Here is a 288,358-nt window from a genome sequence, read left to right on the forward strand (position 1 = left end):
ACTCAATAAGAACTACATGAAGTAGACCCAGTAAAACCATATTTTTTATCATTTTTATATTAAAATTTTTTTAGTCTTAATCAGAACTCGGGTCAGGCCTGGGCCTGGGTCTGGTATAAAATTTTACAAACTATACCTGAGTCCATGTATTAATCCGACCTTGGGTTCCGAATCTGAGTCTAAATCGAGTCTTCTATATTGGGACCCTATAAGGTTTGGTTCGGGTCCGTTGCCATCCTTAGTTTTACCTAGCGAAGGCCAACGGGTGATGGAGGAGGGGAAGGGGATTCCCTTGGACTATCCCCCAGAAAAAAAGTCTCAACCATCGTAACCAAACACCCGAGCCACGCCATTCCGGGCCAAGCCGAGCCGAGTGAATGGCGTGTGTTAGGCGGAGAGAGAGAGAGAGAGAGAGAGAGAGAGAGAGAGAGAGAGACGCACAGTTCTACCTAAGGAACGCGTGCGAACCGACCCCTCGCATTCATCACCCAACTCTCTCCCCCATCGCTCAGAAAACCCTAGTTTTTGCCCTTTCGGGGACCCTGATTTGGGTCCCCCTTTTCTTCTCATCCCTCCTCTTTTTCTCGATAAAATTTCTGTATTGGTTTGTTAGAATCAATTGCCATCGTACCGTTCATGGTTTCTTGGCTCCCGACATAGTTGGTTGGTTCTAATTTCCTCCTGAATTCCAAATTTCGGGTTTACCTATTTTCTTGTTTGCTATAGTTCGATTGGGTCTCCAGATACCGAATTAAGCATTCTTTTATTGAAATTCTGTGTCTTTTGGTTGTTTTTGATGGATTTTTTGCTGAGTTCTTATTGAGGACGTCTGGTTTCACGTGGAATTGAGTATGGGTTTCATTGGTTTTTAGGGTTTTATTGATTTTGTTTAATTCTTTGTGATATTTTATCAAGAACTTCTTTTATGTGTTGTTCGGTTTGTTGATTATGTGAATTTCTTGGACTCTTTTGGTCTTGAATACTTGTTATATTCACGGGAAAGAGAAAAAATTCTTCCTTATTTCATTAAATTAGATTGGTTGTTTTTCATTTGCGCTTTCTAATTGTAGATGAGACGTATTCCTTGTTTTTCTATGCATGATGGGGTTTCAGTTAGATTCAAATAGTTTAGAAAGAGAGTAGAAGTAGAGGTTGGTGATTGATGGGGGAGTATGGTAGCTTGTGGAGAACTGGTGTATTTGTGTCCCGTATAGAAAAGGTTAGGGTTCAATGCTTTTAGGGGGAGTAACTATGGTTGAACTGCAATAATTCTCTGATATTGCATTTGGTTTTTACCGAGTCTGTGTCATGATGGTAGAAGCAGGAGTTGAGATGGCAGGCTAGAAGGTTTTAACTCACGGACCAACTAAACAAATGTATGATTTGGTATCACAGCTTTGAGGTAGCACTCAAGCGCTGTTGCCAAAGATGGTAATTCATAGTGGGTGCTGCTGCAATCAACTGTTAGGTCATTTACTTTCCTAGATTGATGTACTGAGAAATCTACAAAATGTATTGGGGTTCAGTGGGAGATGCATAAGCATAACTGATATTGTTACATTGAATGAACTTAGTGTGCAAGAATCTTTTGGTGAATGAACTTAGTGTGGAAGAACTAGGTACACTGGCAGCATTAATAAACAATAATGTGGAAACAACTCTTTGCCAAATCCTAAGCTATCTAATTCCTATGCATGTTAGCCACCAAATAGTTGATGAATGTTTATATGATTTTGTGGAATGATGGAGATCTATCTCAACATGGTTCAACCCTCTAGCAGGGACAGCAAGTGCTGGTATAAATTTGATCTCTTGATGTGATTCCATTTTCTACTTTATATTCTGAAAGGATCATTCATTGTGAGAAAATCCTTTAGAGCGTTGTGGTCATTGTTATATAGAACGAATTCAAGCCCCTAGCAGGTCATCACCAATGTACACATGCATGCACACACACAAGTTGTATATATTCATATATGCATGTGTCTTGTGCGTGTTCACATGCATATATAAATATATACATTCTATAAAAGAATGTAATGTAAATATAGCATGTTACCCTATTTCTTTAATGAAAATATAGCTTTTATTTCATATACACATGCGCAACATATTTATGTATATGTATGTATGCATGCACCTATGTATGTATGGATACATATGTATATGTGTATGTATGTATTATAGAATTTAACACTTTTAGTTTCACAATTTTGAAAATGTGTCTCCAACTCTTTAGACTTTGATGATATGATAGTTAATCCTTGAAATTTAGCTATTTCTTTGTTCAATAATTAAAGTCTAAAACCTCTTAACTATCTGACTTTTACGAATCATAGATTCTTCATGAAATTGTTTCTAAGTTGGATCTGTTGCTTGTGGTTTTCATCGGATTGTTACCCTTATGCAGATAATTGTTTTGTGCATAAAAAATGTCTAACAGTTTTTCTTTAGCATATTTCATGAGTTTCTTGTATTTAATCTTCAGTTGATACATGAAGTGCATTTGAAATCTTTAGCTTGGCATTAATGATATGAGCTATTAATTTATCTTATATTCATATAATTTCTTTGTAATACAATACAGGCACATGTTCTCTTGGTACAAGAGGGAAAAGCCATTCTTATTAGGTGGCACATACTTGTGATCCATTATTTTTCTCTGATGTTAGCATTGAAGTCTCTGAATAAGAGGTCGTGGTGTAGCTTAAGCTTATCACGAGCATTTAATTCACTTATAGTTTTGTCTTTTGGCCCAACTATGTCGAGCTTAGAGGAACCTCTTGGTCTTGAGGAGTTGCCCAACTTGAGGATTGTTGGTAGGCTGCATTCCTTTGTTTCTAGTTCTCGCAGGCCGAGGGTTGACGAAGGAGATTTAGGAAATTTCTTGGCTGAAGGGAGGAGTTGCAGTTCTTCTAACAGTTGCAAGTAAATACATTCTGAAAGTACTCTTCCTTTTTCTGAAGCTGTCTTGTGTTCATTCTCAGGATATATTTGCAGTTTGTTGCATTTTTTTATTGCATCATGGTTTGTTGATGTTCATCTTCAAATCCTCTGGATTAACTAGCTTTCTATTTCTTGATATCTTTTTTCTATAATTCTGGATTGTTTAAGCAAATTGTACAGTGAATGATGAAAGATTCATATTTGGCAAACGGATATCAAATATATTTTTTCTTTTATATTAAAATTTTATTTTTTGATGTCATGAAATCTTGCATATGCTGACTGTTTGTTTTTGTTATAGTTCACTTTGCTCTTGTATTCATAAAAAAACATAGAAGACAAATGCAATTTGTGTATATTGGGTGGCAATCCGGTAGCCTCCTGAATTTTTCTTCTCTTGTATTTGCATTGTTTTGCACAATACACTTGTGTAACTTGTCAATGCAGTCCTTCGTCATCCTGAAAGCCTGACACATTCTACCCATAGTCACTGATATCAGCGATATTATTTTTTATATATTTTTTAATTTTTAAAACTCCTGCGATTTTTCCAAGAAAAACCAGTTTTTGAAAATCTCTCTGAGAAAAATCCTCCTCGAGATATTACCTTGAACAATATAGGTGACTATGATTCTAACTAAATGTTCGAATGGCCTACTGCATGCGCATGGCAAAACAGCTTACCATTATGCTACCTTTGACATTGATTTACACACACACACACAAATAAGTTGTCTAATTAAGGAGGAGCTTATGCATTTAGCAACTATTGCGCATATTAGTTAAACTACAATAAATTTTTGCAATGATTTGGTGAACATAACCAATTTTGAAAGTTGAGCAAAGACTGGTGTACTGCCATGTTGACAATGTCAGGGGTATTCCATGAAAAAAGATGAAGAGAACTTTTGGAAAGGCTCTACACTTTACATGTAGCAGTAGAAATCATGGGACCTTTTTCTCTTACATGCCTGTGCAACCATATAATTATTATATAAGCAAATAATGCTCATCACTGTAGGTTTTCTTGTTATTCCTTATATTCTTATCATATACTTATCCCTCAAGTTTTTTTGGAGCTTTTGAGGAAAAGTATGTGCAATAATATTTGCTCTTGTAAACATGGTACTAAATACTTATGTGTAGTCATGCATTTGTAGTTTAATATTAACTAATGAAGTTGTTCACCTTTTAAATGTTTTTGACACAGAAAAAATACTTTTTCCTTTCAATACTTTTGCCTATATTTCAATTGATATTAGCTTGCATCTATGCTGCATTCCTCTCTACATTTCATGCCACTTTGTTTATGGACTAATGATGCATGTTGGTTTGGTTGACCATTTACATGGTTATGTATGATGTGTGCCAACATGATAAAGTTGTTTCAATATCTGTCAATGCACTCACACGGTCATGTAGCTATTGGTGCAATCGTCACTGATCCTTCTAGGGCCGAAAATAGGTTACATATAAGCCAGATTCAAGTCAAGTCAGAATAAATTCTATATCTCAACTAATTATTAGATACAAGTACAGATTTATAGTTTAGAATTTGGAGGCCATTCAAAGCATGTGTTGTATTGTGGAGGGAGGATAAACTCTTCAAAGTTAATTAGTATTTTAGCTAATATAAAAACTTTGTCACTAATAAAAAATTGTTCTGTAATGATATTGTAAGGTATTATTTTTGCATCTGGTGCAATTCTGTTTTTTAACCCCTTGTCTCTATTGGGTGTTGGAGCTGCTGTTTGAAAACTTCAGTTCACTTATTTTTTTCTCTACAGTGAACAATATGTCAGAGGGACATTGCCATCGAGGAAACAAACAAGGGGCATGTTCAGAGGAGACCCTTTGGATATTCGTACCTCAGGTCTTTGTAGGAGAAACCGGATGACCTTTGATGGTGGCTGTGGCTCATTGTTTCTTGACAACCATTGCTACAGTTCCCAAGGCAGTGACGGTGGTGTAAGATGTCTAGCAAATAAGGTGCTTTCAGATTCTATCATTTTTCTTCCTTTTGCCATGAAGCTTATTTTCTGTTAGTCAAAGACGATACACTGATTGAAGCATATCATAGTCCGAGAGTGATCTTGGAACTTATATTTTAACTTTCTGTAGCTAACCATCAGCACAAATAAGTTTCAAAAGATAAGATTGGGAAGTGAGAATGCATGAGGGAACTTGTATCTAATCCTTTTCATCATTGTCTCATTTCAGTCTTCCATCTATGGCTATTAATGTACAGCGTCTGAGACAAAAAAATGATGCAGGCTATATCTAAGTTTTTCCAGAAAAAAACTACCTTTTCAAGTCCTCTTCTTTTCTAAATTATTGAAAACGACAGTAAAGTTTTCATTAATTAGTGATAGCAAGGCATTCAGTGATTTTCGTTCTCTCAATATAAGTATGTGGCTAGGGCCATTTCGTCATCGTAATGTCACCAACAACTAATGGAACAACAGGGTTTGATCCATGTCTCTTTGTTTCAATCCATGCTTGTTCCGTCTAAAAGATTCTTGACCATGCTACCTTTTGTTTTTCTTTTGTCTTTTCTTTATTGCTGCTTAAATCTGTAGTCGAGTGCTTTCTTTCTATGATGGTTACATCTAATCTGTAGTTTCAACCTGGATTTTATACGAAAAAATGTCCAATACACAATGTGATAATGCGTATCTCCAATATTTTGAATTTCTGTAGATTTTGTCACTGAGAAAGTTCAAAATAATATTTCTTTGGGATTTCCCCAGATTTTGATCACACTGGGAGATCTGAAAATCTCATATTAATATCTTGTCATTTTCACTACAATCTTTACGATATATGTTGATTATCTTTAATTTTTTGTTGAGTTTGTGCAATAAAAGCCAAACAATTTAATATCTTATAAGAAAACCCCTAGAGAATATTCTGTAGCAAGATTTGTATGCACATACTTAAAAACTTCATATTTGTGCATTAATTGCTGCATCGTTTTCATATAATGCTGCTAAGGAAAACCTTGGCATTTAACAAATAAAAATTATAGAAATTAAAAAAATAATAAACAATAAGAAAATATTAGGTTTTAGTATTTTTTTTGCAAAAAATGTAAAGCTATAGCAGAACAATTTTTAAAAATATAAAAATAATGAATAAGAAAAATCGTATTGAAAATATGAAAAACTAAGTTTTGAAGATACAGTGATAATATTGCAATATTTATTCAATTATTGACTTGCTGAACATATTACAATTTTCTGCTTTCAATCTTTCCTTATATTGTGGTGCGGATATCTATGACAATACTGAAAACTTATTGGGTTAGTCTGTTATAATTATTATAATTTACTCTTAGATATTATGTTTAACTTCTAATAGATTATGTTGGGAAATCCACCAGGTTTTCGGAGGTTCTTGTGATGATCATGCACATATCTACTTATATTATATATTTGAATATTACCTCTAAATAAACAACCTTTCAGGTTTCTTTGTGTGAAATGCTTTGTCAGAAGCTCCTTGCATTTAAGGTTAAGCTTATGCACCTCTTGCATTTGCTTTGTGCATGAGATGTACTCATAAAAAATGCTGCTTGATCTTTCTCTTGTATGTTTTGGCCATAAAGCATATCAGGGCCCGTGGATTCGTTGAATGGGCTAATCATGTGACTGCATATTCTTTTCTCTAACATATTTGAGGGATTGGGTATTTGTATTATTTTGATGTGGTAAGTTTTATTTCATTTTTTTTAATATTATCTTACAGTGGTCAATTTTATCTGGCACACAGTTTCTCAGGGATATACCTAATTTTGTAAAGATTGTGGAGGTTGGGCCAAGAGATGGTCTGCAAAACGAGAAGAATATTGTCCCTACAGATGTAAAGATTGAACTAATTCAGAGACTCGTTTCATCTGGTCTGCCAGTTGTTGAAGCTACAAGCTTTGTCTCACCAAAATGGGTACCACAGGTACATCATCTTGACACCTGTCTTGCTTGTGGCCTTCTATTATATCGTTGAATCTCTCCATGCCTTCTGTTACTAACAAATTTCTAGCAATTGATGATCAAATAGCAGAAAAAATGGTATTTTAAGAATAATGAACAAATATCAGAAATGATGGTTATCTTTCACAAAGATTAAATTTAATAATGAGTATGGTATGTTTGATTCTTATGGTGTCCATGTTTAGTAAATACATGAAATAGCTAGTTGAAAATAGTGGGAACAATTGCAACTTTTTGAGCTATTTCTTTGTTCTTGGCACAGAAGATGCTAGCATGATAATGTTTGCTGAGTCACCATGTGTTTGGTTTGACTCATGAAACATAGCTTCTTGGATATGAATCGTACTTTTACTATGACAGCATGATTTGATGTTAGAGCTCTTTGGAAATCAAGAATCAGACTTCAGCTTGGCCTTGGAGCCAATTATCTTTAGTTTCTTCTGCCTCAGCTTCTATATGTAGCTATTCGCAGAAAGCATCTTGTCTTAGATCATCACATAGATTTAGGCCCCTGAAAAGCCTTTTCTTTGTTAATCGTCTATATGTTTAATTCAATGTCATTGATGATGCTGATATCTTGAAAAAAGCATGATATAATGTAAAAAATATTAAAAAAAGAAAGTATCATGATATTTCAAAATATTGGTAATTTAAAAATGATTATCATTCAGAATGTTTTGCTTTCATTTCTTTACATTTTAAACATGTTTTTCTTATTTTTTCTATATTAAAAACACTACTCTTCTTTACGTTTTTGGAAAATAACTAAAATTAATTCTTTTCTTATTTTTGTTCACTTTTGTATTTTTGCATTTTTAAACACCAATAATTCCATAATTTAGAGCACATTTAGATAAGAGGTTGTGTTAGGTGCCTAACCAATACACAACAAGGCCTTAGGGGTGATTAAGGTGCATAAAGTCAAGCCCTTAAACTACTAGAATCCTAACAAATCCACCACACTCCGCAGACAACATCCTCGACATCCCGCCCTAGTGTGCTTCTCACTTTGACCTAAACTCCAGGTTGCCCTTTCCATCTTTGGCAATTCTCACTTTGGTCCAGGTAGCCCTTTTCCCAGTGCCTCATCTCGGAATCAAACTCGAGACGTGATGGCTGCTTTAATATCAAATGTTAGGTGCCTAACTAATACACTAAAAGGCCCTTGGGTGATTAAGGTGCATAAAGTCAAGCCCTTAAACCACCAGGATCCTAACAGGTTTATTGGGAAATTGGGTGTAAATAGGAACCTCCATTAATGAGGATTCCTAGAAAATGGAAAACATGGGAACAGGTGCTTGTGGGTCCCTGCTTTCTTATTTTTGCAATTCTATTACCTGTGACCAACAACAACAGCTACGCCTTTATCCCAAAACAATTGGGGTCGACGATATGAACCAAAAAAAAAATTTATTCTGGGTCTTCCACATGAATCCTTCTCCTCCAATCATTTCTATCCAATGCCATGTCCTTGGTGAGGTTCAAAGCATTCATATCCTTTCCTATCATCTCCATCCATGTCTTCCTAGGCCTACCCCGACCTCTTTTAACTAATATATTTTCCCATTTCTCCATCCTTCTAACTGGAGCATCATTAGGCCTTCGCCGAATATGTCCAAACCACCGTAAACGTTTCTCTCTCATCTTATTTTCAATGGGTGCAACTCCTAGCTTCTTACATATCTCCTCGTTCCGAATCTTATCTTTTATTGTATTTCCACACATCCATCTAAGCATACACATCTCAGCTACACTCATTTTTTGAATATGATGTCTCTTGGCAGCCCAACATTCCGTACCATATAGTAAAACAGGCCTAATAGTCGTCCTACAAAACTTTTCCTTCAACCGCAATGGCATTCTACGATCGCACAACACTCCAGTTGCACTTTTCCATTTCATCCACCCAACCTTTATCCTATGATTTACATCTCCATCAATTTCTCCATACTTTTGAATGATAGATCCCAAATATTTGAAACAATCATCCACCGGTATTTCTTGCTCACCAAGCTTCACTACACTCCCATCACTACTTCGTTGCTTACTAAACCGACATTCCATATATTTTGTCTTACTCTTATTCAACTTAAAACCTCTTGCTTCTAATGTCTGTCTCCATAATTCTAGCTTAGCATTAACCTCAGCTCTAGACTCATCAATCAAAACAATATCATCAGCAAACAATATAAACCGCAACACATTTTCTTGAATTTATCTCGTAAGCTCATCCATCACTATAGCAAATAGGAAAGGGCTTCCTTGATGTAACCCAACCGTTATAGGAAAATTGGTTGTCACCCCTCCATAAGTACAACCTTTTGGTTACTACTCCTTCATACATATCTTTAATTATACTAATGTACTTGAGAGAACCACCTTTCTTCATCTATTACCTATGACCAATCTCCAAAAAAAGGTTGTCTGTCCTTTTTCTTGGATTTGACTTTTATACATTTTCTAATTCCCACTTCACTTCCAAACAAGGAAATTGTGAGAATTCTCAGCTGCAGTATCCATGCACGCTTATAGAGAATCCTATGATAACCCTAGAAATTGCGCTGCTGAGATAATGTGGAGACCAATGTTTTTTGCTATTTTTTGATTATTCTGTTAGACGTATTGGAATCTAGTTTAACTTCATTTGTGGACAATTGAAATCTATTGATGGTGCCTTTGGAGAACCTGTAGCCACTGGAAAAATCTAGCAAATATAAATGGAAAGAAATCACCTGATATTGCTGTAGGTAGGGGTGGCAATTGTGTCGGGTCGGCGGGTCAGAACACCATTACACGAACCCGACTCGTTTATTAAACGGGTCCGTTGTGGCGAACATGAACACGACCCATTTATTAAACGGGTAACCCGACCCGACACGATTAACCCGTTTAATAGACGGGTCGGGTCGACCCAACACGATTACACGACACGACGACCCGTTTATTAAACGGGTCAACCCGATAACACGATAACATGGGTTGTGGGTTGCAGGTTGACGGGTTCGGGTTCTCGGCCCCTCTTTCTCAAAACCGATGAACAAAAACCCTAATCACTGACCCTGTCGCCCCCTCTCTCTTCTCTTTGATCGGTCTCCCCTCCCCACTCTGGCATCTGAGCTTCATTGCCGGTGATCCCGGCCAGTGATTCTGTTGGAGGTGGCATTCACCTGCGCTTTGAGGAGGATGATGTCCCCTCTATTAGGCATTGACGGGCATGGCGCGTCTGCTGGCTGTTCCTCCTCTCTTTCGGTTATCCTTCCTCTGACAAACCCTCTTTTTCCAGCTCTCTCTTTCGCTGACGAGTTACAAGTCGGAGCACCAAGTCTGGTGATGCTCAACCTCCGGTGGTAGGGATGATGCTCTCCCGCAACTGATAGGGAGCGATCGAGCCTCCTACACCGTGTTAGGGTTAAGGTAAACCAAAAAAAGTTTTTTTTTTCTCGCGTGAGTAGGAACTCTGGCAGATTCAGCCAAACAATGATTTCTGTCGAGGGATTTAACCACCCTTGACACGCCAGACCCCGACACTGCGCCTATCCCTGTTTTCTGATTTTCTCCCTCTCTTAGAGGGTTTTCCATCTTTCTCTTTTGGGGCAATCGAAGACCTCACCTTAACAGCAGTAAACGGGTTGCGGGTTCGTGTAAACGGGTTGACCCGCCCGCCTAACCCGTTTATTAAACGGGTCAAACGGGTTGGCAGGTTGGCATACCCCTAACATGAATCCGACCCGTTTAATAAACGGGTTAGGCGGGTCGACCCGTTTACGACACGAACCCGTTTAAGCCAAACCCGAACCCAGCTAAGAAGCGGGTTGGCGGGTCGTGTCAGATTTTGCCACCCCTAGCTGTAGGATCAACAAAATTTCAATGGCTATAATGATATGCCTGAACAGATACGGTGTTTGATTCTCAAAACTGATAGTCCCAGGGAGTTTATGTTTTTGGAGAAGTGGTAGGTCCAAATCTGCTCTTTAGTGCAAATATAAAGGGGCGAAGTCTCACTTCCTCTCCCAAATGCATAAACTTCCATCCCAGCTACCAGTTTCCAAGCACCTACTACCAAGGTAGTTTGACCATCTATCTACCAAATGCATAAACTCCCATCCCAGCTGCCACTTTCTAAACAGAGCCTAAAACTAGTTTGTTAGTGGAATTAAAATGATCTTGAGTATTTTAGTTGCTTGCTTATGATTTTTTTGTGGTATGTGCTTAACCTTCGGCTAAGATATAAGCAAAGACTAGGCAAAACATGATATAAAAGTGAGAGTTTTCGGTGGTATTTCTAAACAGCTTTGCTTCCAATATTTTGTATTTACATTACAGCTGGCAGATGCCAAGGATGTAATGAATGCTGTGAAGGACATCAAGGGGGTGGAATTGCCCGTTCTTACACCAAATCTCAAAGTAAGCTAGCATGTATTCTTTTCTTTCATTTTTCTTCTTGTGGGGTTTCCAAAATCAAGGATGAATCATGTGGAAATAATTATGGATATTACATGTTCCAGGGGTTCGAAGCTGCTATTGCAGCTGGTGCAAAGGAAGTTGCCATTTTTGCAGCAGCATCTGAATCATTTTCAAAATCAAATATCAATTGCAGTGTTGAGGAGAGTCTAGCCCGGTATCGTGAGGTTGTTGCTGCTGCTAGAAAGATCTCAATTCCTGTTCGTGGGTATGCTTCAATGACTTTAGATATTTAAACTCATTATTCTGGATTTTGCCAAGAGATCCTTTTCTTATCATAACTAGAAGCAAATTCACTTGATGTAGAAAGCATCTTATCAGTGATTGCTTCCATTCTCTGTTACTGAATTTGCGTCAGATTGTTCAAATAAACTTTCTTGCTTCTAGTATATTTCTAGCAACATGATGTAGCGGATGCATTGTGTGCATTTTGGAGAAGTTTCAGTCTTTTTCTCTTAATATTGGACATGCTGACTGAATGACAACCTTCATGAATTACAAGTACCTGTGGCTGGTAAATGATACACGGCTTGTCTATTCCTACCTGAATTACAAGTAACTCTCTCTGGTAAATGATACACAGTTTTTCTGTCCTAGGAAACTATTTGAAGATATTAGGTCACACACATGTTGAAAGTTTCTGCATGTTTTCTTAATCAGTTCCATTCAATCATGTTTTTCTGGGATAATCAAAATCTTTTTTGTTTCATCCTAAAGATGAATATTTTCAATTGGTTTGTGACCTCATTCAACACTTCCAGCATAAGTCAAATAAATATTTCAGCTAATTTGAAGACTTGTACGGTATCTGTTATTTTCAGATTTGCACGTGGCTTTTGCAAACTGCATGGATGTCTTGTCTGTCTCGTTCCACAAAATGCTGATATGCACGTGTACTTATCTTTATGTTAAATTTTCATCTTTTTAACCCTCCTGTTTGAAGTTGGACTCTCACTGTGGGCTTTATTGTTTTCTTTAATTAGTCCTTATGAATTGCTGATATTTCACTGTTGCAGCTATGTGTCATGTGTGGTTGGGTGCCCTGTTGAAGGATATGTCCCTCCATCTAAAGTGGCATATGTGGCGAAGGAACTTTATGATATGGGTTGCTTTGAGATCTCTCTTGGTGATACCATTGGTGTTGGTACTCCTGGTATGCTCTCATAACGATTGTTTTTAAACTGCTTCATGTGCTTTATGCATGCAGACATGTATGTGCACGAGCACCCATGAACATGGGTCAGGGCTTTTTACTTCCCTTTTTCTAGTTATGTGCATACATGCAAATGTAATGAGGAGAATCAACTTTTGGTATGGCTATAGGTTTTTGTTTGTATTAGTTTTTACTTTTAGCATTGAAACCTATCCATTTTTAGTCTTGAGTCACTATGATCGTACTTGTTTTTCCATGTATTCAACTCCTTGCATGAGCCTGTGTGGACACATACACGTTTTCACGTGTCTTCATCTGCATGCTTGGTTGGTTTCTAGCAGTGTTGAGATATTATTTGTTGGCAGCACTAGTAACCATTTGTGATCTTGAGTTTCCTTGGGTCTGATGTAGTCTTGAGCAATGGCAAACCCATGTTGATAGTTGTATTATGGATGTTAGAAGATCCTTTGGGTTAACAGTTTGTTTGAGGACAAGAAACCATGTTATTCACATTCCATGCGTGTTGTCAGTATTTTAGCTATTGGATGAAACTAATTTGTTAGCTAAAAGCAAAGGACATAGTGGTCCAGCGCACGTTTTTGCATGCACATGATGTAAAAACTGATTATCATGTTCTATTATTTAAGCTTGTTTTTTTTCCCTAATTGCATATTTAGCTTCTTTGGACAATCAAACTTTTTGTTCATCTATTATGAACTATACCTCTCCATCCTACGATGATAAAAACCATGGACAAGTTGAAAGACTTGGACAGGATCCATGCTCTGTGTGCTTGTGTCCGAAACCATCAACCCAGTTGAGCGCTATACGCTTAGATGCAATACATGCCTCTTGTCTCCATAAGAAGTTTAAGTCATCGATGTGCATCTTGTCACTTTAGTCCTTGGACTGCTGAATTTGATTAAGCTTGAGCCATGCTGAGTCTATTGGAGATTTATATCAGCTTATTGGGTAATCACATAACGTTTTTTTCTGTGGCTTCAGGTACAGTCGTTCCAATGTTGGAAGCTGTGATGGCTGTTGTCCCTGCAGACAAGCTTGCCGTCCATTTCCATGACACTTATGGGCAATCACTCTCTAATATCCTGGTATCCCTCCAGGTAGTACAAGACTTCCCTTGCTATTAAGATCTTATTAATGCTTTTTGCTATTTCATCTTTTCCCACCTCATTCTTCCCTCGAACAGATGGGGATCAGCACTGTGGACGCATCTGTTGCTGGGCTTGGAGGTTGCCCGTATGCTAAGGGAGCCTCTGGTAATGTGGCTACTGAAGATGTTGTATACCTACTGCATGGGCTTGGGGTAAGGACTAACGTGGACTTAGGTAAGCTGATCTCTGCCGGAGAATTCATCTGCAAACAGTTGGACCGCCAATCGGGTTCAAAGACTGCCATTGCTTTGAGCAGACTCACATGTGATGCCTCTAAGATTTGATGTAACAATATTCTTATATGTACCGGGATTCATATAAGGCCGCTTAAGCCAAACTGCACATTAAGCAGTAATACATATATTTTCCATCCCCATGTAAATGGGATTAAGATTACAATTGGATGCCGGCAATATCATGCAAGCATTTATCATCAGTTGAACTTTTTGTTCATATTATGTATAGCAGGGAAATAAAATTGAACAATGAAAAAAAGGCTTTGAGAACATTATTGGTTGTAATCAAAGTTTTGAGGATATAAAATCCCAAAGAGAATAAGGTGCTTTCCTTGTTGGATACTGCCCACTTTTTACCTTTTATTCCTTAAAATCTCAAGTCAGAGCTTTAATGTGATTCTCAGGCAGTGTCTATTGAAAATTTGATTTTGATAATTAGTCCCTGCTGCGAGTTAAATGGTTCTTTTATAGGTCAGTTTAGCTCGGTCAGGTTTGGCTTGGATGGGCTTGCCTGATGTTCTTAGTTGGGCCACTAGGTCCATGCTAGGTTGGCTGAGTAGAAGTCAGCCCTAAGATTATGAAAGGATGCCAGTTTTTTGGAATGTTTCAGATCTGGACCAAGCTTGGTTCGGACCAGGCTGACTTATCGTAATTGGGTGCATCATGCATATAATATAGGGTTGATACCTGTCTGTTGACATTCACAAGTTGGGCTTTCCCTGTCCAATTTCTATTTTTAGTGCTAAACACGGTCCAAAAGTACTGTGCATCCGGACCAGGTCCAACTGGATCCAGGCACTGATTGATCTGTTTCCATTAGCCGCGGTTGGTTCAGTTCTATTTGGACCCTGTATACTGTGTGGACACCAAACTGGGTCGGATCCAGGACCCATTTGCATCCCTAATCGATCACCTCAATTGTGTAGTTGCAAACTTTATGTACATTTGTCATATGGGTGCAAACTGATTGGATTCTGTTGGATCTCCTATCCAGATCCATGTTTTTCTTGGACAAATATTTTAAATAAGATATAAATGTGTAAATGAGTCAGTTTGGAAATATCTACAGGACTTGCTGGACTTGAATTCAGATCCTGATATGTGGGATCCAATCCGTTTATAATTTTGACTAAAATTCTTGCTTCCAGCCAATTTTACCGCATTCAATATCACCATTGAAAATTCGGATTTGTGTTAAAACTCGGAGTCATCTTATCACACCCACATGGAGATTTTGGTTCAGACTTACTGTTTACAGTTCAGGTTAGGGTTTGGGTAGAGGGTGAGGGAGGAGCATCAACTGAAGTTACTGAACCCACATGGCCGTGAATCGACGGTTGTTAACAGTTTCACGTGTGTTTGATGGCAACCTCAATACCGTTGATTTAACCTGAACCCAGACTATCGTATGATTGGCTATTCCCTCACTGGCAATGACGGGAGTTAGGATCTCATGCATCCCTACTCAACTTAGGATTGTGCCACCTGTCCTAGTGTACCTTTTGACATTAAAAAGCAAACAAAGGGTTAACGGAGCCCCTCCATTAATCCTAATCTTAAACAAAAACGGAAAAATAATCATTTTTTTTTATAATTTGCCAAAATCCGTCCGATGATGAAAACTGCAAATGTTGAACATTAAAATGATAATTTTAACCATTGCATTTCCTCTCAGATTTTCACTCGAAAAATTGAAAGATTTTATTGGGACCCTGACCCTACTCGCAGTCCGCTCATCAACCATGAATGGCCATGTCATGATGTCCATCCATCTCATCATGTCAATATGCTTTTTACCAGACACCGAAACAAGATGATGGTACGTACGTACATGATCATTCATTGGGCTGGTAACTCATGTACCTTCATGATTGAAGATCTGACGGTCCTTGTTGCTCTGACGGTGTATATCTACGTCAGATAATTAAGCCCCTGATAATGATATGACACGGACAGGTATCATGCCCATCTTGCTCATATATCTCGGATGCTGTACTCGGGAATCAGTATCGACTCCTAAGTTTGATTTTTTTTTTTAAATGGGATACGAGGACACGGAATTCTTTAATTTTTTAATCAATAAAAACTACTTTTTGAATATGTTATAATTAAAAATAGTTTTTGTGGAGATAAAATTAATTCAGTGTTAGAATCTACGTGTCCGCGCGTGTCACCAGGGACATCCATCCAGCCAAATTATCATGTCCATGTAACATAGCTTGGATAAGAGCACCATCTTTTTAACACCAATAGCAGTGGTAGCACTTGGGGTTATACTTTCATGAGGTTCATTAATCATTATTATCCAAGTTGGGTGACCCGAAGATCTGGACCTTAGATCTCAACTAGACCCACTAGTTTTCTGGCTGGGGCTGGCAAGCGAGCCGAGCTAACTGATGAGAGGCTGTTCAAGCTCAACTCAATCTTGTGGTGAGCAGAGCTGAACTGGACCTCATGGCGAGCCTGAGTTAAATGAGATGAGCTCAAGCTGGCTTGCTAGCAAACATACAATTTCTGAAATTAAAAATAATAGAAATTAAGCTCTGAACTTATTGAGCTAAGCTCCTACTAGCTCATTTACAAAATAAATACATTATTTGTCGAGGCGATTTATGAGATCCCCACCTCGTCTTCGCTGCTTGTTTTGGTGTAGTTGGGAGGGAAGAGGAGTTTGGAGCGGAGTTGAGACGCTCCGACCGTTGTTTTTGCCGGAGTTCAACATCTTTCCGATAATGTTGTGAACTCCACTCCCATCTTCCTCTCAACTCCAGCTCCCAAACAGAGCCTAAATGAAGTTCTGACTCTATAGTGTCATGTTTTGCTTGTTCTTAGAAGCAAACATTTCATAAACTAGTTAACTTGGCCCTCGGATGGTTATACATATGGGTGTCAACGGGTCGGGTTTAGTTCAGATCCGGTAAAACTAGGCCCATACCTGATTTAAGAAAGCTGGGTGGCAGGTTCGACTACAAGGGTTTTACCTACCAAAGATAGGGTGTGGTAGATGATGGGGTTTCCCTTGGCATAGCAAAAAAAAAAAAATGTATAACTAGGGGGTGTCAATGGGTCGGGTTTGATCAATGGGTCGGGTTTGACACGGACCTTGATCCGTACCAAACCCTATAGGGTCAGGCTTTGGTGATAAATAAGGTCCTATTAGAATCCGGGTTGAACGCAAAGTGTCCTATTAATATACGAAGCCGGATATGATTTGTGAAATTCCATACCAGACCAGGGCCTGACGAGTTCTGATTAAGATCTGCAAATTTTCAATGTAAAAAAGAAAAGATTATTATTTTACCGGGTATGGTCCAGTCTGATTCATGTAATATTTGTAAGATTCAGGTATCTCTTATGGTGAGTCAGGACCCGTAACCATGACACTCATCTTTAGGTTTGAACTCGAGGCGTCAACATTCACAGGTAGGGGTGGGCAACGGGTCGGGTGGTCTGATGGGCCAAGCCAACCAGGCCCGCCATGGGCCAGATTTGGGCCAAGGTTTTAGGCATGAACCCGTTAGGTACCGGGCCGAAACCCGGCTCATTATATATGTGGGCTGGGCCTGGGTGCGGGCTACCGGGCTAGCTTGGTAGGCTGAGTTATTTATTAATTTTTTAATAATATATAAATTTTTTAAAAACTTAACTATTGCATAGTAACTATTACTATTTACCTAATTAGTTACATTAATCCTATGAAAACTAGATAGATAATTAATTGGGTGCATGAAAAGTTGAGAACTTAATTATTACTATCTACAAATAGATTTGGACCGGGCCGGGCTGGACTCGGCGAGCTTCACATTAGCCCATTGGGCCAATGGGCTGGGCCATGGACTGCTCTTCAAATCCGAGTCCGTTAAGAACCGGGCCAAAACCCAACCCGTTAGTAAATGAAACGAGCCATCTCCAGGTCGGGCCACACTTAAAGCCCGACGATGGGCTGAGCTCTAAACGGGCCCAGGTCGGGCTGGGCTGGGCCAGCCCGATGCCCATTCCTATTAACAGGTCCTCCCTACCAGATGAGCTAAACTCTTTGGGCTGGTTATACATGTTCGGAATCTTTAATATATTCTCTCTTCCTTGGCTTAAAAAAAAAAGAAATATAGATCACAAATACCATTCCAGATAGCGTATTGAAAATACTGGTGAGATATTGAAATTATTGCAAAAAATGGCGATATTTTTGAAACCATGTTAAACATTTAATACATTGTGATATATTGAAATTTTATCATGAAAAATAATATATTTCATAAAAAAGCCATTTACATTTTTGCATCAATTTTTCAGGAAAAAAACTTTGGTTTTTTTGTTAATTAACTCTTAAATATTTAAAAATGATTTGCTATATTTATTTCATCTGAGGTTGTTTTTCTTGATAAAACATGCACGAGGAACTTAAAATCTTCAAAAACTCCAAGTAGATACTGAATTGTTGTTTTTATTTTTGCCACTATAAGTTGAGAACATGTTACATTCAAAATAACCCTTTCATAAATATATCGTAATCTTGATTAGCTCATAATAGGTATATGAGTAGGGCTGCAAACAGATCAGATACGTCTGGGATCCTGAAAGATTCAAGTATGAATCTAAATTTCGTGCAGTGGACCCAAATCCGAATCTTAATCCAAATAAGATCTGACGATGTAAGATTCAATCAGGATCCCAAAATATCTATGGTGATACTAGATCTGTTAAAAAAAGACACAAATCAAGGTTTTTACATGTAAAATGTGCAAAATGGATCGGATTAGATCCATATTCAAACATGAATCCGAAATAAAACACTATTCTGAAGCCCATCTGAATCTGAAAATGATTCCGAAGTATAAATCTGAATCCGATCCAAGTACCATTTCTAATCTTACTTTAATGAATCAGATCCGGAAATAAAATGCGGGATTTGAATCAGAGGTCCGTACCAAACCCGATCTGCTACAGATGTTGGAGTCAATGTTGTCAGAACCGGTTTGGGCTCTGAATGGATTTTGAAAATCAATTCAGGGAATCAGCTGATTCCGATTCTGGACTGAATCGAACTGAATCTGCCAGTTTTTAACCAACAGATGACAAGTCATGAAAATATTAAAAAATATTTATAACCATTTTTTTTTAAATAAGCGAATCGGCCCTATTCCGTATCGATTTCTGGCTGATACAAATCATCCGATTCAGGCTGATTTGCTGGGTGATGATAACATTGGTTGGCACCCCTGCACATGAGTGAGTGAGTGAGTGACTGACTGACTTAAGAATTGGAAGATCATAGACATGGCAATTGGGTCTGGAGTTCCCCATATTTTCTAGATAATAGATACGGGTGGGAAATTCTTTGTTCTTCTCAAGTCGTATAGGTTTTCACATTCCCCCCTAAAGTCTTAAAGCAAAGGTCAAATTCACCCAAAAGATGCGGGGAATCTTTGAAATTTAATTGCAAAACAAACTTTGACATTCTTGCAATTTTTGTAAAGATTTGAAGTTCCATCACATAAAATGAAACAATGCAAGACTTTCATCACTTACCGTGTCTGCTGCTACATGGGCTTCTAATTCAAACTTCAAAGGCTTTTATATACTCGGAAATACATGGTGACTCTTTACCATGATACAATATGTTTCTCTCTCTCTCATCAACAGAGTCAGAGGATCAAGTTCAAGCTTGGGCACAATATTCAGCAAAGCTGCCCTTTTTCCTCTTTGTTATTTAACGCCTTTGCCGAGGGCCTCGTGGTTTTGTTTAAGAGGACTGCGAATTTGGCTTTATTGATTCCCTCAGAATCCAGGAATTCCTCAATCATATTCTCACCTACGCTGACGATATGATCCTTTTTGGTCGCGCCTTCGTGCAACAAATGTTAAGATTCAAGCTCATCCTTCAGTTTTTCCTCTTTCTGTCAGGTTTATCTCTGAACGACAGTAAATGCTGTTTGTCCATATTCAATACCCCCCCCCCCTTCCTTGCTGGCCATTGGGCAACCGATTTTTAACTGCGCTACTTCGGATCCTTCAATTTCCTATCTGGGTCTCCCTTTGCAACTAACGTGGATTCCCTCAGTCGCTTGGAATGCCACTCTTCAAAAAGTCAAGACCAAAATTTCCTCTCGCAAGACTTTCTACCTTTCTATCGCAAGTAGGCTTACCCTCATCGAGCACGTCTTATCCTCTATCCTGGTATTTTTTATGTCTATGTTCTTGATGCCCTTAGGCGTGAAAAAGAAATTCTCTCGTTTGATGACGAATTTTCTTTGGTCTGGCTGCCATCCTCAGACTAAGCGTCATCTAGTGGGTTGAAATTCTTTGTTGCTCCCTAGGTGTATGGCGGGTCTGGAGATTCTTGCTCCGAGACTTAGAAGTATTGCTCTCATCGTGAAGCAATGCTAGATGGCGCACTGTCCTGGTAATCTGTGCACTCTTACTGCATGCTAAATATGGCTCCCTTGAGTCATTCTTTTTTTATCGTCGTCATCACAGACTTCTTACTTCGCACATGCATCGCATATGGCTTAAAGCCATGTCTTTCATCCTCATGAATGAGGGTGATCCCGACCCTGCCACCCAGCTTTTGCATCGAGCAATTGCGCCTAGCGACGCTTTCTGCAGCAAATCTCTTTATCAGTCTCTTTTTCTTCCTGGAGCTGACTGGCTACCTGAGCATTTGTTATGAGCTAAATGCCCAACTTCGCATTCTCGGTTCTTAGCTTGGTTGATTCTGCATGATCGGGTCTAGACGAACAACTTCCTCAAAAGAGTGGGTTTTCAGCTTTCGAGTCGGTGCGTCTGGTGCAATGCGGCAGAAGAATCCACCTATCATCTATTTGGGCCTGCCCCATCTTTGTGGATCTCTTCAAGAGTATGTGAAACAATCCTGATGTCAATGTGTGACAAGACTCCTTTGCGCTCGATCTTCTGTGGGGCCCACCACAGGTGCACAGTTGCAAGAGATGACGATTGATATGGAGAACTTAGCTCCTCACTACCTAGTGGGTTGTTTGGATGACCCTCAACAATGCGATATTCCATCAAACTCTGGTTGATGTGTACGCAATTTTGCACCTCTGCTGCCCTGGTCTCCACCGCCTTCAGTCACGCTCTCTTCCTTCTGACCCTGGCTGAATTTGTCAGATTTTTGTTCTTTTTTGGACTTCTGTCCTTATGTTTTTTCTGTTTGCTTTCATGTTTTCGGCCCTTGGTTTGGGTCTGCTATTTGTTTGCTCGCGGGCTCAACGTTTGTTGACCTTTTGTCTTAGTAATGTTGATGTTTCGTTCGGCTCTCTCTCTCTCTCTCGATATATATATATATATATATATATATATATATATATATATATATATATATATATATATATATATATATACACACACACTAGAATATGAGAACCAAAATATGAGAACTGAAAATATGAGCATTTTCAACAATTTTTTTGCAAATCCAACCATGTGAATGTGCATGTCATGATGATTTTTTTTAGGAATCAACCATTGAATCTTGTATTTTCGATGAAAAAGGATGATTTTTGAATACTTGAATATTTATGAAGAATATGAGTCATTGATTTTAAAACTTAAAAAAAATCTCATTTACGCATCACAATCGAATGATTCAAGAGCGTGTTCTTATGAAACCAAAGCATGTAGATCACATCTCTATGGTTAGATTCAAGAGAAAAGAATAAAATTTTTATAAAAATTGCTGTTCACGCATTGGTTCTTATATTTTCAGTTCTAATATTCTTGATACTATATATATAGATGGTAGCTGCCAACCACTTTTCTAGCTCACAACTGGTCTATTGGGCTTTGGATGGGTTTTTTCTATTTTTTCTAAATTCTAACCACACATATGTGATCTACATGCTTTATTTTATAGGAATAGACTCTTGGATCATCTGATTTTGACACTCAAATAAGTTTTTATAATATTTAAAAATTGATGGTCTATAATTTTAAAAAATATTCAATGCTAAAAAATTATATTTTTTTATTCAAAAAACATGATCCAAGTGTCATTTCCTAACAAATCGATACCGAAGATCAGATTTGCGAAAAACCCGAAAACACTTATTAACTGGTGGTAGGTTGGTGGAAGGCTCATAAAGTGGCAGGCAGCTACTACTTTATATATATATATATATATATATATATATATATATATATATATATATATATATATATATATATATATATATATATATATATATATATATATATATATATATATATATATATATACATGAGAATGAAAACCTCTCCAACTAAAAACCCTTCCAAACCTTCTTAATGGATAAATTTTTGATGTTTTTTTCAAAAATTTGACTATACAAATGTGATCTACATGCTTGTTTTTATTGGAATAAGTTCTTGGAGCATTTGATTCCGAATAGTTTTTATAAGTTTTCAAAATCAATGGCATACAATTTTCATAAATATTTGAAGCTTACCAATTCCGAATAGTTAATGCATTGTCAATACTCACATATGAATATATGATATATGGTATAGCACGGGGGATGATGACAATGAGGTTGATAGTCAAATGCATTTCTTGACCAACAACACTATTTCATTTCGATGCCAGCTCAAATTGCGCTTTTTTCAATATAGCACTAATTAATGATCATAATGATGATGATGGTGCTGAAGAAGAGGACCTAAAGACGAGGGAGGGAAAGCTGGACTCCCTCATGTCCCTCACCTTTGACTTGTAGTTATGAAAACAAAAGCAATTCCCAACTACCATGTTTGCTTGGTTGGTTAGACAACCGTGTATTTTTTAGCCTTGTTAGGCATGTAGAGAGCCCGTGTGTGCATGTGTATGGCTCATAGCCTGTTTGCATGAATGGTTAACACATGAGCAAAGTTAGTCAGCTACCACAAGGAAGCCCAAGTTAACGAACTTGGTCATACTTCACATGATGCCCAAACATGCACCTAGCGAAAATGGGGGGTGAGTAAATCTTGGAAATGGAGATTTAGGGGCGTTTGCATGTCACGGCAGAAGGTGCCACGAACTGCACCTGGCACGGAACATTCTTCTGCATAATACAAATCGACCCCCCCTCCCCCCGAACTGAATCCGTGGAAGGGAAGGTCCAGAGTGTAAAATGAGAGCTGCTTTCCATAAGGAATGGCATGGGCCTGTATGCATTTCTGCGAAACCCCCCTCTTTCTAGTGACTGATAGATGAATGATTGTTCTTATATATATATATATATAAATTTCCTTCAATATCCAACCGGGGGCTTCGCTTGTTTGGTAAGAGCAGTTAGTGCACATCACCTTGTGTTGGGATGTTGATGTTTCAAATCCCAATGGTTATAGTTGTATAACTGGTAGGGTCTGCCTAACCCCAGCTTGCCTGTAAAAAAAAAAGATCCTTCAATAAACTAGTAGAGGTCCGCCAAACCCCAGCTTGTCTATCAAAAAGAAAAAAACATGCACCTGGTGCAAATATTCCAACTGTCCAAGCCTTTTTTTTTCTTTTGGATACACACCCCCCACCCCATTACAGTATGATACCACTCGTGGATTTCGAGCTTGTGAAGTGCCATCAACTTGGTGACATTCATAAGTCGTCTCTATCAGATGAGCAGAGGTTCTTCATTAGCATGAAAAACACTGAATTTTGGTGTTTGGTTGCTTCCAAACTAACCCTAAAACAAATATAGACCAGCATATCAACATCTTCTCTCCTTTCTTATGGCATAGACCCCATTTCTGCCCAATACTACTTTTGGCTTTAGATCAATTATTTATTTCTTGACTCAACTACGTGAACTTGACTTTCCAAGTATTCTTATTTATGTTTGATTGTTCCACTTATGGTGTAACACTAATTATCACCTAGGAAGCTGATGACTGCAAAAAAAGGACACCATGTAATAGTCCTCCCCATTAAATCTTCCTCTAATGTTTGCACAAATTTTCACGGAAAAGAGAAACTCTGTGTGTGTCATGATTGAGTAAATGAGGGCTCAGAGTCAGGGGTTCTTGGATTTCTCCATTGGCTTCACTCACTTCATAATAAGTTGAATGGCCATTGAATGCACTGAGCCTAAAAAACTGCGTGACACATTTTTGTGTGTGGTAGGATCAGCTTAATTGCCCTGACATTGGTGTCTCAAACTTGTGCCCCCAGCACATGCCCTTTTTGTATTATTTGTGGTTTGGCCGGGTTTCTAGGACTCTAGGGTCTCCCATTTAAGGTTTTCTTAGGGTTTCTGCATCTGCTAGGGCTTAGGGTTGGTGGAAAGGGTTTTGAGTCATGATGAACCGTTGGAGGTGCTCGTTCTTGTAACACTGTTTCACAAATTTTTTTTGTTCAGTTAGATTTGTCTATGCAAGAGGGGGTTGATAAATAATAAAATATTATAAGGGTTTCTGCTAGGTATCCATCTAGGTAACAAGTGCCTTTTTTTTTACAGTTTGAAAAGTAGAATCTAGGGTATACCGGATGCTCAATTGGATCTAGTTCCACATGTTTCTGGTAGGTATCAAACTAGGTACCAAAGTACCTAATATTTTTTTCCCGAAAAGTAGAATCTAAGGTATACCTGATGCCTGACCAATTGGATCTAGATCCATATCTAAGTCTTTTTTTTTGAAAGACAAGCTGGGGTTAGTCAGACCCCTACCAGATATCTCTTAAACCCCATGTGGCAGAGTGCCTTCAGCTTGGCACAAAACCCCGTTTACCACATGGGATACCACCTCGGTATCCATATCTAAGTCTATTAGCAAAGAACTTGATCATATCCTTGAAAGTTAGACCGGACCACCGTCCAGCCTGATTCAACCAATGGACAACACTAGAATCAACCATAGATGACATTCTCTTGATAATTAACCTCATGAAAGCCAACCTAAAAACTTATTTATTATTCCATATAGGATAAGGATTATCAATGTACTTAAATATGCCTTCAATTTTAAAGTGCCTATTCATGTGGACGTCTGGTGAATGAGCCGAATGAGCCAAGGAGAGATTGAGCTCATGATGGGTTCAAGCTAAACGAGCCGATCTGCTGCTGGCTTGTCTTTTTTTTTTTTGTAACCTGAAGAAACCACACTTGGCACGAAGACCTGGTCGCATTGGCTCAACCTGAAATATGTTTGTCATGCCTGCAGCATAAAACTCCAAGGCTATAACCAAAAGGGGCTCCGCTTGTTTGATAGGAGCTGTTAAGGCACATCACCATGTGTTGGGACATTGCAAGTTCAAAACCCAATGATGTGTAACTGGTGGGGGTCTGCCTAACCCAGCTTGCCTTAAAAAAAAAGGTCCAAGGCTATAACCTCCACTCATAGGGCCTATGCTGGGCGTCTGCTTGCACAGAGGGGAAACACCCATGAGAATCGAACCTTGACTGCCCATCTAGTGGCTAAGACCCCATTCCATTACGCCAACACCCTTGGATAAAAAAAAAAAATCATTGTTTCAAAGCTGAAAGTAATAGGATTTGAACTCTAGGACTATTGAGCTGGATTTCTTATGAAAAAAAACATTGTTTTAAAGCTAAAAAAAAGAAAAAGAACTCCTAATCTATTGTTTGCACATAAAATATCAACCGTTTGTTCTAAGCTTTAAAGTTATTAACTAACAAGCCTATATGAGCTGAGCCAAGCCAAGCCAAGCACCTATTGTTAATTGTGTTCAGCTTGCCGAGCCTAGTTTAGAAAATTGAATGAGCTCTTTGCCAGCTGAACCATGAGCAGCTTGTCTCATTTCCCAGTCCTGAATGGTGTGGCATGCCTTACTCATAAACTTCATGCAACTTCTACGGTGGCGCTTTTTTTGTTCCCTGCAGGCTTTGTTCCAGTCAAATATGGGTTAAGATTGTGGTTTGAACTTTGATGGGCTAAACCCATCTCCACTTTGCATGACAATTGCCAAACACTGACCCCACTTAGGGCAGATACCCCAAAGTTATGAGACATAAATCCTTGGTGCAGGAAAAAAAACATACCGTGTCAGAAATGGCAACACTCAGATGTGGCTAACATTTATTCCTTGCAGACAATGTACCAATTTACCAATCAGAGAAATAAATGCAAATGGGGCCTATTTTTTTTATCCAAGCATGGTGCATTCCTGTCATTGAACGCCTATGAACACGTTCCATGTTCAACTATTTATGGTATCTCTGTCCTCACGGGATTCGTGATCAAATTCCTGATATACAATACTCCGGAAACACAAGAAATCATGAACTTGGTTGCGTTTCAGTCATAATGCATGTTGAGTTTGTGAACTTGGTCATGCTTTGTCAACACTTTAACATGACAAAATAGTGTTCTTCCATTCAAAACATGACTTGCACTATCAGAAGGAGCTTAGCTTTGGAGGGTTCTTGAGGTAGGTCCATTTTAACTTGTGGACCAACTTGGAACATTGAGGGTCTGGATTTACTTGGAAAACGTTGATTGTTTGTGCGTAAAGGCTTAATCTATTGTTAACTTTGAAGTTTTGAGCTAAATGCAGCCATAATAAAGCTAATGTTCCCCTCATAATAAAGCTCTGCACATTTGGCTAGGTGGGTCATTTTATGCCGTTCAAGCTGCAGGACATCGAGAGTTCGATAACCAAGGTGCATGTCCATTGCCAGGATAGCAACCGTAAGTACGGCAGGCAGAACCAGCATGGCTAGGTCTCTGATCCTGGGGACAGTTTCTTTATGTAAACATAAAAAAAAGTTCCTTGTTACAAGGCCAAAGCAGCAGGCTTCTTGGTGAGCAATAGGCAGAGCATCATTATCTCCAAAGTCTCATTACTTTAACCAGGATTACCGCTTGTTAAATGTAAAAATAATCTTTAGAAGTCTTGGTATCCATAATAACAGTTGTCTATAAGTTCTTGAAAAATCTTATTCACTTAAATTGTAAAAATACCATATGTATGAACCGCTTGAGATCTGATTCTATATGATCTCACCATCTATATCATTAGATATTGAAAATCAACGGTTGAGATCCATTGAGGCGCCCACACTTCCTATAAAACGTAGCCACATGCATGTCATTCTATAACATAGGGGTTGACAAATGGGATTAAACCTATGGTTACAAAAGAGAAAAACAGAGTCAAATGTGATATTTTTTTATTAGGAAAAATAGTTGTCTAGTTACTCTAGTATATCTTAATCCTGTTTAGCTTTCACTCTAGGGTCCATTTTTTAATATAGTTCAATGCTACCAGCATGACTTTTAGGGGTAAAGCTTGAACCCCACAAAGATTAAGAACTTTGTGGATTTTGAAATTTCTGAATATGAAAAGAAAAAAATTCATGATTTAGACTTTGTAATGTTAGTGACTGGAGTTGTATAAGACACATTTTGCAGACCTGGTTCTTTTTTCAATGTGAATGATGCCCTTGGCATTTTGGAAAGGGTTAACTTTCAAAGGAAGAAAAGGAAGCAAATTATCATTGTCTAGCTTAGACTTCAAGTTATCTCTTAAAGGTTGCTCAACTCAATCTGATTTGTCGATACCCAGCTTTCTTATGTCATGGTTTTCATCTTTTCCCACTATTTTCCAAAAAGAACTTTCAGATTATGATGCAATCCGAATCTTCTCACTCTACTTCAGTACAGGTTTATCATCAACACGAGATACGTGACCCAGTTCATGAACTCCAGCGCAAAACACAATTAAAATCACGAACGTGAAAGTTTTACTATTGCAATCACATCATACGTGACAGTTCATGAACTCAGCCATGTTTTAACTTCACATGCCTTTATTGCACACTGAATAATGATGATCAAGAGTCTGGTATCTTAACCACGAAAACTTTGTATATGGTCATAAATTCAGGTGTTTACCAAAATCGAAATGTACCCTGACTGCATTGACTCGTACTGATGATCAAATGAAACCGTCTAAAACCCCAACTAGGGCCACCACACACAAATATATATATATATATATAAAAAATCCAGCACGAAGACCTGCTCGCACTGGCTTTCCTTGCCATACCTACGATCGTCATGCCAGCATAAAACTCTGAGGCTAGGACCCCGCCACCGGGGGCCTATGATGAGAGTCGACTTGTGCAGAGGGGTGACGCCCATGAGAACAGAACTTGAATGTCTGTCTAGAAGCCAAGGCCTCACCTCCCTAGGCCAACCCCCCTCGGGGCACACAACATAATTTGAATCATATTTCTACAATAGTTAAGACATGCAAATGCTGGACCATGGATTTCTCTCTAGCAGAGAATTAAGTGGTAAACTTCCTTGTGATGATAGTATCATAATCATTTTTTTTTGACAGATAAAGCTGGGGTTAGACAAACCCCTACCCGTTATACAACAATACCATTGGGATTCGAACTTACAACGTCCCAACACAAGGTGACGTGCACTAACTGCTCCTGCCAGACAAGTGGAGCTCCCGTAGGTATAGTATCATAATCATTTGTGATAGAAATAACTGAACAAAAATAATACCTAAACATATAAGAGTTCGATGCATGGGATATGTGTCCTTTGTCGCAAGGTTAAAGCCAATGGAAAACTATTCTTAGCGAACAAGGGGAAGAACTTGTGGAGTTTTACACTACGAACACCAACCAGGTCCACAATCAACGTGATAACTCTCGATCAGAAACAATATGCCTGAATTACAGCGGTAGTTTCTCTATGATAAAATGAAGAAAGAACAAAAAAAACATATGATATAAGCAAGCAGCCGAACAAGGCACCATTGCCAGGCCCTATCTATTGAGTGGCAACCAAGCTATGTAACTTTTTATGAAAAACCAATTTGATGCCCTTGAGCCACTTAAATATGTTTTTGTTGACAAGGAACCCTGGCCGAAAACCGAGTCACTTAATGGGCCCACCCTTCTGCAAGGTAAACCCTTGGTGGGGTAACCGACATACAAGCCTTCACGGAACAAGGTGTCTTAATGACCCACCAAAGACTGACCTTGGCTGAGTCCTTCCTGTCTAAGCCAAGTCTCAATGGAGTTGGTAGTATGGGACTTGTTTGATTCACTAATCTTCTCATAGTAGGGGTCATGTTTCAAACTTTTGTTTGAATTGAACTTTGAACTTGGTGCATGAAAATGATGCCAAAAGAGACGCGATGGATCGAGAGCAGAAATGAAGAAGAAACTGTGTCATGATCCCTTGTTTTAGGGGAAAGGGACCCTTCCTAGATACACCATGTGTCCCATCATTTGGAAGAGAGAAAAGAGCTTTGTCCTCTTGCCAACACTGTTTTGCATTCTGCTTGTTAACTCACATCTATTGTTGGCATCTTTCACTCAATTATTGAATTCTGAATATGAAAAGGAAAATATTTTCCTAACCACATTTTGGTTTTGTATTCCCCATAAAACTAGACCAGAGAGAGAGAGAGAGAGTCCTCAAAATTGTATTTTTGATTGAAAAATTTACAGGTTTTTCTCCTCCTAATCTTGAATCCATCTAAATGTGGAGAGTATTGGTATGAGAGCTGACAGTGCCCATAGGATCAAATGAAACTAGTTTTCATAAAGAGTGAAAAAAACAGTAACAAAAAATTTAGTGGTATCATAAACATGAAAATTCTTGTGTATGTGGCACACAAACTCGAAACTGCTCAACTATCAAAATTTACATTTTTGTGAAAAAGAAATGCCAATCTCTAAAGCAGTACATCATCCTTGAATAAAATAAAAAGTGAGGAGAAAAGATTGATGGAAAAGAGAAAGAAACAAGACTGCAGATATAACTTTTAATAGCTATCTACCTATTGTGCAAAGGATTAGAACCACTGGGTATCCTCCTCTTCTCATCACCAATAACTCCATCTCCATCATTCCCTGTACCTGAGTCATCACCACTTACAGCTGAAGCTGGACCAAAGTATGAATGAAGCCCAACTTTGTATCTTGTGAAGCCAGAAACAGGAGGCATGGAATTGGAAGCTAGTGCAGGAAATGGACACCCCAACAAAGATAGAACCATCAAGACAAAGCAGCAAGCAAGTGGATACCTCAGGCCCATACTTTCCTCTCTATGGTGAAAACTGAAATCATGAAAGGGATCTTTTTCTGCTCACAACCCCAAAAGAAAAGAAAAACAAGGACCAAGCAAGCTTTTCAGCATCAAGAAAAATCCTCTTTTGCTGATCTTGGAACCCCTAATAAAAGCAGAGAAATGCCTGCAATTTTGAGCTCAAATCCCCATAACAAGTGGGGTTGTCTTTCAATTCAATGGTTTTTTAAATCTGTAGGAAACAAGTCTACCTGGGAATCTGGAACAAGTTCAGTCAATGGCTCCAAGTCACATGCAATGGTAGTCTGGAGGGTGAAATTCAATTTGCTGCAGCAACTCTTGGAACCTTCTGAACCAGCGCCCATTTGACTTTTAAGCTATCCACACCTATATGGTGTGTCATAAGAAAGGAGGGGGTGTGAGGAAGAGAAAGCTCTCTCTTTCTCTCTCTCTCCAGGTTTGGGGTTTAATGGGTAGACAGATGGATCCAAGGAGGATAGTGGTCAGCTTCATTACTATCAAAGTTGTCTAAGGGGCTATGCTTTTATTGGTCAAGACGTGCCTTGTTAATATCATTAATAATGACAATTTTAATAATAATAATTAATTTCGAATAGCCTTGTTAACGCATACACACGTGGGCCATACATGAGAGAGTACCTATAAATGGTGATATGGATTATTACCGCAGTAAATGAAATAAAAAAGAATGGATATGATTTCCGAGTTTTACATGAACTGGTGAGACCTATTAGCAGATCCAATCATCCAACTTAGTAGTATGAACATGAGCTACCCGTGGGTGCTATCATTAAGGAGGATATTGACATCTTCAAACTCAAAACTGTTAGGCTTTATGCTTGTAGAAATGGCCAGTCATACTGCTTATATATGAACAGCATAGACTTTTTTTTTTATTCGTCCAAGACAAATGCAAATAGGGACAACCCTTCCACACTCAAACTAAAGCCAGGTAAACAAAGAGTTGTTTTTAAGGTAACAACTAACATCCTACCAACGGGGGCTCGGCTTGTCTGGTAGGAGCAGCTAGTGCACGTCACCTTGTGTTGGGACGTTGCCAGTTCAAATCCCAATGGTATAGTTGTATAACTGGTAGTGGTAGGGGTCTGCCTAACCCCAGCTTGAAAACAACTGACATCCAATTCCCAATGGCAAACAGGCAAGAAAACCGGCTTCGAGTATAATAAATTGGCCTATTTAGCAAAAGGGTGCCCATAGATACATGAGACTCAGTGCAATTAATAATAATAACATTATTATTACCACCGCTGCTGCTCTGTTTTTCTTCTTCTACTATTACTATTACTACTGCTGCTGTAATAATAATAACTACAATAGCAACAACAATAACAACATTATTATTATTATTGATACTGTAATTGTTAGTAACAGTTTTTTTTTTACAATGAATTATTGTTAGTAACAGCTGAAGTAGCGGTGGAAAAGAGCTAGGTATATGAGTTGGCCAGTGCTCACAGGCACTAGGTTGGTAGCTTTGGTGGTGGCCCTCCAAAGTGTGTTTATGGATCTACTCGTGCCAAATTTTGCCATGAAATGATTGTTTTTTCCGTTTTTTATTGTATACCTCAAAGTAACAGGAAAGTGCTATGAAGGAGCCTGGCTAGAAGCTATGTCCGGATCCCTACATGCTAGCCAAGTGCCCTATAATCTTAGTTCTTTTGCCATCCTTTTTTATTTGCATTTTGACTTCACCATAAAGGACATAAATGCACAAGCATGCTTCTTCCTTTTCCAGTTCTTTTTTGGAGCAAAACTAAAGGGGGTAGTAATGGGCCAAGCCATCTAGATGTTGTACTCTGACACCTTGAATTTATTGAAAGTTTTACATGCATCCTTTCATTTTTGGGGAGGGTATTCTCTCTTCCAGCTCTTCCCTATGGGTAGTGTTTACATTTTGATGTAATAAAACCTAAGCACCCATTTATGAGTGTATTCCAGCCAATTCTAAGGAAACCTACTGATTGTTTGATTTTGACCATTCCATTTAAACTTTCCAATCAAATTTCAGGTATGGATTAGTCTCTGCAATGGGCCAGACCCTACCACTTTAAAGTATTTTCTTTTTCTTTTTTAGCAAAAAGTTAACAATGTAAGGTGTGGAACCTTAAGTTCAGTATCTATAAAGCTCTTGGATATAGGTTCCCACAATATTGTCCTACCTTGAGAGAGTCATATATATATATATATATATATATATATATATATATATATATATATATATATATATATATATATATATATATATATATATATATAGAGATAGAGAGAGAGAGAGAGAGAGAGAGAGAGAGAGAGAGAAGCAACACTGTCCTCTATTAGTATGCTTTATCCAATAAGTTACTCAAATTAGATGGCAGTTGGTAGCTTTATCTTATTGATATAAGCAATATGGTGGCTATAGTGGATAGGAACTGAAGGCTGCATCATATCAGATTGATGGTGGGTGAATGTTAGGTCTATTTCACATTCAAAAATGCATTGTGGTGATTTTTATTGTCTCAAACAAACATGTTAGGTTGCTTAATTTAGAGATCATGCAAGTACTGCATCAGACTTTAAAAACAAGTTACCCTCTTCCACAGCAGGTGTTACAATGTCTGAAGAAGGATAAATGATGCCAAGAATTCTCAAAACACCAAGGCAGAGAGTTTGGATTCACAGGAAACAAATCTTGTGGGCCTTGAAAACGAGTGCTGCCGAACTTTTAATTTGGGTGATACGTTGGAAATGCAAGGCTCATCTGAGTAGATGATTAGTATATTTCCACTGTGTTTGGCATAATCCTCCTTCAGAAGCAGACCAGGCAATTGTGACGTTGCATGGAGAGTAAAGACCAATCTGCCTAATGACAGTTCCATACACTGCCAAAATGTCACTTCTCTCTCTAGGTGGGGATCGACTCTTTGTGCGCATGGTCAGCGGGGAGTGGGGATGGTTTAAATCGAAAGGGAGGGAAAAACAAATGGAAGAAAATTTTTGAACGGAGGGAGAGAAAATTTCGCGTCTCAGGTGGGACGAAAATTAGCGACGGAATTAGCGAGAGAATTTTTCCTTCCCTAATCCGTCGCTAAGTAGCGACGAATTAGGGACGAAAAAATTCTCTCGCTAATTCCGTCGCTAATTAGCTTTTTTTTTTGTAGTGTTTTTTGCGACGAAAAAATGTTGTCGCTAATCCCTCGCTAATTAGCGACGAAGATATTTCCGTCGCTAATTTTGCAAATATTTCAAACGTTAGCAACAAATAGTTTTCGCTCGCTAATCCGTCACAAATTGGCGACGGAAAAAATCCGTCGCAAATTTCCGTCGCTAAGTAGCATTTTTCTTGGAGAGAGAGAGAGAGAGAGAGAGAGAGTGTGGCTAGTGGCCGGGTGCAGGTTCATATATAAAGTTTGATGCAAAAGCGAATGCCTCTCTACTTGGGCACCCTTCTCTTTTTCTGCTAATGGGTGGGGGGTGGAGGGCATGCATTTGACATATGATGCATTGAGAGCAATTTGAAAGATACCAATCTCTTTCCATGAAGACTTCTTTGACCAAGTGATCTCTCCACTTTACTACTGCTGAAGTGGATGGACATCATACCCTTTTCCCATGGTTTTACTTTTTCCCGAATGACAACAAAAGCTTCTTCTTCTTATCTTCTTTAAAAAAAAAAAAAAAGAAGCTTCTCACCTATCAGTCGCTTATCACAATATTCCACGATAGAGAAACACACTACATGACAGCAAAAGGATTAAGGTTTGGAATTTGAATTACCTATGCATAAAGCCATTTTCTAGAAATTGTGACAAATTTTCAGTGTGAGGAAATCTCCTTTTTCAACTTTTTAGTCACAATTTTTTTTTTGTGTGTGAGGAAATTGAATGACTTGTACAGCTATTTCTCCTTTTTCTTGTCACAACCCAATTTCTTTTGTTTGGTGAGCAGAATATTCTTGACATTTGAGTCTCTCTCTCTCTCTCTCATTGTTGACTGAATCGAGTTGAATTGGCTTGAATCGGCTGATTCAAATAGAATCTGTTTTTTTGCCTGAGGCTTTTCTTTTATTTTTTGGGTTTTATAATAATTTTAATATTTATTGGTTGTTCAATTGTTTAGGAATTCAATGCATATTTTAGAATTTGATTGGATTTTATAAGTCATCGTTTACTTTTTTTTATGTCTTTTCATATTTTTTAAAAAAACTTTTAGAATTTTTTATGATTTGTTGAAATTAAATTTTTTTTTTTAAAAAGACGCTTCTGAATGTTCCAATTCAATTTTAAATCGGCGGATTTATTCTTTTGAAAAAAATGACTCGGTTCAAAAACTTATTGTGACAATACTGCTCTTAAAAGAGCATACACCACCAGATCACACGACAAGCACGCACAATCAACTCAAGCTTTACGTGGTTCGTGTGTTAAGACCTACGTCCGCGAGAATATCTCACTCAGTCAATGACGTCAGGAGATGTGAGCTTCATTGTTTATAACTTGGTTACATCTTTAGCAAGGATTTCATCTAGCTTGGGACTCTACAATAACATGATTTGAGTAATTAGCAATATCAAGTTTCCTTAATTGATCTGAATTTTCTTTCAGACATGTCTCCAAATCACTTTAGTGGAATGTCCACAGAGCCGTACCTGTGTTTTATGGGGCCTGAGGCAGAGGAAAAAAATGAGCCCCCTATTAATAGTAGGAGTTCGGGGGCAGCGCCAATTTTTTTTAAAGAATCAAAATAACAATAAAATTTGCATTTACATTAAACAAATATAATATTCCAAATATTTATATTATATTAAATAAAAATATATAAAATATTTATATAAACTACCTAAACAATACTCGTCAGATTGTTTTAGATGCAAAAATAGTTATCAAATCAGTTTAATCAAGTTGTTCAACATTATTTAACATAGATTAACTAATACAAATATTTATATTATTTTTAGATTTAACTAGCAATAACATCAATTAACAAAAATTAACTAATAATAATTAATAGTAATTAACTAACAAAAATTAACTGCTAACAAAAATTAGAAATAAGAAATTACAGTGAAACAAGAAAGTCAAGAGAATAAGACACAACCCGATAGTATCATCATTCAAATAACGATAAGATTTATATTTTTACTAAACAAATATGATATTCTAAATATTTATATTATATCAAATAACAATGTCTAAAATATTTATATAAACTACTTAAACACTAATTGTCTAGCTATTTTAGATGCAAAAATATTTATCAAATCAGTATAATCAAGTTGTTCAACCATTTCTTTCTCAATTGACAACATAGTCAATCCATTCAATCTGTCATGAGACATAGTTGATCTAAGATTAACAGACAAAGAACATTCTCCCCATTTCCTAAAGAAGTTGTGCCAAAAAGCTTTCAGATTTGGTAGGACAGGTTAACCATTTAAAATAGTCTTGATGACAAACTTTGTTTATAAGATTTAAGAATCAAAACAGTGTTTGTCACAAACTTGAATATCCAAAGAACAACATTACTATGTGCACATGACAAGTATTATGACCTTTGACAAAAAAAAAATCACTTTCAAAAAGAAAAAGGCACACCAAGCTAATATTAAAGGAATATTTTTCATATACAATAACAATTTTCTAAACTTTTCTTCAAAAAAATCCTAAAAAAAGAAGAAGTTACAATTAGTGCCTATTTATCAGTGAAAATCCAATGTACTCACTCTTTGTCTCCAGCAAAGGATGGTGGAAAACAAACATTCTTTTGGGTCCAGATGCAATTCGTGAAGATGAAAATGGCCTCAACACCTCTTACCGCAGCAGATTTTTGAACATCATCTATCTCACATCGAAAACAATAGTTTTTGGATAAGCTTGTATCTGCCTCTCAGAAAACTTTTAGGTGACTGCAATGAAGATTGAAAACCATGATTTAAGGACACAAAAATTGAAAACCTGAAGGAACTGACACGCTCATTCAACAAGAAGTTTTTTTTTTTTTTGCTTTTGCCTATTGGGCATGATAATGACAGCCACAGTTAGATGCACAAACCTCAGCAACCCAATTAAGATAGACCTTATTAGACCTCCTGCAGATGACACCACAAAAACAAAATATTCACCTCCCTCTACTTATCTGCTTCAATCAAATGTGCCAACATTTCTTTTGGAGCTTTCTGAATTAGATTGAAGAAGAAGAGAGGCTAGCGCAGGAGAATTAGATTGAAGAAGAAGAGAGGCCAGCGCAGAGGTTTTAGATTGAAGAAGATGAGAGAGTGCAGGGTTTTAGATTGAAGAAGATGAGGGGACGCATGGGTTTTTAATGTTTAATCGGATCCGGGTCGGGTAAAGGATTCATGTCTGATCCTTTACCCGAACCTTTTCTAAACAAATGGGGAGCTCAGAACTTAAAAATGAGCCCCTAAAATTTTTTTGGGCCCAGGGGCCCAAGCCTCATTGGTTTTTTTATAGGTCCGACTCTGAGTGTTCAGTAAAAGTGCATTTTCACCAGTGCTATTTTATGTAACCAGTGAAAAAGTGTATTATACTAGCGGCAATTGTACTGTCAGTATAATATTTTTTTTTGGTGCACATAAAAAGTGCATAATAAATTATTTTTTCTGGTGCAACAAATATATGCACCAATAAAAAGACTTTTTCTGGTGCACAAAAATAATATGCTAGTAAAAAGACATGGGATTTAAAAAAAATCAAGTTGGTCTCGCTCTCCCTCTCTCGTTATGTCTGTGTTCACCAAACAATACCGCCGACCACCATTGTCGGTCACCACCGCACCCTCTCTCTCTCTCTGTGTTATCTTTCTCTCCCTTGTCCGACCGCATGTCCTCTACCACCGCCAGTGTTGTCTTTGTGTTTACTGGCCACCAACACCACTTCTAGCGCCTTATCTATCTGCTTTCCACCACCGCCTCACCCAAGGTATATTTCTCTTTTTTTTTGTAATTTATAATTTTAAGAGTTTTGTATTTTAATTGTTAATTTTATAATTTATTTAGTCAAATCATGATAAATATAATTTTTTTTACTCATGTATGATTTAAATTCAAGAGGTTTTGTATTTTAATTGCTAATTTTGTAATTTATTTAATGAATGCATCCCAAATTTGTTTTTTTCTTATTTATTATTTAGATTTTAGGAGTTTGTATTTTAAGTCATAATTTTATTATTTATTGAGTGAATTCATGCTAAATTTAATTTTTTTCTCATATATGATTTAGATTTTATGAGTTTTGTATTTTAATTTTTAATTATGTAATTTATTTAGTGAAGACATGCTAAATTTATGAGTTTTTTCTTATATATGATTTAGATTTTAGGAGTTTTGTATTTTAATTGCTAACTTTTATTATTTATTAAGAGAATGCATGTCAAATCTATGATTTTTTTCTTATATATGATTTAGATTTTAAGGGTTTTGAATTTTAATTCTTAAGTTTGTTATTTATTGAGTGAATGCATGTTAAATCTGATTTTTTTCTCATGTATGATTTAGATTTTAGAGATTTTATATTTTAATTTCTAATTTTATTATTTATTGAGTGAATGCATACTAAATCTTATTTTATTTCTTATATATGATTTAGACTTTAGGGGTTTTGTATTTTAATTCTTAATTGTGTAATTTATTCAATGAATGCATGCTAAATCTGTGTTATTTTTCTTATTTATGATTTAAATTTTGGAGGTTTTGCATTTAAATTTTTAATTTTATTATTTATTGAGTGAATACATGCTAAATCAATAATTTTTTTCTTATATATGATTTAGATTTTAGAGTTTTATATTTTAATTCATAAATTTGTTATTTATTGAGTGAATGCATGCTAAATCTATTATATATATATGATTTAAATGTTAAGGATTTTGTATTTTAATTCTTAATTATGTAATTTATTTTGTTAATACATGCTAAATATGTGATTTTTTTATTATATATGATTTATGTTTTAGGGGTCTTGCATTTTAATTCATAATTTTGTAATTTATTTAGTAAATGCATGCTAAATTTTTTTGTATATATAATTTATAATTTAGGGGTTTTATATTTTAATTCTTAATTTTGTTATTTATTGAGTGGATGCATGCTAAATCTTATTTTTTCTCATATATGATTTAGATTTCAAGGGTTTTGTATTTTAATTCTTAATTATATAATTTGAATGCATGATAATTCTGTGATATTTTTTCTTATATATGATTTAGATTTAAATAGTTCTATATTTTAATTCTTAATTTTATTATTTATTGAGTGAATGCATGCTATATTTATATTTTTTTCTTATATATAATTTAAATTTTAAAGGTTTTGTATTTTAATTCATAATTTTGTTATTTATTGAGTGAATGCATGGTAAATCTATTTTAGGTTTTAAGAGTTTTGTATTTTAATTCTTAATTATGTAATTTATTCAATAAATGCATGTTAAATCTATGGTTTTTTTATATATGATTTAAATTTTAAAGGTTCTATATTTCAATTCTTAATTCTGTTATAAATTGAATGAATACATGTTAAATATGTGGGTTTGTAACTATTATTCAAAGACAAGGCCAAACCAAGAGCCATGGGTGTAGACACCAACTTGCTCATTATAATGTATTTTCATTGACACAACATGAGACCTTGATTAGATTTGACAACTTCAATGCTTAAAAAATAATGCAAATCACCAAGATCTTTAAGAGCAAATTTTGAGCCAATTTTAAAAATAAAGGATTTTGTCTTATTTTTAAAATTTTTAGTAACAATAATGTCATCAATATATCAAAACATTAAAATCCACACCTTGGTTTTTATAAACAAACAAAAATGTATCAGTCTTGGCTCCTATAACCCGATTTTCACAAAAAAATTTACTCAAACTAGCAAAATCACACTCGGAGGGATTGCTTAAAACCATATAAGGCCTTTTTCAATTTATACACATGATTAAGGAATTGAGGATTCACAAACCCTCTAGGATGCTCCATATGAACTTCTTCTAACAAAAATTCATAAGAAAGCATTATGCACATCCAACGGCCACATGCACCAACTGTTGCCCACAAAAAGTAGGGGTCGACAACAACTATCTCAGTCCGCTAATGGATTGGGCCATTGACTGGGTGAGCCTTTTAATTGGCTGAGCCAAAATCCTGGTTTGGGCTGATTCATTGGGAAACCCTGAGCACACGACCTACTATCGAGTCAGGTCGAGCTGAATATATATATATATATATATATATATATATATATATATATATATATATATATATATATATATATATATATATATATATATATATATATATATATATATGAGATCTACATGGTTTGTTTTAGTAGGAAACTTATTTTGAATCATGTGTTTATGACAAGTAATTAGGTTTTTAAAGGGGTCCAAAAATCAACGGGACATAATGTGTCAAAATTTCATAACTCAAAAGATCATATTTTTACATAGAAAAACACGATCCAAGGCTTGATCCTCAGCAAACAAACTATGCCGAGTCAATACGACTTGCACATGTGATTTCTATCTCATTAGTTCCTTACCTTTATTAGTAGCAAATATTTTTCTTGTATTTGGGCTTGATTGGGCCAGCCCATGTTGGTCTACGGCCCAGCCTATGTCGGACCGCTTTGGGCCATGCCGAGCCAAAAGCCCGATTGAGACCGAGCTTGAGTGTAATTTATAGGCTGAAGCCCTCCGCATGGCAGAGTGGGCGTGGCTGACTCATTGCCCACGTCTAAATGCAGAAGATAAGATTATTCGGATAGTGGTTGGTTTCACCATTGGACTAAAGGTTTTAAAATAATCTAAGTTATTTTTTATTGTATCTCTTCGCAACCAATTGTACCTTGTACCTTTCTAGTGTGTCATTTGCATGCCTTTTGGTTTTAAAAATCTGTTTGCACCCAACAATATGAGCTGCATGATATTCATGCACTGATTCTCAAGTTGTGTTCCTCTTAAGAGCATCCAATTTAACTTTCATAGCTTCATGCCACTTGAGATGACCATAGGCTTCTTCAAAAGTCACATTTTCATCGTCTTGTGCCAAAATTGTATTAAGAGCTATCGGAATAAGGTACTTGGTTGCTTGAAAGAATTTTGATTTTAGGGTTCCATCTTGAAAATGGTGATCATATATATATTGATGTGTTATACGTACCTGGATGGACAACAATAAGTATGGACTCGGGTTCAGGTTCCATATGATTATGAGACTCTGGTTGGTGAGGCTAGTTCAATTGCAAAGGAGGTACTTTCGGAGGGTATGTCACTATGCACAACGGTTTGGAGAGGAATGATTTAAATGTGACCAGTTTCATGAGGAACAAGAATACGGGTGGTGAGAGGACAATGGTCACTTGTGAAGACTTTGAAGGAAACATACTTTCATTGAATACAACATGATGTGACACATAATCTCTTAAATTTTAAATTCAAACAATAATAACCATGATGCCAAGTACGTTGTCCATGCTTCATGGTTATTATTGTTATTTTTCAGGTATCATCTTTTCAGAAAGCTATAATCAGTTTCAACACAAAACAACACTTTCATAGAAATTTTCTGTGGAATACAAAATATTTTTTTCGTTCCCTGAGTTTTACTCGGATATTTGATGCACTGTTTGCACGAACGTTTTTAATGAAAATATATTTTTATTAAAAAAGTTGCATATTTTGAGTTTTATGTGAGACTTAATTTGATAAACCTTGATATTCCTGCTGTAATTTTAATACGCATCCTTGTGTGACATTCACAGAACTTTCTTCATACGCTATGGATATGGCACATAGGTTATTGTTTTCATGTGGTATACAACGTTGGATGCTGTGATGAGCCGCTGCCCTATGACGATTTGAGCCATTGATAATGTTTATTTTGGTATTTTTCAGGTATCATCTTTTCAGGGATGAAGACATCTTGGGGACTCTGCATGATTAACACCCTAGGGATCATCAGTCCGATCTTCAAGTTAATAAGCCTTTTCACGCTGTCAAAGGGCTTTTGGTCATTTGCTTTTAATGTGCCAAACGGTTGATTGCACACTGTTTACAGAGGAACAATTTTGTACTCTGTTCTTTTCCAGCTTTTCTATAAAGTATACTAGAAACTGTACTCATTATTTCCTTGAACAATTTGCAGCAGCTGGTAGAATTTCATGAATCATGTTTTTTTTAACAATGAAGCTTACAGCAGCTAGTAGAATTTCATGAATCATGTTGCTTTTTTTATGTCATCGAGAATCGGGTCGCTTAATCGGCTCACCCCCTGCGAGGTAAACCTTGGGTAGGGTCACCGACACCAAGTCCTATGGAGCCTACCGGTTAAAGGCACCTGCACACCTGCTGAGAGTCGTACCTGGAACGAAGGGATGGACACCTTTTCCCCAGGCCCGCTGCCACTCATGTTGCTGTTGCATGCACTCAGTTCTCTTGAAGCTACAATGTTTCTCACACGTTAGTTTCAGCTTAGTGCATCTTCACAAATAGAGCTAGCTACTATGCCTGGCGCACTTGTCACAGATCAATTATGTACGTGGATAGATAAGGCCTTTCCATTCCATGTGGATCATGAAGTTCACAATCCTGATCTCTAGTACCTCCGCCTACGGAAGATGTGGGCAAAAAAATGCCCTTTTGTAGCCCTTTCTGTGTTGGGACATGAAACAGTCCTTTATGACGTGTGGGAAAGAGGCCCATTTTCATACAGAATTGGGTCTCTTTCCCATGTTTTGAGGATTGAAACAAACACCCCTTTCATAGCTGGAAGGTTGTTACGAATGCACTGCGAGTATTCCCCGCACGCTTATTGTTTTAGCATGGAAACCACAAGTCAAGTGGGCCATCATTTGTGTGTTTGGCATTTGGGAGTGACGATTGCTAGAAAGTTGAACAATTGGTTGCTTGTGATCGTCCATAATACCCCTAGTGAACATCAGGTAGTTCGAGGCCTCCACCTTGATTAAGGGGCCCTTGGTGAGAAAAAGCTAAAAAAAGAGAGGAAAAGATGGTGGTTAAAAGAACATGTAAATTATTAATGTTACTAAAGGAGTCCAACAGCGTGGCATATAAAATGAGGTTTTGCGTTGAATTGTAGATTTAAGTTTATGGATTAGCAGGTCTTGTTGTTAGTTCCAAGCAAACAAATGGGACTATGGAAACTACACATACATACACACAGAGAGAGAGGCTGTCCCAAACTGTCCAAACCTCTCTTAAAACGTTCTTACAAAAGTTAATACTAGCAGTTCAGATGGCACCAAAAGAAATATAGCATAAAGACGCAATAGAGTGACCAAAATTAAAGCTCAACAAAAGTTCACATAGCATAAAGACCCAATCGAGTGCAGTCACTGCAAAAGGGGTGTAGAAAACATGGTGTTCCAGGCTGATCTAAACATGGAGTTGCCTACCCAGATGACTCGAGGATCCTTTTAACAGCATCTGAACTCAATGTTTCATATATCTGGAGCAAAATGCAATTTAAACTTTGATTTAAAAGAAACCTCAAATCAAGGAATAGTAAACAATCTCAAGGCAATGCTTACAAGTTTCTTATGAACCTTCTGAAAGGACTTGCAAAACCTTTCTGCCTCTGTTGGGCTTACCTGTAACACTCCAAAAATAGTGTATCATGATAAGCATTGAAAAATAACGTACTGTACATTGATATTAACGAATTAACATCACAATGACAACCTCAATAACAACAGCAGGAGCAATGATGGCAACAATGGTAACATCGACGACTATGAGACTTCAACATGCAAACAAGTAGATTTACAGCTTAACTTCTGTAAGTTACAGAAAATTAACAGAGAAAGATGATGGAAAGAATTAAGGACAATAGTCGATTTTCAGAAATCGGTCTAAAAATCCCATTTCTAGCATAGTTCCTTGTATCAGATCTCCTTGAACCAATAGAAAGAACTCTTCAGATCTGAAGGAAATGCAAAAGAAAAGCTCAAAATTCTGTAAAGGGGAGCCATCTTCGGGAATTTTAGAGCTTGGATTCCAAAAAGTTACAAGAACTCCAAACTTGAAAATTTGGAATGTGTAAATCACTGTTGAGTAAATCAAAGGAACGGCAAAAGTTCTCAAGGAGACCAGTAAATCAATGTTGGTCTGAATTTGAAAGTCCTAGGTGCGGACAATATTACTGATTTTCAACCCATCTCTTTGTTAAGCAACCAATAAAAGATCCTAAGCTAGATGGTGTTGTCAGACCTAATCCCACCAAATCAACATGTTTTCTTAACAGGCTGTAGAATTCAAGAGTGCAATTCTTAACAATGAAAACGTGCATCTGATTAACATGTGGAAGATGCAAGCCTTTGTGCTGAGGGTTAATTTGGAAAAGGCTTTTGACTCTGTACGTTGGACTTTCTAGTATGATGTTTTGAAGGTTCACCAAAAATGGACTAAATGAGTTAGAAACCCTACTATCTTGGGCGTTTGTTCCAATTAGTATTAATAGCAGGCAGTGCTGACATTTGATCTCAAGAGGGCTACAGGATCCCTCATCCTCTCTCTTTCTCTCTCTCTTTAATATTATCTTGTCTTTGAGGGAAAGGAGGCAATCTTCGTCGAAGATTCAGATTTGCTTGGTGTCTCACCTTTGATACATCTACAGTTTGCTAATGAGGTTTTGATCTTTGGGAAGGCTTTCATTCAGCAAATGTGTTCCAAAGAAGTGCATCGGTTTAGGATCGACATTAGAAGCAAGCTGCATCCTTGGAAAGCTAATATCTTTCAATTGTGGGTCGGGCAGATCTGGTCAGACACATGTTGGGTATCCTAGCATACCTGTATCTTATGTTGAAGAGATATCCAAAAGACTTGAGAAGGTTCTGGCAAGGTTTCTGTAGAGAAATAAGGAGTGTCTGAAGGCGTACATTGGGTTTCTCAAAAAGAAGTCACTCATCCTATCACTCTTGGTGGGCTTGGGATCAGATGGTTCAAGCAATTAATAAAGGATAAGCATGGAATGCATGGCTTGCCAATACATAGGCATGCATTTAGTAGGTGGAAGTCAGCAACGAGTTTGTGTAATGGATGATTGCATGTTCTTGAAACTTTTAGTGATGGCATTTATATTAGATTGGGTAATAGGAAATTTGTAAGGTACTAGAAGGACTCTTGGCTTAAGAATGGACTCCCTAAATGGTCTTTTATGAGGCTTTTCCCTTCTTGCTTTGTCTCCATTGTGCACTATGATAATTTGCTGCACAACTGAGGGAGACTCCCACTTGAACCTGAGGTGTGGACTACTGGAGGAAGAGCTTGTAGAATGCCTCAAGCCCATGCATATGTTAGAGAGAGAGAGAGAGAGATGAGACAGCAATATATGGTCTTACTCTCATTTGGTGTGTGTGGTGGTTGGGGGGTTGGGGGGGGGGGGGGGGGGGAGTGGCTTGTTCCTTCAGCAGCATATCAACTGCATAATTTCTTATAAAGCAAAGCTTCTACCTACCTAGTCATTATGTGATGTATAGCCAGGTGAAAGAAACATCATCACATCTCCTTTGACTTCACACTTTTTTAAGAAGCTCACTAGTTAGTTTGGGCTGACTGTATGTTACAAGTATTGGATGTAAAAGGTTTGAAGACATTATTTGGCCTTACGGGTTTGGAGGAGGGGTAAGAGATGGATGGTGATTTGATAGTGGTGGATACTGGCAGCTTGGTGGATTTCTTGGAAGGAAGCATGTTATAAATAGCTCCATCAAAAGATTGATCTTCTTGAATACAACCACCAAGTGGCCAGGTACAGATTTGGCTTAGAATGGGATGACCAGGTTCAGACCCATTCATTTGGTCTCATTGCATCTTTGGAGGGATGATACCTTGTCATCCTAAAGGCATACTAAAATGAAGACGATTGGAACATCACAACATGGACGCAAAATTATATTATTTCAAGATTATTTACTGGAAAAGAAGTTAGACTACCTTCCTCTCTGCTGACAACCTTAATTTCTCCCAAAATGGATCTGTCAAAACAAAAATCATGATTATGAGAAGTAGTTCACCAACAGCACATATGGTAATGAAGATATTGCAGCACAACATCAGGGTATCAAAACCATCTATGTTAATTTGATGGGCAGAACAATTACAGTGATAAACAATTGAAAATATGCAACTTCAAACCTGCTCAAAGGTGTCATTAAAACTAAACATTTTATGTGATTAAGCATATCTTAGTGTCAGATTTGACACTAACTTTTAGAGGCCAACAATAAATTAATACCTCAAAAATTATCCCATGCATTATGATAGTTGTATTTGCTTATTTTCCACAAACAGGGAGAACTACCTTACACATATATTGTGTTTTTTGCCAATTGTGCACAAAAAATGTCACTTAGACATTCAACTGTAGTACGAGAACTGTGTTTTCATGGTCAAGGACATGCTTTGTATTCAGAGGTTACCACTAGAAAAACCCATATTCTATGTAAAGGCAATAATGCTAATGATGGCAACCAAATTGGTTTGGTCAAGCACACCACCCCAAAGCATTCTATGTGGGAAAGAACGCTCTTTCTGTCTTTCATGGGGAGGTGGCTTGACCTGTAAGCTAGAAGAAGCTGTAAAGCTAAGGTTGTTTGCTATTGGCAATCAATTCAAACAAACCCTACTGAGGCCTGTTCACGATTGGTGCGTGCAGGTGTTGAGAACCATAGCGAATTATGGGACCTTGCATCAAACAGCATCGCTGAGCTTAGTGAAAGGGATTAAGAGCTTTCACTTTCCTCAAGTCAGCGCTGTTATAAGCATAAGCTCATTTCCGGCAATGGTGCTGGAGACCGTATATGCCGTTCAGGCCTTTGTTCTCTGCTACGTGGGTAAGCTTTGGATTGGCTTTGAAGCAGTTCTTTTCTCCTACTTGGCATAAAAAAGGGTAGAAGCGAACCTGTCTGCCAATCGGCCAAATGGCCTTGTCCATGAACCCCACAAATGAGCAATTGATCTAATATCACATTCTTAGATTCATAATCTCATCACTCTCTCCATGTTTTAAACATTTGTCCACCTACAGACATCACGCATGCGTTCCATGAACTCAACTTGAATGCCCAAGTTGGCTAGAGAAAAAATACAGATTATGACACGCTAGATATCAAACAATACCGTCAATATCGATCACTTGATCTTCCTTCTTATCCGATTCACTCCATGCATCTTGCCATTGCCTTAACTAAAAAAAGAAAAGAAAAACGCATAAGGGTTGAACAAATTACTCTTAAGAATTCCCAAGTAACATCGATACCAAAACCCCAATAAAGGAGCCATACGCATAAATCACAGTTTCCGTTTCTTTTACCTCATCGCCTTCTGTTCTCGAAGTCATCGCTCTCGATGCCTCATCATCTGCCTGAAACTCAACACGAAGTGTTCAAATGAATGGGCAGAACCCTCAAATGCAATGAGAATGAGACTAAATCGAGACTTTGAACCCTTTTGGCCTCAATTCGAAGACAGATAACCGAAATTGCGGACACCAACAAGCCAAAACGATGAAATAATGCAGAAAACCAGCTATAGGCATCATCACATTGAGCAAAGAAACATGCCACTGTATCAAAAGGGGAAGAATCTCAACATAATCAAAACAATGGTTGGTGTCTTTGTTTCATTACACCAAGAAGATCATGAAAATAAAATAATGAAAAAAGAAAAAAGCATGATACCAAGTTAGAGGAATCGAAAGAAAACATGGGTATCGAAAATTACACAGTAAGATCGCGATCGAACGACGGGGAAGAGGTTGAGCACACGTTGGAACTGGAATTCGTCCATTGCTTTCTCGGGGCTAAAGTTGGTCCTAGCGCTTGCGTTTTATAACCTCTGCGGTAGGGTGTGAATGGATCGGGTTTGGTTGAACTTTCGATCCGAATAAACATTATTTTCTGATACGGATCCTTAAAATAAGATTCAGTTGTGCATTTGGATAGAATATGGATTTATTGAATTAGATTATTTTTTGGCTTTGGATCAGAATCCAGTCAGTATTTTGTATTGAACCTTTGTCTGCGTTCTGATAAAAATTGGACCTTTTACATTTTTCTTTACATGTGAAAAGCTTTGTTTGCATCCTTTTTCTTACCAAATCCAGCATCACCATATATCTTTTCCTGATCCAAATGAGACCCTATCTTATTAAATATCATTTGGATCTGTATTGCATGCATTTCAAGTTTGGATTTGGATCTGTCATGATTTGACAGTATCCAACCCTTTTGCACTGTGCTGTTGTCTATGTTGGAGGCGTTGAACAAGCTTGGTTGCTGCATGGTGAGCAGGGTTATGAAGCAAAATGAGGAGAGGAGATCCAACGATGGGACCAAGTACCTTGCAAGATACTTGATTCAATCACTGGATGACACATCCATCCATCCGGGGAGGAAGGGAGAAGGGGGATTAGTGGCATTCATGATGAGGCTTGAAGAGAAGGCCCTGACTCCTCCGTCCCAGGTTTGACTCTCACCAGATGGGTGGGTGTCTTTAGCTGGTAGGCTCTGTAAGGGCTTGGGTGTCGGTGACCCCACCTAGGCCCGGTTCTTGGCAAGGGTTCTACGTCATCAAAGAAAAAAAAAGATAGTCCAAATGAAAATGGGTCGCAGGATCAAGCCCAACCCGATATTGTATCTGACTTGTGAAGCGTTGTTCTAGTTTTGATTCTCGACCTCAATCGGGTACTACGTTTAGGGCTATTTATTGATCAGGTGACTGACTCATCAAAGTACATCTAAAGCCGCTCAAACAGTAGTTAGGTTCAGGTTATATTGTGTTAAAAATTGGAAGCCCAAATCCGGTCCATATAATTTAAAGAGCATTTGAAAAAATTGCTTGAGCTGGCTCAGGTCGAAAACCCAACAAAAATTATGGCTCAAGCACAAATCACTTATTGCTAGTGTCAGGTTCGATTGAAATCCAAATAGTATTTGGGTCAACATTTTGAAGCGCATATCCATATATTCTAGAGAGATCTCAACTAATTTATACAAACCCGACCTAGTGACAGTCCCAGTCACAGTGTAGCCTCATATCCAGTTATGATCCAAGTCTTTACGATACTGGATCCGCTGAAAGTGGACTAAATCTCATCTTTATGTTGAAAAGGCAAACAGGACAGTGTTTGAACTTTGAACTCAGACCTAATCCTTTACCCCCATTCTGACATGAATGAGTGTTATTTGTTTTGTGTCAGATCTAGATACCCAAGTCCAACAAAATGGGTCAGATACGGTTAAAATTCAGATCCTAACTCCAATAGTTTTGCATCCTTAGCCGCATATAGGTTGATAATTGGTTCACTTCTCCTTTGTCTCTTGAATACTAGACCCTAATCCTTTAAACGGTCCCTACTAGCTTGATCCAATCAACACGCTGTCACGATTGGATCTACAAAGGCCCCTAGACTGAAATTTATTGAGCAAAGCTAAACCTTGGCTATATGAGCTCAAACCAAATTTGATACTTAAACATGGCTTAAAGAACCCCAACTGCAGTGAAGCCAAGCTCAAACTTAAGGAACCGAACTTGAGCTAACAAGAGCTCGCTTGAGCTAAGCTCGTGTGCAGTAAACAAACTAGTTGAAGTAAACAAACTATATATGAAAACCACAACCAGTCCAGCCGCGCCACCCAATTTGCAACTAGTTGCAGTAAAAACAGTAAACAAACATAATGACCAAAAGAAAATTGCAAAAGGAAATGCATAGGAGACCAACCAAAGAGCACTAATTTTTCCTAAATCATGTTTATGATGAAGCTAGAAGTTCAAACCTGAGATCTATATCACAAGGACACGTTTAGGCTCCTGTGACTAGGTCACACGACACAACAAGAGGACACACCACACGGCATATCATAAAATATGCAAATATTAAAATATGAAAATACACACTTATCAATTAAAAAATAAACATCGGTGCCGTGTCCTGGTTTTCAAAAAAAATGTGTATTTATGTCACGTATCCATAACAAATCTACAGAGTGTCTGTGTCCTTGGCTAAATGGAGCAACTTCAGAATTCAACAATTGACAATGACAACCCACAGGCATCAGAACCATGATGCTTAATGAACGTGTTCTCGTGTTCATGCTTCCTTAAGGATTGCACATTTGCTTCGAGTTACCTTTGAAAAGGTCTAAACTGCTCAAAAGTCGGAAATGACATCAATGCGTTAAGAACAGCTGACTGCATCCTAATTAATGGGATCATATTCTTCAATGTCAAGTACAGGAATATAGGCTTGAGTCGCTTCCGGCGATAATGGGATCATATTCTTCAATGTCAAGTACAGGAATATAGGCTTGAGTCTCTTCCTGCATCAATTGAGTTGCTCTGCAGGGAAAACATGCAACAGATCGTTGGGCATTGATGGATGGCGGTAAGGGTGCACAACCCATTTCCTCCAACAGGGTGCTATTTAATATCTTTTTGAGTGGATGGTGTAAAGCATTTTGCCGGGATGTTGTGCTAAAACAGATGAATGGATACGACTGTCATCGGAAGCTTGATAGAGTTGAATGCAAACGCTTCTGCAAGAAGAGACCTGGTTGGTATTTGAGCAAATCAAGCAGCACGGTTTTGAAGGCCCTCCAAACTGTTGCCACCAAGATTCTCTATACATTTCTTCAGCAATGATTTTGCAAGCTCATTCTTCTCAATGTCAAACAGATGTAAAAGCTCATCTTTGAAGTTCACCTCCACCTCCTGCTTAGAGGTCGTGGCTTGATAAACTCCAATCATCTCCAAAAGGCACTCCGAAGCAGCAACATGAACCTGCAGTTTTAACCAAAATATGGAACGAGGGAAAATAATACAATAAGAAACATGTATCATCAATGTGCTAAAACATTAAAACAAGTATAGCAATACATGGACAACAAAGGATCGAAGTTTAAACAACAAAATCTAACCTTCAAAGCAAGTGGGTTATTTAAAGGAATTAAAGAAACGATCAATCTAGCCAAATGAGACTTCAACATGCACTACCTTAAAGTGCTAAAAATTATTTCCATTGGGATGTGATCTGATCATCCACATCCAGAGTGAGATTTTCTGGATATTGGCCATTGAAGCAGTTGGTAAGACTCGAAAGTCAGATGATTACATATAAATCTCACAATGAAGCCCTGTTTCACGGGAAAAATCTGAGTCTTAGAAACCAGGTTTCTAACATGTTTGGATGACAAAACCATGAAAAACAAGTTTTTGGCGGACAAAAACTTGACAATTTTAAAAAAAAAATGCAAAATAAAGAATGATCATTTTCTGGCCTCCCCCAGCTGGAAAATAACAGGGGCAGTATCGTGCATGCAGGTGGGTGCTGTCCCAAGCATTTGCCTACTGGAAAATGGCCGACAACAGTCAGAAAAGCAGGTTTTTCAAAGAAAAAAGGGAAAAAAAACTTACCCACCATTTTCCGGCCACCTACCACAGCCAGAAATGGCCGGGCTGTAGCCATTTCCAGCCAGAAGGTGGCAGAAAATGGCCAGACAAGCTACGACTGAAAAAAGGGAGAAACAGTTTAGCCATTTCTGGCCACCCACTAGTCGAAAACTGGCCAGAATAGCTACATATTAAAAAAAGAAAATACTTCCCCCATTTTCTGGCCACCTGCTGGCTGGAAAACAGCCAGGACAGTATACTCGGACTAATTTTTTACCACCACCTAGACTTAAAGTGGCCAGACGGTGGTCTGCCAGTTTTCGTATCGTTGAGGGTGGTTGTGGGTGACGGTGGTGAGAAGGCAGCCACCACCCTGCCCCTGATAAACCTGTAAAATACAGGTAAGGTGGTTTTTCCATAAACTGGGTTTTAAATTTTAATAAAAACCCAGTTTATGAAAATCAATTTTGTGGCATCAAAAACATGTTTTTTGTTGGAAAACCTAGTTAATGTGCAAAACCAGGTTGAAAACCTGGTTTTGGGCGTCATAAAAAGGGGCCTGAATTTTTCACCTCAATTGAGAAATAAATCAAGCAAAGGCTCATCCTATTCGCCATCTAGAGCTACACTTCGATGACAGAAGTCACAGAACACATACTCAAACACATGCACACACACAAACAAGCACCCACACACAAAAAATACAAAGACAAGCGTGCACACACACACACACACACACACACACACACACACACACACACACAAACACACTAGGTTAGCAAGGTTCCCGTCAGTTTGGGAAAAAGGAAAGTGGTCCATGGGTCAATGGTCGAAAATCAAAATCGCTTCGTCAAGCCAAAGCGATACAATAGGCGAAGGAAGCACCTCCCCATTTCATAGTGCCTCACCCCCTTCCCTTCGGGGAAGGCTACACAAAAAGAATGTCATTTATTCAATTTATGAGAAGATCTGATTTTCAAGCTGATAGGGTTCTACAATCTACATGGGTGACTTACAACAACAACAACAACAACAACTACGCCTTCATCCCAAAACAATTGGGGTCGGCGATATGAACCAACAAAGAAAATCATTCTGGGTCTTCCACATGAATCCTTCTCCTCCATTCATTTCTATCCAATGCCATGTCCTCGGTGAGGTTCAAAGCATTCATATCCTTTCCTATCACCTCCATCCATGTCTTCCAAGGCCTACCCCGACCTCTTTTAACTAATATATTTTCCCATTTCTCCATCCTTCTAACTGGAGCATCATTAGGCCTTCGCCGAATATGTCCAAACCACCGTAAACGATTCTCTCTCATCTTATTTTCAATGGGTGCAACGCCTACCTTCTTACGTATCTCCTCGTTCCGAATCTTATCTTTTATTGTATATCCACACATCCATCTCAGCATACGCATCTCAGCTACACTCATTTTTTGAATATGATGTCTCTTAGAAGCCCAACATTCCGTACCATATAATAAAGCGGGCCTAATAGTCGTCCTATAAAACTTTCCCTTCAACCGCAATGGCATTCTACGATCGCACAACACTCCAGTTGCACTCTTCCATTTCATCCACCCAACCTTTATCCTATGATTTACATCTCCATCAATTTTTCCATACTTTTGAATGATAGATCCCAAATATTTGAAAGAATCATCCACCGGTATTTCTTGCTCACCAAGCTTCACTACACTCCCTTACTAAATCGCCATTCCATGTATTCTGTCTTACTCTTACTCAACCTAAAACCTCTTGCTTCCAATGTCTGTCTCCATAATTCTAACTTAGCATTAACCCCAGCTCTAGACTCATCAATCAAAACAATATCATCAGCAAACAACATACACCACTGCACATTTTCTTGAATTGATCTCGTAAGCTCATCCATCACTATAGCAAATAGGAAAGGGCTTAAAGCAGATCCTTGATGTAACCCAACCGTTATAGGAAAATTGGTTGTCACCCCTCCACAAGTGCGGACATTGGTTACTACTCCTTCATACATATCTTTAATTATACTAATGTACTTGAGAGAAACACCTTTCTTCATCATTGTCCACCAGAGAACGTCCCTAGGTACTCTATCGTAAGCCTTCTCCAAATCAATAAAAACCATATGCAAATCTTTGTTCCTCTCTCTATTTCTCTCAATAAGTTGTCTAAGAAGATGTATAGCTTCCATAGTAGATCTTCCAGGCATAAAACCAAATTGATTCTCCGATATCATGACAACCTTCCTCAACCTAGACTCAATCACCCTCTCCCAAAGTTTCATAGTATGACTCATGAGTTTTATACCACGATAGTTTGTGCAATCTTGTATATCACCCTTATTCTTATATAGAGGCACCAAAGTACTCTTCCTCCACTCATTAGGCATCTTATTTGTCCGCCAAATCTTGTTAAAAAGATTTGTCAACCATTCTAAACCTTTCTCTCCCAAGCATTTCCAAGCCTCGATAGGTATACCATCTGGGCCAACTGCCCTTCTTGATTTCATTTTCTTCAAAGCCTCTGCAATTTCTTTCTTTTGAATCTTGCGCATGAAGTCACGATTCATCTCATGAAAAGGAATGGAAAAGTCTCCAACTATGTCACAGGGATTCGGCTAGGAGGGTACCGCACCCGCATCGACGCGACTCGACGCGGGTGCCGCACCGGGTGCGGTCAACCCGATCCTGGGTGCGTTGACCGCACCCAGGATCATTAAGGTCCATTTTAAAAAAAAAATTTTGCCCAAATAGGCTTACGAATTTTTTTTAAAAAAAAATTATGCAGTTGACAGGATCATTAAGGTCCATTAATGCTGTCAGCTGCTGACAGTTGAAAAAAAAAAAAACCCCGCCTATTCCCCTGACCCCCTTTATATATATATATATATTACATTTTTGCCCCTGCCGCACCCCCGCACCCAGGTTTTTTGAAAGTGCCGAATCCCCGCACCCGCGCCCGCACCCGCACCCGCACCCGCACCCGCACCCATGTGACATAGGTCTCCAAGATCCTGAGCATGACTTTCATTAAATAGCTTATCAAAATAATCTTTCCATCTCTCCTTAATCTCCTAATCTTTCACTAAAACCCTTTGCGTTTCATCTTTGATACATCTAACCATACCCAGATCCCTCGATTTCCTATCTCTCATTTTTGCAATCCTATAAATATCCTTCTCACCCTCTTTGGTATCCAACTTGTCATAAACCTCCTTATATACCTTATCCCTCGCGTTCCGAACTACTTTTTTAGCTTCCTTCTTTGCTATCATACACTTCTCCAAATTCTCATTATCACGACTCTTAAATTTCTATAACACTCTCTTTTAACCTTAATAGCTAATTTGACATCCTCGTTCCACCACGATGTATCCTTACCTAGCGGTGCACCGCCTTTAGACTCACCCAATACCTCCTTAGCCACCTTTCTCATGTCACCCGCTATCTTATTCCACATAGATTATGAATCCTCCTCGAGACACCAATCAACTTCCTTAACTACCCGCTCTACAAACATTCCTTGTTTAGCTCCTTTCAGTGCCCACCACTTAATTCTAGGATCTATCCTATGTCTATCCCTTTTGCGGCATTGTCTAATTCTAAGATCTAAAATTAAGACTCTATGTTGTGTAGCTACACTTTCTCCCAATATAACCTTACAATCGATGCAACAACCCCTATCTCTCTTTCTAAGTAGGAAAAAATCTATCTGACTCGTATTAACCCCACTTTTAAATGTTACTAGGTGAGACTCACTCTTCCTAAACCAAGTGTTTGCTAAGATGATATCATAGGACAAACCAAAATCTAAAATCCTTTCTCCACTATCGTTTCTTTCTCCTATACCATAGCCTCCATGGATACTCTCAAATCCATCCCTACTAATGCCTACATGCCCATTAAGGTCACCGCCGATGAAAAGCCTTTCTCCATAAGATATCCCTTGTACTACTCCATCTAAATCTTCCCAAAATTGACGCTTAGTGGAATCATCTAAGCCTACTTGAGGTGCATAAACACTAATAATATTAATAATATCCGTACCTAATACTAATTTAATAAGTAAAATCCTATCACCCTTCCTACGGACCTCAACTACATTATCTATAAACTCACGACACATAACAATCCCTACTCCATTCCTATTCCTATTTATTCCTGTATACCAAATCTTATATCCCCAAGGTTCTATCACTTTTGCTTTCTCACCTACCCATTTGGTCTCTTGTAGACATAAAATATCAATCTTTCTCCTACACATAACATCTACTAACTCTACCAACTTACCAGTTAAAGACCCTATGTTCCAAGTGGCTAACCATAATTTTATGGTCTTGGACTAACTTCTTTACCCCCACCCGTCCAACAAAGTGAGGGAACCCTTGCCTATTTGACACCACACCCAGGCGCCGGTGTGACGCGTCGCTTCCGGGCGACGACCTAGCAACCCTTGCCCATTTATCACTGCCTCCGGGCCTATAGAGTACAGCGCGTCGCTCAGTAGGGAACGCCCCAACGAAATTCTCATATTGGTTCATATTCATAGGGTATGACTAAGTTTTTTATGCTGGCTGTCACAGGCCTACCGCAACCCTCCTCCTTTATCCGGGCTTGGGACCGGCAGTGTATAACTAAACAGTTATACACAGGCGGACTTAAATATTGCAAAATGCAACTATCATGACATTTTCTAAGAAAATAAGAAACAAAAAAGAGAATCACTTATTCACTTTATGGGCATTGTTTAATTGATAGTGAATTCAATCACATTTTTATATGTTTTATCTTTCATAAATTTTCCATTGACTTTTAACTCCATTCCAAAAGAAATGAAAACTGCCAAACATCCCTTGCCAAGAATGTTGGAGAAACATTCCTTTCATCAAATTTCTTGCTAGAAAATGTTATATGAACTTCTTTTGGGTAACTATAAGACTCTGTTTGGTAGAAGGGTATCAAAGGGTGTCCGAGACGGCTACATGATGTGGCAGGGTCCAAACAGATTTGGACTGTGTTTGGGAGAAGAAAGTGGAGGGAAGCGTGAACGTCGGTTGAGAATCAACCAACTCCAAATACTAAAAATTTCAAATTTCAACTCCTTGAATCACAAGGATTCCGGTGGGTTCTTGAATTTTCGATGGTTTAAATTTTTTACTCCATTTACCTCAGTAAATCTTATATTCACCTATTTTACCCCATTATAGACTGCATAATGGTACAGTCAAGAGGCTTACAACTACACTCACCTACAGCCAAGCATGGTGAGGAAGCAGGAAAAGCTGCAGCCTTAATCCTTGAAAGAGTTAATTATGCTTCCAAACAATAGAGGGAATCCATAATTCCTTTGAAATCTATTTTCCTTGGAGTCCAGTTTTTGTATTTCCCCGAACTCCTTGTAAATCCGTTCAACATTGGTTCCCAAACATAGCCTAAGCTTCAGCAATTAGTCAGATTCCGGAGTCCAATTACTCCAGTGCTGAATATGTTATACAGAGGCAACCTTCCATTTGGCATTCTAGCCCGTTTATAACTGCAATCCAGGTTTTGATCTCTCTCTCTCTCTCTCTCTCTCTCTCTCTCTCTCTCTCTCTCTCTCTCTGCTATAGAAAAAGCTGCAGGAATTTCAAGGTAAAATGGGGGAAAAACACCAAAAGAGAGCATGGAAAGCAACCACACAAGGCAAAAAGAACCAGGACATACCTGCGCAATCTTTACTATCTTGATGCATTCGGTTACTTTAACAGCCAGGGAGTGAAATGACTGCACATGAAAGTAAACCAAGAAAACCATTCATCAAAAGGGAAGTGGTCCACAGGTTGAACCCATGCATTTCAATGTTTTACCTCCATAAAGGCAGCAAAGTCCACCTCAGGAGATTCACAAGTAGATCTGGCAAAGTAATTGAACTTCCGATAAAGTTCTCTAATTGAAGAAAGAACCGAGAGTTTGACTGCCATAAAATTTCAGTAGGAAAGTAAGTATGAGATAATAATGGATATTGGAATACAAATGCCAGGGAAATTCAACAATCAGAAGTGAAAAAACAAATGTGCAAACTACGACACCTGTCCAAGGGAAGCCAGGAGAGAAGGCATACAGAAACACATTTACTAAGCCCTTTCTATGTTCCATGATATCCTTAATACGTGCAACATTGATGCAGGCAGCAACACACTCTAATACCTTGTCTACTGGCAAAGAAAATTTGTCTTCTTTGTTTTCTCCTGTTTATAAGAAAAACTACTTTGAAAATCTGGGATATATAATAGGATTACCATTAGCAGACAATAAAATTGAAGAAGCTAAAGAAACAGTAAAAAAAACAAAAAAGAGCCCACGTCTCGCAGAAATAAAAACCAAAAACAAAATATTCAGCATTGTTGTACATACTCTGTGTAACAAAACAAGTCAAGCAGTAAACAATAACTACAAAGACAAACCTAGTCTAGGAGTTGTAATGAGATGCCTTTAAGAATACAAGAGTGCCAAGCCACTAATACACAAAAATACAAAAGCCACCGAGGGCAACCACAAAGGCATCAAGAGTTCACAAACACAACCCACAAAGGGCAAGAGAGCCAAAAAGTAAAAAATAGTAGTTTTATTAAAAATGCTCGAGACAAGCGTAGCATAATAGAGGGGGGCATCCCCATACATATACAAGAAGAGGAGAGCATGAGGGAGCTCTGTTAAAATATGTAATCTCATATAATATCTCATATGTAATCTCATAGACATGTAATGTTTTATCTCCTTTCTAGTTAGGATTTTTGGTTTAATTAATTCTAGTTAAAATACAACTAGAATTAGCCAAACCAGTCCATCATTGGACTGATTTGGCCTTTACCTTTTTGACCAAGTCAAAAAGGTAAATCCAAAAAGAGCTGTTGGACTCCCCAACAGCTCTATTAGAGCCGTTGAAGAGTCCAACAGCTCTCTTAAGGCTTCTCTCTATCTCTCTATAAATATGGGGCTATTCCCCTTGTAAATACTTACTCTTGTTTTGGGTTTTTATCTCAAATCAATAAAATTGTTTATTTTTCATTTTTATACCCGTTTCGGGTTGTGTGTATTCTTAAGTTCTCTTTGTGAACCTTTGTGGTTCTTATGATGTATTTGTGAGAACTTGTGGAGAGACATTTGTTGTAGCGTATTTTTCACTTTCTTACATGGTATCAGAGCAAGGTCGGTGGACATGTATTGGGAAGCGTGCCATGCAACTACTCTTCAAGAAAGTGAAGTCTCTTTGAAGGAGTGCTCGTGTGTAGCCTTGAAGGGCGTGGAAGACTACTTATTTTCGATCTTTGTGGTTAAAATATTCCTCTTCCCACTTGCTTTTCTTCTTCCCCTCTCATTCCCAAGCTTGTAAAATGGATGACAATGATAATGTCATCATTAAGTCCATAAAACTCAACGATTCAAACTATGTAACATGGGCTTCAATCATGAAGCATCTTATTTGGGGAAAGGGTCTATGGGGCTTAGTTGATGGAACCGATAAGGAACCTAAACTAACGCTCACTAAAGAAGAAGGTGGAAGAGAAGTACCTCTTTCGGAGGTGGAAAAAACTAAGGCCATCTCCACATATGAAAAGGAATGGAAAGAATGGAGAATGGGTCACACCAAGATCATGTCTTGGCTAATTTCTAGTGTAGACATAAAGAAGTGTTCAAGTCTCGCAAAATTTGAACATGCTAATGATTCGTGGGAATATCTTAAGAGAATGTATTCTCTTAAAGATATTGCTCATATATGTAACTTACAAGAAAATGTTCGGAATATGGTTCAAGGAGAGAGAAGTATTAGAGAATACTACAATAGCTTATCCGAACTATGGGAAGAGTTGGCTCTTCTTGAACCAAAGTGGCATTGTCCACAAGACATTGAGCTTCGCCAAAATCAAGTAAATGCGGAGCATTTTTTTCAATTTATAAATGGGTTGAGACCCGAATTTGAATCAACCAAGTCCGCTCTTCTACATCGGGGAAATGTTCCCTCTATTGAAGATACCATTGAAGAGCTAAGTATGGAAGAAAATAGACTCAAGAAACGAGTCGACAAAAGCGATGATGATACAGTTTTAGCTGTATCTAGACCAGGTAATCAGATTCGCACATACAAACCTCCACATATTGGGAGAATAAACAATGAAAGGCAAGGAGGCGATTTTGAAAGGAGAAAAGTTATTTGTTATTACTGTCATGAACCCGGACATGTTAAAACTTATTGTCCAAAGTTGAAAAAATCTCATGAGAAGAAGGTAGCTGTTGTTGAATCAAAAGAATCGAATGAGACATCCATTGGAAACATGTCCCTGTCTCAGCTGGTGGAGGCTCTACAACCTCTTCTTAAAGGAACTTCTCCCTCAGCTGGAGTTGCAATCTCTTCTGTTGGCACCTCCGATCCAGGTAAACCCCTATGGCTTCTTGACTCTGGTGCTTCTTTTCACATGACACCAAATTTAAAATTACTGTTGCATTGTTATGACTCAAGTGGATCGAGTGTTTTTACTGCGGATGGAACATCCCTTGAGATAAAAGGAATAGGAAATTTCGAAAATAACTCTCAAAACTCAAAAGGATTTTGTGTTCCAAAGATTAGATATATCCCCAAACTTAATCTAAATCTCTTATCTGTTTCTCAATTAACTGATCATGGGTGTAATGTTTCCTTCTCTTCTCATGATTGTCAAGTATAGGATCACCAGTTAGGGAAGCTGATTGGGGAAGGCCATAGAGAAGGAGGCTTATATTACATGGATTTTTTGGAATTACCCAAGAAAACATTATACTGCAATGTTCAAAAAGTAGGCTTGGATCTTTTACACCAAAGATTTGGTCACCCTTGTATATCCAAGCTTCAGTACTTTCCAAACATGGAAAAAATTTGTAATTTTGAAACTTTCACTTGTGAAAAATGTATTCTTGGAAAAATGAAACGACTAGCATTTCAAGAAAGAACTTTTGTGTCCACTCGACCACTTGAATTAATTCACTCTGATGTTTGGGGTCCTGCACCAGTTACGTCAAAAGGTGGGTTTTTATACTATGTAATTTTCGTGGATGACTTTACACGATATACCTGGATTTACTTTCTCAAACACAAATTTGAAGTGTTCTCTTTTTTCAAATATTTCATAATATGGTCAAAAATCAATTTAAGAATGATATTTCAATATTTCGCACTGATTCAGCGGGAGAATTTTTATCAACTGAATTTAAAGAATATTTGAACTCACATGGAATTTCACACCAAAAATCTTGTCCTTATACCCCTCAACAAAATGGGTTACCTGAGAGAAAACACACACATTATAGAAACAACTAGAACACTACTTATCACACATCAAGTTCCTAAAGTTTTTTGAGCCGAAGCTATTTTAACTGTTGTGTATCTTATTAATAGGATGCCCTCATCCTCAATAAAGAATATTTCTCCTACTGAAAAGCTTTATAAACAAAAACCTGATTATTCTAGATTGAGGGTGTTTGGGTGCAAGTGCTTTGTTTTTACAGATAAGAATGATAAATTCTCTCCCCGTGCTATACCCTGTACTTTTTTAAGATATGCAAATAATAAAAAAGGATACAAATGTTTTGACCCTAAAAACAACAAGTTATACATTTCAAGGAATGTATCCTTTCTAGAAAATGAAAGTTTTTTTGAAAACAAAAATTCTACTGAAATAGATGAGTATTCCTTCTTGTTGGATCTAGTTCCAAAGGATAGTGAAAGAGAAATTGATCTAGATGATCAGATGGATGTGATTGATTCTGATCCTCATAGAAATAGTCAAGATTGTATTCAATACTCTAGACGAGAAAATTTAGAAAGACAGTGTGCCCTGGATAAATACACAAGGGAACATGAATCTGCCTCTTCATCTAGAAAATCCACTAGGATCTCGAGGGTTCCTGCAAAGTTTGTGTCATATCAGTCTTTTTCACCAAAACATCAAGCCTTTATTGCTCTAATTCATTCCTATGAAGAACCTCCCAGTTATGATATAGCCAAGGATCAACCAGAATGGGTCAAGGCTATGAAAGTCGAATTAGAAGCCTTAGAAAAAGCAAATACTTGGACCATTCAAGACCATCCTCCAAACAACAAGAAACCTATTGGTTGTCGCTGGGTGTACAAGGTGAAAACCAAGAGTGATGGCACTCTTGAAAGATTCAAGGCCCGGTTGGTGGCAAAAGGCTACTCTCAAGAATATGGAATAGACTATGAAGAGACCTTTGCCCCAGTAGCTAGAATGACCACTGTTAGAATCCTAAAGGGATGACATATCTTTCAAATGGATGTTAAAAATGCTTTTTTAAATGGAACTTTAGTTGAAGAAGTATACATGGACCCACCACCAGGAATGAATATACCTAAAGGGAAAACACTTCGCCTAAACAAGGCTTTATATGGTCTCAAGCAAGCTCCAAAAGCTTGGTATGATAAGTTTAGTAAGGTTATGCTTGATTTTGGTTTTCGATTTTGTCTTACTGACACAACTTTGTTTGTTAAGAATTCTGATGCAGGTATTATCATCCTTCTACTCTATGTTGACGACATGATCATCACTGAAAGTGATAAACAGGGAGTTTATGATATTAAAAAATTTCTCAAAACACATTTTGAAATGAGTGATTTGGGTTTTTTGAAATATTTTCTTGGTATAGAAGTTGCCTACTCACCTAGAGGTTACTTGCTAACTCAATCTAAGTTTGCATTAGATATTGTTGCCAGGTCAGGTATTTCAGATGAAAGATATGTTGATACTCCTAAGATTATGAATGTCAAAATGAAGATTGATGATGGAGAGTCACTCGAGAATCCGACTCCGTATAGGCAACTTGTTGGGGCTCTATCATATCTATCTATCACAAGACCTGACATTACACATGCGGTCCATACAGCCAGTCAATTTCAACATGCTCCAACTTCTGTTCATATGGGAGCAGTTTTGCGTATTATTAGATATATCAAAAATTCTATTTCTCGAGGATTATTTTTATCCGCTTCCTCTAACTTAGAATTGCTTGCTTATACTGATGCAGATTGGGGTGGTGATCCAAATGACCGCCACTCAACTACAGGTTTTTGTGTCTTTTTAGGAGAATCCTTGGTGTCTTGGCGATGTAAGAAGCAACAAAAGGTCTCTCTCTCATCAACTGAAGCTGAATATAGGGCAATGGCTACAACTACTATGGAATTAGTCTTCGACGTCTATTTTCCGATATGGGAGTTGAAAGTCCAAAAGCATCAAATCTGTGTTGTGACAACAAGAGCTCTATCTATATTGCAAGCAATCGGACATTTCATGAATGCACCAAGCATATAGAAATGGATTGCCATTATGTTTGAGAGGAATTTTTGCGTGGCACCATCAATCTTCCCTATGTTGCTTCAGAATATCAGTTGGCCGATTTCTTCACCAAGCCTCTCGCTGCTCCTAGGTTTCACTTTCTCTTAGGCAAACTTTCGGTTATCCAACCGTAAGTTTGAGGGGGAGTGTTAAAATATGTAATCTCATATAATATCTCATATGTAATCTCATAGACATGTAATGTTTTATCTCCTTTCTAGTTAGGATTTTTGGTTTAATTAATTCTAGTTAAAATACAACTAGAATTAGCCAAACCAGATGGACTGATTTGGCCTTAAACTTTTTGACTAGTCAAAAAGGTACCTTTTTGACCAAGTCAAAAAGATAAATCCAAAAAGAGCTGTTGGACTCCCCAACAGCTCTATTAGAGCCGTTGGAGAGTCCAACAACTCTCTTAAGACTTCTCATTACCTCTCTATAAATATGGGGTTATTCCCCTTGTAAATACTTACTCTTGTTTTGGGTTTTTTATCTCAAATCAATAAAATTGTCTATTTTTCATTTTTATACCCGTTTCAGGTTGTGTGTATTCTTAAGTTCTCTTTGTGAACCTTTGTGGTTCTTATGATGTATTTGTGAGAACTTGTTGAGAGACATTTGTTGTAGCGTATTTTTCACTTTCTTATAAGCTCAAATAGCCCAACGGCTATAATGGAAAGAACAATAATTCCCCTAAGGGCATTACCAAAATAAAATAAATACATTTGCCTAAAATACATTCTAATATATATATATATATATATATATATATATATATATATATATATACCTCCCCTCAAACTAATGGTGTAATCATCGACATTTTGTTGATGGAAAAAATAAACCGAGGTGAAGGCAATGCCTTGGTGAAGAAATCTGCTAGTTTATATTTTGATGTCACATAAGCTAGTTCAATCGTTCCTTTAAGAAACTCTTCACGAACATAGTGACAATCCATTTCCATGCACTTGGTATGCTCATGAAAGACGTGATTACTTTCAATATAGATTGTCTTTATTGTCACAACACATCTTCGATGGAGTTAAGATGACGATGTTAAAATACATGTAATTCATATATATATATATATATATATATATATATATATATATATATATTGTCTAAAATACCCAATAGGGGTATTTTAGTCATTTCAACAGTACCCGATAGGGGTACTTGCTTCTTTTCATTTATTTTTTGTAAATTCTTTTTTCATTTTTATGTTTTTATTTTTTTTATTTTTTGTATTTTTTGCTCACTTAAAAGGGGCTCCACCATGGAGTCGATGGGGCCCCCAACGGTCACATTTGTGACCGTTGGGGGCTCCCAACGACTCCATGGGGAGCCCCTAGGTGGCTCTTCTTTTAAGGCCATAAGGCCACCCCTCCTCTCCTTCTTTTGTGTATAAATAGGGGTGAACCCCTCTTGTATTTTTCACTCTTGAGAGCTCTCGCTCTTTTCAATAAGAGACATTTATATTTTTATGTTGTGTTGTCTCTTGTGGGTTTGGGTGTTAGCCCTTTTGTTTGTTCATTAGTGGTTATTGTAAGTGCTTAACGCACTCTTTGTTTTTCCGCATATTTCATTACGTGGTATCAGAGCCTTGTGTATGCTCTTCTTCTTAATATAGCTAGTTGTGTAGCTATATTTTTTTCTTGTTGTATCTCTCTTCGTTTGTCCTCTTGTGAGTGGTTAAAATGGAAGGAGAACAAAAGATTGATCTCTCCTTCAAGCTCAATGGCTCCAACTACATGATGTGGGCCGCCGCCATGGAGAACAACCTCAAAGGTAAAAAACTTTGGGGATACGTTATGGGCACCATTCCGGAACCACAATTCCAACTAAGATGGATGGTGATCAAGAAAAAAGTCTTGAAGGAAATGCCCGCATGAAGGTCATTGAAGATCACCAATCTAAAGTGGAAGATTGGGAAAGTAAGCATGTCAAGATTCTTGCTTGGTTCATGAACAATGTGGAGCTCAAGATTTGTGCCAACATTGCTAAGTTTCGGATGGCTAATGAAGCATGGTTCTTTATGAAAGGTATGTTTACTCAAAAATACATTGCTCGTCAATTCTTTTTTCAAGAAAAAATCCGGACTATCAAGCAAGGGGAAATGAGTGTAAGGGATTACTTTAGCACTCTTGGACCCTTATGGGATGAACTATCTTTACTAGAACCAAAATGGGTTTCTAGTGTGGATGTGGAATTAAGGAGAGAACAAATGGAAAAAGAGCACTTTTTCCAATTTTTACATGGGTTTAGGCCCGAATATGAACAAGTTAGATCTTCCCTTCTTCATATATCTAAGTCTCTTCCCTTGGAAGATGCCATAGCCGAAATATGCCAAGAAGAAACTCGTCTTGGCATGATTAAAGGAGGAGATGATGTTTTGGCCGTATCAAAACCCGGCAATCATATGAAAGCTTACAAACCTCCACATTTTGGAAGGCAAAATAATTATAATGGCAACTATAGAAAAGCCATTTGCCATCATTGCCAAGAACCGGGTCATATAAGACCTAATTGCCCTAAGTTGAATGAAGGGCCTAAAAATAAGGTTGCTTCCGTTGAAGAAGCTACTCAAAAGAAAGTGGAAACCATCAAAGGGAAGGAATCTTTTTCTCTTGCTCAACTATCGGAAGCACTACAAACTCTACTCAAGATACCATCAACCTCAGGTGCCGCCATAGCTTCTTCCTCTTCTCCAGGTATGTCTTCTTGGATCCTTGACTCTGGAGCTTCCTTTCATATGACCCCGCTTGAAAATGAGCTTTCCGATTTGTGTAATAACTATAAAAACTCCTATGTTTCAACTATCGATGGTACATCGTTACAAGTAAAAAGTTTTGGAACCTTAAACTTTTCCAAAGATTTCTTTGTGCCAAACGTAAGAGTTGTACCTCAACTTAATTTAAATCTCCTCTATGTTGCTCAAATATGTGATCATGGATGTGAAATCTCCTTCTCAACTAAGGATTGCTCTATACAGGATCTTCGGTCCGGGAAGCAGATTGGGCAAGGCCATAGGAGGGGAGATCTCTATTATATGAGCAGCTTGAAACTCCCCACTAACTCTTTTTGTAACCATGTCCAAGATAAAAATATTGGAATTTGGCATCAAAGACTTGGACATCCAAGTTTCTAAAAAATGTACTCCTTTCCATTTGGAAAGAAATTTTGTAATGAGAAACATTTTGTTTGCAAGAGTTGTATTTTTGGCAAAATGAAATCCACTCCTTTTTCAAACCGAACTTTTGTGTCCAAAAGACCTTTTGAGTTGGTCCATTCGGACGTTTGGGGTCCTTCCTCGGTCATGTCTAAAGGAGGGTACTCCTATTACGTTACTTTCATTGATGACTACACTAGGTATGTGTGGATCTACTTTCTCAATTTAAAATCTGAAGTCTTTGACTTCTTCAAAAAATTTCATATGATAGTTAAAAATCAATTTTCAAGTAATATCTCTACTCTTAGATCCGATTCGGGTGGAGAAAATTTATCAAATGAATTTCAAAATTATTTAGAAGTGAATGGAATTTGTCATCAAAGATCGTGTCCTAGGACTCCCCAACAAAACTGATTGGCCGAAAGAAAGCATAGACACATCATGGAAACCACTAGGACACTCCTTATTTCCAAAGAAATTCCGAAGAGTTTTTTGGCCGAAGCGGCCTTAACCTCAACTTACTTAATAAATAGAATGATATCTTCATCCTTACAAAATACATTTCCATATGAAAAACTGTTTGAAAGAACACCCGATTTCAATAGATTAAAAAATTTTGGGTGTAAATGTTTTGTCCTTACACATAAAAGGGACAAATTATCTCCTAAAGCTATTGAATGTGTTTTCTTGGGATATGGAGAAAATCAAAAGGGTTTTAGATGTTTTGACTTGAAAAATAACAAACTCTATGTATCCAAAGATGTAACCCTTTTGGAAAATGAAAATGGTTTTGTGAAAACTAAAGATATTGACGAAAGTGAATATGCTTTTTTATTTGATCTTCTATCTCAAGAAGATAAGACTCCTCAAGAAGAAGAAATCTCTAATGAGTCTTTGAATGACCTAGAGGATATTCCTCTTGACAATGTTGTAGATGAAAGTGATAGACCAATCCAAACCAATGTTAGGCGTGGTCAACAAGCTCAAATGAGCGCCTTAGAAAAATACTCTCAAGGATCCAACATAGAAGAAACCTCTTTAAGGAGATTCGGTCGAATCTCCAATCCTCCTAATAGGTTTGTTTCCTATGAGTCCCTAACTCAAAGGTATAGAGCATGTCTAATTGTGTTGCACTCATTTCATTAACCTTCACACTATAATGAGGCCAAAAACATTCCCCAATGGGTTGAAGCCATGAACTTAGAGCTTAGTGCCCTTGAAAAGGGAAAAACTTGGGAAATAACTTTGTTACCCACTGGAAAGAAATCAATTGGATGTAGATGGGTCTTCAAAATTAAAACTAAAAGTGATGATTCATTAGAACGTTATAAAGCCCGGTTAGTAGCTAAAGGATATGCTCAAGAATATGGTATAGATTATGAAGAAACCTTCGCACATGTTGCTAGGATGACTAGTGTTAGGACTCTTATCGCCATTGCGTCAGTCAAAAAATGGCCTATCTATCAACTAGATGTTAAGAATGCATTCCTAAATGGCGAATTAAATGAAGAAGTTTACATGGATCCCCCACCAGGAGTATGTATTGGTAAAAATAAAATTTTCAAACTTAAAAAGGCATTGTATGGTTTAAAACAAGCCCCAAAGGCTTGGCATGATAGATTTAGTAATGTAATGACAAGTTTGAATTTTCGTTCATGTTATACTGACACTGTTTTGTTTATGAAAAGTGCAGGGTCTTCGGTAGTTATTTTACTACTTTATGTTGATGATATGATCATCACTGGAAGTGATGAGCAAGGATATTATGATATTAAGAAAGTTTTAAAAGAATATTTTGACATGTCTGACCTTGGTTTCTTAAGATATTTTTTAGGGATTGAAGTGACGTACTCTCCTTGAGAGTACATTCTCTCTCAGATGAAACTGGCTGCTGACATTTGTTCCAAATCTGGTATTTCCGATGCTAAGAAAACAGAAACCCCTGAAGTCATCAATGCAAAATTAAGGTTGGAAGATGAAACACCTCTCGAGGATCCTACTCCCTACCGGCAACTTGTTGGGTCTCTAACCTACTTATCCATCACTCGGCCAGACATAGCTCATGTCGTCCACTCTGTCAGTCAGTTTCAACATGCACCTACAACCTTGCACATGAGTACTTTATAGTTCATGCATTTTCATACTCTTGTCATTTTATTTCTTGTATGTCACTTTCCATTTTCAAGAGTTATTCGTCATCTACTGCATTTACATGACTATGATAATCATTTTTTAATTCAATAACCCCGAAATCTGCTATATACCTGAAATAAACATCTGATTAATCATGGATCAGATTCAAGATCGGTCTCACGATGGGGCATTGATTCACTAAGGAACCCTTCATACCACCCATCTCCTCTGATATTTCATTTCTTTTTCTTTTTCTTTTTTTTGTGTTTTATCGATTTGTGCCAACCATTACAGCCTGTAAGCAATGCATTATATTCATTTAACGTCATGTTCCACTACTGTAAGATCTATATTTGTCATATGGTTCTTCCATTTTTGTTCTTTTTGTCTGGGTCTCATATCTCTTCATTAATTTTCTTTCACCATCAATTTGCATTTGTATCTTATTATTATTTATGCATTGATCATAAATATCATCAACGATGTTAATGAGATATTGCATTGAGACTGCGATCCTGTATTGTAACCATCGTCTGCTGTATGTTTTGCTCATTATATAACATCACCTGAGAATCTCCTCTTTGCATTATGTAACTTTTTTTTTAGCCATTTTGGTTCACTCTATATCCTCTTGGAAAATTATGATCATCCAGTTACCAAATAACTCCGCCTGTGTAGTTATACACTGCCGGTCCCAAGCTCGGATAAAGGAGGAGGGTTGCGGTAGGCCTGTGACAGCCAGCATAAAAACTTTGTCATATCCTATGAAAATGAACCAATATGAGAATTTCGTTGGGGCGTTCCCTACTGAGCGACGCGCTGTACTCTCTAGGCCCGGAGGCAGTGATAAATGTGCAAGGGTTGCTAGGTCGTCGCCCAGAAGCGACGCGTCACACCGGCGCCCGGGTGTGGTGTCAAATAGGCAAGGGTTCCCTCACTTTGTTGGACGGGTGGGGGTAAAGAAGTTAGTCCAAGACCATAAAATTAGGTTAGCCACTTGGAACATAGGGTCTTTAACTGGTAAGTTGGTAGAGTTAGTAGATGTTATGTGTAGGAGAAAGATTGATATTTTATGTCTTCAAGAGACCAAATGGGTAGGTGAGAAAGCTAAAGTGATAGAACCTTGGGGATATAAGATTTGGTATACAGGAATAAATAGGAATAGGAATGGAGTAGGGATTGTTATGAGTCGTCAGTTTATAGATAATGTAGTTGAGGTCCGTAGGAAGGGTGATAGAATTTTACTTATTAAATTAATATTAGGTACGGATATTATTAATATTATTAGTGTTTATGCACCTCAAGTAGGTTTAGATGATTCCATTAAGCATCAATTTTGGGAAGATTTAGATGGAGTAGTACAAGAGACATCCTATGGAGAAAAGCTTTTCATCGGCGGTGACCTTAATGGACATGTAGGCATTAGTAGGGATGGATTTGAGAATATCCATGGAGGCTATGGTATAGGAGAAAGAAATGAAAGTGGAGAAAGGATTTTAGATTTTTGTTTGTCCTATGATATGATCTTAGCAAACACTTGGTTTAGGAAGAGGGAGTCTCACCTAGTAACATTTAAAAGTGGGGTTAATACGAGTCAGATAGATTTTTTCCTACTTAGAAAGAGAGATAGGGGTTGTTGCATCGATTGTAAGGTTATACCAGGAGAAAGTGTAGCTACACAACATAGAGTCTTAATTTTAGATCTTAGAATTAGACAATGCCGCAAAAGGGATAGACATAGGATAGATCCTAGAATTAAGTGGTGGGCACTGAAAGGAGCTAAACAAGGAATGTTTGTAGAGCAGGTAGTTAAGGAAGTTGATTGGTGTCTCGAGGAGGATTCAGAATCAATGTGGAATAAGATAGCGGGTGGTATGAGAAAAGTAGCTAAGGAGGTATTGGGTGAGTCTAAAGGCGGTGCACCACTAGGTAAGGATACATCATGGTGGAACGAGGATGTCAAATTAGCTATTAAGGTTAAAAGAGAGTGTTATAGAAATCTAAGTAAGAGTCGTGATAATGAGAATTTGGAGAAGTATATGATAGCAAAGAAGGAAGCTAAAAAAGTTGTTCGAAACGCGAGGGCTAAGGTATATAAGGAGGTTTATGACAAGTTGGATACCAAAGAAGGCGAGAAGGATATTTATAGGCTTGCAAAGATGAGAGATAGGAAATCGAAGGATTTGGGTATGGTTATATGTATCAAAGATGAAACGCAAAGGGTTTTAGTCAAAGATGAGGAGATTAAGGAGAGATGGAAAGATTATTTTGATAAGCTATTTAATGATAGTCATGCTCAAGATCTTGGAGACTTCTCCATTCCTTTTCATGAGATAAATCGTGACTTCATGCGCAAGATTCAAAAGAAAGAAATTGCAGAGGCTTTGAAGAAAATGAAATCAAGAAGGGCAGTTGGCCCAGATGGTATACCTATCGAGGCTTGGAAATGCTTGGGAGAGAAAGGTTTAGAATGGTTGACAAATCTTTTTAACTTGATTTGGCGAACAAATAAGATGCCTAATGAGTGGAGGAAGAGTACTTTGGTGCCTTTATATAAGAATAAGGGTGATATACAAGATTGCACAAACTATCGTGGTATAAAACTCATGAGTCATACTATGAAACTTTGGGAGAGGGTGATTGAGTCTAGGTTGAGGAAGGTTGTCATGATATCGGAGAATCAATTTGGTTTTATGCCTGGAAGATCAACTATGGAAGCTATACATCTTCTTAGACAACTTATTGAAAGATATAAAGAGAGGAACAAAGATTTGCATATGGTTTTTATTGATTTAGAGAAGGCATACGATAGAATACCTAGGGACGTTCTCTGGTGGACAATGATGAAGAAAGGTGTTTCTCTCAAGTACATTAGTATAATTAAAGATATGTATGAAGGAGTAGTAACCAATGTCCGCACTTGTGGAGGGGTGACAACCAATTTTCCGATAACGGTTGGGTTACATCAAGGATCTGCTTTAAGCCCTTTCCTATTTGCGATAGTGATGGATGAGCTTACGAGATCAATTCAAGAAAATGTACCGTGGTGTATGTTGTTTGCTGATGATATTGTTTTGATTGATGAGTCTAGAGCTGGGGTTAATGCTAAGTTAGAATTATGGAGACAGACATTGGAAGCTAGAGGTTTTAAGTTGAGTAAGAGTAAGACTGAATATATGGAATGTCGGTTTAGTAAGCAACGAAGTAGGGATGGGAGTGTAGTGAAGCTTGGTGAGCAAGATATACCAGTGAATGATTATTTCAAATATTTGGGATCCATCATTCAAAAGTATGGAGAAATTGATGGAGATGTAAATCATAGGATAAAGGTTGGGTGGATGAAATGGAAAAGTGCTACTGGAGTGCTGTGCGATCGTAGAATGCCATTACGGATGCTTAGATGGATGTGTGGAAATACAATAAAAGATAAGATTCGGAACGAAGAGATACGTAAGAAGGTAGGTGTTGCACCCATTGAAAATAAGATGCGAGAGAATCGTTTACGGTGGTTTGGACATATTCGGCGAAGGCCTAATGATGCTCCAGTTAGAAGGTTGGAGAAATGGGAAAATATATTAGTTAAAAGAGGTCGGGGTAGGCCTAGGAAGACTTGGATGGAGATGATAGGAAAGGATATGAATGCTTTGAACCTCACCGAGGACATGGCGTTGGATAGAAATGATTGGAGGAAAAGGATTCATGTGGAAGACCCAAAATGAATTTCTTTTTTGGTTCATATCGCTGACCCCAATTGTTTTGGGATGAAGGCGTAGTTGTTGTTGTTGTTGTTGTTGGTTCACTCTATATCCTCTCCATCTGATATTCAATATCCACCTGAACCAATAGTTCTCCATAGGTATCACCTATGTTTTAAGAATCATCTATGCATCTCCATCAAATTCTCGTTGTAATATAGGGACCATATAGATCATCTGTGATCTGTCGATTCCACCTGTTCTGCAACCTAAATAGGAAACCATTACCCCGTGCGTTATATATCCTCAGTTCCTAATAACCATTCTTAGCACCTAACAACAAATTCTGACGATATCGATTCAGTGCTATGGTAAGTAGAGATGGACCCCCCACCACGATCTCTTCAAATACTACAGTTTACAGAAAGGGATTAAGGAACTCTTACAGGGGTCTAGATGCCACTTTAGCATAATAGCTGCTTCCTTTATAGTACAAAGTGGTTTTCTTGTCATTTCTTTTGTTGATTAATGCTCAAGTTATCAGTTAACAAAAACTGATTTAATATCCACAGCTATCACAAGTCTACCATATCAACTTGAGCTAAGCCTTAGCTCTTCTTCAATCATTCTCAAGGAGTGGTGTACTCGGTCTTTCAGATCTGTTTCTCGCCTTTTCCTTCTTTTTTTTTTGTTGGTTTTAGTAGTTGTTGCAAAGACTCATCAAGGATCGTGTTTTATCCATCTGAAGAAGGGTAGTTTTAGTTCACCCTGGAACCGATTGAGTCCCATTCTCTCGCTACCCTGTCAAACACTACTTACTCATTCATTTCTTCTGCAACCAGCTAATGGTTCATCTACTGGTTTTTTTGGAGTGCATTGATGAATTCTTTGGGGTTTCCAATTTGCAAGCAAGGTAAGCTCAAACGGTGGGAGGTCTACTGTGACATTCAAAGTAAGTACTACAGATGAAGATTTTGTTGAAGATAATTTCAGTAGGCATTTTCTTCTGGAATGACGACTCAATTAAATCAAACTACTGTTGTAGTAGCTGTTGTGCTGATTAGCCCGTCCCTTCGGGCAAAACTCTACAGAATCATGCTAGTCTTGAGGCTGAAAATATATGATAATGCTTGGTGGTTATCATCAATACATTAGATAATGTGAATATTAGGTTTTACCTTGATGTTAGGTGCTTACATCATCATAAATCACTCTTGGAATTCGGAATTCTGGGAGATGAATGTAATATTCAGATGGCAATCCGGAAGATTATGGGATTCCTAAGGAGTCCCTGAGAAATAAATATCTATATGCATACTGTACTGTTGTTCATCATCCAGTTGCCTGCCACAGCATAACTACACTCTCTGTATCTTCACAACACTTGAATTTCACAGAATTTTCTGTTAGTAGGGTTGGTCTTGTTAGATCCCGTTCCAGCATTCCATGATACCCTGTTACATTCCTGAACATTGATGTCTTCTGGAGCTGACAGTTTATAATACATACTTCAAATGAATCCTTGAGGCAGTAGATGGGTGGAATAGATATCAACGAGAAGACTGAAATGGAGAAATTTATTCACAACATGATCAACTTTCTATCAGCTGTCCTGAAATGATATATGGTTGACATTGGAAAGGCATGGCCTGTATTGATCGTCGGTGGAGGGATGTTATTATTTTTTTTTGTTACTAATGATTCATCATTTTGTTGTTGTTGTGCCATGTGTGATTAGGATACTATCTAACATTTTCACAACATCTGTCATAATGTTCTTATACCTAAAAGTTGTGTTTCGGCTGTGATAGGTGAATCTGGAAAATGTATCAGTATTAGCAAAAGAAAAAAAAATCCTCCCTAAGCCGTTGCTATGACAGCCACGGTGGACATTGCAACTCTCCCAATAATAGCCACTGTCCAGCCACAGTGACTTGCATCACTTGCATCCACATCTCCTATCTTACAAGCTATTGTATATGCCCTATATAGATATATATACATATATACATATATGTATATGCCTATATATGCGTAGATATACATATATATGCATGTATATATGTATGTATATAGGTGTATATATCATTTTTTTACCTTTTTCATCATATATATCTTGACATAGGAGCATTTTACCATTGACCTCCATGTGATATGTACAATCTTTCCTTTATTTTCATATTAACCCAGTTATTTTGCAGGAGGTATGTGGAAAAGGTCATTATGTGGAGTTGTAAATTTGATTTCATGTATTGTAATAGATTAGACCTTAATGAGAATTTACATTTCCTGTTCTAGATTAGAATGAATGAGCATATAAATATCATTTGTTGCATCATTTTTCTTCATTTCAAAGTTTCACAAATGGGAACACGAATGGCACGTGCACCATTTCGTAAGAGGTAACTAATCCTAAGTTGATGATTTACATCAATGGTCATAGTCAGGATGTAAACAAAACTTAGGATTTTTATCTTTTATAAAATAACACCGGATCCACACTGGATCCTTTTTCATCATATTTTCTTTAAATATTTTCCTCTTTTATCAGAGTTTAGTTTAAAATTGATTCTACTTTGGATCTCAGACTTCAGATCCAAATCCATTTTAGAATTCAGAACCCAATTCTACTTTGGATCTCAGACTTCATATCCGAATCCATTTTAGGATCCAGAATCCAATTCTACTTTGGATCTCAAACTTCAGATCCAATTCAATTTAGGATTCAGAATCCAATTTCATCTTGGATCCTAGATTTCAGATCTAATTCCCCTTTCGGATTCTAAATCCAGAATTCAATTTTAAATCTCAACTCTATTTAGAATCCAGACTTTGGATTCAAATTTCATTTTGAATCTCAGATCTCAAATCAACTTCTATTCTCAATTCCAATTTTTTAATCCAATTCCATTTCATCCCAAATTTCAAATCTAATTCCCATTTTCGGATTCTAATTTTGATCTCAATTTAAAATCCAGACTTTGGATTCAAAGTTCCATCTTGAATTCCAATTTTCAAATCAATCTCATTTCTCAATTCTATTTAGATTTCCCACATTTCATTTTGATTTCAAACTTCAAAGTTAGAATTCAATTCCATTTTCTGATTCAAAGTCCATTTATGACTTTGAAATTTCCTTTCTCCTTTTATCTCAAACTTCAAAATCATCTCTTTCAAAATCAAGATTTATTCTTTCCAAACTCTGATTATTCCAAAAACTTAGAACTTTAAATCTTAAGTTCTAAGTCAGAAACCATTTCTTCACTCCCTTATCAGATTCATCTCAGAAACACTTGGGAAATTTTTAAATCATTTTCAAAAAGAGCATACATCCCTGCATTGCACAAGCATGATTCTTTTTGCATTTAGACTTAGAATAAATTCTTAGATAATTTATTAGCAAAGCAAAAGGCATGAATTCGACCCTTGGTTCGATTACCCCTAGTAAAGGCGCCAGGAACGATCGAACCTCGTACCGACGAGTGAATCCCGTCTCCCAGTTTTCCCGCAAATATTTCAAAACGGAGGCGAGTTATTTTCTTAAATACTTTCAAAATTAAGGTCAAGTGAGACCCCGCGAAAGAGTTCCTCTTTTCTTTTCTTTTCTTTTCTTTTCTTTTCTCTTCTCTCTTTCTTTTCGTCTTTTATTTTCTCCCTTCAAAAAGGAGGAAATAAAGGTTGGAAAGGAAAAGAGAAGGAAGAGAGAGAATATTACGAGAGGAAAATTTTTTCGATGATCACAGTGCCTAACCAACAAGTTAAGAGCAAAACAATAAGGTATACTCAATCGCAGAGTCGATCGTAGAGGTACTCCCGGTGCTACTGCAACGTGAGCTTCCGGTCGCTGGCAAGCCTTAAATCGAGGTCGAACCCTCTCAAATCTCAATTGGAAGGAGTTGAAGAAGAGGGAGTGGGAGGACTGCATCGTAAGGTGATCGACCAGGATGAGTAGCATGTGATTGATGGGGCTCTCCAACGAGGAGCTCCCTCACTATTCCTTTTTCTTGAGTAAACAGCCCTACCCTAAGCCGGTTGCCCGATGTTAGAGACTTAGAGAGGTACTGAGGTACATGGGGCATCTTTTTTGTTTTTCCCTTTGAGTGAAAAAGGAAAATAACCTTTATAAAATGAAGTGCATCCTTTGCCTTCAAAGCACAAGGCGTATGCTTTTGTAGAAAAAGTGCATGCTTCATTAGCATGCAGTTTTTTATTGCGGTTTGGGGTTAGTTTTTGGAGCGAAGCCTACAAAGCCTACAAACCACTTTGTACTATAAAGGAAGCAGCTATTATGCTAAAGTGGCATCTAGACCCCTGTAAGAGTTCCTTAATCCCTTTCTGTAAACTGTAGTATTTGAAGAGATCGTGGTGGGGGGTCCATCTCTACTTACCATAACACTGAATCGATATTGTCAAAATTTGCTGTCAGATGCTAAGAATGGTTATTAGGAACTGAGGATATATAACGCACGGGGTAATGGTTTCCTATTTAGGTTGCAGAACAGGTGGAATCGACAGATCACAGATGATCTATATGGTCCCTATATTACAACGAGAATTTGATGGAGATGCATAGATGATTCTTAAAACATAGGTGATGCCTATGGAGAACTATTGGTTCAGGTGGATATTGAATATCAGATGGAGAGGATATAGAGCGAACCGAAATGGCTAAAAAAAAAGTTACATAATGCAAAGAGGAGATTCTCAGGTGATGTTATATAATGAGCAAAACATACAGCAGACGATGGTTACAATACAGGATCGCAGTCTCAATGCAATATCTCATTAACATCGTTGATGATATTTATGATCAATGCATAAATAATAATAAGATACAAATGCAAATTGATGGTGAAAGAAAATTAATGAAGAGATATCAGACCCAGACAAAAAGAACAAAAATGGAAGAACCATATGACAAATATAGATCTTACAGTAGTGGAACATGACGTTAAATGAATATAATGCATTGCTTACAGGCTGTAATGGTAAAAAGAGTTGCCATATACGAATCGTTGATGGCACAAATCGATAAAACACAAAAAAAAGAAAAAGAAAAAGAAATGAAATATCAGAGGAGATGGGTGGTATGAAGGGTTCCTCAGTGAATCAATGCCCCATCGTGAGACCGATCTTGAATCTGATCCATGATGAATCAGATGTTTATTTCAGGTATATAGCAGATTTCGGGGTTATTGAATTCAAAAATAATTATCATAGTCATGTAAATGCAGTAGATGACGAATAGCTCTTGAAAATGGAAAGTGACATACAGGAAATAAAATGACAACAGAGTATGAAAATGCATGAACTATAAACTGCTCATGTGAATATTTAAGATGGTCATTAGAATATTTTAACCACTTGATAGTTATATACATGTATGGGGTGTAATGTGACATAGACCTTAAAATACCAAAAGAATTCCCACCCTTAACACTTTATTGCACAGTATACAAATAGCACAACATACTTCCGTCATTGTTTAGAAAGAAATGCAATATAATGCCACACATTATTACCTGGTGGAGTTGTATCACTTAATGTGGAAGGGATGGTATGCTTCAAAACATTTGTCTCACTGCACACATCAAGCAACAAGGGAAGTACCAAATTGAAGAATTCAGGATCACCAAAAGCCTTGATAACCTGGAAAAAATATTGAAATAAAAAAACTGCATGAGATAATAGATAGAAGATGATGCTATTTGTTCAAAACAGCATAACATTAGAAGTTAATGAGACACATTTTACACAAAAATACTATCCAGTTGTGAGATCAAAAAGAGAAAAGACCAACACAAACAAGTTTCCAAGAGATCATAGTCCCAAAGTTAGTGAAACCACTCATCTAGTTAGAATCTGCATAAAGACAAGTAATTTTTGAAAGCAATAAAAGCAATCAAGGGGAAAAGGGCAAATCCCACAACACAAAAAACACTAACAACTTTGCAGATTGAATATTTTCTACTAAAGGGCATGGTGCCAATAAACATAGCCAATATTTTCCATATATGCTCACATTTGCTAGTATAGTTAGTACCGAACTATCTAGTAGAAAACAAAAGTTGCATCATTATTTTACTTGGACATGTGAATGTATTTATCATGGTTTGTTTACTAAGAAACATAATTTTCAATCTATTGATATGATGTGAAAATTGATTCATTTTATTATGCATTTGGTGCACTATTGAGATAATATTTATACAGTCAAATCCACAAACATACAATGCAAAATATTGAAAGATTAATGGGGCTACTAGGTACTATGGTACTACAGATAGTAGCAAAGATAAAAAAACACATGCATATTGTATGTGTGGTGATGGTGTGTATGTGGGTGGGTGGGTGGGTGGGTGCAAAAATAAAAGCGATCCAGGGAAACAAGGCAGGTTCCCCACAAGGCAGAACATGCTAGGAACAGGGCAACTGAGATTCTCTCATCTTCATAGAGAAGTATGGTTAGCTGGAACACCTTCAGCAATTTAGCTGTGAACCTTCTTGTTTGAAGAGATGTTCAAGTCTGTCTCAATTTCCTAAGTGGATAAGCCTTATCACATACCATCAAGACAAAAATACTAGATCATAGCACATAAATACTCTACAAGAGATATTTCAACTCATCCATTTTTGGCATAGACAAATAAAGCAACATCTTGCTCAAACCTGCTCTAAAGAAGAGAAAGCAGCATCACGATATGACCTCAATTTCTTCATACAAGCAGAAGATATGGCTTTCACAACTATATTGGGAGTTGAGGGATCCTCCACACACATTGCTTTATGGCACGACGTGCATAGAGCAGCAACTGCATATAAAATTGACTCTTTCCCCTGTCAAGAAATTTAGCTATTAAAAATAGGACCAACAATACATGCAACATCATAATCTGCATAAGTGAGATAACTTGTCTCAGCTTTCCAAATAGAATATACACAAGCTGTGTTATTTGTAGGTGTAACTTTAAACATGCAAATACCTCCCATAACCGCCCAGGCATTTCTTGTAAAAGGCATTTGAGCAGATTCTGATGAAAAGCAGATAGAGATTCACCGAGAACATCACTCAGTCTCCTAATCGCTTTTGCAGACTGCAGGGAACATTCATTATTAACAAAACAAATAGTGGAAACGCAAAAACCTAAAGCATGCAAGGAAGATTTGAGAAAGGCAACCCTCCACATGACAAGTGCATGAACACCATGAATTACCAGATCAGTATGAAAATAAACAAGAAGCAACTAAATCCAAGTCGAACCTTCTTTTTGTTTGCCCATGATGACGACACCATGCAATCACAGAGAAGAGAAACAATCTCAGACAAGTACAATTGAAGCGTAACACTTTCACTACTTGAGATTTCTTCCCATAACTCCTCAAACAGGCTGCAAACATCTTTATCATCATCAAATCTGCAGAACAGAATTTTTTTTCAGATATAAGTCATAAACATAGAGGTGTGATTCTCTTATCATTTTTGTCTAATCTAAGATGAATAGAATAACCCAAAGCAGACATCAAACTTAAAGGACAAAAAATGACGTGAACAGTTAAAAAGGTGAGTGCCATCTTTCCCCAATTGGCTAGAGATGGCCAAAATGGTATCCATTGAATCTTTAGGCTCCACCATAGTTTTGAGGTTAGTCACCTGTTAAGTTGTATTGTTATATACTTATGTATATACATACATATATACATATATTATATACACATATATACATGTGTATATATAAAATATTTTTTTTACTGTTTTTTGTTTTTTTATTATTTATGTTATAGCCGTTGGGACTAGCCCAACTAGATGCTGGGCTAATCCAATGGCTGTTAGCTAGTTGGCTAGCCCTCTAAACATGTTGTATGGTCTATTTAAAGGGAAGCTCTCCCTTGTACTTTCTATGCTTCTCTATCATAGTTAGTGAATAAAATATTATTTTTTATAAGTGTTGTGATCTCTTATGCTTGTCCATTAGTGACTATTGTGTGTATTTTGTGCTTTTGTATTTGTCATTAAGTGGCTTGTGTATTGTCTCTTAGTGCACTAGTGCTTGTGCACATTGTTTTGACTCTTGTATGCTCTTAGTGTTGTATTCATTCTTGTTTCATTCCAAATATGGCTGAAAAGGAACCCAAGATGGTGATCACATTTGCAGTGCACACATATACAATCTCTAAACGCTACGCTCTCGTGCAAACCAAACACTAGAACACCCTCGTGTGAACCAAACAGTACACGTGGGATTATCTTATCCAGAGTTGAGTTGAGAGGTACTCCATCCAATCTTCAAAGGCATCTTCCAGTCCACTGGCCCAACACAATACAAAACAACACACCACATCTATGTTGCTACACACCGTGGCACCAACGCCTATACCATTGTCCATCGCATGTCATGCTACCATTGCACGTCATCAATAGCCCAACGCATACCATAGTTGGCAAATCCGGCGAATTGACGAGAAAATCGCCTGAGTCAACCCAAATTAGACCATAACTGGGTCACCAATTCAGGACCACCGATCCACATGCTTCTTATGTGTTTTTTGTCATACATTTTGTGTTTTTAATGTGTAATGTTCATAAAAGAATATTTGTTATAAAGAATCATATGTTTTTAAATCATAAATATTAACAATTATGTATAGTTGAATACTTATATAACTCAGCCATTGATATCATGTGCTAAATTTAGTGATTATACAATATGCATTTTGATTTTTTTCATATCTTAACACTAGAAAATGTATAGTCCTAACTCGTCTGAGTTACTGAGTTGGTCGGACGATTCGAATCCGAGTCACGAGTTTGCCAACTATGACGCATACCACCCGCTACTACGCCCGATGCATTTTCCACTCAATGGTGTTTCACACTACCCTTGTCACATTCTGACCCTCGCAACATCGTATTTTTCAATCTTGGATAGAAAGACCTGAAAATCCATTGAAAAACTATCATAACTCACCCACTTTTCAATGAGATGTCTTATCCTGCCCGATCTTCTTGGTGTCGCTCTGTTATTTGACAATGTCACGCGTTCTCCAACAGGCACATCTATTCGCTCTTTGAGTCTCCTGGTATAGACATTTCCTTTGTATCTCAAACATTCTGTTTTTGATGCCTCTTCTGAAACCGTCACGTCATTTGTGCTTTCAGGAACCAAAGTAGTGTAATCTCCAGCCTGTGAAATGAGTTCAGCACTGAGCCATGGATCATACCAATTATCGTTGGTGTCAGTATGGTCACGATTGTGATCTGCTTTATTCCCAAAAAAACTATTTTCATCAAAAACATTTCTAGAAATTTTGATCCTTCTATTTACAGGATCATAGCACCTGTAACTCTTGTGTTCATCTGCATAACCTACAAACTGGCGTATAGAGACTTTGTCCTGAAATTTAGTTCTCATGGACCTATCAATATGCACATAACATGTGCATCAAAAAACTCGTAACTCATCATAATCAGGATGTACACCAAATAGAACATAATAGGGAGACTGATTTTCAAGAATAGGCATAGGAAGACGGTTTATCACATGAGTGGCAGTATGAAAGACATATGTCCAAAGACTAATAGGCACATTAGAACCATGCATCATGCTCATTGCACTTTCCACAATATGTTTGTGCTTGCGTTCGGCAATACTATTTTGTTGTGGAGTGTACGGGCAAGATATTTTACGATGAATCCCATTATCTTGGAGAAAATCTAACAATTCTTTGGAGAAATACTCACCACCTCCATCACATTGAAGAATTTGAATGTTTTGAGAGAATTGGGTTTTGACGTAGACATGAAAACGACAAAAAATGAGAAAAACCTCTGATTTGTGTTTCATAAAGAATATCCAGGTAAAGCGAGAAAAATTGTCAATAAAGGATACATAATATTTGCTTCTAGAAGAGGAAGGATTAGGAGTTGGGCCCCACACATCAATAAAGGATACATAATATTTGCTTCTAGAAGAGGAAGGATTAGGAGTTGGGCCCCACACATCAGAACATATTATCTCAAAAGGCATAGAGGCTCTTTTATTTATTTGATGAAAAGGAAGTACATGACTTTTGCAAACCTGACAACTGGAACACATTTTATTCTTCAATGAAGGAGAAACAGACTCTGGAAGAAATCCATTGGACACTAGTTTTTCAATAAAGACTTGAATACAATGACCAAGACGGAAATGTCAAAGTTCTGGCTTATTACATTGGGATATACTTAAAATACATTGAGGTATGATCGGACTTGGGAGGCTTCAAAACACTGGAGGTTGGATCTTCATTGAAGATATACATGTTTTCACGTTGTTCTCCTTTAGCGAACATCTTCTTCGTTTGAAGGTCCTTGACAAAGACAGAAGTAGGAGTGAATTCAACAGAAGAATTGATAGAATCAACAAACTTAAAAACAGAGACAATATTTTTCTTTATATTTGGTGCATGGACAACATTAGATAACGGAATGGATGAAGATTCAGACAAAGGCATGAGAACATTGCCTACATTTGAAATAGGGTGGTGAGTCTCATCTCCAGTTACAATATAAGATTTACCAAAATAGGGGATCAAAGTAGAGAACTTACCTGCATTGCCAGTGACATGAGTTGTTGCTCCAGAGTCTACATATCATATTTCATCATTATTCTGTTTCAGGTTCAAGTTAGCCATAGCGGACAAGAGAAGATCCTTAGCGTCATCACTGACCCGAAAGCTACCCGCAGATCCTGATGTGGCAACGTTTCTATTGTTTTGCATTCTGTTGCGGTTTTGAGGATTTTGAGGATTGAACCAACAATTGGATTTGATATGGTCACGTTTGTTGCACTGGTAACATGTGGGAACATGCCTCGACGGGCTGGGTGTAGGCAGCAAACCACGTCCACCCTGGATTTGTGCTCCCCTGCCTCTACCACACCCTCCTCGTGCACGATCAGCAGTCATCTCTGTGGCGAGAACATCATGCATAGATGATTGCCCTGCTGGGGCATCAGAAAAGCTTTTCAAGGACATCTCGTACTGGAACAGTTTGGCACGTAAATTTTCAAAACTAGGTAACGTCGGCAAACACAATAAAGAGGTCACAAGAACATGATACTCTGATCCCAGGGCACTGAGTGTCTACTGCACCTTTTCTTTATCTGACACTGGATATCCAACTATGGCTAATTGGTCTGTGATGCTTTTGACTTGATTTAAAAATTCAATGATGGTCATTGTTCCTTTTCTTAAAAACTGAAATTCACACTTAAGAAACAACACTTTAGCCTCTGATATCTGAGAGTAGATCTGGGCTAGAGTCTCCCACAAGACTTTAGCTATGCAATCATCAGGAATAGAGACTAATACTTCTTGTGATAATGTAGAAGTGATGTACGCAACTAGAGCCTGATCGTGCTTCATCCAAGTAACAAAAGTAGAGCTACGAATAATGTTTGGTCCATCTCCATCTTCTTTTGCTTCTTGTGTGATAAATTCTGGAGGCATTGGAATGGAGCCATCCAGGTGACCCGAAAGATCTTGACTTCGGATGAAGGGAATAATCTGTTGTTTCCGGGTCAAATAATTGTTTGTACTCAGTTTTTCAGAGACCAGTTGCCCAAGGAAGTTGCAGGAAAGGCCCGAGTTGACTGAATTATCCATTTGCAGATTTATGACAGAAAACAGCCTTACGACAGAAATTGGATTAATATCCTAAAACTGCAGTTGTATGACAGAACTCGGCAAGAAGAAGTATGTCACGACAGGACTTTAAACTCAGTAGGAATTTGAATAGATGAAATGAAAAATGAATGGACAGACTGTAATAGGTCTGTTTGGGACTGATTCAACGCCTGTTTGGGACAGAATGAGGATCACGTGACCAGACATGATTTTGGTGTAAGCAGCCAAGATGCATGAAATGAAAAATGAATGGACAGACTGTAATAGGTCTGTTTGGGACAGATTCAACGCTTGTTTGGGACAGAATGAGGATCACGTGACCAGACGTGATTTTGGTGTAGGCAGCCAAGATGCATGAAATGAAAAATGAATGGACAGACTGTAATAGGTCTATTCGGGATTGATTCAACGCCTGTTTGGGACAGAATGAGGATCACGTGACCAGACGTGATTTTGGTATAGGAGCCAAGATGCAAGGGGGTCACGTGAAATGAAAAGAAGCACAGAGGCTTTCTCGTGCGACAAAAAGGAAGAAAAGAAACTCAGGATTTTTAAAGCCTCTTTTAAAGGAAGGAGAGAAAAGAAAAACTCGTTGCATCAAAATATCGTGTTTGCTTTCTCTTACTCTCTCTTTCTCTTTCTTTATTTCTTTTTTTCTCCTTGTTTTATCACCTTTGTAAAAGATGGATGATCAAAATAAAATCACCATCATACCCATGAAGCTAAACGACACAAATTATGTAATGTGGGATTCAATAATGAACATATGGGGAAAAGGGTTGTGGGGCATAGTAGATGGTATTCGGAACCTAAACTTGTTCTCACCAAAATAGAAGGTGATAAAGAAGTTCCTTTGACCGAAGGAGAAAAAAGCAAAGCCTTAGCCAACTATGAAAAGAGTTGGAAAGAATGGAGAATAGGGCATGCTAAAATTATGTCATGGCTAATCAATAGCGTTGACATAAAGAAATGTTCTAGTCTTGCCAAGTTTGAGCATGCCGATAAGGCGTGGGAATATCTCAAAAATATGTATTCCCTAAAAGATATTGCACATGTGTGCAATCTTCAAGAAAGGGTTAGATCTATGACCCAAAGTGAAAAAACTATACGAGAATACTATAATGAATTATCCGAACTTTGGGGTGAATTGGCTATTCTAGAGCCAAAATGGCATTGTCCATAAGATATTGTGATCCGACAAAAACAACTTGATATGGAGCATTTTTATCAATTTGTAAATGGTTTAAGACCAAAATTCGAGTCAACGAAATCGGCTCTTCTTCATCGAGGAAAAGTTCCCTCTACTATCGACACTATAGAGGAATTAACTATGGAGGAAAATAGAATCAAGAAATATACTCTAAAGGCTGAAGATGATTCTGTCCTTGCTGTATCCGGACCAGGAAATCATGTACGATCATATAGACCACCCCATTTTAACCGCCACGGAGTTGATTACGACAAGAAAAAGGTTATCTGCCATCATTGTCGTGAACCGGGACACTACAGGCCTCAGTGTCTTAAGCTTAAGGAGCTCAGAGAAAAGAGAGTTGTGATTGCTGGATCGGAGCCCAAAGATCAAGATGCACCAGTCTCTATGGCCCAGCTAATAGAGATTCTCCAACCTCTCATCAAAGGAGCTTCCTCCTCATCAGAAGCTTCGACTGGGGCAGCTGCTTCATCTTTTTCCGATCCAGGTAACTTCCCTTGGCTTCTTGACTCTGGTGATTCATTCCATATGACCCCAAATGATAAAAGTTTATCTGAATGTGTTAAAAATAAAACAAGTGTTAAAAGTTTTTACAGTTGATGGAACTTCTCTTGAAATAGAATGAATAGAAAATTTTGAAAAAATCTATAAAACTGAGAAATTTTTTGTTTCAGAAGTAAGATTTATTCCCAAACTAAATGTAAATCTATTATTCCCATAAAACTGAGAAATTTTTTATTCAAGAAGTAAGATTTATTCCCAAACTAAATTTATTCCTCCTCATCAGAAGCTTCGACTGGGGCAGTTGCTTCATCTTTTTCCGATCCAGGTAACTTCCCTTGGCTTCTTGACTCTGGTGCTTCATTCCATATGACCCCAAATGATAAAAGTTTATCCGAATGTGTTAAAAATAAAACAAGTGTTAAAAGTTTTTACAGTTGATGAAACTTCTCTTGAAATAGAAGGAATAGAAAATTTTGAAAAAATCTACAAAACTGAGAATTTTTTTGTTCCATATGTAAGATTTATTTCTTAACTAAATTTAAATCTATTATTCGTTTCTCAAATATCTGACCATGGTTGTAATGTTTTTTTCTCTTCTCATGGTTGTTGGGTACAGGATCGTCAGTCAAGAAAGCTGATTGGAGAAGGCCATAGAGAAGGACTATATTACATGGATTTTTTGAAAATGCCAAAGAAAGCTTTTTGTTATAACATTCAGAAAAATGAGTTGGAGTTGTGGCACAAAAGACTCGATCATCCTTAACAACAACAACTACGCCTTCATCCCAAAACAATTGGGGTCGGCGATATGAACCAACAAAGAAAATCATTCTAGGTCTTCCAGATGAATCCTTCTCCTCCAATCATTTCTATCTAATGCCATGTCCTCGGTGAGGTTCAAAGCATTCATATCCTTTCCTATCATCTCCATCCAAGTCTTCCTAGGCCTACCCCGACCTCTTTTAACTAATATATTTTCCCATTTCTCCATCCTTCTAACTAGAGCACCATTAGGCCTTCACCGAATATGTCCAAACCACCGTAAACGATTCTCTCTCATCTTATTTTCAATAGGTGCAACGCCTACCTTCTTACGTATCTCCTCATTCTGAATCTTATCTTTTATTGTATTTCCACACATCCATCTAAGCATACGCATCTCAGCTACACTCATTTTTTGAATATGATGTCTCTTGGCAGCCCAACATTTCGTACCATACAGTAAAGTAGGCCTAATAATCGTCCTATAAAACTTTCCCTTCAACCGCAATGGCATTCTACGATCGCACAACACTCCAGTTGCACTTTTCCATTTCATCCACCCAACCTTTATCCTATGATTTACATCTCCATCAATTTCTCCATACTTTTGAATGATAGATCCCAAATATTTGAAACAATCATCCACCGGTATTTCTTGCTCACCAAGCTTCACTACACTCCCATCACTACTTCGTTGCTTATTAAACCGACATTCCATATATTTTGTCTTACTCTTACTCAACCTAAAACTTCTTGCTTCCAATGTCTGTCTCTATAATTTTAACTTAGCATTAACCCCAGCTCTAGACTCATCAATCAAAACAATATCATCAGCAAACAACATACACCACTGCACATTTTCTTGAATTGATCTCGTAAGCTCATCCATCACTATAGCAAATAGGAAAGGGCTTAAAGCAGATCCTTGATGTAACCCAACCGTTATAGGAAAATTGGTTGTCACCCCTCCACAAGTGCGGACATTGGTTACTACTCCTTCATACATATCCTTAATTATACTAATGTACTTGAGAGAAACACTTTTCTTCATCATTGTCCACCAGAGAACGTCCCTAGGTATTCTATCGTATGCCTTCTCCAAATCAATAAAAACCATATGCAAATCTTTGTTCCTCTCTCTATTTCTCTCAATAAGTTGTCTAAGAAGATGAGACTCAGTCATCCTCGTATAACCAAAATCCAACATTTTTCAAATCTAGAAAAATTTTGTAATTCTGAAGCGTTTACTTGTAAAGATTGTATTCTTGGCAAAATAAAAAGATTACCATTTCAGAATAGAACTTTTGTCTCTTCAAGACCACTTGAATTAGTTTACTCGGATGTTTGGGGTCCTACACCAATAATTTCTAAAGGAGGATTTGCTTATTATGTTATCTTTGTCGATGATTATTCCAGACATACATGGATTTACTTTCTAAAATATAAGTCTGAAGTATTTTCATACTTTCAAACATTTAATAATATGGTTAAAAAAAAGTTTCAAAATGAAATTTTCATCTTTCACACAGATTCAGGGGGAGAATTCTTGTCCACAGATTTTAAAAATTACCTTAACTTGCTTGGCATCACACATCAAAGGTCTTGTTCATATACACCCCAACAAAATGGGCTGGCAGAACGAAAACATCGCCATATTATGGAAACCACTAGGACTCTATTAATAGCAAATCAAGTCCCAAAAGATTTCTAGGCAAAAGCTTTCTTTACTGCCACCTATCTTATTAATCAAATGCCTTCTTCTTTACAAAATATAACACCAATCGAAAAACTTGTGAACCTTTCTCCAGATTATTGTAGACTGAGAGTATTTGGATGCAAATGTTTCATATTTACGGACAAAAATGATAAACTTTTTCCCCGTGTGATTCCTTGTGCCTTTTTAGGATATGCTGAAAATAAAAAAGGATATAGGTGTTTTGACTTCAAAAATAATAAGCTATATGTATCAATATTTCTTTTCTAGAAAAAGAGAGCTTTTTTTATTTTGAAAAACCAAAGGAAGTCACAGAGTACTCCTTTTTGTTAGATCTAACATCAAAATCTGATGAATATGATCATGACTATAACTTTGATGATGATCAAGGTATTATTGACCTGGATTACAATGTCGACAATGAAAAAGTTCATAGAGATACTAGTATACAATATTCAAGACGACGAGAGCCTAATCTTCCATGTGCACTTGAAAGATATTCTGAAATTCCAACCAGAAGGTCATCCCGAGTCTCAAGGCCTCCGGGAAAATTTGTGTCATACGAATCTTTCTCTCCCACATATAGGGCAGTTATTGCATTAATTCACTCATATGAAGAACCATCTTCATACTATCAAGCCAAGAATGATGTCAAATGGGTAGAAGCCATGAAAATTGAGTTAGATGCACTTGAAAAGGCTTCTACATGGTCTATTCAAGACCTTCCACTTGGGAAGAAACCTATAGGGTGTTGATGGGTTTACAAGGTTAAAACTAGGAGTGATGGTACTCTTGGAAGATATAAAGCCCGTCTTGTGGCCAAAGGTTATGCCCAAGAATATGACATTGACTACGAAGAAACCTTTGCCACTGTTGCTCGTATGACAACAGTCAGAACCTTAATTGCCTTAGCTTCCATCAAGAAATGATCTATATTTCAGATGGACGTCAAAAATGCATTTCTAAATAGAAACCTAGTTGAATAAGTATACATGGAAGCCCCTCCCGGTCTCAATATTCCTAAGGGTAAAGTCCTTCGCTTGAAAAAAGCTCTTTATGACCTTAAGCAAGCACCCAAAGCGTGTTATGATTGATATTGGTTTTCACTTCTGCTTGAATGACACTGATTTGTTTATTAAGAGTTCTGATGCAAAGATCATTGTGCTTCTTCTATATGTGGATGATATGATCATCACTGAAAGCGATAAACAGGGAGTTGAAAACATCAAAAACTTTCTTAAATCTCATTTTGAAATGACTGATTTAGGTTTATTAAGATATTTCTTAGGTATTGAAGTTACTTACTCTCCTAGGGGTTACCTACTATCTCAAACTAAATTTGTTTCTGATATTTTTTCTAGGTCTGGCATTACCGATGATAAGAAAGTAGATACCCCAGAAGTTGTCAATGTAAAAATGAAGATTGATGATGGAGAACTACCTGAAGATCATACTCCTTACAGACAGCTAGTTGAAGCTCTTTCTTATCTATTCATTACCAGACCAGACATAGCATATGTTGTGCACACAGGAAGCCAGTTTCAGCATGCTCCCACATCTGTTCATATGGGAGCAGTTTTGCGTATCATCAGATACCTCAAGACCTCTCTTTCGAGAGGGTTCTTTTTGCCTTCTACTTCCTCACTTGATTTAATTGCATACACTAATACTGATTGAGGAGATGATCCTAACAACCGGACACTCAACCACTGGTTTTTGCTTCTTTTTAGGTGAATCTTTGATATTGTGGAGATGCAAAAAGCAACAGAAGGTCTCTCTCTCATCCACGGAAGCTGAATATCGTGCCATGACAACTACGACCATGGAAGTAGTTTGGCTCAGGCGCTGCTTGTTGATATGGGAGCAGAAGCAACACAAGCTTCACGTATGTGCTGCGACAACAAAAGTGCGATCTACATTGCAAGCAACAGAACATTTCATGAACGCACCAAGCACATTGAAATGAATTGTCACTACGTCAGAGAGGAATCTCTACATGGGACAATTGATCTGCCATATGTTACCTCAGAATATCAGTTAGCAGACTTCTTTACAAAGCCTCTCGCTGCTCTCAAATTTTACTTCCTCTTAGACAAACTTTCGCTCATTGTACCGTAAGTTTGAGAGGGAGTGTTAAAATGTAAAAAATATACATAATAATAATATTTATATTATTATTATATATATTAATATAATTTAATTTTATTTTATTTTTATTTTTCTGTATTTTTTGCTATTTTCTTTTTAATTTTTGAAAGTCTAGTTCTAATAGAACTAGACTTACATTATTAGTTAAGTTCCACTTGGAACTTAACTAATAATGTAACTGTTGGACTAGTCCAACGATTACATTTATAACCGTTGGACTAGTTGGACTAGTCCAACGGCTGCAAAGGAGAGCTCCTTAAGAGCTCTCCTCTCCCACTTGTATATAAAGGGGTGCATCCCCTCTTGTATTTTCAATTCTAATGCTTCTTAAGCATTTGGTGTTTTCATATCAATAAAGAATATTTTATTTCTTCTTTTGTTTCCCTTTTTAAGGGTTATGCTTTAGTGTCTTTTTAGACACCTCGTGCAGATCTAAGTTCGTGTTTGGAAGATCCTCATTTCATTTCAGCGATAGCCCACATCAAGTAATCGCTTTCATTGAGCTTGTAGGAGATGACGGATACGGATTCTCTTTCACCCATGATGAAGAAGGCTTGAGATTGAAGAACAAAGCTTGAAGTCCACCACTACAAAGAGAGCACGCCCAAAATGATTTTCAACAACACAAGAACTCGAGGCTCTGATACCATGAAATGAAACAAGATGTGTACAATCACAATGCCAACGACGGGCTACACAACTACACGAATACAATATGGTCTCTAATGGACCGATAACAATCTCATAAAAGAGATATACAAAAGCACAAACTTCACAATAGCACAATATAAAATAAATTATTTTATTATCATAGAAAAATATGCTTGGAAAAGCATATCATACATGGAGTGGTGAGACTCTATTTATAGAGCCTCACATACAAGAAGGGGAGGTAGTCCAACCGTTATATTGACTTTGCATTAAAAAAACAGAAAATAAAAACCTAAATAAAAAAGACACTACAATCCCTATTGGACTGTATTTTATTACACGCCATGAAATGACCAAATACCCTTAATATACGTATATTGTATAAATATACGTATATCAACTAAATATATACACTATATTTTAACAAGTGGCAAGCACGTAAAAGGAGATGGCTTGAGGATGACTTGGAATGCTTGAAGATGTCCAATACCACAAAGAGAGCACACTTGAGATGACTTTCAAATTTCAATACATATCACGAAATGAAACAAGATGTGCAGAATCACAATGCCAACAAAGGGCTATACAAGTGTACAAATACAAAGTCTCTAATGGACCGATTACAATCTCATAAAAGAGATATACAAGATCACAATCTTCACCAGAACACAATGTAAAAGTAAATATTTTTATAACTTCACAAATATGATTCTAAGAGCATACTTTCACATACAAAAGGGGCTCTATTTATAGAGCCCTACATAGAGGAAAGGGGAGGCAGTCCAACGACTAGTTGGACTGCTTCCCAATAGTCATATTTTGAATATGACATAAAAAACATAAAAATAAAATTAATTTAAAAGACTATATGTTGGATTGTATTTATTACATAAATTAAAAAGACCAAAATACCCCTGATATACATATATTTAAATATATATATATATATATATATGATATATATATATATGATATTGATACATTGTAATTTAACAATATATATATCATAGTCATTTGTATCGTTAAAGGTAAATTTTGTGAGGGTATTTCTCAGATAGATTTTCAAAAGTTAATAAATCTCGGGAATATCTCGAGAGTTTAAAAAATAGAAAAAAAATATAAATAACAAAAAATAAGAAAATAATAAGTTTTGCATTATTTTTCTTTCAAAAATATAAAGAAACAAGTTTTAAAGGTTTTAAAATATAAAAGAAACAAAAAAATAGAAAATACAAACTTTAAAAAAACAGACATTTTCTCAAAAAATATCTCGATATTTTGTTTCTGGTGATATTTTGAAAATATAGCGATATATTCTTTATATTATCGGCTACCTTGAAATAGCCGATAAAATCGAGATATTTTCAAAATATCGATGACAGTGATATATATGTGTGTGTGCGCGATCAACGGCAACGTTGCATCATTTTTTTTTTGTGCGCACTCAGCACTTTTAGCAGTGGTCTTGACCGCCGCTAAATCTCTGAGCGGAAAACCAGAAATTTAGTAGAGGTTCAAAACCACCCCTAAATCTGTTTTTTTAGAGAAAAAATATGTGTGGTATTCCACCGCACATCCGAACGGTTCGAAGGAAAACCCGTTCAAAGATTCTGGTTTTCCCATATATATATTTCCTTTGTAAATATATTTTTTGTATAATTTATTTTTTGTTATTTTTCTTTCTGTTTTGACCAGCCAACACACTGTCGAAAACGGGATGATTCTCCTCATTTTTATGTATGCTTCTTAGCATTATTTTATCAATAATACATTATTATTTTTTATGTTCTTGTGTGCCCTTGTGTGGGCTTTGTGAGAATACCCCTTTGTGGGTTTTGTGAGTGAACTCCATGGTGAGTTGCTTCTTGGTGATTGTTCACTTTTTGTATCTATTTGGTGGACATTGCTACTGATATTTCAACACCATTTCATTACAGCCCTTTATTTTACATAATTTGTGTTTCAAGCTTTCATGTTATTAAGAACATTCATTATGTATCTTCTTTACTTTTTCTAATTTTTTTGGAGTGCCAAAATTATTCCAATAAAATATCTCTCACGTTCTCTTTAGTCATTGCCAGTAGTAATAACAGTGATTGTGGTGGTGTGTGAGTAGGCATGTGTGTGCACACGTCTAAAGCTTATGTACGCAAGCAAATAAAAGCCTACACATAAATGTGACGGAAAAATAGCAGGCTCGTAGTTGTTAGTATAAAATCATATAGTAGAGCATTTTCTGACCTTGCAACAAAAACCACTGGAAGAATTACACTGTGATATCCACTTGCAACATCTAGAGCCAGATGAATGTAGTTTTTTAACAGGATAGCACAAGAAAGCTGAGCATTCTTGTCGCCAATATGCAATGCAACGGTGTCCTCAATCAGCTTTTGGGCCTGAGGGGAAACAGCATACTTCAATAAATTTGCACAAGCAGCTGCAAAGGCACGCTTTGCAATGCCACTCTTTTCTTCATGAGTCACTGGAAACAAAATCTTCAACAGCATGTTTGTAAAAGGTTTAATGTCACCACCAACTCTTTGAACTAACAAACTGGTGAAGCTTGCAACACCCACCCTGCAATCACAATAGAAGGAACTCACAGGATCAGAAAGAAACCAAGAAACAAGAAACATTCATGAAAAGGATAGGATAAGTCGCCAACAGTTGATGCCATTATTTATCTGTTGACTGATGAAGCGCTGGCAATGCCATTCTAGAACCACGAGTACAGATTATGAGGCTGTCTAACATAAACAAATATTTTTAATGTATTAAGGCCAAAAAACGGGAATTTAGAACCCCAAAAAAAAGAGGCGTCCAAGATTTTCTTGCATTTCTTTTTTTAGTTGCCTAATTCAGTCATAGTCTTCAATGCCCAACCGTCCAAGACAGCCAAAAAGTTCCATCAGATTCTGGCTTACTTGAACCCTTACGAGTGTTCTCACATCTATCAAATGATTGGGGTTTAAACATTTTAAGAGTCATTTTCTAGCTTAAATTTGATAACTGACAACGTGTTTGAAAAAATGGAATCCACAAGAATGATTGACGTGAAATGTAGATGAAAAGTAATTCCGAGACAAGTGTAATCTGTTAAATTGTAATTCATAAGACAATGTATTTTCTATATATATTTTATATATATAAAAGAAGATACATATACATATATATGTACATGTATCCATCTACTTATATATATATATATATATAAATATATAAAATATATATATTTCTTTAGTTGTAAGGGTATTTTAGTCATTTCTACATTTTACGCATATTCATGTTTTTTAATATGATTGTAATTCTTCCTTTTTTATTTTTTCTTATTTTTGTAATTTTTTTTCATTTCTTATTTTTGTTCTTTTATGTAATATTTCTGTCATTGGCTGACTGTGTACAGTGTACAACAGTCAGTGGCTGGCTGACTGTGGTACACAGTTTAAAAGGTAGACATTGGGCTGATTCCCAATGTCTCTAATAAGAGCTGTTGGGAATAGCTCAACGTCTCTTTAAGTGCTTATAAATAAGGGCTATGTGAGCACATTGAAGGTATGTATTACAGTAAGGAGTTGTTTCCTTTAGCTTATAAACACTGTGCATTTATTGCACTTTTTTTGTGGTGTAAAGCTTATAAACAATGTGCATTTATTGCACTTCTTTTGTTGTGTAAAGCTTATAAACACTTGCATTTATTTTGTGTCTTGAGTATTTGAAGTATCAAGTATTTGAAAACTTGATTGCTTACAAGGATTATTCACATGGTATCAGAGCAAGGTTGGAATAAGAAAGATCGTGTGGATTCTCACTTTTTCGGGTGCCTCAAAAAGCATGCCTTCGATTTTTTGGTGATTAGAGTGGATCCTCTTGTTCATCCAATATTTTATAAGACTCTTCTATCAAGAAATGTCTAAAAATCCTTTGTGGTATGTATTCTTTTTCATCAACTCTCATCTCTAATGGGTGAAAAAGACTCATTTTTTCTCTAGACTTCAAACTCAATGGGACCAACTATCACGTTTGGGCCGGAAACATGGAGGCTCATATTAAAGGGAAAGGGCTTTGGGGCTATGTCCAAGGCTCGATTCTTGAACCAGAGCCAAAGATAACCTTGATGGAGAAAGGAGAAATAAAAATCCTTGAAGGCGAAGAAAGAGTCAAGGCTCTTGAAGGCTACACCAAAAAACATGAAGAATGGGAGATGAAAAATTTTAAAAACCTCTCGTGGATTTTCTCATCCGTAGAAACAAGAATTAATGCCAATATTATCAAGTTTAAGAAGGTTTCTCAAGCGTGGGAGTACCTTGAGAAGATGTACAGTTCTAGGGACTTATCCTATAAATATTACCTCCAAAAGAGAGCGCTCACTCTTCATCAAGGAGAGATGACTATAAAGAAGTATTTTGCCGAACTCTCTTCTATTTCGGATGAGTTTGCTATGCTCGAACCCAAGTGGAGTGGAGAAGCCATAGATCTTCGTCATAAACAATTAAAAGAAGATAGATTTTTTAATTTTTTGAATGGGCTTAGTCCTGAATTCGAATAAATCCGATCTTCTCTTTTATCCGCCTTCACTTCCCCCTCTCTTGAAGATGTAATTACTAAACTAAGTAGGGAAGAGACTCGTATGGGTATAAGCAAGAACAACCCAAGTGTTCTAGCTACACCTTCCAATAATGAAGAAAATGAAGGAGTTAATGTCATCTCAAGACCGAGAAGTACCTTAAGGACCTACAAGCCTCCTCACTTCAAGAATCAAAACTCAAGTGGTCAAGGAGAAAAGAAGGATTATAGCAAGCTTTTATGTCATTTTTATAAGGAACCGAGGCATATCAAGCCTATTTGCCTAAAGTGAAAAAAGTTACTTGCCATGGCTACTACATCCCAACCTCAAAAGGAAGAGTGCTCGTCATCTTCAAATGGAGCTCTTTCATTGCAACAAATCGTGGATGCACTTCAACCTCTTCTAAAAGGGGATATTTTCGGAGCCGCCATGTCAACCTCTTCTCCTCCCGGTAAGACATTCTGGCTTTTAGATTTGGGTGCTTCTTTTCACATGAACTCATGTTTTAGTTCTTTTTCCGAATACTCAAAAAATCTCTCTCCATCTTTTGTTTCAACCGCGGATGGAACATCTTTTGAAGTAAAAGGAATAGGAAATTTTGAAAAAACAAGAGTTATTTATTCCAAAAATTAGATTTATACCCAAATTAAACTTAAATTTGTTTTTCGTTTCTCAACTCTCGGATCATGGGTGTGATATAAAGTTTTCATCTAACAAATGTTGGATACAGGATCGTCGGTCTGAAAGATTGATTGAGGAAGGCTCTAGGAAGGGCAATCTATACTATGTAGATTCCCTTCAAATTCCAAAGAACTCGTTTTGTAATGTTGTCCAACAAAAGGATATTAATGTGTGACACAAGAGACTTGGACATCCAAATATTGCAAAAAATTCTCATTTACCTTTTGTTAAAAGTCTACGTAAAAGTGATTTCACTTGTAACGACCGTATTCTTGAGAAAATGAAAAAATTGCCTTTTTGTCAAAGATCTATGTTTACAACAAGACCTTTTGAAATTATCAATTCGGATGTATGGGGACCGGCACCAATCCTATAAAAATTAGGCTTTGCATATTATGTCATTTTTGTTGACGACTACACGAGATATTGTTGGATTTATTTTCTTAAACACAAATATGAAGTTTTCTTGATTTTTAAAACCTATCATATGATGATTAAAAAACAATTTAATAGGAATCTAAAAATTTTTAGAACTGACTCTGGTGGAGAATACCTTTTAAGTGAATTCAAAAATTATCTTGAAAGTCATGGTATTCTTTACCAAAGATCTTGTATGAAAACCCCTCAACAAAATGGATTAACCGAAAGGAAGCATAGACATATAATAGAGACAACTCGAACATTACTTGTTTCTCAAAACATCTCAAAAGGTTTTGGGGCTGAAGCGGCTTTAGCATCTGTCTATCTAATAAATTGGCTACCTTCTAAAAACTTTAACAATATCTCGCCTTTTGAAAAATTGTATACCAAAGAACCCGACTATAGTCGATTAAGAATTTTCGATTGTAAATGCTTTGTTCTTACTGACAAGAACGACAAGCTTTCACCAAAAGCCATTACCTGCACTTTTCTTGGATATTCCGAAACCCAAAAAAGGTTTTGTTGTTATGATATTAAGAATGACAAGCTATATGTTTCCAGAAATGTGAGTTTTCTGGAAAATGTTAATGGTTTTGAAAGGAGTGAACCCTTTGAAGAAAACATGGATTACTCTTTTTTATTTGAAATGTTAGCACATGATGATGATAGTGATGACGATTTCATTCATAATGACGTCAATGATAAAGAAGATAGCTCTTCCCATCCACCTATCTCCCAACATAGAAATGAAGAAGCATTGAGAGATCCTATAACATATACCCATAGAGATAGAAACAGTTTTAGGAGTGCAATTGAAAAATTCAATTAATCTAGTGGGTCTAATTCAACAAATGATGGAAACCTACGAAGAACTAAGAGAAGTAGAAAGATGCTTTCTAGGTTTATTTCATATGATTCGTTTACTCCTAAACATAGAGTCTGCCTTAGCGTCATTCATTCATATATAGAACCCAGAAACTTCGAAGAAGCCAAAAAGAATGATGAATGGCTTAAAGCAATGGAATGTGAGCTTTTATCTCTCAACAGGGCAAAGACTTGAGAGTTCCAAGATCTTCCTAAGGGTAAGAAAGCACTAGGATGTAGATGGGTATTTAAAGTAAAAACTAAGAATGATAGATCTCATAAGAGATATAAGGCTCGATTAGTTGCAAAAGGATATAGTCAAGAATACAGGATTGACTATGAAGAAACTTTTGCCCCTGTGGCCCGAATGGTCATTGTCCGATGTCTCATTAACGTTGCCTCAATCAACAAATGGAACATCTATCAAATGGATGTTAAAAACGCATTCCTAAATGGTGATCTGAATGAAGAGGTATATATGGATGCTCCACCAGGAATGGAGACTCCGAAAGGGAAAGTGTTTCGCCTTCGAAAGGCACTTTATGGTTTAAAACAAGCCCCCAGGCTTGGTATGATACATTTAACTCTATAATGTTAGAAAATGGTTTTTCTTCCTGTTTCACTGACACTACTGCCTTATTTGTTAGAAAAAACAATGCAGGGATTGTCATTCTGCTGCTCTTATATGTGGATGATATGCTTATAACCGGAAGTGATTTTAAAGGGGTTAAAAGCGTAAAATCAATTTTGAAGGATAGGTTTGAAATGTCTGATTTGGGATTTCTAACTTATTTTTTGGGTATTGAAGTAGCATACTCTCATAGAGGGTATTTTTAATCTCAAATTAAGCTTGCCTTTGAGATTATTGACAGGTCAGGTATTACGGATGATATGGTTTGTAAAACTCCTGCTATAGTAGGAGCCAAAATGAAGATTGATGATAGTAATCCTCTCTCTGGTCTCACCCCCTACATATAGCTTGTGGGATCTTTGATGTATCTGAGTATTACTAGACCAGATATCTTTTATGCAGTTCATAGTGCAAGTCAGTTCCAACAAGCACCAACATCAGTTCACATGAGTGTCATCTTGCGGATTGTGAGATGCATGAAGGGCACACTAAACAAGGGAGTATTCTTATCATTTTCTTCTGAATTAAAATTAATTGCTTATACTGACTCTAACTGGGGAGGCGACCCAAATAACCGTCACTCCACCACTGGTTTTTGTGTATTTTTAGGAGACTCGCTGATTTCATGGAGATGTAAGAAGCAACAAAAAGTGACTCTATCCTCAACAGAAGCTGAATATCGTGTCATGGCGACTACTACTATGGAAATTGTATGAATTCATCAGCTATTAGAAGACATGGGGATCTCAATAGAAGGGCCCACCAAGCTATGCTGTGATAACAAGAGTGTAATATACATTGCAAAAAATCGTACTTTTCATGAGCGGACTAAACACATTGAGATAGACTGTCACTATGTTCGAAAAGCGTATCTGAAAGGAGTTATAGATCTTCCATATGTAACTTCAGAATATCATTTGGCAGATTTCTTCACCAAAGCTTTGTGTGCTCCGCGGTTCAATTTCCTCCTTGGCAAACTTTCGGTCATCTTGCCCTAAGTTTGAGGGGGGGTGTTAAATTGTAATTCATAAGACAATGTATTTTCTATATATATTTTATATATATAAAAGAAGATACATATACACATATATATGTACATGTATCCATCTACTTATATATATATATAATATATATTTCTTTAGTTGTAGGGGTATTTTAGTCATTTCTACATTTTACGCATATTCATGTTTTTGAATATGATTGTAATTCCTCTTTTTTTATTTTTTCTTATTTTTGTAATTTTTTCATTTCTTATTTTTGTTCTTTTATGTAATATTTCTGTACACGTCAGTGATTGACTGTGTACAGTTGTCAGCCACTGACTGTTGTACACAGTTTAAAAGGTAGACGTTGGGATTCCCAACGTCTCTAATAAGAGCGGTTGGGAATAGCCCAACGTCTCTTAAAGTGCTTATAAATAAGGGCTATGTGAGCCCATTGAAGGTATGTATTGCAGTAAGGAGTTGTCTCCTTAAGCTTATAAACACTGCATTTATTGCACTTCTTTTGTGGTGTAAAGCTTATAAACATTGTGCATTTATTTTGTGTCTTGAGTATTTGAAGTATCAAGTTATTTGAAAACTTGATTGTTTGCAAGGATTATTCACATAATCAACCAGCTGGTGTTTTTCAAAAATTGGTCACATCAATAAATACATAGATTCCAAAAAATAAAGAATGCCCGCCACTATAGCATGATAGAGACATTATTCACTCCCTGCACATATCCAAGTACTTGGGGTCAGGCAAAAGGGTAACTAAGGCAACGTGCAGTCTATCATCATAATCCAGAATTTCTAAAGAACATGGCAATGGGAAGAGCAAGTCCTGGGAATACTGTTCTCTCAAAAAGAGGGAAAAAAAAGGTCCAAGTGATACTTCCTGTGAATTATAAAGTACATAAACAATAGACATAATAAACTTTGTCCATTTCAATTTTCAACGTCAATGTAGCATTACAATGTGCAAGATCCCAAGCTGAATAAAAAATGAATAATTCATTTAGCTGCTTCACAATTTCATCCAAGTACATGTAAAAGCAGCAGCTTCCCTCGGTATGTGTTCCCTGTTTCACAAAGGAAAAGAGACAAAAGAAAAGATAGGAGAGGAAAATAGAGGTTGTACCCAGGCTGGGGCATCCCTCTTTGTAAATAAACATATTAAGATTACATGAGAAAATACAAAAATACCCTTTGAGGATATGAGCATATTACAACAATATGTAAAAGACGAGGCCTTTCTTAAGTGAAGAACCATGGTTTTGGGATCGGCCTCAGGGTATCCAGGAGGGTGCTCTATGTACACTTCATGCAATTTGTCATCAAGAAATTCATTATTCAAATCCATCTAACAGTCCAGCCATACGTACTGGCAAGAGACAACACCACACGAGTAGTGCACATTCGAATGACAGGATTAAATGTCTTGTTAAGAGTAGTCGGTTACTTTAGAATTATTTTATTCTTAAGACTGCATATGGTATTTAATTAATAGTGAAGGACCCAGCTGTAATTTTTATTTCTGACTAATCTCTATTCAAACTAAAGAGAGATTAGACCTAAGAGAATAAGACGTCCTTCTATCCCTCTAGTTTTTCTTTGTCCTCTATTTGTTTTTTTCTTTGTTCTCTTTCTATCACATGGTATCAGAGCCACGTACGGCCTTGGGTGCCTGAGTTAGTGTGCCGCAGCTGAGATAGCGTGAAGAACATCAGATCTCCAGTTCGTCTGAAGGTTTTTTTTTTGGAACAGCGTGGGACAGATCTGATAACAGATCTGCAATCTGACCTCGGTCATGATTCAAATATGAAATCAGATCTACGTCGTAATGAAGATCTGCAGTGGTCGTGGACCAGATCTGATGGTTACAGTTCTGGATGTTGTGATGAGGTCTGAAGTGGGTGTTGACCAGATCTGAGAATCATTGATCTGCAAATCGTGGTGAAGACCCAATCTGATCGTATTCAGCTTGAAGTACCAGAGATGTTGTGGTTGCTAAGTGTAATGAGATATTGCGGAAATATAAAGAGTGCTTATAAGCACTTACAACAATGAATAAAAGAGACAATATCACAAGTCCACTATGGGACAATACAAGCACAAGCCTTTAAGAAGGCAACAATATAAAAAGCCTCTTATTGAAAAGAGAGAGAGCTCTCAAGAATGAAAATATACAAGGGGTTCACCCCTATTTATACAAGAGGGAGTGGAAAGAAAAAAAGAGCCAAGGGCCTCAAAAGGAGAGCCCAAAAAGGGGCTCCCATGGAGTCGTTGGGAGCCCCCAACGGTCACATTTGTGACCGTTGGGGGCTCCAACGACTCTATGGTTGGAGCCCCTTTTGGTTCCTAAAAAATACAAAAAAGAAAATTAAAAATTAAAAAAAGAAATTACATTTTAACAAAAAATAAAAATAGTTGTTTTCTAAAACAACTATGTGAAATTACAAAAATACCCCTATCGGGTATTGATGTAATGTATATATATATATATGAAGTACATTTTAACACTGAGATCTGGGTGTCGTTTGTGGTTGTTGAGATCTGATCAAGAAAGAGAATCAGAGCTGTATCTTGGTTGAGTTCAGATCTGATTATTTTGTGGATCGTAGGAGATTGCAGTTGCTAGTAGTGGACCTGATTTGCAGTGGACTGTGTGTGGGTTTGTATCGCTTCAAGGCTGAGACTGGTGTGCATGAATGCCTGATTTGACAGGTATTGTTGCAGTGATCTTGGTTGTGGATATTTAATTAGTTTTTATTAGATATGGGTGACGCTCCAAAGTCTGATCACAAGGCTGAAACTATTGGGGAATATAAAGCATTTGCCAATCCCTTCTCATATGGGTCGTCTGTGAAATTAAATGAAACAAACCATGCAAGGTGGTACCGAACCTTTATGATGTCGGTGTTTGGTCATCGTAGAAAGCACATTATGTTGGAATCTGAACCAAAAGAGAAAACAGGAAAATATATCACCTGGGAAGAAGATAACAATATTGTTATGTCATAGATCATGAATAGTGTGGAACCTCATATTGCAGATGGACTGGTTTATTATACAACTGCCAAACAAATGTGGGACAACCTTCGAGATACGTACTCTCAAGAGACTAATGTGAGTCGTATGCTCCAAGTTGAGCAGGAGATATATAATCTGCAACAAAGAGATCAGACATTGGCCCAGTATTATGCCTCAATCAAGGTTGCCTTTGAGAGACTTAATGTTCATAGGCCGCTATGTTGCTCCAAACAAAAGGATGATCAAGAACAGACTATGGTTGCTAGGCTCCTCACAAGCCTATCGTCTGAATATTCAGTTGCTAAAGTTCAAATGTTCCCACCCATGCTGATGCGTACAATAAGTAGACTTGACAATTCTCTTCTACAACCTCAACTTGAGACTCAGACATATGCATTAGCTGTCTCATCTGGCTATGGACGATGTACTATGATGAATACTAGAGGAAGAGGTCATGGAAGAGGGATGGGAGGTAGAAGTAAACTCCAGTGTAATTTTTGTGGAAAATCTGGACATCTTGAAGATCGATGCGGGGATAAACATGGACGGCCTGCTATTCCTCCATTTAAGTCAAATGTTCCCAAAGCACATGTTACAAAATCAGAGGTAGAGAAGATGATTGATCTCCCTTGTGACTCTATCACTCTAAGTCGTGTCGAATATGATGAGTTGGTTGCATATCGTCCTCCAAGTTCTTCCTCGCCAGGGGCTGGTGTGGCTTACTCAGCAGGTGATAACCTGTCTCATCAAAGTAGTGAGTGGATTATTGATTCTGGCACATCTAGACATCTATGTGGAAATTTTCATAATTTTTTAAAGTTAAAGGCTACTAATGCACGTCAGAGTGTCTCATTAGCTGGGAGTTCATCCCCTGTTGTTGGTCAGGGAAATGTCTCTATATCTTCTATATTGCAGTTAAACAATGTCCTTCATGCTCCCTCTTTTCCTCATAATCTACTATCAGTTAGTTGTATTACTAAGGAGTTAAATTGTAGGGTGATATTTGATCATATGTGTTGTTACTTTCAGGACTTGCTGACGGGGAAGAAGATTGTTGGAGGCTATGAAGAAAGTAGTCTACTACCTACATCAGCCAGTGGGAACTATTCATTTTGCAGTTGAGTCCTCCTTTAGTCCAGTACAGTGGCATCGTCGTCTCGGACATCCTTCATTGTCGAAGCTTCGTAGAGTCATTCCTCAAATTCCTTCTACTGCATCATTTCAGTGTGAAGCATGTCAGTTGGGCAAGGATCACAGGAGTTCATTTCCTTCCAGTCAGAGTCAGTGAGTCATAAAATCTTTGAGCTTCTTCATGCTGATGTATGGGGTCCCAGTAAGATTCCTACCAGGACCTAGTGTTGTTATTACCATATATGTTTTAATGGTCTTAATCTGTTGAGACTTGAGAGTTGAGAATCTGAAATGCATATTTATGTCTCAGATTACATTTACCTCACCCAATTCCCATTCAGTGTCAATCTGAATTTTGTCTTTCTTCATTGTGATGTTGTCTTTGTTTAACAATTTTTCATAAATGCAATCTTTTGAAAGAACTTCCTTTCTTTTTCTCTTTTTCTCTTTTTCCTTTTTTAATTTTGTTTGCTTCATCATAGTATATTATAGATAGATCTTTCATCTCTATGAATGATGCTTATTTAAAATTTTAAAGTGTTTTACGTTGATTCCTATACTTTTATGATGCAGGTATATTTGCATGTTCTTTGCTGCGTTAATGACCATCAGAAGCTATGATCACAACAATTATGATGACAATGATGATTCTTTGTACAATTTAGACTTGGAGCATGAATCGTCTAGTGGTGTTGGAAACGACAATGCAAGAAAGGGCAAGGGGTCTTCTGATTGTCCACAGTTTGAGGACAGAAAAGAAAATTTTTTTGACGAGGAAGATGAAGAAGAATATCACTTAGATGACTATTATTATGAAGATGACCAAAATGATGAATCACCTAGCATGCATAAAACAATTGTGCTATGGCATCATGTATTGAAACAAAAGAAGTGTGGGCAAGGAAAGCAAGGTGAAACCCAGGTTTTTATGTGCAGGCACTGCAAAAATATTTATCATAGGTCATAAACTCGAGTTTTTGCACATCTCATTGGATCTTCAAAGGGATAAAGTGTTGGGATTGCCTTTTGTCCTGTAGTTGCAAAAAATGCAGAATTGACAAGAAAAAATAAGAGGCAAGTTCAACGAATGGAGGTTTCATCAAGTACATTTGAGTTGAGGAGATCAAGAATTGATAAACCGAAGAAGCCTATTAGTATGCATACATCATCTAGTGGAAGCCGAAACACAGTTGATATTCGTGATACCTTTAAAAAGGTAGAAAGAGATGATGTAGATCATAAAATTATCAGATTTTTTTGTGCAAATGGCATACCTTTCAATGTGCTTCAATCACCATACTGGGAAGAGATGATATTTGTAGTTAGTAAAGTGACTGGATATAAACCTCCATCATATGAAAAAGCGCGAACAATGTTGCTTGACAATGAGAAAGAGTGTGTTCACATAGAGTTAAATGAATTTCAAGAAAAGTTTGAGAAGTTTGGAGTTTTCATTGTCTCAGACGGTTAGACAAATATCAAGAACAAACACTTGATAAATATACTTGCATCAAACTATTTTGGGTCGATGTTCTTATATGCAAGCGATTTTTCTAATGTGCAACAATCAGCTGCAAACATTGCCGAGTTTTTGAAGACGGGATTTAAACTTGTGAGGCCTTCTAATGTAGTGCAAGTGATTACAGACAATACAGCAAATTGCAAGTTAGCAGGTGAAGAATTAAAACAAACGTATAAGTATATTTTTTGGTCACCTTGTGTTGGGCACATACTCAATTTGATCTCTAAGGATTTGGCATATGTGTTTCATTGGTTAGGAGAAACATATTTGCAGAGTAAAGAAACTGTGAAGTATATCACAAATCATTCAAAAGCAATAGCAATCTTTAGAAGCAATGAAAAATTAGAGCTAATAAAGATTGCAAAAACAAGGTTCGCTTCACATTATACTACTTTGAAGCGCTTGCTTGATGTGAGGGAGAGCTTGAGGCTCACAGTAATTTCAGATAGATGGAGCGAGTGGAAGCAATCATGCACGAATGAAACTATGAAAAAAAGAGTTGTTACAATAGAAATAACTGTTTTTGATGAAGAATATTGGGATTCTGTACGTTTAGCATTATTGATTACAAAACCCATATATAAGATGATTAAATTTTGTGATCAGAAAGGCCCTATAATTGGTGAAGTGTATGAAGGTATGGACCAGTGTTGTGAAAATCGTTGAGGCGTAGCGAGGTGCTCTACAAAACTAAGGCAAGGCGTAAGCCTCAAGGCGTAATGTGTAAGCCTCAAATTTTTTTTTTGAAAACTTTAAAAAAATTATAAAAAAATATCTAAAAATACAAATAAATAAAAAAATGCCAATAAGAAATAGAAAATCTCAAATAAGTACTAAAAAATATGAGATTAACATATAAAAGTAACTAAAAACTGATTATATAACTCGAAAATATATGAGATTAACCAAAAAAAGTTAAAATATATAAAGAAACCGATTACATAACTGAAATAACTGGAAAATATATGAGATTAACCTACAAAAGTTAAAATATATGATATTAACATATAAAAGTAACTAAAACAATGATTACATAACTGGAAAATATATGAGATTAACCAACAAAAGATAAAATATACTAAGAAACCGATTACATAACTGAAAAATATATGCGATTAACCAACAAAAGTAAAAATATATGAGATTATTCTAAAAAATATGAGATTACATAACTGGAAAATATATGAGAATAACCAAAAAAGTTAAAATATACTAAGAAACTAATTACATAACTGAAATAACTGGAAAATATATAAGATTAACCTACAAAAGTTAAAATATATGAGATTATTCTAAAAAATGTGAGATTAACATATAAAAGTAACTAAAAACTGATTACATAACTAGAAAATATATGAGATTAACCAACAAAAGTTAAAATATACTAAGAAACTGATTACATAACTGAAATAACTGAAAAATATATGAGATTAACCTACAAAAGTTAAAATATATGAGATTATTCTAAAAAATATGAGATTAACATATAAAAGTAACTAAAAAACTGATTACATAACTGAAAAATATATAAAAGTAACCAACAAAAGTTAAAATATATTAAGAAACTAATTACATGACTGAAATAACTAAAAAATATATGAGATTAACTAACAAAAGTTAAAATATAGTAATATACTAAGAAACTTATTATATAACTGAAATAACTGAAAAATATATGAGATTAACCTACAAAAACTTTGTTGATTATGTCTCAGAAATCTTGTAAAAAAAAATAAATTTTTTGCGCCTTGAGGCGCAGAGGGTCGTGCCTCAAGGAGAGGCGCGCCTCAAGGCGTGTTTTTTATAACACTGGCATGGACAACATGTTGGGGGAAATCAAAGACAATCTAAAAGGACAATTAGATTTGTATGAAAAGATTCATAAGATTGTCTCAAATAGATGGGATAGAATGAATCTACCTCTCCATAGTCTAGCCCACATGCTTACTCTAAAATATTATGAATCAGAGTATCTCAAGATCCCAGCAGCAGTAAGGGTCAAACGAGTTTCTCATGATAAAAAATTTATTCTATCTATTTAATAAAGTTTAAAGTTTAATGATTTAATTATTTTATTATTTCATTTGTATTTTCTTGTTATAGTTATTAAACATTTTTTTTGCAGAAAAGGATAATGATATCTTAGACGGTGCAATGCTCACGCTTGAAGTCATATATGCTGGAAATAAAGAGTTATCTACACTTTATAGGTTGCAACTTGTGGCTTTTACATCAAGAAGTGAAAGATTTAGCCGAAATGCAACAAGAATAGACGCATTGAATCCTACAATGTTGGTGCTTAATTGGTGGCATTTTTATGGTGGTGATACACCTGAGTTGAAAGCATTAGCCATTAAGATTTTATCTCAACCTATTAGCACATCTTCTGCATAAAGAGTGTGGAGCACCTATAGTTATATTCACAATGTTAAAAGAAATAGGCTCAATAAAGATCGTGTTGATACCTTTGTGTATATTCATTCCAATCTTCGATTGATTGACAGGTATAATTAAAATGTGTTGTACTTTTGTTTTGGTATTTTTTTTCCTTTTTCTATCATTGATTGTTTATTAGCATTCATATTTTATATTCTTGTTATAAAAAGGTGCAACAATCGCTACAAAGAAGAACCTAGTCGAAAATGAGATATCAATCAAGAACTTCCTATTGTAGAAGAAAATACGTTGAGATTAGGACATGCGTTGAAGAAATTAAGATGATAGTACACAACAATCAAACACTATTTTCAAATCCAAACTCAAAGATGCACAACCAAGAGCACCATTACCTCCAATAATCATACGTACAAATGAAGTTGAAGAGGATACAAATCAATCTAACAGAGCTAGTAGAACTGCAGATATATAAAACCAACCATCAGTTCCTCAAGGTCAGATTGAACGTTTCTTTAGCAGGAGACCTAGACAAGGTATGTTGATCTTATGTTTTTTATTTTTACTTTTTCTATATATGTATTTTTAATATTTTAAATTAAGGTTTTTTATAACTCCACCTGTGTATAACTGTTTAGTTATACACTGCCGGTCCCAAGCCCGGATAAAGGAGGAGGGTTGTGGTAGGCCTGTGACAGCCAGCACAAAAACTTAGTCACACCCTATGAATATGAACCAATATAGGAATTTCGTTGGGGCGTTCCCTACTGAGCGACGCGTTGTACTCTATAGGCGCGAAGGCAGTGATAAATGGGCAAGGGTTGCTAGGTCGTCGCCCGGAAGAGACGCGTCACACCGGCGCCCGGGTGTGGTGTCAAATAGGCAAGGGTTCCCTCACTTTGTTGGACAGGTGGGGGTAAAGAAGTTAGTCCAAGACCATAAAATTAGGTTAGCCACTTGGAACATAGGGTCTTTAACTGGTAAGTTGGTAGAGTTAGTAGATGTTATGTGTAGGAGAAAGATTGATATTTTATGTCTACAAGAGACCAAATGGGTAGGTGAGAAAGCAAAACTGATAGAACCTTGGGGATATAAGATTTGGTATACATGAATAAATAGGAATAGGAATAGAGTAGGGATTGTTATGAGTCGTGAGTTTATAGATAATGTAGTTGAGGTCCGTAGGAAGGGTGATAGAATTTTACTTATTAAATTAGTATTAGGTACGGATATTATTAATATTATTAGTGTTTATGCACCTCAAGTAGGTTTAGATGATTCCATTAAGCATCAATTTTGGGAAGATTTAGATGGAGTAGTACAAGAGACATCCTATGGAGAAAAGCTTTTCATCGGCGGTGACCTTAATGGACATGTAGGCATTAGTAGGGATGGATTTGAGAATATCCATGGAGGCTATGGTATAGGAGAAAGAAATGAAAGTGGAGAAAGGATTTTAGATTTTTGTTTGTCCTATGATATGATCTTAGCAAACACTTGGTTTAGGAAGAGGGAGTCTCACCTAGTAACATTTAAAAGTGGGGTTAATACGAGTCAGATAGATTTTTTCCTACTTAGAAAGAGAGATAGGGGTTGTTGCATCGATTGTAAGGTTATACTAAGAGAAAGTGTAGCTACACAACATAGAGTCTTAATTTTAGATCTTAGAATTAGACAATGCCGCAAAAGAGATAGACATAGGATAGATCCTAGATATAAGTGGTGGGCACGGAAAGGAGCTAAACAAGAAATGTTTGTAGAGCGGGTAGTTAAGGAAGTTGATTGGTGTCTCGAAGAGGATTCAAAATCTATGTGGAATAAGATAGCGGGTGGCATGAGAAAGGTGGCTAAGGAGGTATTGGGTGAGTCTAAAGGCGGTGCACCGCTAGGTAAGGATACATCGTGGTGGAACGAGGATGTCAAATTAGTTATTAAGGTTAAAAGAGAGTGTTATAGAAATCTAAGTAAAAGTCGTGATAATAAGAATTTGGAGAAGTATATGATAGCAAAGAAGAAAGCTAAAAAAGTAGTTCGGAACGCGAGGGATAAGGTATATAAGGAGGTTTATGACAAGTTGGATACCAAAGATGGTGAGAAGGATATTTATAGGATTGTAAAAATGAGAGATAAGAAATCGTGGGATCTGGGTATGGTTAGATGTATCAAAGATGAAACGCAAAGGGTTTTAGTCAAAGATGAGGAGATTAAGGAGAGATGGAAAGATTATTTTGATAAACTATTTAATGAAAGTCATGCTCAGGATCTTGGAGACTTTTCCATTCCTTTTCATGAGATGAATCGTGACTTCATGCGCAAGATTCAAAAGAAAGAAATTGCAGAGGCTTTGAAGAAAATGAAATCAAGAAGGGCAGTTGGCCCAGATGGTATACCTATCGAGGCTTGGAAATGCTTGGGAGAGAAAGGTTTAGAATGGTTGACAAATCTTTTTAACAAGATTTGGCGGACAAATAAGATGCCTAATGAGTGGAGGAAGAGTACTTTGGTGCCTCTATATAAGAATAAGGGTGATATACAAGATTGCACAAACTATCGTGGTATAAAACTCATGAGTCATACTATGAAACTTTGGGAGAGGGTGATTGAGTCTAGGTTGAGGAAGGTTGTCATGATATCGGAGAATCAATTTGGTTTTATGCATGGAAGATCTACTATGGAAGCTATACATCTTCTTAGACAACTTATTGAGAGAAATAGAGAGAGGAACAAAGATTTGCATATGGTTTTTATTGATTTGGAGAAGGCTTACGATAGAGTACCTAGGGACGTTCTCTGGTGGACAATGATGAAGAAAGGTGTTTCTCTCAAGTACATTAGTATAATTAAAGATATGTATGAAGGAGTAGTAACCAATGTCCGCATTTGTGGAGGGGTGACAACCAATTTTCCTATAACGGTTGGGTTACATCAAGGATCTGCTTTAAGCCCTTTCCTATTTGCAATAGTGATGGATGAGCTTACGAGATCAATTCAAGAAAATGTACCGTGGTGTATGTTGTTTGCTGATGATATTGTTTTGATTGATGAGTCTAGAGCTGGGGTTAATGCTAAGTTAGAATTATGGAGACAGACATTGGAAGCAAGAGGTTTTAAGTTGAGTAAGAGTAAGACAGAATACATGGAATGTCGATTTAGTAAGCAACGAAATAGAGATGGAGTGTAGTGAAGCTTGGTGAGCAAGAAATACCGGTGGATGATTCTTTCAAATATTTGGGATCTATCATTCAAAAGTATGGAGAAATTGATGGAGATGTAAATCATAGGATAAAGGTTGGGTGGATGAAATGGAAGAGTGCAACTGGAGTGTTGTGTGATCGTAGAATGCCATTGCGGTTGAAGGGAAAGTTTTATAGGACGACTATTAGGCCTGCTTTACTATATGGTACGGAATGTTGGGCTGCCAAGAGACATCATATTCAAAAAATGAGTGTAGCTGAGATGCGTATGCTGAGATGGATGTGTGGAAATACAAAAAAAGATAAGATTCGGAACGAGGAGATACGTAAGAAGGTAGGCGTTGCACCCATTGAAAATAAGATGAGAGAGAATCGTTTACGGTGGTTTGGACATATTCGACGAAGGCCTAATGATGCTCCAGTTAGAAGGATGGAGAAATGGGAAAATATATTAGTTAAAAGAGGTCGGGGTAGGCCTAGGAAGACATGGATGGAGGTGATAAGAAAGGATATGAATGCTTTGAACCTCACCGAGGACATGGCATTGGATAGAAATGAATGGAGGAGAAGGATTCATGTGGAAGACCCAGAATGATTTTCTTTGTTGGTTCATATCGCCGACCCCAATTGTTTTGGGATGAAGGCGTAGTTGTTGTTGTTGTTGTTTGTAAATTAAGGTTTTTGATCATTTTCATTTTTTAACATATTGATTATAGGAAATGAAGGAAGAAGCAGAAGGCATGGTCTGTTAAAATGTATCTCATATATATATATATATATATATATATATATATATATATATATATATATATATATATATATATATTCTGTATATTACAAAATACCCGATAGGGGTAGTTTTGTAATTTCACAATAGTTGTTTTAGAAAACAACTATTCTTTTAAATGTATTTTTTCTTTTTATTTTTTTCCCTTTTATTTTGTGTATTTTTTAAATAACAAAAAGGGGCTCCAACATAGAGTCGTTGGAGCCCCCAACGGTCACAAATGTGACCGTTGGGGGCTCCCAACGACTCCATGGGAGCCCCCTTTTTGGCTCCCCTTTTGAGGCATTTTGCATCCTCCTCTCTCCTCTTCCTTTTGTATAAATAGGGGTGATCCCCTTGTATATTTTTTCATTCTAGAGAGCTTCTCTCTTTTCAATAAGAGGCTTTGTATATTGTTGCCTTCTTAAAGGCTTGTGCTTGTGTAGTCCCTTCGTGGACTTGTGATATTGTCTCTTTTTCATTGTTGTATGTGCTTGTATGCACTCTTTATATTTCCGCAATATCTCATTACATGGTCGTGGAGGACAAGAAGCACGTGATGATGCAGAAAGTTCTAGATCTATTGCTGACTTGAAGGGAAAGAAAAAGATGACAGATTAATGAACTATTGAATTCTTAATTATTCTTTTGATGATGTAGTTGGAGTAATCCAACTTAAAAACTTTTATGTTGTTTTTTTTTGTCATGGTCTTGTAATAATTTGTTGATTTGATATGTATTTTTGTTTTGAACCTTGCATGATGAAGTGAAATAGTGGATTATGTTAATTTTAAGTTTATAGTTTAGAACTTTATATCTTAAAATTTACAGTTTAGAACTTTATAGCTTAAAATTTTAACCATATCTTTATGTAATCTTTGAGTTTATTGATTTCTCATTTTCTATGGTGCAGAGATCACAAGATTTACAACAATCAAGTCATTTTATTCTTTCATTGAAAAATGTACGTTTTTTAATCAAATTTATTAGTTTTCTTAATGCATTATTTAGTGCTTGCATGCATTTGTTAAATGGTCGCAACAAGAACGTGAATTATGATCTTCTCTTGATGTATTTTTTTTAAATACTTGAAAGTTGTAAATGATGCAGTTATTAGATAATTGCAACTTATATTATTTATTGTCTTAGATACATGTTTTAATTTGTCAAAGATGGCATAAATCTTATTTTTTGATAAAATAAAATTATATAATTACATTTTCGCTTCCCTTTCGATTTTTATTCGTTTCCCTTTCGCTTCTCATTCAAATCCTATGTCGCTTCCTTCTTCGTTTCTTAGGTCGCTTCTGAGACGCTTCCTAGGTCACTTCCGAGATGCTTCCCGGTTCGCTCCTAAGTCGTCCCGTGCTTCCCGCTTCCTAAAATTTTAGAAGTGCCTCGCTTCCCGCTTTCGCTTTCCGTATCGTTTCCCGCTCCCGCTTCCTTGACTGGCAACTCTGGCTTTGACCCTACAACAAAGCAAAATGACAATTAGAGTATTTCGCGGAATTGTCATCTATTTAGGATGAGCTTGCTATGCTTGAGCCCAAGTGGAGTAGAGAAGCCATTGAGCTTAGACATAAACAACTAGAGGAGGATCGCTTTTTTAATTTTCTAAATGGGCTTAGACCCAAATTCGATCATCTCTTCTATTCACTTTTACTTCCCCATCTCTTGAAGATGTAATTACAAAACTAAGTGGGGAAAAGACACGTATGGGTATGAGTAAAAGCCATCCAAATGTTCTTCCAACACCTTCCAACCAAGAAGAAAGTGAAAGTGTTAATGTTGTTTCAAGACCGAGGAACAATTTGAGAACCTACAAACCTTCCCACTTCAAAAATCAAAATCAAGGAGCAAGTGAACAAGGCGAAAAAAAGAGACTATAGCAAAATTGTGTGTCACTTTTGTAAGGAACCGGGACACATCAAACCGATTTGCCCAAAATGGAAGAAGTTGCTAGTTATGGCCACATCTTAACCTCAAAAGGAAGAATGTTCATCTGCTTCAAATGGAGCTCTCTCCTTACATCAAATTGTGGAAGCACTTCAACCACTTCTCAAAGGGGCAATTTCCGGAGCCGCAATGTCAACTTCTCCTCCCGGTAAGACTTCTTGGCTCTTAGATTTCGGTGCATCTTTTCATATGTCCCCAAGTATTTGTTCTCTTTCCGAATATTCAAAAAACTTTTCTTCATCCTTTGTTTCAACCGCGGATGGAACTTCTCTTAAAATTAAAGGAATTCAAAATTTTGAAAAACATGATTTTTTTATTCCAAAAATTAGATTTATACTAAAACTAAACTTAAACTTGCTTTTTGTCTTTCAACTCTCGGACCATGGATGTGATATAAAATTCTCATCTAATAAATGTTGGACACAGGATCGCCGATCCGGGAGGTTGATTGAGAAAGGCTCTAGGAAGGGAGATCTATACTATGTTGACTCCCTTTAAATTTCAAAGAACCTTTTTTGTAATGTTATCCAACATAAAGATATTAATATATGGCACAAAAGGCTCGGACATCACAACATTGTAAAGATTTCTTATTTACCTTTTGTTAAAGGTCTATGTAAAAGTGATTTCAGTTGTAACGATTGTACTCTTAGAAAAATGAAAAGGTTATCTTTTTATCAAAGATCTGAGACCATTTAAAATTGTTCATTCGGATGTATGGGGACCAGCACCTGTTTTATCAAAAGGGGGATTTGCGTATTATGTGATTTTTGTTTACGATTACACTAGATATTGTTGGATATTTTTCCTAAAACACAAACATGAGGTTTTTACGACATTCAAAACCTAGCATATGATGATAAAAAACCAATTTAATGGAGGCTTGAAAAATTTTAGAACTGACTCTGGAGGAGAATACATTTCAAATGAATTCAAAAATTATCTTGAAAGTTATTGCATTCTCCATCAAAAATCTTGTCCAAAAACTCCTCAACAAAATGGATTGGTGGAAAAAAACATAGACATATTGTTGAGACCACTCGAACTCTTCTCATCTCACAAAACATCCCAAAAAGATTTTGGGCCGAAGCGACTCTAACATCGGTCTATCTCATAAATCGGCTTCCATCCAAAAATTTGAACAAAATTCACCTTTTGAAATATTGTATACGAAAGAACCTTACTATAGTAGTTTAAGAATTTTTGAATGCAAATGTTTTGTTTTTACCGACAAAAATGACAAGCTTTCACAAATGCTTTTCTTGGATACTCCAAAACTCAAAAGGGGTTTCGATGTTATGATATTAAAAACGACAAATTATATGTATCCAGAAATGTGAGTTTTCTGAAAAATGTTAATGGTTTTGAAAGATGCGAACCTCATGAAGAAAATATGGATTATTCTTTTTTATTTGAGCTATTAGCTCAAAATGATGATAGTGATGATGAATTCACTCATAATGACTCTAGTGATAATGAAGATGAGGACAACAACTCCTCTCATCCATCTACCTACCCACACAATAATGAAAGAACATCTAAAGATCCTATCACGTATGCTCGTAGAGACAAAAACAGTTTTAGGAGTGCAATGAAAAAATATAATGAATCTAGTAGAACTATCTCAACAAATGAGGAAACCCCACGAAGAATCGAGAGAAATAGGAAGGTTCCTTCTAGGTTCATCTTTTATGATTCATTTACACCTAAACATAGAGCTTGTCTTAGTGCCATTCACTCATATGCAGAACCCAAAAACTTCGAAGAAGCCAAAAAGAATATTGAATGGTTAAAAGCTATGAATGATGAACTTAGAACACTCAAAAAAGCTAAAACTTGGGAATTTCAAGATCTCCCTAAGGGTAAGAAAATCATAGGATGTAGATGGGTGTTTAAGGTCAAAACTAAGAGCAATGGATCTCTTGAGAGATATAAAGCTCGTCTAGTAGCCATAGGATATAGTCAGGAATACGGGATTGACTATGAAGAAACATTTGCCCCTGTTGCCCGAATGGTTACTGTCATATGTCTCGTTACCATTGCCTCAATTAGCAAATGAAACATCTATCAAATGGATGTCAAAAACGTCTTTTTAAATGGTGATCTAAATGAAGAAGTATATATGGATGCTCATCCAGGAATGGAGACCCCTAAAGAAAAAGTTTTTCGTCTCCAAAAAGCACTTTATGGATTAAAACAAGCCCCCAAGGCTTGGTATGACAAATTTAACTCCGTAATGTTAGAAAATGGTTTTTTGTCATGTTTCACTAACACTGCTTTGCTTGTCAGAAAATCCAACGCAGGGATAGTAATATTACTTTTATATGTTGATGATATGCTAATAACTGGAAGTGATACTAAAGGAGTTAAAAGAATAATTCATTCTAAAAGATAAATTTGAAATGTCTGACTTAGGCTTTCTGACCTATTTTTTGGGAATTGAAGTTGCACATTCTCATAGAGGTTATTTTTTATCTCAAACTAAACTTGCTTCTGAGATTATTGGCAGGTCAAGTATTACAGATGATAAAGTTTGTGAAACTCCTGCTATAGTAGGAGCTAAAATGAAAATTGATGATGGCATTGCTCTTCGTGATCCCACTCCCTACAAACAGCTTGTAGGGCCCTTGATATATCTAAGCATTACTCGATCGGATATTTTACATGCAGTTCATACTGCAAGCCAATTTCAACATGCACCATCTGTTCATACGAGTGCAATTATGAGGATCATCAGATACATTAAGGGATCATTAAATAAGGGAGTGTTCTTAAAATCATCTTCTAAATTAAAATTAATAGCTTATACTGACTCCGATTGGGGAGGTGACCCAAATAACCGTCACTCCACCACTGGCTTTTATGTGTTTTTAAGAGACTCGTTGATCTCATGGAGATGTAAAAAACAACAAAAAGTGTCGTTATCCTCTACCGAAGCTGAATACCGAGCCATGGCAACTACTACCATGGAAATTGTATGGATTCATCCACTATTAGAAGATATAGGGATTAATGTAGAAGGGCCCACAAAGCTATGCTGTGATAACAAGAGTGCGATTTATATTGCCAAAAAACACACATTTCATGAACGGACCAAACACATCGAGATGAACTGCCACTATTTTCGAGAAGCATATCTGAAAGGAGTCATAGATCTTCCGTATGTAACTTCAGAATATCAGTTGGCAGATTTCTTCACAAAAGCGTTGTGCTCTCCTCGATTCAACTTCCTTCTTGGCAAATTTTTTGTCATTATGCCCTAAGTTTGAGGGGGGTATTAAATTGTAATTCATAACAATGTATTCTCTATATATATTTTTTATATATATAAAGGAAGATACATATACAAATATATTTCATATACATGTACATTTTTTATTTGGAAGATGCATTAATATTACTTTTACATGTTAATCTCATATTTTTTCAGTATTTATTTGACATTTTTTATTTCTTGTTGGCTATTGCTTCATCAATAAAGCATTTTTTTATTTATTTGTAATTTTAGATATTTTTTATAGTTTCTTTTAAGTTTTCAAAAAAAAATTGAAACTTACGCTTTACGCCTCGAAGCTTATGCCTCGCCTCAGTTTTTGGTGGAGCGCCTCGCTACGCCTCAACGCTTTTCACAACATTGATTGACGGTAACTTCATCCGACATGAGAATTTGAGGACAACCAATTGGAGCTTCATCAAGGACGAACAACCCTCTGCATCTTTTCCCTTCAATGAGGTTGTGCTTCGTATGAAGGTTCTTCACGGAGATGAAAGAAGAAGAGAAAGAAATGCAGAAGTTAGATTTATTAGAAAGTTGAGAGACAGAAACAAGGTTCCGTTTAATATTAAGAACAAGAAAAGTATGTGGAAGATAAAAGGGACTATGAGGAGTATTAATGGTAGTGGTTCCAATGTGAGTGACAGAATATGCTCTTCCATCGCCAGTGATTATTCTCCCATTATTGTGATAAGGAATAAGATGTGTAAGTTTACTTGCATCACCTGTGACATGATGGAAAGCACCTGAATCTAAACCAAGCACCCAGCTGTGGAGTCTGAGAAGTGGAAGAGGTTGTCCAAGTAAAGCTGATTTAGAGGGACAGGCCATGGTGATCTCAAAGGTATTGTGGGTTGTTGATAAGCTCTTGCTGACCCAGGAGAAACGTGAGGATTTCCAGTGCCATGCATGCCAAGCTGAGAAAACGTGGCACTTAAGGAATCCATATTCTGATTATGTCCTGAAATAAAAGAGGATGCAGCCCCAGAGGGAGCATTGAAGGATGTTGGTGACCTCGTACCCTTATCATACCGCTGGCTTGTGGTGCAAACTGACAAAAGCGGGTTGGATAAGTAATTGTGGGAGGATGATACATTAGGACATATCTCCAATAGCAGTTTGTACACTAATGTCCCTGCTTACCACACATTTGACATATTATGTTTTGTCAATTGTCATTCGTGTTGGAAGTATGGGGAGTAGAAAGTCTCCCTGAATTTCGGCTATCATATTGATTTCGGCCTCTTCCTCGCCCACGATTTGAGGTGGCAGCAATCATTACCTCATGATTAGAATGAGAGTCCTTTGTTGAGATACCAAAATTTGATTCAAACTAAAGTAACATGGACCTAAAATTGTCAAAATTACCTCTTTTCTCGAGACCCATGTACATCGCTTTAAACATGTTATATTCATCACCCAATTCAAGAAGTGTTTGGTTGCATACATCTTCATCTGTCACAGGACTCCCTATAGCAGCCAACTGATCCGTGATATATTTCACTCAATCTAGAAAATCTGCTACACTATCATTTCCTCTCTTCAACAATCCAAATTCAGACATGAGATGATACACCTTGGGAGTGGAAATTTGCTCATACCATCTATGAAGAACTTCCCAAAGTTCCCTCGTTGTAACACCTGTTGGGGTATGTAAAAGAACCTGTCTGAAAAGAGTTGTCATGATAAAAGCTACAACCATCTGATCATTTTTTAACTAGACAATATAATCCGGATTCTTGATATTGATAACATGTTCAGAATCATATTCTTTTGCTATCTCCTTCTCTTTTTCCTTTGATTTTTCCTTGGTAATGGGCACGAATTCCAAGGGTGCGGCTGTAGATCAATCAAGGTGTCCCATCATATCATGACTGTGTATGAATGGAATAATCTGCTTTTTTCAGGTTATGAAATTGGATTCATCCAACTTTTCGGAAACAAGTTGGTTTAGGAAAGAAGAAGTGAGAGAATGAGATGAAGACATTGAAGACGGATAATGACCAAAATTCAGAATACGTGTAATAAAATGGTGGTCTTCAACAAATGCACAAATTGTGAGAAATCAGATGTGGGAGTCACCTTACTATCGTAGCAAGAGATAGAGAGAGAGGTAAGAGGGAAGAGAAAAAAAATGTTGGGCGGCAATAATATCTTCTCCCCTTTCCATTGATATTTATATGTTGTACGAGTGGTACAATACAGTACAATACAGTACAGTATGTTGTACAATACAGTACAATACAGTACAATAGTACAATACGGTACAGTATGTTGTACAATACAGTACAATACAGTACAGTAGTACAATACAGTACAGTATGTTGTACAAGTGGTACAATACAGTACAGAAATATATTCATTTACATATACATATTTAACAGCCTCCCTCAAGTTGAGGATGATCTTCAATCATGCTCAACTTGCCCTTAAGTAACCAAAATTGATGACTAACCAATCCTTTGGTGAAGATGTCTGCTACTTGGTCTTCTGATCTGACATACGAAGCCTCAATTTCTTCTGTTTCAATCTTTTGTCTAACAAAATGCTGATCAATCTCAATGTGCTTCGTGCGACAATGATGAATAGGGTTAAAAGAAATATTAATGGCACTTTGATTATCACATAAAAGCAGAGAGGAAGAGATAGGTTCATTCAACTCTTGAAGAAGATGTCGTACCCAAGTGACATCAGCTGTCCCTGCTGCCATTGCCCTGTACTCTGCCTCAGTGCTGGATTTAGCAATGGCCTTTTGTTTCTTACTACAAGTGACAATATTTGGGCCAATAAAAACACAATATCCTGAAACCGACCTACGCTCATCAGGGTCCCCACCCCAATCTGCATCACAATATGTAAGTAAACGGTGTCCTGTAGTGAAGCTTTCATCTTTGTGATAGAGCAATCCATCTCCAATAGTCCCTTTCAGATATCTGAGAATACGCTTAATACATTCCATATGACAATCAGTGGGAGCATGCATAAACTGAGATGCTTGATTTACAGCATAAGCAATGTCAGGTCTTGTAAATGTAAGATATTGCAACATACCAACAATGCGGCGATATAAAGTGGAATCATGATATAATTGGCCTTCTTTTAAACTAAACTTATGATTTAAGACAGATGGGGTGCTGAGAGGTTTACAATTAATCATACCAGTGGTGTGAAGAATGTCAAGAGTATACTTGTGTTGACTTAGAGTGAGTCGATCATCTTGTCTATCGACTTCAACTCCCAAGAAGTATCGCAATGGGCCTAAGTCCTTCATCTTGAATTTGGCCATGAGTAAAGACTTGACCAAGGCAATATGTGCATCATCACTCCCAGTGATAATGATGTCATCAACATATATAAGAACCCAAGTAGTAACATGATCATTCTTATACATAAATAAAGAATGATCAAGTATACTCTTAGAAAAGCCATGCTGCTGAATTTCCATGGAGAAACTCTCAAACCAAGACCGAGATGCCTGTTTTAAACCATAAAGAGACCTTCTCAATTTACAAACCCATGTAGCCGCATCATGTTCACTATATCCAGGAGGTTGCTCCATATACACCTCTTCCTTCAAGTCCCCATGTAGGAACGCATTCTTGACATCCAACTGGCTAAGAGACCAACCATGCTGAAGTGCCAAAGTGAGGATCACACGAATGGTGCCAATTTTGACAACAGGGCTAAAAGTTTCCTCATAATCTTGCCCATATTATTGTGTGAATCCGCGTGCAACAAGGCGAGCTTTATATCTTTCAATGCTACCATCTGGTTTACGCTTGATCTTGTAAACCCATTTGGAACCAACAACATTTCTATCAACAGGTCGAGGAACAATATCCCATGTATGACATTCATGAAGTGCTGCCATTTCTTCGTTCATAGCTTCAACCCAAGCTCGAGAATGGGCTGCCTGATGGAAAGTAGACGGCTCTTTCTCTTTGGCCACATTGGTTAGAAACAACTGAAAGTCAAGAGAAAAATTGTTGTAACTAACCCAACGATGGATAGGATGCCTTTCACGTGTGGATCGTCGAAGAGGGGGAGCCTCGTGAGATGGAGTTGAAGGGGCTCCTCGACGGGCATAAACCAAACCTGAAAACCGTGAAGGTGCATCCTGTATGATGGAGTTGTCTGCTTCAAACTGAATTGGTTCATCAACAACAGGATCTCTGATAGAGTCATATAGCAAAGTATCACAAAGCCATGGATCATAAGTAGTTTGCTCATATACCTGAGAAGTATCACAAGTGCTGAAATGGTCATCATCAAAAACAACATTTCTAGACACCTTAATCTTACCCAAAATAGGATCATAACATCTATATCCTTTATACCCATCGGCATATCCCAGAAATCTGCACTGAACTGCTCTGTCCTGAAACTTGTTACGTAAAGAATGATCCACATGGACATAACAAATGCATCCGAAAGCATGCAAATCATCATAAGAAGGGTGAGAACCGTGAAGCAAATAATAAGGAGACTGATCTCCTAATAATTCCATAGGCAACCTGTTAATGATATGCACTGCAGTGTGAAAGGGCTCAGTCCAAAGAGAGAAAGAAATATCAATATTGTGCATCATACTTAACGCGGTTTCAACAATATGCCGATGCTTACGTTCTGCTACTCCATTCTGTTGTGGAGTGTAAGGACAAGAGGAGTTACGTGTGATGCCATGGTCCTTTAAATATTCACTAAAATCATGAGATATGTATTCTCCACCACCATCACACTGGAAATAAGTGATATTTGAATTGAAAAGGTTCTGAACAAGAGCATGGAATTGTTTGAAAAGTTTGAACACTTCAGATTTAGATTTCATAAAGTAAATCCAAGTGTAACGAGTGAAAGAGTCAAGAAATAACACATAATAACGAGAGCCAGATAGAGATGAAACAGGAGCTGGGCCCCAAACATCAGAGTGAATAATTTCAAATGGCTTGGAAGCTCTTTTATTGATACTTTGAAAGGGAAGTACATGACTCTTGCAGACATTACAACTAGGACACTTATGATCTAATTTGACTTTGGGAATAAAACCCTGAGAAGACAATTTGTCAAGGAACCCTTGACTACAATGACCTAACCGACGATGCCAAGAAACTGGCTTATTACATTGCATAACAGAAGAAGATTGACTCAAATAAGCAGGAAAAGATGGAGACACGGTAGATGACGTCTTCAAAGTCCCGGGGGCTGCTTCGAAGACGTACATGTTTCCGCGTCGTTCACCCTTAGCGAGCATCTTCTTGGTTCGAAGGTCCTTAAGACAAACAGAAGACGGAGTAAATTCCATGGATGAATTTGTTTCATCAACCAATTTAGAAACAGATAAAATGTTTTTCTCAATGGCAGGAGTGAGTAAGACATTTTTCAATGGTAGTGTAGATTGTGACAAAGAGAGAGATGCATTTCCAGTATGAGAAATAGGGTGGTGGGAACCATCTCCCGTGACAATAGTGCCAGTGCCAATATAAGGAACCATGTTGGAAAGTTTACCTGCATCAGAAGTAACATGTACGGCTGCTCCAGAATCAATATACCAAACTCCATCATCATTCTGACGCAAATTCATGTTGTTAAATGCAGTCATCAGAATTTGTTGCACATCATGTGGCAACCCTGCACTCTGTCCCTGATCAGTACCCTGATGTGCTCGAAAATTTCCCTGCGGCTGCCCCTGAAACTGTCTAACATTCATCTGTCCAGCTCTTGGTCCTGTCCTCCCTGCCTTGCGATTCTGTGGGTTGTGCCAACAATCTGCTTTCACATGGCCACGCTTGTTGCAATGGAAGCAAGTAGGGACACGGGTACCTCTAGTGGCAGGTGGAGCAGTAGGAGTAGGAAGGAGTCCTCCATGGCCCATATGAGCAGCAGGTGGACGAAATGAGGTAGACCCAGATGTAAACATGACAGGATGAGGATCATCAATAAGATGATCTTGAGTCAAACTAACTTCATACTGTAGGAGTTTGGCCTGTAAATCCTCAAAGCATGGAAGTGTAGAGGCAACCTGTAATGCAGTGCAAAACATACGATATTGGGGCCCAAGGCTTCCCAATACCTGCTGAACAACATCTCTGTCAGAAACAGGATATCCAATAGCGGCCAACTGATCAATGATAATTTTGATATCTCCTAGAAATTCAGTAATGGTCTTAGTTCCCTTTCGCATAGATTGGAACTGCCATTTCAGTTGAAGTGCACGTGATTGTGAAACCTGTGAATAAGAGTGAGCAAGATGTCTCCATAGTTCTGCAGCAGTAAAATGGTCAGAGATAGTTTGTAATATACGATCAGATAACGTGGCAGTCAAATAGGCAACCACAGATTGGTCCTTCTGAAACCAAAAATCATACGCAGGATTTGGAATAGCAATGCAACTCACATTCCCATCATTACCAGTTACCTCTTGCGTAATAGTCATAGGTGGGGCGGGTGATCCCCCATCCAGATGCCCGGAAAGACCATGACTTCGGATAAACGACAGAATTTGGTGTTTCCAAAGTAAGTAGTTATCATGAGTTAATTTGTGAGAAACAAGTTGAGAAAGAAATCCGGGGCTGATTTTAGAATCCATAAGGAAGAAGATCAAAGATGAATCAAACAACACGACAGAAATTCGTAGGTTGTACGGACAGAACCGTACGGACAGAAATTTTTGAGTTTTGGAAATCACGATTTTTTTTTAATTAATCGTGCAGAATGTACGATTTATCAACTATATTGCAAGAAATAGATAAGAAATCACAAGAAGTTTGAGAAAAGAGGCACTTTTGAGAAATGAGGGTTCCCAAATTTGGGGAAAACAGAAATTAGGGTTGATAAAATTGGGGATAACAGAATATGTAAGAAGGAAAAGATGCACGATATGAGGAAATGAAGAAACGACGTCGAAATAAAAAAAAAAAAACACTTTCCTTGAGAACGCCCAAAAACGCACGTCAAGGTCCTTAGGGGCCTTCCAGATGATCGTGATTACCACGCCCTTTGCTCTGATACCATGTGAGAAATCAGATGTGGGAGTCACCTTACTATCGTAGCAAGAGATAGAGAGAGAGGTAAGAGGGAAGAGAGAAAAAAAATGTTGGGCGGCAATAATATCTTCTCCCCTTTCCATTGATATTTATATGTTGTACGAGTGGTACAATACAGTACAATAGTACAATACAGTACAGTATGTTGTACAATACAGTACAATACAGTACAATAGTACAATACAGTACAGTATGTTGTACAATACAGTACAATACAGTACAGTAGTACAATACAGTACAGTATGCTGTACAAGTGGTACAATACAGTACAGAAATATATTCATTTACATATACATATTTAACACAAATAACTCACAAACAAGTGTCTATTGGAGACACTACAAGCATGACCCTTGAAAGGGTATAAAGGGAAGAACACTTGAAAAAAAGAAATAATACTTTATTCATGAACAAAATGCTTAAGAAGCATGGTTATTTACATTGAAGGGGTTGACCCCTATATATACAAAAAAATGGGAGAGAGAGGAGAGCTCATTTTGAGCTCTCCAAAAAGAGACGTTGGAATCCAACGTCTCTTAATATAGCTGTTGGACTACAGTCCAACAGCATTTATTATTATAGCTGTTGGACTATAGTCCAACAACATTTATTATAGCTGTTGGACTACAGTCCAACAGCTACTTGCACAGTCAAGTTCCAACAGGAACTTGACTGGATCAAAATATCTAGTTTTTATTGAACTAGATGCTAAAAAAGAAAATAAAAAAATAGAAAAATAAAATAATAAAAGAAAATATAATAATATTAAATAATATATATATATATTGCAGTTTACATTTTAACACTCCCCTTCAAACTTACGGTACAATGAGCGAAAGTTTGTCTAAGAGGAAGTGAAATCTGGGAGCAGCGAGAGGCTTGGTGAAGAAGTCTGCTAATTGATATTCTGATGTAACATATGGCAGATCAATGGTTCCATGTAAGTATTCCTTTCTGACATAGTGACAGTCCATCTCAATGTGTTTAGTGCGCTCATGGAATGTCCGGTTGCTTGCAATGTAGATCGCACTTTTGTTGTCACAGCACATCTTTGAAGCTTGCGTTGCTTTAGCTCCCATATCCGCTAGCAATCGTCCGAGCCAAACAACCTCCATAGTGTTGGTTGCCATGGCTCTGTATTCAGCTTCGGTGGAGGAAAGAGAGACTTTCTGCTGCTTCTTGCACCTCCACAAAATTAAGGTTTCACCTAGGAACACACAAAAACCAGTAGTTGAGTGTCTATTATTGGGATCACCTCCCCAGTCAGCATCAGTATATGCAATTAAATTTAATGAAGATGAAGCAGACAAGAAGAGTCCTCGTGAAAAAGAGGATTTTAAGTATCTAATAATACGCAAAATCGCTCCCATGTGCACGGAGGTGTAAGCATGCTGAAACTGACTAACTGTATGAACCGCATGAGTTATATCTGGCCTAGTAATGGAAAGATAAGAAAGAGCTCCAACAAGTTGTCTATAAGGAGTAGGATCATCAAGAAGTTCTCCATCATCAATTTTCATTTTAACATTGACAACTTCTGGAGTGTCTACTTTCTTATCATCTGTAATTCCAGACCTGGAAACGATATCAAGAGCAAATTTAGATTGAGATATCAAATACCCCCGAGGGGAATAAGCAACTTCAATGCCTAAAAAATATCTTAATAAACCTAGGTCAGTCATTTCAAAGTGAGTTTTAAGAAGAGATTTGATATTTGCAACTCCCTGTTTGTCGCCTCCGGTGATGATCATATCGTCCACATACAGAAGAAGAATAATGATGCCTGCATCAGATTTCTTAACAAACAAAGCAGTGTCAGTTAAACAAGGTTGAAAACCAATATCAAGCATAACATGACTAAATCGGTCATACCAGGCTTTTGGAGCCTGTTTAAGACCATAAAGAGTTTTTTCTAGACGAAGAGCTTTACCCTTAAGGATATTAATACCAGGTGGGGCTTCCATGTATACTTCTTCAACGAGATTCCCATTCAGGAAAGCATTTTTGACATCTAATTGAAAGATAGGCCATGTTCTAATGGAGGCCAAGGCTATTAAAGTTCTAACAGTGGTCATACGGGCCACAGGAGCAAATGTTTCTTCATAATCGATGCCATACTCTTGGGCATATCCTTTTGCTACTAAACGGGCCTTATATCTTTCCAGGGTCCCATCACTTTTGGTTTTGACTTTGTATACCCACCTACAACCTATAGGTTTCTTACCCGGAGGAATATCTTGTATCTTCCAAGTATTGGCCTTTTCTAGTGCATCCAATTCTATTTTCATGGCTTCTATCCATTCTATATGATTTTTTGCTTGAGAATAGGATGATGGTTCAACATATGATTGTATTAATGTAATGGCGGCCCTATACGTGAGTGAAAAAGATTCATAAGACACAAATTTTTCTGGAGGTTTAGAGATTCTAGACGTTCTTCTAGGTGAGACTTCAGAGTATTTTTGTAATGCACATGGAAGATTTTGCTCTCTACGTCTTGAATATTGTAGACTAACATCCCTATGGATTTGCTCTTCATTATCATTATTTTCAACAACAATAGGACTTTGATCATTGTCAAGGTCACATCCAACATCACATTCATTGGATTTTGAAGTTGGATCAATTAAAAACGAGTATTCAGTGACATCCTTGGATTTTTCAAATTCAAAGAAGCTTTCTTTTTCTAAAAAAGATACATTTCTTGGCACATATAATTTGTCATTTTGAAAATCGAAACACCTGTAGCCTTTTTTGATTATCAGCATATCCTAAAAAGGCACATGGGATTGCACGAGGAGAGAGTTTATCATTTCTGTTGGTGAAAACAAAACATTTGCATCCAAAGACTCTTAATCTAGAATAATCTGGAGTTAAATTAACAAGCTTTTCTATTGGAGTTGTATTCTTTAATGAGGAAGATGGCATCCTATTAATGAGGTAGGTGGCAGTTAGGACCGCTTCAGCCCAAAACTTTTTAGAACTTGATTTGCAATTAGCAATGTCCTAGTAGTTTCCATAATGTGCCGATGTTTGCGTTCGGCTAGGTCATTCTGTTGTGGAGTGTGTGGACATGATCTTTGATGTGTAATACCATGTAAATTGAGATAGTCTTTGAATTCGTTGGACATAAATTCTCCCCCTGAATCAGTGCGAAAAACAGAAATATCATTTTGAAACTTATTTTTAACCATTTTATGAAATATTTGGAAGTTAGCAAAGACATCAGATTTATGTTTAAGAAAATAAATCCAAGTATGTCTAGAAAAGTCATCAACAAAAATGACATAATATGTATAACCACCTTTGGAAATAACTGGTGCGGGGCCCCAAACATCCGAATGTATTAACTCAAGTGGTCGTGAGGAAACAAAAGTTCTACTAAGAAATGGTAACCTTTTCATTTTGCCAAGAATGCAGTCTTTACAAGAAAAATTTTCAGAATTACAAAATTTTTCCAAACTTGGAAAATATTGAATTTTAGACATATGAGGATGGCCAAGCCTTTTGTGCCATAAATCCAATTCTAATTTCTGAATATTATAACAAAATGTATTCTTGGGTAATTCCAAAAAGTCCATGTAATAAAGTCCTCCTTCTCCATGGCCTTCCCCAATCAGCTTCCCTGACTGGCGATCTTGTACCCAACAACCATGAGAAGAGAAGGAGATATTACATCCATAATCAGATATTTGCGAGACAGATAAGAGATTCAAATTAAGTTTAGGGATATATCTAACTTCTGGGATAAAAAATCTTTTGGATTTTTGAAGATTTTCAAAACATCTTATTCCTTTTACTTCGAGAGATGTGCCATCGGCTGTAAAAACCTTTGACACACTTGAGTTATTTTTAAGACATTCGGATAGACTATTAACATTTGGGGTCATATGAAAAGAAGCACCAGAATCTAAAAGCCAAGGAAAGTTACCTGGACCGGAAAAAGATGCAACTGCCGCTCCAGTTGAGGCTTCGGTTGAGGAGGATACCCCTTTGAGAAGAGGTTGAAGGATTTCCATCAGTTGAGCCATAGACACAGGTGCATCTTGATCTTTTGACTCAGATTCAACAGATGCAACTCTTTTTTCTTCTCTTCTTTTTAACTTTGGACATTGAGGCCTATAGTGCCCCGGTTCATGACAATGATGACAAATAACTTTTCTGTTATCAAAGTCGTCGTTTTGCCTTCCAAAATGAGGCGGCTTGTAAGTACGAGTATGATTTCCCGGTCTAGATACAGCTAAAACGGAGTCATCATCAACTTTTGGAGTACTTTTTCTAAGTCTATTTTCCTCCATAGTGAGCTCTTCTATAGTATCAACAATAGAAGGAATTTTTCCACGATGTAAAAGGGCCGATTTGGTGGATTCAAACTCCGGCCTTAGACCATTCACAAATTGATAAAAATGTTTCATATCGAGTTGCTTTTGGCGAAACTCGATGTCTTCGGCACAATGCCATTTGGGCTCAAGAAGAGCCAACTCTTCCCAAAGTTCGGACAACTCATTATAATATTCTCGAATAGTTTTATCTTTTTGAGTCATTGTCCGAACTTTATCTTCTAAATTGCATACATGTGCAATATCTTTAAGGGAATACATGTTTTTGAGGTATTCCCAAGCCTTATCAGCATGCTCAAACTTAGCTAGACTAGAGCATTTTTTAATGTCTATGCTATTGATGAGCCATGACATAATTTTTGCATGCCCTATCCTCCATTCTTTCCATTTCTTTTCATAAGTGGCTAACGCCTTACTCTTCTCTTCTTCCGTTAGAGGAACCTCTTTATCACCCTCTTTCTTGGTAAGAGATAGTTTAGGTTCCAAATCGGAACCATCCACTATACCCCATAAACCTTTTTCCCAAATGTGGTGCTTCATAATCGAAGCCCACATGTAATAAAATGGTGGTCTTCAACAAATGCACAAATAACTCACAAACAAGTGTCTATTGGAGACACTCCAAGCATGACCCTTGAAAGGGTATAAAGGGAAGAACACTTGAAAAATAAATAATACTTTATTCATGAACAAAATGTTTAAGAAGCATGGTTATTTACATTGAAGGGGTTCACCCCTATATATACAAAAAAAATGGGAGAGAGAGGAGAGCTCATTTTGAGCTCTCCAAAAAGAGACGTTGGAATCCAACGTCTCTTAATATAGCTGTTGGACTACATTACAACAGCATTTATTATTATAGCTGTTGGACTATAGTCCAACAGCATTTATTATAGCTGTTGGACTACAGTCCAACAGCTACTTGCACAGTCAAGTTCCAACAGGAACTTGACTGGATCAAAATATCTAGTTTCTATTGAACTAGATGCTAAAAAAGAAAATAAAAAAATAGAAAAAGAAAATAATAAAAGAAAATATAATAATATTAAATAATATATATATATTGCAGTTTACATTTTAACAATACGAATATAAAGAACTTCAAAATCTGAACTGATCAAACAGGCTTGTTTGGTTGTTTTTAACCTGTGGCTTCAAAAATATGTGTGTAGTCTGATGAAAAACTGATCTGGACCAAAATCGAGACTTGGTCTTGTTTGGTCAAAATTGGATGGTGAAAAGGAGAAAGGTAAAGAACGATTGATCAGATCTGAAAAAAAAAACTTGGAGATTGAACACAATGAAAGATATTTAATTTAAATAAAGCAAGGGATCAAGATTTGATCTGATCTGATCTGATCAGATCTGACGAAACAGGATTGGATTTAAGAAATGAGATTGGATTTAAGAAAAAATAAAGAAGATCTAGATCTGATGTGATCAGATCAGATGTAATGCAATTTGAAAAAGTCTAAATCTGATCTGATGTGACCAGATTTGATCTTACAAAGACTAGAATCAATGGAAGCAAACGAGACAAAGAAGGATCAGATCTGATAGGACGTGAAAAGAAAACATGAACAAGGAAAGAAAGAAAAGGGGCCTGGTCTGACGTGACCAGTTTTGGATTTTAGAGAGGAATACAAAAAATGATGGGATCTGGTCTGACGTGACCAGATTCAGATTAGAATGAAAAGAGAAGAGGAATAAATGTAAATCACGACCTGACGTTGATTGCTTCGACCTGCTCTGATACCATGTAAAAGCTGCAGCTTCCCTCGCTATGTGTTCCCTGATGCACAAAGGAAAAGAGAGAAAAGAAAAGATAGGAGAGGAAAATAGAGGTTATACCCAGGCTGAGACGCCCCTCTTTGTATATAAACATATTAAGACTACATGAGAAAATACAAAAATACCCTTTGGGGATATGAACATATTACAACAATAATATGTAAAAGATAAATACCAACAATGCCCTCAGACGTAATTTCTAACAACATTCAGGTTTGTGTTCTATTGAAGTACCTTGTGTTTAATCCAACCCCAGATCTAACCAACTGGGCAAGACGAGGGACCAAAAGATCCAATGAATGAACATCAATAACCTTTAGGCATACATCAAGAGTTTCCCACATTTGTGAATCCTTAGCAACTGAAACCCGCAAGTTCTCAAGCTTTTCGGAATGAATTCCAATATTTGCTGAATGCAACTGTACATTTAAAAAATAATAATGTTTATAATAACAGAAAAATCCTCATGCTTTAATTCAAAAGAATAAATTTATCTTAGCAAAACCTCAATGTAATTCATCCGCTGGTCTTCCAAGCTCGAGAGACTTTCTAGCATACAATAAACAAGATCAGGCAAATGTGATTGAATCGCATCGCCAGCACCCTGCCACAAAATTACAGAACTTAATTTAATATGATATATTTCTCTACCTGCATTGGAGAGAGTGTCATGCTAAATACATAACCACTTGATGAAATCTCATGAACAAAATTTCCCTTAGAATGTTGACCATTGTTCTCGTCGACAATAGCACATAGAATTTCATTAGCAGCATAACGAAACAAAGGATGAAAGGATACCTAAAGCAAAAAGTGTATAAAGGAAACATGTTATAGGCCAAATAAACTTTTCACGCAAATGGTGCTCATGAAAACATATTTAATCATAGATCCCTTCTTCCTATGGACACGGTGCAAAATTTGAGCTTAGCCAAGTCTAGCCCATAGTCACTAATTTCCAAAGGTATTATTGCCTTTTAACATGATAAATTGTTAATCTTGGACACATTAGATCCATAATCACAAATCTTGTTCTTGGGATTTTCTTTGCAAGGAAAAAACTGTATCACAAGATAAGAAGATAAGCCCTCACCTTTGAAAGCTTCATAACCATGTTGATAGATGCCTTTTGGATATTGGCAACCTTACTCACTATGCCTTCACCAAGAAGAAAAGGCAAAACAATTTCCATTGTGCTACTTGCATCAGCCTTTTCAGTTAGTGATACATCACATAACCTTATCGTAAGTGAGCTAACAGATCGGCACAACCTTTCACCAGCATTACGAACAGTCTCCTTTATATCATCCATAGCACGAAAGGCTGCTGTCCAAATTTTTCTCAAATAATTGGATACCTATATTTTTTAGAACAAATCAGAATTCAATTATTAGAAAAAACTTTAGTTTAGAAAGAAAAGTAGTTGTATAGTAATTGATAATTGCTAGCAACAGCAATGAAATAAGCATTTCCAACTTAAAAGAATATGCATCACACAAATAGAGAAAAGGATACTATCAAGTAAATAAGCCATGTTAAATTACTAATTAACCACGAATCCAGAAAGATAAATATCAAATGTAATCAGAAATAAAGCGAAAATGAAAAAGGAGGACAGGCAATAACATGCCACCATCAACACAAGAGAGACCTTCTGCCTCAGCAGAAACATGAGAAAATCACCTTATTCAAATGGTAAGCAAGTAATACCTGTTCTACCGGACAGTAACAATTTGCAATAAACTGGATGGTTAATGCATAGAAAGACATAAAATTTGGGATTTCCATTGCTTAAAATAGCAAGCACTCCAAAGAGGTTGGTGGATGACAACATTAAATGCGATCAACTTACCAGCAAAAGTTTACATAGGCTACACCAGCCTAAAAAAGACAGAAAAGGTTCTGTAAGCACAAATTAAGTATTTCAAAGACTTAACCCCACTAACAGCAGATTACTTTATACTTAAAGCATTCATCATCTATGTCGGGACTGCAATATCAGGAAAACAATGTTAGTAGATGTGTGCAAAGAGGTGTGTCTTTGCATGCTTTTTTCATCAATTGGATTCATTAGGAAAAAAAAAAAGAGATTACTATTGATTGTCTGAAGTGGATGCCAGTACTCTTAAATTAATCATGAATGATATATACACGTTACTAATCTGTACAATGATGCACCTTCAGAAAAAAATAAAATGTGACTTGGCACATTGGCAAATGAAACAACAGGAAGATTGTTCGTGAAGCTTGTGTATTCAATACCAAAACTCAAGTTAAATTAAGATGTAACTAATGATTAACTAAAAATTAAATCAAACAACTAGGAAAATGACATGAAACAAAGAAAAGTAAACTAGGATTTCAAAACAATCTAGAAAATGTACCTTCAACAACTCACTCCTCACAGTTAAAATTTCCAAACTCTAGTTTAATTCTAATTTCTGTTTCCAATTAAATTATCATATTGGATTTGGATCTTGAATAGATTTTATTTCTAACATTCAACAAAAATGTTTCCACTTTGTCTAAAACCAAAGAATTCGCCAGAGCATAATTTCTGGTAGGAGTTCAAACATCTAAGATTTGAAATAAAAAAACCAACATCACCTGACTGAATTTTTGACCATGAATCACATCTGCAAGGGCAAGGCATGAAGCCTCACGTGAGCGCCAAAGCCTCGACCCACTCTGTATTAGTAAGTCATCAACAATGTCATCAAAATACTCATCCACAGCTTTCTTTGGATCGGCCACCAGAAATTTCCATATATGGCCCATTGCATCCTGTGGATGTGCCAAAGGAAATCAGTACCAAAGGAAACAAGTCTAACAACTGAAGAGTCTAACCTAGACAGACATCGACTGTGAAAATCACCAGAATCATCATCCAGCAACATATACAGATACAAACAAAATTCCATGTCACATGAATATGGCTTAAGATATGGGGATACAGCTATTTTATGAAGTTTTCCAATATGAATAGTATAGAAACGAATATATAACAGGAGAAAAAATGGAGTATCCTGAGTCCAACATATGGTTCTTCACACATTGCACATACAAATCAACCAAAATATTCATCAGTCTTGTGTGAATGAAATGTCAGACATGAGATTTTCTATGAAAAATTACTATCTTTTTATTTTCCCGAAGTGGAACCAGCATAAGAATAAGGTAAGCTTAGTAACCTAATCACAACTGAAAGGAAAATATATGCCCTTAGAGTCACTAGAATATGAGAACTACCATGTAAACTGGGCATTTCCAACACTTTTTTTGCAAATCCAACCATGAAGATGTGTTCACCATGGTGAATTTGCTAGGAATCAACTGTTGGAATGTGTATTTTCGATGAAAAAATACGATTATTGGATGCTTGAATATTTATGAAAAATATGAGCCATTGATTTTCAAGCCTTAAAAAATCTTGTTTATTCCTAATTGGATTATTCAAGAGCTGGTCCTTATAAAACCAAGCATATAGATCACATCAGTACACTTAGATTTAAGAGAAAAGAACAAAAAAATCATGAAAAGCGTGGTTCACATGGTAGTTCTCATATTGTAGTTATTATGCCCTTAATTGTTGCTTTTAAAAATGTCCTTAATTTTCAACTTTTTATTCACATTTTAGTAATTTAGAGGGCCAATCCAGTGTTGTAAGTATCGTACTGATACGATACGTATCGTAAATTTGGGACAAATTGATACGATATACACTTGTATCGTGATATGAGTGTATCGTATCCGTATTGATTGTATCATATGATACACCCCTGTATCGACCCGTATCGTATGATACAGGGCGTATCGTAAGATACACCTTCGGTGCGCTTTAAAAAAATCAAAAGTTACCTTTCTACTTTTGGGGTTTTAAATACCTCTTGAGGGTAGACTCCCTCATTTGTGTAGAGGCCATTAGAGGAGAACCCACGCATCCTAGGAGCGATTTGGGGCAGATCCATCTGCAAGGGAGAGGGTTTTGCGATTTTCTCATTAAATAGTGCATTTCGTCGGGCAGGCAAATGTTGCGGTCAGTGTTGTTAAAAGCGTGCCTTGAGGCGGAAAAGGCACGCCTCGCCTTGAGGCGAGCCCCTCTGCGCCTCAAGGCGCAGGCCTTAGGCGTTCTTCATCAAAAAAACATTTTTTTTAATGTTTTAGATTTTCTATTTCTTTATAGTTTTTTCTATTTCTTTATAGTTTTAGATTTTTATTTGCATTTCTATTTCTATTTCTTTTCTTTATAGTTTTAGATTTTTATTTCTTTATAGTTTTTTATTTCTTTTGATTTTTTTCTTTATAGTTTTAGATTTTTTAGATTTTTCCATTTCCATTTCTATTTCTTTATAGTTTTAGATTTTTAAAATAAATACTAAGAAAATATTTTAGATTTTCTATTTCTTATTGCTTGTTGCTTGTTGCTTGTTGCTTGTTGCTTGTTGCTTGTTGCTTGTTGCTTGTTGCTTCATCAATAAAGCATTTTTTTATTTGCATTTTTAGATATTTTTTTATAGTTTTTTCTTTAGTTTTCAAAAAAAAATTTGAGGCATACACTTTACGATCAGTTTCTCAATTACGTTTACATGTTAATCTCATATTTCTTAGTATTTATTTTAGATTTTCTATTTCTTATTGCTTGTTGCTTCATCAATAAAGCATTTTTTTATTCATTTGTATTTTTAGATATTTTTTATAGTTTTTTTTAAGTTTTCAAAAAAAAATTGAGGCTTACACTTTGCAATCAGTTTCTCAGTTACTTTTACATGTTAATCTCGTATTTTTTAGTATTTATTTTAGATTTTCTATTTCTTATTGATTATTAATTCAGCAACAAAGCATTTTTTATTTATTTGTATTTTTAGATATTTTTTTATAGTTTTTAAAGTTTTCAAAAAAAATTAAGGCTTACCCTTTATGCCTTACCTCAGATTTTGGTGTAGCGCTTCGCTACGCCGCACCGCTTTTCATAACATTGGTAGCAGTTGTCGACATTCGTTGTAACACCCGTGCTTTAAAAAAATTGGATCGAGGTTGGATCCGACCGGATCCGGGTCCACACAGACCCCCCCCCCCCGACCCCTCCCTCTCTCTGCGCAACCTCGACACCGGACCCCCCCCCCCCCCCGCCTGTTTCCCTGCGCCCTCGCCCCCCTCATTGACATCCCCTGCATTTTCCCCCATCTCCTTCCACCTCTCGCTTGCCAGAGATGCCATCGCTCAGGTAAACGTCATCTCCCCCACCCTCTGCCTCTTTCTCTCTCTCCCTGTCCTTCTGTTATAATATTGGAGGGGCGTCGCCCCTCCCTGCTCTCTCTCTCTCTCTCTCTCTCTCTCTCTCTTTTAACCTAGCAAAGAAGGGGCACTGCCCCTCCCTGCACCCTCTTTTCCTTTGTTACAACCAAGGAGGGGCGTCGCCCCTCCCTGCTATCCCTTCTCTCTGATCGGCACCGGCAAGAGGGCACCGGCCCTCCTACCTCCCCCTTTCTCTCTCCTCTCTAATCGACGTTATCCCCTCCTGCCTCCCCCTTTTCTCTATGTCGACAGGTGCAGGAAGGTAGAGCCCTCCTGCACTCTCCCTCTTTTGAACCAACGTAGGAGAGAAGTGCCCTCCTGCCCCTCTCTCCTTGCTCGTCGGACCCCCGTCAGGGTTCCTCGACTCCTGGTAGGTCCCTCTCCCTCTCTCCCCTTTCTGCGGTTGGCGGACCAGAGACACCACTACTGGTGGCTCTGAATTGCCCCCTCCCTGCTCAGTCGGTCTGAACCGGGCCCAACTGGTCCCCTCAAAACGAAGGACTGAGCCTAGGCTCGGTCCCGTTCTGGGTTAGGGGCGAGCTTGGCTCGTCTACCAGGCTGAGCCCTATGCTCCCTCTCGCGTCTCTGCTCTTTTTTCGACAAGTCGGAGGTGGGCAGTTTGGGCTCAGCCTAACCGCCGAGCCCACCCCTCCTCAGCCAAGTTGGGCCTTCACAGGCCCAACCCCTGTCGCACCGCGGGGTGCTGCCTACGAGTCAGGCCTAACCACCGAGCCCAACCCCTCCTTTCGATTTTGAGGAGGTTCGGCTCTGCCGAGCGCCACCTAGTTGAGCCGCTCAACTTAATCGAGCTTAGTCCAACCGAGCGTTGCCTCTTGTACCGAGCCCGACCCGGTCTGGTCAGCTCGAACTGGGTTCAGATTCGACCCCGGTGACACAAACGTTGCTTACTTGTTAAATTAAAAAGGTTTCATTGTTTCTTTCGCAGTACGACAACATGCCTATTAACGCACCCCATCCGCGCAATGAGCGCGGCACCCGCAGCAAGGCATAAGCCCTTAAAGACCTACGCTCAAAATCGTCAACAAGTTCGACCATCTCCGAGGTAGGGGAAAGTTGCACAAAGGACAATCCTAAAACTTGTGAATAAGCATATATATATATATATATATATATATATATATATATATATATATATATATATATATATATATATATATACACATATACGTTTTTAATTCAAGGATGCAGTTTTGAGATCTATGTCCTTTTTCCTTTATGTCATTTACTTTGTCGCCGCGCTATTACGTGCATAGGCTACTGTTACGTATTTTAGCTGAGGTACGGTTTCGTACCTCATGCATTGTTTATGCATTTATTTAGCTCGATATGTGGTTTCATACATCGAGTCTTGCTTTGTATTGTTTACTTCATCGTCGCACTATTATGTGCATAGGCTACTACTTACGCATTTATTTAGCCGAGGTACGGTTTTGTACCACATGCACTCCATATTCATTTATTTAGCTCGATGTGTAGTTTCGCACATCGAGACTTGCTTTGTACTGTTTACTTCGCCATCACGCTATTACGTGCACAGACTACTGCTTACACATTTATTTAGTCGAGGTACGGTTTTGTACCTCGTGCACTAAGTATGCATTGATTTCACTCGATGTATGGTTTTGCACATCGAGTCATGTCTTACCCTGTATCATCCTTGCTCTTTTACAAAAGACACGGATTTGCGCATTTAAGCTAAAACTTTAAGAAAAAGGACTTTCTTGAGAGAATCCAGCATTTAAACATGCGTAGTTTTGAAAAGCAAATTCGATCACTTGAAGGTTGCCTAATTGCAACTAAGTTTTTTCCAAACCAGCACGATATGAAGAAGTGTTTACAAACTTCGGTTTAATATCCGATATGACCCGGATATCCCCAGTTGGAAGCATGGGAATGTGATTGTTCGGGGTTTCTTCTGAGAAACTCATACCCCTTTTATCGTAAGGGGTATCGCGAGACATGCGCAGCATGTTGATACTACGGTAATTGGAAGAGAGATTTATGGCGATCTCGTAACGTGCAAATTGTACAATGATATAAAAGTGGTCTGAAAGACCAGAGCATGTCAAATTAAACTAAAATGGTTACATCGTTTCTTTCACCATACAATTAAGTTGGGGTTTCTTTACGAGAAACTGATACCCCTCTCATTGTAGCGATACTATCAGACATGCAGGGCATGTTAATATTACGATGATTGGATGAGAGGTTTATGGTAACCTTGAAGCGTGTAAAATGACATTATTGAAATCACATAAATGGTGATGATCGCCTTCACAGGCAAGATGCTCGAGCTGGTTTAAAAGACCAGAGCATGTAGAATAGGTCGTCAGTTAAAATAGAACCTGACATACCAATTCGCCTCTTTGGTTCTGTCAAGGGAGATGATGGGATGGTACAAAAACTCTGATGGATAGGTTATTAGCAACCACCCCTCGAGCAAATGACTCGATGTACACAGTCATTGGAGTTAGGGGACAGCGCTAGCAAAAATTATCCTAGGTGGTAGACCCCATGGACTTCTGCAGAAATATGGATGCATCCCCTTGAACAAGTGGCCTCCGGAGAATTCTCTCTTGGTCATTGGCCATCCCTTAAGAGCAGACTCAGCCAGTTGTCCAAAGTATCAAAACAATACATAGCATAACAAACCCTCGGGCAATCTCAGTTGTTTCTACGTTTCTCCTGTATACCCTCAGGACAGCTAATATCGAAACAAAGTTATCTTGTTCATTTTACTTATGTTAATTTCATATCATATATAACATAAAGCATATGTTAGGTTTGTTCTAAATTGTTATACTTGTGCACCTATCAGTTTTTTCATGAAATTGACCTGTCTTATGGGTACAGATGATGATTAGGTGAGTATGGCAAGCGATGGCATGATGACATGATGAGATCAAGATAAGACTATTTTCCTGACGTTTCGCTCCCGAGGACATTGTTGTAATTTTGTATAAGGGTTTCCTTAAAATTTTCTCTTTTGTATGAACTCTAAACTATTAAAACTGCATTTTTGAATCTAGATGGTTTCAATGATTTTACGGAGGTACAAATCCATTGTGTAAAGGAAAGGTCGCTAATGCGCACAAGGTCCGTTGACTTATTATTTCAAACACCATTTTCTGCTAAACTATTATTTTAAACTCTAAAAAATGATTGATTATAAAAGCTTTCAAACTTTTCGTAAAAAATTACAAGTATGGGATTTTTTGGGGCGTTACATTTGTACTACTAAGACTTAAGTTTGTTATGTGTGTAAACTTGTCGAATATTTGTATGCCTATATTTTTATTTGGTGGTTAATTGGTTATGGTTTATTTTAGATCTTTCGATGTCGTCTTCATGTTCATCTTATAGAGATGATTCTGCATGGCAATACTACAAAAGCATGGATGATGTACCATGACAAGGGTTATCATTGAGATGTATGTTTTGTGGTGCTATTATAAGTAGACTGCATAGATTTAAGCAACATATTGCATGTCTTGGTCAAAATGTATGTCTATGTGATCATCCATCTATTCCTACAATTTTCCGTGTTGATGTTATTGCTAAAATAGAAGAATTTTGCAAAAATGCAAAGAACTTCCGACCATTGTTCAAGATTCTGAAGATGATGATAATGACCCACTTGCCAAAAAATGGCCAAAGATAAAGAGATTATCGCGCGGCAGTTGGATGCAACATTGAGGAATTATTGTCCTAATGTTTGGCAAATAGGTTCTAAAAGATAATTTAGTTTTAAGATCTTTATAGTTTAGAACTTAAGAGATGAAGATTAGCATGTAAGACATTGGTTAAATGTAATGTTTTTAGTGATCATGAACTCTTAATAGTTTAGTTATGACTTATGACATTTTAGTATGACTTGGATGTGAATTTAATATTGTTAGTTAAGGTTTTAATTGTGTTTAAAATTTAAATAATGTAGTTGCCTTTTATTTACATTGTCACTTATCAATTACATGGTTTGTTATTAATTTTAGCAAGAGGAGAAGAAGAAGAAGGAGAAGAAGAAGAAGATAATGATGATTAAGATTATTGAGGTTTCATATAATATTTTGTTTTTGTTTTTGTAATATGAAAGTATGAGTCTTCTGGCATGTTCTTAATTGCAAGAGTCTTATGTAGCTCATAGAGACATAAATGCTTCATATGTGATTTTATGGTTTTATTTTGCGAAATTCATCATTGTTTCATCTGTTATGCTTTTTTTAGAATTTTTTCTATTTTTAAAATTTTCTTGATTTTTTTTTGGAAATTTTGAAAAAAAAATTATTAAAAATTTATAATATGTTTACAATATGATACGATACATGCTAATTTTTGCCCGACCGATACGAGTAACAATTTGATACTTATAACCTTGGCCCAATCTAAAAAATGTATGTTTTTATTCCAAGTTCTGCTAGAAATTTCGTTAAGTTACTCAAATTTGTACCATGAGCTCATGTTTATATTTAAATCACAAAACAAGGCCTAGAGCTACATTTACAAAGAAAACTTGAACACTAACGAACTAAAAACTGGAGTGTTCAGAAGTGGTGTTGGAAAAACACAGCTGCCTGGTAGGAATATCCAAGTAACAAAATTGTTGAACTCTATTTTATGTATACCTGATTGCTCAACTTTCAACTTAATGAGTTCATGAGGATTATGAGTTTTCCATCTGTGTCTTGTTTATGCTATATACAAAGTGAAAAGTTCATTTATTTAAGGGCATATTTGTAATTTTGCATCGGTTTCATGAATTTCACGTGACATATTTGTCTTACTGCATTTTAATCTCTTATTATTGGCATATGACCACATTAGAGGCTTATGTTTAAGTATGTAATGAAGTTTAACCCACACATCTTAGATGTAATTGATAATGGCATATTTATTATTTGTGTTGCTAACTTGTAATCCATTGCCCTTCTTCTCATGAAGCAATTAAAATATTATGCTGTTTTATTCTTGTCTCCATGTCTTAAATCTTTTATAGTAAAGAAACTAAGGGATGTGCTATTATAAAAAATGTACTAAATATGGTAATGTTATAAAGGAAGATGCAGTAAGGGCTGCAAAATGCATGGTATATGACAACTTTTGGAAGATATGGCACCAAAAGTTGTGTAGCTATTCATCTTTCATATTGAGCCATTATTCTGACCCTCAATTTTAAGTACTTGGGACTCGTTCAGTTTTATTTTTTCATTTTGGAGTAAGTTGATACACTTCACTTCATTATATGCAGTGTGATGTCACACTAAACGATATCTGGTTCAGGATATACTGGTCAATCAAAACCCAAGAAGACAAACTAAGTTAGACTTCTTCAGGACAGATCCCCAATAATAAGAAATACAATATTAAAAGAAAGTTAATCTCGTTAAGTTTTAAAAGCACAGGGAACTATTTAAACACACCGACTTCGTACTTTCAAACACAAACTTCATTTGCATAGTAGATTCAGCCTTTAGAATGAATGCAATAGCCAAAAAAGCAATTGTTCCAAGACACCACCAGGGAAAAGTTAATTAAACTACAATATAAGAAAAAGAATAAGCTTGTGAAATACAGAAAATACAATTTGATCTAATCAATAGGATGCATAAACCATGTACTACAGCTGATGAAACTCAATCCTGTTCATAGAACAAACATGAACAATGCACCACTAACAAGTCTTGTAATAAGAACTTGTGATGCCAGCAACATGCAAGATATCTGTAATCACATGAAAGCTACTCCTAAACACTATAATATTACATCTAGCAAAAATTTTGTATAGACATCAATTTATGGTAGTTTATAGCAGGAATATGAAAAGGTTAGATTTTAACCTGAACATTTTTATCAGGATCATACTGGTAGCAAACAAGCCTGGGAACTAATGAGCGCACATAAGGCTGAAGAACTTCCCCAGCTAGTTTTGCTATTTTGGAGAATCCAAAAGCTGCACCACGCTTAGAATTTAATGAGGCTTGATAATTAGCTAGATTCATAAATTTGTAAATTAAGTCAGGCTGCCCCATCTCGTTAGCCAGATTACAAAGTTCTTTATAAGTATTAAGCTTTCCACCGCCAGGACTTTGACTAATGGTGCCCTCTTGAAATACTTCGGAATCTTCTGTCAACTGAAAAAATAGATTAGGTATCTAAGTCTGCTTGCCTTTTTCATCCTCAGAAAGAGAGACACAATGGAAAGAAAATTTACTAAGGAAAAGCCTTAATGCAACACAATCCTGTACCTTTATAGCTTTCTTCCTCTTTGTTGTACCTGTGAGTGTGCCAACAAGTGCATTTACCAAGTCTCGTTTCATGGATGAGTTACCAATTTCATAAACAATACTCATGCCATGAGATGCCAGCTCTTGTGTAAGTTCATTTTGGTCACCAAGAAGATGAGAAAAAGCTTCCTGAAAAGCAATGAAGATTATGTACTGTTAGTAGTTTCATGGATGAGTTACCAATTTCATAAACAATACTCATGCCATGAGATGCCAGCTCTTGTGTAAGTTCATTTTGGTCACCAAGAAGATGAGAAAAAGCTTCCTGAAAAGCAATGAAGATTATGTACTGTTAGTAGTTTATCTGCTGACCTGAATTTGCCAATAATATTGTGACATTGCTTCTAAATAATAACTGATTTTGATTTAGTTTCTTGCTAAGGGGTAGCCCCATGAAAGAGAGCACGAAAAGCATCATGAAAAAAGATAAAAAGAAAAGCAAACAGGTTGCTTTCCCATGTAAAATGGGCGCTTTTGCGCCCACGAAGCACCTGTCTCAACATGATGCAAGTGCGGGTGTGGCGCCCAACACAGCTGGGTACAAGCCAACAAGTGTCGAAGCAGTCAACCCTACACCCTACAATGTGAAAAAGTTTATTTGTCTATGTATTCTTTACTTGTATTTGTTATTTTGTATTCCGGGTCTGGATAATATATCAGACCCGACCCATATTGTAAACAAAGGATATATATACATGTTTTAGGTCACGATTTCATTATTGAAAATCGTGACAACCGTAGCTCCTTCTTTCTCTTTTATCTCGCTTTCACGTGTGACAGATCCTAGTGAAATCTATCATGGTATCAGAGCAAAGATCCATCTAGGGCTTCAAAGCTACTTCCAGAAGGTCTGACCAGCATCCAATCAAGAGGTTTTCTTCTTCCACACTTTTCTTCCATCTTCGTCTTCTTTCTTTCATTTACTCATCTACTATTCTTCGTGCCTGAATATTCAGATTTGACATGAATCTGTGTTAGACCTGAAAGACTTCGGTTCTTCTTTCTATTCTCGTCTCACGATTTGTATTGAATATTCAGATATGATCGTGTACATACGTCAGATCTGAAATATTCAATCCCTGCGTCAGATCCCAAATTTTCTTGATCGTGCATATTCTCTGTCTCGCACTTCCTCGTTCTGTCAGATCTGAAATACTCAGATCTGATCGTGAATATTCTTGGTCCCGCAATTTCTATTTCAGACAAACCTTGTCTGAAACCATCGGATTTGATCATCCATCAATGTCAAATCTAGAATACCATATTTCTTGATTGCTGAATCACGCAAATCGTTGTGCCTACAAATCGTTGTGCCTACAAATCGTTGTGCATACAAATTGATGTGGCTACAAATCGTTGTGCTTACAAATCGTTGTGCCTACAAATTGTTGTGTCTACAAATCGTTGTGTCCACAAATCGATGTGCCTGTAAATCGTTATGTCTGCAAATTGTTGTGCATGAAATACACCTGTTGTCAAATTCCATATTCACGAAACCCTTTGTTTTTTAACCAGCATAGTTCCCATCTGCGATTTATTAAAGTTTGTTCAGCGTGAGCTGTTCAGCTCTCTTTCCTGCATTTATCACAGCAAAAAAAAGGCAAAAAGGGATGACTAGCAAGTTTCTCAAGCAGTGGATTGTGCATCTCGTGAACACCTTGTTAACTTTAAACTATGAACTCCTTCCATTCTTCCCAATCTGGTCTCTCTTCGAATTTTCTCAGTCAGCTTGTTTCTGAAAAATTGACCACCTCAAACTTCTTGATTTGGAAAAGACAGATCATTCCTTTTATAAGGAGTCAAGGTCTCTTAGGTCATCTGGATGGAACCGCTTCAGCTCCACTGGAATTTGTTGCGCGAGAAGACAAGGATGATAAAGGGGCAATCTCAATTATGTATGTCAAAAATGCAGAATATCTCAACTGGGAAAAGAAAGATCAGTCAGTGGTCGCGTACATTACCGCTACACTCTCTCAAGAGGTACTTATTGCAATTCCTGACAATTGCACAGCCAAAACTTTGGGAGAGACTGGTTCAGACATATTCACAAGTTTCTCAGTAAAGAATGGTTTTTCTCAAGAGAGAATTTCAGCAATTGAGAAAAAACTTCATGACTATCATGGAGTATCTAAACAAGATGAAGACTATCACAGATCAACTTGCGGTCATAGGATGTGCAGTGAGCGACAGTGATATGGTGCAGCAAACCTTGAGTGGATTGGGATCAAAATATAACATGATTGTTACCTCATTATTGTGTTTGCCTGCTCTTCCCACCTTTGATGAGCTTCGGGCTAAATTAATTTAGTATGAAATGATTCTGAAAGGCTTTTCTGAGGATAGTCACACTCATACGAATACCCAAGAGGTTTTTGCCACAGGAATGACTTATGGTCGAGGGCGAAGAGGACAAGGGCAAAATGGACACGGGGGACGTGGATTACTTCCCACTCCCACCGTTACTCAGGGATCAAGACCCATTTCCACATGCTTCTTTTGCAACAAAAGGGGGCATATCAAGGCGAATTGTTGGCATAATCTTGAAAATAAAGGAAAGTCTCATCAGGCAACATCCAAAAGGAAGTCCAGCAGCACCAAAGACAGTAGAGAGATTAAAGAATTGTTAATATTTGCCTTGTCGGGATTGAATCTAAAGCAGAATAAACAAAGAACTTGGTTCGTTGACTCTGGGGCAGCAACTCATGTGACCGGTGATGCAGGTAAACTTTTCAAACCTATTCCCTATTTTGGAAAAAGAAAGATTGTCACTGGAGATGGATCTTACCACCCTGTTACTCACATTGGAAAGTCTATCATCCCCATGTCACATTCTACTCTTGAACTCTCCAATGTCTTTCATGCTCCCAATATCAAGAAAAATATTGTCTTTGTTTCTAAACTTGTTGATGATAATCGTACTTCAATCAAATTTGCTCCCTTCTTTGTGCAGGTCAAGGACCTTCGCACGAGGGAAACATTCGCTGAAGGAAAGAGACAAGGCAATGTGCATGTCTTTCAAGAAGATCCATGTCATTCGGCCTGTCCTGCTCACCCGGATTTGAAGTCTCCATTAGAGTTATGTCTTTTTGAAAGTGTTCTTAGTATTTCTGAATGTAATAAGTTTTCTCTATGGCACAGTCGTTTAGGGCATTGTGGGAGTCATTTTATTGAGAAACTTGTTTCTAATAATCTCATTCCAAAAGAAAGTCTCAATGTGGAAGATAGAAGTCAAAAATGTTTCAGTTGTCTTTTATGCAAGAGTCATGTATTACATTTTCGTTCCATTAATAAGAGAGCTTCAAAGCCTTTTGAGATAATATGTTCTGATGTATGAGGGTCTGCTCCTGTCATTTCTGGATCTGGAAGCAAGTACTATCTAATTTTTGTTGATAGTTACTCTCGATACACCTAGATATACTTCATGAAAAATGAGTCTGAAGCTTTCCTTTTTTTCGAAACTTCTTGTCCTTAGTAAAAAATCAATTCTCTAAATCCATTCAATTTTTCCAATGTGATGGAGGAGGGGAGTTCACATCCAGTGACTTCATTTCCTTTCTTCAAAATAATGGGATAGGAAGAAAAGTGTCCTGCCCACACACGCCACAACAGAATAGGATTGATGAGTGCAAACATAGGCATATTGTTGAAAGTACGATGAGCATGCTTCATGATAGTCATCTTCACAATAATCTGTAGACAGAAGCTTTTCATTCTGATGTACATGTGATAAATAGATGGTTCATGATTGTCTTAGAAAACAAGTCCCCTTATCATTGCCTTTTTGGAATTCATCCTGATTATCATGACTTACGTCTTTTTGGATGTTTTTGTTATGTGCATATTGATCAGTCCTTGAGAAACAAGTTTCAGGATAAGGCTCAGAAGTGTAGGTTTGTGAGATATGCGGATGACTACAAAGGATACAGATGTTATGATCCCATTAGCAGACGCATCAAAATCTCGAGAAATGTTGTTTTTGACGAGCTGAGCTTCGATCATAAAATTGGCACATGTGACATGTCATCTTCCTCAGTTGAAGTTTATTACCCTTGGCTGAATTCAGAGCTCTTTGATAGTTCGAATGAAGAATGTCATTCGAACTGTGTGCAACACGAAGAAGAGAGTCCCAAGGTCGTTGGTACATCAGAATCGCAGAACTGTGAAGCAGCACCACCATTGGAATCAGGAAGGTATAAGGGCATTTCCTACACTAGACAGAGAACGGTTGCTTCAAGACTCCTAAATCGGGCTCAAGAGGCTGCACCTACCTCCTCACACACCCTTGACATCAGGAGATCCACTTGCATGTGGCATCCTATTGACAGGTGGGTCAGCTACAACAATTTCTTCATGGATTTTCAACTCTTTTTTACAGCTCTCAACAAGGAAGATGAACCTATTATGTACTATCAGGCAGCCACTTCTAAGAAATGGGTAGAAGCCATGAATGATGAGATGCAAGCCTTGCATGAATGTGGAACCTGGGAAATTGTTCTTAGACCGCCTGACAAAAAAGTGGTAGGATGCAAATGGGTCTACAAAATAAAATATAAACCAAATGAGACCATTGAACGATACAAGGCAAGACTCGTGGCAAAGGGTTTCATAGAAGAAGCAGGACAAGACTATGATGAGACTTTTAGTCCAGTGGTGAGAATGGGAACGATTCGAATCATTCTTTCCTTAGATGTTGAACGTGGATGGACACTGAGTCAGCTTGATGTTAAGAATGCATTTTTGCATGGAGATTTGAAGGAAAAAGTTTACATAGAACAACCACCTGGATACTATGAGGAAGATTGTAAGACAAATGTATGCACACTAAAAAGAGCTATCTATGGCCTAAAGCAAGCATCTCGCTCTTGGTTTGATAGCTTCTCTCTTGAGATTCAGAAGCATGGCTTTGCTCACTCCCTACTAGATCACTCATTGTTCATCTTTAGAGGGCAAGATGTGATCACCTTATTGCTAATTTATGTTGATGATATTGTCATCACAGGAAACTCTGAGGATCATATCAAAGAAGTTAAGAAACTGCTGAGTCAGAGATTCAAAATGAAAGACCTTGGTGCCCTGCGTTATTTTCTTGGAGTTGAAGTTGATAGTTGCGCTGATGGGTTGACTCTCACCCAACACAAGTATACGATGGACGTTCTAACCAAAGCAGGTACGAAGGATTGTAAACCTCTAGGGACTCCAAGTATACTTCACCAAAAATTGAGCGCTCATGATGGAGACTTGTGTAAGGATTCCACCAAGTACCGCAGTCTAATAGGGATGTTACAGTATCTCACATTCACTCGACCTAATATTGTTTATTCAGTCAATCAGGTGTCCCAGTTCATGCATGAACTGTGTACTGGGCATATGGAGGTTGTTAAAAGGATACTCATATATCTGAAAGGAACAGCTGGGGATGGATTGATATATTCTTCAAAACCATCTGGCAAGGACATGGGCGAGATTGTTGTATATTATGATGCAGACTGGGCAGGGGATCCAGATGAATGAAGGTCTACATCAGGATATTGCATCTTCATTGGAAGAAATTTAGTATCCTGGAGCAGTAGAAAACAAAAGGTCATTGCTAGATCGAGTATTGAGGTTGAGTACAGATCTATGGTTGTTGCTACTGCTGAAGTCACATGGGTGAGACATTTGCTAACTGAAGTAGGAGAAGTGATACTCAGTCTGTCTTGTTGTGCGACAATCAAAGTGCTCTCAACATGCCATTCAATCTGGTTCATCACAGTCGTGCCAAGCACATTGAGATAGATCAACATTTTGTGAGACAAAAGGTTGAAGAAAAGGAGATCGAGCCCGAATTTGTTAACACTGAAAGACAAGTTGCAGACATATTCACAAAAGGCTTGACCAAGGATCATTTTTGGACACTTAAAGGCAAGTTGTTCATGGTTCAACACCATGATCAACTTGAGAGTGGGTGAAAAAGTCTATTTGTCTATGTATTCTTTGCTTGTATTTGTTATTTTGTATTCTGGATCTGGATAATATATCAGACCAGACCCATATTGTAAACAAAGGATATATATACATGTTTTAGGTCACGATTTCATTATTGGAAATTGTGACAGCCACAGCTCCTTCTTTCTCTTTCACGTGTAACAGATCCTAGTGAAATCTATCACAATCAATGTTGTGAAAAGCGTTGAGGCGTAGCGAGCAGCTCCACCAAAATCTAAGGCGAGGCGTAAGCCTCGAGGCGGAAAGCGTAAGCCTCAAAAAAAATTTAAACTTAAAAAAAACTATAAAAATTATCTGAAAAATCGGCCAAGACCTCTGCTTTAAAAAGTTGGACATTAGCCATGGCACAAAAAAGAAAGAAACAAACACACAAAAACATTTGTGTAGAAAAGAAAACTGAAAAAGTCGGAGGAGAAGATCCCATTTCAACGTACAAGAGACATAGGTCGAGTGATCCATGGAGGGAGAGATAGGGAGCCCACAGATCCATTTACAAGGTTAAAAAAAAAAAGAAGTTGTGAACAAAGAAGCAACCAAAGTAGAAGAGGAGAAACACTATAAGTATTTTGTTGTTGATTTCGGGGAAAAGGAAAAGCGCCAACCAAGATTATAATCGATTGGCATATTCCCAACATTAAGAGATTAGAAAAGCATGTCTCCTACGTGAAGCAGCAGGCTTCATCTCCTTACCAACTCAAGAGAGCGAGAGCGAGAGCGGGTCATCAAGGCTACGCAGAGAGGGAGTTTCCAACAGTCGCACACAAGGAGAGACGGCAGATCAGGACAACGCATCGCAGAGGCATCCGAAGCGAGGAGAAAAGCCAGTGCAAGTCTCAAATGATGCTCCTACCCCCGGCATTGGGGGTAACCCCTGCCGACGAGAGGCGACGACAGGGGGCTCTGCCCCCCTGTCGGTCGACCCCTCACTAAGAAGAAGTAAAGAGGGTTTACCTAGTGGCGGAGACTTCGACGTCACCGAAAAACGCAGAGAAAAGGCGACGTCGGGGATGTCGGTCAAGGTCGCCAGAACGGACGACGGTGGCGGTAAGTCGTTGGCGCCCTCGCAACAGAGAAAAGAAGACGGTGGTGGCCGGCGGGTCGTCGATGCCTTCTCAGCAGAGGAAAGAAGAAGGTGGAAGAGGCGATCACCGGCGGCGGGTGGTGGCCGGCGACAGCGGTGGCGGGGGACGAGAGGGGACAGAGTGGAGAGAGAAGGTTCGAGAGAGGGGACAGAGTGGAGAGAGAAGGTTCGAGAGAGGCGTCTGTGTCTTTTTTAAAGACACAGGTTCTCGAACCTTCGAGCATACGGGTCCGGGTCGAACTCGAATCCGGGCCCATCCGATTTTCTAATGCGCGCCTCACGGTGAGGCACGCCTCGCCTCAAGGCGCATGAGGCGTACGCCTTGAGGGTTTTACGCTTTTTAAGTGCGCCTCAAGGCGAAAAGGCCCTCGCCTCGAGGCGAGGAGCGTTTTTAATAACACTGATCACAATGTTCGTCCAATTTTTTAATTGGTCAACTTTGACCAAGTCTAGAATTGTCTAAGCCAAAAAAAAACTTAAAACCTAAAAAAATAATTTTATAAATATAAATGCAAATAATATATATCATAATCACCAGTATTATTCTTGGCAATTTCTCGCCGAGGATTTTTTTCTTGGTTTTCTTTTCCAAAAAGTGGCTTTTCTAGGGAAAACTCTAAAGTTTAAAGATTGACAAATATAAATATAAGTTTCTCATTGTTTTCTTGCAAAAAATAAAAAAGAAATAAAAGAAATAGAAAAAGTAGGCTTAAAATAATTAAAAATAAGATTTTTTTTCAAAAATATCACAAATTTTGTGATAATATCACAATATTAGGTATTCTCCGATATTCTGAAAATATAGTGATATTTTGCCAATAATTTCAGCTTACCTTGAAATGTGAATAATATCGCAATATTTTCAAAATATCAGCAATAATGGTGACTATCACACACACACACACACACCAAAGCTTTTTGAAATTGCATGTTGCACCCTTCACACCCGCATTCACACCTATGTGACATAGTTGTTTTCACTAAGAAAATTTAAGCAGAATGAAGCATTGGTCATGAATTTAAGACGTTGATCATTAATGTAAGACTCAATATATCCATCAAATCAGAAATATTACTGCAGACTGCAATAAACATGGTCCTTCAGAAACTAGTGTTATGCAAAAAGTAGATGATGCTTCAGCAGCAGCATTTCAGAAACTGTTCCACTCATGTAGGCTCTTCTTTCATTTAACCATATTAAGCAGCATCCCAATAGTACAAATTTTTCAATGACAAACCAAGATTACGTCATCTTCTAGTAGACCACTACAAAAAAAAGCACTGAGAATCCCTATTTTCCAGAAAAAAAAAAACCGGATGCCCTCTATAGGAATCTAAGATGCTGTGGTAGCGAACTTAACACCGATTTCACACATAACCTTGTCAGTGACAATTAGCTACATGAATGGCATGCCTCATGACACCACCACCACATAACATAGATAGTCCATCAAAACTTTCTTTTAGCATGAAAAATGAACGGGTAATCATTTAACATCTTTTATTTGTTTAATTTTTTACAACTTACAAGCATGAAGCTCTCCTAAAATCAAATTTCTAGCATCAGTTACGCAGAAGAGACCCTCACATATTTTGGAATTTAGCATAATGTGATGAGATTTGCATTTCTTTGCAAAAAGTGAAAGTAACTTTTTCTGTGAACAAATATTTTCCTTATTACTCTTTAAGAAGAAATATCATCACAAGTTCATCAGATAAAAACATATAGGTTGGTTTTGGGGCTGGTTATGAAATTTACCTACCATCAACTTAACACCAGGATAAACCTGACATTGCACTTATGCATCTAAGGAATTATCTTCAATCAATTTACTATTTGCAACAAAAATAGTAACAGTAACAGCAAAGAAAAGCCAATACAAACAGCTAACATGGTCAAGAAGTAGGGTCATGTACCATGAGACCTAGCAGTACCTACTGCTGATAAGAACAAAAGAGTTTGCAAAGCTGCAGTGTATTAGCAGCAGCCCACAGGATCATGTGAGAAAACAAAATAAAATAAAAGATAAAAGAAGTGAAGAGGAGCAACTAAACTATTTCAGAAATAAGTAGTGTGAAGACACATGCATAGTTACATTCACCAAGTCATTTGCCATTTTGTATTGCAATCAACTTAGCATGTGTAATAATTAAATGTGAGAGAAAAGAAGGCTTTATTTGAAATCCAAATGCTGCATAAGCACATTTTGCACCTGAATTTCAGGAAGCAGCTCTTGGATTTTAGAATGGCGCCCACAATACATTGTCAATGACAATAGCCATATGGTTCCCGCACATCGTTCCTCTTTCCGGCTACTATAGAGCAGTCCATCAAACAACTTCTTAGTTATATTATCTCTGATCAGGATGCGAGAGTCCTCAACATCAATACCCACACTATTTATGCCACTTACAGATGTGAATGAGGGCACTTCACCAGTAAGATAGTTTGAACTGAAGGAAAGAGAAGTATAATCAGATTTAAGGATCTTATCGGCAGTGACAGCGACACCTCCCCATATAAAGGATAAGGCCTCTCCAGCAACAAAAAGCACTTCTTCAACCTGAGACGAAATAACCAATTTAGGGTTTGCCATTCGTCAGCTCTTTGGATAAAAAAGGTAGGTTAACAGTATCACGGAACTTCTTCGACAGTCAACAGTACATGTAATTATTTATTTATCTGACACCATTATTATCTTTAGTTGCAGATACCGTATACATACCTTTGACCTACAGAGACTGAAAATTAAGTCGAGTGCCAAATTAAGAAGAGGAAGGGATGTTTCCTTAAAAGAAACATGCCCAAGAGAAATCACAATTTTTTGGACAGCTTTGATATCATCCCCAACCAGTAATTTGGTCAATCTTTCATTTAAGGTTGTCAAAACACCAGCTGAACAGTCAAAGTAAAGAGCTCAGTTGCAGTTAATCACCTTTTTAAGAGGGCTCAAAACAAATGCTTCTTAAGCAGTTAGAGAGCTCACCAGAAACCGAATCATAATCGAGTAGTGGCAATGGACCACGCAACCCTATACGCCCAAGGGCTTCCATTGCAACAGCAGCCAAGGATACACCCTCCGATTTAACTAATTCTGTAAGGACTCGAATAGAGCTATGAAGTAAGGATACCGCAACCTAGTTCAGATATCAAATATAAGTAATAAAACTAATGAGACAAAGAGAGAGGAAGGGGGAATAGTCTAAAACAAATCATCAAGCTGTACAGCTGACTTTTGACTGGCATCCCGAAAGCAAACATACACCATGCAACTAATAAATGATATGGTTTGAGAAGTATTTGACTCTCCATATGATAGACGTCTCAACTTTTACCTAAAAGCATTAACAACTTAAGGCCACAGAGCAACTACTCGCTGTTACACTTTGAAAGACTTCATTTATTAAGGCATGAAGATATGACATATAAAAGCATATGACAGGGAAGAGAAAAACTTTGAAAAAGATTGTATTAAGATATCTATGGACCTTATTCTAGACAATTTAACTATGGACCTTATTAAACATCACCTGAAATTGTCTCTAGTGTATCTCGTTTTGATTCAGGCAGCACCGCAACACCCAACATAATAGAATCAAAAAAAGGGGGGGAACATAAAGACAGAAAAAAAGAAATGCCTTATGGAAAGTAAAATGATAAAACCTGTTTAATAGTCACAACAACCGTGATCAAGGAAAAAAACAAGGGAGAAGATCTTCCAAGTAGCAAGTTTCTCCATGAATATGCCTATGTCGACAATCTGCATCATACTAATTGAATCCTTTTTTCTTAATCATTAAAGAGAAATTTTATCAAAACCAAAAACAGAGTGGTGTTGCCATCCATTAATTGCACCATGCCAGAATAATACACTGAATTTTTTCAAAAACATAAGGGTGGACTATATTTTTACACTACTTACATCAGGTCTTCCAGTCATACATTGAGCAACAACATATCCAAGCGCACATACTGCTCCATGAAAACTTTCAAATCTGGATATAACTGAGATGTTAGAGTTAAGAAAGCATGACAATTGAAGTAATTCAACTGGAACAAAAAAAAACACAAATGCTCATTCACTCTCAACAGACCTTCGTAAGTCGCTTCCATTCAAAGAATAGCAAAGATCAGATATAAGAGTAGATGTTTCAGATGAAGACAAAGCAGAACATGTAATTCCCATCAAGCGTGACATACACTCGCGAGTCTCAGAACTAATGTGACCCAAGAACTGCCTTAACCACGTTATTCTTCCAGCATAGCGTGATGCTATCATCTGCAATAGAATTTTATTTTGAAAAAATAAAATTTGAGAAGAAGAATAAAATGCATGCCAAGTACTCCAAGCCTAAAAACAGGAATGGAATAGAATAACCTGAGGGAACTGAGAGCCAATGGTGATTAATCCCTTTGCAGCAACTGCATGAAGTTCAGTGGAGCCTTCATATGCCATAGCATGTTCAAGCAACAAACACATGGTATCAAATGAAGAATGGAACTCTGAAGTTTCTCCAGTCAAAACAGCTTGATCACAATCTATTGTGCACGTTTTTAACAAAAACCTTATCACAGCCACATATGTCTTTGAGGGAAATAAAAGACTGGCTTCCCTAGTGTCAGTAGAACTCAACACCCCGGGCTGCTGCCTACATATGTAATCTAACATGTCATTTAGCTTGGGATACTTGATATCACTTTCAGAACTAGCAGTTTGATCCTGATCTTTTGTCAGAAGGAGACCTTCTAGGGCCATTTCTCTGAAGAAGAAGAAAGAAAGCATCATTTGTATAGACCAATTTTCAGGATGCAATTGTCAGATTTAACAAAAAACACCGACGCAATGAACATTTTTATGAGAATGCAAAAGACTTACAATCAGAAAATAAAATTAAAATACATCAAATGAACATACTTATACATCAAAGCAAATCAATAGAAACAAATGGATCAATTTAGCCATAAATCAAAGATCCATCAAGCAGCTTAAATTTGAGAGTGAAGAAGGAATTATTATCACTCAGCAAGCAATGAAATCCATTATTTGATAAACAGAACCAACAACATAAGAAATGAGAGAGACAAACATTTGAGACCGAGCAATAATGCAACTTGACAGTAATAACAACAGTACAAATAGAATCTGCGCTCAAATTTTGGAAACACAACAACCTGGATCAACTCACATGGCCTTGTTTACTAAATATAAACTAAAGCATGATGAAACACAATGTTATATCAAGAAAAAGATGAACCAGCAAGAGAAACAAGAAAAGAAGAACAAATGTGAAGCTCCTGTAGTGTAAAGTCCAAAATGTGCATCCTGCTCTATAGCACATGGGTACTCCACTTTGACTCTTGCTCTATGTTCCTTTATAGACTAATCATATTGGAAATTTGATAAAAATGGTTGTATCCTTGCAGCTACAGCCATATCCATGTGATATAGATCCTGATGTCCATTAGAAATGGGTGGACATACAAGATTATACTAGGCAACTTGTGACACATGCGCCCCCAGATAATTAAACAGAATATTTTTCTCTGGGAAAAGAACCAAAAATATACCATGGACAACACAAAACAAATACAATGAACATGGATAACCCTTCACAATACAAGCACATGGATGCATACATGTGTGTGTATGTAACCATGCTTGTGTATATGGCCTTATTGATCTAATTATGGCATATTGTGGTTCATACTTCATACCTAACTTGCAACATACATATTTAGAAATATAATTAGGCTATTATAATTTTCTTCTTAAAGCATTTTCCTTACTTCCTTTTCTTTGTTTGGTTTTGCAATATTTCCAACCTTTTCCAACTTTAAAATGCGGAGATTTCTTGAGAAAATTGACATCTGATGTTTGGTGTATATGGATCCTGGATCTGGTCAAGATATGGTTGTGGTTATGTTTGTTATGATTCCATTCTTTTATTATTTTTGTATCCCTGTTTTGCCCCTGAGATTATTTGTTTATTTGAAGGAGTATTAATGTAAATTGCTGTTTATGTAACAGTTTCAAATTCAATATATTAGAAAGAGATGGGATGACTTCCCACATTGGGAATCATCCGGCAGTTCACCCCTAATCTTCCTCTCTCTCTCACTTCTCAAAGTACTCTGGACCAGGTTTAGATACCAAAAGTTATCATGGTATCAGAGCATCAGGTTTGAAGATTGTTTCATCTTGTTGCGTCTTAGGGACCTTGATTCTTGATTTTGGATTTTCTTTTCTGTTTTCTTTCTATTCTCTTATATTCTTTTTTCTATTCCTCTTTTCTCTTTTCTCTTCTCTTGGCTTTCATCCACTATAGTTATTGGTTATTTGTTGATTCCCAATCTTGTTTAAAGGCTTCAATCTAAATATTTTGGGGTTCTCCTAGAAGACATCCTTTTATATTCCTCCCTTTTCTTGATAAATGGTTTTGGGTCCAATTTTAACAACATATTATCCCTTGCTGTTGTTGTTTCCCTTGTATATTAGCTGTCTCCTTTGCTATCTATTGTTCTTTGGGTTACAACATATCATTAGAATCACAGCTATTGAAGGAAGACAGCCCTGAAACTAGATAGAACTGCCTTCAGTACAGCACGTTTTGTCAAAAGCCACCCTTTCAAAAGGAGCCCGCAACCCCGATAAGGTTGTCGGGGGTCAAACCATCTAGTCAGCAATCCACTTACACTTTTGTGAACAGACATTTAAATTGAAACACTTAATAAGAACAATATTCTTTCAGAATAAAGGATTTTGAAAACTTTTAAAATGAACTTTCATCTGATTTTCACTGTCAAATCCAATTTTCTAAATAACACTGTTTTAAATCATCTCAAAGACAAGAATAAAACTAAAATGACACTTAAAACAATAATTAAATCCATAAAAGATTTAGCTAATCACTTTTGAAGCAATTTAGGAAATCTGATGGCTTTTCAAAACAATTTTATAAAATTAGATTAACTTGAAAGAGGTTATAAAACCATATTTAATAACAATAAATCATGTGATTTTTGAAACATCAGCAACTTCAGAAAAGACAAACCCGAAATCAATTATTTAGTTTAAGGGACTTACTTTCAAAATACAAAGCTAGGGGAAAGATCGACTTTTGAACATTCAAAACAAAAACTATAAATCACTTAATTCTATTGTTTACAATAACAAATTTACTAAAACTAAGTCTCATTATCAGGAAACTAATTCAGAAAGTCTAAATCTAATTACAGAAATAGGTGACTAACTGCTTACTTAATTGAATTTAACTATAAAAAGTAGAATTAATAATGCATAAAATTAAGGTAATCTAATCCTAATTATAAGAACTCTAATTACTTATAAAACTAATTTTAAGAAATTCTAATTACTAAAACTGAATTTAATCACTTACCTAAAAATATCACGAGTTTCGCAGGTGACCCCAACACCCTCGCGCCTCTGCTCCTTAGCCCCATACTCCTCCCATCCTTTCTCCTTTTCCATACCCCTTAGGGGTATTTATAGAGAGGCTAAGGCGACAAGGAGGTAGGTAGGTCGGTTTCCATGAGGGGTGAAATTACCATTTCACCCCTGGTCTTCCTACTTATTTACTGTAAACCACTGGCCACTTTCTTATTTACATGTAATGACATTTAAGTAAATGTCCTCATTTATTTTTAAATAAACAAATATCCCTTATTTGATTCCATTAAAAATATCTAAAAATTCAAATTCTTGAAGAATAAAAAGTCAACTTCAGGGTTAAAGTAAAAATTTCAAAATTTTGCGGTTGGGTCCAAATTTGCGCCTCTTGAAATCTGAAGTATTTCTTTGGTCTTATATTTTTTTAAATTGTCTTTACATATTATTACTTTGTGTCAAAAGTCCGGGATAAAATCTTTCATAATTTAATTATTAAATAAAACCTATAAATGGGGAAAAGATGGTGGTAAATTACAACTCATGACTTGGCCAAGTTGGATCGTCCCCTACCAAGTCAAAAAAATAGGATAACTCAGGTTTATACTAAAATTGGCCAAAGTTCATATTTGAGTCCTCTATGACACGATGCACCATGTGTGGTCACTGTTTATTGTTTTTAAATATCTTTTAATATTTTATGTATAAAAGTATCAAAAATGTTAACTGTACAAAATTTAAAAAATCCATATCCATGTGTCTTGCTTTAAAAAATCTTTGAACTCATGTGTGGAACTCGTGTTGAGTGTTACGTTGTACCCATATCTTTGTGACAGAGAAAATGACCGCCCCAACTTACCTCTCCATTCCACCTTCTCATGGGAAAAGAGCTGTGGGAAGACTACCTTCCCCACATACACAAGTTTGTAGTTGCTAGGCAAGGAAATTCATGCTCATCATAAAAAAAAATCCCTGGGAGAAGAATTACACAAGCACCAAGTCAGCCCCTTTTTATGCCAAATTCAACTTGTCTCATGCATGCCACCTGTTCAATGAAATGCCTGATTCAAACACAGTTGCATCTTGCATGGGATTCTGCTTGAAGACAAAACCAAGCATGACTATTTTTCGGAGTCTCCTAGACCTGATCAAAAAGATGCAGGTTGCAGGTTTGAGACCCAATTGTTGTTCTCAAGAGAGCATTTTTTGGTCATCTATTGCTTTGGAAAAGGTAGACCCTGACGAACTAGATACATTGCAATCAGGAATAATGTCAAGGTGTGATATTATAGCCCATAATGATCAATATGTATTCAACACATATTCATGAGAAAGTGGCATCAACCCACCTTACAGAAATGTATGGTGGTGGCCCTGAGCCTAATCGGTACACTTGTCCTGCTGCTTGAAAATGTGTTATAGAGGATGAATTTCCTAAAACACAATGAGATTTAGATATGCATTTGTGTAGCTTATAGTTTTGTTGCAAAAGATGCTAGGTTGGATGTGAATGATTTGAAATTTTAGGTACCATCTGCAGCAACTCATAATATAGAGGATGTAAGCAAGGAAGAAGGAGAATAAGAAGAAGAAGAAACAACTTGAAACTAGAGGAATAATGAGAGCAGACACAATGAGGGGGTGGCAGCTCTATGCCTCTATTTGTAATGCATTTTTAATAACCCTAATCTGGGTTCTGAACATCAAGGCATTATTTTCATTTAAATTACAAGCAGTGCCGCATAAGGGGCACCAATGCTAACAATACTATATATATATATTACAGATATGCCACTCATAACTTGAAAGACTATGATACCCTTGTAATCCTATGTACCTCCTCCCTCACATGATTAACATGACTTGCCAGAGACTTGCGCAGATTATCAATCAAACAGAGTTTATCACCAACCACAACAAATTACAGACAGTTACAGTCATATCCATGCATACTACAATTTATCACTAAAACAACATTGTTTTCTCTTGAAGAGGGTAATTGAGAAAACTGAGAAATGATACTAAATAACATAGTACTAGTTTTTTGAAAGAAATAACATAGTACTAGTTGAATGGCTGAATAATAACAAGACAATATAGCTGGTCATTTTATCCAAGATGTAGTCAAAGCAGCATTTGGGGATAATATTGCAAAACAGATTAAAGAGTTTCAGCAAGCTTCTTAAAGAAGAGTGAAATAAAGAAGAACGGGATTTTTTTCAGTAAGCATATATATTTGAATTTTTGTGCAGAGAAGCTTCCAGTTTCGATGGTGCCACAGTTGATATGATCAGTGTTCACAACAAAGAGACCATGTCTTACGCAGCCCTCTTGTCTGAAGGATTTGGAAGGTGGCCCCGACAATCCAAGTGGTGATGTCAGTTCTATGTCAGACTGTATGAAGCAATAATAAAAAATTGAACTTCCCACCATGGTGCTATGTCACATAGGTATGGGTACATGTGGATGTTAAAATGTATCTCTCTTTATGTAAATATTTACATATATATATAAAGAGAGATACATATACATATATATATCACGTATATATGTATATGTATCTATCTTTATATATATATGTAAATATGTATGTTCTTTTTGTTTCTTTTCTTGTAAAACCCGCAAGGGTATTTTAGTCATTCACCTTTTGCGCATATTCATAATTATGAATATGCTGTAATTCTTTTTGCTTTTTCACTTTTATTCTTTTTCTTTTTTCTTTTTCATTTTTTGTCTTTTTTTGTGTTGACTCAAAGTCAACTTGGAGGGCTCAACACTAGCTGTTGAGCCTCTCCAACGGTTAGAATTCTAACCGTTGGAGGGGCGCCAACAGCTAGTGGAGCCCCTCCAAGGCTTCCTTTCTCATTATAAATAGGGGAGTTCCCCCTTTGTAATACTTACTTCTTGGAGCTTTTGTTCTCCAAGCTTCTCAATAAAATTCTTTATATTTTGTATGCCTTTGTGCATTTGAGTTTCTTTATTGTACCTTTGTGTACATTTGTTATAAGTGTTCTTGTGCATTTGTGCACATTGGTGGTGTTGTGCTTATCGCACACTTTATCTCTTTTTGAGATATTTTCACATGGTATCAAAGCTAGGCTTAAAGGAAAAGAAGATCGTGCGCTTTTTTCTCTTCGTTGGAATACCTCGTAAAGCGTGCCATTAAGTTGTGGCGGTTGAAGTGAAGACTCGGCTCTTCATTCTATATTTTGGAAGCTTCCTACATCAAGAAGGGACTCATTTCGCATTGTGGTACGCATTTATTTCTCTTTGTATCCTCTCTAATGGGCGAAAAGGATTCTCACTTCTCTCTTGGCTTCAAATTGAATGGAACGAATTATCATGTATGGGCCGGGAATATGGAGGCCCATATAAAAGGAAAGGGTCTTTGGGGATATGTTCAAGGAACTATTCCCGAACCCGTACCAAAAATTACTACCCTTGACAAAGGGGAGATCAAAGTTCTTGAAGGAGAAGAAAGAGAAAAGGCTTTTGAAGATTACAATAAGAAGCATGAAGAATGGGAAATGAAAAACTACAAAATACTCTCATGGTTCTTCTCTTCGGTTGAGACCAAAATTAATGCCAATATTCTAAAGTTCAAAAGGGCATGTCAAGTATGGGAATATCTTGAAAGAATGTATACTTCAAGAGATTTGTCCCATAAATACTATCTCCAAAAGAAGGCCTTAACCCTTCAACAAGGAGAAATGTCCGTTAGAGAGTATTTCGCCGAGTTATCCACTATTTGGGATGAGCTTGCCCTCCAAGAACCTAAATGGAGTGGTGAGGCTATTGAATTGAGAACCAAACAATTAGAAGAAGATCATTTCTTCAATTTTTTAAATGGGCTTAGACCCGAGTTTGAACAAACTAGATCCTCTCTCTTATCTTCTTTCTCTTCCCCTCCGTTGGAAGATGTGCTTACCAAATTAAGTGGAGAAGAAACTAGATTGGGAATGAATAAAACCAATCTAAGTGTGTTGGCCGTCCCCTCTAAAGATGAGGATGAGGGTGCTTATGCCGTCTCAAGACCGGGGAATAATGTTAAAATCTATAAACCCCCTCATTTTAACAAAAATCAAGGAGGAAGAGAAAATGGTGGGCATTATGGAAGAAGAGATTATAGTAAGATCATATGCCATTTTTGCAAAGAACCGGGTCACATTAAACCGGTATGCCCTAAATGGAAAAAGATGGTGGCTATGTCTACTACTTTTCAATCAACCAAGGAGGAAGGTCCTTCTACTTCCAATCATGCTACTTTGGCTCTCAATCAAATCATGGAAGCTCTTCAACCACTCCTCAAGGGATCCGTTTCTGGAGCCGCCATGACCACCTTCTCTCCTCCCGATAAGACTCTTTGGCTCTTAGACTCGGGTGCATCCTTTCATATGACTCCAAATGTTTTTTCACTTTCTAAATACTCAAAAAATTTGTCACCCTCTTTTGTCTCCACCGCGGATGGGGCTTCTCTTGAAATAAAAGGAATTGGTGATTTTGAAAGACAAGGTTTTTTTATTCCAAAAGTTAGATTTATACCAAAACTAAATTTAAATTTGCTTTCCGTCTCTCAACTATCGGATCATGGGTGTGATATCAAATTCTCATCAAATAAATGTTGGATACAGGATCGCCGGTCCGGGAAGTTGATTGGGGAAGGCTCTAGGAAGGGAGATCTTTATCTCATGGAGTTTCTTCAAATTCCAAAAACCTCTTTTTGTAATGTTGCCCAACATAAGGATATAAATGTTTGGTATAAACGCCTTGGGCATCCAAATATTGTCAAGCTTTCGTATTTACATTTTGCTAAAACCTTATGTAAAGACAATTTCAATTGTAATGATTGCATTCTTTGTAAAATGAAAAGCTTACCTTTTGGACAAAGAACTATGTTTTCAACCAAACCTTTCGAAATTGTGCATTCGGATGTATGGGGACCGGCACCCGTTGTATCTAAGGGAGGTTTTTCATATTATGTTATTTATGTGGATGATTTCTCAAGGTATAGTTGGATATACTTCCTCAAACATAAACATGAGGTTTTTTCTACTTTCAAGATCTTTCACATGTTAATACAAAATCAATTCAATAGTAAGTTACAAATTTTTAGAACCGATTCCGGGGGAGAATATCTCTCAAATGATTTCAAAAGTTATATTGAAAATAATGGGATTGTTCATCAAAGGTTTTGTCCCAAAACTCCCCAACAAAATGGGTTGGCCGAACGTAAACATAGACACATAATTGAAACTACAAGAACTTTACTAATTTCTCAAAAAATTCCAAAAAGATTTTGGGCCGAAGCGGCTCTTGCATCGGTTTATCTCATCAACCGACTTCCATCCAAAAACTTGAATCAAATATCTCCATATGAAATCTTGTATAAAAAAGAACCCGACTACAATAGGTTAAGAATTTTTGGTTGTAAATGTTTTGTTCTCACCGATAAGAATGATAAATTATCTCCCAAAGCTATTCCTTGTGCTTTTTTGGGATATTCGGAAACTCAAAAAGGGTTTAGATGTTATGATATTAAAAATGATAAACTATATGTTTCAAGAAATGTAACCTTTTTAGAAAACATAAGTGGTTTTGAAGAACACAAAAATCATGAAGATAATGCCGATTATTCTTTTTTGTTTGAACTATTATCTAGAAATGAAGATTTTTTTAGCGATGATGAATTAAAAGAGAATGAGGATATAAGTGAAAGCATTCCTCAAACCATTCATGATGAAGAAGAAATGATAAATGAACCCATTACCTATACTCATAGAGATAAAGGCACTTTTAGAAGTGCAATAGAGAAATATAGTGATCTTAGTGAATCTTCCAACAATTCTCGAAGAACTGAAAGATCTAGGAAAAATCCTTCTAGATTTATATCCTATGAGTCTTTTTCTCCAAAATATAGGGCATGCCTTAGTGTCATTCACTCATATCAAGAACCTAGAAATTTTAAAGAAGCTAAAGAAATGATTGAATGGAGGGATGCCATGGACAACGAACTTAGAGCCCTCAACAAAGCCAAAACGTGGATTTTTCAATGTCTTCCAGAAGGAAAGAAAACAATAGGATGTAGATGGGTTTTTAAAGTCAAAACCAAGAGTGATGACACTCTCGAAAGATATAAAGCCCGTCTTGTCGCAAAAGGATATAGTCAAGAATACGGCATCGATTACGAAGAAACCTTTGCTCCTGTTGCACGAATGGTTACTGTAAGGTGTTTGATCACCATTGCATCTATTAAAAAATGGAATATTTACCAAATGGATGTTAAAAATGCATTTCTAAATGGGGATCTTAATGAAGAAGTCTACATGGATGCTCCTCCTGGTATGAATGTACCAAAGAGGAAAGTCCTTCGTTTGCAAAAAGCGCTTTATGGTTTAAAACAAGCCCTTAAGGCTTGGTATGATCGATTTAATGATGTAATGATTCAAAATGGTTTTTCCTCATGCTACACTGACACTGCTCTGTTTGTCAAAAAGTCTGATGCAGGAATTGTGATTTTACTGTTGTATGTTGATGATATGTTGATAACAGGTAGTGACATAAAGGGCATCAGAAACATTAAAACCACTTTAAAAGAAAGGTTTGAAATGTCAGACCTAGGGTATCTGACTTACTTTCTTGGTATCGAGGTAGCCTACTCTCATAGAGGCTATTTTTTGTCTCAAACTAAACTTGCCTGTGAGATTCTTGACAGATCAGGTATTACTGATGATAAAATCTGTGAGACCCCTGAAGTTGTGGGATCAAAAATGAAGATCGATGATGGGAAACCTTTGGAGGATCCTACCCCCTACCGGCAACTTGTGGGATCTCTAATGTATCTTAGCATCACAAGGCCGGACATCTCTCATGCCGTGCATACTGCAAGCCAATTTCAGCATGCTCCTACATCCGTTCATATGAGTGTCGTTCTCCGAGTTGTCAGATACTTAAAGAGAACTTTAAACAAGGGAGTTTTCCTTTCCTTTTCTTCTGAGTTGAATTTAATTGCATATACTGACTCTGATTGGGGAGGTGACCCAAATAACCGTCACTCCACTACAGGCTTTTGCATTTTCTTAGGTGAATCCCTGATCTCATGGAGATGTAAGAAACAACAGAAGGTGTCTCTATCATCCACCGAAGCAGAATATCGAGCCATGGCGTCTACAACTATGGAGATTGTCTGGATTCATCAGTTGTTGCAAGACATGGGGATTCCAATTCAAGAACCCACAAAGTTGTGTTGTGATAATAAGAGTGCAATCTATATTGCTAAGAATCACACGTTTCATGAGCGGACAAAGCATATTGAGATGGACTGCCATTATGTCCGAGAGGCATATCTACAAAAAGTCATTGACCTTCCTTATGTAACGTCAGAATATCAGTTGGCAGATTTCTTCACCAAGGCGCTTTGCTCTCCAAGATTCAACTTTCTCCTTAGCAAACTTTCGGTCATTGTGCCCTAAGTTTGAGGGAGGGTGTTAAAATGTATCTCTCTTTATGTAAATATTTACATATATATATAAAGAGAGATACATATACATATATATATCACGTATATATGTATATGTATCTATCTTTATATATATATGTAAATATGTATGTTCTTTTTGTTTCTTTTCTTTTCTTGTAAAACCCGCAAGGGTATTTTAGTCATTCACCTTTTGCGCATATTCATAATTATGAACATGCTGTAATTCTTTTTGCTTTTTCACTTTTATTCTTTTTCTTTTTTCTTTTTCATTTTTTGTCTTTTTTTGTGTTGACTCAAAGTCAACTTGGAGGGCTCAACACTAGCTGGTGAGCCTCTCCAACGGTTAGAATTCTAACCGTTGGAGCGGCTCCAACAGCTAGTGGAGCCCCTCCAAGGCTTCCTTTCTCATTATAAATAGGGGAGTTCCCCCTTTGTAATACTTACTTCTTGGAGCTTTTGTTCTCCAAGCTTCTCAATAAAATTCTTTATATTTTGTATGCCTTTGTGCATTTGAGTTTCTTTATTGTACCTTTGTGTACATTTGTTCTAAGTGTTCTTGTGCATTTGTGCACATTGGTGGTGTTGTGCTTATCGCACACTTTATCTCTTTTTGAGATATTTTCACAGTGGATGCGGGTATGAAGGGACCACACGGAAATTTCTATAAGCACAGGGATACAGCTACACATAGATATATATAATTAAAATAATACATAAGTGAAAATACTATATTATAGAAAACAAAATTTATAAATAGAAAACTGAGAAAATTTGTCTTGAAAAGGCATGTAACAACCAAACCAAGCCATGGCAAAAGAAGCCAGCATAGTACCCACATATAACATGAAAAATGACACATAAAGAGTGAAAAGCACAGCAAATTATGAGATACCTTATGTCTAGTTTCTCATCTGCAGCCCCAAGCATACAAATAAAGCGGCTTGGACAATGTTGGAGGTCAAACAAAGATGTTGCCCACCTCACAGCACAGAACCTTGCTTCACTTTGAACCTTGAGTACAAATTAACATCAGAATTTTCAGTTGTTAAAAGAGTAGTGGTTAATAGTAGAGCCCCACGAATCTGATGATCACAAATTAGATGAGAAAATAAGTGGCAACAAGGAATGGATGCAATATTTCAGTAGCAAGAGCCTATTACCACTTGAGAATTCTGCAGTATAAGCATTTCCAAGTCCTTTAAGACCGATGGAGGAGCTCCCTGGACATTGTGAAAGAAAAACTCAGATAACTAACAAAAAATGAATAAGCTAAAAGGAAGACCACAGGTACATGTTTGAGGCAGACACACAATACTATAACATGTTTTACATGAAACACGGGTATGCCCAAAGAAAGATGAAAGAGAAAGACCTAATATGCATTCTGCAACAGTGTTTGGACAAGCACATGGCATTTTTTACTTTTTTTTACTTTTGATTGAAAAAGACAGGCATACAGGCAATGAGTGATGGCTAGTTTCTCGCAAGAGCTTCATAGGTCCAGCATCTATCCTAAGGATAAATTTCTAGTGAAAGTCAACTTATAAGTTCTTAAGCACCATGAGGTTTGGCGCTACTGAACTTTTATCCCCACTGATGAGTTATCCAAAGTAAGATCTTAGGCCATACAAACTGCATATAATATTCTACTTTATATTGTATAATCACAGTTTGTTTATAAGCAATTTCCTAAGAAGGTTGCCCAGCTCAGTGCTGCAATGCCAAAAGGATGTTTAAACAAGACTAGAGGAACCAAATCCTCCCCCAACCCCAAAAAAAAATCATCCTTAGGCTTGACAGGAGTATTCTCTGCTATAGTCTTATATTAGATTTTTCTTCCCAAGAACAAGGAGGGTGCCAACACACAGGCTAAAGGATTATCAGAAATAATGTTCCAATCACCTAAGTAGCAATTCTTTGATTTGTTCAATGCTTTCCCATTTCCTTCTCAAGGATAATCTAGAATTCATCACTGTGTGATCAAGAGCCTAAAATTTGCATTATGCAAATTTAGTGTACAAAAGTATATCAAGAGCTGGGGAATATTTTTACCTGGTTGATTCATGCATGATACATGAAGTTCTCCATTTGTACCAAAGTCGTGCATCAAAAGTACATTAGAAAGCATCTTTAAATGGGTGATCAAAAAATTCATAGCAATCCAAAGTGGAAAGTGGAAGTCGATCAAGTGCTTAGGAGATAGATTCACAAAAAATGACAGCAACAATTCATCTTTTTCAATATTAACAAAGACAGATTTAAGTATATTGAAGCTTCAAAAGAGAGGTTAGATCCCTAGTTTAGTGCCAGTACCTTATATGCTACTGAGAGAGCATTAATGGCTTCCTGAATGGTAAGACGAAGAAATTGATCCTCTACTTTCAACGTATCAAAAAGACGAACAGCCATTTCAACTTTTTCTCTAAAATGATAGAAACAATAAAACAGTTCAACATGGCAGACAAGAAAGCATAACTAGAATGGAAAACAGCAGATTTGATGTACCTAAAAAGTTCAGGCATGCGATAAGAAAGAAGGCCTATCGCTTGAAATGCAAAAGTTTTTGTCTCCCGAACAGAAGCATCTGTATGGTTATTGAATACCAAGAAGAAATTAGACAACTTAATCGACAAACATGACATCAAGCTACTTCAGGTTCAGGACCGTATAGAATAAAAATATAGAACTCAAACATGCAATAAATAAATAATTAACAAATCATGAGCAAATATTAATGGAATACCAGACCCAGAAGTGGCATGTGCATCAAGAAATTTCAAAATTCCACTCAATATAACTGGGCCCATAAGCTTCAACTGATCCAACACCGCCTGCATCAGCAACAAGAATCGGTAAACATGGACATCTTCCAAAACTGATCAATCATAAACCGCCACATGATTACCACAAGAAAAAAGGCTACAGTAAACTGGGCAGACTAATCATCAGAAACTTTCAGTTTCAAGAGTTAAATCTTTAACCTGATAATTCACACACATGGTTAAACCACCCTAAATGTGCCAACTGCCAAGACTAGAACAACGGTCATAAGCATATTCCCCAAGTAGGTAGCCAGAGACAAAATCCTGACTAATTACCAACAGCATGTTACTTGTAGCACCTTTTTTAAGTATCATTAAAAGACAGCCATAAAATGTTCAATGGCTCAAAAAGTGTCAACAACTAATTGGACCTGAGAAGCAGAACCATCTGATGTGGTTTGTTCACAATAGCCATGAGATGAACATCTTAGGGTGATCCTTTTGTCAATGGATGCTCCCATTGCAGTCATACTCTCCAAGGCCCTGCTTGAATGACGGGAGACAAAAAATGGGTTTTTAGAGACCAAGTTTTGGGAACCTTTACAGTAACGAAGAGGAGAAAGGGAGAGAAAAGGGTCAGCAGCAGTATTCCAGCAATAGGGGTCGTGTGTTACTGCCCTCTATCCATCACTTTATTAATGTATCAGGGTTATGGCCTAAATCCCAGAAATAACCCTGATGTAATCAGCAATTGCAATTATGACAGCTCAGTATAAAACATAATTGACTGTACACAACAAAACAAAAATTACATCATTAACCACTATTGACACAGCATATTAAAGAACGTGAAAGAATATGACATCACTCTAACAACCCTGAGCACAGCTCAAGTTGTGCATGGTCCAAAACCATGGACAACTTGTTCAAGTCTTGGTGAACAAATCTGCTATTTGATCCTCGCCATAGATAAATTTGGTTTCCAATTATTAATCTTCTTTTCTCCCGAACAAGGTGCTTGTCAATTTGATGTGCTTAGTTTTGTTAACCAAGATCACTGCTACACTTGTTATCACTAAAGAAGATGGACTATGTTAATGGTTATCTAAGGTAGTCAAAAATGTCGCAGCCATTAAATTTTTGTTGCAGCTGTTGTCAGTGCTGTATACTCAACCTTATTGTTGAATCTCGTGATTGTTTACAGTTTCTTAGTGCTCTATGACACCAGATGATGTCCTAAATACACACGATATCATGTGGCGGACCTACGGGTTATAAGGTCTCATGCCCAATCAGCATTAGAATAAGCTACAATCTTCGTAGTCCCTAAAGATGAGTTTGAAGAAACTTTGTAGATCTACCCATCCATAGAAGTAGCCTTTATGTATTTAAGTATCTTTTTCACTGCTTCTAAATGAGTCTTTATGGGGGCATGCATGGACTACTTGGCTTGATTCACAACAAATAAGGTAAATATTCTAGTGCTCCAACTATACTCCTATACCTTTTTGGATAAGGTATAAGTTCACTTCCATCATTATAAAGATGTTTATTTATGGCAGCAGGAGATTGAAGATGAGTGGAATGAAAATTTAAAACATTATACATAGAAAATAAAACTGATGAAAAAAACCATGGTATGATGCCAAGGCCTATATGAATAATGTAGGCATGCACCTTGACAACTTCCACAAAGCTAGATAATTCATATGCATTATTAATTCTTCATCCACAAGTTGATAATTTAGAATAAAAAATGACGACCTAAAATTTACAAAAGAATCAAAGCATCAATTGGCGTAATTGGTTTACAAATGCTAATTGGCTAAAGACCCAGATATGAGTTATATTCTATATCTTGTATTATACATATACACAAAAATATAATATCATGAAGCAGTAAAATGCAAAGAACCATGGCAAGGTCTAGTACGAAAGCAAAGTATCAGTATATGTCCTCTCTTACTACTGAAATGACAGACTTATCATTTGCTTCGTTCTCTCAATCAAAATATTTAGAAATCTAATATATGTTGTAACTATAGCACTATCAAGATTGCACTCGACCACATTTATCATGCCCAGACAAAAAATACTCAAATAGATAAAAAAATTGCAAGGAAAAAGATTGAAGCATGTTTTGTTGAAATAAAGAATTAAGTTGTTGATACATATTCATTAAAGAGCTCACCAAAGCTCGGTTTCTCTGAAAACAAGTTGTCCACGATAAGAAAACATGCACAACTTGAGGAAAGCAGAAAGCAGTTAGGAGATTATGATACGGATATTTCTGTGATTTTGATTATATAGCGTAAAGCATGAAGACATTTAGTCATTTATGTACACTACCTAAAATATATAAAACACAATTATAGAGGGACAAGCCCCAACAGAAACTTTGTAGGCTGCTTTTCCTTCTCCAATGTGCTCTCCTCTAGTCTTAGTAGAAATTTATTGATCATGAAACACATGAAAGTGATGTTATTGTCTTAGCAATAAAAATCACAATGGTAGCACAGCAATTCAAGGTTGAAATATAAAGAAAAAGTGTCCTAAAATTATCAAAACGGAGCAATCTGACAATTGTGAACCTGCTTTTTGAAATAAGATGAATGAACAATAATGCAACATTTGAGAAAAGGATCCAAACAAAAGGAAACTATCAAATTGTTAAGCACAACTAGCACTGCAGAGGATTTTTTAAAAAACACACACACACACACAGAAGCTAAAGTCAAGTAGTCAAATTCCTGGAACTCCATAGAAGTTATAGATGAGGAAGCCTGTCAATGCTAGTGTTGCCAATGGGTTGGACCAAATTCATAACGGGTGGGTCCTGAATATATCCAACAATGAGGTGTTATACCAGTTTCGGGCATGGTTCCCACCAGACTATCTCAGGCAGAATCAAACCCAGTTCAGTGTTTGGATAGCAAGAACCTGATCAGGTGAATTTTATATTCTTTAAGTGTTTTACATTTTAAAATTTTAAATCTTAGTCAAATCTAATGGATACTCCCAAACTAGACTCAGTCCGCTTGCTGTCAGAAATCCAGACCTTAACCCATTGACAGGCTTATTCATGGCTCCTACCAGTACTTCAAGAAGCACAGAGCACTTTATTACTGTGATATGCTTACTATTAAAGCTGTACAAATTTTCATATAGTCACAGCTAATCACTAAAAATGCCGGACACTTCAGCAACAATGCTTGTAAGACCACAAACTTGTCAAGGCTCTTGCCATCACAAAGCTTACCAAAATGAAAGCAAATTGTAGCTCCAATGTATACCAAGCTTTATAGTACTTCAACCAGTCACCAGATTCAAAAAAGATATGAAAAAATATGCAGGCCAACAAATCCCAGATTTGGTTATAAAGACAGTACTACATTTGCAGACAAACTGCACAAATTGGTGCCCATCTAAGAGATCAAAAGCATTTCAGTTACTTCACGAAAAAGGCAAGAAAATATAGAAAATAAATGCCACATCACCAACTGACAGTTACTTACATGTTTGAAAACCCAAACAGTAAATTCCATGCCCAACTGTTTCAACCTTGAAGTAGCCCCACTTCCTGTTATGAAGAATTATACAACATGAAGCTATAGAAAGAGCAGGTAAAGAAATCAAGTATGGTTTTGGACAGATGGACATTGTCAGGCATGTCAGAATTGGACATGCGTAGCACATCCAAGGAGAACTACTTTTAAGGATGGCCATTTTACAAGAAACAAGAACTGACTAAAAAAAAATTCACCACATTTTCACTGAGAAGTATATCATATACCAGCTTTTTTACTAAACTATGACCTTTGATTATCATCCATATATGCTGGCCAAAATTATTACCCTTGGTTATCACATCCAAATACATTACAAAAACCGTGCATTTTAGAGAGACAGATGACATAAATCCATGGATTAGCCTACATATGAGTAAAATCTTTTACATGCTGTTCTAGTGCTACTTTTAGTAAAATCTATAATACACAATACATGAAAATGATAAAATTACATTATATTAATACAGGACTAAGATATATAACTCCAAAATGTACCTGAAAGGCTAATGACATTAAACAAGGGAAAATGGCATTTGAAATTTTCACACAATATGATAAAACTATAGAACTTAGGATGCGAATAAACTCCAGAAATCCATGGAAAATACTCACTGGCGCTAGACAGACCTCTAAGAGTTGAAAAGGAAAAGAACAGAAGTCAATCAAGTGGCAAAGTTAAGCATAAATAGTTTGACTTTTCATCTCATATTGACATCTAACCTACCAAAGAGAGCAGTCATATGTGCTAAAGAAATGTGCACTTTGGATTCTAAATTCTTTATCCTCAAAAGCCACAGAAAATATTAAGCAAATGCAAAAGTATCCTTGCTATCACATCCTAAGTTATCACCTTCCAAGAGATATTTGATATAAGTTTCTGAATGTGAAATAACTTTTTCATCAGCATCTATAAACTTTAGAATATTGTGCCAATATAGAAGCCAGAAACTAGTGGATCAATTAAAAGAAAGACCAGAATACCAATTCCCCCCTTCCCATGGTTCCTGTAAAGCTCATCTTTTATATTCTCTCAAACCAACCATATGCATAGGTAATGAATTAACAAGTTAAAGATAATATGTTTCTCGTTCATATCACTGAAAGGGAAACAAAAATCAATTAAGAGGGAAAGTAATAAAAACGTCAATGAATCTAGAGCACATAACGCAATAAAGATTAAAAAGGAAATAAATACAAGAACTTGCGCCTTGACATAAAGAAGAAGCAATAAAATTCATGCACAATATACACCCAGAACCATTAACATGTTTTCATTTGTCATGATGCTGATTGAAGGAACTTGGGTGAGAACAATAAAGACATGGAGGAATAATGAATCAGGAACAAAAGATCAGAGAGATAATCAGGTGTTATCTTTAGACAAGAATAAAATGGAGAAAAAGGATTTGAGGAACCACCCAATGTTAGGAATACATTGGACCAGAGAGGGATATGTTTGTAATTCCTCCCTTGTATTTGTATTATATTGTAAGGGTTATGTTAGTAAAATACCAAAACCCTATGTAACCTCAACACCTCTATATATATTCATAAGAATGTGCAGCGGACCCCCATTGAGTACCCAAGAGAGGTCGGCTGGACTGATTTCCTCATCATCTCCTTCTTCCTTTCTCTCCTACGCATACACCAAGAAAATCTTTCATGGCATCAGAGCAGATTTCCCCATCCAGGTGAGCCTTTCCTCGATCCAAACTCTCAATCATGAGGATTATACCTCTGCGTGCACACACACACACACACACACACACACACACACACATGCACTCAAGCACACAGACACGCATGTGCACATGCACACTTGTATGCAATCACATACACATGCACATGTACATGAGCACGCGCACACTCACATTCACGCACGAGCACAAACGCAGCATGCACAATGAGCACATGCATGGCACACAGGTACACGCGCAAATGAGCATGCACATGCACACGTATGTGCAAGCATGGGCATACAAACACGCACGTTCACACATGCATGTGCATGCAAACACGTATGTGCAGGCACACACAAACACAGACGCACTCATGTGCACATGCACAGGTGCACGAGGCATTCACACATGAACACGGGAATGTGAACAGGCACGAGCATGTGCACACATGAATGCACGCACAAGTGCACACACATGCACATGTAAGCACACATGAATGCACGCACAAGTGCACACACACACACAGCATGTTCAAAGATGAAAATAAGGTTGATACCTACAAAGTACATGTTACAATAAGTCAAGTTAGGAAGTATAGAAAGTATTTTCACAAGGCCTCTTGTTTTGATAAAATTATTTCCCTTGTACTCTGAATGTAAGAAACAAGATAACCAGCATAATTAAAGGAGAAACCAACATAATGAAGTCAGTTAATTTAACAAAAAGGAAATGTCTTTCAGCCATATCTTAGATTTCAAATGTGAAATACTAGGAAATATACCAAAAACACAGTTGAATATGCACTGCAATGTCAAAGGAAAACTGTTTGTTGCAGTGACAGAGTGGCAGAAAACAGACAACAATCGAACCCGAAATGCAGTATTCACGGGATTAATCCTTGATTCTACATGAGTACTTCCACCTCCACCTGTACCTGGCAAAAGATATGGCAGTATTAGTCAATTACTATACTAAACATGCTATGTAGATGGATAACCTTTTGCATTGACAAGATTATGTATTTGTGACAGAAGCATGAGAAAGCTACTTCACCGCAATACCCTAACATTGTCCAGTATGACCATAAAAAACAAAAGGTTTGTAGCGTGTGCATGTTATGGGACAGAGAGAGGGAGGGAGGAGGTGTGAGGAGGGATGCTTTCTCTATAATGTATACAAGTTAAAAAGGAAAAAACTCAACTGAAAATAACCTTGAATAAGCAATCGACCCGACGGAAATTGTGAAATACTACTATAAACCAGAAGAATACCTTTGATATTATAAAAAACATTTTGTGATATACCATATATGTTAAATAGGAGAACATATCACACCAGAAAGAAAATAATATATTATACGAAGTGCTCATGCAATACTGCAGCAAGAGACCAAAAGTAATGGACTGTAAAAGCAAATTACATACAGGTGCACACACATGACAAATTCAAAACCAAATTTAAAGAAATGATTGTCAATATCATGGTTGGAGTTCAAAAGGCAAGAATTTTTAGGTTTAAAATATGAGAAATATTCCAGTGAAATGTATCACCAATTGAAATGGGGGATTCCTATCCTTAGAAAAGAGTATAGGATTTACAATCTTTGACAATGAGAAGGGAATTTAGAAAGTGTTATCTTTAATAATTATGCAAAGTTGTTTCAGAAAGACAATGAACCAGGAGACCGATTGAGACACTGAATAAAAGAAAGACAATGAACCAGGAGACCGATTGAGACACTGAATAAAAGTGAATTAATGCACAAACAGCAGCAAGTCTCAGTGAAAAAAAGCATCAAATATAAATACTTCAGTAAGAGCCAATCCAACATTTTCACGTACCAGTGAAGAGCAAGAAAAGCTTATTAATTAGCTTTGCATCTTCCAGGTTAACTCTAGATGCACTCTTCTTTAGAAGTTCTTCTCCCCTCTTGATAACCATCTCTTGACTTTAACATATCAACCAGAAGACAAGAACAAAGTAAAAGCAGATAAAATTATGACCAATTTGTACAACACCAACAGAGCTTCAAGAATGCAATATCACCTAAATCAGCAATTACCTATCTGAACTAGCAGCCAAATAAAGGGGATAAATAAGCTCAAGATCTAAGTCCAAAGCCTCTATCACATTGAGAATACCCAACTACACCACATAAACGAAGTGTAAAGAATAAAGTGTCAGCCTGGTCATCAAACTACATTGTGAAATGATTGGTGCAAGTGAACATTTACCCACACATTCTCAATGTCGAAAAATAGTTATTTATCATCACCTTTATTGATAAAAGCTGATCTCCTTTTAGTGGAAGTTTACCAGTAATTCGATTGGTTTGGGCAACTGAAAGACCGGGTGAGCAACCCTCTCTGCAAAACAAGTGCATTAGTTCAGTAATAACAATCATCAATGTCCCATTAACATAGCTGTTTTAATACGATATTTGTATCACTTTAATATCTGATCACAGACCCTTCAAGGCTTGATGATGGTGGCTGATATAAAATTGTGAGTAGGCAGAATTCGATAAACAACAACTGATCGCTATCACTTCCCATTCTGTACTTTAAAGCAATGTTTTCATCAATTCGATGTGCATGGCATTCACCAATCACCTATTCACAAAAAGGAGAATCAAAAGAACATGAAACAATTTATGGAGAAAAAAATTAAAATTATGTTTAAAAGAATCAGAAGACGCGAGTGCTCTATAACTTGATGAGAACAGTTCTTGTCTACAGATCTATTGTTTCACTTATCTGAAACAAAGTGTATCCAAGCATTGGATGAAGAAACACAATGACAAGAAACAGTATCTGAATAACACAACTCAACTTGAAAGGTGGGTTGAAATAGTGTAATTAGGTCCTAGGGGACTTGAGTACTTGACCAATCAATGAATGAAATGTAGGTGCCTGCCTCTACCAGTCTGTGAGACTGAAGATGGTGCCAAATTTACAGCTACTCAAAGTTCAAAACTCATGCAGGCTGGGTAAGACCATATTAACCAAGGGGCAGGAGAAAATATTGGTATAGGAGTTGATTGCGCCAGAGGTATTTTTGTAATTTCAATTAGTTTATGAGGCAGTGGCAGTCTTGCAAGGAACATTAATTATATTTCACTTATGTTTAGTCCTCGCCATGGTATTATTTGTAATATGTTTTGTTCTAGTCACTGTTTTGTAATGCCTCATTAAGACTTTACAAAAGGAGCATGAATACAATGCTATAGTTCTTCTCAAATTTTGATTTTAAAATCTTCTCAAAAATACTATTGACCAATAAATTTAAATATTAAATGCAGTCCAGATGAAAACATGATTCATAGTAAATGGGTATTTTGGTTATTACACATTATGTAATTAGTGGTGTTCCTAGAGAGCACTTTAGGGTTTTCCTTTTTAATATATTTTATTTTTTTCCTCAAGGGCATTATAGTCCTTATAATGCCTTTGGGATAGAGTTGTTGGGAGCACTTCCCAACAACAACAGCTATATTTCTAGTTGTTGGGAAGTGCTCCCAACAACTATATTTCTAGTTGTTGGGAGCACTTCCCAATGGCTCTTATTTGCTTTCTTTTGTGTATATACAGGGGGTGTAACCCCTCTTGTATGTTATGCTTGTTCTCAAACAATTATCCAATAAATTCCTATATTTTTTATGTGTTGTTCTGGCCCATAAGAGGCATTTGTGATTGAGTTTTGTATTTAGACCCATAATTGATGCTCATGTGTATTGTTTTTGCCCATAAGAGGCTTGTACTTGTGCATTGGGTTGATATCTTGTTTTTCCTATGTTATGAAAGCATGGAGTTTCAAAAGATTGATATTCGTATTCTTCTTATCGGCAGTAATTTGTTCTCATTAGAAGCTCCCCTTACCTCTTGCTTTTCTCCTGTTATGTTTCTTATCTAAGTGTAATTATACGTAGACAAGAAATGCTTATTCACACTTTTGTGTGTTTGTTTAGCCCATAAGTGATACTAAGATTATACTCTTGATCAGTGTTATCAAAAACGCGCCTCAAGGCGCAAAAAGCGCACCTCGCTTCAAGGCGAGGGCCCTTGTGCCTTGAGGCGCAGGTATAAAGCGTAAAAGCATGGAGGCGTACGCCTCAAGGCAAGGCACAGGTATAAAGCGTAAAAGCATGGAGGCGTACGCCTCATATGCCTTGAGGCGTACGCCTCGAGGCGAGGCACGCCTCACGGTGAGGCGCGCACGCCTCATTTTGTTGGTCAAATGAGGGTCAAATCCCTCATTTGACCAACATTAAAATGTTACCGTCGGGGGCCCTAATTTGGTTGTTGGAGCCCCTCTCTACCTCGTCTGTCTCTCCCTCTCTTGCATCCCCTCTCTATCTCATCTATCTCTCCCTCTCTTGCATCCCCTCTCTCTCACAGTCTCTCCCTCTCTCTCTCGCAACCCCTCTCTCTCGTCTCTCCCTTCTCGACCTCGTCCTTCTCGCCGGAAGCAGCCACGACGCCGGCAAAATCGTGGAAGATGCAGAGGAAGATTGCAAATGCTCACGTCTGTTCAAGCTTTTCTGGCAATTTGTGGCCCGAACTACCCAAGAGATTATCGAGACCCAACTCATCCCAATCCTACAGCGATCCGCCTTCTCGGGATCGACCATCGATCTCCAAGATGTGCTTCTCAGGTTCACTTTTGATAGCACCTGTACTGTTGTTTTCAGTGAAAGCCTTCACTGTCTTTCCAGTGGATTCCCAACGGTGCCGTTTGTGAAAGCCTTCACTTTTGATAGCACCTGTATGTGTTACCGGCAAGCTGGTGGCAAATACTCCGTCGGTTAAATCTTTAGAAAGAGAAGCAACTCTCCGAATGAATTCGTCGTGCGTTAGATCAAACTCCGGAAAGAGTACGGATTCGGAGGTAGTGATCTGTTATCAATTTATGCAGAAAAGTCCGACGAAGTGATGCTGTTAAGAGATGTTGCCTTGATTTTTTGGTTTTTTGATTGCCGATCGCGATACCTCAGGAAATGCTCTAAGCTGGTTTTTCTGGAACCTCTCAAGTTACCCTCTACCTTTCTTTTGGGGTCGATCGACAGGGGGGCGGTGCCCCCTGTCGTCACCTCTCGTCGGCAGGGGGTTCCCCCCTCTACTTTTCTCTCTTGGTCGACTGACAGGGGGGTGGAGCCCCTGTCGTCGCCTTTCGTTGTGAGTAGGCAGATTGCTGTAGTGAGGCAGTTATTGCAGGTATTTAATCTCTACTTTGTTTGTGTTTCCTTTTATGCTTCTACCACCAAATCAACGTCTGTATTAGAGATGGTTTTGGTTATAATTGCTTCGTTTTCCACTGGCTTGAAATTTTCAATGCTACACAGTGAATTCATTGAGAGGCATTCTTGATTTTTGACTTTCACAAGCTACCAACATGTCCTCTAATATGTCAAGGGTTTCATGATGAGCAAAATCAGCAGGAGATGGGGGCTTGTCCTGTTACTGAACGAGTTGAGTAGGATATGGTATTTTATGTATGGTCCCATCTGGCTAGATTCGAACTACATGAGTCAGATGCACTCATCCAGTTGGATCTGGATCTAGGTCAGACCATTATACAATTCTGCTAAGGACAATCCACCTGTATACAGTCCATTCTCTTCCCCCTTCTTTTAATTCATTGTTGAAAATCCTGGCTCAACTTGGGATTGGGCTCCTGTCCAAATTGGTTGATCTGCTAGTGCTAAAAGAGTTAGTAAATGAGTTACTTTTACATGTTAATCTCATATTTTTTCTGTATTTATTTGAGATTTTTTATTTCGTGTTGGTTGGTGCTTCATCAATAAAGCATTTCTTATTTATTTATAATTTTAGTTAATTTTTATTGTTTTTTTAAGTTCAAAAAAAAAATTGAGGCTTACGCTTTGCGCCTCGAGGCTTACGCCTCGCCTCAGATTTTGGTGGAGCGCCTCGCTACGCCTCAACGCTTTTCACAACACTGCTCTTGATACACTCATTTTGAGTGTCATTATATGTAGACAAGAGATGTTTATTCACGCTTTTGTATGTTTGTTTTGCCCATAAGTGGCATTAGATTATGCACGTGTTCTAGTCATTGATACACTTGTTTTAAGTGTCATTTTATGTAGACAAAAGATATTGTTCTTCAATGTGGTGAGTTATGTGCACCCATACACTTGTTTTTAAGTGTCATTATATGTAGACAAGAGATGTTGGTTATTCACACTTTTTGTGTATTTTTTAGCCCTTTAGTGGCATTTTTGTTATGCACTTGTTCTAGTAGTTGATACACTTGATTTTTGAGGTTTGGAGGTCTAGTGAGGTGATGGATTGTGGTGGTCAAAATAGTGTTAAGATTTGTTAATATCATTCATTGTGTTATATGGGATTTTTAAATCTCTTCGTAATTTTTCTAAACTCATTTGCTCTTATAAAAAATGGTTATTGAAATGTTTTCATGCATTTTACATTTAATATGTTTTAGTTGCATGATCAAGGAATATTTTAAATATGTTCCATGATTGATTGTGTTTTTCATAAGTTTAATTAATGCTTTCTAAGCATTTGTTAATGAAGGATATATTATTTTTACCTTATGAGTTGTTGGTGTGTATTTTCATTGTGAGTTTTCCCTTGGTCCATAAGTGACCACTATCGTATTAATATCTCATTGTAGCATTTGTGGCATTTCTTTGAGATATCATTTGTTTCATTAGTTAGTTTTCTAAGCATGAGTTCTTGAAAGATTTTCATTGTTATCACTTGAAAGGATATTTTAAAATTAGTTCATAAGTAATTTTTTCGCTGATTCTAAACTATTGCATGATGCATTCATATATGCATTAGTTGTGTGGTTAATATTGCTTCTAAAATGTAATAATGAAATTAATCTACGTGTATTTGACTTTTCTTAAATCTTTATTGAGTGATTGAAATCATTTTTTATCTTCCGCTGTGTAAAAATGATTTGTTATTTATACTCCTTTGTGAGTTATTTCTTCATGGTATTGATAATGTTGAAAATACATGCCCACTATGCATTAATGTATTTTTTGTGATAGATATATGTGTGCATGATTTTCATGAATGATTAAAGTGATTAATGACTATGTTGTTTGAAATTAATGATTTTTCAAAATTAATTCTTACTTTAAATAATTTTGAAAAATGTTAAATTGTTTTATTAAAAAGATTTAATAATTTATATATTGTATGTTTGTGTGTTTGGCCATCATCTCTCCATAATATGTAACTAATATAATTAGCCTTTGAAATCTTCTTATGATATATATGTGTGCATAGCTGGATTGTTTTGTTAGCTCTATTTACCGGTTTCAATAATTTATGATATTGAAGATCCTTTGTGTAATGGAGCATATGATTGAGCAGCCTATAAAGAAGGGTCAAATGGAAGAACTTGATGAAATCTATGGAGACATTTTATGTAATGGGTTTTTTCTTTTATAATTTCAAACTTACAATGAGTCACTATAAGTTTGAGAGAGGGTGTTAAATGTTAAAGTGTATGTGTGTATATATATATATATATATATATATGTTATCATATATATAAATATATATATTTTTTCTTTATGTAATAAGTGAAACCCATTAGGAGTATTTTGGTTATTACACATTATGTAATTAGTGGTGTTTTTAGAGGGCACTTTAGGGTTTTTCTTTTTTAATGTATTTTATTCTTTTCCTCAAGGGCATTATAGTCCTTATAATGCCCTTGGAATAGAGTTGTTGGGAACACTTCCCAATAACAACAGCTATATTTCTAGTTGTTGTGAAGTGCTCCCAACAGCTATATTTCTAGTTGTTGGGACCATTTCCTTGGCTCTTCCTTGCTTCCTTTTGTGTATAAATAGGGGTTGTAACCCCTCTTGTATGTTATGCTTGTTCTCAAACAATTATCCAATAAATTCCTATATTTTTTGTGTTGTTCTTGCCCATAAGAGGCATTTGTGATTGAGTTTTGTATTTAGACCCATAAGTGATCCTTGTTCATGTGTATTGTTCTTGCCCATCAGAGGCTTGTACTTGTGCATTGGGTATTTCATTACAGCATGAGCATCGGTTGTTGAATACAAGTATGCCATAGAAATGTTTCTTACTTCCTACTAATATTGAAAATTATGCACATGCCATAGAAATATTTCTTACCTCCTACTAATATTGAAAATTATGTACGTTTATAACATTACACCTTTAACTCATATAACATTATGTAAATTTTACACATATCCCTTGATTTATGAAAAGTACTATTGAACAGTCCATTGATAGGATTTTTTAATCTACATGTAAAACAAGGCGCTTGTTCTTTTTGTAAGTGTACGATTCATAGAAGTATGCTCCCATCTGGCCAGGAGCAAGCTCTCGTTCAGCTGGGACTGTAATGGAGCATGAATCATGTTAATAATTCATCAAGTCATGAATTGTAGGCTGAAACACAACCTCAAGGGTTGGGGGAACAAAAGACGCCAATCAAGGGGTAAAACTGACGGATGGGACTTTGTCCTGGGAATGTGGGAGAGGGAGGCATGCCACACTACCCAACTCCCCTTTCCTCTTACAACTCATCTCTGACGTATGGTGCGCCTGGTGCAAGGTCCGCTTCAGAGGAATAAGTGCCACTAAAAGGCTAAGGTCTTTCTTTCGATTCCACCTTTAAGGACTACTTTCTTTCCATTCCACCTTTAAGGAGTACTATTCTCCTTGTTCTTGTGTTGGTTGTTATTCACAAGTGGTCTGTAAGACGATTGTTTGTCCTTTATCCAATTTGCATGGTTGGTTATCTTAAGGAGACAGTTTGAATGGAGCAACCTCCGGGGGTTCCTATGTTGCATAGCGAAAGTAAGTAGGGTAAGATCTAAAAGAATAAGAGACCTAAAAAGCCAAGGTAATGCCCGAAAGAAGTTCCATTCGCCATCAGGATATCTCAGTAGATCGTTCAACTAACACGCTATTAATAAGACCTTTCGTTCACTTACAAAACAGAGAAGAGCGAGGCTATTCCAAGGAGGGGCTTGAGTCTATTATATAAGTATGCACAACTAGCTGTAGAAGGAAAGAGGGTCCTGGCTAGTAGTTTTGGATCCTGCGCAACTTCTTCCTAATCAAGTCAGTCTTCATTTCATCATTGGAGTAAGAAGAACTATTTCCAAAGCGAGTAAGGAGAAGGAAGGGGGTCAAATAGTCAATGAGGGTAATGATGGATAAGTGAACCAAGTTGCTTGCATGAGTGAAGGGGAGTGAGCGAGAGACAAGGAAAGAAGTTGCCTAGTAACTGTATGTCTAAGGCTGCTTTATTTGCAGTTGCTAGTGGAATGTCGGTCTCACCAAATGAACAACTCAAATCATTGATTTGCTCCTCAAAGAATGGATCTCTTTGATGGTTTGGTTTGGTTTGAATTCATCTACGCTAGCTCAGGCCTCAGGGCAACCACTGTGATTGCCTTTAACCATACATCTACCTATGCCGATATGCCTATCTTCCAGTTGCATATCCAGAGCGAGTAGTTGCTTCAGTAGAGCCGGTAGAAGAAAATTGCTGACAGCAATCAGTGCCACTGAAACCAATGCCACGTTAGATAGAAGGGCAATTTTAATTCCAGTAACTTTAAGCCAACTTGTGTTAACACTAGACAACTCAAATCAATGCAAATGGATAGAGTTTAGAATCTGTTGCAATCCCGGTTACAGATATCATTTTCAAACTAAATATTAATGTAATATTGAAGTTTTTCATAGAAACACTACACTTTCAACCAATATAAAATTTTCTAATCTCTTTTTTTTCTTCAAAAAAAATAATTGCACTCATAGGCACCCCTTACAAATTTTACAATATAAAATAAATGATCTTCCAGAGAAAGATAACAGCATATAAAGTAAAATAAATGACACATTTACAAGTCTCTCAAAATCATATGCCATAATAAACTATTCATGACATCACCTTCATAACTATCCTCAATAACATGTCTTGATGTTGCGGGGGAAACTTAGAAATATTAGTCATCAGTTTTGGAGCCATATCTGTTTTCTCCTGTAGACAAACCAGTTACTTTCTTTAATACTGTGTGCACAAACAACTGATAACATCTGAATTCACAACAAACTATGATAAAATAAAACCTTGACAGTGCAAAAGTTTATATTTGGATAAGACAGACCTCTACAGTCAAGCGATCAAAGGCCATCTCAATATATATGATACAGAAATTCTTGACTATAGGAGCAGCATCAATTTCCATGTATTCCTTCCACAGATCCAATAATGGCAATCGAATTGATCTTTGGTGTTTCACTCGCTTGTTTAAATGAGTCAAAATCTCCATAACCTGGCTTGATAAACCCAAAGATTTTTAAATCAAATGAAACCCAACAAAACGATAAAAGGAATAGAACAATAATCCATGCATTAGAAAACAGCAGTTCTTAATTTGACCACCATGCTGCCTTTGGATAATCCATGACAGGCACTCCTTAAAAGGCACCTTAGGAGTGGACCTAGGAAATGAACCAACCAGTGTGTGGCTCGGCTCTATTTGGCACATAGAAAGCTTGTTATATCTTGTGAAGCAAGCCCAGTGAATCTAGTATGAGGCAGCTCGTTCAAATTACTGACCGAGCATGAAGAAACGATGCTCTGACACAATTCAGCTTATATAGGCTCATTAATAAAAGTATAGATAGTTTAAATACATAAATACCAACTTTTATGTTGTAGAACAGTTAATTGAGGTAACTGGTTGATAAAACAGAGGCTAAAGTTCAATCGTTACAGTTGGACTGTTTTCAATAAACAAACTAGCTAGAACTAATATCAGCTCATGGAAAGCTCTGGGCTAACAAGCACAGGCCCGAGCTGAATCTGAACCTAAATGGGTGGAGCTTGAAGATCCCAAGCTTGGCTCATTCAGCTCATTCACCAGCCCTTACCCAAAGGATAAGTAATGCAACATTACCTGCAGATAACATGAGCCGTGAAAATTGCACTACTAGACATTCCAATCTAAAGCTTATTCCTTCTAGATAGTGTAAAATGAGCATAACGACCATCACATCAAGTCACAATATGTACAAGAATAGGATAAAAAAGGAAAATAAAAGACCAACATGTACAACGATTAGCAAATGACACTTATTTAATAACAAAATGAATTACATGAAATATAGGTAGAAAGGAACAAGCTATCACTAACAGTGAAGCTAAATAACAAATTCATGTAGCTTCTGTTTAGTACTGCATGGCAAAAATAACCACTCAGCTACTACCAGTCCATGTCAGTTCCCATCTTTTAATCGACAAATCACTTAGTGCAATAAAAGCCTGGTTGTTAGCTAGGTGGCAATTACCCAAACAATCAAGCAGCTACCAAATTAAGTTACAGTTGAAAGACAAAAACCCCTGTGGTGTTAATATTTAGTTTGACCTCTCCATTTATTTTGATTTTATGTCACATGAGAAAAAAAATGTGTGCATGTTAATGTAGCATGATTTCACATTGTATCCTATTTAGATAGCAACAGATCATATAAGTAATGAAGAAAAGCATGATCAAGGCCTATGTGGCCAAGATTCTGAAAGAAAAAGAAATCCGCTCCTAAGGTAATTCTAAAAGAATTTCAATCAGAGAAATTCAAAGAAAGACTAGTGGCCATTGCTTAGAACAACTTTTTCTTTGATTGGTGATGGACCGCCGTCATCCCACGAATGAAGACGAAGGAAGACCAAGAGCCAGTCACATAATGGCTGCCACTTCTTTACTTAGACTGTGTCATCGAGAATTGAGGTAGAGTAGTTAACAGATCTGAATGTGACTCGTCACATAATCAATAAAAGAAATATCTTGAGGGTCTGTGAATGGGGTTTACATGAATTCTTTTTATGGACAACTTCTCGACTTCCAAAGTGGTTGGAAATGGACTTGACAAGGGGAAGTTCACCTCCATGAACATTATTACACGACAACATCCTGTGCATGTCAACCATCTAAAATAACCTGGTTTCCATATCTCTCTTGTCTAAGAACATGTTTAAGATGGTCTTAGAGTCTGAGAAAGATCTTCTGACAAAGAATGGTGTATTTTTTAAGAAGGGCTATTCTGAAAAGGCTTGGTTAAGCCAACTGTCAACTATATATTAAATTATGCCTGAGAGTTGCCCATGGGAACTGGGAATGAGGCTTGCACTGGAGCGAAATTGCCTATAACAGAAGATCAAGACCTTCATTAAGGAAAAAGCATGTATCACAGCAGTGGTTAACTATTGTGCATTAATACCAACTTATTCATGTTTGCAGGTTGTGTCTGCACATGCAAAGATTAGTTCCGATAACAGGTAAAACTAACGATACATCAGATCACATGAGCAACTAATGTATTATAGCTTCACATGAGATTCATGCGTATGGAATTTTTTAAGCTATGAATTAACATTTAACAGTGAAGATCATACCTTATAGAACAGATTATTTGCACTCCCTAATGACAAAAACGTCGTGCATCAGTTTGCAATAATAAGATAATTATCAAATCATTGGTTCGACACGGACATCATCTTGATGAACTCTGAACACTGTTTGCAGAGCTAATTTCTATTTTATATTAGTAATTTACACGAATATAACCATCTCCAACCAAGCAAACGCTACTAGAATGGACGAAAGTAGTGATGAAGCAGCATCCAGCCAACAGAATACACAATGAAACGACTGACAGGCCTGAATCCCCAATGCACGAATTCAAACGCAAGTGGAAACACAAAAACAACATAAACAATCCATCAATAGGCACGAAACCCTAATTAGATTCATACTTCTAGAAATAGCAACAAAATCAAAGCAGAAAACCGATAAACGAAACGGAGAGAAAAAAACACGAACGAACTTAGGCAAAAGAAGAGGAAGAAACGATCATTTCGCTCGATTTACCTTCTTCCTGACCAAGGGAGAATTAGAAGAGAGGCAAGAGATGGAGTAAGGGAGTAGCTTGGGGAGCACGTCTTCTAGTTTGGAGTCGTCTGTGAGGGCCAATCGAGTCAGCATCCGATCCAGCACCTCCTCCTTCTCTACATCGCCGGAATCCGAAGATACCGACGGATCCGCCATGCTTTCTGGTGAGACTTCGTCGGAATTCCGGCCGTTCCTGTCCGCCCAACGGTAGATGCGTCGTTGGAACACCGACCTACGACTGCGAGAGTACAAAGTGACGGGAAGAAATGCAAGCGAGAAGCGGCAAAAGAAACTCGGCGCTTTGGGGTCACTTCCTGCCTCAATTTATAGTGCGCTTGGCGATGCACGGCTCGGACGCGTCCCCGAATATTAACGTAATGTTCCTAATCAGGTTGGGGTATTTATGAAGTAAAATATAATTATCCCTATTTATTATAAATACATCGATATTTTCGCTAAGAACGGTTGTATTGTACTTAGGTGTGTCAACGGGTCGGGTTTGGTTCGGACTCAGGTAGCACCAGACTTGAATCATATTTTTGGATATGGTATTAGGTCCGGACTCAGGTCTAATAGAGTATACTATAAAAAAATCATAATTTCGTCGCTGATCTTGCGCGGCGAAAAAACGTGGAGTGTCATAAAAAACTGTGTTTTGTGATACTCTCTCTCTCCTTCGCTTGTTCCTCCTCCTTTTCCCCCTTTTCTTCACCTCTACCGCCTCCTCCACCTCTGCTCTTCTTCCGTCTGTTCCTCCTCTTCCCGTCTTTCTCGGCCTCATCCTCCCCTCCTCCTCCACTTCCACCTCTCTCTCTCTCTCTCTCTCTCTCTCTCTCTCTCTCTCTCTCTCTCTCTCTCTCTCTCTCTCTCTCTCTCTCTCGGGGGGGGGTCCTCCAAAGCCTCGAATGGTCGACAACCACCGGTCAGATCACCCCTTCCACCGGTGTCGTCAAGGGTCACTACCAACACCCCTTTGCCGAGAATCGCCACCATCCCTTCCACCGTTTCAGGAGGGGACGGGTTGTAGATCATGGTTTTGGCGTCGGATCTTGTGGTGGACTCTCACACCTTCCTAGAACAGATGCACGAGATCATCCAGCAGGAGGAAGAGTGGTTCGACTGCCGCTCGTCCCTCCTCGATGATGACTTCTCTGACCTCGACCAGTTCCAGGCCCTACACCTTGAAGGCTTCAACAAGCAGAGTCGTCTGATCCTCAGGATCGTCGACAAATACTTACTCGGTACTCACTCTCGACAAGCGAAGTCATTCACATTTCTTTGCTCTCATGGCCATCCTGTGCCATGAAACTGCCTTTGGGGTTTTTGCATTGTGAGCCTTTGGGGTTTCGGTGGAGGGAAACACTTTTGTGGTGCTTCTGCTTCTGGACTGATCATACCCATCTTGAGAATCGAAGAGATTTCGCAGAGGAATCCATGAACATGACATCGATGACGACGATAAAACTCCAAAAGCCTCTCTCCATGTCTTCCTCACCATGTTTCTTTTGGGGTATCGGCTTCAACCATCCTCTGAACGTCAACCAACAAGGCCTTCTTTTCATTCAAGATGCTTTGAAAGACTGGGGTACTGCTTTTGCCCTATGGCGATGGGGTTTTGATGTTGCCCTTTCGTTCCATCTATCATTCAAGTTATTCTCATCCCTTTCGGTCATGTTCTCTTCTTGTCTGGCCTCCGGCTCGCTCCTCTCCCTGGACATCTGATACTTCATCTGTGTCGTCGGGAGGGAGCCTCTTCAAAGTTGCTCGGTGGGAGCTTTACGACGAGAACCATTTTTCTTTTGGGTTTCTCCTTGCAAGGGCAATGCCCGGAGTTGGCAGGATGTTAAGCCCTCTTGGCAGCGCTCTTTCTTAAGTGTTCTCTCTCAGGCTGAGCTGTGTCGCGCGAAGCCTGGCGACTGGTGGTGTGTCGTGTGTTTCTCCCTTAACTTTCGAAAGTGTGCTGCTTGTCTTTGTTGTGCCTCATCTTTCCTCTTTCGGTGGCATCCTGTCTGGAAGCGTCATCATGCCAATAGTCCTCCCTCTCTCTCCTTGCGGCAAAAGCCGATATCCAGCCAGGGTCCTGAGCATTCTCTGAAGCCCCGGCGTCACGCCTCCTTTTCACCTTGGGTGCATGTTGGCAAGCTGCTTGAACCCAAGTCATCGTTTTTTGCTATCAAAATTGATTCTTTTCTAGTTTCGACCAGCCAGCCGCCTGCATCGCCAATGTCGTTCACCGAAAAATCCTTTGTGCAGTCTTTGGCAGGTTCTTCTCCGTCAACAGCTCTTTTCGGTGGCAGCTCCCGCTTGCCTGGTGGTCTCCTCGGTTCCTGCTCCTCTCAGTCATCATGTCTATCTCAGAGTGATGCTCCCAAGTGCATTGGAATTCCTCCCATCGATGATTGCTTTTCTGAGAAGTCGTCATCTCTCCTTTCATCTCTCAATGCTCATGGTTTGCAAGGGATCTCTTGGTATCCTCAATTCTCTTCGCAATTATCTCTTGCCGCCCCTTCTCAAGGTGCTTTGGCGACTCATGGTGTGGTTGGTGGTATTCTTGGTTTCTATTTGCTTTGGTATCCGTTCTCGCTCATTTTCCCGCTCTGGAGGTTTCTTGGTTATTGCTCCTCTCAGTCGCCAAAAGCCTCCACGACTAACATTCTCAAGGCTTCTGGGTTCCCGCCCTTTGATGATGGCTCTCCTGCTCAGCAGTCAGCCACTTGCTCGCTCCCCCAAGGTCAAGTCTGATTATTCCCCCCTCTCAGAGCCATAGGGCCATCATTAGCCCATGCCCTCTCCAAGGTCACCATTTTGCAAGGTTTTTCGGTTGCTTTTAGAGCCATGTGCAGCCTTCGTAAGTCTCAGTGTGGGGATTCGCTCCTGATCATTTCTCCATGCAAGTATTTTGATGGCGCTTCGGTTCATGTGATGATTTTCAATACCATTTCCTGTCACGCCTCCATTAGCATGGTTATCCCCATACAGGTTCTTCTCCTCCCCCCCCCCTCCCCCTCCTCCCCTTGCGGTTTTGGTTATCCCCATACAGATCTTCTGGTGATCCTTCCCAACATCACCTGCTTTCTTTATCCTCCTTCTATCTCTGACCATAGTCAGGTTATTACTCGTTGGGGAGAAGGGTTTTCCTCTACTAGGTCTTTCATCTTTGAACAGTGGTGGCTGAAGGAGTTGGATTTCGAATCTATGGTCTTTCATTCGTGGAACATGCCTTTCAATGCAATTAGAGTTGCCGCATGTTGCCTTGTGAAGTTCTTTTGCCTATCCCGCTACATAAAAGCTTGGCTTCAGTCTAATAGCATTAGCAAATTTCAACACCTGGACACCTGGGAACAAGAGTTGTCTGTCGTTCTCGGACTCCCTTTTTTATTCCTCTATTCAAAGCTTAAAAGTCAAATCTGCTGAGCTTTCTCTACTTTTGCAATCCTAGCAGATTAAGGATGAAATTTGATGAAAGCAGTCATTCAGAGTGCATTGGCTTGCCGCTGGTGATGGCAACACCAAAATTTTTCACTCCTCCGCTTCGCACCATCATAGGAGGCATATTATCCCTTCTATCTCTATTGAGGGAGTAACCTATTCTGCCGACTAGGGGTGGCAAAATCTAACTTGACCCGCCAACCCGCTTCTTAGCCAAGTTAGGGTTTGGCTTAAATGGGTTTATGTCGTAAATGGGTCAACCCACCTAACCCGTTTATTAAACGGTTCGTGTTCGTGTTAGGGGTATGTCAATCCGCCAACCCGTTTGACCTGTTTAATAAATGGGTTAGGCAAGCAGGTCAACCCGTTTACACGAACCCGTCAACCCGCAACCCGTTTATATGTATATTAACTTATCTAACCCTAACTCCTAACTTTATAATCCGATTAAGCTTTAGTTATATATTATGTTCATATTCGATTGAGCTTAAATATCGGCTTTGGATTGAAATTTGATGGGTTTTAAATTTTAATGGGCTCAAATTTCATTAAAAATGTTCATATTCAAAATTCAATCCAAATCGCTGTGTCTTGTAATCGTGTCGTGTCGACCCGACCCGTTTATGAAATGGGTTAACCATGTTATGTCGGATTACCCGTTTAATAAATCGGTCATGTTCGTGATTGCTATATCCTACCAGCTTAATAAACGGGTCGTGTTTGTGTTGAGGTATTCTGACCTGCCAACCCGACCTGATTGCCACCCCTACTGCTGACAACGTCATCCCCACAGTTTTTCTCTACTTCATGGCCCTTTATGATGCTCAACCCTCCGTCGGCGACTCTATTGGTCCTCTCCTCATTCGGATTATTGACCTAGCCCAATTCAGATCCGTGCAATCTTCGTTCGTTGACGATGAGATCTTTTCGGCTATTAAAGACCTGTCAGGTTGGAAAGCTCCTGGCTTCAGCGGCTTTCCCCGTGGACTTCTTCTATATCTTTTGGTCCTGCACTAAGAATGATGTTATCAAAGTCTGCGTAAAGTTTCATCGCAATTATCGGTTGTCGATCCACACGCACTTAGCCAATGTCTCTCTCATCCCTAAGGATGTGGCGTCCTCTAATATATTGAGATTCCATCTTATTTCGGTTTTGGGGGGCTCTACCGCATTATTGCTAAGGTTTTTGGCTAACAGGCTCAGAGTCGTCGCTTCTCAGATTCTCAGTTCGCTTTTATCCCCCTTAGGCGGATTCATCACTCCTTCAAGCCTTTTTTCTCTCTCAAACTCGACTTCCATAAAGCCTTTGACTCAGTTCATTGGCATTTCTTATTCCATATGCTTGACAACTTTGATATCGGTCGTTGTTTCTCTCGATGGGTGCACAAACTGGTTTCAAATGCTCATTCTATGATTAAGATAAGTGGAGTTAGAGGCTCACAATTCAATCTTGGGCATGGTCTTTGGCAAAACTGCAATCTTTCCTCTTTGTTATGTAACACCATTGCTGAGGGCCTCGTGGTTTTGTTCAAGAGGGTTGCGAATTCTGGCTTTACTGACCCCCTCGGCATCCAGGAATTCCTCCATCATATTCTCACCTACGCTGACGATATGATCTTCTTTGATCGCGCATCCGTGCAGCAAGTGTTGAGATTCAAGTTCATCCTTTAGTTTTTTTTTCCCCTCTCTCTCGGGTTTATCTCTGAACGACAGTAAATGTTGCATGTTCATGTTCAATGCCCCCCTTCCTTGCTGGCCATTGGGCAACAAATTTTTGGCTGCGCTACTTTGGATCCTCCAATTTTTTATTTGTGTCTCCCTTTGCAACTAACGTGCATCCCCTCAGCCGCTTGGAATGTCACTCTTCAAAAAGTCCAAACCAAAATTTCCTCCTAGAAGGCTTCCTACCTTTCCATCGTAGGTAGGCTTACCCTCATCAAGCACGTCTTATTCTCTATCCAGGTATTCCTTATGTCTATGTTCTTGATGCCCTCGAGCATGGAGAAGAAATTCTTCTGTTTGATGGCGGATTTACTCTGGTCTGGCTGCCATCCTCAGACTAAGCGCCATCTGATGGGTTGGAATTCTCTGTTGCTCCCTAGGTGTATGGCGGGTCTGGGGATTCTTGCTGTGAGACTTAGAAGTATTGCTCTCGTCATGAAGCAATGTTGGATGGCGCACCATCCTGGCAATTCATGCGCTCTCTTACTGCATGCTAAATATGGCTCCCTTGAGTCGTTATTTTTTTTATCGTCATCATCACAGGCTTCCTACTTCGCACCTGCATCGCATGTGGCTTAAAGCCATGTCTTTTGTGCTCATGAATGAGGGTGATCCTGACCCTACTGCCCAACTTTTGCATCGGCAATTACGCCTAGCGACACTTTCTGCACCAAATTTCTTTATCGAACTCTTCTTTCTCCTGGAGCTGACTGGCTACCTGAGCATTTGTTATGGGCTAAAGACCCAACTCTTCGCTCTCAAATCTTAGCTTGGTTGATTCTGCATGATCGGGTCCAGACAAACAGCTTCCTCAAAAGAGTGAGTTTTCAGCTTTTGAGTTGGTGTGTCCTGTGCAATGCGGCGAAATAATCTACCTATCATCTGTTTTGGGCCTGCCCCATCTTTGTGGATCTCTTCAAGAGTACGTAGAACAAACCTGGTGTTAACGTGCGACATGACTCCTTCGCACTCGATCTTTTATGTGGCCCACCGTAGGTGCGCAGTTGCAAGAGATGGCGGTTGATCCGGAGAATTTGGCTCCTCACTACCTGGTGTGTTGTTTGAATGACCCGCAATAATGCGATATTCCGTCAAACTCCAGTTGTTTTCAATAAGCTCGTGCATTGCATTATGGCTGATGTGTACACAATTTTGCGCATTTGCTGCTCTGGTCTCCACCGCCTTCAGCCGCCCTCTCTTCCTCCTGACCCTGGCTGAATTTGTCATATTTTCGTTCTTTTTGGACTTATGTCCTTATGTTTTTCTGTTTGCTTTCGTGTTTTTGGCCCTTGGTTTGGGTTTGCTGTTTGTTTGCTCACAGGCTCAATGTTTGTTGGCCCTTTGTCTTAGTAATGTTGATGTTTTGTTCGACTCTCTCTTCCTCTCTCACTATATCTATATATATATATTGTTAATTTCAACTACTTGTTGTTTACTCATATTCCTTAATGAAAAAATGGCTTCTACCTCCAATGCATCCCAGATTTCTTCAGGCTTTAATGTTTAATTCTTAAATCTGAATACAATTTTCTTGTATGGAAAAAATTATTTGTTCCTTTTATCCAAGGCCATAACTTGACGAATCACAACAATGGGTCTGATATGCGTCCTTTAAAATTATTTGTCAGTAATAAAATGAATACCAACGACGGCCTTCGCTTCTCTAGCAGGAGCACTTAGTGCACGTCACCTTGTGTTGGGGCGTTGCAAGTTTGAACTCAATGATATTAGGTGAGTAGAGCAGTAACAATCTGAAATCCATAGTATATTGCATGGAACACACAATCAACAAGTGGTTGCATACATCACCTCCACGACATCTCAAAGGCTTCTCTTGCAACATATTTTGGATTGGATTGTGGTTGAGCTTTGGAACCATTTTCATAGGACATACTCTCATGCTTTAGCTCACAACTTATGTATCTATAGTTGACATTATATGAAGCCAATTGTGATGGACCAACAAAATGGAGATTTCTTTTGGTGGATTTCAGTTCATTTAGATCCAACTTGCTACTATTAGCCATCTTGTCCACACAACCCTTAATGGCCTTGTGATGAGTGTCTGTGTATAGTTGGTTCTTTGCTCTCCCAAGTTCCTTTGCCTACTCTTGATCATTTTTCAGTATAAGATCAAGTTTGTTCATCTGCTTCATAAAGGTAGAATAGTGAAAGATTCTCATGATGTGTTGAACGTCGCTTATTTTTGTAAGTGGACAAGGTCATGGTTGAGGCGGCAGAGATTGTGGTTGACGTAGATTTGAGTTAGTAAGTGCAAAAATATGCCTTATAATAATGTTGGGCATAGGTTACTTTGTTGGATATTTTATATGGTCCTACACAACTTTTAATTAAATCCATGGATATTCAAATATCATTGTGATTATGTTTATGAATTGTTGTTCTGGTATTTCATGTAACTATGACTTATGCAAGATCTTATCATAGTTTTACCAGTTTTGGTTATAAGGTGAGCTCAACTACAAACTTATATAAGTTGTGTCAATTTGAAGACAGAAAAAAAAAATCACAGTGTTAGAACTTTGAATGCATTGTCTTTGATGTCTCTCAAATCAAGTTAGGGGTATAAGCTTAAGTGACTTAGGGTGATGCAGTGTATCTTGTTATTTTTATGCAGTAGGGTCTCTTGGAGATGAGGCCTTAAAGACATATACCTATTAACGATGTCAGTATGAAAAATCACCCGAAGACCCGATAGAGATTGTGTAGCATGCGAGACCACACTCATTAGTAGACCTGACATTGTCTCTCTGCTAGTTATGCAATTTGATATGTGTGGGATTAGATATCACTATTGAGAGACCACACTCATTAGTAGCCTTCGAAATAGGATTCGCTACACAAACGTTGGTCTTAGATAATAGTGTGTCCTATATTGGTATTGTATGTTTATGCATTGGGTGAGCAAAAATTTTATAATGCTCGTAATGGCAACTAGTGTGAGCACATTATATTTAAGGTCATACCTCTAGTATGCCTTTCACTGTGGTCCTAAATAGTATACTAGTAAATATGAATATATTAAGTCAAAGTCGTGATTTGCTAAACTAGTTTACTGTAAATCTTGTTTTGAGACATGTTTGTAATTATTATGTTTGTTGAATTTTGATTTTTGTATCATTAAAATTTGTTGAACTTTTGAAGTCCTATTTTAATTAAAAATATTATATAAGGAGGGATGACCTTGTAAATTATAAAAATATAGTTGGAGGTTGGCATCACGTGAGACTAATTTTCTTAATGAGAGACTGGAGTCCACATACTCTATAAATTGAGGATCTCACCCTATGGAGGGGCAAACTCTTTCGTGGGTCATAATCACAAGGATACTCCATTTTACTTTTGTGTTGTATTATGTCATTTTTCCTTTTTGGCTAGGCCAAGAGAAAAGTATACTCGACTTTGATCACCAGTTTTGAATTTATGATGATCTCGTCAACTTAGTGACATTCACAAGTGACTCTTACAAGGTGAGTATACCCTTATAGGGCATTATATTATTTTTAATTAAAAGAAGTGTAAGATGTTCTCAAATTATTGCACGAGGTACTGCTTGAGAAGATGTATAAAATTATGAATGATTCTTTAGAGGTACCAATTTGGGATGTCAACAGGTCGAATTCGGGTTAGTTTTGGCCATTACCGAGTCTGACCTGATTGGATCTAACATATTTGAGTTCAAAGTCATATGAGATCAAATAAATCGAATACATATTCGACTATGTTAACATTTAATATTTACATAATAACCATATTCGGATTTTGCCATGCTTGGATTGGGATTTGAAAGCAAAACTCAATGTTGAATCTGAATCTAATTATTAATCGCATTTGAATTTGGCTATCGAATCTGACTAGTCGGATTTAGAATAAAGTCGGATATCATATTATATCTGACCCATTGACATCCTAAACACTGATGCATGGTCGCCATGTAACTAGTGGTGAAGATATACTACTATAAGAGAAGCAACAAGGAGAAACCGTATTTCCTGGTGACCTAATTGTGAGTACGATACAATTTATATTTCATGTGAGTGTAATTAGAGTAACATAAAGAGATCAAGGAACAAAGTGAACTTGCTTCACGGGTCTACTTATGTAATACCTGTAAATTTTCTTCAATTATTCAATAAATAAATATAAATTTTTAGGTCTCACATTTGAGATAAATTGCTAATTTAAATTAGAATTTAATTTGAGTTTGGATCTCAAGCTAACTTAAATCTTAATTTGATTTGAATTTCAATTGAGATTTAATTTCAATTTGGAGTTCAATTTCATTTGATATTTAATTTCAATTTTATTTTGAATTTTAATATTTATTTAGAATTTGAATTTAAATTTAAACTTAGCTTGAATTTATATAAGGTTGAATTTATACTTTATTTGAATCTCAATATGGAATTAAATTGGAGTGAAAAATGAGATTTCAATCTAGTTAATGAATCTGTATCCATAGGAGTATGATGCCCCCTATGTGGGCCCATGTAAAATCTGAAAAAATCTGATAATTATCAAAATAAATTGACTAAGGATCTAAATAAAACATTTTCACTGATGTTTAGAAAAAAAAATATTCCAAAATTTTCAAGTTTTATTTGGAACGTTACAACTATGGTATCAGAGCAGGACAAGAATATATGGTTTATGGACCTTCCAACGACTCTGCAAAAGCTCTATAAGTATATAGTATTTGAATTATATTTTTATTTCATGAATAAATTGATTTATTGCGTGAAAACTAAGAACCTAGATATATATGCTAGGAACATCATTTGATATATATTGTGATCAAGATAAGTGAGAGACGTATGTTATTTAGTTGTTCGAGTAGATGGCTTGAGGTACTAGGTGTGACAATCTCCTTGATTCACTAAACACCTTACTAAGGTTGCAACACAACAAGCAATCTCAATGCCAAGTCATTATGAATAACAAAGAATCTTTAAATAGTAAACTAAAATGAATAAATAATCCAGGAATTTTGTCATTTACGTTTTTTGGAAATAAAGATGAATGCTCTGGATTTAAATATTGATTGAATGGTTATAAGTCTTAGTACTTAGGTTTGACTAATTTAATATCTTAAAGCTTTATACATAGATATATAAGTTTTGTTGGATGTAGACTTCAAAAAAAATAAAAAATGAACCTGAATCCAACACCAGACATTAATCGATTCCTATCAGGAATATAGAATTTGGCAAATCGAGATTAGATACGCGTTGAACACTGAATCATATCTGAGTCAATTTATATCTTTAGGTCACATATCACTTTCTATTAAATAAAGGCTATGCCACTATGGATTAAGAAAACGATTTTATATATAGGACTCTACATACTCTAAATGAGACACGAGGTTCAAATTTCAATTTGTTTTGAAGTTTTTTTTTGAAATAACACACATGCAACGGTCCCTTGTATAGTGATAAGGATACCACATTGATGAACATTATAAGATTTTGCATAAGGCATAAATGAGAACATTATGTATTAAAAAGAGATATGCTTCTATTCTCATAGTGTTACAACTAATGATGAAAATAATAATAATAATATGGAGTAAAGCACATAGATTGGATCTTTGAAATTACCTGAGAGATTTTCATTTGATAACATACGAGAAAAAACCAAAATTTTAAAATACAAGAAAGATACTCCAGTCTAGTTGCTTAGTTCTTGTAACGAATTTTGTGGACGAAATTCGTTTTTAGGGAGAAAGGATGTAAAACCCGCAGAAATTTCGATAATTATCAAAATAAATTGACTAAGAATTTAAATAAAACATTTTCCACTGATGTTTAGAAAAAAAAATTATTCCAAAATTTTCAAGTTAATTATTTGGGGTGTTACAGCCCCTCCTACATATTTTGGAGTTCATTATGGATGACCCCAATCCAATCAAGAAATCAAAGGAGTGTGGGACATCCCTACATATTTTTCATAAAATTCACATGATGTCTAAAGTCAAACTAGACAAAAAGCTCTCAATTCTAATAAGAGACTAGTTAACTAAGATATTTAATAACTTTCATAACTTGTATGAGTCATAATTAGACTGAGATTTTTACATATAAATAAAATAAAAAGGACTTCTAATTAGTGATGGAGGAGATGAAGTTTCATTGTAGGGTTAAAGAATCCTACAAGGAAGCAATAAAAGAGAGAGATTCATCTCCCATCCCACACACACCTTAGGAATTTTCTACATTCCCTCTCTAATTTCCAAAACCTCTCTCTTCTCTCTTCATTCTTTCTCCCATATGCTCCTCATTTGGAGGAAGCTCTTTTGGGCCTCGTGTGGTTGCATCTTGGAGATGCACATATGTAGGAAAATGTTTTGTTAATGTTCATAGTTTCAAGATAACTTTTTTCCTAGTTTTTTTTGTTGACTTCGAGGTAGGTGCACTTTATCTATGGGTGTATGATGTTAAGGAGTATAAGCATGTTGGGATATGATTTCCATATATATATTAACATATATATGACATGGTTGACATATTGACCGATGTTATACAGTCTATGGAGTAATAAAATCTCCAAAATTGTTTTTACGAAAGTCATTTTTTGGAGTTGTAGCATAAAACAAGTGGTTCTTTTGAAAAAGCATTTTATATAATTCTTTATCTATGTTTTGTGTTAGATTCATTCATGAACATGTATTAAATTAGGTTCATGTTATATATGATATTAGTTGTTTATGACTGATTTAAAATTCAATAATAAGATCCATCTATATGAAACTGATTATTTTGGAGAAAATTGTATTTTTCTATGTAAATACTTTGGACCTTATGTTTGCTTCATGTTATGAATATTTTTTTTTTAACTTCAACATGCTTACATTTATACATATACGTATATAATGTGTTTATGTTGAATTAAAATTATTTGATGCATGTTTTGGTGTTTTTATTATTAAAATCACAAAGTTCTTTGTTCTTTATAAAAATGTATATTGTCCTGTTATTTTTATTTCAACCAGTCTTGAAGAAAAGTATGACTCTCCAAAATAGTGAAGCCATAAATTTAAAAAATCTAGAGGAATGTTTTAAATAAGTAGGAGTAATCTAGAAAAAAAATTGAGCTCATTTGAGTTTCAGGTTGGGAGATATGACTTCTGCAAGTCAGCAACAAAATTTTTATCATGATAGAAATTCTATATAGGTTGAACATCTTTTAAAATTGTATTACTCTCAAACCATTTAAGATTTATGACAAATAGTTTTATGTGTGTTATATATTGAAGAACACACGATAAAAAACTTGTGTAGTGATACATTAAAGTTTGAAAATTAAAAATCACAAAAGTTTGTTCCGTAACCTAAAATCTTTGGAACACAGTATGTCCAATAACAATATATTGTGGTGCATAATTTTAAATTTTTTGCTAAAAAATAGTTTATATCTATTTTTTTTAACTTGTGTCAGACACACCAAACTAACTACAATAAAAATTCATACTTTATTTCGATATATAAAATGTTTGGTTGATGTTTTTTTAAAAATACCAAACCAGACAGGTCTCTTCTGAGTACAAAAAACAAGTTCCAGTTAGAAAATTATTTATTCCTGATCCAGAATGAGTTTGGGTCTAAGTTTTATTGTAGATAGCTAACATGTATGTGCATCTACAATAAATATCTTATATTTTAATTCATCATATACAAGTCATGATAGAATTTCTACGAACTGAGAAATTTTGTCCATGCAATTTCAATTTTGGAACTTGTGTTTTATAGCATGTCATGATTCTGAAAATGAATTAGTATGTCATGGTTGGGTTTCATATATGAACTAGATGAGTACACAACATGTGTGTGCCATTATTTATGAGTAATTGTTGAAGGCTATGCTGGAATTTTATGTTGTAATGCTTTAATGAGTTGTATGATGTAGTGATATGCAACATGATAAGATAGTATACAACATGATTTCATATGTGATTATGTAGTGCTATAGAACATTGATGCATCTTTTATGAAATAGATTTTTAAAACAATATTTTCAATAAAAACGTTTGTGCAACTCGTGCATCAAATAATAAAAATCGCTTCTCACTAGTGTTGAAGTCCGGGTCGAACTCAAAGAACGGAATAGGTGCTTTTGTACCCCACACAGAACTACTTTTGTTGCCTTGAAAAATAATAATTAATTAGTTAACTAAGTAAATAAAGGGAGTGATGTTCTATGTGAAGGGCTTACAAAGAACAATTAAATTATTTTATTACATACCCCAATTAATAATAACTTAAAATCCTAATATAAAATGAAGAGGAAAAGTCTTTAGTGTGTGAGCTTTTTGTCTCTTGATTGTCCTTTTCAATTTTCTTATTCTTGAGGACGCCTTGAGAGGCTCTGAGGGGACTGGAGGAACTTTTGAGAAGACCTCAGAGGGCTCTTTGGGGACTCATTTTTGGGCTCACCGCACGTCTGCACACTTTCCTGTAAAAATAAAAACACAAAACACAAAAACACGAAAGAAAACTATGAGAAAATCAAAGGTTAGTTTGAAGAAAAATCACAAAATGCTAAACAAACTATGAAATAACACTACACTACAGGACAAAATAGCATAACTAACTCTATAACTAATATAAACTAAGTTATTGAACAAATTAACAAAAGGACAAATTAGCATAACGAACAAGAAACAAGATATGAAATTAACTAAGGACAAATATAAAGAAACACACTTAATCTAATTAACTACCTGAAACATGTGAGCAATATTTAGCAAGAAATAAAGTAATATAACTTGAAAACTATACTAACCAAATTTACAAGGAAAGTTTAATTAACTAATTAATAAAGCAAACGACAAAATAATCTATCTAACAAAAATCAATATTTTAGATGCAAGAAAATAAAAATCTGCTAATGTAAATAAATCAACTAATTGATTTCTAATTATTCTACTGACATAAAACTAAATCTAATTAAATTTAATTGTTGAGAAAAATAGATTTAATATTGAATTAAAATCAACTAATGAAAAGAAATTGAACACCACCTAAATCATCTAAAACAAGAGTTCTACCTAAAAAGATAATTCAGTAATTAAATTAAAATCTAAATACCCAAAAAAAAAATCTAAAATTGAAATACTTTTAACTAACTAATGAAACAATAAATAAATGTAAACTACTTAGCTGAATAATAAAATAAAATATTTCAAAACTAATTAATTAAGTCTACTCCTACCAAATTCTAATGTAAAAAAATAACAATTTAACATTAATAGAAACTAAGCTAACTAATCTAACATGCTGAAAACAACAAAGGACGTGCTTGAATTAACATATAAACTGAATTATAAATATAAACTGAATTATAAATATAAACATGTAGGAAGATTAAATATAATTATCATAAATCATAAATTAACTGTTTAGTTATATACTGCCGGTCCCAAGCCCGGATAAAGGAGGAGGGTTGCGGTAGGCCTGTGACAGCCAACATAAAAACTTAGTCATACCGTATGAATATGAACCAATATGAGAATTTCGTTGGGGCGTTCCCTACTAAGCGACGCGCTGTACTCTATAAGCCCGGAGGCAGTGATAAATGGGCAAGGGTTGCTAGGTCGTCGCCCGAAAGCGATGCGTCACACCGGCGCCCGGGTGTGGTGTTGTAAACACCCCAAATTTTCCTCACTCATTCTCAAACAATCCTCCTCAGGCAATGCCAACCCTGTCAGGTCAGTGTAGGAGTCAAACCCCGAGTCAGTTTCAGAAAATCACCATTTTACCCATTTTCATTAGGAAAATTATCATTTTACCCCTAGGTCATCCCGGACCCCAGTCAGTCGGAGTCAACCAAGCTCATTGGTCAGTTCAAGACAATTAGAATATCAGTCATCTCAAGCTCATCTGAGCTCACAATGAACAGACCATTTTCATTTCTGACCATTCCTGCCAAAATGGGATCATTTCTTCAAAAATGAGCTCATTTCTCACTTGAATCCAAGCCAATTGTCTCCAAGTCAGTCATTTACAGTCAGTCATGTTTCCCAGAGTCTAACTTGAGCTCACCAGGAGTTCAAGCGCTCCAGTTTTAGTTCAAAACCATTTCCAAGTGTCCAGGAGCCCATTTTAGTCTGTTTCAGCTCTTTCAGCTGAAACTGAGCCGAGTTTAGTCAGTTGAGCTAGTATTTGAGCCTCGATTTTAGTTCATCTCAGTATTACTGACCTTTGTTTCAGCTCAAACCCAGTTCAGGTTCGTAATTCACTTCATTCCAATGATCATTCCATACCATTTCTCTAAAAATGATTGCTTTTCTTGAAAATTCAGTCGGAAAGGTCAGTTGAGTCAGTGCCTAGTCAGTTCATTTGAGTTCTGAAACTCTAAAACCCAGCTCAATCCAGTTCATTTCAGTTTAATCTAGCTCAAACCCTAATTTTCAGTGTTACTCTAGCTTGGCAGAGCTCGAAAATCATTTCTTCAACCATTTTTGCAAATTTTGTCAATTTTAACACTTTTTGAACTGGTACAAGTGTCAATCGGGGTCTAACATCCAAAATTCTTCATTCAGGGTTAGCATTTCGCATAGCATTTCATGTCATTTCTCATCATTTCATATCATTTCTCAGCATTTCATAACATTTCATCACATTTCATTTCATTTTCGAAGTCCAGAACTCCAGCTTTATAAATTCCAATCCAGATTGAGTTTTAAAAGTTTTCAGAAATCAATTTCAAACCTCGAGTTTCCAAAATTGACATTTTCACCCCGGGAGTCTAAATTTGGAAATATTTTCTCAAGAAAAATAATCTGGATTTCTTTCAAAATCAAATTTTCAAGTTTTACACTGGATTTGCTTCGCAATGAGCTATTGAACTTCAAAATCTGAGCTCGTTTCAAAAATTGCCAAAAATAGCTCATTTCGTTTGGAAATATTTTCTCGAGAAAAACAATCTGGATTTCTTTCAAAAATATATTTTTAAATTCTACATTGGATTTGCTTCGCAATGGGATATTGAAATTCAAAATCCGAGCTCGTTTCAAAAACTGCCAAAAATAGCTCGTTTTGTTGGAAGCATTTTCTCGAGAAAAACAATTTGGATTTCTTTCAAAATTACATTTTCAAATTTTACATTGGATTTGCTTCGCAACGGGGTATTGAACTTCAAAATCCAAGCTCGTTTCAAAAACTGCCAAAAATAGCTCGTTTCATCTAAAATTTTTCTAAAAAGACTATTTTACCCCTCTAATCGTCAAAATGAATTTCAAAATCAAAATTTGGACCCGCTCTGAGATGGCCCATTCATTTGCATTTCTATTTTATTCAAAAAAAAAATGCTTCTTTTTATTTGTTTTTATTGATTTTTATTTATTTATTATTATTATTATTAGTATTATTTTTTTTAGAGAGGTGGGACCCACAAGGTGGTTGCCCAAACCTCCAGCCCCATTTCTTTCTTTCTTTCCTTTTCCTTTTTCCCTCCTTTTCTTTCTTTCCTTTCTTTTTCCCTTTTCTTTCTTTTTCTTTCTTTTCTTCTTCCTTCTTTCTTTCCTTCTTCCCTTCCTTCCTCCCTTCCTTTCCCTAGCCTCCAGCCATTCACGTATGGCTTTTCATAAAGGTCATTTGATATTATTAGAAACTTAGGTCTTAGTTGATTAAGACCTAAGTTAGCAAATACCAAAAAAAAAAGAGAGGAAAAGGACGGCTCCTCTCCCATCTCACGCCTCTCTCCTATTCTCTCTCCTATTCTCTCTCTTTACCTCCCTTCTTCTCTCCTTAGCTGCTACAGCCACAGCAGCCTTCCAACCTCTTTGAAGCTCCATGCCCAGCAGCTCCAGATCATCTTCAACCTCCGACATCCTCTTTGCAGCTGCAGCAACATTCAACCATCTTCTTCAGATACTCTAGCTCCAGCCAGCTCTCCATTCCAGCCACCATCCTTGCCGCAGCCCACCTCCAAGCTACTTGCTCCAGCCAACAGCCACCAGCCAACGGCTTCTTCCACCGGTTCCACTCTCACTGCTCCAGCCAACAGCCACGCCAAGGTGCAGCCATCTTCCACACAGCTTGCAGCCATCAAGGAGCAACTCCAACCATTGTTGCAGCTGACACCTTCCATTGCTCATCATCACCACCTCCAGTCGGCTCCTTTGCAACAAGACGCCCCAGCTACTCCCCTATTTGCCCCAACCTCCATCACTATTGAATCCTTGGTGAAGCTCCAACCGAGCCCCTCCTTCAACACATCAAGGTTCAGCCACAGCCACCATTTCCAAATCAGCTCTACCTTGCTTCAGCCGGTCTCCACCTGGAAGCACCATCCTCACCACCTTCAAATAGCCACCTCTTTGCCGATCCAAGGTAGGACCCTTAAGTCTGATAAACTCTTCCGTTTGAGGTTAGATTTAATACTTTAGATTCGTTATTATTTATTTAGTCTCATTTCAAGCATCCCTCTATATCGAACATATGATTATTATGTGCGTGGGCTAAATAAGCGATAAAATCCATCCGTTCAATGGATTGGATCTTTCGTTTTGCAAGCCAACAACAAAAATAGTTTATGCCCTTTATTGGTTCTCATTTTTCATGTCATTTCATATTAAAATGTGCATTTAGGATAAGCTATCATTCGTTTTATACGTTTTATGGTTATTTAATTTAGGATTCATAAATTGTCATTTATATATAAAGTCCATGCATCATTTTATGTGAGTTTTTGCATTTAAAAAATTCTGTAAATTTTAGAGTAACTAGGTTTATATGTATTTGTTGTACTGTCGAAAATTTGATTCATTTTGTGTTTCGGAATCCATCTAAACCAATCAATTCCCAAACTGGGATTCTGTATTTCTAGAACTTTCAGTTTCTTCCTTAGCAGACTAAAACCTCCGGCACCACCATCGTGGGAGATTCGGATCATTCTCCAAAAATCACAGTAGATTCATGATTGAATCTACTAATGATCTGGAAATTTTGAGATTTTTCCAATTAGTTTTGACCTCTGTAAAAAATCGGATTTCTCAGACCCCTGGGAAAATATCGATTTTCTTTCGTCAGGGTATAGACAGACCTTAATGCACCAAGTCCATCCAATCTATAACCCTTCTGCAAAAACTTTCAACACGAAAGTTGTTCATAACATAATTTCCTGTCATTTCCCAAAATTTGGGAATTTTTAGATCTGTTCCAGTATTTTTCCCGGATTTTCTATTTCTGTCTAACAGATTCCAATGTCCAGAAATCTCAGACATTTAGGTCTCTGATAACAGTATGGCCTTTTCCAAACCGTAACCCGAATCTCAATAGTGTCAAAATATCAAATCTTCCTCTGTTTGTCAGGGACATTTTCCCACAATTTCAGCCATTTTCCCATCTGTCTACCATTTTTACCACATTTTCTACCGAAACCTGTTTGTTTCCTTCATTTACTAGAGTCGCCGGATTCCGATCCGACTTGCCGGAGTGGTACAGCTCCGACCATAGGTCAAAAACAGAAAGTGTAAAAGGAAAAATTCTTTGCCTTACTGTCATCTGTCATCCCATAAAATTTGGGAAATTTTTATGGAAGTTTGATATCCTAAATCCCCTTTAGAATCAATATTTTAGGCAAAAATCATAAAATTTAAGGTTTTTACTTAAATTTATATGTCTAAAAATACAAAAAATTAGATTTTCGAGCTCCATTCTGTTTTTAGGGTTATTTTGGGTGTCCATGCCAAATTTGGTTTAATTCCAAGTTCATTTGCTCCATGTGTTAGTTTATCTTTAAATTCAGAAGCGAAAATCAAGCGAAAATCAGGTTAAATTCAATATTTTGTGATATTTTCGCCATTTTAGGGTTTTTATCATGTACATAAGCATGTAGAATCGTATTAGGGTTAATTTCAATCTCCTTTGCATTTCATATTTTTCAATTTTGCAAAATTTATTTCAGAAAACCCTGGTTTCAAGGCCATAGTCTTGTTATCGGGGGTATTTTGGTCATTTTGACCATAATTTCGAAATTTCAATTTCTAATTTCATAAATTTTCATGCATATCATCATGTTTTATCATATTATGTTTGATTTATTTCATTTGATTTTCAAAATTCCAAAATTTATAAAAATTCTTTCAGAAAACCCTGATTTCAAGGTCATCAGGGGTATTTTGGTCATTTTGACCCCAATTTCGAATTTTCAAGTTTATTTTCAAAATTTATTCATTATTTATCATGTTTATATCAAATGGGGTATGATTTGGGGTTTATATCTGAATAATATCCGATAATTTCCCATATTTTCGGATAAATTCAGAAAAACCTACATTTTTGTGCTAACCTTGTTTTTTAGTTTTGCAGGAACATTCAAGAAGAAGACTTAGATTTTATTTTTCTTTTTATTTCAATTCAATGTAACATCAAATGTAATAATTTGGAATAAGAGTTACATTTCTGCTTAGAATAGGGTTGCATTGCATATAGTTAAATTTCTGCAAAATTTTAATATGTGATGTATGATTCATGCACATTATTTCAAATTCACTATGGTTTACACGAATGACACGTGCACAAGCTCTTATGGAGTTTATAAACTCGGTGGGATTTGTATTTATGGCCATAGTCAGAATACGAAGAAAACCAAGATTTATGATCTTCATATTAGCCACATTCAGCCTACACACTTAGGCTAACTTCAAAATGCACTGCATTTTTCAAAGTCTTAAAAGGATTTCCCAATTTTTCAATTGAAATTCCCTTTTCAAATTCATATTCATTCATTCATATCATTCAAATTGCATTATTTTCAAATTCATTTTTCTAATTTCAATTTTAGATAAATCAGTTTTCCCAAAAATTTCCAAGTTTCTCAGGATTGGATTTTCTCAGAATTCCAAACTTTCAAATGAGATTTCAAGGCATTTCCCAAGTTCAAATCAAGATTCTCCAATGTTAACATTCTCAAATTTCAAAAAAAAAAAATCCCAAGTTTTCAGAAATCGATTTTCTCAGAGTTCTCATGTTCTTGAGAATCCATTTTCCATTTCACAAGTCATTTTCCAATGAATTTCTTGATTTTCTCATAATTCTCAAATCCATTTTTTCTTAGAGAAAGCAAATTCCAAATCTCAAAAAAATCGATTTTTCAAAGTTCAAGTTTTCCTGAGAAATCACTTTCCAATGCAAAATTCTGATTTCCAATAAAATTCAATGATTTTCCCAGGAATTCCATTTTCAAGCATTTTCCAGTCCTTTTCTAAATGCATTTCAATTTTCCAAAGCAAACATCATATTTTCTCAAACTTGCATTTTTAAAAATTTCATAGCACAAGCCTGATTCTTTGTGCATTCTAGGAAAAATAGAGCATAATTTAGCTATTTGAGTCGAGTTAAAGCACATAATTGATCCTTGGTTCAATTACCCCTGGTAAAGGCGCCAGGAACGGTTGAACCTCGTATCGACAGGCGGATCCCATTCCACGGAATTTTCCCGCAAATTTTCAAAACGGAGGCGAGTAATTTTCAAAACCATTTTCAAAACTTTGGTCGAGTTTGACTCGCGAAATTCATTTCTCTCTCGCAAGGGAGGGGAAAAATTTTGCAATGATAACAGGTGTCAAATAGGCAAAGGTTCCCTCACTTTGTTGGACGGGTGGGGGTAAAGAAGTTAGTCCAAGACCATAAAATTAGGTTAGCCACTTTGAACATAGGATCTTTAACTGGTAAGTTGGTAGAGTTAGTAGATGTTATGTGTAGGAGAAAGATTGATATTTTATGTTTACAAGAGACCAAATCGGTAGGTGAGAAAGCAAAAGTGATAGAACCTTGGTGATATAAGATTTGGTATACAAGAATAAATATGAATAGGAATGGAGTAGGGATTGTTATGAGTCGTGAGTTTATAGATAATGTAGTTGAGGTCCGTAGGAAGGGTGATAGGATTTTACTTATTAAATTAGTATTAGGTTCAAATATTATTAATATTATTAGTGTTTATGCACCTCAAGTAGGTTTAGATAATTCCATTAAGCGTCAATTTTGGGAAGATTTAGATGGAGTAGTACAAAAGATATCTTATGGAAAAAGGCTTTTCATCGGCGGTAACCTTAATGGGCATGTAGGCATTAGTAGGGATGGATTTGAGAGTATCCATGGAGGCTATGGTATAGGAGAAAGAAACAAAAGTGTAGAAAGGATTTTAGATTTTGGTTTATCCTATGATATGATTTTAGCAAACACTTGGTTTAGGAAGAGGGAGTCTCACCTAGTAACATTTAAAAGTGGGATTAATACGAGTCAGATAGATTTTTTTCCTACTTAGAAAGAGAGATAGGGGTTGTTGCATCGATTGTAAGGTTATACCAGGAGAAAGTGTAGCTACACAACATAGAGTCTTAATTTTAGATCTTAGAATTAGACAATGCCGCAAAAGGGATGGACATAGGATAGATCCTAGAATTAAGTGGTGGGCACTAAAAGAAGCTAAAAAAGGAATCTTTGTAGTGCAGGTAGTTAAAGAAGTTGATTGGTGTCTCGAGGAGGATTCAGAATCAATGTGGAATAAGATAGCGGGTGACATCAGAAAGGTGGCTAAAGAAGTATTGGGTGAGTCTAAAGGCGGTGCACCGCTAGGTAAGGATACATCGTGGTGGAACGAGAATGTCAAATTAGATATTAAGGTTAAAAGAGAGTGTTATAGAAATTTAAGTTAGAGTCGTGATAATGAGAATTTGGAGAAGTATATGATAGCAAAGAAGGAAGCTAAAAAAGTAGTTCAGAACGCGAGAGATAAGGTATATAAGGAGGTTTATGACAAGTTGGATACCAAAGAGGACGAGAAGGATATTTATAGGCTTACAAAGATGAGAGATAGGAAATCGAGGGATCTGGGTATGGTTAGATGTATCAAAGATGAAATGCAAAGGGTTTTAGTCAAAGATGAGGAGATTAAGAAGAGATGAAAAGATTATTTTGATAACCTATTTAATAGAAGTCATGCTCAGGATCTTGGAGACTTCTCCATTCCTTTTCATGAGATGAATCGTGACTTCATGCGCAAAATTCAAAAGAAAGAAATTGCAGAGGCTTTGAAGAAAATGAAATCAAGAAGGGCAGTTGGCCCAGATGATATACCTATCAAGGCTTGAAAATGCTTGGGTGAGAATGGTTTAGAATGATTGACAAATCTTTTTAAGAAGATTTGACGGACAAATAAGATGCCTAATGAGTGGAAGAATAGTACTTTGGTGCTTCTACATAAGAATAAGGGTGATATACAAGATTGCATAAACTATCGTGGTATAAAACTCATGAGTCATACTATGAAACTTTGGGAGAGGGTGATTGAGTATAGGTTGAGGAAGGTTGTCATGATATCGGAGAATCAATTTGGTTTTATGCCGGAAAGATCAACTATGAAAGCTATACATCTTCTTAGACAACTTATTAAGAGAAATAGAGAGAGGAACAAAGATTTGCATATGGTTTTTATTGATTTGGAGAAGGCATACGATAGAGTACCTAGGGACGTTCTCTGGTGGACAATGATGAAGAAAGGTGTTTCTCTAAAGTACATTTGTATAATTAAGGATATATATGAAAGAGTAGTAACCAATGTCCGCACTTGTGGAGGGGTGACAACCAATTTTCCTATAACGGTTGGGTTACATCAAGGATCTGCTTTAAGCCCTTTCCTATTTGCTATAATGATGGATGAGCTTACAAGATGAATTCAAAAAAATATGCCGTGGTTTATGTTGTTTGCTGATGTTATTGTTTTGATTGATGAGTCTAGAACTGGGGTTAATGCTAAGTTAGAATTATGGAGACAGACATTGGAAGCAAGAGGTTTTAAGTTGAGTAAGAGTAAGACAGAATACATGGAATGTCAGTTTAGTAAGCAACGAAGTAGTGATGGGAGTGTAGTGAAGCTTGGTGAACAAGAAATACCGGTGGATGATTGTTTCAAATATTTGGGATCTATCATTTAAAAGTATGGAGAAATTGATGGAGATGTAAACCATAGGATAAAGGTTGGGTGGATGAAATGAAAAAGTGCAACTGGAGTGTTGTGCAATCGTATAATGCCATTGCGGTTGAAGGGAAAGTTTTATAGGATGACTATTAGGCCCGCTTTACTATATGGTACGGAATGTTGGGCTGCCAAGAGACATCATATTCAAAAAATGAGTGTAGCTGAGATGCGTATGGTGAGATGGATGTGTGGAAATACAATAAACGATAAGATTTAGAACGAGGAGATATGTAAGAGGGTAGGGGTTGCACCCATTGAAAATAAGGTGAGAGAGAATCGTTTACGATGGTTTGGACATACTCGGCGAAGGCCTAATGATGCTCCAGTTAGAAGGATGGAGAAATGGGAAAATATATTAGTTAAAAGAGGTTGGGGTAGGCCTAGGAAGACATGGATGGAGGTGATAGGAAAGGATATAAATGCTTTGAACCTCACCGAGGACATGGCATTGGATAAAAATGATTGGAGGAGAAGGATTCATGCGGAAGACCCAGAATGATTTTCTTTGTTGGTTGATATCGTCGACCCCAATTGTTTTGGGATGAAGGCGTAGTTGTTGTTGTATCATAAATCATAAATTAACTAAAAAAAATTACAAAACCTATTTGGCTAACATTATTAATTCTAATCTAAATTTAATCGAACTATTTTATAAAAACAAACTAATTAACTGACAAGAACAACATATGACATGAATCTAAATTATGAACTAAATAAAATTACGGCTATCTACTTGGCAAGCAAGTCGAGAAACACACTAACACTAAACTATTCTAGATTTTATATATATATATATATATATATATATATTATTTATTTTTTATCTTTAAATACAAGAAATAAACTAAACTAAACTAAATGCAAGAAATATGAAATGAATAAATAAATATATGCAATGATATGCTAAATGCCATGCATAAACTAAAACAATGGAGATGGGAGAAAATAAGTATACCTTGAAGCTTACCTTCGACGGAAGGGTTGAGAAGAAGAAGTTGGTTTGCCCGTTGCAATCATACGAACTCCACTCTCTCTTCGATGATGGGGGCTAGAAAAGCCAACGATGACGAGGTTTAGAGGAAAGAGTGAATAATAAGAAGAAGAAGGAAGAATAGGGTAGGCAATCGGTTAAGAAGAAAACAAGGAAAAGAAGATGAAGAATAAGAGGTAGAGAGGAGAGAGATAGTGGGGCGCAGGATCCGAAGATAAAAATGTCTCCCCCATTTCTAAAAAGATTTATTTATAATAGTAGTTTAGATCTAATTAGGTTTTTAGAAAAAAAATAAAAAAGAGTCCATAAAATTTTATGATATTTCAAAAAGGCTTCTCTTTCTAAAATATTTTCTAAAAAGTTAATTATTCTCCCCAACATACTTCAAAGAGGCTCAATTTGCTCAAATTACACTTTGATGGAAAACGATAAAACTCTTAGCAAACAAGCATTTCTAAGCATTTATCGCACATGATCATACATGATCAAACATGTATGCATACAATTGTTGATGTTCATGAATGAGTTTGTAGTTCAAAAAATTGATGTAGTTTTATGAGTGCACAAATATGTGTGTGACATATGATGGTGTGTTGTAAGACATGGAAAAATATGCATGCACACAGTATCGCTCATGAACAAACAAATGGTTGATGAAAACTCAAGAAGTGCTAAAAATTCATCAAGTTATAAAAAATATATACATGCACACATAATAATTTGAGGATCGCCTTCATAATCAAGATGCTCGACTGATTTAAATGTACCCAGTCATTCTAAATGGGTTATTAGATTGCATGAGCTAATATAACTCTATAGCTATCATAAATGGGTAATATGATGCTAATGTCATAAATGACAATATGAAAAGCTGTCATATGTTGAAATCAAGTTCCCATGTACATTCACTCATATCAAAAAACTTGCCAAAACAAGTTGATTACAAATTCAATAATCTTGAACGATATATTGATCTATGTTTCCTTCTAAATTCTCTTCCCTTGTTTCATACTCTATGAAATTCCACTTTGTATAATACATGATCAGTGAACAAATCAAAAGCAAAATTATCCACAAAAGGGAGAGGGTCAGCTTGGCTCAAATAACACGAGTCACAAGAAGCTATTTACACAAAAGAACAAATGGTAGAAAGCCTCATTCTAGACTTGGTCTTATCCCCTCCATAGGGCAAATAATCCTTGTAATAAATCAAAGACAATTGATTCATGTCTTCAAAATGAGAATCCTGCAACCTCCTCATCTTGGCCGTCATCTTATTTCCTCTTCCACGTCGAAGATAATCTCAAGATCTTCCTCTTCTTTCTTCTTCAAACCAGTGCTCACGACCACAGTTTCACCTCCTGTCTTCTTCATGTCCATCCTCAACCTCTCCATGTTTGCACGCCGACTTTCTTCCTCCAACCGATGCTTCTCATCTCGCCTCTTGTCAAGATCAACCATGCAAATGAAAAGCACTTGCCAATTAGAGGATATCTTAAATGCAGGCACACTAATTTGACTTTAGAAGCATCAGAGATTTGTACTTTCAGTATCCATGTACTTCTTTGCACTAGCTTCTATGGCCATGAAGAATTTGTCAACTCCACCATCTCGTGCTGACACTCCCACAGATTTGAGGTTTTGTAAAACTCATCAAGCACCAGAGAAAGGCTTCTAAACAAAGTTGATGTGTAAGATGAATCAAACTTGAGCACAACATGAAATACGATGAAATCTTGCATCCACTGAATGGTGACAACATCGACAATACGTCAAGGAAAGAATAAAAATTAGCACCCTTATTACACGGTTGTGCCATTTCCAAAAAACAGAAGCTACCAAGTGCAGAAAACTGCAACATTCTTTATTAACATCATAGGGTTGCAAATGGATCGGATCCAGGAAGAAGAATTTGCAAAATTTGGCTGTCCAAAAACTGAACGGACCAGACTCCCCAATGAATCTTGGGATCCCAAACCCGGCAGGTTTGCATCCCTAACACATCCTAAAAGCCACCAAACTAGAAGTGCAAGTACCTCCAAAGCAAACTCATGCCAACCCACATCAATTTTGTTAAATGTTAACACCAGTGACAAATGTGTTTTGTAGAATATGCTGCAAGCATAGCGTATGTTGTTCATGAAAGTCGCATGAATTGTTGAGGTGGGAGTGTCAATGGCATATGCAATCACCACAGAAATCATTGATGCAAAAGCTTCAGTAATTATGGCCACTGAAGCTAGCCAAGTGAATGTTTCAATCTGACAAGGATCCAATTGATCCACTCACTTCTCAATAACTAATATCACCTATTACATAATCCAATAAAGCATAAACATGCATCTGAAAGATGCAAATAAACATGGCTGAGAAAACAATAGGTAACCAGCAAAAATATAGGTCAATTAAGTTTAATCCTCATCAAACTTCGTAGAGTACAGATTTAGTGAGGTAAGAATACCACCATTTGGCCCAATTTTGAACTCCATTGCTACTTTATATCTAACGTTGTCTCGTATATCAATATTAGCATCAAATGGGAGGGACATGACTGCTGGATCATGATTTAAGACATCCCTGATATTTGATGCATGGGTATGTCCAATCAAGCGATGCAACAGAGTGGTCTTTCCACTTCCTGAATGAGTACAAAGACTGTATTGCCTGTATTACCATCATCTGGAAAGCTAATTGATATCTCTGTCAAAACTTCATATTCATGAAAAACAATGAAGCATGAAAAAAACAGTAGAACGCATTATGACAGGGATTATACCTGTCATCTCACTAACTATAATAATAATGGGTTTTCCTTGAAGTTAATAGATGAAGTTCCAGCTCCGGTAGATGATGTCTTCCCCAGAGCCGTAACTGTGTTTTATGGGGCCTGAGGCGCAGGGAAAAAATGGGCCCCCTATTAATGGTAGGAGTTCGGGGGCAGCCCCTCTAAATTTTTTTTAAAGAATCAAAATAACAATAAAATTTGCATTCACATTAAATAAATATAATATTCCAATTATTTATATTATATTAAATAAAAATATATAAAATATTTATATAAACTACCTAAACAATACTCATGGGCCTTAAAAATGGGCCCCTAATTTTTTTTGGGGCCTAGGGGCCCTGAGGCCCAAGCCTCATTGGCCTCTTTACAGGTCCGGCTCTGGTCTTCCCAATATGCAGGTTTTACCTTCAGATCACGACCACAAGACAACAAAAATCAGACTCATATACATATCAAGTAAGGAAGATGTAAAACAAAAATGATGGTCTATACAAATCAAAATATGTGTTTTAGGCTTCGACCCCATCATTGGGTGGATTTTCCATCTCCATTTGATCCTTCGAATTGTTGGTACTGTAATTGGAAGCAAAACAATGTTGATATGTAAAATTAAGAGAAGAAGCTATACTAAAATCATAATCACAGATATAGGTGACATTTTGAAAATATAGCTATAACATAACTGTAAATTTATAAAACTATATTAAAAGTGAAATATCATAAATTTATATATATCACAATATTATCCCGATTTATAAAGATATTATGAGTTACCGTTTACTTTTTTACTATTTTCTATATTTTAACTACAATTTTATTTTCTTTTGTAATTTTACTTATTTTTTATTATGTGTACTTTATTATCTAGACATGTTATTTTCTTACTCAACTTATACTAATTTTATATTTTTATATATTTTTTAAGCACCGAGTTTTTACCAAGATTTATCATCTAAACCTACAATATTGTGAAAAATTGCCTTGCAGAGATATAGCAGAGACTGTGGCTTTGCCTAAAATACAGAGAAAATGTACTTTCAATTTAAATTGTGTTTGAAAATGCCTTAGGGCTTGTTTGATGGCTTGTTCACGATTGGATGAAATGAACAAAAAAAATGAAACTAACAACTCGTTCTATTCATTCTGTAACAATTATACCAAGTTCAACGTTTGTTGTAACTGGACAAGAGGTTGTGCTCTTTGTGTTTAAAGTTTGTTTTAAGTGTGTGCGGACAACATGATCACACACTGATAATGATTTGGATAACTTCATTTTGGATCGTAAGACTCGATCCGTCCAACCATATGAGTATTTTGACATGTTTATTATGGATTTTATCCTCAGATATGAAACTCGGATTGAATCCAAAAACTAAACAATGTTTACAATTTAAGTCATTTGAGAAAAAAATGATATTTGTTATATATATATATATAAATGATTTAATCAATGTCACATCACATCTAATTATGAAAGTTTATCACAAAAATATCAAACCCTAAAAGAAAATTAGCTATAAAAAATAAAATTATCAAATCGTATGAAAGCATAAAACCTTAAAATGCAATAAAATAAATCATAAATAAACCCCAAAACCCTAAACTATAAGAAAAATAATAAAATCAAATAAAAAACCAGTAATTCAATTGTGCCTTAACAACAATGGATCAGTGTTTGTGGGAATGAACAAGGGGACCCCGGTGCCGGCGGTAAAGAAAAAAAATTAAAGAATGGAAAACAAATAAATAGGCAATCTGAGAAATTTTTCAATAAAAATATAAAAAGCAAGAGAAGGCCGCAAACTCCCAAATTACCACGAACAAACCTGAAATTCAAGAAACTGGCCATTCACAAACTGCAAAACGAGACTCGATTCTCCGGCACCCACATCGCCAAGAAGAACCTATTTGATGACAACAACCCAGAACAACAATAAAAAAAACTAAACACCACAAAGGAAAGAAATTGAACTCACAGAAAATTCATAATCTCAAACCTAAACTAAACAAAAGTTTGGGAAACAAAATTTGATTATGATTATCAGCAAAACGCATCAATCATAAGAAGAATATCACCCCAATTAAGATCGCAATGAAAACCCATCAACCAAATAACAAATCAAACAAGAAAAATCAAATTAATGAAAAACCCAACACGAGAAGAACATCCCAAGGAAAACCTGAATTAAATAACAAAAAATTGATCACCAACACATATTGAACCAATCCAACAAAACAAAATTAAAGACCCCCCACAAAACACGAATAAAAAATAAACAAAATCTCATATATAATTTATGCGAATAACCCACAAAAATCACCAAAATTGACTGATCTATGCCAAAAAAAAATAGAAAACCAAAATTCATTTAGAGAAAAACAAAAACAAGAAGAGCGTGAAACAAACCAACTTTGCATTAAGAGTCTTGCTGACAATGGTCCTGTTTATTTGTTTTCCTTTTAAAAACAATAAGTGGGAAGAACGAAGAAAAAGGGGTCGCCGGCAACAGTATCAGTGACCGGCGCCAGCTCACCCCCACCGGCCTCACACGGTCTCCGCTGCTTGAGAGAGAAACTGAGAGAAGAGAATGAAAGAGTTGGGAGACCTCTCTCCCCGACTTTTTTTTTTAACACCTCCCATTCCTTGCGTCCACGTTCTAAACGTAACAGGAGGGGTGTTACTAAGGGCATGTTTGATGGGTCATCCCGGGCATCGCATGGGACAAAAAAGATGTCAAGAACAAAAATATTAACAAACATTGGACGCGGCGGACGACATTCCGTGCGTCCGCCGTGTTTGTTAACCTGTATTATTTTCGGTCCACCTCCCCTCTGTTACAAAAAGAACAGGAATGGAAGGAACGAAGTTAAAAAAAAAATCGACCAGGTCCACAAACCCGCACGGGCAACAGTAGCACACCGCCGTGCACTTGGCGCCGGTGCCACTGCCGACCTTAAAATTACTTTGTTTTTTTGACCCCGAAACCCTGTTCGCAGCGGGATTTTAGTCCGAATTCCATCGGGAACAGGGTGTGTTTGATCTCACGTCGCTCGGGATGCCAAGGACTCGCGGAACGGCGTGGCGATCAAAACACTCGTCTTCGACCCCCCCCCCCCCCCTGTTACGCCGACAACCGGATGGGGGAACGTTCTAAAAAAAATCGGACGGGCTAATACCTCCCCTCTCCCTCCTTCCTGGTCTCATCTCCCTCAACCCCTTTCCTCCCCTCTTTCTCTCTCTCAGCCCCCCCCGACGCGAGCCTTCCTCCTCCGGCGCTCTCATCGTTGTTGCCTTTGCAGAGCGACCTCTTTCTCCCTTACAGTCATAGCAGCCCCAAAACCCTCATCAACGTCGAGACGCATCCGCTTCCGACACCATCGTTGTCGGACCATTGTCGGAGCGAACTTGGAGGTTTTGGTACGTTCTCCATGCTCTCTCTCGTTGTGGGTGGGAGGCGGAAGGGATTTGCTAAATTCCCCCTTTCTCTCTTTCGTTGGGGGTGGGAGGCTGAAGGGATTTGCTAAATCCCCCCTTTCTCTCTCTCTCTCTCTCTCTCGTTTTGGGCGGGAGGCAGAGGGGATTTGCTGAATCCACCCCTCCAAAGCTAATGTTACGTTCTCCATGCTCTCTCTCTCTCTCTCGCCTGTTTTTGCATTTTTCATTAAAAACCAAGGAGGGAAAAGGCCTTCAAGAGCATAAGGGATCACCTGTGCTTGAATCTTTGTAGTAGGGGTTTTCCAGCCCAAGTTTTCATATGCAACCAGTAGTTCTTCACACACGTCTAACACCTTAAATGTCAAATCCACATTCTCAGCCTCCATTTTCAAATGCTGAAGCAAAACCCCAGGGTTTTATTATTCAAATTTCCTTTTGGTTTCTTCTTCGATTATTAATAGAACTATTCCTGATCTTTGTTTTTAATGTGGCAGATTGTCTCTTCGTTTTGAAGGGAGCTTTTTTTTTAATCTCTTTAAGGTGTTAAATGTTTTAGATCCTTTTTTTTTGGCTGTTGATGTGTATAGATGTGTTGATTGTATTCCTTCTTTAGATTGTGACTTGCTGATGATGAGTAATGGTTTTTTTGGTGGAAATTAAAGTCTGTTTCCTTTTTATTTCCCCTTTTCACCTGTTTGGTTTTTCTCCTTTTCTTTTTTATGCAGTAGTTGTCTTAGGATGCAGAGATATCATTGTAGAAATAACTAAAATATCTAAATTACCTTGTTTTAATCTCGATCGTCATGACCAAGTACAAAACCAGCTAAGTACGCTCTATCAATTTTTGTGTATCATGTTGCTGCTTGATTGTTTGCATTTTTCTCCTATTTTAAATTCTTTTGATATTGGGGTCAACACATTTGTAATTTTTTCTAAATAACTAAGGTTTGATCTGCAAAATATCTGGATAAATCCTTAATTATTCAGAGATTGATCTGCAAAACAAGCCCCTCTATGGTGGTCTTGTTGCACGCAAAATTGATGGTCCCATCAAACGGATCGGATTTTGATCCAAATTGGAATCTGATCAGTTTTACAATATTTGACAGAATCATCTACCTTCTCGAACTTGGTGTTGATGGAGATGGAGGAACTCTTCGCGAGCTTGGTGTTGATGGTTCTGGTGATCGCCATCCTCCCTCTGTTTCTATGGAGGCGTAGTCAGGACTCACGTTCACCCCAACCTCCTCAGGAGGTAGAATTCTCTCTCTCTCTCTCTCTCTCTCTCTATAGCATATTAACCCTAACCAACAAGCCAAAACTCCTTTTTTTTTAGTTTTAGCTTTTTGAATTGTTCAAGAGTGTACTAAGGATTGAAGGTTTGGGGTCTGATTGAAAATAGACTCCTACAACTATGTCCATATCCAACTAATTCACATGGTTAGGTATTCAAAACTAATCACCACTAATCGAACATCAACCTGCAACCATCAATCAAGCCTGCTAGTTTAGTTGATTGCTTGTAATGTGATTTCATAATTTGTTGTTTTCATAATTTTGTAATGAAAGTTACTAACAAAAGCTTTGTTGTTTTCATAAATTTCTTTCTTCACTGGTTCTCTTTATGAATTTTTTTACTTGGTTATGAAAAACAAAATCTTTCCTACTATTAAATGGGTGTATTTTAGCTTTCTTTTTTCTCATTTTAGGTTCATTAATTTTCGTATTGATGCATTCCCCATTTCAGCACTTCCAAAGTTAGGTTTTGAAACTCATGATGCCAGTTTGCAAGGCTCTCGATAGCTAGCATTTAACACTATGTCACATATTCCTCAAATTTGAACAAACACCTCTTGTACAATGGAAGACAGTTACTTTAATTAGATGTTTATTCGCTAGAGTGATCTGTACTCTTTGGTTGACGCTTTTACACAAGTGTCTGCCAATGTTGCGAATGGTCACCCATTTGGCCAGTTCATGTGTATCAAGTGTCTTGATTTCATATCTATAGCTTTTCGTTATGTCTATTTGTTTGTTGAACCTTATCCAGGTTCAAATCACCCATGATTTTATTGCAGATAAGATTTCTGCTAGTCTTGAATTTAATAATGATGTTCAAGTGCAATGTTCTACTTATGCATGTAGTTAATGGAGTAGAACCAGTTGACTGCCTTTTCTACGCGTAGTGGAAATGAAAGCGAAGGTTTTCAGCTTTGATTTTGCTTCATGTGAAACTTAGGTTCCACAACAAGACACTGTAGTTCGTCATAGTGGAGCAAGGCGTATGAGACGAAGGGCAACTGCAAGTGCATCCACATCAGCTGCCACTCAAGAAGGTTACTTCTTCAAAATATCTTTGTATATTTTGTTTGACACATTCTTATAAGTGCAGACTAATTCAATTGACAATCCATTGGCTTTGGTTTCTTTGTGATGCATTAAGTTCCATATTTATTGGAAATCACCAATATCTGTGGTGTTATTTTATGGCTTTGCTATGCTTAACCTCTTTTTTTTCTATTGTCTTATTATTCATCCAGTGATTATTTAATTCAAAATGGACTTGGACACCATTTGTGTCAAAATTTTTGGTGTCCCCTCACTATGCTGCTTAAAAATAAAATTTGTTTTTAATAGTAGGGTAGGAAAATAAATATGAAATGATGTGACAGCTTTTGTGCTAGGATTAACTGGTTATTTATGAAATTGAATAGAATACGATAGATGCCTTTTATATTTTCACTTCATAAGTGTTTTATATGAAATGCTAAGAAGATGCTTAATTTGATGTATTTGTTTACTAAGCTGGGTAGATGCATTTCTCTTTCATGTAAATCTTGATTCCTTTTGTTCAAATTTTTAGCAACTGCTGCTTAAAATATTCAGGGTGGAAAATGCTGAACTTATCATGAATATATTTGTCAGTCTAGTTTACTATACTTTCTGAAAGGGATTCACCGCTCAAAAATTGTACTACTTGAGGACTTGGGATGTGATGTTTACATTTGAGAAGTGGACATTGTATAATAATGAGAATCCTTTCTTTGCTTTCTTCAATTCTTTGTTTGTTTTTGAAGTATTTGATGCAAATGGAAGTGGCATCTTGAAGATGTTAATGGCAAATTCTGCATATCAGGCATTCAACCCTGCAGAAGTGTATGTATGATTACAAAGCTAAACTGTTGGTCTTATTGTTATTGTTCCATTATCTGCGAGTTCTATGTGGAACTTTTTAGTGAACATCATTTCAAATTTTAATTTATTTTTTATTGTTTAGACTTTTCCCGAATATTTTCCAAAAGCATGTATTTTTCTTGGTTTCTGTCATGTTTCCTAGCTTGTTGTTTTCTTCACCACACATAATTCCCAAAAGTTATTAGCTCATTTATTTACAATGCAAATTTTCCTATTCTTATTTTTCTATTGGCTTGAAATTTACTGTTTCTAGTATATTATTATTCCTACACTCACTGTGTGTTCTGCTGCTTCTGCTTTTGCATTGTGTAGATCCTTGTGTTCCACCTTTCTTCCCTAGTGTTTTTCATTAGATTTTCAATATTCTTTGATTTCAACAGCTTTGGTATTATGTCATTGTGATTCATTATGCAGCAGATTGTGATGACTCTGGTGAGAAAACAGCTCGATTCCTCTTAGGCTCTGTTTGGAAACTAGCAGTTGGAGGTAGCTGCGAAATCCATAAATTTTCAGGATTTGATATTTCCAACCTGCCAGTTTGGGTGCATGCTCAAAATTTTGGCTAAAACTTAGCAAATCCATTTTGAAGCTGTTTGGATGATATGTGAATTTCATAATTGCTTCTCCAGCTATCGGTTTCCAAACAAATATAAAAATGTTGCGAATGTGGTAATTTGTATTGGTCTACGTCATAGGGACACACTATATTGGTGGCGTGTCCCTGGTGACCTGAGCCTACACACTTGGACACATGGAGACAGATACTGACATATATAGTGAATGTTTTTAATGTTATTTCAATAAAAATGTATTTCTTAATATTAAAATATCAAAAAAATATTTTTATTGATTAAAGAGTTCTGTGTTCTCGTGTCCTATTTTCCAAAAAAAAGTTTGAAACTTTCGAGTCAAACCTGTCTCACACGTCCTCTTGTCCATGTGTCTTTGTGACATAGGTATTGGTTGCCTTATGGCTTATGAGATGTTACAACAAATCACATGGTGTTTCATTTGTCTGGTATATTTTGAAAAAAAATGACAAAGGTTAAATTGTAGGCTATTGTTCTAACATAGTCAAATAAATAAAGCTGATCAATTTTACTACAACTAATCTTATTCAAGATCAGAAAATACCTAGAATAGAAGAAACCTTCTCACATGAAATAAGAAAATACAAATGTATGAAACAAGGGTCTGAAGTGACCCACAAACGATTTAAACAAAAACAGGTGGTTGGCATGTCTCAACTTGCAATCAACAGATCATAAAACATATTTCAATCGAATGTTGCTTGTACAACTTCTGAGTACTCATATTTGTTGAAGAATAGACATCCCCACATTGAGAATTCACAGATTGCAACACAAACATTGATCAAACGTTTCATCAAACATTTGGTTGGCATCTAAACTGTTAAAATTGTATATATACATTGTATATACGAATGTATATGTATCATGTACATATATGCACATGTATACATATATGTATTCTCCATATATATATATTGTAACTAGGGTAGTTTCTTTCTTTTTCTTTTCTTTATTTTTTAATTTCTTTTGAACTAGTCAACACAAGGTTGACTAGTCAACAAGAGACATTGGAGCAAGTCCAGCCGCAACGTCTATATGAGACTCCTATGATGCATATAAATAGAGGATGATTCCCCTCTTGAATGTAATGCTTCTTGCATGGGTTTGACATTAATAAAATATTATTTTTATAATTTGTGGGCATCTTTTGTGTGCCCCCTTTGTGGGTTTTGTGAGTGAGCCTATTTGTGGCTCTTTGTGTGTTCACTTTGGTGATTTGGTGGATCTTATTGTGGCTCTTTTGTATGTCCACTTTTGGTTATTTGGTGGACTTTGTTGGAGGCTCTCATTTCCTTACATGATATCAGAACTTGGTGGTTCCAAGCTTCATGTTGATGTTCGTGGGATCGTGGTTGCTCATTTGAAGATTCAAATCCAAGTGTTCGTGAGATGCTTTGGTGGTGCTAAATTGGTGTTGCCTCTACAATTTTTTGTAAAGGAGTGATTGTGTTTGATTCTTTTTGTTCCTTCTCTATATCTTTTATCTATATCTCTATCTCTATCTCTTCTTTCTCTCCCCCCTTGTAAAATGGATGACAAAAAAAGTGTCACCATTATGCCCGTGAAATTTAATGATTCTAACTAACATGGTCTTCAATTATGAAACACCATATTTGGGGGAAAGGGTTGTTGGGACTAGTGGATGGGTCCGATCTGGAGCCTAAATTAGTCCTCACCAAGGTAGAAAAACGAGAAGGAAGTTCCTCTTACGAAGGATGAAAAATCTAAAGCTCTTGCTACTTATGAGAAAAAATGAAAAAAATGAAAAAAATGGAGGATGAGACATGACAAGATCATGTCTTGGCTCATTAGTAGCGTTGATATAAAAAATGCTAGTCTTGCAAAGTTTGAGCATGCAAATAAAGCTTGGGAATACCTCAAGAAGATGTTGTCCCTTAAGGATATTGCACATGTGTGCAATTTACAAGATATAATTTGAACTATGACTCAAGGGAAAAGAAGCATTAGAGAATTTTATAGTGAATTATCCGATCTTTGGGAAGAGTTAGCTCTTCTTGACCCAAGATGGCATTGCTTCAATGATATAGAACTCTGCCAAAAACAAATGGATACATAACACTTCTATCAATTTGTAAGTGGTCTGAGACCGGGATTTGAGTCCATAAAGGTGACTCTCCTACATAGATGAAGATTCTCTTCTATTGAGGACACAATTAAGGAGTTAAGCATGAAAGAAAATAAGCTTAAGAAGCAGACTACTAAGAGTGATGATGACTCGATATTAGCCGTATCTAGGCCAGGAGACTATGTTCATACTTACAAACCACCACACTATGGAAAGCAAAACAATGAGTATTATGGAAGACAAGGTAATGAGCATGAGAAGAAAAAAATTATTTGTTTTTATTGTCATGAATTGGAACATGTCAAAACTCAATGTCCTAAGTTAAAAAGGTCATATGAAAAGAAGGTTGCTTTGGTTGGTCCTACACACGAGTCAAATGATGTCAGAACCACACAAGGCTCATCTATTGGGAACATGTCCTTGGCACAACTAGTGGAGGCTCTTCAACATCTTTTCAAATGAGCATCTTCATCTACTGGAGCTGTTGTTTCATCCTTTGGCTTCTCTGATCTCGATAAATCTCTTTGGATTCTTGACTCAGGTGCCTCGTTTCACATGACACCAAATAGTGATTTTTTATTCCAATGTCATAATTCAAGCTGGTCAAATGCGTTTACTGCTGATGGGACATCTCTTGAGATAAAAGGAATAGGAATTTTGAAAAAAATTCTCAAAATTTTTAAAAAAATTTATTCCAAAAACTAGACACATTATTAAATTAAATTTAAATCTTTTATCTGTTTCTCAATTATCTGACCATGAATGTAATGTTTCCTTCTTCTTTAATGATTGTCGGGTGTAGGATCGCCAATCAGGAAAGCTGATTGGGGAATGCCATAGAGAATGAGGCTTATACTAAAAGGATTTTTTGGAAATACCCAAGAATACTTTTTGTTGTAGTGTTCAAAAATTAGATTTAGATTTATGACATAAAGGGCTTGGTCTTCCTAATGTATCCAAAATTCAGTTTTTTTCAAAGATGATTTTTTTTGTAATTCTGAAAACTTTACGGTGATTGTATTCTTGGCAAAATGAAGAGATTACCATTTCAAGAAAGAACCTTTGTTTCTTTAAGATCGCTTGAGTTAATACATTCAGATGTTTGGGGCCTACTGCCTGTTCTATCTAAAGGGGGTTTTGTGTACTATGTGATTTTTGTTGATGATTTTTTAGACATACTTGGATTTATTTTCTTAAACATAAATTTGAAGTTTTTTTTTTATATTTTCAAATATTTCATAATTTGGTAAAAAATCAATTTAAAAATGATATTTCTATCTTTCTCACTGACTGAGGATGAAATTTTTTATCAAAAGAATTTAAAGATTACCTAAACTTAAATGACATTACACATAAAAAATCTTGTCCTTACACTCAACAACAAAATGATTTGGTTGAAAGAAAACATAGGTACATTATAGAAACACCAAGAACCTTGTTTATTTCAAACCAAGTACCAAAAGATTTTTGGGCTGAAGCCACATTGACCACTGTTTATCTCATCAACACAATGCTATCCTCCTCTTTGCAAAATGTGTCACCAGTTAAAAAGCTTTTCAAACTTATTCCTGATTATTAGATTGAATTTTTGGATGCAAATGTTTTGTTTTTACTAACAAGAATGATAAATTTTCTCCCCGTGCTATTTCATGTGTCTTTTTGGGATATGCAAACAACCAAAAAGGCTATAGATGTTTTGATTTTAAAAGTAAAAGCTAAATGTTTCAAGCAATGCGTCCTTAGAAAAAAAAAGTTTTTTTGAATTTAAAAAATCTAAGGAAATAATTGAGTATTCATTTTTGTTGGATTTAATTCCAAAATATAATGATTGTGATTTTGGTCTTGATGAAGATCATGAGCTTGAAAATAATATAGTGAGTGAAGAACAATCTTGTGATAATGAGATTAGAGAAGAGCAATCCTGGAAGGATAAAAGTTATATACAATATTCTAGGCGTAGTGATTTTAAACGTCCATGTGCACTTGAAAGATATGTTGATAGTGAAAACCAAATAGAAACACAAACTAGTCTAGAGTCTCAAAATCCCCTGTGAAATTTGTGTCTTATGACTCTTTTTCACTTAAAGTACCAAGAATACATTCCTATATAGATTCTTCGACCTATGCTTAAGCAAAAGAATACTTTGAATGGGTAGAGCTAGAAGCTTTAGAAAGGGCCAATATTTGGACTATTCAAGGCATTCTCCTGTGAAATAAGGTAAAAATCAAGAGTGATGAAACTCTTGAAATATACAAAGCCAGATTAGTTGCCAAAGGATATTTTCAAGAATACAACATAGATTATGAAGAAACTTTTGCTTCAGTTGCTAGGATGACCACAATTAGGACCTTAGTAGCCCTAGCCTCTGTGAGAAGATGACCCATATATCAGATGGACGTCAAGAATGCATTTCTTAATGAAAATTTGGCTGAAGAAGTTTATATGGAATACCTACCTGGTATAACTATTCTTAGAGGAAAAACTCTTCGTTTGGATAAAGTTTTTTATGGTCTTAAACAAGCATCAAAGGCTTGGTATAACAAATTAAGTCAAGTTATGACTGATATTGAATTTCAATCTTGTCTGACTAACACAACTTTATTTGTTAAGATTTTTTATGTAGGTATTATTATTGTTGTCTTCTATGTGGACGACATGATCATCACCGGAAGAGACAAGCAGAGAGTTGAACACATTAAAAAACTTCTCAAGAAGCATTTTAAAATGATTGATTTGGGTTTTTTAAAGTATTTTCTTGGAATTGAATTTGCTTATTCTTCTAGAAGTTATCTATTGACTCAATTTAAACTTGCTCTAGATATTGTTGCTAGGTCTGAAATCTCATATGATAGAAAGACTGACACTTCCGAAGTTGTCAATGCTAAGATGAGAATTGATGATGGAGAACCACTTGAAAATCCGATGCCATACAGACAACTTATCAGAGCACTTTCTTATCTTCAGTTACGAGACTTTATATAGCACATGCAGTTCACACAACAAGACAGTTTCAACATGCTCCCACTTTTGTTCATATGGGAGCAATTTTGCGTATTATTATATATATTAAGACTTCTATTTATCGATGATTCTTCTTATCTGCTTCTTCATTATTAGTTCTAACTGCTTATATTGATGCTGACTGCATAGGTGATCTCAATAACCGACACTCAACCATAAGTTTTTGTGTTTTCTTAGGTGAATCGTTGATCTCATGGCGGTGTAAGAAGCAACAAAAGGTTTCTCTTTCTTCGACTGAAACAAAATACCGAGCCATGACTACAACCACTATAGAGGTGATCTGGCTCAGAAGATTGTTGATTGATATGAGAATTCAAATTAAAGGAGCATCACGAATGTGCTGTGACAACAAAAGTTCTATCTACATTGCCAACAACCGAACCTTTTACAAGCGTGCAAAAAATATTAAGATAGACTGTCATTATGTACGAGACATGTATCTACAGGGCACTATCGATCTTCTCTATGTTACCTCAAAATACCAGTTGATGAATTTCTTCAACAAGCTTCTCGCTGTTCCTAGATTTCACTTTCTCTTAGGCAAAATTTTAGTTATCCAACCGTAAGTTTGACGGGGAGTGTTAAAATTGTATGTATACATTATATATATATATTCTTTATTTTTTAGTTTCTTTTGAACTAGTCAACACAAGGTTGACTAGTCAACAAAAGACGTTGGAGCAGGTCCAACGGATCTATTTAGAGCTGTTGGGGCTGAACGTCTCTATGAGACTCCTATGATGTATATAAATAAGGGATGATTCCACTCTTGAATGTAATGCTTCTTGCATGGGGTTGACATTAATAAAATACTATTTTTATAATTTGTGAGTCTCTTTTGTGTGCCCCTTTTGTGGGTTTTGTGAGTGAGCCTATTTGTGTGTTCACTTTTGTGATTTGGTGGACTTTGTTGGAGGCTCTCATTTCCTTAAACAAACCAATGAGTTAACATAACGACCAGACCAACTTTGAAATCATTATAGTGTAAACGCTTCAGACTTGAAGAGGGATGCAAGCAACACTTTTTTGTAGCCAAAAGAAAGAGGTAGGGCTAACAATATCCTCAAAATGCATGTGAAAGTCACCCATTTATTTCTGAATAACCAAGATTGAGGCAGGAATCAAGGGTCTTACTGTAGATGGGTGGACAAGAAACACAAACTGAAACAGAGGGTCTTTAAATTGGTGGTCTGAAGAGAGAGAGAGAGAGAGAGAGAGAGAGAGAGAGAGAGAGAGAGAGAGAGAGAGAGAGAGAGAGAGACCCACGTTAAAGAAAGTTGGATCAGCAAGTATGGTAGAAGTGGCGAGTTGAACCCGTAGCTGTTTTAGGCTCTGTTGGGGTCAGCAAGTTTGCTGGTTCGGTGCAGTCATGGGTAGGTGAAGAGAGAAAATGGGTAGTTGGGAGGGCCATCAGGAATAGGGATGGCCAGTGTTGTTAAAAGCGAGCCTCAAGGCGCAAAAAGCGCGCCTCGCCTCGAGGCGAGGCGCGCTTTTTGCGCCTTGAGGCACACGTAAAAAGCGCAACAGCCTCAAGGCGTACGCCTCATGCGCCTTGAGGCGTACGCCTTGAGGCGAGGCGCGCCTCAAAGTGAGGCGCGCATTAAACATCGGATGGCCCGGACCCGAGTTCGACCCGGATCCGGGCCCGTATTCTCGAAAGATCGAGAACCTGTGTCTTTAAAAAAGACACAGGCGCTTCGGGGCGAGGGAAAGCCCTCGCCCCTTCTCTCTCCACTCCGTCCCCTTTCGTCCACCGCCACTGCTCGCCGCCAGCCACTGCTCGCCGCCGGCCACCACTCGCCACCGGCCACCACTCGCCGCCGGCCACCACTCGCCGCCGGCCACCACTCGCCGATCACCGCCTCTGCTGAGAAGGGATCACTCGCCGTGCGACCACTCGCCGCCGCCACTGCTGTCGCCGGCCACCACTCGCCGCCGGCCACCACCCGTCGCCGATCATCGTTTTCCTTCAGGTATGGTTTTTTCGTTTTTTTTTATTAACCTGGGGCGTAGCTAGGGGGGGCAGGACTGGGCTGTAGCCCAGTCCTGCCTCCCGAAACAGTTAAATTTTTTTTTTTTAAAAGCCCAGTCTTACCCCAACCCTGATTCCATATGAAATAGATTTTTATCCATTTTTGTAGCTCAGCCCAGTCCTAGCCCAACCCTGACTGCAGCAAATAGTTTGATTTGTCCATATGAAATAGATTTTTATTAATAATTGTAGCCATTTTTTGTCCATATGACTGCGGTCCCTTGTTTTCCTTTTTTGTCCATATAACTGTAGCGATGATGATTTCTTGGTGTGCAATCAAATATGCGATGTCCTGAATTGTTTAAGCATGCATTGATTTGGTTTTTCGTCAATAATGCTTGCTTACTTGAGGCATATGAGAGAGAGAGAGAGAGCCTGGACATCTTGTGCAGAATACAGTCCAGAAATTAATTCCTTGCTGCTAAATTTGCATATTTTATTATTCTTTTGGAAAGCATCATTTGCTTTTCATGGTGGCAAATATCAATCTACTTTGAAAAGAAAGGAACTGAAAAGGCTCTTATGGAACTTGTATCCCTTGTCATGTTGGTGGTCACTTCATCGCAACTTCTCTTGAAGATAAAAGTTGGACATAAAGGAGCAGTTGTATGGTTATTTCAATCAGTTTCTGATGTATAGGAGCCCACCCGACCTACATTTTGGAAATAAATTTGTTGAATGAAACAATAAAAAGCAACTTTTTCTTCAAACTGACTATTTAAGGATCTCTCAAGATGCTATTAGGTCTATCTAGATGTTGATCCATAGGATATTTTACACTATAACCCATTTTAATTGAATTAATTTGTGATTTTTATTGGCTCACATCTTTGAGTATGAAAACAGTCTCAGTTTTGAGTGCTTTTACAATAGGATAATGAAGCAAACTAAAACAGATTGTGGGGTTGTAGGTTTCTTTTCACTACTGTGTAAACTGAGATAGAACACAATTGAAATATTCAAACATAATGGTGACCTCTGTTTAGCATATTCAAACATAATGGTGATCAAGTTGTTGCATTAATGCTACTTTTACATGTTAATCTCATATTTTTTTCGTATTTATTTGAGATTTTTTATTTCGTGTTGGTTGGCGCTTCATCAATAAAGCATTTCTTATTTATTTATAATTTTAGATCATTTTAATAGTTTTTTTTAAGTTAAATTTTTTTTTTGAGGCTTACGCTTTGCGCCTCGAGGCTTACGCCTCGCCTCAGATTTTGGTGGAGCGCCTCGCTACGCCTCAACGCTTTTAACAACACTGGGGATGGCAGTGGGGCGGGGCGGGGGACAAGGTCTCCACCCCCACCCCGCCTCAAGATTTTATCCTCCACCCCCGCCTCCATCCCCGGCGGGGAATGGATTTTATCCTCCATCCCCACCTTCATCCCCGTTTCATGTCCTCCATCCCCGGTTCAAACGGGGATGAGGCGGGGCGGGGATATTGCGGGGAAAAGTGGTTGGGGCGGGGATCGTGGCGGGGAAAAGTGCACGTCCATCCCCGCCTCCACCCCCGGACGGGGATGGATTTTAACCTTCGTCCCCGCCTCCATCCCCGGTCCAAACGGGGCGAGGCGGGGCCCCGCTTTCCCCCGGTCCACTGCCATCCCTAATCAGGAAATTGAAGGTGATGCCGGTGAGTGAGACGGAGATGGACTTCAGCATGGTAGTTGATAATTACCTCCTCCCGATGAAGGCAGCTCGTTCGTGAAAATTGAGTTAACATTTGCTACCTCAACGCCCACAACAGCTTTTTTTCCAGGCTTCCAAACAGCGTTGGATGCTGTGGATTCCACAGCATCCAGTCCGGCGACCTCTGATGGTGAGCTCCCAAAGAGAGCCTTATATCTTGCATAATAAATATATTGAATAAAAATGTGGAAATAATAAAAGGGCCTCTGAAGACATGGTGTTAACTGCTAATATTTTTCTTTTCTTAGCCAGCATTTAGTTCATATCCTTTTTTTCCCACTAAAACTGCAATTGTAAGCATCCTGAGGATAGTTGCTCATTAGTAAGCCCTGAATTTGACTTTTTTCTAGTCTATTATTTTGGTTGTTTATTGATGATTGACTTGGGCCATGAATCTAGGTCCTAAACTTTCTAGTTCATTAATAAATAAAAACTATCAGTGGCAATCTCAATGTTTTCAATATAAGGTCAATTGTCTGGATCTGAAGTAGAAAGCGAATATGCTGGTTTCTTGATGCCTGTTCCATCTTCATTCATAGATCTGATATGCCATGATCATTTGGACTGGCATAGCATCATCTGAAACTGAAAAGCACCTGGTATGCTAAGAATGCTGAAGGGCCACTGGCAGGGCTGATAAATAAGCTGAATGAGCTGAGCTTGGACTGTTCCATCTTGTTGTTTAGTCTCAGAGACAACTTGGGCTCAGGCTCATTAATCTGGGGATCGGATTTGCATGAGTTGAGCCAGGTCCAAGATGACTCATTTTTAAATGAAAAAGTTTTTTTTTTTGGTTGAGAACATTAGGAATCAAACACTATGCAAAATGATGTGTGTGTGTGTGTGTCTGTTGTCTGTGCACGCAGCATAGTAATGTAAATAAGCTGTCTCATACTTAGCTCATGGAACCTGCTTTATGATCTCAAATGTGCTTTCTATGAGCTGAACCAAGCTGAGCCACGAGCTGCTCTGTTCGTTTCATTGCTTAGTCACAGGTTGCAGCCTAAAGTAAAGAACATGGTAACCATATGTTAACTTTATGGTCACTGCTTCCAATTCTTTACAAGTGGACCGGAGTGAAACTGAGTTGACATATACTGGTCGGTGGACCCCGTTTCATGCGGGATTAAAAAGTTTTAAGATTGTCTGAATTATAGTTTAAACATGGCCAGAATTCTAATGGTTTAAGGCTTGTTAATTTATGAATACTTCATTTGAAAATGCTGTTTCAGATAAGTTGTTGTGGTGGCTTTGAACTTGCATTTGTTACTTTTGTTCTATTCATCCATTAAATGCTTCTTGAAATACAGAGGTTGCTGCTGAAAGCGAGGAAGAAGATCCTATTCCTACTGATGATTACTATGTTTCCAAATCATCCAAGAATAAGGAAAAAAAACGTCAGGAGCGGGAAGCAAAACGTCAGGTTTGCATTTGACTTAGTATTTTAATACAATAGGTATCCAGACGTCTCAAGCTTTTCAAAGGGCCTGAAGGTTTATTGTATTCTCTGGTTGAAATGATATCTTTAGGTAGAGCAACAAAGTGCCAGCAAAATGAATAGGCTTGACATATAATGGATTACAATCTTCACATTGCTTTTTCATGCCAGTTATTTAACTAGATGATGGAAGGATAAGAATCATTTACCCCAACATATTTATGAAGATTCTTTCTTTGTGCTAGCTTTCTTTCATCTTTTTTCTAGAAATTTTCTTATCCAACTTCTCTTGATTGCGTGTCAGCATGTGTCACCCATCTTGCCCATCATTTTTTGACTAGTTTTTTGTCTCTCCATAGCTGCACTTTTCTAATCCTTTTCTTGCTCGCCTGATCTTGCTGCATGTGTACCACTTTTTGTTATCTGAGCTCTTTTGCCTCTACTTCTCATTTTCATGATATTCCAATTTCTATATTGCATTTCTAGTGCTAGCATTGCTTCATCAGCAACCATCATTTTTTCCTTTATAGCAGACAAAATATTAGTATTTGTGTCATAAGCTGTTAGGCAGACTAACTTCTCAGAATGCCTTGGTCTCTTTTTCTTTTCTTATTTTCTTTATTAGTTCTTACACTTGAAGATTAGGAGACTGTACAATGAACCAACTAGTTAACCAATTTTTTAGGATCTGAATTTTTATTCCAGTGGAAGTATTTCATAGCATGTAGCATGTCTAAAACAATGCTACTGCATACACAAATTTTAGTTAAACAACCATGAATTAGAAAAGGAAAAAGAAAACGAAAGAAACATTCATCATCCTTTCAAAACTTATATTCCTTTTTTACTTTTCTTTTAAATGCTACTTGTCCATATGCTCTAAATGTGCCATGGCATTTGTTCCAAAGGCGGAGGAAATTGCACGTGAAGCAAGGAAAACAAAGCAAGACGGTTATGCTGAAATGAGAAGGAAAAAGGATGAAGAACGTGAAGCTCAGGAGCGTTTGATGGTGAGGGGCTTAATGTTATAATTTTAAAATCATTGATATTCTTGCTCAATTGAATTTCATTGTGTGGCCTTACACTGCTTTGTAGGAGGAGGAAGCTAGAGCCCGGAAGGCAAAGGAGGATGAAGCTGTAGCTTTAGAATTTGAGAAGTGGAAAGGTGAAATTTCTGTTGATGCTGAAGGTACCGCAGAGAATGAAGTGCAAGATGGTAGCCAAGGCCTTCTTTTTGATTTTGTGGAATATATTAAGGTACTTTCAAGAGAAGCCTTTAGTTTGTCATCAACTAATGTGATGCATTCTTTGATTAATTTATTTTTTGAAGATGAATATTGCTAAATCTTGTCTTTGGCGTGCCTCAATGGTACATTTTTTTCTTATTTAAATTTTTTATTTATTTTCAAGGACATAATCAACATCATGGATATGCATGCTTGCCACCATGGAAATGCATGCATTCAACATGCACATTCGAACATGCTTAAACACGTGTATACATGATATGCTCTTTCATGATCTCATTCATGTCTTGCTTTATATACATTGGGTGTGGGATAAAAAACAGCTCTGAAAAAGGAGTCAGTTGTTCTAACAGGCAATTTGCTCTGATTTCTTTCTGAACTCTGCAGAAGCACAAATGTGTTCCTTTAGAAGATTTAGCTGCAGAATTCAAGCTACGTACTCAGGTAAGCTTGAACTTTCTGTTCCTAAAGCTTTGCTGCTTTCTTTTATTCATATTGATCAATTCCTCATGCTATTTGTGCACAATGGGAACCGTTCACAAGCTTCCTAAGTGATTATGATGTTCACAAATTTATGTGGTGATACGTTAGGGAGAGCAAGCAAAAGAGAATCATAAATTGCATTATTTACCCATCGTTCCAAATTAAACTTGTCCTTGCCATGCTGGCCATAAAATGACATCCAGATTTTTGTCATTTGTGGTCATAATTCGACACTTTTAAGAGCTATGTGTTGAACCGGCATTTCAGTACTTTTGACACACCTGCCTTGTTATGTTAGTCTCAACCTAACTCATACTACAAAAATTGCTTAATACGCTGATATTGATGAGTTCGTTAATGGAGAGGTCCAATCAGAAGAGTTGCATGACTATAGAGCAAGCAGTTCTTAAAGCGGAGCCGGAGAAGAGTGTCCATCTACATGCTTAATTATCTTTCCTTCATGTAACAGCCTTTCAATTTTGATATTTTCTGGCATTGACCTGTTCCCCTCGTGACATAATTGGATTAGTTGATAAGGTCTGTCACTCCTGATATTGGCCTCTAAATTCAAATGTATTCCATCAGTGTTTTCACCTATACGGCTTCAAATTCTGATGTACTGTTATTGTCGCCTCCTTGTCCCTCTCTTTGAGGCCATTCCACATGGCTTCTTTTCAAAAGGTGAGACTGTCTTGTGCTCCTGACCCATACTCGAAGACAAGAATGGAACTGTTGTTTCTTTTATAGATGTTTATTTTTCAAATGTGAATGATGCTTTCAAGAGCACCAGGGGAAAATGGCAATACCTGAGCTGCTATGAGTTTTCTTTTTGGTAAAGATTCTGAACTGATATGGTTGTCAAACTTAGTAGTACATTAATAAGATTGATTAAACAATCAACTATATATTGTAAAAAGAGATTCTTTTTTCAGTCTTGATTTCTAAGCAGGTCATAATCTACTTCAGTGAATCTAGAATCTTTTTTCTCATTGTGCAGGATTGCATCAACCGAATAAATTCATTGGAGAAGATGGGTGAGTGTTCACCTTTCACTGGCTGCTGTAACTGAAGTTTTCAATCAAAGATTAGTCCATTTATTTTTTTGTAGTCGGTGCATGTTCTAATGGGTGTCTTTCCATATAGGGCGGTTGTCTGGGGTGATGGATGATCGGGGAAAATACATATACATCTCTTTGGAGGAAATGCAAGCAGTTGCAGACTACATCAAGCGGCAGGGCAGAGTTGGTATTTCTCATCTAGCCAGCAGATCTAACCAATTCATTGATTTGGAGCCAAAAGTTCAGCTTGACAATGAACTTGCTGCTGCTGATGCAGTTCTTGTTGCATGATGTTTGTAGATCTCATTTTCTGGCTTGTTTAAGACCTAACTATAGATGAAAGTATGAGGGTCATTTACACGATTCCAGTGATTTTTTATTTTCTGAGAATTTGTTTATCCCATTCTTAAATATCCTGACATCTACTGCTAACCAGGGTACAATTACAGCGAAACTATATGATAACTGAGTTGTTTCTGTTTTCTCTGTGACAAAAGCCATAGCTTAATTATTCAATGATGCGGATAGGTTGAGCGTATCCTGATTCATGGTTGAGTTGCCTCGAGGATGGTTTGGGTTTCGATGACTTTGCAATAGTTAGGAACCTGAGTGTTCTTTGTCATCTTTCCTGTAAGAGTTAGTATGCTTCTAGGACACTTGAGAAAGATTAAAAAAGATAATAGGTACAATGTCTTAACATGTCAGAAAGAGAGAGAGAGAGAGAGAGAGAGAGAGAGAGAGAGAGAGAGAGAGAGCGCTGAGCTTTTCATTTTCTGGAAATCGTTAGGAACTTCTGGGTGATCGCTTCCTCCTAGTAAAAAGTTGATTACGTTTCTATCGAAAAAGTAAAAATGCTAAAACAGCATCAACCTGTGCGATGTAAAACTCTTTTTTTATTTTCCAGCTGGGGTTAGTCAGACCCCGACCAGATTACATGTTCATGAATGTTACTCATAGCTTGGGTTTGGAAACATTTCTTCTCGGGGTGTCTTAGAGGATTCGGGTAGGATTTAGCCATTACTGACTCTGACCTGATCGGATCTGACATAATTGGGTTCAAAGTCAGTTGAGATCAGACAAAACCGAATCTGGATTCGTCTGGCTTAAAATATGATATTTCTACAATAATCAGATTTGGATTTTGCCAGATTTGGATTGGGATTCAAAAGCAAAACTCAATGTTGAATCCGGATCTAATTATGAATCACATTTGAATTTGGCTACAGAATCCGACTAGTCAGATTCAGGTAGAAGCTAAGCAACAAGGAGCAGTCATATTCCTTGATGATCTAATTGTGAGTACGATACAATTTATATCATGTGAGTGCAATTATAGTAACATACAGAGATCAAGGGACAGAGTAAACTTGTTTCACGTATCTACTTATGAATTGGTTGCCTTCTGCTCTTTGCCCTAAATAGAAATCAAGTTCAAATCAGCCAAAATTTGCCAGCTTAACTCTCCAACATAACTTCATTCTAGAAGATACAAATTATAATACATAGATAAACTTTTTGTAGCAAATGCTAGGACTGAATATGATAATACACGACCTAACAAACTTCTACTGACAACCCCATAAAAATAAATAAATGAAAAAAAAAATCATAGAACTCCAAACTCAGCATACCAATAAGACCAAAATGCCGAACAAAATCCCCCAAAACCCAGGAAATTTTACAAACCTGCCATTCTCCCCAGATGACTGCTTCATTGTCTGAGAAGGGGGCACGGGATTATTGAAGTTTGAGGGGATGGCTGTGTCAGGGATAGTATTGTCATCATCCTGTTGGCTTTGGGGAGCAGGGGAGGATGCATCGGTTGGTTCCTTGAGGCTGTCAGGCAAGCCCTGGCCGTGGGTGACGTCGATCCTGAACCTCTGCCCGTTTCTGCATTGCTCACCATCAAAGTAGCTGGAGAAGAAGTAGTTCATCCCCTCTTTCTTGAGTGGGACTTCAATTGTTGTTGGGACGATTTGTTTGTTTGGATCCCCTGAAGAGTACCCCACGGTATCTGCTGAGTCTGCATCGTTGAAGTCACACTTTTTGTATATTGTGAAGTTGTAGGTCTGGACTACCGAATGGTTGGTGTCTGTGTTAAAAACTGCAGAGAGAGAGAGAGAGAGAGAGAGAGAGAGAGAGAGAGAGAGAGAGAGAGAGAGAGAGAGAGAGAGCATTAGAGCTACGCCACAGAGACACGGACACGGGTATGGGAGATGACAGGCATGTTACGCATATCATTTTAAATGCAAATTCTTAGAGAGCATTTTAAAATCATTATAACAATAAAACTAAGTTGAAACGTTGAAATGTAATGTAACCAATGGCAAATTCTAAAAGAAAATGTGTACGAGTAAATATTGAATAAAAAATCAATATCATAAAAGTTATAAAAACAACAGAGTTGACATTGTGTTCATGATTGTTCATCCTTTGTATCTGCTGTCATATTGATAGTATAGGAGAAATGATGATAATATACGGTCAAAAGTAATAGTGGAAGTCAAAGTATATTTACATTCAATGATTTGAGTACACAATTGAACATCTCCAAGTAGCATCCCCATGTGTGAATCATGGAGAATTCGAATCTACCCGTCTGGATATTATGGCGAAACTGAAGTCCATTTGTGGCCAACTTATGAATCCAAATAGTGAGGCTCCGTTTGGGAGCCTTGAAGTGAAGTGGAGGCGTGTTGTGGTTTTTCCAGTGTGATCTCATGCTTTCTGCTGTTAGGGAGCAGTCAGCAGTGGTGTTGCCAAAACACTGCATTGGGAATAGAATTGGCAGCCCCAACACCGCATTTCAACACCATTCACGTAATCACAATAGGATGTTTTTGGCAACTCCACCTTCAACACCACATTATTTGGCAAAATCGTATTTTTAGCAACACGACCATTTCTATCCTGATGCAAGGCTCCCAAATAAATCCTAAAAGGAAATGAATGAAAACAAGACTCGCTTTTGGAAAGAATGGTCTTTGCTAGAGACTTTCCCCAGGTTGGTCTTGTCTATTAACTACCAGAACGAGTTGCTAGAATCCATTAGTCAGTCAGTGTAAGTCGGTCTGGTAAATAATTTACGGTAGCCCGTCTAAAGCGATGTATGGAAGTTGGAACTCCCCCAGTTATCCAGAAAGTTGGGATATTGCATTTTGGAGCACACAGAATTACCTTAATTATCCAAATCAGGGTAGGAAGCATAACAATATCATTGTAGGTTTTGCACTACTGGATAGAATGTGACAGTGGGAGTAGGTTGAAATTATTGGTGAAAAAGGGGCAGATCTGCAAATAAAAAACGTTTAAGAAAGATGCCAAAATCAGGAAACGTTGTAATTGATATGTAGAGGAAGAATTGCTCATGTATGGATAAAGAAACAGGGCAAAAGAATTCATTGGAATCATTGAGTGAGAGAAGATCATTTTGGGATGTTTGGATGCACTCACCTCGCCAGAAAAGCAAGATAAGCAGGGAAATTCACATTTTATTTCAGAATTCAGGGTGTAGTTTCCATGCTTGTCCTGTTTACCGGATAAGGATGCATCTAAGAACTCCTTCACTGTGAAAGGCAAGTGTTCTTTTATAACTAGAGGAAGTATAGTAAAAAAAGAAATTGTTTACCATGGTTGTAATCTATAAAAAGAAATTGTTTGTTCTAACCATACAAGAAAAGAATAACAAAAAGAGAAGCAGAGTCTTGATCTGTGCGTGTGTGGTGTGGAGAATTGTCCTGAAAATAAAGACAATTGCTACAGAATTACCTTAATTATCCAAATCAGGGTAGGAAGCATAACAATATCATTGTAGGTTTTGCACTACTGGATAGAATGTGACAGTGGGAGTAGGTTGAAATTATTGGTGAAAAAGGTGCAGATCTGCAAATAAAAAACGTTTAAGAAAGATGCCAAAATCAGGAAACGTTGTAATTGATATGTAGAGGAAGAATTGCTCATGTATGGATAAAGAAACAGGGCAAAAGAATTCATTGGAATCATTGAGTGAGAGAAGATCATTTTGGGATGTTTGGATGCACTCACCTCGCCAGAAAAGCAGGATAAGCAGGGAAATTCACATTTTATTTCAGAATTCAGGGTGTAGTTTCCATGCTTGTCCTGTTTTCCAGATAAGGATGCATCTAAGAACTCCTTCACTGTGAAAGGCAAGTGTTCTTTTATAACTAGAGGAAGTATAGTAAAAAAAGATTGTTTACCATGGTTGTAATCTATAAAAAGAAATTGTTTGTTCTAACCATACAAGCAAAGAATAACAAAAAGAGAAGCAGAGTCTTGATCTGTGCGTGCGTGTGGTGTGGAGAATTGTCCTGAAAATAAAGACAATTGCTATAGAAGGATGGATCTGCCAAGCCATCCATGAAAGAAAAAATGTTGGCTGTGCACAGAAGTGGCAAAAATGATTACAGTTAGAATTGACAGATTACTAAAAAAGAGGAAGCTTCAGATGTCATACTGAGGAAATCTCCCAAAGAGAAGTTCTTGCCAGCAACCCATTTTTGGTAGTTGACTTTGGGATTCTCAATATCGTCGTACCATCCTAAATCATCTCCAACCGTGTAATTCTTGTAGGCCTGAGAGGTTGAGGAAGTTAGGAAGATAAGGGGAAGCAGAAGGGCGAGAGAGGCTCTGCAAGTTCTGTCCATTGTGGGAAAATCTGATGCCACTCCTTTGGAATAAAGGAGCTAAAGATGTAGAATGGAAGAAAAGAAGTGTCAGTCTGTCTTTTGAGAGAGAGAGAGAGAGAGCAAAAATGTATGGACCAGCTGAAGTGCCACTTCCACTTCTCTGATGGATGATAAGTATTTAACTGTTTATTGTTCAGAGTAAAAATAGGGTGCTTGTCAGTTTTCCTTGGAATAAAGGAGCTAAAGATGTAGAATTATTAAAAAAAAGTGTCGGTCTCTTTTGAGAGAGAGAGAGAGAGAGAGAGAGAGAGAGAGCAAAAAAATGCACAATTTTGTTGGAACTGCTAAAATGCCACCTTGGTGATACACGGATACATTTCCTCGGAAACAGAGACCTAGTCTCGTTGGCTCTACCTGCCGTACTTACCGTCACTGTCCTGACACTTCTGGATTGTAATAGTTATAATGTATTCTGGTAGGGGTCTGCCCATCTTGCCAATCCAAAACAAGTGTTACCCTGTCCTTGGTGAAGGTTTTCCTTCGTCATAAAAAAAGTGTTTATTCTCCAGAATAAAAATAAGCTAAAATAAAAACATGCTGGTTGTAAGTTATCTTAGTAAATTCCACCAACAAACATATAAAAAAAGAGGAGAATAAAAAACTGTAATATTTTTTATTTTTAATGTTTTTTAATACATCTAACCCTCCAGATGAGACCTACATCTTTGGGTTAGTAGAAATCAGTGTCGGGATCATGTTATTATACCAGGATTTTGCAGAGGGTGAAAAATCAACGCCCTACAATGCACTAAATTTTCATCCCTCATAAAATTGTGTTTTTAAGTAAAAAAAATATGATACAAGAGCCGTTTCTTACTATTTTGACCATGCTGAACACATCCATGAGATTAGTTTTGGTCAAAACAACCTCCTACTATGAGTTCCTTATGCACGAGTATAGCCAATGCTATCCCATTAATAATTAAACTGCAGACATGCAAAAGTATCATAACGCCAATCATTTGGTGAACTAACACGAATAATTTAAAGACCCCAAATAGATTAGCACTCAAATACTAGAACGCTGAGAGAAAGAGAGAGAAAGTATGATATTGCTTGAAGGAGGACAATGCTAGAAGATCTAAAGACTCACTAAGCTTAATCCACCCAACTGAGTTCGCTTGAAAGTTTTCACATGATTGAGGTCATTTCTTATTGATAGGGTCAGCTTTATTCAATGATGGTCGGCAGATCAATCTGTGGCACGTGATGTCAGCTGGCCGATGCCTTTTCCCTTCTCTTAATAAATGGAAAAGGGACCCTTTGTTGGCAGAGTCACATGTCATCTAGCTCACACCCACTCACCCACCAAGTGTAAACTCGAAGGACCCACTCACCCACCAAGTGTAAACTCGAAGGAATGCTCATCAAGCGATGAGCCAACTTAGAAAGACATGCAACAGTCAATCCCAATATTTCATTGCCACAGTAGTATTATAACCCCCCAAAAAAGAAAAAAAAATCAGAAACAATCACGACCAGTAAAACTCTAAGGGCCTATTTGCATCTTACACATAGATCAAGACGTGGGCCCATGCCAAATCCATGCTTAATAAATGGAGGATCTCATATGGCTCCCTTCCATTAATCAAACAAGTCTTTACATACAAGCCAAAAAAATCACCAGTGAAAATACTAAGGAATGGTGATGACAAAAGAAAACAAAGAAGGCCAGAATTGACCGCCTTTCCCTCTTCAACAGCTTCTTTTAACTAAGAGCCCCATGTGGCATTAGAGGTACCAACCGATGTCTGATAGTCAGGGCATTGGATCTGACTGAGTAATCTGTCCAAAAGTGGATTTTCAGGAAAGAGAAGTCCCCAGTGGCCCTTATCCACTCCTGCAATCAAGAATTCATCGAACAAGTTACTAACAGTAAATGCCATGCGAGTCTGTTGGCCTCTAGAACTTGTTCCAATCTGAATGTTTTGATTTTAACCTCCACCCCCGTTTCATGTCTTCCATCCCGGTCCGGGGCGAGGCGGGGCAGGGCCCCATTTCTCCCGGGTCCACTGCCATCCCTATATCCAATATCTTATTAGTCTCTTTTGATCCTTTAACCAATTAAGTTTTAGGATACATATCTATACTCTCCACCAGTGTTAATGAATACACAACTTTAAAAAAAAGTAAACCAAGAATACCTTTAACTCCTTATCTACCATAGGACCAGCCTTCTCTCCCACACATGATATATTCTCTTTCAGTCTCCTTGTCTTATTGTTGTCATATGTCATCCTTAAGCATGACAACTTTAATTGTTCACCTTCGAGTGCATCCTCGATTGCTCCCAATAAAACTTTACAATGATACTTGAAAATTTCAAACCAATGGCTCCCCATAATAATTTAATCTTGTGATGCATTCCACGTCTTTCAAGATGATGGTTATCTCAAAATAGGATAACTGAATTATGTTAATTGTGAGATTTTAGAACTGCACCATAAAATCTATGTGACTATGACAAATGTTCCATGGTGAAACCTCCAAGAATCCTCGAAAGTGCATTCTATCCAACCACTCCTTTCCATCTTCTGATGGTGTAAAGAACCACTTGTGTGCTTAGAACCAGTAGAACAAATACATATACCTTATTGAATTCTCTGCTCTTTGTGGTTGTGAATCTTGCAATCATACTAGAATTTTTATGAAATCAGTCACATATCATAATTTAATTATTAAATATAATACTCAAATTGATTTATTTCAGTAGCTTAATTACAACTGCATACATTGACAAGAATTTATATAAAAATCAGCCAGATATCACACATCAATCATTGAATATAACACTAAAATTGATTCATTTTAGTAGACTAAATACAACTACATACAATAACAAATAACTGATCTAATATTGCATTGAATACACGATCTTGAATTTTATTATCCAAACTGATTATATTACAAAAATGCTTCACAAACACACACGCACATATCATAATTTAATAATTGATCTACAATATTCAAAATGATTATCTTATAAATATGTTTCACACATATATCATAATTTAATTATTGAATTACAATATTCAAATTAGTTATCTTACAAACATGTTTTACATATACATTATAATACTCGTAAAATTTTTAGAGTTTTTGAATAAATAAAATAAGAATTTTTTAGCAATTATTATGGTATTTAAATTAATTTATTATAAATAACCATTTCTAGGATAATTAACTAGTAATTATGTGTATGTAATATTTAATTAACAAACGTAATATTTAGAGAGAGTAAAACTAGATTATTCAACTGCTAAATCCGATAAAAAGAGGTATTCAAATTTGGATCTCAATGAGGATCCAATCATAATATGCCTACAAAATCCTAGATTTTTTTTTATTTACTAATTCAGAATCACTCTAGTAAATTATGAATATTTAGCAATTCACCATCTCTCACAATTATTTGAAAAATTACATTGAGAATTTCAAGGGAGAAATAATTAAATATTAATAAAATATATTATTTTTGAGAAAATAGAATTTTTTATGAGAGTAGAATGCTATTTAGGTTGAATGTGGGGTCTTTTGGATCCATTGTTAGTAATTCCGACCCAAACTAAATTGCAACTTTATTTTGGATCCAAGAACCGAGTGATGAGTTAGGATCCATTTGGATCCCATCACTCATCAACTCTCAATTCCTTCCTTTCCCTTCTCCTTTTCCGCCCTCTTTCCCTTTTTTTTTACACATACCCTCTCCCATCGCCTCCCCTACTCCACGAGCCCCCTCCCTATCTCCACGTTATCAGACGCCCCCTAACTTCCCTCCCCTATTTAAGCCTCAGTTGAGCCCCTCATTTCTTACTCTCCCTCATGCTCACACACTCCCTCTCTCTGGTTTGCGCCAAAAAAACCTGCCACTCTACAGCTGCATCCCCTGGAGTTCTCTCTCCTCTCTCTACGGTGATCCACTGAGCTGACAGGCCGGGCGCCACCATGAGCACCACCACTGTTGCTAGCTTCTTCATCTTCATTAGCACTCATTTTTTGCCGAGCCACCTGGGTGTTGTCGCCCTGGTAACCATCGGTTCACTGCTTACTTGCAACAACACCTGCGCATGCACTACAAAATTTTGTATTATCAACCACCATAGTTAATGCTAAAAAGTTTGTAGTAAATAAGATTTAACTACAACCAATGACCGTAGTGGATAGTACCGTGTGTAATAACCATTAACTACGATCGAGCTGTAGCAAATATAACTATAGTAAATGATGATAACATTAACTACGACCACAATCATAGCAAATGAGGATACTGACGTGGTAACAACAAACTATTAACTACGACTAGAGGTTGTAGTCACTTATGAATGTTAAGTACAACCAAAGGCCGTAGTTAATGATGGTAGTCATGACTATTAGCTACAACCCATGGCCATAGTTAAAGGTTTATTTTTTTTGCATGCTTAGATAAAATAGACTTAAAATATATAAAAACCCATTCTCTTGCAATTTGTAGCCATTTTCAATATGTGAGGAGATCTATAAATTTGATTTATCAAAGAAGAGCCAATTAAAGTTAGACAACCATTGATGTAAGGGTGAAACCAGTTATGCTGATGAAATTTGCTCTTGATTCAGTGGCAAGTGCCTTTGCATTGAGAGTTTTCCCCACACCAAAAGGACCAAAAAGCAATATCCCTTTGCATGACTGCCAACCATTTCGAATATTTTGAAACCAATCAAGTCATTACAATAAGAGCAACAATGAGTGACTACCAAAAACCTAACAAAATGATGGAAAGAAACTTTGAAATCTTTGTAGTGCTACGACATTAGCCAACAAACCAAAAGCAGAATAACACCAGAAAGCAGAAACAAAAATGACTTGCAAGAGGTTTCCATGTAAAAATAGCCAAAGCAGGTTATATGTCCCCCCCCCCCCGAAACACGCAGGTGCGTGTTCTCGGGTCTGAATGAGCTCCATATATGTAAGCACGTGGGGCTCATTTCTTCGTGTGTGTCAGCATCACTTAGCATCAGAGTCTGATGCGTTTGCAAAGACTTAAGTACCCTTTCCCGCCATTAGTGCCAACGATGTTTCGAGTAAAGGACAAAAATGTCCTCTCGCCAGAAAGGGTTAAAATCATCATCGTTTTCGCCCTAAGGAGTAAACTCCTCTGCTTTAACATGAGCTCCTCACAATATGTCACCCTAAACGTTCTGGATCACCCTTTGGCGTACACCATCTGCTGTAACAGGAGCTCCAATTGATGACGCACCCTTTGTCGTTGTCTGCTGTTGCCGGAGCACCCTTTGTTGTCGTCGAAGCACCCTTTGTCATCGTCTGCTGCTGTTAGAGCACCCTTTGCCTTCGCCGAAGCACCCTTTGTCATCGTCTGTTCGTGAGAAATAATTGAACTATCAGAAAAATCAGCATTCTGTCTATTGTTCATCATGATATGAGGGTGCAAACATCGAACTGAGTAGACATAGAATAATAATTTACAACAAAGATAATGATCACAACGTCAAACTGAGTAGAGTGACGATTTACAATAGAAATCAGATAAGAAAGTAACGATTTACAGTAGAAATCAAATCAGAGAGTAATGATTTATAATAGAAATCAGATAAGAGAATAACGATTTATAATAGAAATCAAATAAGAGAGTAATAATTTATAGTAGAGATCAAATCAGAGAGTAGCGATTTACAGTAAAAATCAGATCAAAGAGTAGCGATTTACAATGAAAATCAAATCAAAGAGTAACGATTTATAGTAGAAATCATATCAGAGAGTAGCGATTTACAGTAGAATTCAAATTTGAGAGTAGCGATTTACAGTAAAAATGAGATCATAGAGTAGCGATTTACAGTAGAAATCAAATTAGAGAATAGCGATTTACAATACAAATCAAATAAGAGAGTAGCGATTTACAGTAGAAATCAGATTAGAGAATAACAATTTACAATACAAATCCGATTTCTACTGTAAATCGCTGCTCTTTAATCTGATTTCTACTGTAAATCGCTAGTCTCTTATAAGATTTCTATTGTAAATCGCTACTCTCTAATTTGATTTCTACTTTAAATCGCTACTCTCTGATCTGATTTATACTGTAAATCGATACTCTCTGATCTGATTTCTACTGTAAATCGCTACTCTTTTATCTGATTTTTACTGTAAATCGCTACTCTCTGATTTGATTTTTATTGTAAATCGCTACTCTCTTATCTGATTTCTACTATAAAACGCTACTCTTTGATTTAATTTCTACTGTAAATCGTTACTTACTGATTTGATTTCTACTATAAATTGCTACTCTCTTATCTGATTTCTACTATAAATTGCTACTCTCTGATTTGATTTTTACTGTAAATCGCTACTCTCTTATATGATTTATATTGTAAATCACTCTTTTCAACAGAGAGAGAATAAAAAAAACCATGGTCGCTCAGAGAGAAATCTTATTGCTCTTTTCAACAGTTACAAGGGAGAAAAAAAGAAAGAATTTATACCAGGCAAGGGCGACAACCCTAAACCTAAACAAGTTGGGTTTGACACATAAGAAATCGAGTCTCAAACATACGCCCCAAAAAAATTCTTCTGGGGGGCGCGCCCCCTAGACCTCTGGCCGCTGACCGCGCAGTGGGAACCCTCAGACTGCCGTTTCTGTAAGAGAAAAAACTATGAATCAGGCTCCACAACTTATTAGGCGGGAACAAGAAGGCGGCCATGTGTTGTAACACAAGCTAAAAACAAAGGCGAAACCTGCAAATCTATTTACGGGGAGCGGGAGGACATTTTCATCCAACGCACATCTATCTTACCGGAGGACATTTCTATCAAAAGCATATCTACCTTTTTTATATGTTATTTTATTATAAAGTCATCGTGGGCAACATTGGCATATAAATTATCACAGGTCCCAAGATATTCCTCCGTACACACAGGAACACACAATTTGTGTTTCAGGGAGAACACACACCACCCTCTCAAAAATAGCTCAGGCCGACACATTGGAAAGATAACATGCTCATTTAATGTCTTATTCAAGTGCACCAATATCATCAAACTTCACTCCAATCTCATCTGCAGGGACCACTGCGCAAATGAAATTTCTCTCATACTCATCCTTGGAAAGGCTCTGTCATTAATGCACACATTCTAAACATTAGTTCTGCTAAACTGCAACTGACAAACTAGCATCCAGTGTACCTTTAAACTTTGTGGCGGCTTCCTAGATGCTGACTTTTGCTCTCTGAGTCATGATACTGCTATATCCAGGCTACAAGAAAAATTAATAGGTGATTATTTCTAGTCAATACAACAGAGGCAGAAGATACAACATAATATGTAGTTTGCTACCTTATACAAGGTATTGACAGCCAACAGGTTTTCAAAACGAGCCCTTTTCAGGTTATCAAATTTTCCTCTCTGATCTCCAGTGCACTACACAATAAGTTTCTAAAACCGATTCTTCCCTGTTGATATCCTAAATGTGCCAAAAAAGTTTATGTTAGAAGCCACGCCTCTTTATCCATTCAATTACTTACCACACCATGCCACTCAAACTTTTAAGAAACCATGCACGAAATTCAGACCATGCACGAAAGAAATGAGTTATTACATAAATCCACCCACACTTTTGAGAAACCATGGATGAATAAGGTACTGATTGCATAGAGAAAATTAAGCAACATCATGATATACTGAAAAATGCTCTACCTACATGCTTACTTTCTAAGCTTCTAGTAAGGTATGGCTCCCTTCATAGAAGCTTTATTTGCTTTAGATCCTTGTAGCAATATTTCTATGAATTCATGAGGAAAAACATAAAAGAATATAACATATCAAAAAAGGCTTCCACACAGAGGCCCCTTATCCAGTGTTAAGGAAAACAAAAGTATCATAAATATGCAAAACATGACTCACAATTACAAGCTTGTAGTACATCTATCACATCTATACACTGCAGTTTTAATCCGAGTACAAATGATTATTTGCAATCCAATGGAATTATCATTATTAATAAATCCAGGATCTCTGTGTGTGTGTGTGTAAGTGTGTGGGAAGGAAGGAAAAGCAATAGGGAACTGTCTCTTTCATAGGGTGTTCATCAAACAAACCTTGCTTTGCAAGGTAGAAAGAGTAGGAAAGAGCCTCAGCTGATGACGGAGAACTAACACACTGTTGATGGGGTTGAGTTCAACCCATTAAGGAATGCTATATCATTTTGTCCATACATCAACCTTTTAACTACTTCTTCTTGCGACCATAGCTAAAAGGGTACACCATGTGCGAGAATTAACTACAACTGGACCTGTAGTTAAAAGCTAAAAGACTGTAGCTTAAAGTCCAATGACCCATTATTAGCTACAACTCCGTGTTAAACCCTACTTAATAACTACTTTTAACTGCAACTGCAGTTATCCGTAGTTAATACTCTATATCTATTGCCTCTTTATTTTGTAGTTGTGGTGCGGTACGTAGACGGAACACCTTTGCCACTATCTTCATCGTGATTTCTTTTCGCTTCTCAGAAATCTACATGTATTATGATATAGGGTCGTATGCGAAACACATGAAAATTATATAATATTAATATTAATATATATATATATACATTCAATAATATTATATGATTTGATTTAAGCATGCGTTGGATAATTTTACGTTCACATGCAAAAAATATTTTGTGAATAAAATATATTATTTACGTTCACAAGCATTGGATAATTTCATGTTCGCATACATAAAATATTTTATGAATAAAATATATTATTTACGTTCACATGCATTAGATAATTTTATGTTCATATGCATAGAATATTTTATAAATAAAATATATTATTTACGTTCGCATGCATTAGATTATTTACGTTTGCATGTATGGAATATTTTATGAATAAAATATTTTATTTATCTTCACATGCATTGGATATTTTTACGTTTGCATGCATGAAATATTTTATGAATAAAATATATTATTTATATTTGCATGTATAGAATATTTTATGAATAAACTATATTATTTTACATGCGCATGCATGAAATGGGATAACTGTACACATGTTTAAAAAAAGATGTATGTGTGCATATGATGAATGTTTATGCTCGTAATGGAGCGAAGGTTCACAGAACCCTATTGGCAGTGTTAAACATGTGATATATATGATGTTAAATTTCTACATGATGCATGCGATAACTGTCTATGGCTCACGATGGAGCTTATGGTCCATAGAACCCGTCTGGACATGTGGAATATGTTCTTATACGTTTTCTTGTTATGTCACATGAAATGGTGCATGATTTGCATGAATGATGACTTGTCTCATAGCCTAATTCAAGAAACGTCTATGGTGCCATTTGAGCACATCGATGTGCATAACATATGATTTGTGTTATATTGTAAGACATAAAAAATATGTGTATACTTGTGATTGTTCATATACGAGCTTGGGGTTGATACGAACCCATGAAGTGTTAAAATGACACCATACTATTAATAATACATCCATACACACATATTTAACACGTTATATCTGTCTTTACAAGCAGAATGGTCATTGGGGCTAAAAGCGTCAGAGCAATACTAAATGAGTTGGGTATATACGAATGAATCATGATTACCTTGGAGGGGTAATAGAATTATTGTGCTCTGAATTTGCCTAATGGTATGAGACACATGTAATGACAAAATCCCAAAATAAGAACCCTAAAACCATTTAAATTTATGGTTTACCTGAAGAGGTAGGTGTTACAAGTCTCGAGTGACAATATTATGTTTTATGTGAGCAAAGCGTCTCAATAGTCTTTAGTCACTTAAAGGTTAGGAGACCGGGGCTATTGACGTGTCATATGTGATCCTTAACTACTGCAACGAGTCTTGGATTCATCATATACTGAACGTTTACCACTGCGAGAACTTCTCTCGATCATGGACCACCTTCTTTAGACCCCTAACAGTTAGACCTTCGGTAAATTAAACTACATAGCATAATGATGCCCAAAGTATTCTTTTTTGTTGTGTCGTGTGCTCCCGAGTACCCGAGAAGACTGTAATCAAGATAAACAAAGACCTTATTTACACATCTTAAAATAAAAATGGGCTTTGATAATGCATGGCCATATTCTGAATAAAGTTACAAGATACTCATAAGTATTATTTTTGAAGCATGTTGTATTCATTTTTTGTTGAATTGTTCCATGAATATCTGCCTTAATGAACTATGACATCTTATATTGAAATGTATGTAATTACCTAAAATTGGCATATATCTACCAGGCTTTTCACATGTCTGACCCTTTAAAAGAATTTTATGTGACTAATGTGCTGCACAGTAGATGGCGAGATGCAAGGACAACGTCAAGAACCAGAATCTTTGAGGATCCAAAGCTAGACTTAGGATTTTGTTTTGTTTTTATTCTAAGTGCTTGTTTAATTGCAACTCTATACTGTTTATCTATCTCACCACATTTTTTGAATGACTTATAAAAATACAAATTATTTTATCTTTCCATAAATGATTAGTGAATGATTTATAAGTAAATTCTCTGATCTTATATTGTTGATTCACATTTGTAACCCGCTCCTAAGTCGTTTAACCCCTGCATGAAAAATATCATTTTCACTGTTTTAAGCTATTTTTTTTAATTTTCTGCTAAATTTTTGGGTTAAGAATTTGGAGCGTTACACACATATCATAATTTAATTATTGAATTAAAATATTCAAACTAGTTACCTTATAAACATGCTTTACACATACAAATATCATAATTTAATAATTGAATTGCAATATTTAAACTATTTATCTTACAAACATGCTTCACACACATACATGACATTTTAATAAATGATTGAATGCAAAATCAAAATTGATGGCAAATATCTTATAAACATATTGCATACACTAACAAATTAATAAAATACATATCCACCACCACTAAACCTTCTTTTCTACTGTGACCTCTTCTTTTCACTTTTTCCTCCAAGGGATGGTCTTCCACTTTCTTGTCTGCCCTCCCCACCTCAAACTCTTGAGAATCCTTCTCCGCCCTCTTCACCTCATGCTCTTGAGGATCCTTCTCTGCCTTTCCCACTTCACCCATCGACTCAACATTGACCTCTTTGTTTGCTAGAGAAAATTCCTTTCTCTTCTCCACAATCTCCTCTACCTCAGCCTTGTCACCCTCCCGTTATTGAGATTCATCATTTGCCCTTTCCACCTTCACAATGTCCACATGCTTCCTATCCATCTCATCATTACCACTGTAGGTGGCTACGTCTCTTACTTTTTTGGGTCGGGCATGCAGATTCACAACTATTAAAAACTCTGATGTTGATGACTACTTGCACTTCTTCATCATTGATTGCTCACTAACATCCTCCTCGTTAAATGCTTCTTGGATGAAAGACATGATTTTGAACACTTACTCTTCAACCTTCGTGCAACATCTTTTCTTACTGCCACTTAATATGTTTGTTGTTTCTTATTTGAACTCTGTATTTTTGGTCTCATCTTATTCATGTTGCCTTTGTTGTGAAATATATCAAATCACCTATACACTTGACCACAAAGAAGGTTATCTTTTTATCCACGTGTCAAGTCTTTTTCGTACTTCATAGTAGGACATATCAACCAATGCGTAATCTATCTCTGTTCCTTCAAAAGATATTGTTGCGTTCGTGACCGTCTCTTCAGTCATCATATTTATAATAAATGAACAATTTTCTACATAAACAAATTCGAGGATAGAGGTAAACATGCGATCAAAGAAGAAACAAAAAATGTTATTTCAAACAAAACATAATTACAAAAAACAAACTCAATATGATATTGAAAATGAAAAAATAACTTGAAAATCATGCAAGTGTTCTCTAATCATCTTTACAATACAAGATAAATAACATATAAACAACCAAATTCAATGAATACCAAATTATGAAAAAACCATATAATATACTAAATAAAATATGCTAAACTCATCTGTATGGTTGAATTTACCATTTGGTGGCTAAATCAATGTAAACAAGAGTGTACACCACTTTGTGAATGAATAGTGCATTCCATACATCTCAATTTTATTAGGTCTCATTAAGTCAATTTAAAAACATAATTGCAGGTGCTTTTTGCTTAATAAAAACTTGTAGCCAAGTTTATTATTACCTATTTATTGAAAAACATGTTTTTGATTGAATTATTTTATTGAAAAAACTTGAATATTTTATCTTAAAGTCTAAGTAATTGGGGACATTGATTTTTTATGTTTAAAAAGTATCTCAGGGACGTGAAAAGTACCTAATCTCATACATTTTTATAATTAGTCATCCATGATAAAACATGTCTACAGATTCATGCTAAGCAAAAACAACTTGCGACGATGCAATGGCCTTAACAATAACAAGGTCCGGTGAAATGCACTTTTTTGTAAATAATGTTCAAGGTTTCTGTAGGTTTGCCACATTTTCTTCCTAACAAATTTTGAATTATCAGGGAGGTTTATTAACTAATGTTTACTAACAATTAAAAATTAAGAGCATAAGATTTATAACTAGTGAGCATAAAAAACAAAATAGGCTATTGAAATAGGTTATTTTACATGAAATCGAATTACAAAAAACAAACGTAATAGGTTATTGAACATGAAAAGATAATTTGATAATCATTCAATTGTTTCACAAATTAACTGATTCATGACAATGTTTTAAAATTTTATTGATTCATGCCACAATTTCAAAAAATGACTGACTCAACCGTTATAGAGAGTAAAACATGTGCTTCCGAAATATTTTGCCCCCGCTGATATACTAAATGCTCCAAAAAGTCGTTGGTGATATACCGCTGCATGACAGATATAAAACAATCACACAAGCGATTCACTAAAAATAGTCATAAAAAAATATTGTTAGGAAACAGGTTAGGGAATAAAAAAACCTTAATTCGTTGCAAAAACAATCTTCAAATGGGAAACCAACCTTTTAAACATGTGAACTGTCACATTTAATGTGCATACCGAGAAACATTTGCAAATGTGTGAGGACATTCACATGTGAAGGACAAGACATTCACATCTTAATTAAATACTTTCGCGTTGGCAAATATAGTATGACATTCACAAATAATTTTTGCAAATGTTCATAAAATGTTCTAACCTCCTTTAACTGACTAAGTCTACTAATATATTACGACATTCGCAAAAATGATTTGTGAACGTCGTGCTATACTTGTGAAAGGGTTAAAAAATATCATAAAAAGTAAAAAATCAGACATTTTAAATATGAAAAAGATTTCTTTAATTGGGAGACATTTCGAAGAGCACGCCGTTTTACAAGGTCATGCCATTTTTCATAAATAAAACCCCTTTCCAAACTCTACAGGCTTCTTCCACAGCAGATGACTTTCTGAATGTAATTGGCTGTGTTAAACTAATCAGATCTTGGTTCAACAATAACCTTTCACATCCCACAACAAATCAGATTAGGTCATATCCATTGGCTTGTTAATCTGATGGGATTTATCTGATCTTGACTCAAATTTGATGCAAAAGGAATAAAAATATAATATTTTCCAGTTCTTGCTATCTTTGTCCGGAGCCTAACCTGATTCTGCTTAAGCTAGTTCCCGTCAGATCCGGACCCATTGACAGGCCTAAATTTAGGGTGTCAATGGGTCTGGTTTACCCGGACTCCACTCGTAAAACATGGACCCAGGTATAGTTTGTGAAATTTTATACCAGACCTGAATCCGACCCGAGTTTGGATTAAAAGACCCACAAATTTTCAATGTAAAAATGATAAAAAGTATTACTTTACCCGGAATGGTCTGGGTCTGGTTCATGTAGTTTTTATTGGATCCAGATATAGTTCCCCTTATAGTAGATTCGATTAGATCCGGATCCGAATCCGAACCCGATACCATACCGGAAAATATATGGTTAAAGTCTGGTTCCACCTGGGTCTGAACCCAACCCGACCCGTTGACACCCCTAGCCTAAATGATCTGAGATTTCGTCGGGTTCAGTAAGACCTACATCCGAACCGAATCCGACCCGGTTACATCGCCAAATAAGTCGACATTCTCTTCTCTTCCACACCTTGCTTTGGTATCAGAACGACAGGAACAAAACGAAGAGTGAAAAAAAGAGAAAAACGAGGGAAAAAAAATCAAAGGAATTCGGCGTAAATGAAGCGAAGCATCGAGCATTCTCCCTCGACTTCTTTCGATCCCTCGCAATCGAGACGACGCCTCATCTCTCAAAGCGGTCGGTTTATTTTTCCCTTCTTTTTTTGGATTTTTTTTCGCGACTCAATTAAATTAGGGGTTTTCCCCCTCTGTTTTCTTTGGAAATATTTTGCAAAACCTGAGAATACGGTTCCTAATTTGTTCGAGGGGTGGTGATTTTGGCGGTTCTTCTGTTTTGTTTTTGCAGAAGAAGCTGAATTCTACGAGGACGAGAGCACCAAGAACTTGGCGCGGAAGGTCGCCGACCACTACAGCGCCCGCACGAACCAGACCCTTGAAGAGCGAGAGGCGAGCCCCATCATCCATCTCAAGAAGCTCAACAACTGGGTAGACCCTCTCTCTCTCTCTCTTTCTCTCTCTGCTGTACCGATTTGTTGAGTCCTCTGCATTGATTATGTTGCAGATAAAGAGTGTGCTGATTCATATATATGCGCGGAGAGGCGATTGCGTTCTTGATCTTGCTTGTGGAAAGGTAAGATTTTTACGTTCATGATTCTAGTTTTGTTTTTTCTCCGTTTCTTTTGTCTTTTGGTGGAATTAAAGTTATTAAACTGGTGGAGACCTGTTTATCGATATCTGAGAATAGTGAAATTTGTAAAAATCTATCTGAATTTGTTCACATTTGGTGATTTTTTAGTACCAACCAACCTTTTTTCGGTTTAGTGGTTTACGGCGAATGGTTGAACACGCTTGAACTCCTCTGTGAATTTAGGTTCTAATTTCGGTGGACCCCTTTTTGTGTCTAATGATGTTTGGAAGCTCAGTTGTAATCAGTATGGAGAACTATCCATGTTCACATGAATCTGTCCACGGAAGACATCATAGTTGTGATTTTTGGTACTAACCACAACGACCCATTTGCTTTTTATCGTTTCTTGTTGCCTACCTTTAAGAAGTCAATCTGTCTATTGCTAACATCAGAAAATGGAACAATCGCGAATTTGGATTAGCTGGCTGAGCTGCTGGCATATCAATGTCAACAATGGGAGAAGTGTGTGCAGCATCCATTTCCCGTCACAAATTTCTGTCCCTGTCACTATGTAGTTCTGTTTTGAACATCACCTGCAGGTGATGTTTAGAACTTGATTCTTTTTTTTGTTGAATTGTTTTAGCTTGCACGCCTTTACAAGCAGTTTTACCTCAGTGCATTTGGGTAAAGGGTGCAAAGAATATGAATATGTAATGCAAGGGTTGAGGAAATTGATTCACCTAAGTGGCCTCGTCAAATATTTCATGTGAGCTTTTAACAATTAACTCATGATTGTTTGCTAATTTGATTTGTATATTTACAGGGTGGTGACCTCATCAAATGGGACAAGGCAAGGATTGGATATTACGTTGGTATTGATATTGCTGAAGGATCGGTAATGATCACATACTATATGCTTTAGTTTTTTTCTTGTTTTGGTTATCTCATAGGCACATGATATGTGATATGTAGAATTCTTGGAGGTTTAAGCTACGTTTTTATTCCTACATTCATGGTTCAAACATACATTTGCTTTCAATTAAATCGTCACATATGGGGAGTGCATGCCATATTCTCTTTGATTCTGGCGTTGTCAAGCTTTTTGCAAGTTGTTCCCTAAAGCTAGTGTTAATATGGTTAGTGTCATTGGTGGTCTAGTCTTGAGGGTGTTTCTGTTAAAAAATATATATATATATATACATATACTTATATATATATATATACATCCGTATATATATAAGTATATGTATACATATATGTATATATATACATATTCTATTCTATTGAAATACCCGATAGCGGTATTCTTGTAATTCTGCCAATGTACCTTTTTATTTTTATTTTTTATCCTTTTCCTTTTTCCTTTTTCACTTTTTCCTTTTTTGTTTTTTTTATTTTCTTTCTTTAGGATGACCACAAGGGGCCCCACTCTTGTAGTCGTTGGGGCCCCAACGGTCAGATTTCTGACCGTCGGAGCTCCCAACGACTACAAGGGAGCCCCCTTGTAGTCTCTTCTTTAGTGCCTCCCTCCTCTATAAATAGAGGAGGTGTTCTCCTTCTCATGTATGGGTTTTATACCCCTCTCTTCCTTTCTTCATTAATGTTCAACTTATGACTTTAAGTCATTTCCATATTTGAGAGTTTTTTGTGTGTGCACATTCGGTGTTTGTGTTCTTGGCTCTAGTGGTCACTCTTAAAGAGTGACATTTGCTCTATTGGTGCTTCCGCCTCTTTTCATTACATGGTATCAGAGCTACGTTGGTGATTGGCCTTTTCTTTGGAACGCGTGACTCATTTATTTGAAGAAAGGAAGGACTTGTTGGTGCCGATGGAACGTGACTCTAAAGTGGAGCTTTCTTTTAAGCTAAATGGGTCCAACTATCTCATGTGGGCCTCCGCGATGGAAAATCATCTTAGAGGTAAGAAACTTTGGGGTTTTGTTATGGGAACTACTCTCGAACCCTCTCTTGTTCTCACCAAGATCGAAAACGAAGTTGAAAAGGCTTTAGATGGCGATGAGCGCATCAAAGCTATTAATGATCATCAATCCAAAATTGAGGATTGGGAAAGTAACCATGCCAAAATCTTGGCATGGTTTATGAACAATGTTGACCTTAAAAATTGTGCTAATATAGCCAAATTTAGAAGGGCCAATGAGGCTTGGTTTTTCCTTAAGGGTATGTATACCCAAAAGGATCTTGCTCGACAATTTTTTTGTCAAGAAAAAATCCGTTCCACCAAACAAATGGACATGAATGTCCAGGACTATTTTAGCTCTTTAACTCCCCTTTGGGATGAACTTGCTCTTCTTGAGCCTAAGTGGGTGGCTCCGGAAGATATTGAATTAAGGAGGGAACAAATTGAGAAAGAACATTTCTTTCAATTTCTTCATGGTCTTCGCCCGGAGTTTGAACAAGTAAGGGCATCTCTTCTCCATAGAAGCAAAGCCTTACCTATTGAAGATGCCCTCGCCGAGATATGTCAAGAAGAAACTCGACTTGGCTTAAGCATCAAGAGTGATGAAGTTTTGGCCGTTACTAGGCCCGGATCAAATGTTAAAGCGTATAGACCTCCCCATTTTAACAAAAATAATAATGGGCCTAGAAGGGGAATAATATGCCATTATTGTAATGAACCGGGTCACATTAGACCGGCTTGTCCAAAACTCAAAGGAAAGGTTGCCGTGGTTGGGGAAACTTCTCCGAAGAAGGAAGAAAGTACCAAAGAAGGAGATATCAAAGAAACTCTAAATCACATCTCCGAAGTTCTTCAACATCTTCTCAAGACTTCTCCTTCAACATCCGGGGCCGCCATTGCCTACTCTTCATCACCTCCAGGTATGTGGATACTAGACTCCGGTGCTTCTTTTCATATGACATCTCATAAAAATTCTCTTTCAAATATTTTTTCCGAACCTATATCTTCTTGTGTGTCAACGGCCGATGGTACATCACTAAGCATTGAAAGTATTGGATCACTTGATTTTAAAAATTTTTTTGTTCCTAAAGTAAGAATCGTTCCTAAAATAAATTTAAATCTTTTTTCCGTATCTCAAATCACCGATCATGGATGCCAAGTCTCTTTCTCACCTAAGGATTGCACCGTGCAGGATCTCCAGTCAGGGAAGCTGATTGGGCAAGGCCATAGAAGGGGTGACCTCTACTTTATGGATTTTTTGACTCTTCCATCTAAGCCATTGTGCAATCTTGTAAAAGACAAAAATATTGGAATATGGCATGAGAGACTTGGCCATCCAAATTTTGTAAAAATGTCTCTTTTTCCGTTTTTGAACAATACTTGTAAAGACAATCACATGACTTGTAAAGATTGCATTTTTGGGAAATCTAAAGCTATTCCATTTCCACAAAGAAGTTACTTTACTGCTCGGCCATTTGAACTTATTCATTCCGATGTGTGGGGACCTTCCCCTATTTTGTCTAAAGGAGGTTTTTCGTATTATGTGGTATTTATTGATGATTTTACTCGATTCACGTGGATTTACTTCCTAAGTCGCAAATCCGAAGTTTTCTCCTTCTTTAAAGAATTTCATGCCATGGTCAAAAACCAATTTTTGGGAAATCTATCTATTCTTAGATCCGATTCGGGAGGCGAATATATGTCCAATGATTTTCAAAACTATTTGAAAGAAAATGGAATTCTCCACCAACGTTCTTGCCCCAACACTCCGCAACAAAATGGACTTGCGGAAAGAAAACATAGGCACATAATAGAGACCACAAGAACGTTGTTAATCTCAAGACACATTCCAAAATCCTTTTGGGCCGAAGCGGTTCTAACCTCTACATATCTTATCAATAGAACCCCTTCGTCCTCCTTGAAAAATCTTTCTCCATTTGAAAAACTTTACAATATGTCTCCCGATTATAAAAGACTAAGAATTTTTGGATGTAAATGTTTTGTTTTAACTCACAAGAATGATAAACTTTCCCCTAGGGCTATTGAATGTATTTTTTTAGGATATGGCGAAAAACAAAAAGGGTATCGATGTTTTGACATACTTAAAAACAAGCTTTATATCTCTAAAGATGTCACATTCCTTGAAGAGGAAAGTGGTTTTTCGCACCAACCGAATGAAAATATTGATTATTCATTCTTATTTGACTTATTGCCTAAAGAAAACATCATAGATGATCATATTGATCTTAATGAATCCCTTAGTGAAGATCTTGTTGAACATCCAAGCGATGATCAAAACTTAGAAGAAAATGTTTCAAGACAAATTCAAGTCTACTCTAGAAGGAATGAAAGGAATCCTCCTTGTGCCCTTGAAAATTTTTCCCAAAATGAGTCCATCGAAGAGACTTCTCAAAGAAGATCAAATCGGATTCCCAAAATACCAAATAGATTTGTTTCTTATGATTCTTTTTCGCCTAACTTTCGGGCATGCCTACTTGCTCTTCACCCTTTTCATGAACCATCTCATTACAATGATGCTAAGCAATATGCTCATTGGAATGAAGCTATGCAACTTGAACTTAATGCTCTAAAAAAGGCACAAACTTGGGAAATCATTGATTCTCCCAATGGCAAAAAACCCATTGGATGTAGATGGGTGTTTAAAGTAAAAACTAAGAGTGATGGTTCATTGGAAAGATATAAGGCTAGGTTGGTAGCCAAGGGATATGCCCAAGAGTATGGGGTAGATTATGATGAAACCTTTGCCCCCGTTGCTCGAATGACTAGTGTTCGAGCCCTTATTGCTATAGCCGCAGTTAAAAAATGGCCAATTTTTCAACTTGATGTCAAAAATGCCTTTTTGAATGGTAATTTAAATGAAGAAGTGTATATGGAACCTCCTCTAGGTATGGATTTAAATGGAAAAATTTTGAAATTAAAAAAGGCTTTATATGGTCTTAAGCAAGCACCTAAAGCTTGGTATGATAGGTTTAGTAACGTATTAATAAATTTAGGATTTTCTTCTTGTTATACTGACACTGCTCTTTTTGTTAAAAGGACAGGTGACTCCATTATTATGCTTTTGCTGTATGTTGATGATATGATCATTACTGGGAATGACATAAAGGGAGTAAATGATGTAAAGTCCATGTTAAAAGAAACTTTTGATATGTCTGACCTTGGTTATTTGAGATATTTTTTAGGGATTGAAGTGGCTTATTCCCCGCGAGGATACATCCTATCTCAGATGAAATTAGCTGCAAAAATTTGTGCCAAATCAGGAATATCTGATGAAAAGAAAGTCGAGACTCCCGAAGTCATTAATGCAAAACTGAGACTTGAAGATGGTGTTCTTCTTGAGGATCCAACCCCCTACCGTCAATTAATCGGATCTCTCACCTATCTATCCATCACACGTCCAGACATAGCTCATGCGGTTCATGCAGTAAGCCAGTTTCAGCATGCACCTACTTCGGTTCATATGGCAGCCGTATTGAGAATTGTCAGATATATCAAAAATACTATATCAAAGGGACTCTTCTTATCCTCTTCCTCCTCTCTTGACTTAACTGCTTTTACTGATGCTGACTGGGGAGGAAATCCCAATGATCGTATCTCAATAACGGGTCTTTGTATTTTTTTAGGTGAATCTCTCATTTCGTGGAGATGCAAGAAGCAACAGAAGGTTTCACTGTCATCCACTGAAGCTGAATATCGGGCCATGGCAATGACAACTATGGAAATCGTATGGCTCAGAAGTCTCTTTGCTGACATGGGCGTCCCCATTTACACTCCCACCAAGCTCTGCTGTGACAACAAAAGTGCGATTTACATTGCTAGTAATCACACCTTTTCATGAGCGGACCAAGCATATTGAAATGGATTGCCACTATGTTCGAGATGAATACCTCAGAGGGACTATCTCATTACCATATGTTACTTCAGAGCATCAACTAGCTGACTTCTTCACCAAGGCGCTCCCAACTCCACGATTCATGTTTCTCCTTAGCAAACTTTCGGTCTTCTCCCCGTAAAGTTTGAGGGGGAGTGTTAATATATATATATATATACATATACTTATATATATATACATCCGTATATATATAAGTATATGTATACATATATGTATATATATACATATTCTATTCTATTGAAATACCCGATAGGGGTATTCTTGTAATTCTGCCAATGTACCTTTTTATTTTTATTTTTTATCCTTTTCCTTTTTTGTTTTTTTTATTTTCTTTCTTTAGGATGACCACAAGGGGCCCCACTCTTGTAGTCGTTGGGGCCCCAACGGTCAGATTTCTGACCGTTGGAGCTCCCAACGACTACAAGGGAGCCCCCTTGTAGTCTCTTCTTTAGTGCCTCCCTCCTCTATAAATAGAGGAGGTGTTCTCCTTCTCATGTATGGGTTTTATACCCCTCTCTTCCTTTCTTCATTAATGTTCAACTTATGACTTTAAGTCATTTCCATATTTGAGAGTTTTTTGTGTGTGCACATTCGGTGTTTGTGTTCTTGGCTCTAGTGGTCACTCTTAAAGAGTGACATTTGCTCTATTGGTGCTTCCGCCTCTTTTCATTACAGTTTCATGTATGAAAAACTGCTGTAGTAAAATCATTCTGCATAATTAGGAAATTTGTCCAGTCATTTGTTTTTTATATTATTTGCATGACAAAGAGTTTAAATAATGTGACCATTTCATTTACCTTATCTTTTTCTCATTTGTATATCCAGATTGAAGATTGCAGGATACGCTATAATGGTGATGCTGACCAGAATATGCGCAGGAAGAAAGTCTCATTCCCTGCTCGTCTTATCTGTGGAGATTGCTTTGAGGTTGTTGAAATTCACAATGATTTGGACTGGATTCTTAAGTTCTTTCGCAATTTATGTAGGACCTACTTACAAGCTGCATTTTGAAAAATGTCGACTGCTCACTTCCAGTTTTCTTACAAATGTATTTGATTAACCACCTCTCATGGGAAGAATGCAGATGATTCTTGGTTATTGGTTATCCTTTTTTTATTGTCACAGTTTGAATATTTGATACTGTTTTCTAACCATACAAATAGATACATAAAAGTTTTATATTTATACATACCATAATTTTATGGAACAATATTGTTTTTTTCTCAAATTGGCTATTCCTATGATCCCTGTGAGTTCATTTAGTTTCTATTTATACTTAGCTCTGATCATCTCTAGATATATGGTTTCTTTGTAATGTAGGTGGGCCTCTATAGGGTTTTGGAAAATGATGCACCATTTGATATATGCAGTTGTCAGGTAAGTGTTAAATTTAAATAAGCATGTATTTAGAGAAAGCCTCTCTATGTAAGTTGTGCTGGTATGTGAGAGTAAGGTTTCCTCTTGTCTTGTTCCTTTGACCATTATAACCTGTTAACTTTATTATGATCCAGTGTAGTTTGTGATATCAAATGTGATAGCACCATGAAATATTATTTGCATGATGTAACCATGAGTGTAAGAATGACCCTAAACTTCAGTGTTGACTATGGAAATGAAATCAAATAATTGGTGGACATCCCCTTTCTTGGTGCAGTCTTCCTGGGTTCATGGCATCCATTTGGAGTTGCCCTCCTGGACTTGCCTTCATTTGGAGATCACATCCTAATCATAGTCACAAATATCGGTATCGGCGAGGCTATTTCTCGCGATATTATAGGTTTGGTGATAAATCTCAGGAAAATCTCGGGGCTTAAAAAATAAAAAAAATAAGTACGAAAATATCATGTTTAGAGAAAAAATACATAAATAATAAAATAAATGAGAAAAAAATGTAAAAGAAAGAAGAAAAACATATTTAAAATGTAAAAAATAAATAAAAACAGTAAATATCGCGATATTATCAAATTGGCGACATTTTCAAAATATTGTGATATTTTACCTATATTATCGTTTGATGAATTTACACTTTACAGCGATAATATCATGATGTTTTGAAAATATTGCCGATATCTGTGACTATGATCCTAATGCCATTCTGTAAAACTATGCATGTTATGGCCTTGCAAATAGGTTTTCCATCTCACTGTTACTCTTAGAAATTTCAGAACCTGTGACCACTGACCAGTTATGGTTGTCAGGCTTTGTGCTGCACTTTTAAGATGGTGGATTCTCAAGTACCAATATATGTTAGAGACAACTAATCATAGTTCTTTGGTATACCAAAATAAAGGTTTTGTGGTGTTTGGAAACCAAAACTTCACCTATTGGCATGCTTAGATTTTTTCATGCTTAGGTTTTTGTCTGTTAGACTGTAAGCCATTTTATTGTCCAGCATTTTTTCCTCTGACTGTTGTTTCCAATATGACACTGTTTGGCTTTTATTGTGTTCTACATCATTCCATGTTCAATTATCTACTTTTGGCTTCAAAGGGAACTTTGTAAAGCTCAGTTTGTATGGGAATGTTTTATCATTTGGTATTGTGAATTTGCAGTTTGCATTGCATTATTCATGGTCAACTGAAGCACGTGCACGACGAGCCTTGTCAAACATAGCTGCATTGCTTCGTCCTGGAGGCGTATTTATTGGGACTATGCCAGATGCAAATGTCATAATAAAAAAACTACGAAATGGTACTTTTGTATCTGTGATCTTTAGTAATCGCACCCAACCAGAACTTTTCATGTGATTAGAGCTTGGTGAAATGGGGTTTGAGGGGATGTAAATGTTTTTCATAGTGAAGATGTTCTTTTCAATATATAGGCATGCATACACACTATGAACTTTTCAACATACAAAATTTTGTTAACAATGTCTATCAAAATCCTTTTCTGCAGCTGAAGGGCTAACATTTGGAAATAGTGTATATTGGGTTACTTTTGATGAGCATTATGCTCAGAAGGTTTGAGCTTTCCTTCATGTGCATAATGGTTTTTTGAGAAGTGTTTCATTATACAAAGCAATTAATATGTTTGGTGCCTCGTGGACTTCTAACTGCTTATATGTTGTTTTGTGTAGAAATTCAAATCTTCAAGTCCTTTTGGCATTAAGTACCAGTTCCACTTAGAGGTACTTAAAGACGAACCTGATTGCTTCATTGCTAAATGCCATTGATGTCATCGTTGGTTATGTTCTTGGCATGATTTCACTACTGAAAGATAGTTTTCAATGCATGGAAGCATGTATGAATCCTGTAATTTTGGGGATGTATCATAATTCTTTTTGTCAGTGCTTTTGACACATTTTTCTGGTCTATAAATCTTTGTTATTTTACTTGCTGGACTAGTTCGGTCTTTGAGCATCCTTTATATTAGTTTCTTCAAACAGAAGAGTGGAATCAAGAGTGTTCTGTGGTTTGTTTAGGAAAAAAACAATCTCTGATTCTCAGGTCATGCGTCATGCTAGCATTGTGAGCATGGACATATGAGTGGCTTCTGGAAAAGTATTCTTGTAAACTGGGTAAGTGGGAGATGAATTTTCACATATTCTGCAGCTAGGTGGCTATGAGCAGCGACCTTGGCATGCTGAACCAATAAGTGGCGAGCTCGTCCAGCTAGTAATATGACAACCAAAATTGGTCTGTTTTTCAGTCTTTTTAAGGTTTTATGTTTTCAACCCTCAATGCAGCTGCCTTACAAGCTGCATTTGAATACGAATTATGAAGCTATGTACTAAACATACAGTTACTCATTTCAGCTCTCAATGCAGCTATCTTACGAGCTTCATTTGAATATGAAGTTATGTACTAAACATACGGCTACCTACTTATTGCTAACCGGTAAACAGTGACTAGAAAGGCCCTTGTGAGGGTTTCTCAGGATTTTCTTTACAAGTAAACTCTTGCAGGATTTTTAAAACTTTTGTTTTGTTAAAAACAAGATGTGGAAAACCATAAAAATAAATGAAATCATGCAAAAATATGGGGAGACTTAAAATCAGGTTAAAATTGCATTAAATTATGATAAAGTCTTGATATATTTAATTTATGTGATAATTGAATCTGTCAAGATTTTATATTTTGTAAATATATCATGATATTTTCAGGTTACTGATAATTTTTGTAATTATGATACACACACAATCGCAGCTACTGATGTCCATGATAGGACCTATGTCATAGGTGCTATACCTTGGTGCTTATCCACACCCAAACCCATCTTTTCTTTTTAAAAATTCAAGTTATGTAGGTAGTAGGTACCTTGATAGCAAGTGACTTGACGTGTTAAAGGTACTGCCAGAGGCAATGTGGAGGATGCAGCATCATAGAATTATAAAAGGTGCTACAGAATATGAATCTAGGATTTGGCTTTAGGTAGAAATGATCAAATGAATAAAGAAATATGACACTTGATGCCTGAGGGAGAAGGCTTGATGATGATATCATGCTATTATTACTTATTTATCATCATATTCTATTTGGCGAAGACACAGTCTTCCAATAATCAATTTTCAATTTATTTGATAAGAAAAAATATTGTTAAGGATTTTCATGTTAAATAGAAAATAACGGTAATAAATTTATCACAGTTCTTAAATAATATCATAGTAATTTCCTAAGGAGTGCAATCCCCAAAAGCAATTCAATTTCTTAACATTTTAAACTTTTTGTTTTAAACTTTTTAAAAGACCTGATACACTCTACCTGTTTAAACAGAAGGGGTTACTTCCAGAAAATAGTTCCCAGAAATAATGGGCATGTGGATCAAATCGTCACTGCTTCTTCATTTTCCTGATGGTTTCAGTACATCACTAATTTGATGCAAAATTACTGCAGGATGCTGTTGATTGTCCAGAATGGATTGTTCCCTTTCATGTTTTCAAGTCCTTAGCGGACGAGGTTTGCTTTCTATCTATTTTTAGCTTTTCCTTCCAATTGTGCATAAAGAAATGCTTCATGTCTGTTCCACTTGCATTTGTCAGACTATTCTGGGCAGTATTGAACTTAATTGGGTCCATTTTTCATGTTCATAAGTAGAAGAGATTGATTTTGGACGTCTCTGTAGAAAGATGTGTACTCCTTATGCCCTGTGGGGTTTTGTTTGATCAGTACTAGATAGGTGTAGGTTACCAAACTCCGCAGCCTCATGAAATTAATATGTACACATCGGGGGTGTTTGACGTGCGGAACGCCCCTGGGTAGGGACAGACTGGTCCCTGCATGGTCTGTCTGTGCGGCGTTTGTCCTGCACATCAAACACCCCCATAATGTGTATGAATTTCTGTGTTTTGCATCTGGTGAAATAAGCCTCACAAGTAGGGGTGGTGACAGGCCGGGCAGCCCGATGGACCAAGCCGACCCAGCCTGCCATGGGTTGGGTTTGGGCCAAGATTTTAGGCCCGGGCCGAAACCCAACCCGTTACATACATGGGCTGTGCCCGGGCTGGCCCGATGGGCCTGAATTATTTATTAATTTTTTAATAATATAATTTTTTTAAAAATTAACTATCGGATAGTAACTTGGTAACTATTACTATTTACCTAATTAATTGCATTAATTTTATGGAAACTAGAAAGATAATTAGTTGGGTACATGGGAACTTGTTAATTATTACTTTTTGCTAATGGATTTGGGTGGGGCCAGGCCAGAGCCGGCCCGCTTCACATTGGCCCGTTAGGCCAATGGGCTGCTCTTCAAACCCGAGCCCGTTAAGAACCGGGCCAAAACCTGGCCTGTTAGTAAACGGGCCGGGCCATCTTCGGTCCGGGCCACACTTAAAGCCCGGCGGAACGAGCTCTAAACGGGCCTGGGCCGGCCCGATGCCCGCCCCTAATCACAAGAATGATGAACTCGGGTTTTCTGTAGAGCCACCTATCAGAAAAAATATTTTTGGTAGTAACCACTAGTTTTTCAATTAGTAACTTATGACATTTCACATGTTTCCATTTTATTTCTGTATTCTGCTTCTGGCAAAAGATATTGTTTGATTTGTCTATCGAAGTAAAAAGATATTAATTAAAGTTTAGACTTCATGCTTTTCTTATATTGATTTGTCTTTATTGTCCATTTTCTGTGTACTTGCAGTATGGTTTTGATGTTGTTCTGGCAAAGAATTCCCATGAATTTGTCCATGAGTTCTTGAAAAAACCTGAATTTGCAGAGCTCATGCAAAGACTGGGGGCTCTAGGTGATGGATCAGAGGATCAAAGTGAGTCAACGTGACCTTTCTCCAAGACCTACGTTTGTTTCTTCTCTATTCTGAAGGGAAAACTCATTTTTTTTGTGATGGCATGTTCACGTTTCTAATGTGTTGTCATGCTTTGCAGGCACATTATCAGATGATGAATGGGAAGTAGCATATTTATATCTTGCATTTGTATTGAGAAAGGTAATTCTTTCCGAAGACTGGGTCTTCTGAGCTAGCCTAGCCAAGCTTGAAATGACTTAATTTTTACAATATTTAAGCAAGAACTTTGATTTTCACATGAGCACTACAGAAACACGTAAGACATGCTTGCATGCCATGGGAGGACCATGAGGACCATCCTTCCACAAAAAATTCAATCCCCTCCATTTGGAAACATTTCCGTGGAAAGTGGGGTGTTTGTGAATTGCAAAAAACGAGTCCTGCCTTCTGTCAGGGGACATTTTTGCAGGGAAAGGAGGGGGATTGCTGGTGGATTTGAGGTGACTTTTCGTCCCATGTGTATGTTTGGCATGTGAGGCCCCATAGAAATGTATCCATCCTACATAATGCGGGAGAGATATAATGGAGTTCTTCACTTTGTTCGAAACAACTGTTTATGCAGCACATGAACACCTCTAACCAATTGCCTTTACCCTTAATTATCTGACAGCAGGTGTGTTTGTGTGTGTTCAGTGTATCAAATTCTTTTTAAGGATGTTGACCTTGCCAAAGCAAGACACAAATAATTGTGTGGTGATGGATTTAGCTCTTAATGTTATTCGAAACTACCTAGAGTAATTATTAGAGTAATTTGGGATTATTTAAATTAGCTCTTAACCTTCTGAATGTCAGGAAAGTGCTTGTGTTTGTATATGCAAAAGTGAACTATGTTCTCCTTTTGCCTGCCATCACTCAGAGAAGTTCTTGCACACCCTGCTCTTCACAGTTCACATTGTAGCTATTTGATAAAACTTCTAAGTCAAAAGTTGTTTCTTTCAGCGTGGGAAACCGGATATGCAGCCAAAAAGCAGTCGAGGAAACAAGTTGCGCATGCCAATCTCAAAGGGAGACATATTACATCTTAGCAGTGGATCCTGAATAAAAAACAGTTTCCTCTGAAACCACCACTTCCTGGTTTTAGGTCTTCATCTACTTGGCCATCGAAGCTTCGAAGTTGGCTAAACCACAAACATCTCTTTTTGGCCACCAAAGGTTCCTACAATGGAAAAGTTGTCTCACACATCTATCTTCACAGACTAGCGGCTGGGAAATGGATGATTGCAGCATCGAGTGATTCTTGAGATGCTTTGGGCTGTGTAAATGACAGTTTTAAGATATGGTCTCTTGAAAATGATTATACAAGAGTTCCTGATAAACATTGTCAGATGTTAACCATCAACTCTGACTGGTCGGGAATGTTGTAGATCATGGTCTTGATTACAGGTGAGGTCAACCAGGTTGTTCCTTTGTTTTTGGGCAAGTTGCTAGTCCTCTGAACAGTGTACCACACATGCTAGTTCCTGGAACAACAAAATTTTCTCTTTCATAAAAACCAAAGAGTCCTTGATAAAGAAGGGAACTTGAGCATGCAGTATCGACTGTGATAACATTTGTGGACCTTTTGTATTCTTTCAATAAGGAAATCTTAGCAAGATCTCTCTCTCTCTCTCTCTCTCTCTCACTTTCCGTTTGGGAGACTTGCATTAAGATGTATACACCATTTCCATGTGTTGCCAAAGTATGGTTTTGCTAAAATATGGTGTTGAGGATGGAGTAGCTAAAATCATCCTCTGGTGAATGGTGTTGAAATGTGGTGGTGCTGGAACTGCCAATTCCATTTCCAATGCAGTGTTTTGGCAACACCGCTGCTCTCAGACAGCATAGAGCATGAGGGCATTCAAATGCAATCACATACTTAGGAAAGTGCAGAGATTAATCAGTGTGTGATCATTTATATGGTGCGTTGCAAACGTATCCCACTTCTTGGGGACGAATCGGGGCTGTTTGTATTCTGCTTTACCAGCTTATCCCCTTTAATCCGGCTAATAGTTGGATTGATAAAGTCCCGAAAACCAACACCCTGTGACATGGGTCAGAGTTACGTGGCATATACCACCAACAATAACGAGTATCCAAAAAAAAAACTCATATAAACAAGCTATATAAGTTTGATAAAGTCCTACTAACCCTCCCCATCGCACCAAACAATGAAGAAGAAGAAAAAAGAAAACCCAGGAGAGACCCAAGCTAGTCGGTCCTGACCCACCTTGTGCCTTGGTTTAGTCAGGACCTGGCCCCTTCTATCCTCCTGTGCATGGGTTGTTGGTCATCTGAAAACAAAACCATGCGTCTCGAATCGGTCGGTTCGTCGAGTAAAGGCTCTTGAAGCGAAACGTGCCATGGGAATCGGCGATACACGTTGCTTTAAATTTTGAGAGGCCTTTAGCAACGGTCGTCTCCGCCCCCTTTCCCGCTCATCTCTTCTTCTTCTTCTACCCTTCTTCCCCACGCCCCAAAACCACATAGAGAGCAGTAGCAGCGACCATCACCATGGCTAAGAAGAATCCCAGGGGAGAAGGTATCGTCTCTGGAGATCCGTCCAATGAGGAGGGCGAGGAGGCGACCTTCCTCGCCGGGTTCGTGACCGCCAACATCGTCGGCCTCCAGTACTACTCCGGCCGCATCTCTGGCCGGGAGATGGTGTGCCTCATCCGGGAGCCATCCAACCCCTACGACCGCAACGCCATCAAGGTTCTCAACACCCGATCGCAGCAGGTCGGCCACATCGAGCGCTCCGTCGCGGCCGTCCTCTCGCCGCTCATAGACGCGACGCTGATCGCCGTCATCGGCATCGTGCCACAAAACCCTAACCATAGAAACCCCAAGAACCCCAAATGGAGGAATCCCTTCAGAATCCCTTGCCAGATACACGTCTTCGCTCGGCCGGAATCAGTCGGCGTGGCCCTTTCCTGCCTCGCCGAGGGAGGCCTCAGTGCTATCTCGCACGACGACCCTGCATTCTCCCTCTCCGAAGCTGCCATCGTCCGAGAGAGAAACCCTAGAGAGGCGGTTGGGACCAACGACGACATCTTCGCTTCGGTGGGAGCGGCGAAAAGGTGGGAGAGGGTTTTGGAGCCCTCGGACGCAATCGTTTCTCCTCTCTTTCTGCACCAGAAGTTAGGATTAGGCTGGCTGGTTCATAGGGAGAACTCTTGGGAATTGCCTCCGTTTTGGGAGGAGATTGATGATGGTGATGGGAAGGGGGTGGTTTTCAGGAATGTCTTGACGTGTTACCGGACGGATGAGAGGCCGGAGCCACTCCGAGGGGGGATTCTTGCTGATGAGATGGGGTTGGGGAAGACACTAACTTTGATATCATTGATCGCCACAAACAAGCCAGGTGCAGCAGTTGTGCCAAGTTTGGCCGATTTTGATGATCAAGAATATGATCGAAATGTGAAGAAGGATTTGGGTGGTGACCGAAGTGAAAAATTGAGCAAGAACAAGGATTTGGGTGGTGACCAAAGTGGGAATTTGAGCAAGAAAACTGCGAATTCAGGTAGAAAACGGAAAGCTCTAAGCGGAACCGACTGTGAGAATTTGGAAGAGAAGAGTAGGAAAAGCACAAGAGGGGATTTGGTAGCTAAGAGTAAGAGAAGCACGAGTTCGAGAAGAAAAACTAAATTGGAGGGTGAAATTCACAGAGATAAGGAAGTCTCTGCAACAAAATTGCCACTGACTGTGTATGAAACGCCGAGTATCAATGGGCCAAAAACCACTTTGGTTGTATGCCCTCAAACGGTCATTTCGTCGTGGATAACACAGTTAGAAGCGCACACTAAGCCTGGTAGTCTGAAGGTTTATTTGTATCATGGAGAAAGAACGAAGGTGGCTGAAGAGCTAAGGAAATTCGACATTGTATTCACAACTTATAGCATTTTGGCGACTGAGTTCGATCAGCCAAGCTCACCTATAAAGCAGATGGAGTGGTTGCGGGTAATATTGGATGAAGCCCATGTTGTGAAGAATGCCAATGCCAAGCAAACGAAGGCAGTGATTGCTTTGAATTCTAAGAGAAGATGGACAGTCACTGGTACACCCATCCAGAATAGCTCGTTTGATTTGTTTGCATTGATGGAGTTTTTAGGATTTCAGCCATTCTCAATCAAGAGCTACTGGAAGAGCCTCATACAAAACCCACTGGTTCGGGGGAACAAGAGTGGCCTTTTGCGCCTGCAGGTACTTGCTTCTCTCTTTTTAGCATTGAATATTCAAGATCCTGTCTATATGGGTTGCTTAATGGTCCATAATTTAGAAAATTAGGACTCAACGATTCAACTTGGTTGAGATAATTATTCAACCCCAACTTGAACATTTTAGGCATATCTATATTATGAGCTCACTGTGTTTCTAATAGTTGATTTAATTTGCTTATCTGGCCTCATAGGTGCCATCGGAATTTTGTAGTTTGGAAGCTTTCATCTATTTTTGATTTCTTCGTTAGATGAAATTTAGTTTTCATTTGTAATATAATATTCCTGCTTCTGTTAGAATATGGGAGACTTTCCTTGAATTTTGATTTTTGGCCTTTCATTTGGTTGACATTCTGTTCCAGGCCTTGATGGGGACTATTACTTTGCGGAGGACAAAGAGCCTGATAAGTCTGCCACCTAAAACGGTGGAGATTTCTTTTGTGGACCTCTCCACAGATGAGCGTCAATTGTATGATAAGATGGAACTGGACGCTAAAAATATAGTTCAGGAATATATACATCTCAATAGTGTGTTGCGCAACTACTCGACTGTTCTTCTTATTCTTCTAAGACTACGCCAGATATGTGATGCGGTCTCCTTGTGCCCTCCAGATATTGGAAGTCTGTTTCCATCTATGAATCTCGAAGGTAAGAAACTAATTAATTTCTCAATTCTTGTTTGCTTTAGATTGATAAAGTCCTTTAAGTGCGGATGTTTTGCAGAGAATTAGTTATGCTTTGCAGCTTGCAAAATGATTATTTCATTAGATGCTTATATGTTTTCAATGAAAGCTTTTTCTGTTTTATCATTTGATACTTTGTCAAAGGTGGCACATGAGGGGGTCTTGGGTTGGTATTATTTACAAAAGACATTTGTGTTATAATTCAACTCTGAAATCAACTTCTGAGAAGCAAGGATATCTATATGTTTTGATTGTTTATGAGCATTCATGCCTAATCTCTACTATCTGTTACCTGTCTGCATTTCATGAATTTTAAGTTTTGCTGCTGAACAATGTCAATATGTTTAGTTATTTTCCCCTAGGCAACTAAAGTTAAGCGAGATATGATTTGTGGAAATAACCGAAAAAGTAAACAAGAGCAAGGACATTTATGGGAACTATGAAAACTGTGATCTGGGTGTACACAAGTGTGTGTGTGTGTGTGTGCACGCGTGCTAACCATTATCTCCAGAATGTCTTTTGAAAATTCGGGCTGATATAATAAGTTGTAATAGTTGAAATAAGGGGGGACCATGAAGGGACATGTCTGCATCTTAATTGTGCAAAGTGCATGTGACTCACGATATGTGTTTCATGTTTTTCATCAGAAAGGCTTACAAGTATAAGACCAATTGTGCAAAAGCTTTCAGGTTGGTCCATGGGCCCCAGATACTCCCTTAGGCTTAGGAAATTGGCAATTTCTTTGATCATGGTCACTAAACCGTTTTGTTCAGGCAAGTTATTCAAAAGCTGGCACCAATTTTCAATGTCCTCTTGTCAGGGAATAGGATTATAATCCATGCCTGTCACAGTGCAGCATCTTTTTGTCACCTTTACGCAGGTAAATCTGCCCAACCATTAGGATTTATGTTGATTCTTAGGTGGGAGGTGAAGTTCAATACAGTTATTGATGTTAACCAAATTGATTTTAGTTGTATTCTTTTAGACTATGCATAACATCGTAGCTCTCAGAGTGGTTTGTATCTTTTAGGGTTGGTAGTGTTAACTAATATCCTGTAGATTTGGAATCAGTGTCTTTAATTAAGAGTCACTGTTGATACTCGCTAGATGCTGAGAACTAGAGAAAGTTTGTTATGAGGAGCAAGGATGTGTCTCATATGATTTGACAAGCTACAATTATGCGGATGAATTAGCAGCAGCAGCAGCAGAAGAGGAAAAATCAAAATGGGGTGTAACTTTCTTATACCTAGATATTTCATGGCCATGGTCTTTGATGGGCAAGGATGAAGTATTGATTTTTTTCAATCTAACTTGGTGATATATTTTCCTTTTGTTCTGCATGTTATTGAGTGCAATATCGATACTGTGCAGATGTGTCAAACAACCCTCAGCTGCTGGAGAAAATGCTGGCTGCCCTTCAAGATGGAGATGACTTTGATTGTCCGGTATGCCTCTCGCCACCGACGCAAGTTATCGTCACATGCTGTTCCCATATCTTCTGCCGAGCCTGTATCTCTAGAGTCCTCCAGAACCTGAACCCCTGCTGCCCCATGTGCCGCCATGCTCTTTCAGAGTCAGATCTCTACTCAGCCCCACCACATCCTGATGAGGAGAACCCTTCCTTTGCATCTGCTAGTGCTAGTGCTAAAACCAGTGCACTGCTAAAGCATCTGATAGCATGTAGGGATGAGAACCCTTCAACAAAATCAGTAGTCTTCTCTCAGTTTCAAAAGATGCTGATCTTGCTTGAAGTGCCTCTCAGAAGGGCTGGTTTCATCATTGTGAGGCTTGATGGCACAATGAGTGCTAAGAAGAAAGCAGAAGCAATTGCCAGATTTTCTGAAACTAGGCCTGGAGCTCCAACAGTGATGCTTGCAGGTTTAAAAACAGCTGGAGCAGGGATAAATTTGACAGCAGCTTCAAGGGTCTATCTGATAGAGCCATGGTGGAATCCAGCAGTTGAAGAGCAGGCGATGGACCGCGTTCACAGAATAGGACAGAGGGAAGAGGTGAAGGTGGTGAGGTTGATAGTGAAGGGAAGCATTGAAGAGAGGATACTGGAGTTGCAGGAAAGGAAAAGGAAGTTAACCAGGGGTGCCCTTGGAAGGGATGGTGGGAAGGAACAAGCACAAATATGCGTTGATGACATCAAAACAATCATGAGTTTGTAAATAGTAAGACTTAACAGTTTTGGGCTTTAGTATTTTCCGGTCTGATGGCTGCAACCTCTTGTTTTGGGTGTTTTGAGGAACATGTTAACATGTTTTACTGGAGTTGCAGGAAAGGAAAAGGAAGTTGACCAGGGGTGCACTTGGAAGGGATGGTGGAAGGAACAAGCACAAATATGTCGATGACATCAAAACGATCATGTGTTTTGACATTGGCTAGGGTGATTTGAGCTTTCTTGAGATCTAGAAAGAAAACATAATCTGGTGCAAAGAGTGTTGCCATGCTTTAGCAGTGAGTATCTAGTTATCTATACAACGAAAATACGACTTGAAAACACATTTACTTTTCATGTTCAAAATGCATATTCCACTATCTCACTCATTAACTTGAATATTCCATAGCTTGCATGATAAAGTTATATTTCATTTGATAACACATTTGTTTTCTCACGTTCAAAGTGCATATTCCACTTTCTCAACAACAACTAACCTCCAACTCCAAACTTCTTCGCATATTGAATTTTCATGCATCGTGGTCAGTGCACCTAATTGGCAAGCTGATGACATAGCCACATGCAATGCATATCACACATTCTTTTCAGTGGAATACAAATCAATATTGCTTGGTGTAAAACAAAAATCATGAGAAAAGAGACATGATTGTATGGTTAAAATGCAGATATGTTAAATGAGTGAGGCACAATATTGGGGCACCATGGGTGGTGTATGGTTGAAATTCCGATGGGTTACTGAGTGAGACACAATATTGGAGCATCATAGGTGTAGTTTGATGACTACAAGAATGCTGGATAACAATTAAAAAAGAACTCTCGTGTTCATGGAAGTGCTAAAATATTATTGCATTTATACATGAAAACAAAAATAGCTTTGCCACATTAATATCTATGTTGGCACTGTTTTAACCAAAGGAATACGAGCGGACATGGGCACAGCACGTACAACTATTATTTTAACAATTTAAATAATATTTTAATGCTTTTGTTATTTTTAATAAAAATATATTTTTACTATAAGAATATATTTTTACTATAAAAATATCAAAAAACAGTTCCTTATTGATTGAAAACTGAAAAAAATCGTGTCCTCGCGTCCTATTTCTCGAAAAAATTTCAAACTTGCGAGTCGAACTACACGTCACATGTCCTCTTGTCCATGAATCTTTGTGACATAGGTAAGATTTTTTGAGTTATCTAGAAGCTGCCGGTACATACGGTCAAAACTACTAGTGGCTTCCTAAACAGCTCTAGAAAGATGATAAATTTTGTCAAGTACAATTCTTCTACGTGTCTACTGTTGGTGCTTAAATTTTGTTGTTTATAAAGCACTAGTGAAATGATTTCGGATCAAATGACTAAAGGAAGAGGGATCCATGAGAAGGGCTTCTCATACTTTTTAGTCTGAGCTAAAATTTTCTTGTTCTACCTCTTAATCATGAGTTTTTGGATGTGTTTTGATTGGTTTGCACTGTTCCATTTTGATAAGGTGCTACATCCACGAGGTTGAGGCTTAACTAGTTGTGATCGGCATGTTGGTTCATTCAATTCTTCATGTATGTTAACCAATGGGGGGCTCCGCCTGTTGGGTAGGAGCAGCAGTTAGTGCACGTCACCTTTTGTTGGGGACGTTGCGATTTCAAAACCCAATGGTACGGTTGTATAACTTGTAGGGATCAGCCTAACCATGCTGCCAGGACAGTGATTGTAAGTCCGGCAGGCAGAGCCAGCGTGACTAGGTCTCTGTTCTTGGGAGCGGTTTTTCAGTGTATATAAAAAAAGCCATTACCCTTGGTTCAAATCTCTTGGAATAACAAACCACATTGATCATTTCCACATACAAAATGATGTCATTGCGACGATCCGATCCGAGTCTTGCATCAAACACTGACCACTAAGACTGGGAAACTAAATGAGCAACTCGCTATTCAGCTTGGCATGGCTTGGCGAGCTGAGCTGAGCCATCAGCCATCTCTTTTAGGTAATCGAGCTCAGTATGAACAAAGGAAGCTCAACTCATGTTGGCTCATATTGATAAATTTCTTAATTAAGATAAGCTTCTTAAATCTAATAAGTTTGTTAATTCTTAGGTCGAATAAAGTTCATAGATCCAACATTCAAATACAAACTGAAGATCTAAAATTGCAAAAAATGGATCTGAAGGAATGGATCGTATAGACCCAGCTCTTGTCCCACTCTTGATCTGCATCAACTACTGAACTATCTTGCTGCAAATCCTTTACTCTCGTGCTATGGAGACTCTTTGTTATTATGTTTTGGATGATAACTGGCCTATAGATATGACCCTTGTGGTTGCCAATAACAATGCAATGAAGAGAATCAATTTCCAATCTTGAAATGGGAATCTCTCCTTTTTCTCATGTGCTTGTTGAAGCCAGACAAAATGGGCAATTCATTCCCTGCAGAATTCTGATGAATAGGACAGAGGTCCCTTGCTTTATATATAATTGTTTATGTGACATTGTTAGCTTATGCTGGTAGTTCCATACCTCTTTCCGGTTGATGTAAACATAAAATATAGTAATATGTTGCAGGAGTGGGACCATGCTGCACACAAGTAGGTCCCACCATCCATTGGCAGCCCAATTCCAATGTAAAATCTTCTATGATGATTGAGACAGAATCCTCTAATTGGTGGATCGGGGTATGGGCTTCAAAAAGGAAACCTAAAATGGGGTTGATCCAAAGACTCCAAAGGCTTTGACACTCCAACAGTGGTATTTGTATCATTGTCTGCCTTGTTGTGACCGTGGAGTGTGGAGCTCGGTCTTCATATATGTTCCATGACTCTAAATGGCAAGAACGCATGACCAAATATTCTTTCATGTGAAATACACGATGGAAGAGAGTTACTTCTCTTTGACCATTTCCTCACAAAGATGGTGTGTTTGTAGTGTAGATTCCATCTCAAATCTACAGGAAAATTCTACTAAAAACTACAATTTATCTAAGAAAAGCCAAAAAAATAAGAAAGAAATTGCAAGAAAATAGGAAATAACTGAATAAACTCAAAAAAAGAAAAGAAAAAGATAATAATTGATTTCATCCAATTCAAATGCTCAACTACAAGGATCTCTCATCTATAAATAGACCAGACTTTTTCTAATTCTAAATCAAATAAATTACCTTTTAAAAAGATAACACTTGTGTAAAAGATATGGATAGAGCCCAATGATCCCAATATCTAAACATAAAATACCCAAAAATCCAAATACAAAGATCCAAAATCTAAAATGGATCCTTATGGACCTGAATCTTCTGTTCCACTCTTGTATCAGGGGCCAATTATCTCTTTACTCTCGTGCATATTTGCATGTAAAATTGACTCACTGGAGAGATTCGTACTGAATTTGTATCCCAGATTCAACCATTTATCTAATCGAAACTTGGTTATTCTTTGACAAATTCATCGATTAATACCAAAGTGACATCCAAACCAAAATCCATATGTTAACATCCCTATCATACTTGATGCAAGAGCATAGCAACATGCAGCCTGAGTCCAAAAGATCCGTTTGGGTCTAGTTTAGGGTTTTTATTTCGGTTTTATTCAGATATGAATCTTTCAATGTAATGGATCCACTTCGGATCCAAAATTTGTTTAGGGTTTATAGTGTTTCGAAATAAATATTTATTATAGAGATTTCTCAGTTAGAGGTGATGAGTGAGATTATGAGTATTTTTTTAATTTATTTTATGTGCTCGTTATTTGTTTATTTTTCATTAATTTTGCTTTGATAGCATAAATCATAAAAGCAGTGTAACTTAGTTGTTTCTTCGTGAATCAGGTTTTCAATTTGCATTAATACTCCTCATCATATGACCTATGGGTATCTTAAAAATGAACTTGCTTTGCTCAATTGGCTTGGACGAGGTCGAATAGTGGGTATATATTTAATACAATCGATTGACGAACAACTGGACTCCAGTGCATTGCATTGCCATATAAAAACAAAATAGGAACCCAGTTGCATCCTCATGTCCAAGATACCATATCCCTGGACCCAGATGTGGTCTAAGACCAGTTTTATCTGGATGTGGATAATTTGGGCATCGGGCCTAACAAGATTATTCCTGTTCTCTTTTGCATTGAGTCTTAAGAAACTTGTCTTGGAGATTCATATTGTTGATAAGTTTGCCTTGGATGCAAAGGTTCTAAACATCCATGTCATTCACGCTCGTCTCTTCATCTAATTGCAGAAGAAATAATAATAATAATAATAATAATAATAATAATAATATTATTATTATTATTATTATTATTATTATTATTATTATTATTATTATTACTACTTTTGAGACATGGAAACACAATATAATAAAATTTGCATATTTGCATATGGTTTTTATTGATTTGGAGAAGGCATACGATAGAGTACCTAGGGACGTTCTCTGATGGACAATGATGAAGAAAGGTGTTTCTCTCAAGTACATTAGTATAATTAAGGATATATATGAAGGAGTAGTAACCAATGTCCGCACTTGTGGAGGGGTGACAACCAATTTTCCTATAACGGTTGGGTTACATCAAGGATCTGCTTTAAGCCATTTCCTATTTGCTATAGTGATGGATGAAGTTACGAGATCAATTCAAGAAAATGTGCCGTGGTGTATGTTGTTTACTGACGATATTGTTTTGATTGATGAGTCTAGAGCTGGGGTTAATGCTAAGTTAGAATTATGGAGACAGACATTGGAAGCAAGAGGTTTTAAGTTGAGTAAGAGTAAAACAAAATATATGGAATATCGGTTTAGTAAGCAACGAAGTAGTGATGGGAGTGTAGTGAAGCTTGGTGAGCAAGAAATACTGGTGGATGACTGTTTTAAATATTTGGGATCTATCTTTCAGAAGGATGAAGAAATTGATGGAGATGTAAATCATAGGATAAAGGTTGGGTGGATGAAATGGAAAAATGCAACTGGAGTGTTGTGCGATCATAGAATGCCATTGCGGTTGAAGGGAAAGTTTTATAGAACGACTATTAGGCTCGCTTTACTATATGGTACGGAATGTTGGGCTGCCAAGAGACATCATATTCAAAAAATGAGTGTAGTTGAGATGCGTATGCTTAGATGGATGTGTGGAAATACAATAAAAGATAAGATTCGGAACGAGGAGATACGTAAGAAGGTAGGCGTTGCACCCATTGAAAATTAGATGAGAGAGAATCGTTTACGGTGGTTTGGACATATTCGGCGAAGGCGTAATGATGCTCCAGTTAGAAGGATGGAGAAATGAGAAAATATATTAGTTAAAAGAGGTCGGGGTAGGCCTAGGAAGATTTGGATGGAGATGATGGGAAAGGATATGAATGCTTTGAACCTCACCGAGGACATGACATTGGATAGAAATGATTGGAGGAGAAGGATTCATGTGGAAGACCCAGAATGATTTTCTTTGTTGGTTCATATCGCCAACCCCAATTGTTTTGGGATGAAGGCGTAGTAGTTGTTGTTGTTATCTTGGTAACAATATTCTTTATCCAGCTTTCTAAACACAGTTTTATAATTATGTTTTTCTTTTTCTTTTTCTTTTTTTGACTTTCAAACACAGATGACACTCACTACTCGGCGCAGATCAGGTCATGCTGAACATGAGCGTTTTTGCTCATGTGGACATCGTGGCCGTCTGTTTGCATTTTGGATGAATGCCACGTGGTTTTGTTGACTTTTGATCTCTTTAAAATGCAAATCGGACGGCCATGATGTCAGCATGAGCACGACCTGATCCGCTTCCCTCACTACTTACTTTTGACAGAATTCAGTGTTTGGCTAATTAAGGCAAAAAAAATATGACAAAACGTGGCCAATTCACGACTCAAAATATTACAAATCTGGCTAATTGATTTTTTCTTAATAATTTTATCCTTTGGTCGCAAGAAAAATTATGCACCTTGGCCAAAACCACTTATCTAAGTTGTCCCCTGAAAAATCAGGTGCCATGTAAGTTGTCGCTTGGCACAATCAAGCACCATGTAAGTTATTTTTTTAGAAAAACCAGACAGTCATAAATTTGACAAAACAAGAGTGAAAAATTGTCAAGAAAATAGTAAATTGGTCATGTCATGCTTTTTAGTTGACAGACAAGACAGTGTGTTGTGCTAAAAATTAGTGTCATCTAGGTCATTGTCCCTTTTTTATATAAACAAGCTAGGGTTAGGCAGAGCCCCCACCAGTTATACAACCACACCATTAGGATTTGAACTTGCAAGTCTCAACACGAGGTGACTTGCACTCACTGCTCCTACCAGACAACCCGAGCCCCCCCCCCCCGTTGGTTCACTGTCCCTTTTTTGTTTTTTGTTGATAATATATATATATATATATATATATATATATATATATGTGTGTGTGTGTGAATGTCAAGAGATTCATAAATTTCTTGTGAATCTCCTCTGAAATATTAAAATTCAATCGATGAGATTCACATGATAATTTTTGTGGACCTCTTGACATTCACATAAATTCAGACATTTCTTGTAAACCACCTTCGATTAAAATTCAAGTAAAGATATTTACATTATATTTTTTGAGGACCTACTGACATATTCACATAAAACTCAAAATTCTTGTGAAATACCTCTAAAAGATTAAAATGGAAGTAAAGATATTTGCATGATATTTTTTGCATAGTCAAATAAATTTGCAAATTTCTTGCAAACGACCTTAAAAAAAAATTTTAAATCCCACTAAGTAGATTTGTATGATATTTTGGGGCACATCTCCCGACATTCACACAAATTTCTTATGAACCTTTAAAAGATTAAAATTCACTTAAGAAGATTAACATGATATTTGTGCAAATTAGAGGAGGTTAGCTGTAGATCTGTCTGCCGTCAAGAGTCAAAAACCCTATCCTAGGCTCCGATCAGATGTAGCAGGTCACAAGCAGAGAATGTAAACCCGAAAACTATACATCAATTGTTAAGTACTCAAACATAAATCCTAACCCCTAGCTAATTGTCAAAACCTAAGCAAAAACCCTAAACCCCAATCTCAAACCATAAATCTTAAACTCTGAAGTTTAAACCATTGATTGGCATTTATCTATTTTTTGACCAGAACCATTAGTTAGTTGACCAGCTTACAGCCTGGTCCTAAGCCCAGTGCAGCCAGGCAATGTCTCAGAAAAATGGCTCGTGCCACTTCGAGGTACTCTACACCATAGGCGGCCCGCGAACAGCCCTATCCAGATGACCATCCCTACTTTTCTATGCTACCTTTGGATCATGAATTCCTATCAAATTTCCAAAGTCATGCAAATGGGTCCGCCGATTGGTGATAAGTGGAAAATTAGAATTTCCAGGATTTGGGCCTCTTTCTAGCGGAAAGAGTGTTCTAGGGGAATATTTCATAAATCTAGGGAATATTTCACAAATAGGATTCTATTCTGCCCCTTATCCGAAAAGAAAATCGCATCTTTACTTTTTCTTTTGGCAACTTAGATACCAGCTGTTCTTTCATATCATATCCATGAATAGGTTTTCCCACTTCATATGATAACCACAATTTTTTTATCAATTCTTTTTTTTTTTTTTGCTATGCCAAAGGGAAAACCAATTCATCACCGACTGAATATTGGCCTTCGGTTGATAAAACCATTGAGATCTCCTCTGTCTGGGGGAAAAACACACCCATCTTTTCTTTTTGAAAGGCAAGCTGAGGTTAGGCAGACCCCTACCAGTTATTCAACATACCATTGGGTTTTGAACTTGCAACCACTCACCACAAGGAGATGTGCACTGACAGCTCCTACCAATCACGTGCACTGAAAGGCAAGCTGAAAAAACACACCCATCTTTAACCATAAAGGAAAGAACACCCTTGTGGGCTTCCAACCATAATTTATTAATTCAATGTTTGTAATTAACTTTAGAATTTTTATGTTTCTATTTTATGTGGAGAAACCACTAACTATGGTTTGGATAGGATTTTGATCTTGTGGCATCTGTTCATAAAGTGAATACTCTTTTTCAAGGACTTTATCTCCAACATGGATCAATTCCATTATTTCAATTACAAGAATAGTTAAAGTTGACAATTGGTTGCACACCAACATGAAAAAACGCCTACATATTTCTTTTTTTGATATTTACACGGAGAAACCACTCCTAGGATCATAGACCTAGCCGCGCTGGCTCTGCCTGCAATACTTACTATCACTGTCTTGACAGCGTAAAACTCCATGAGCTTATCCCTTGCCCTAGGGATGGCAGTGGGGCAGGGCGGGGCGGGGGACAAGGTCTCCACCCCCGCCCCGCCTCAAGATTTTATCCTCCATACCCCCGCCTCCATCCCCGGCGGGGAATGGATTTTATCCTCCATCTCCGCCTTCATCCCCGTTTCATGTCCTCCATCTCCGGTTCAAACGGGGATGAGGCGGGGCGGGGCGAGGATATTGCGGGGAAAAGTGCATGTCCATCCCCACCTCCACCCCCGGACGGGGATGGATTTTAACCTTCGTCCCCGCCTCCATCGATCCCCATTTCATACCCTTCATCCCCGGTCCAAACGGGGCGAGGCGGGGCCCCGCTTTCCCCCGGTCCACTGCCATCCCTACCTTGCCCCCAAGGAGTCCGCCACATATGCAAAGTTGTTTCTAACCAATGTATGCCCAAATAAGCTGTCACAAAAATATGGATATGACCCAACAAGCGCGACTCGAGTTGCAACTAAGTGTTCATTTTTGTTTTTTTGAAAAATACAATACATTGACATAGATTTTTTTATTTTAAAGTTATGTTTTAAATATTATTCTATATACATATCTATATTTTTATTAAAATATTATTTAAATATCAAAATAATATTAAAATTTATTAAAATAATGCATGTCCCTGACTCGTGCCACCTATGATACGCCATTAAATGGTATGACACTGTGACGTAGCAATTAAGGTTGGATGAACACCCGAGCATGGCGTTATCCATACGCTATGGTTTGTTGAATACATTGAAAATATCGCTTGATATCGAAAATGGCACATGAAAAAAATGTTTTATTGACTGTCTGATTTGGACCCTGGATCAGCACTCATGCACCAAGAGTGAACTGATAAATATATTATCTCAAAAAAAAAATTGATATTTTTATACAATATTTGCCTTTGAAAAATTTATGACAAATTTCATGACATTTTCTAAATATCAGCGATATACTATTATGGCCCAATATGATATTAACTGACTGGTTCTTAGGTTCGAGCATTTTTCGTAACTTGCATCCAAGAATTGATAATCATGTAATCGTAAAGCATATGTTTTTATACAAGTGGATCCCGCTTGCATGCAGTAATCATGAAGTTGGCCACGTATTATCTGATGCAAAACCTGACTTTGAGGTAGGATTTGGATATAGTTAGCCATGTTAAGCAAATAAGGACAACAGTTTGTCCTAAAATACGTAATTGGATCGGGTCTTATCCTCTTTTCTTTTCTTTTTCTTTTTGAAAGGCAAGGGTTAGGCAGACCTCACCAGTTATTATTCAACTTAGCACTGGGAATTTTGAACCTGCAACGTCCTACCACAAGGAGACGTGTACCAATCATGCGGAGCCCCGTGTTGGTAGTCAAAGCACATACATTAAGGGAAAAATGAGAAACATGAATGAACCCTTTTGACCAACTCCATAATTGCGTGAACTTTCAATGTTTTTCACCAAAGGTTTGAATTTGTGATCTTGACCACCTATCACCTGATGCCAAACTTGCGTTTGATAGAAGATACAGCACGCCTCGTTAAACTAAGCAACGTACGGATGCTTGCGTGTCCCTGTGACCGAGTCATGAGTTGGATGTCATAATTTTGTTTTTTAGAGCTGATATGAATGTGAATGTCACAAATTCGAAACCCCATGGGGTGGGGGTATATATATATATATATAAAGTTTTTACATGAGCTAGCTCGTTGTCAGCTGCTAAACACGAACACGAGCCGAAGCCACAAACACAATCCACTGGTAAACAAGCCGAGCCCGAACATGTCCTATTCAGTTCATTCGGCTCGTTTACCAGCCATCATCCCAAGATTCCTTAATTGTTGGATATAGCATATGAGCGTGATCGGGTCTGGGGTTGGATTCAGACTTTTTACTAATTGGAGATGTATTTACATACAAATGGGTTTGGATCTTAGATTATTTCGGAACGATAGTTGGATTTTTATTCAGATGTAAAAGTCTGAAACGGAATCCTGACCGATTAAATAACCGCATCAGGAAAATGTGTGTGGAATTGGAATTAGTGGATTCGGGCAGGTGAATGATATCTGAGCCAAGCCTGCGACCTCCTAACAATTATGATCAGACCTGGGCCCAGCTCAGATCCGGTCAAGTAATCAGTCCATTCTTAGATCATGATCCGACCAGGCCTGAGCCTGCTGGGTCCAACCCGTCAACCCTTCTGACATGGCCACACGGTCACGACTCACAACCAAATCCAGATCTGTGCACGTGGGGTTGTGTCAGATCCGGTCAATTAATCGGTCCCAAAACACCCGTAACAGATCCATCAGATCTAGCACAAAGCCAAGGATCCGACCCATTATTTAAATGTTTGTGAAACCGCGCCAGGAAAGCCAACCCAACCAAATGCGGACTCAAAAGACATTTTTCCAGCTACGTCACAGGGATACCTCATCTTGTGATCGTGTCGTGTCTCTTTACATACTATTTTTAACAAAAACTATATGAAAAAATGATGCGTCCCGTGTTCTTTCAAGTGTGTCCATGTGAGTGACACAGGATCATTTCCAGGTTAGGGACGCGGGAGGTCGGACGTGCTCTGGACCCAATTGGATCCAACTGGGGTCCAAGTCCAACCACCAAATTTTTTTTTTCAAAAGGCGTCTAAGGGTAATTTAGTCATTTCATTTGAAGACATTTCTGACCATCCAAAGAGACGCCCCCGGAAATTTGACCGCCGACCTTCTCCAAGCGCCGCGCTCTTGCCACGTTTCCTTGTCGGGTTGTCCAAGCTGACAGCGTAGACAAGACGGGATGATGGACGGATGTTAAGTGATGACGTGTTAGATATAGAGCAAGACTATCCGGTGGTGACGTGGATGATACCCGCTCCCATCTTTTTGTTATGGATTTACTTGATGAAAAACGGATCGAGTTAGAACCCATTTGTGTAATATCTAATAACCTAACCTAACCCGATTGGATCCATCAGTGTTGGCTGAAAGTTGGATCGACCGTGTTTCGGATCGTATGTAGCCAATGCCACAGTCGACTTATTGGATGTTGGCTAAACGGACTCAAATTTGGATGGTGAAAAACTCATCCGAGATCTGCTTTCTTGTAAATGGATTCGGATATCCATCGAAGCAAGTAGGGCTTTCAACGGTCAAACGTGCACTGCATTTGGGTCGGTCTAGACCTGGGTCTGGCTTTGAGGTGCTGCTATTGAGTAGGACTGGCAAACGAGCATTACGAGACTAGCTTGAAGTCTTTAAGCTTGGGTCATTCTTGTAGTGAGCCAAACCGAGTTCGAGCTCATAATCTGCCCGAGTTAAATGAGCCGGGTTCAAGCTGGCTTGTTTGTTAAAAGAAAATTGTTTTTTAGTTGGAAGAAATAGAATTACAAAGACAAATATATGTAAAATATATAAAAAATAAATTCCTTACTGCCTAATGAGGGCACATGAATCGAACCAAATCGAATACCTAGCTAGCTACTGTTCATATTCAGCTTCCCGAGCCTATTTTAGGCGTTTGAACAAGCTCTTTAGTAGCAGAACATGAGCCAAGCCGTGAGCGGCTCAGCTTACTTGCCAGACATACTACTACTGTGTACGTGCCCAGTCTGACCAGACCTGGTTCAGGCAGAACTGTGTTCAGGTCCAGATACAAATAGCCAAAACCAGACCTTGTATAGTTGTTGAACTTTAGTAGTTAACGGATCTATTTCATGAATCCTAAACCAGCGCCCTATCAGATCCGATCCATGTTGGGATGGGAGTCGTACCCAGTTGAAAAATCGACAGCCCATTTCCCAAATTCAGATCTGGTCCATTGGATGAGTTCCACATGAGTGTAAGCCCAGGTCCTAATATTGAGCATGATCCCAACCGATAAAGATTTGAACCCATGATTGAGGGAACGTGACTCCACTATGAGATCCATCCATTTTCAATGGATCCAGTAGTATAGGAACTCAGTTCATAGGCAGATCCGTGACTCCACTATGAGATCCAATACGATTGGATGCTTTTTCGGGTCAAACATGACTCGACCCATTTTGAACCCTAAGTGAGAGCCTATCCTAATGTGACGTTGTCTTTCCGGCAATTGATGAGGATAGTTTGATCTTTTTTTTATTTCTTTTACCTTTGAACAGATTTTTCAGGAAGACCCTCCAATTTCTTTTTAATGCTCCAAAAATGAATAAAAAAAAACCCGTCATTTTTATACACCCAAACGACAAACTTTTTTATCGGGAAAAACTCGTTTTTCAAAAACTCTTGAGAAATTGAATTTTTTGCATAAATCTTGCATTTTTTGGCAAAATCTCGGCAATAAAAATATATATAAATTATTTTTTATAAGAAAATATTAATAAAAATTATTTAAAAATAAAAATACATGATTTTTTCATGATAAATAGCTGTTTAAAATGTAAATATTGTATTTAAATCACGGTATTTATGTTATTATTTTCAGAAATGTTGCGATATTTTGAAAATCTAGAGAGAAATTGCTGTTTTAAACTTTCAGACAATTTCTTGCGATATTTTCATAAATCTCGCGATATTTGTCACTATGCACCCAAGTGTCATCGTTTTTGGCAAAAGAAAATGACCAACTTGACCTTTGAACCAGTGGCGTAGGACTTAGGCCAAACTTGAGCTACCTTGGTTGAGCTTACTTGACATGGACTTACCATCTTAGCTTTAGGGAGCTCAAAGGATTGGTGCCTTATTCAAATGTGTATATTCTAGACCATGGCAAAAAAGTAGGGGTGAAAACGGGTCAGAATAGGATCCGATCTGAATCTGAATCTAAAATATAAACAGTAGGTTCGAATCTGGATCCAGATCTAAAGAAGTGAGATAAAATCCAAATCTAAAACACATGATATTAATGGATTCAGAAAAAATAGAACAAAAACACGATATTTACATATAAAAATGCAATTGGGTCGAATTTTGATTTGGATCAACTCTAAATCCAACTTAAAATTCTGATCTGAATCCCACCTGAATCAGAAAGTAATCCGATTGAACAGATTCTCATCAAATTCAAATGCACATCCAGATTTTACTTAAAGGATCTATGTCCGGCAATAACATGTTAGACTCGGATCGGATATCCCATCATATCTTATCCGTTTGCAGCCCTGAAAAAGAACTGAGACCACTTGAGCGAGCTTGCTTGGGCTCGCTTGATATGGACCTACTATCTAAGCTTTAGGTATAGCTTGTTCTCAAAGGATAGATTAGAGAGACCACAAGCTGGCTTGATTGGGCTTGCCTGACACGGACTTGCCATCTTAGCTTTAGGTATGGTTTTTTGCTCAAAGGGTTAGCCCAGGGCAAAGTTTATATAAAAGGCATATTCTTGTCATAAGCAATAGGGTTGCAGACCGGTCAGATACGAGTTGGATTTTATTTGATCCAGATCCAACATATAATGTACATCCGTACCTGAACAAGGATCTGAATTAGATTCTATGGTTGAATCCAGATCTGAAATACGTGGTAATACTGGACCTGGTAAAAAACAAGAAAAGCTAGACCCTTTACATGTAAGAAAGATAAAAATAGGATCAAATTTTGATTCAGATAGGAATTAATTGTACTAAAATTCAGATCGGAATTAAATATCCTAAAATGCCGATCCTAATTTGTTCTGAATATGAAAGAAATCGGGCTTAGCAAATATGAATCCGAAGCATCTGGTTTTATTATAAGGATCCGAATCTGGAAATAATGTGTTGGATTCAGATTGGATTCCATTTGTATCACATCCGTTTGCAGGTTTTTTTTTTTAATTTATAATCCAAAGAAATCGCACCCACCACCAAGACCTGGTCGCGCTGGCTCAGCCTGTCATACCTACGGTTGTCGTGCCGGCAGCATAAAACTCTGATGCTAGGACCCCTGCCCCAGGAGCCTATGCTAAGCATTGGCTTGCGCAGAGAGGCGATGCACATGAGAATTAGGGATGGCAGTGGACCGGGGGAAAGCGGGGCCCCGCCTCGCCCCGTTTGGACCAGGGATGAAGGGTATGAAACGGGGATGGAGGTGGGGACGAAGGTTGAAATCCATCCCCGTCCGGGGGTGGAGGCGGGGATGGACGTGCACTTTTCCCCGCCCCGCCCCGTCCCGTCCCCGCCACGATCTCCGCCTCATCCCCGCCCCGCCTCATCCCCGTTTGAACCGGGGATGGAGGACATGAAACGGGGATGAAGGATAAAATCCATCCCCGCCGGGGATGGAGGCGGGGGTGGAGACCTTGTCCCCCGCCCCGCCCCGCCCCGCCCCACTGCCATCCCTAATGAGAATAGAAACACCCCACTCAGCCTGCCATACCTACGCCCATGAGAATCTAACCTTGAAAGTTACAACCCGTATAAGTTTTTGTCTATCCATGCTAGGTTTTGCCAAAGGCAATTGGTGGGCTTCTTAAGGGCTTATGTGAAGGCATAGTCACAAACATTTTTTTTTTGGCAAAATCTTATTTTTCAAAACCTCATGAAAAATTAAAAAATATTTCATAAATATCTCTTTTTTTTGGCAAAATCTTGTATTTGAAAAAACTTGCCAGAAATTGAAAAACTTTCATAAATCTCGCATTTTTTGGCAAAATATTGGCAATAAAAAATAAATTAAAAAATATAAAAAAGATTTTTTATAAGAAAAATATTAATAAAAATGATTTAAAAATAAAAAATACATGTTTTTTCATGATAAATAGCTGTTTAAAACATAAATATCATGTTTAAATCACGGCATTTATGTTTTTTCGTAAATCTCATGATATTTTGAAAATCTCATGAGAAATTGCAGTTTTAAACTCAGGCAATTTCACGCGATATTAGAAAATCTCACGATATTTGTCACTATGGGTGTGGGTTTCCCTTGCAAGGGCTGAGCCCATTAAGCTATTATCGAAAAACAAAACAGATAAAAATCCAAGGGCTATGAGAATTAATAGGATTGCTACATGATTCCAAACTAATGCATCCCTATGTTTATCCTGTATGATTTATGGTTTTTTTTTTATATTAAATAGCAATTGTAAGAATGAAAGGACAAGTGTTTGCTTTTGTACAAATGGCATGGATAAGTCAGATCAGACAGAGATAGACTAAGTTAGATGGCACTATCCTGATCCTGTTCTTCATTTCTTTAGAGATTCTCTTAAATTTTACTTTTTGAGATATTTGTGAGAGCAATCTTTAATTTCTAGAAATTTGTGTTAGATTTATCCCATATCCTTAAATAAAAATATTGCAGATCCAGCGCGGCTTGCAACAAATATTTATGCATTAAGCACCTGATCACCCCTCCATCTTAAGGACATGCCTATCAGGTGTGGGACACAAGACCTGATGAAGTGCAACCGTTAAATATAAATATTTTAATTAATCATGCAAATAATGTTCATGCACTTCTTTTTTGTTCATTACATGAAAAAACCACAGCAGGCCAAATTTCCTGGTAGCACTGGTTTCAGTCTGTTGTACATGCATGTTGTTTTTTGATATTTACACAGAGAAACCACCCCGAGCATCAGAGACCTAGCTGCGCTGGCTTTGCTTGTCGTACTTAGTCCTAATAACATAAAACTCGGAGGGCTTACCCGTGTTTGATTTTTTTTTTTAGCTTAACAAAAAGAAAATACAAGCACTAAAAATAGCTTTGCAATGACTAAAGTACTCAACTATAACAATTTATTGCCTCCATAAGACAAGCATCACATATTTTTAGATAGTCTACCAAAGCTGTGTGGAGCACCCCTTGTTCGTGTTCAGAAGCGGAAAAGCTAGATATGATGCACGAAGAAGAAGAAGAAGAAGCGAGAAAGAGAAGGGAGAGATAGTGACAAAAAAGTAGTATGAAGCGGGAAGCCAGAGAGATAGTTAAGAAGCAATTATGCTGGTGCATAAAAAATAAATATGAAAACATAAAAAACAATATCAAGCGCATATGAAAGTAAATAATAAATTACATGAACACAAATATAAAATGATATAAAACCAATATGCAAGCTTGTTATACAAAATTATAATTTTTTAATATAAAAATACAAAAAGTAAGGGAAAAGCATGTAGAAAGACAAAAAAAAGTGAGAGAAAAATGTTAAAAAAATGAAAAGGAATAAAAATTGAGTAACAATAGAAAATGGACTTCCCACTAAAAGCAATCCAGTTTACCATGTTTGGAAATCAAGCAAACTTCCAAAAAATGAGTTTCCTCGTGTAGCAAAAAGCTTTTTGTGTAACTATGTTCTAAACCTTAGCATTGATACTGATAAGGTAAGGTGGCATGAATATATACCTACAATCAAAATATCAAAAATCTATTTCATATTGTATTTTCTTCGTCGTAATTATTTGAAGGTTAAAATGTTGGTACATTACATACTATTAATATTCAATTCTTAGAAGATCTGACATACACATCAAGAAAACATGACCTAGGAGCTTGTTTCCACCGGATCAGATGTAAAAAAATAAAAGTTTTTAAAAAATAAAAAATTTAGTGTTTAATACACTCACATAGTTGCTTCCCTCAAAAAATATAAGTAGAAATCATCACACTAATCAGCAGGGGAAAATGTAAGGGTAGTAGCGTCATTCTCTTTCAGGAAAAGGGGCAGATTTGGGAAATGAAGAAGCACGAAAGGAAGAAATCACACTCAGTTGATTCTGACGTGGACAACGGATAGTGTCGAAGCAGTAGCACTTCCCGCACACGTGTTCAAAATCGGCGCCAAAACAAAATTTAGTGACGCTTTGCCGCCCTCAGTTTTTTCTAATTATTTCTTTTTCTATTTTTTTTTCTAAATACCAAAGCATCCCTCTCTTTTAGGTCAATGCCAATGAGACCCTCTCACCCTCCTTCGTGGAAGCGATCAATTGGTTTGCAACATTGACTTCGTGACTCTCAGACACGCTTTTGTGAACATTAGGGTGCGTTTGAATACTACTTGGATCGCAGGTCCGAAGATTTGAGATCCAAGGATTTGAAGTCCAAACCCTCAGTGTCGGTTTTCAAATCCATGACACTTTCTTCTATAGATCTTAAATCTGATCTAGCCTCATATTTACGATCTAGTGTTTGCAAAATCTGAAAAATTTGAGCCACACCAGCATACCAGTGCTACATCAGATCTTCAGATCTGAAATCTGAGGCACTCAAATGCACTATTGAGGGTGAGTTTGATTGCACAAACAGTGGTGTATCCCTTATAGCTTAATGACATTCATGAGCCACTCTTACCAGTGAGGGGAGCCCTCATAGGCTATCTTTTTTTTTTTATGACTCGCCGAAGCGAGGAAAACCCTGGGTGGGCCCCACGACCACCCTGACTTACGTGGCTCGCTTCTAAAAGCTATGGACACACCCATGTGCCAGCAGAGTTTGATCTGGTGCCTTCATCCAGCACTGTATTCTTTTTGTAAAATGCAAAGAATTAGTTAAATTTTTTTAATGGATCCAGTATTGTCATACATATATTTTAGATCTCTAGATTGAACCCTTACCTCATGTATGATTTTGCATCTGGACTCAAATTCGGATCAGCTATTTGTATTTAGACTTGGTCTTATTTTCTTTTGATATATACACGGACTACCCGCACTGGCTCTGCCTGTTGTACTTATGATCATTTCCTTCCGGGCAGCGTGAAACTCAGTGAGCTTACCTTGCACTCTTAGTTCGAGCCCGCTTGACCGCTCAAGGGCAATTTTGTCATTCCAACATCACGGGTCACGCCGGTATTTATGTCAATAAAATTTTAACATGTCTAAAACGTGTGTTTCCGCGCACACTTGCAAAACTAAATGCACGCGTTCGGCGCTGTAAAATTAGGCCTTAACCGTGGTTAAGAGATGGTTAACCCGAGGTTAAAAACTGTCGTCGCTGCCTTCAGATCGCCACGTATTCCTTTCCTTAATCCCGAAGACGTCGGCAAAAACTCGCCGAGTATTTTGAGCTTCGTGGAAGTACGAAGCTCCAGACAAAACATCGCCGAGTAGGGAAGTTATTGACAATTTTAACTCTCATTTTTCGTACCAAGAATACGAAACCTTGTGATTTGGACGCGAGGAGATGCCGATTAGTGGTGAGCCGACATGGGGAAATCGTCGCTGAGGAGTCGTTTGGACAGCCACCAGACCAGTCACCCCCTTGTTTCTCTCTCTTCTCTTTCATGAAAACCCCACTTATCCCCCCCCCATTATATCACACCCTCCTTTCACTTCCTTCCCTTTAGAATTTATTAATATTAACATCCTAATTGGTGTGTGTATATATATATATATAAACACACACAAAATAAGAAAAACAAATAAACAAAAATATATTAAAACTGGAGAGGGGGGAGAGAGAGAGAGAGGGTATATTGTGAAATCAAATCAGAGAGAGCTTCAAAATTAGATGGAGAGAAAAAAAATTAAAACAAAGGATAGTGGGATAAATTTGGAGAGAGCCAAAAAAATAGAGATAGTCAAAGATAAATAGTTAAAACAAAAGAGGAGAGTGGGTATAATGAGATAAAATTGGAGAGAGAGAGAGAGAGTTATATTTTGTTTTAGTTTTTTTAGTTTTTTCTCTTAAGTGGAAGGGAAGAAAGTATTTTTTAATAGATAAAAAAATAAATTGAGTAGTGGAAAGAAAGAAAGTAAGAAACTCTCTTTAGGTTGCTTCGAACGAATTTCTTTGGGGACGGGGGGCGAAGGAGGGGAAGGGATAAGTCAACAAACAGGAAGGGAGGGGTCCGTCGAGGGGGCGGATTTGTGAAACCGCTTCTCATATCGAAAACCAGGAAGGCCAACTCCCCGCCCCGTCCTCCCTTCGATATCGACCTCTCGTCTTTAGGAACCGGTTTGGCTTCCCTTCTGATCGCCGGCCTTTTTCCCTTCGCTAGCCCACCTCTTCTCTCTCTTTCCCCTCTCTCTAAACAAATAACAAAGAACTAAAGAAGAGAGAGAGAGAATAAGAATCGGGACTTCTTTCCAGATCGTCTCTGGATTGTTTTGTGACTTTGCTGTGACGCCCGTCCATTTCTCCGGCCGAAATCCGGGATTCACGGAAGGTTTCATTGGAAAATCTGACGTAACATCGATTACGACGCCTTCTTCTGACCAAATCTGGCTTAATCTCAGACAATTTTGGGCCTTTCCGTCAAAAAACCGGGTGCCCATCTGGATTTTTGGTGAATAATTTTGTGTAGACTAGTGCACCATTGTTCGGCAAGCAACTCGCCCACCCATCTGTTTCTTCCGGCCAGAAAACGTCTGTCTTTTTGAGGCAAAATAATCCCCACCCGTATCGTTCTTCCGAGCGAATGATCCCCGATTACACCGGAAACTGATCCTTCTGGCGGAAATCTCAGCGCCCACGTCGAAAATTTTCGGTGGGTCGTCCTTTTCCGCAGCATGAATCCGAAATCCGGCATCATCGACCGGTGGCGGAAGTTCTTCCGGGGAGCGGACGGCGACATCTTCAACGTTCTGGAGTACGCGATCCTCGTTGCGGCGTCGGATTGCCCGAAGGAGTTCAGGATCAAGAGGGACGAGATCGCCCAGAAGCTCTTCGCCTGCAAATTGATCCGCTGCGTCGAATGCGCCTCGACGACGCTGGCGGAGCCGGCGGACGACGGAGATGGTGGCTCAGAGAGGTGCCATGTGAAGGAGAGCAAGGTCCAGAGCAGCAGCGACGATAATGAGAGGAACAGGATCAGCAACTACAGTTACGATGAGGCAGAGGCTCTCACGGAGGAGATTGAGGAGGAGTCTCAGATTGTGGGTGAGGTCCTCAGGATTAGAGTGGTGCTGGAGAGTCCTGATGAGGTATAAGGATTAGTCCTTTCTTTGTTACATTGGTGAAAAAATTCTGAGTTTTGGATGAATGGTTTTGGGCAATGAAGAAATTGGTGCTTGACTCTGC

The 288,358-nt window shown here is 37.3% G+C and overlaps 8 protein-coding genes and 1 pseudogene across 9 annotated transcripts in view; 5 read left to right on the plus strand and 4 right to left on the minus strand.

The window, feature by feature from the left end:
* Positions 1–430: 430 nt before the first annotated feature.
* On the plus strand, positions 431–14,114 carry LOC149819699 (uncharacterized). Of its 2 annotated transcripts, none has more exons than XM_089982950.1 (9): positions 431–663; positions 2,588–2,928; positions 4,734–4,935; positions 6,718–6,897; positions 11,259–11,339; positions 11,441–11,604; positions 12,413–12,549; positions 13,555–13,670; positions 13,757–14,114. In XM_089982950.1, the coding sequence occupies exons 2-9, from the start codon at positions 2,666–2,668 to the stop codon at positions 14,003–14,005; spliced, it is 1,392 nt and encodes a 463-aa protein (XP_089839076.1). In that variant the 5' UTR covers positions 431–663; positions 2,588–2,665; the 3' UTR covers positions 14,006–14,114. The 2 variants fall into 2 exon arrangements, with proteins under 2 accessions (XP_089839076.1, XP_089839075.1); XM_089982949.1 differs by having other exon boundaries at positions 459–849.
* A 28,116-nt stretch (positions 14,115–42,230) lies between these two features.
* On the minus strand, positions 42,231–46,796 carry LOC149819700 (uncharacterized). Its single transcript, XM_089982953.1, has 6 exons — positions 46,723–46,796; positions 46,313–46,363; positions 46,120–46,186; positions 44,935–44,975; positions 42,531–42,590; positions 42,231–42,448 (listed from the first exon to the last, which is right to left on the minus strand). Exons 1-6 carry the CDS (start codon positions 46,786–46,788, stop codon positions 42,392–42,394), a joined length of 342 nt encoding a protein of 113 aa, XP_089839079.1. The 5' UTR covers positions 46,789–46,796; the 3' UTR covers positions 42,231–42,391.
* Positions 46,797–48,876: 2,080 nt separating this feature from the next.
* On the minus strand, positions 48,877–182,777 carry LOC149819701 (ARM repeat superfamily protein). The gene is made up of 35 exons (XM_089982954.1): positions 182,468–182,777; positions 179,705–179,872; positions 179,488–179,577; positions 172,012–172,154; positions 171,818–171,908; positions 171,605–171,687; positions 171,384–171,490; positions 170,324–170,476; positions 167,810–167,874; positions 164,276–164,363; positions 164,038–164,116; positions 163,846–163,954; positions 162,693–162,752; positions 162,425–162,543; positions 151,029–151,410; positions 150,745–150,929; positions 150,573–150,645; positions 149,637–149,787; positions 149,376–149,545; positions 148,863–149,213; positions 139,545–139,712; positions 139,137–139,430; positions 130,594–130,770; positions 129,080–129,343; positions 128,492–128,590; positions 128,221–128,405; positions 91,641–91,976; positions 78,008–78,161; positions 77,730–77,840; positions 77,416–77,583; positions 76,269–76,395; positions 56,458–56,616; positions 56,236–56,342; positions 56,093–56,152; positions 48,877–49,779 (listed from the first exon to the last, which is right to left on the minus strand). Exons 1-35 carry the CDS (start codon positions 182,642–182,644, stop codon positions 49,570–49,572), a joined length of 5,463 nt encoding a protein of 1,820 aa, XP_089839080.1. The 5' UTR covers positions 182,645–182,777; the 3' UTR covers positions 48,877–49,569.
* A 25,091-nt stretch (positions 182,778–207,868) lies between these two features.
* Positions 207,869–212,817, minus strand: LOC149819702 (GPN-loop GTPase QQT2-like; annotated as a pseudogene).
* Positions 212,561–230,160, plus strand: LOC149819703 (DDRGK domain protein). Its single transcript, XM_089983119.1, has 9 exons — positions 212,561–212,842; positions 213,970–214,115; positions 215,100–215,196; positions 226,791–226,903; positions 227,827–227,928; positions 228,014–228,175; positions 228,553–228,609; positions 229,646–229,682; positions 229,792–230,160. Exons 2-9 carry the CDS (start codon positions 213,999–214,001, stop codon positions 229,995–229,997), a joined length of 891 nt encoding a protein of 296 aa, XP_089839245.1. The 5' UTR covers positions 212,561–212,842; positions 213,970–213,998; the 3' UTR covers positions 229,998–230,160.
* A 995-nt stretch (positions 230,161–231,155) lies between these two features.
* LOC149819704 (early nodulin-like protein 18) lies at positions 231,156–234,469 on the minus strand. The gene is made up of 2 exons (XM_089982670.1): positions 234,181–234,469; positions 231,156–231,810 (listed from the first exon to the last, which is right to left on the minus strand). Exons 1-2 carry the CDS (start codon positions 234,368–234,370, stop codon positions 231,329–231,331), a joined length of 672 nt encoding a protein of 223 aa, XP_089838796.1. The 5' UTR covers positions 234,371–234,469; the 3' UTR covers positions 231,156–231,328.
* A 13,999-nt stretch (positions 234,470–248,468) lies between these two features.
* Positions 248,469–262,714, plus strand: LOC149819705 (mRNA capping enzyme family protein). Its single transcript, XM_089983247.1, has 13 exons — positions 248,469–248,633; positions 248,802–248,941; positions 249,018–249,086; positions 249,907–249,978; positions 255,739–255,840; positions 256,234–256,290; positions 257,466–257,604; positions 257,809–257,873; positions 257,990–258,040; positions 259,746–259,808; positions 260,995–261,118; positions 261,237–261,298; positions 262,097–262,714. Exons 1-13 carry the CDS (start codon positions 248,555–248,557, stop codon positions 262,193–262,195), a joined length of 1,122 nt encoding a protein of 373 aa, XP_089839373.1. The 5' UTR covers positions 248,469–248,554; the 3' UTR covers positions 262,196–262,714.
* A 933-nt stretch (positions 262,715–263,647) lies between these two features.
* On the plus strand, positions 263,648–268,413 carry LOC149819706 (DNA/RNA helicase protein). The gene is made up of 4 exons (XM_089983470.1): positions 263,648–264,614; positions 264,804–265,336; positions 265,713–265,998; positions 267,405–268,413. Exons 1-4 carry the CDS (start codon positions 263,648–263,650, stop codon positions 268,202–268,204), a joined length of 2,586 nt encoding a protein of 861 aa, XP_089839596.1. The 3' UTR covers positions 268,205–268,413.
* An 18,714-nt stretch (positions 268,414–287,127) lies between these two features.
* The window catches only part of LOC149819707 (putative mediator of RNA polymerase II transcription subunit 26b), a 3,833-nt gene continuing 2,602 nt past the window's right edge, over positions 287,128–288,358 (plus strand). Inside the window, exon 1 of the mRNA XM_089983711.1 lies at positions 287,128–288,261. Coding sequence (XP_089839837.1) covers positions 287,848–288,261 — 414 coding nt within the window. The 5' untranslated portion in view covers positions 287,128–287,847. The remainder of the gene's footprint in view (positions 288,262–288,358) is intronic.

Source organism: Nuphar pumila, chromosome 12, assembly GCF_984573655.1.
Source record: "Nuphar pumila chromosome 12, dmNupPumi1.hap1.1, whole genome shotgun sequence".
NCBI classification, from domain to species: domain Eukaryota; kingdom Viridiplantae; phylum Streptophyta; class Magnoliopsida; order Nymphaeales; family Nymphaeaceae; genus Nuphar; species Nuphar pumila.

Coding starts and splice junctions, on each gene's coding strand:
- LOC149819699 (XM_089982950.1), top strand. CDS start 2,666: ATGTTAGCATTGAAGTCTCTGAATAAGAGGTCGTGGTGTAGCTTAAGC. Junction 4,936..6,717: donor TAAGATGTCTAGCAAATAAG/GTGCTTTCAGAT, acceptor TCTGGCACACAG/TTTCTCAGGGATATACCTAA. Junction 6,898..11,258: donor CACCAAAATGGGTACCACAG/GTACATCATCTT, acceptor TTTACATTACAG/CTGGCAGATGCCAAGGATGT.
- LOC149819700 (XM_089982953.1), bottom strand. CDS start 46,788: ATGGACGAATTCCAGTTCCAACGTGTGCTCAACCTCTTCCCCGTCGTT. Junction 44,976..46,119: donor TCAAGTGATCGATATTGACG/GTATTGTTTGAT, acceptor TTGTTTTGACAG/ATCCATTTTGGGAGAAATTA. Junction 42,591..44,934: donor GGTTGTCAGCAGAGAGGAAG/GTAGTCTAACTT, acceptor GGAGTGTTACAG/GTAAGCCCAACAGAGGCAGA.
- LOC149819701 (XM_089982954.1), bottom strand. CDS start 182,644: ATGGCGGATCCGTCGGTATCTTCGGATTCCGGCGATGTAGAGAAGGAG. Junction 150,930..151,028: donor TTGGCTCTCAGTTCCCTCAG/GTTATTCTATTC, acceptor ATTCTATTGCAG/ATGATAGCATCACGCTATGC. Junction 77,584..77,729: donor TGCCTGGGCGGTTATGGGAG/GTATTTGCATGT, acceptor ATTTCTTGACAG/GGGAAAGAGTCAATTTTATA.
- LOC149819703 (XM_089983119.1), top strand. CDS start 213,999: ATGGAGATGGAGGAACTCTTCGCGAGCTTGGTGTTGATGGTTCTGGTG. Junction 214,116..215,099: donor CACCCCAACCTCCTCAGGAG/GTAGAATTCTCT, acceptor TGTGAAACTTAG/GTTCCACAACAAGACACTGT. Junction 215,197..226,790: donor ATCAGCTGCCACTCAAGAAG/GTTACTTCTTCA, acceptor CTTGAAATACAG/AGGTTGCTGCTGAAAGCGAG.
- LOC149819704 (XM_089982670.1), bottom strand. CDS start 234,370: ATGGACAGAACTTGCAGAGCCTCTCTCGCCCTTCTGCTTCCCCTTATC. Junction 231,811..234,180: donor CTCTTTGGGAGATTTCCTCA/GTATGACATCTG, acceptor CTCTCTCTGCAG/TTTTTAACACAGACACCAAC.
- LOC149819705 (XM_089983247.1), top strand. CDS start 248,555: ATGAAGCGAAGCATCGAGCATTCTCCCTCGACTTCTTTCGATCCCTCG. Junction 249,979..255,738: donor TTGATATTGCTGAAGGATCG/GTAATGATCACA, acceptor TTGTATATCCAG/ATTGAAGATTGCAGGATACG. Junction 261,299..262,096: donor TTGCATTTGTATTGAGAAAG/GTAATTCTTTCC, acceptor TGTTTCTTTCAG/CGTGGGAAACCGGATATGCA.
- LOC149819706 (XM_089983470.1), top strand. CDS start 263,648: ATGGCTAAGAAGAATCCCAGGGGAGAAGGTATCGTCTCTGGAGATCCG. Junction 264,615..264,803: donor CAAGAACAAGGATTTGGGTG/GTGACCAAAGTG, acceptor AAATTCACAGAG/ATAAGGAAGTCTCTGCAACA. Junction 265,999..267,404: donor TCCATCTATGAATCTCGAAG/GTAAGAAACTAA, acceptor GATACTGTGCAG/ATGTGTCAAACAACCCTCAG.